Below are 288,358 nucleotides of genomic sequence, written 5' to 3'. Positions count from 1 at the left end.
CATAGACCTATAAAGAGCAGACATGGGCGGCCATCTTGGTGAGGTCACCTGCTCTATCTAATGTATGTCTACAGCAGGACAAATGAAGTATCTCTGCATTTAACCCATCAGAACCTGATTTCAGAAACTTGCCAGTGAATCTCAAAGGTCACATTTTCACAAAGACGTCGCAGCGGTTTCAAAAACTTCCACCTCGGAAGCCGTTTTCCAAAAGTTTGTGTAAACAAAAGCCTCACAGTTTTCTGAATGAACTGAATTGTGGTCTCTTTGACGTCAACCAAGCGATTGTTTCCGGCGCTAATCTCTCCGTCTCTGGCACAACTTGTTGAAACAGATTTTGTTTTTTTTTTTACACAACTGGAACATTGATAATGTCCTTATTCAGGACTCAGACAGACGAAACCACTTCCTGTTTGCTCTAATTCCGTGAGGCAACAGACGTTCGCGTGTTCTACCCTCGTGGATCTCATTTGATTTGTTGTGTGTGTGTGTGTGTGTGTGTGTGTGTGTGTGTGTGTGTGTGTGTCCTGGCGGCGGCCATTGTTGCGCCGGGGATCACATTTCTGGGCTCAGCGAATCGGAGCCGCATGTCTGGCATTCCTCAGACTTAAAGGTTTCCACTTCCTCCTCTTTACAAAGACTCCCTTTGTACCCGATCCGGAGCCCCGGGCCCCGATTTCCCCCCCCACCGTCCCTCCCTCACGGGGATCACCGAAAGCCCTACCTCCAATCTAGTGTGTTGGGGAATCCTGGATCGGTGTCCCCTCACGGTGCGTTCAGGGTCTTCGGTTACACTGTAAAAAGTCAAAATCTCTGCAAGTTTATTTCAGCTTGTTTTGAGTGAAAAAGTCTCAGTTGACTTGATTTGAGATAAATTCACTACACTTTATTACTTTATGATTAGTATTATTGTTATTAGTAGTAGTATCATTAGATTTATTATTATTATGACGATGATGATGATTTTTATCACTTATTACACTTATTATTAAATTAATAAATTCACGATTCAAAGTAAAAGCATCTTAATTTAAGTTTGATTTTTCAAATATGATTTTTTTTTTTGTATTTTATGCTGAAAAACAAAATTTTAAACTGTTAATACAAAAATAATAAATATTTCAAAAATAAAACTTAAATTAAGATGCTTTTACTTTGAAATTAGTAAAAAAAAAAAATCTGCCAGTAGAACAAGTAAAATTATCTTGATTTCAGAGAACTTCTCTTAAAGCGATACTTCAACATTTTGGCAAATTGGCCCATCTAGGGCAATTCGGTAGTCATTTAGAACAGCATACTTACTTTTTTTGTGAGGGCGAGCTGTTGTTTATTCAGCGGTGAGTCTGAGGAGAGCTTCACGGCGGACATAATGGAAGTGGATGGTACAGTTGCTTCCCTCGTCAAACTCATCAAATACACAATCCAACAACCCCAAAACACACTTTGGTGGACACGTTATAATCCGCACATTCACTACGCTGTGAAATATTAATGCAAAATTACGAGATTGAGCGTTTTTTTTGCGAAGATTGCTAAGACGGAACTACTTACTAAACATGGCGTCTGGGCGTAGTGATCTCAAAAGAAAAAGTAGTTCCCAATATTTGCTTCAATGTCGTAATGCTACAATATTATTTGTTGGTGTTTCACAGCGTAGTGAATGTGCGGATTATAACGTGTCCACCAAAGTGTGTTTTGGGGTTGTTGGATTGTGTATTTGATGAGTTTGACGAGGGAAGCAACTGTACCGTCCACTTCCATTATGTCCGCCATGAAGCTCTCCTCAGACGCACCGCTGAATAAACAACAGCTCGCCCTCACAAGAAAAGTAAGTATGCTGTTCTAAATGACTACCGAATTGCCTTAGATGGGCCAATTTGCCAAAATGTTGAAGTATCGCTTTAAATTAAGTCTTTCTATCTTGATGAAATGCAATTTTTAAGCGAATTTATCTTAAACCCAGTAAACTCAGACATTTTCACTCAAGTTTTAAAAAGAAACTTGTTCAGATTTAGATTTTCTTTTCAGAGTGGCGTCACTGAACGCACCTTGAGACGTCGGATTTTTAAGATCCTTGGAGGTTCCTCTTCAGGATTACGTAAGACGGGACGTCGCTCTCAGCCCATGATTTACTAAACTAACAAGCTCACTGTGAAAGAGACGGACGGACAGGAAGTGGTGATGCAATCCCACTTGCCAAACCCAAAATCAAATAACGCCGCCTGGATGTTTCTTCCAGTTTACTGTCTGAAGTGATGCATGCTGGGATCAGAGTATTAATCCTGATCGAGGGGGGCGGAGGGGGGGGGGGGGGGGGGGGCATGCGAAACTGCTTAAAAGGAAGTATAAAGCTAAAATTTCAAAACTGTCAATGAAAAATACTTGAAAATAGAAAGACTGAGCAAGACTGTTAAAAACAAATACAAAAATAGGTAAAATTTGATAAAATGTTCTCTTCTCTGAACCCTAACTTTATAAATGCATCATAAGATATGTTTTTTTTTGTGTGGGCATCAAAACTGTATATGGAACTTAATAAGCTGCATTCGCCTCGGAATGTACTGTAAATTTCGGCTGTTTTCATACTGGAATAGTCCAGGATCCGGTTCTGGGGAGGGGGTCCAAACCATCGCACAACTACAACAAATGCTCATTAGGGGGCGCCACCACCCAAAACGACCGCTAACCAGAGAGGAAGTAAAGCCTGATGAAGAAGAAGTGAGGCTCACTTGATTGGTCCCGACCATAGACTATATATTAAAGATGGGCAGAGCTAACATAACATCATCCATAGACTGTATATAAAGATGGGCGGAGCTGACATGACATCATCCATAGACTGTATATAAAGATGGGTGGAGCTAACGTGACGTCATCCATAGACTGTATATAAAAGATGGGCGGAGCTAACATGACATCATCCATAGACTGTATATAAAGATGGGCGGAGCTAACATGACATCATCCATAGACTGTATATAAAGATGGGCGGAGCTAACGTGACATCATCCATAGACTGTATATAAAAGATGGGCGGAGCTAATGTGACGTCCTCAATACCTTTGTTTTGCTTTCAATTTGTTTTACTACCCATGATGCATTGCAGTCCACGTCACATCCTGACGTGACCTCTGACCCCAAGCAATCTCACTATACCGCTTCTTTAATGGCCCGTAACTTATTAAATCCACATCGCCCGTACCGTAACAAATGGCATTCTCCCATAATGCATCACTACCTTTCGCCACTTGTCAGTTTGACTGATGCAGGGGGTCAAATTACAGCAAGGGGGGGCGGGGTTAAATGTTTCTATACATGTAGGGTAAAAGCTAATAACACTGATCTCTCCAGCTGATTTCACCTCGCTGGATCGGATATGTAACCACGGCAACGGCGCCCGGCATCACCGGAGAGTCAACCGCTCTTTGTCCTCTGCTGTTTGTCTTCGCCGCGGCCGCCGAGACGTTACGTGTCAGGCTTTATTTTCCCACACACAAACACACACACAGGTGTCCCTGAAGCGGTAATTCAGCAAGGCCTTGCCGAATTCTTGCCTTCCTCGGCGAGGCGGCACCGGTCTCTAGGACGATTTATCTGTTTGGGAAACATCTGGGGCCTTGAATCAACGCGTCACCTTCCACGAATAGCGCATGACGTCCCGGATCTTCCCTCCACGGTGACGGTTTGTGGAGGAAATCCGTGTGAAAAGAGAAGAGAGGGCGTGTTCCTCGTTCCTCGCTTTCCAGATTTAGAGATCCTGCGGGGGAAACAATGACAGGAGCTAATTAGACGGCGTTTAGCTCTGGGATTTCCTCTTTATCTATCCGCTTGGCAGGAAGATGACCCCGAGGGGGGGGGAGGGCGCTGTTCTCAAAACAGCAAGGCCATCATTCCTGAAAAGGAATTTGTGGAAACGTGTTATTTTTTCCTGTTTATGTTGAGGCAAATTTGGAGGATTTGCCTCGAAAAGGTACTTTAATCTGGCAGGTATGTCGCCGGCGTCCCCCCCCCCCACCGGCGGACCCCACACGCTGCTTCGCTCCGGCGCCTCGGATTCCTCTCAGAATCGATGCGTTGTGTTGTGAAATGTCAACCGACTGGACGGTTGAGCCTTTCAGTCATGAGGGAGGGAGAAAGAACCCTTTTTCAAACAATGAAGCGTGGTTGTGATTGATTGGGAGACGACCGTGAAAAATGAGGAATAAATTCTTGTCGGGGGGGGGGGGGGGGGGGGGCAGCATTCCTCCCGGCCTTGAATTTCCTGTGTCGATGATTGCTGCTGGGCATCTGGTGTTTTGTTGGGAGTTGTTGTGACTGATTGAATGGATTTCCAGTGGGTAAAGAAGGGATGAATTGCAGCTTTTTTGAAATGGTCAAACCAGGACTACATACAGTTTAACTGGACCCTGAACGCCTCATTTATAGGAATATTTTAATCTAGGTGGATAGGTGGATTTAAACTAGGCGGATCCTGAACGCCTCATATGTTTTGGAAAACCGTGTTGCCTTTAAAGGTGCTGTAGGCAGGATTTTGCTATGCAATGCTAATTTTTCTGTGTTTTCTTTGGATTAAATGTTACAGTATCCATTGATAATCCTTTAGGAGTGTAGCATAATTGCACTACCGCGAGGGCGCAGCATTTCCATCTGTCTCTGTTCTGAGCTGAAAAGGAATCTCGACAGCTCCAGGTATCTTTGACCAATCAGAAGAGCCCCTGAGGCTCTAACCGTGATTGGTCGAGGGGCGTTCGTGGCACTTCTTGTGGGAGGGGCTTAACTTGCGTAAGGGCGTGATGTCAGAGAAAACAGGACCGGATTGGCTGTGCTGGGTTTCAAATCGCCATCTTAGATGGGTCAAATCGCCATCTTGCTTAGGTAACCCTAAGCAAGATGGCGGAGATGCGGAACCCTGCCTACAGCACCTTTAAATCTCCTGTATATAGAAATTAAAGTCGGAAAAATGTCTAGTGAACTCAGTGGCTCCTGAACGCCACATTTATAGGAACGTTTTAATCCAGATAGAGGTTAACTCTAAAAAGTTGAATTGGAATGATATTAAAGTTAACTCAGTGGATCCTGAACGCCGCATTAAGAATTTCCCATTTTCAAATTGGACAACCGATTGGAAAGATATGATATGAAATGTGTCCTGAACGCCACATTTATACAAATATTTTAATCCAGACCTGTTAACTCTAAAAGGTTGAATTGGAAAAGCTTTTGGAAAGATATTAAGTTTACTCAGTGGATCCTGAACGCCACATTTATGTGAATATTTGGTAGAATTGATCCAAAACCCTCCTAACGAAGTTAGACTAGCTGTTGGGCCCTGAATGCCACATATATACATTTACACAAGTTGGAAAGATACCTTGGGAATTCAGTGGTTCCTGAACGCCACATTTAGAATTTTCCATTTTCAAATAAGACAGGTTATTGGAAAGATATTGTTATAATGAAATGTATCCCGAACGTCACATCTACAATATATGAACGTTTTAATCCGGAACATTAATTCTGAAAGGTTGAGTTGGAAAAGCTACTGGAAAGATATTAAGTTAACTCAGTGGCTCCTGAACGCCACATTTATGTGAATATTTGGGAGGAATTAACACTAAACTCTGAATTAACTTGAACTAGCTGTTGGATCCACATGTAGAATTTCCAATTTTCAAATTAGACGAGCTACTGGAAAGATACCTACTTAATGAAATGCATCCTGAACGCCACATTTATATGTCGATTTTGGAAAGTGATTTTCAAGAAAATGGGAAATTTCTGTTGCACAGTAAGATTTTTGAGACTCCTAATGGACACTACAGCATTTTTTTACAGTTGTGTAAATACACTTTTGTTTTAGTTTCTTAAAAAAGAAATACAAAAAGTATTTTTTTTCTGTAAAATTTCATTTTCTCATGTAGAGTAGAATGTCATCAGCATACCGTGATTCCATGCATTGGTAATGCATCCATAGGTGCTTGTCAGGAAACTACCTCAAATAAACTGACCACAGGGGGCAGTATTGGGTCTATTACAGCATTTTTTTCCACGGATGAAGTCAATGAGGCAAATATTTAGTTATTCACATTATTTTTATGATGCTTTCTTGGCATAAAACATAAAGAACAGAAATCTGAAGTATTTTCAGGATGTTTTCAGTTTATTTTCCAACTTTCTTAAAGTTGTGCACTGCAAAAAATCAAAATCTGAGCAAGTTTATTAAACTTGTTTTGGGTAAAAATGACTCATTTTACTTAATTTAAGCTAAATTCACTGAAAAAAATCTATTTGAGCAAGATAGAAAGACTTGATTTAAGAGAAGTTAAATGAAATAAAATCTTTCTATCTTGGTGAAGTATTCTTTTTTAAGTTAATTTATATTTCATCAAGTAAAATGAGACATTTTCAGTCAATGCAAGTTTAAAAAACTCAGATTTTAACTTTTTGCAGCGTAGAAGTGACATTTAAACACTCACACTGCAAAAATTCCAAAGCTAAGCATTTTTTTAAACTTGTTTTGAGTGAAAATGTCTCATTTTACTCTGTGTAAGATAAATTAACTTACAAATTATATTTTATCAAGATAAAAAGACTTTATTTCAGCAAAGTTCTCTGAAATCAAGATGATTTTCACTTGTTCTGTTGGCAGATTTTTTTTTAACTTATTTCAAAGTAACATTATCTTCAATAAAGCAAAAAAATTTTAAGTGAATTTATCTAAAATCCAGTAAAATGAGACATTGTCACTCTAAACGAGTTTAAAAAAAACTTGCTCAGATTTTGACTTTTTGCAGTGCAGAAGTGACATTTAAACACTCAGCTGGTTTCCGTCCAAATCTGTAAATAATTGATGGACTGTTTGTCTATTCTAAACGCAGAATCGGTTCATCCAGCCGGCCAGATTTAAATATTTCATGCTTTCCTCAGGCTGACATGATTATAAAATTCAGTTTTTTTAAGTTTTTATCTTCTTCTGTGGTGATTTACGGTCTGAGGCCCGGACCTGGAAGCAATGTTTCAGAGTGTGTGTGTGTGTGTGTGTGTGTGTGTGTGTGTGTGTGTGTGTGTGTGTGTGTGTGTGTGTGTGTGTGTGACAGGACATTCCTGGCTTTTCTCAGCAGCGCCGCTTTTTAGCAAGACCTCCCAGAGCAGCGACAACATTCTCCAGATTCTTGGCTGCCGCCTCGTATGTGTGTTTATATGAGTGTGTGTGTGTGTTTGTGTGTGTGTGTGTGTGTGTGTGTGTGTGTGTGTGTGTGTGTGTGTGGTCGCCCCTGCCTCACCTTGACATGACGCCACCCTCCCTGCTTGTCGTTTCCTCTCTGAGTTCCCTCCCCTCCCCCATCAAGACATTCATTTATTTTAAAGAAGTCATCTTGCTGAAGTCGGCATAATTTTCCTTCTTCTTCTTTCTTTTTTTCTCTTCCTGATGCGGCAATATTTGCTTTCCTCGCTCCGGATTATAGCTGAGCGGCCGAACGAGTGTCAGAAATGCTGAAAGCAGTAATTTGCTGGCTGAGAGGTTTTTTTTTCCTTCTTTTTTTTCAGAACTTTTTTTTTTTTTGTTGAAGGTTGCTGTAAAATATACATGTGCAATAAGAATGAATGCAAGGGTAAAGCTGGATTTTACAACACAGCACAAAAAAAACAACCACTTGTTAAAAGTAAGTTTATAAATATGTAAATTTATTTCACAAATTGACAATTTTGGAGGATTAAAAAGTGGATTTATGTCTGGAAAAAATAAGACATTTGGAAAAATGTCAAAATAAAGGTTTTTAATGTAGAAATGTAAGAAAATGTTCAATAATTGTTGATTAAATACAAGATAAACATCATAAGCTGTAAAAAAGAATCGCTTAAATACAAGATGTCAAGACTAAATTGAAGAAAATTACTCTTTTAAATCAAGAAAATCAAGTGAAATGAGACTTTATGACTGAAAACAAGATGAATGAACTTGGTAAGATTTAAGTTTTTGCAGTGTACTGCAAGCAAACAGGCCATGACTCAGCAGTTTTGTTAGCTTAGCAGTTAGCATACACTGGCATAAAGCAGGAAACCTGCTTATTTACTGAATTGACACTTTTGGAGGATAAACAGTGGATTTATGGCTGAAAAAAATAAGACATTTGTAAAAAAAATAAGTTTCAAAATAAAGGTTTTGGTGTAGAAATATAAGAAAATGTTCAACAATCGTTGATTAAACACAAGACAAACAACTTATACTGTAAATAAAAAAGTGTGGCCCAAATAAAAAAATATCGGCACCGAATGAAAGAAAATGACTGTTGTACTCTTGAAATTAATCTTGTATTTATATATAACTTATTTTTATATACTGCAAAAACTGAAAAAAAACAATCTTATGTTCATTCATCTTTTCAGTCAAAAAGTCTCATCTCTCTTGATTTCAGATCAATTTAAGACAGAGAGACTTATTTCTTGATTTAAAATTCTTCTATCCAGATCTTTTTTTCAGAAAAATGTTAAAATCAATGATAAAATTAAGTCTTTTTATCTTGCTGAAATATAATATTTAAGTGAATGTATCTTATATCAAGTAAAATTAGACATTTTTACTCAAGACCAGTTAAAAAAAAAGTGCTCAGATTTAGACTTTTTGCAGTGTTGGCCATCATTTTTTACAGTGTTTCAATGGGACATCAAGGCAATTTAAGTTCTCTATATAACTTAAAAATTCAACCCCATATTTTGTTAAACTTGGTCACTCTCAATGTTTTCTCCAATTTAATGAAAACTAAAATATCCATGAGCCATACAGAGTGAGGAGGGTTTTTTTTATTTAATTTGTTTTAATTTTTTAAACTTTTTAACTTAGTTTTTCATTTAACGTTTTCTTTATTTTTTCAATTATTTTTTTTAATTAAGTTTTCTAATTAATTTACATTTTTGTAATTTAATTTGAATGTATTTTAATTTTTTTATTTATTTATTTTTTTTAATTTTAAATTAGTCTAATAATATCCCAACCGGCGATGTCATCTCTTATTTTGTCCCTCCAGGGTCGCCGTACTACGACAACGTGCGGCCGCTCTCCTACCCCGACTCGGACGCCGTGCTCGTCTGCTTCGACATCAGCCGCCCGGAGACCCTGGACAGCGTGCTGAAGAAGGTCAGAGGTCACGGAATGACCCTCACATGTCCACAACTCATCGTCCAGTCATCTGATCTGACCACACCACTCAAAAAAGCCACAAAACCGCTCCTTTATTTTGAAGAGACACTTCCTGTTTTTATGTTAAAAACATCCCAAGTGGGAATTTTTATTTTTACTTATTTTTTTTTTTAAGTTGATAAATTTGCCTTTTTTTTAATTTATCAGGACCATACTTTGCAAAAATACAATTAAAAACAATAAACATGATATTTTTAAAATTAAGTTTATCAATTGTAAGCATAATTATAGTAAACATTGAATGTTTTTATTGTTTTAATTTCAAATATTTAATATTAGCAGGTTTTTAACTTGAATTTTCTGAATTTTTAAAGACTATTTACATGAAATATTTTTTTCCCACACTTATTCCAAGTCTAAACTCCGACCTAATTTATGCTGAAAAACAGAATTTTAAACTATTAGTACCATAAAAATGATAAATATTTGAAAAATCTAACTTTGACTTTGAAACACGTAAAAAAATGAAAAAAAACAGTCAATAGAAAAAGTGAAAATTGTCATGATTTCACAGAACTTCTCTTAAATCAAGTCTTTCTATCTTGATGAAATATATTTTTTTTAGGTGAATTTAGCTTAAATGAAGTAAAATGAGACATTTTCACTCAAAACAAGTTTAAAAAACTTGCTCAGATTTATATTTTTTGCAGTGTAGATGTTGCATTTCAATATTTTAACCAACTTTGAGATTTTATCTACATTCATACAGCTTTCATAAATTCTGTACTGCCAAAAAAATAAAAATAAATAAAAATCTGAGCAAGTTTTTCGAATTTGTTTTGAGTGAAAATGTCTCATTTTACTGGATTTAAGATAAATTCACTTCAAAATTAAATTTCAGCAAAATTCAAAAACTTGATTTAGGAGTTCTCTGAACTCAAGACAGTTTTTGTTGTTGAATCAGTAGAATTTTTACTTAAATTAAGATACTTTTACTTTGAAATAAATAATAACAAATGAGACATTTTCACTCAAAAGTTTAAATAACTTGCTCAGATTTAGATTTTTTTACAGTGTACAAACACTGACCACAGAGCCCTTGTTGTAGTCCAGATTGCTTATACTTGTAGTTCAAAACCTGGCATTGATCCTGGAAGTGACCTTTGACCTTTGAGTCGACACTCTGATGGGTTATTGATGGATTGCCTCTTGCCCCTCCCCCACAGTGGAAAGGAGAGATCCAGGAGTTCTGTCCCAACACCAAGATGCTGCTGGTGGGCTGCAAGTCGGACCTGAGGACCGACCTGAGCACCCTGGTGGAGCTGTCCTCCCACCGCCAGACGCCCGTCTCCTACGACCAGGTACCGTCTCAGCAGGAACCGATCCAAAGAAAAGCAGTTTTTACACCGAATCATTATTTTCTTCTTAAATGGATCATTTTCTTGAAAGTTCACATATGTTTATCTTTATTTACTAAATTAAAACAATGTAATTGATCAAACTAGATAATGTCTTTGGGGTCTGTTTACATGATAACGGTGTTCGGAGTCAATGAAAATGCAACGTTTTGAAAATGGATTCAGACATGGAACTTTTTGAAAACACTTGTTTCCATGGAGACAAGAGGAAACTGAGCTTTTTTTGTAAATGCCTAGTCCACATGGAAATTGGAGGAAAATCAGCTTTTTAAAAATGTGGCATTTCCATGGAAATGGGAGGAGACTCAAATTTTTGAAAACTGTCTTCATGTAAATGAGAGGAAACGCTCTTTTTTAAAAATGCTCCGTCTCTATGGGAACAAGATGGAAAGTCAGCTTTTTGAAAACTGTCTCCATGGAAGTGAGAGGAAACTCAGCTTTTTGAAAATGCTCCGTCTCCATGGAAACAAAATGGGAACTCTTTGAAAATGTCACATCCCCATGGAAACAGGATAGAAACTCAACTTTTAAAAAAAAAAAAATCTGTCTCCATGGAAATTAGGGGAAACTCAACTTTTTGAAAACTTTGTCTTGATGAAAATAAGCAAAAATTCTACTTTTTAAAAAAGCTCCATCTCCATGGAAACTAGACAGAACTCAACTTTTCAAAAACAGTTTCCGTCTCCATGGAAACACTCCAAATCCATGGGTAAACCATGAGGCGCCACCTCTGGCTCATTACATTGACTTCAATGGCTTTGCTGTTACCATGGAAACAGACATCACTTTCAAAACTTTGTCACTGGAGTCTAATTCTACTCCTTTATGTTTATTTATTGATGTTTTGATTTAATTTGTTGTTTGTGTGCTTGAACCTGTAACATTGCTGATCGCTTTGCTGAATGGCTGATGCCCTTCCCCTCCCCCGCAGGGCTCCAGCATGGCCAAGCAGATCTCGGCGCCGTACATTGAGTGCTCGGCGCAGCAGTCGGAGAACAGCGTGCGGGACATCTTCCACGTGGCCACGCTGGCCTGCATCAACAAGGGCGGCAAGGCCGTCAAGCGCGGCAAGGCGGCGGCACGCGCCGGCAAGCAGCGCATCTCGCACATGCCGGGCCGGCCCGACCTGGCCGCCGTGGCGTCGGACCTGCGCAAGGACAAAGCCAAGAGCTGCTCGGTCATGTGACCGGCGGGGAATCTCGCCCCGGGACGCCAAAGAACCTCCGTCGGTTTACTGGAATTACTCCGAGAAAACTGGAAGCCTGGAGGCGGTGGCGGTGATGTCCGCGACAGGAAGTGACACGTCGGTGGCTTCCTGTGGGAAGAGTGATGTCAGTGGGATTCGCTCGTTTAAAAAAAAAAAAAAATCCTCTGGATGGGAGCCAAAAAAACCCAAGCTGGGAGGATGAAAGCAAGTGATTTGCAGACGAAGCTTCATAAACCACTGTTTCTATTGTCTGAAGCCACTAGATGGCACTCTTAGTTCTAAGGACTGGCAATGAAGTGAGCTCTAAAATATTTCTGGGACGGATAGCACCATCTAGAGTCTTCAGAATGTATAGACAGTGTTTCATGAAGTTTCATGAATCTTCATGAACCACTGTCTTTATTTTCTGAAGCCACTAGATAGCGTACTTGATTCTAAGGGCTGGCAATGAAGTGAGCTCTTAAGTATTTCTTGAACGGATAGCACCTTCTAGTGGATTCCGAAAATTAAAACAGTGATTCATGAAGCTTCAGGAAAGTTCATGAACCACTAACTTAACTTTATGAAGCCACTAGATGGCACGCTTGGTTGTAAGGACTGGCTTCGTTTAAGTGTCTGGTTTTTTTTTATGTAATGTTTGTTCAGTGTTTAAGTGAGCTCTCAAAAATTTCTTTAACAGATGGCACCATCTAGTGGCTTCAGAAAATAAAGACAGTGGTTAGTGAAGCTTCATGAACCACTGTCTTCATTTTCTGAAGCCAAGATGGCACTCTTGGTTTGAAAATAGAGGCTGGAGAACTGGCAATGAAGTGTACTCTCTAACATCTTGAACATATAGTGCCATCTAGTGGCTTTTAAAAAATGAAGACAGCGGTTCATGAAGCTTCATGAATCTTCATGAACCACTCTATTTTCTGAAGCCACTAGGTGACACTCTTGCTTCGAAAATGGAGGCTGGAGGACTAACAATAATGAAAGTGGTTGAAAATAAAGACAGTGGTTCATGAAGCTTCATTAAGCTTCATGAACCACTGTCGTTATTTTCTGAAGCCACTAGATGGCACACTTGGTTTTACGGACTAAAAATCAAGTGTGCTCTCCAACATTTCTTGAATAGATAGCACCATCTTGTGGCTTCAGAATATAAAGATAGTGGTTTACGAAGCTTCATCTGCACATCTCTGTTGAAAGCTGCTCACTGTGGTCAGGAGCCGGGTCGTCTCGGCGCCATCGTGTGGTCGGTATAATGTGAAGTCATTGCTGTGTCGGTGCGTCTGTTTGTTTGTTTGTTTTTTCCATTGTCCCGATGAGACTGGATACGGAAACTGAACTATCATGCACTTTTTAAGGTCTCCGCCTTCCGGTTCCACCCAACCCCCACCCCGTGTGCGCCGCCATGTTTTTTCTTGAATGTCACCTTCAAAATGTCTTTGCCACAATATTTATTGAATTCTATATTTTCCCTTTAGAATAAACGGACTTGAAGAGACGAGTGTTTTTCCTGTTGTTGACGGATTAAATCTGTTTTCTATGAAGTGGAAATAATCACTTGGTGGAACATTTTGAATATGATGGAGGAAAGAAAAGTGGGATGTGGTCAAAACTTTTTGAAAACATATTCGAGGTGGAATTTTATTTGGAAAATGCTCCATCCCCATGGAAACGACATGAAAGTCATCTTTTTGAAAACGCTGTCTCCTTGGCAATGTGAGGAGATTCAACTTCTTGAAAATGCTCCATCTCCATGGAAACATGGAAACGCGAGGAAAGTAAACTTTTGAAAATGCTCAGTCTCCACAGAAATGCAGTGGAAACTCAACTTTTCGAAACTACTCCATCTCCATGGAAACGGGGAAGAAACTCAACTTTTTAAAAATTATCTCCCTGGAAATGAGAGGAAACAGCATTTTGTGAAAATGCTTAGTCTCCATGGAGATGGGGTGGAAAGTAAACTTTTTGAAAACACTGCCTCCGTGGAAACGCGAGGAAAGTAAACTTTTGAAAATGGTCAGTGTCCGTGGATATGGGGTGGAAAGTCGACTTTTTGAAAATATTCCATCTCCAAGCAAATGAGCATAAACTCAACATTTTGTGAAAATGCTCCGTCTCCGTGGATATAGGGTGGAAAGTAAACTTTTTGAAAATGCTGTCTCCATGGAAATGAGGAAACTCAACTTTTTGAAAACTCATAATACAGTAAACACTAAAGAAAGTGACTTTTAAAACTAGTGAAATGATGTGTCCATGCAGCAAGTACATTTCATTGAAAAAGAGATCTGGACAGAAGAATTTTAAATCAAGAAATGAGTCTCTCTGTCCTAAATTTACCTTAAATGAAATGAGACTTTTTGACTAAAAACAAGATGAATGAACCTGGTAAGATTTTGTGTTTTTGCAGTGTAGACAGCCAGTAGTCTGACCCACCACAAGACAACAAGTTGACTGAGTCCACAAGCAGAATATGAAGAGTGAATACAGTTGAGTGTGATCATGCAAATGCGACAGTGATCATGCAAATATGACCTCTATGAGGCTTCCTTCTTTGATTGTTGCAGATTTGGAATTTTTCCAGTTTTTGCAGCGTGACTTTGGGACTAGGGTTGGGCGGTATCCAAATTTTGATACCGTCATGGTGTCTCCGCATTTGACCCCAGTATAAGGCATTACTGTGACTAATTAAAAAAATACAACTCAAGGCTCACACAGCATCACCAAACTATTGGCTTGTCCCTACACCGTTCAGAAACTGAATACCAAACACGAATAATGAAACAATAACAACATAATGTGCAAAATATAAACAACTTTTATTAGCAACAGCTTAAAAAGTGCAAATACAACAAACAATTAGCAAAACCATCAAGAACAGTTTTTGCGCAGAATGCGCCACGCACACATCAATTAAATGAAAATCACAACCTGAACAACTTTGAATAACAAAAAAGAGCAGCTTCTAAAAAGGTGTAAATACAACAGTCAAACAATTAAACTAACCTGACCATCCAGAGCAGTTTTTGCGCAGAATGCACCGCACACACATCAATTAAATTCAATCACCTTCGTATTGCGCAATTTACAAATTGCCTCGTCAGTATACTGCTCTCCCTTCTCGTTAGCTCAGAACCCGAAATATTGCCAGTCTGCTGCAGTCCTGTTCTTCTTTGGGACCAGGTCACTCGGTGCGTGACTCGCCATCTTTCTCCCGCTCTCTCTCTCTGTCTCTCGATGTGTCTCTTGCTCTCTCTCTCTCGTGCTCTCACTGTCACGTGATGATGTCATGTTCATAAACTTAATCAAAAGTCTCCAAAATTAAAGTACTGTGGAAGTAAAACTGAAAATTCAACCACATATAAGTGCTGCTGGACAAATAATCATTTTTAGGCATTGAATAAATTATATCTTATATTTAATCCTTATCTTCTATATAAGTGCATTGCAATTTTTTTCAATGACGGTATTGAAACTGATTCCGTCGCTTTTGAAAGACACCGCCGGTATACCTTATTACCTTATTACCGCCCAACCCTATTTGGGACTTGACATCATTTTAGTGCAGCGACCTATTTCCAGACTGACCCAGTTAAACAGATTAAGACGATTCCTGGACATTAAGAGGCAGGTTTTCCACTTCCACATTTTCTGAATGGAACAAAAAGCCCTCTGTGAGTCCGACACCCTCCTGAATCGTTGGTATTTAAAGGCATTGATTTACCCAGTAACGGTTTACACGCATGGGACTGAACAAAAACAAAGAACTCAGTTAGTTTTAATGATGAAAAATACAGTGAAATTTACAAAAAACAACTTTTGCACTGCAAAAATGGCAAACATTCAAAATCTTACCAAGTTCATTCATCTTGTTTTCAGTCAAAAGTTTCACCTCACTTGATTTCAGATCAATTTAATACAGATACTTATTTCTTGATTTAAAATTCTTCTATCCAGGTCTATTTTTCAGTAAAATGTACTTGCTGTGTGGACAAATCATTTCACTAGTTTTAACAGTCACTTTCTTTTCTTTACTGTTGATATCTTGTATTTGGACGAACCACTTTTGCAGTGTATTTGCATGATCACTGTCACATTTGCATGATCACGCTCATCTGTAATCACTCATCATATTCTACAAGTGGACTCAGTCACCTTGTTGTCTTGTGGTGTGTTAGACTAATGGCTATGTGGATTTGGTCTCTCCTGATGCCCCTGTGTAATTTGATACCTGGATCCTCAGTTGGCAGGCCACAGACCAGCTATGTTCTTCAACTAAAGTCACAGGTGTGGTAGCCGGTCATCTGGAGTGTGGATATTAATTGAAGGATCGTGATATCTTTGTGCTCTCTTCCTTCTTTTGTTTGTTTCCTTCTCTTTCTGCCTCTCTTCCTGTCTTTCTGTCTAGCAATGTTCTGTATCAGTATTCAAGTAATTGAAACGAAGCGTTTTCAAAAAAAAAAAAAAAGTTCTCATCTTGTTTTCACGGAGATGGGAGTGTTTTCAAAAAGTGACCTTTCCTCTCATTTCCATGGAGACGGAGCATTTTCATAAAGTTTAATCTCCTCACGTTTCCATGGAGACAGCGTTTTCAAAAAGTTGAGTTTCCTCTCATTTCCATTGAGATGGAGTATTTTCAAAAAGTTGTTTCCATCCTGTTTCCATGGAGACAGTATTTTCAAACGGTCGAGTTTCCTCTCATTTCCATGGAGACAGAGTGTTTTCAAACTGTTGAGTTTCCTCTCGTTTCTATGGAAACGCTCCTCCTCATCTCTGGTAATAAAAAGCAAAGCAATACGCCAATGATGGAGGATCTTACAGCTACAGTTCTCCTCCTGACGGCTCATCTAAACTGTTTTATTTCTTAATCAAGATAAAAAAAAGAGAAAAGAAGAAGAAGAAGCAGACTCCTCGGTCCAGGAGAGATACTGATAAATAGCTCCGCCCCCCTCTAAAGCCTGTTACCGCTGACAGATGAGGAAATCTGTCCCCAGAGCGGCGAGCGCAGCTTTATATTAAAACAATTCATCAAAACTGGAACCCGGAGCGCCGCTTCTAAAAACCTCCGTGGACGATTGAATTGGAAAATCAGATGAAGCCGGTTGAGAATGGCGGCCGGGTATTTCTGCCTTTCGGCTGAACACCGCGGCGCCGGGCGACCTTTTCAGCAGTTCGCTGTCAGCAAAAATGTCAACGCTCGGTTTACGGCGTTTTTGAGAAATGTTGAGCTAAATGTGAGAATTAGCATGTTAGCGGTTCATGATGCTACGCTAACTGGGATCATAAACCGATCCTCAAACATCTGTTGATCCTAAACTTGAAAAAAACTGAATCTGGAGGGTTTGTTTTCTCAGAACATGAGGTTCTGTTCATTCAATAGTTCTCTAAAATGCTTGTAAGCTACAGGGATTTGTAACAACTAATATATGCTAGGCTAGTGGTGTTCAAGCTATGGTTCTTCAGCTCTGCTGTAACAGTTCCACAGTAACAGTACCTATTATTATAATAAATAAATGAATAAATAAATAAATACATAAATAAATAAATAAAGAATAGGTATTATTTATTATCTTTTGAAATTTTGAGAATTCTTATCTTCTGGCTAAAAATAGACTGAAAAAGACCAGAGCAGCCAAACTGGCTAAAATTGATTAAAAATAATTACAAAAAAAAATAATCTCGAAAAAAAAAAAAAGCTAAAATGTCATAGGAAAATATGCAAAAATGTGTTACAGAAAAAAGAAACAAAAAAGAGATAAAATGTAACATTTCTAAAAGAGTCAAAAAGGCCAATGTAAAAATTATTTTGAAAAACTAAAAAAAATTGCAATATCTAAATTCACTAAAGCAGAAGAAAATAAATTACAAAGTACAGCCAGATGGGGAAAAAACATATAACATGACAGAGAAAAACATTTAAACAGCTAAAACAACAAAAGAGAGACTAACAAAAACATTAGAATAACAAAAAATGTCTCATGTTCTAAATTGTCATCATGAAATATCTGACGTTTTTTTTTTTTTTTTAAATTTTATTAAAGGTAAAATTTGCAGCTCTGGATTAAATTCATTTTGGTGAAAGGTTGAAAAAGTGTCTCATAAAAGTCCTGCCCAAATAAACGTCAAGGAAAAAGTAATTAATTGTAAAGATGTGGGAACCATGATGAATTTTGAAGTCTTCAGTTTATCCTCTGGGTTTCATGAACGTCTGGACGATCATGTGATCTGAAGTCATCCAGAAAAAAAAAATAACAGATTAAAGTGATTTTAATCCTTCGTCTAAACAGGAAAACTCCAAGATGGTGACTATGACTATGACTATGGGGGTATAATGTGGAGTAAAGGTGAATATATCCTCTAAAAAACCAGATTATTTATGATGTAAAAAGTTAGACTTTTACCTCTGTAAATCTGCATTTCTACTTTTGTGAGAACTTTCTTCAAACTTTAAGAAAAGAAAATTACCTGCTTCTTGGTGGAACAATTAAAGTAAAAAAAATCTGAGGTTGTTATATAAATAGAGGACCAAAACACACACGCACACACACATGCACACACACACTGAGCTGCCGTAGAAATGACTGGCAGCACATCTGTAATCAGTGCGTTAGCCGGACTCGCCTTCTCTTCCGTGTGCAACACGTGAAATGAGGCATCATGGGACGGCAGCAATTCCTCCTTCATTACAGAATCTGGGTCAGGACAAATATCATTAAGGCCCGTTTACAGAAAGGCCCCAGCTGGAGGAAACGGGGTCAAACACTACGCCCCTAAAGCTGTGGTGAGTCGCAACGCCAGTATTTTCAGGTGAGATTGGGATTAAAATATAAAAATGTGCAGATGAAGCTTCATGAACCACTCTCTTTATTTTCTGAAGCCACTAGATGGCACTGTCGGTTCTAAGATAGAGGCTGGAGGACTGGCAAAGAAGTGAGCTCTCAAACATTTGTTGAACAGATAGCACCATCTAGTGGCTTCAGACAATAAAAGGTAGTGGTTCATGAAGCTTCATGAACCATGAAGCTACCAGACGGCATTCTTTGTTGTAAGATACACTGCAAAAAACCCAAATACTACCAAGTTTTTTTAAAACTTGTTTTAATTGAAAATGTCTCATTTTGCATGATTTAAGATGAATTCGCTTAAAATTATATTTCATCAAGATAGAAAGACTTGATTTATGACAACTTCTCCTTAAGACAATTTTCACTTATATTCACTCATATCAGAAGATTTTTATTTCTTAAATTAAGATACTTTCACTTTAAAAGTCCAAAATAATTAATTAATTCCAGTATTTTTTAGATCTGTGGATTGAAATTAAAGGAGGAGCAGAACTCAGATTTTTTTTCCCATTTGTCTCATTTATAACAAAGAGCTTTTATACTTATGAGATCTCAAAAATACTGGTTGATATTTATATGTTTTCTTCCCCTGAAAGCACAACCTTAAATAAAGATACTTTTTCTTTGAAATAAGTTTTAAAAAAAAATCCACTAATAGAAGAAGTGAAAATTGTCTTGATTTCAGAGAACTTCTCTTAAATCAAGTCTTTCTATCTTGATGAAATATAATTTTTAAGTGAATTTATCTGAAACCAAGTAAAATGAGACATTTTCATTTAAAAACAAGTTTAAAAAAACTTGCTCAGATTTGGATTCTTTGCGGTGTGAGTGCAGTTTTTCTGATTAAAGATGAGCGTGATCATGCAAATGTAGCTGTTATCATGCAAATTTAACCCCTATGAGGCTTTTTTCTTTGATGCACCTTCAAATAAGCAACACACCCTGTTTTGTTGTGTTTTTCTTTTATTTTGTTTTTTTTTTTTTTCCCTGCAGGACCAGCTGGTAGCATGTAGATCAACAGCTCTACACTGGTGGTGCATTGTTTTTGCCCCCCCTCCTTCAACCCCCCCCTGCCTGAGACAATCAGTCATGCACAGCTGTAATATAGAGAAGACCGAGAGCCGAACAATGGAGGCGGCGCTGAAGGTCTTGAGAAAAGAGGATGAGGAGGAGAAGGCGGCGAGTGAAACGCTGGGGCTTAAGTCTGAAACGGCGAGGGGGGGAGGGGCTCCGATCAGATTAGGATTCGGCTAAATTTGCATGGAGGAGTTTGGAAACAAAACGCAGCCGTAATTTGAACCCGCCGCTCATTAGCATATCCTGGAGTGGAGTTGTCTTCGTCGCTTCGGTGGAATGAAATGGTGATTGATTCATTTTATATGGAAATTGATGTGTGAAAAGAAAGAAATGAGAGGTTTTGAAAGGAAATTAGTGGAAGAAATGTGTTAATGAGAGGAGAAAGAGTGGATTGGATTGGCTAATGATGATCTGAGTGAAAAATGAAACACCCAAAACACAGTGAAACACCATCAAAAACACACAGAAACATCTTCAAAATAAACTGAAGCACCATCAAAATACAGTGAGACATCTTCAAAACACACTGAAAAATCATTAATACACAATGAAATACCATCAAAATACAGTGAGACATCATGAAATACATTGAAATACCTTCAAAACACACTGAACCACTTTCAAAATATACTGAGACGCTTTCAAAATACACTGAAACAACATCAATACACACCTAAACACCATCAAAATACACTGAAACTTCTTCAAAATATACAGAAACATCTTCAAAATACACTGAAACCTCATCAATACACACCTAAATGCCATCAAAATACAATGAAACATCTTCCAAATATACTGAGCACCTTCAAAATACATTGAAACATCTTCAAAATTCACTGAAACATCTTCAAAATATACTGAAACACCTTTAAAATATACTGAAACATTGTCAAAATATACTGAAACACTTTCAAAATACACTGAAACATCATCAATACACACCTAAATGCCATCAAAATACAACGAAACATCTTCAAAATATACTGAAGCACCTTCAAAATTCACTGAAACATCATCAAAATATACTGAAACACCTTCAAAATATACTGACCCATCATCAAAATATACCCAAAGACCTTCAAAATATACTGAAGCACCTTCAAAATGCACTGAAACATGTTCAAAATACACTGAAACATCATCAAAATCCACTGAAACATCATCAAAATATACTGATGCATCTTCAAAATATCTTGAAGCATCTTTAAAATATACGGAAACGCTCTCAAAATATACTGAAGCATCTTCAAAATATACTGAAACATCTTCAAAATACACTGAAGCACCTTCAAAATATATTGACACACCTTCAAAATACAATGAAACATGCTCAAAATACACTGAAACGTCTTCAAAATACACTGAAACACCCTCAAAATATACTGAAACACCTTCAAGATATACTGAACACCTTCAAAAAACAATGAAACATCTTCAAAATATACTGAAACATCTTCAAAATACACTGAAACATCTTCCAAATTCACTGAAACATCTTCAAAATACACTGAAACACCCTCAAAATATACTGAAACATCCTCAAAAATTCACTGAAACATCTTCAAAATACACTGAAACACCTTCAAAATATAATGAAACACATTCAAAATACACTCTTTATTGTCGTTTATTACATGAGAAACATGAGATCTTTCAAGAAAACAAACAGATTAATTCTCCCGTTGAGAGCAGAGCGAGTCCGGTACAGTTTCAGAAAGAGCTTGGTGAATTTCTGGAGTTTTTGTGGGTTTTAAATTGCGGATTGTTCTGGATGTTTCCATTTAATCCTCCGATCAAGCTCGTATTTCAGAGCAGAATGAAACGTCATTGGTAGTGATGTGCAGATGAAGCTTCATGAACCACATTTCTTGAACTGATAGCACCATCTAGTGGCTTCAGAAAATAATGACAGTGGTTCAAGAAGCTTCATGAACTTCAGGTGAAAAAATTTAAAAAGTGGAAAACAGATTATTTTCGATGAAAACTGAGGATTCACTGAGTTTTGAGTTCTTTGCGGTGTTTTGTGTGGTTGTTGGAGTAAACATGCTCATTACACCACCGTGTGGCAGAAAAGTGGAATTACAATATTTGATCTCTTTAAAATGAGGTTCTGATTTTTGTTTCTTCAAAAATAATCAGTATTTTGTGATCGCTGTTTCTGCGATTGTTCCCAAATTCTTGGATTTTGCTTTGCCAGAAATATTCCAGAAAATAAAGACAGTGGGTCATGAAGCTTCACGAACCACTGTCTATATTTTCTGAAGCCACTAGATGGTGCTATCTGTTCAAGAAATATTTGAGAGCTCACTTCATTGCCAGTACCCCAGCCTCTATCTGAGAACCAAGAGTACCATCTAGAGGCTTCAGAAAATAAAGACAGTGGTTCATGAAGCTTCATCTGCACATCACTGGTCGTGGGCTCTCTGCTGCCCTCTACAGAGGACTGATTTTGGACCAGGACTGTAGCAACAACTGGAGGAAATGAAAAATAATGACTCTTGTTTTAAGGGTAGATGTTTTTGTGGAGAAACTTTCAGGTTTTCAGGAAGCTAACCCCAGATTTTTCAAATCTATCCGACAAGTTAAATTCCACTGATTTTAAATCAGTTTTTTTTTTCATGCAGCAGATTCTTTCTGCTGTTCCACACCCGTCCACCATATGCCCGGCGCTCACCGCGGGCTCCGTCCAGACCACTGACCTCCCACTATTCCTCCTCCTCTTCCTCCCTGCCATCTGCTCCTCGCCGTGGCCTCACGGTCTGAGTCCACATGTCTGAGCATGTTGTCCGTCCCAGATCTCAATGGATTCACTGTCATCGTCATGTTTGCTCAAAATAACTTGTTTTTATGTTTTTAGATCATCTAACAGATTCTGTATTTTGATTCTGTGGTAACATTAGCGGCGTCGGTCAGCGCTGTGCCTCATTCAGAACTTGAATATGAAAAAAAAAGAAATCAGTAATTTAAGGGACCAAGGCCGTTTTTAACATGTATATGGCAATGTTCTGAAAACGATGTCCGTTTCCATGGAAATGATAGAAATGCTGGAAATTACAAAGTAGGGGTAATGTCACTTGCTCTCTCTCTCTCTCTCTCTCTCTCTCTCTCTCTCTCTCTCTCTCTCTTGCTCTCTCTAGTTTTCCTCTCAGTATCTCTCTCTTTCTCTCTCTCTCTCTCTCTCTCTCTCTCTCTTGCTCTCTCTAGTTTTTCCTCTCAGTATCTCTCTCTTTCTCTCAGTCTCTCTCTCTCTCTGTAGTATTTCCTCTCTCTCTCTCTCTCTCTCTCTAGTGTCTCTCTCTCTACCTCTCTCTCTCTCTACCTCTCACTCTCTCTTTCTCTGTCTGTCTGTCTCTCTCTCTCTCGTATTTCCTGTCTCTTTCTTTCTCTACCTCTTTCTCTCTCTCTCTCCCTCTACCTCTCTCTACCTCTACCTCTCTCTCTCTTTCTCTCTACCTCTACCTCTCTCTTTACCTCTCACTCTCTCTCTAGTGTCTCTCTTTTTTCTACCTCTCTCTCTCTTTCTCTCTCTCTCTCATCTCTCTCTCTCTCTCTCACACCTGATTTCCATCAGGCTCGTCCCCCCTCAGCTCTCTTCTCACATGAAGCCTTCAGTTCAGACTTTTATCCATCTCTCCAGTTTTCATTTCCCCGTCAGTATTTTAAAGATTTTGTTTTTTTCTATTTATTCCTTCACTTTTCTCTGGATGATCCTGATTCCCGTCTCCCATCATCCTCCAGGTTTCCTCTCCAGTGTTGTCCTGCTTTCATATAAGTCTCTTAACGGAAACCCAAACTTTTACCACCCTCTATTTTGTTCTCCGTTGTTGGTCACATTCAGTCCTTCAAAAAAAAAAAAAAAAAAAAAAAAAAAAAAACCTTTAACCTTCAGAATTGAACAGAATATTGAATTTAGACTTGATTGATACACTGCAAAATAATAATAATAATAATAATAATAATAATAATAATAATAAAAATCCAAAATCCAAATCTCACCAAGTTTTTCAAACTTGTTTTGAGTGAAAATGTCTCGTTTTACTTGATTTAAGATATATTTCATCAAGATAGAAAGACTTCTATTGGCAATTTTTTTTTTTTTACTGATTTCAAAGTAAAAGTATTTTAATATAAGGGGGAAAAAAATGTTCCAGTGGAAGAAGTGAAAATTTTCTTGATTTCAGAGAACTTCTCTTAAATCAAGTCTTTCTATCTTGATGAAATGTAATATTAAAGTGAATTTATCTTAAATCAAGTAAAATGAGACATTTTCTTTCAGAACAAGTTTTAAAAAACTTGGTCAGATTTGGATTTTTTGCAGTGTAAAACCAAGAGTGCCATCTAGTGGCTTCAGATCACGACTTTTGACCTCTTCCTGCTCCCTTTTAACATTTGGATGCTCTTTTCTTTTGTGTATTTCATTGATTCTCTCATCCTATTTTTCCTTTTAAATGATTATTCATTGTTTAACTGTGTTCATGTTCAAATAAAGACAGCGGTTCATGAAGCTTCATCGCCTTCTCAATCAAACTTCCATTTGGCGTCGCTCCATTCTTGGGTTATTAAACCACATTCCTACCGTCGCCGCCGGTCTCTAATGGACCTTAATGCACTCAGATGCGTCGGCTCAGCGTGAAAGGAGAAGAAAATCAAGTCTTCAGAGTGTTGCTGGTTGAAAGCAACAAAAGGGAGAAGCCTTCATCCTCCTACTCCTCCTCCTCCTCCTCCTCCTCCTCTTGGAGCGGCGGGGGGGAGGATCGGCATCATTAGCATCACCGCTTCACAAAAAAAACCCATCAACCTCCTGCCAAGGTCAGGAATGGACCAATCAGCTGATCTGCTTTAGATCCACACAATCTTGTCATTCTTCACTTTGTTTAAGAGGAATCCTTGAAATTCTCCATCTAATCACACAAAACTGTGCATTAAAAATCTGGGTGTTTCTTTATTTATTTTATTTTTATTTATTTATTTAAGGATAGCCCCTTGAGATGAACCATCTCTTTTTCTGCAGTTTTTATAAATAAAACTGATAATTTCCTGTTTTTTAGCCTCATATAATTTGTATTATCTTGTGTTATTGTGCACTCAATATGATTAAATTTGCAGGACGATCCAACTAAATTGTTTCATGCAACTACATCTTTTGAATTCTGCAAGACGTCAAGTTTTCAAAACAGAGTGTGTTGGATATTTAAAACAAGAGCCTCTCAACAAAACAGATGTAAGAATTTGAGAAATACTGAAACAGTTAAAAAAAATAGAAGGAAAACTTCTGCAAATGAAAAGAAATTCTGGAAAAAAATAGAAATGGTAAAAATATTCACATAATTCAAAATGTGTAGCTCGGAATTCCTAAATTTGATATATTTTTCATATTTATGCCTCTAAAAGATCCTCATCTTACTCTATGATGCATGATGTGAAAAAAAGCAAGAAAATAACTTTTATTATTTAAATTTATTTATATTTTTTTATTATAACAATTATGACACTCAAAACAGCAGAACTTTTAAGTAGAAAATTCAATTTAGCTGATATTTATTCTTAAATTAAGATACTTTACTTTGAAATTAGTAAAAAAAAAAAATTGCCAATAGAAGAAGTGAAAATTGGTCACCCGTTTTGCAATGTAGTTCCAACTTTTCTGCCACTAGGTGGTGTAATGAGTCTAAATCAACACCATTGGAGGGTCGAAAGTGTAATGGAGCCACCCTGTCTTTTCCATTCTGATTTAAACTCCATTGATGGCATCGCTTTAAGATTAGGTGACACACACACACACACACACACACACACACACAACCAGTGGAGATTAGACTCATCTTATCAGCCCGGAGCAGCTGGTCGACGCTCCACCTATCAGTCATCTGAGGGCGAAGCAGCAGAAACCTGGGGAATGTTTTCACCTGCTACACTGTAAAAAAAATCCAAATCTGAGCAGTTTTTTAATACTTGTTTTGAGTGAAAATGTCTCATTTTAATCCATTGATTGATTTAAGAGATTTCTCTGAAATCAAGTTTTTTTTTTTCTATCTGAGGAGATATAATTTCAAGTGGAATTAATCGTAATCCAGTAAAATGAGACATTTCACTTAAACCAAGTTTTAAAAAATGTGGTCAAATTTTGATTCATTTTTACAGTGTAGCAGGTGAATATGTTTGTGAGTCAGACAGCATGCAAATACTGCAAAAAAATCTAAATCTGAGCGAGTTTTTTTAAACTTCTTTTGAGTGAAAATGTCTCATATTACTGGATTGAAGATAATTCACTTAGAAAATTATATTTCGTCAAGATAGAAAGAATTGATTTAAGAGAAGTTCTCTGGAATCAAGACAGTTTTCACTTCTTCTATTGGAGAATTTTGTTTCTTCAATTACAATACTTTTACTTTGAAATAGTAAAAAAAAAAATACAAATTTCACTTGTTGTATTGGTAGAATTTTTTTAGAACTCCTTTCAAAGTAAAAGTATCTTAATGGAAGAAAAAAAATTGCCAATACAACAAGTGGAAATTGTCTTGATCCTAAAATTTTTCTACATTTATAAAGGTTTTATATATTTTGCACTGCTAAAAATTTAAATCTTATCGATTTTCTTAAACACGTTTTGAGTGAAAAACTACTCATTTTACTTGATTTAAGATGAATTCAGTTATTAAAAATTATATTTCAGCAAGATAGAATTGACTCAAGAGATCTTTGTTACAAGAGATAATTAGATACCTTTATTTTGAAATAAGTTTAAAAAAAATCTAAGAATAGAAGAAGTGAAAGCTGTCTTGATTTCAGAGAACTTCTCTTAAATCAAATCCTTTTATCTTGATAAAATATTATCTTTAACCGAATTCATCTTAAATTCAAGTATAATTAGACATTTTCACCAAAAACAAGTTTGAAAAACTTGCGCAGATTTGGATTTTTTGCAGTGCACATTACTTGAATTCCTGCTGTTTGACTTGCCTGTTCTCCTCTGGCGAACATCCCGGTCTGTTGCGTTGGACCTCCACTTTTTTCCTCCACCAGAATGTTCAAAAGCGCTTCAGGGATTTTTGATTTTTTTTCTGACTTACTTTTCCAGATGGTTGAGGAAATCCCCAGAGCTGGACAGCATAGGAACAGTTTCCCCCCCTAAAAAAAAAACCCCTCTTGCTTTTTATAATTGAGTTTTTTTGGGGGGGGTTCTGAGTCATCCATATCCGTAATTACCTCCAAGCACCTCTGGGGAGAAAAACCTGGCAGCTGTAGCAGGATTCCTGCCCGAGGAGGAGGGACTGAGACGCTCTGGAAAACGCTTCAATTTGCAACAAGTGCACCGCTCGTGTCTCTTTAGCAAATTAGCAAGGTGATGACGCCATTAAACCCATTCAAAACACATTAAAAATCTCAAATCTTCACAGTTTCACTCCTTTGTTTCCCGTTCTGTGATTTCACCCTGATAGACTCTCGCCAGGTACACTACACTGTAAAAACATCCATATCTTATTTGACTTGATTAAATTCATTAAAAAAATTATATTTCAATAAAGTAAAAGACTTGATTTAACAGCAGTTCTCTAAAATCAAGACAATTTTCACTTGTTCTATTGGTAGATATTTTTTTTCCTTAAATTAAGATACTTTTACTCTGAAATAAATAAAAAAAGTACAATTATGATTTGTTCTATTAGTAGGTTTTTTTTTTGGTAATTAAGATACTTTTACTTTGAAATCATTTTAAAAATATACAGTTTTCACTTGTTCTATTGCAGTTTTTTTTCCTCAAATAAGATACTTTTACTTTGAAATTAAAAAAAAACTACAATTTTCACTTCATCTATTGGCAGATTTTTTCACTAAATGAAGATATTTTTACTTTGAAATAAAGAAAAAAAATTTACAATTATAACTTGTTCTATTAGTAGGTTTTCTACTTAAACTGAGATACTTTTACTTTGAAATAATTAAAAAAATCTACAGTTATCATATGTTCTACTGGTAGATTTTTTTCCCCTTAATTAAGATACTTTTACTTTGAAATAATAAAACAAATCTACAATTATGACTTGTTCTAATAGTATGTTTTTGTCTTAAATGAAGATACTATGAAATAATAAAAAAAACTACAGTTTTCATTTGTTCTATTGGCAGATTTGTTTCTTAAATTAAGATACTTTTACTTTGAAATAAATTTAAAAAAAAACTACCGACAGAACAAATAAAAATTGCCTTGATTTCAGAGAACTTCCCTTAAATCAATTCTTTTATTTTGATTGAATATAATTGTATGTGAATTTATCTTAAATCCAGTAAAATGAGACATTTTCACTCAAAACAAGTTTAAAAAACTTGATCAGATTTGGATTTTTTGCAGTGTAACCCTTCAAGGGAATTTTTTTTTAACCATTCGGTTGAAAAATGTGAATTTTTAGAGTACAGTGTTGGATTCTCTGGTGGTACAGGAAGTGATTTTCTCTGGAACCCCCACCCCCTTCCAGGTTAGAAGCAGAAGAAGGCATTAACCCCCCTCCATGGTTCTCTATTTGCATCACAGTGAAGCCGAACCCTCCAGGTTGGGAACCACGGGTTGAGAAACTCGGCTTCACATGCAAAGCGGTCGCCTGCTTGTTGTTAAGTCTTTCTTTTTAACCCCCAATCCGCTGTTTATAATAGATCCGATTCAGGAAATACTGTAGAGTCTGCTTTGCCTGGAGATATACTGCAAAAAAACGCAAATCTGAGCAAGTTTTTTAAAACTTTTTGGAGTGAAAATGTCTAATTTTTACTCGATTTAAGATAAATTCACTCAAAAATTATACTTTTTATTTCTATTATTTTTTTCTGAATTAATATGCTTTTAATTGAAATGAGTACACCTTTAAAAAAGGTAAGAGATTTGATTTTTTGCAGTGTATTTATTGGCTAATGTCACCTCAATCCTTAGTAATTTCAAATTCCTTCAAATTTTTTTAAAATCCTTCAAAACTTTCCAAAAAATCAAGAATAAATCATCATATACACTGTAAAAAAATAGGAATCTGACCAATTTTTTTATAGTTCAGATCCTTTTACTTTGAAATGATTAAAAAAATGGCGAATAGAACAAGTGAAAATGTTGATTTCAGAGAACTTCTCTTAAATTAAGTCTTTTTATTTTGCTGAAATATAATTTTAAGTGTGTTTATCTTTATATAAGTGTATTTTAAGGGTATTATTTATTTATGAAAAGTGGAAAAAATTATGGAATATTTAAAATTGTTTGCAGTGTGTGATTGAACGTGGATCGCCATTGATCCATGTTTGACTATTTCAGACTTATTGATGCCTTTTGAGCATTTATGGCAAAATTAATGGTCTTAATTTACACTATCTTGATTACACTGCATTTTTTTAACTTGTTTTGAGTGAAAATGTCTAATTTTATTTAAAGGTGCATGAAGGAGTTTGCACGTTTTATGTGAAACAACGGCCCCTGCAGGTCTTTGTCGTAACTGCAGCTTAGTGAAACACTCGTGCATGTGGCTTGCGTCTGTGTACACATACGGAAGAGTGGAGCCCCTTCCTCACTCTTTTAGTAGCGCTCGAGTAAAATGTAAGTTTCTTTTGCCTGATGGGGTCTGTGTTGGGGTTGTGGCAGTACTAGAAGCCATTCACCACTCTTAAATTAAGTGATTTATTTGATGAAATATAGTTTAAAACCGATTTATCATAAATCAAGTAAAAATAGGCATTTTCACTCAAGTTTAAAAATAACTTGTTCAGATTTTTATTTTTTGCAGTGTATTTACTGGTAATGCTACCCTAACTACGCACTGCAAAAATTCAAATTTTTTTGAGGTTTTGAAACTTGCATTGAGTGAAAATGTCAAATTTTGCTTGATTTAAGATAAATTCAGTTAAACATTACATTTATCTAAAACAAGAATAAAAAAACTTAATTTTTTTTAATTTTTGCTGTGTATCTAGTCTAAAGCTGCTCTCCTGTTCTTCTAATGCCCGGTTTTGTTGCCATTCCCACATAATCTAACAATCACAGCCAATATTATCTCTCTGACATTTACCTGAACGGCGAATCCCAAACCGCCGTTTGACCTTTTCCCCTCTTCTTCCTCTTCCTTCCTCCTTGATTGTCGTGGCTGTTACCGTGATTTGAGTCCTGTCGTCAACGGCGACCGAACTCATTCCGTCTCCCGGCGAAATCGTCCCGGCGTCGCTTTAATGTCAGACATTGAGAGAAGGTCCCTGAAGAGACGCCTTAATGGTGCCATTATCGCTGCCTCCAGTCCCATGGCGAGCATTTGCTGCTCGCCAATAACGGAACGGGAGAAAATAGCAGTTTTTAAATTGCAATTCCATCTCGAGCCCCAGAGTCACACTGTTAAAACTGCAAAAAAAAAAAAAAAAAAAAAAAAAAAAAAAATCAAGATCTACAACAATCAAAGAAAGAAGCCTCAAAGAACATTTGCATGATCACTGTTCACTGTCACATTTGCATGATCACTCAAATTTTCATGATCACTGCCATCTTTGCATGATCACTGTCAAATTTGCGTAATCACTGTCACATTTGCATGCTCACTGTCGTATTTGCATAAACACTGTCAAATTTGCATGATCACTATATTTCCATAATCACTGTCACATTTCATGATCACACTCATCTTTAATCACTGTTCACACACTGCCTACACTGCAAAAACTCAAAATCTTCCCAAGTTCATTCATCTTGTTTTCAGTCAAGCAGTCTCATGTCACTTGTTTTCAGATCAATTTAAGACAGAGAGACTTATTTCTTGATTTAAAATTCTTCTATCCAGATCACTTTTTCAGTACCTGTTGCATGGACACATCATTTCACTAGTTTTAACTAGGGATGTGCGATACCACTTTTTTCAGACCGATACCGAGTACGAGTACTTCATCTTCAGTACTCACCGATACCGATACTTGCAGACCGATACTTTATATACATAAATTTAAAATAATGCAATGACAGATTACTTTTGAAAATGAATTTTATTTCTAATAAAAAGGCAACCCAGCCACTATGTTTAAGTCCAAAATAATAGTCTGAAAAATAAAACAAACAGCTCTGAGTTCACACTTATTTAAATGAAATTAAGTGCAAGATAAAACAATTTCTCAGAATTTTAGTTTTTTTTTAATGAACTGAATTACAAGACGTAAACAAACAACTCTAAGTTATACTTTTTAAAATGAACTTATTTTAACGGTTTTTAAATGAAATTAAGTGCAAGATAAAACAGTTTTCTCTGAGTTTTACACTTTACATAAACCAAGGTTTTTAAATGTACTAATTTTAATGATTTTTTTTATGAACTAAAGTCAAAGATAGAACAGCCCCTGAGTTTAAAGAGTAGCTGGTGTTCTCTGTGCTGCTCTCGGATCTCTGCTCTTCAGTTTCTCGGTCTTCTGCAGAGTTTGCCGTCCAGTTGCTGCCGGAGTTTTCTTTTTTTTCCAGCACAACAGCGTCAGACTCTCGTCCACAAGCTTCGCCCTGAGGTGTTTAAACAAATTACTAGTGGTATGAACAACATCGCGCACCTCCTTTAGCAATTTTAGCATTGCAGAGTTTGCATTCTGCAAAGCTCGGCTCATTTTCACTTATATAAAAGAATTTCCACACCGGCGAAGTTTTGGTGAGACGAGCAGCCGTTCTGGATTCATTCCTGTTGTCTCTGCTCTGGATGAGACTCATGGAGAATCAACCCGCTGCAGTGTAGCCCTGCGCCTGTCAGTGCTCCAGAGAGGAGCTTCTTCCTCTTTCATGTTTGTCGGCAACTTGCATCCCATTTGGTTGCACTACCGCCAACTGCTGGCGAGGAGGGCTCACTACGCGTGGGGTTTTCTTGCCGTGAGTATCGGCGGCTGGTATCGGTAAGTACCCGATACTTTGAAATAAGGCCAGTATCGGCCCGATACCGATACCTGGTATCGGTACTCGCACATCCCTAGTTTTAACACTAATTTTCTTTCCTGTTTACTGTACTACTTTGAGTTTTCAAAAAGGTGAGTTTCCTCTTGTCTCCATGGAGAAAGAGTATTTTCAAAAAATTGAGTTTCCACCCCGTTTCCATGGAGCATTTTCAAAAGTTGAATCTCCTGACATTTCCATGGAGACGAAGCATTTTCACAAAATGTTGAGTTTCCTCTCATTTCCATGGAGATGGAGTATTTTCAAAATTTGATTTTCTTTACTGCTGATATCTTACATTTGGGCTAAACTTTTTTTGCAGTGCAAGATTGGAAGATTAATCCTAATTAATCCTGGGAGTTGTACAATGAAGCTTCATGAACCTTCCTGAACCACTGTCTTTATTTTCTGAAGCCACTAGATGGCACTCTTAGTTCTCAGGACTGACAATAAAGTGAGCTCTCAAACATCTCTTGAACAGATAGCACTATCTAGTGGCTTCAGAAAATGAAGACAGTGGTTCATGAAGCTTCATCTGTACTTCACTATACAGCAATCAAACCTTTAGTCCTCATAGCCTGCCTCCTTAACCTGCCTCCAGGGGGCGCTACCCTTGGATTTTGGAGTTTCCTCTCATTAGAGGCTTTACTGTTGTTGAGAAACAGTTGTTGGGTCTTTCTTGGGCCAAAACTTTGCAGCTTGATGCCTTCATTAGGAATAATCTCCATCATTAGCTGGGAATGAGTCACTTTACACTGTAAAAATTTCATTTCAATCCTCTCCTGATAATTAAATTGTTTGTTTATAGATAATGTGCAACAGTTTTACACTTAAACATTGTTTTTTCCTACAAATCCTTGGTTTTAATGAATATAATGAGGGGCCTTTTATCTTTCGGGACTCATTTAGGAGAAGATTTCAAAGCGTTTTGGTTGTAACAATGTAAAAATTAAATTTTTTAGTGACAGTTTCGCAGTATAACTCAACAAGTCATTAAGAGATTTTGTTGACATTTTGAAAAAAATTTCCAAAATGGGACTAAGAACAAGTGATTAGATTTTGAGAGCGATCTGGATTAAATCATGGATTCTGGATCCATTTTGATTTGTTTTTTTTTTTACACTACGGTAAATGGGAAGTAAAATTTAATTCCTGAATGTCTCAGTCTGAAATACCAGGAATGATGGGAAAATTGGCCGACCCAAGCGCAATAGCTTTCGCAACTAGTTTTTAATGTCCGATCCAGATTCTTTTAGAATTATGGACGATTCGATCTAGAACAGGGGAAAAAAAAACCGGGGGTCTGTGGAACTTTGGAAAGCAACATTGACAATACTATGAGTGCACTGTGCACGTTCATAATTACACAAGTTATTCAGCCAAAGTGATTCAGATGAAAGTTTTTACAAGCCTGACACTTAAACGCACCATTGAATATCCAATTCCAAAATCCAAGATGGCGGCGGTCGCTCCAGGAAACGGCAGTTCTCCTGGAGAAACGCCAGAATGACAACAAAACCTTGATCGATGTACATATTTTACAAAAATATCTCCATGTTTTGTTATGCAAACATTAACAGGAAGTGGAGAGTTCAGAGGTAAATGTATGAGGTCTCTGATTGGCTGAATCGGATGAAATTGGTTTTACTAAAAAAAATACATGTTTTATTGATGTATTGAAGAATTAAACATAAAATATTTTTTTTAAAAAAATGTAAATAAATCACTTTTTTGAAAAACCAGATTTCTTTCATTCCGATTCTGTCTCCATGGAAACGAGCGGAGACACCACTTTAGGAAAACACAGCCGCAGCCAATGGCTTGGTGTTTTACTTTCATTTTTTTCACCATAAACAATCTGTCATCGGAAATGTCAAGGCATTTGTCAATTTGTCAATTTTGAAAGGAACTCCGAGATTGCAAGACAGCAAACCGAGACCGTTTTTTACTTGTGGCAGATTAAAAAAAAAAACAGTCTGTTGTTTTATTTTAGTTTTGAAAGGAGGAGGAGGATAATGACGGCGGCCATGATGACTTAATGGCTCCTTTTACAACAAGCGACTCTTAAACATTTATCCAGGTTCGCCAAGGACACTTTCCCTGAGTGAGCTGAGATAAAATAAAGAAATATCCTCCGAGGAGTGACTTTCTATCACACACACAAAAATTCCACCAAAATCAAAGCTCTTCAGGATTGTTGATAATGGATCAGACATGTGAAAAAGAAAATCAAATTTCAGCCCGTCTGCTGGATCTTTGAACGCATCACAATAGAAAAAATGAGAACGACCTTGTCTGAAGGTCGAGGATCGGGAATGTGTGTAGAAATGACAGGAGACACTTCATACACTGTAAGAAAATTCAAAATCTGAGCAAGATTTTTAAACTTGTTTTGAGTGAAAATGTCTCATTTTACTAGATTTAAGATAAAGTCACCTAAAAATGATATTTCATCAAGATAGAAAGACTTGATTTAAAAGAAGTTATCTTATTTTAAGAGAAAATTAAGATACTTTTCATTTTAAATAGGTAAAAAATGTACTCTTAAATCAAGACAATTTTCACTTCTTTCTTAAATTAAGACTTTTATTTTAAAATAAGTTTAAAAAAAATCTGCCAATAGAACAAGTGAAAATTGTCTTGATTTCGGAGAACTCTTAAATCAAGTCTTACCTTCTGAAGTATAATTTTTAAGTGAATTTATCTTAAATCAAGTAAAATGAGACATTTTCACTCAAAACAAGTATGAAAACTTTGTAAGGTTCAGATTTTTTGCATTGTAGAAATCACTGAAAATCAAACTTTTCAGAGAAAGTGCAAACTACATTGTTTTCTGCCGTTGCCGTGGAAACGGACATCGTTTTGTAAACCATGCATTTTCATCTGAGATGCTATGTGAGGGAAAAAAATAATAATACACTGGTAATCTTATTAGCATATTGGAACATGAAGATTTTATTTATTTATTGTTTTTTATTTAGTTATCATTATTTTATTTATTAATTATTTTTTAGGAATTATATCTCTCAACATTTTCACATCACTGTTTATTTCTTGGCGCATTTAGTTCCACACAAAGGTCCTTGAACGTAATCACATCTGCAAACATAGTGATATCCTCACATCCTGCTGAACACTGCAGTCCTACTCAGACCCCCCCCCCCCCCCCCCCCCCCCCGCCAGCGAGGAAACACGGAGGATGTATCAAAGCCGCCACTGCGCTTGACAGGAACCTCGTCCTCGCAGCACGGCGGCGGCGGCGGCGGCGGCGGCGGCGGCGGCGGCGGCGGCGGCGGGGGAAGGGGGAGGGGGCGGGGTTGATAACTTACCATGTTATGCAATAGCGCTTTGAAATGTTTCCCTGGAAGTTCTCAATGAGAGGCGTCCAATCCCGTAGCTCAGACATGATGCATGATGGGACATTATGCCCAAATGCCACGTTGTGTTTGAGCAATGGGGGGAGGGGAGAGTTCGCCGCTAAGTGATCCTCCCCGAAAGCAATTAGAAGAAGCTTTTTGGTTCTGCAGGTGAAGACTGATTGTGTTTTGATGGGAGGTGGGGGGGGTAGGTGGGGGGGGGGCACCTGCAGAGCTTTCTAATTAGCCATATTTCGCAGGCAGAATCACCAGAGACAAATCTATAGAGAGACGGAGAAGCTCTGGATGTGCAGATGAGATGTGAATCACAGAATGCAGCAGATATATATATATATATATATATATATATATATATATATATATATATATATATATATATGCTGCATTCTGTATATATATATATATATATATATATATATATATATATATATATATATATGTGTGTGTGTGTGTGTGTGTGTGTGTGTGTGTGTATATACATATATATAAATGTATATATATTTTTGTGTGCCTGCTTCTAGCAGCTTTGTTCCAATTTTATTGAGAAGTTTTTTTTCGATAATTTTTTTTTTTTTTTTTTTTTTTTTTTTTTGTTTTGTTGCAATTTTTTAACAATCCAACTTTCTGGACCAACCAATGTTTACGAATGAAGTACACTGCAAAAAAATCTAAATCTGAGTAAGTTTTTTTAAAAACTTGTTTTGAGTGATAATGTCTAATTTTTCTTGATTTAAGATAAATTCACTTAAAAAATTATATTTCAGGAAAATAAAAAAGACTTGATTTAAGAAAAGATCTGTGAAATCAAAACAGTTTTCACTTGTTCTATTGGAAGATTTTTTTTTGTTGAATTAAAATGCTTTTTCTTTTAAATAAATCAAAAAAATCTGCCAATAGAATAAGCGAAAATCATATTGATTTCAGAGAACGCTTTTTAAATCAAGTCTTTCAATCTTGATTAAATATAATTTTTAAATTCATTTATGTTAAATCAAGGAAATTGAGACATTTTCACTCAAAACAACTTGAAAGAACTTGCTCAGATTTTGACTTTTTGCAGTGTATGACATGTTTTCCTGCCACACTGCCAGCCTGGAGAACATTGGTGTCTGTTATTGGATCGCCTGAGATGCGACCAATTCTTCTTACACAGTAATTATTGTGTAATTACATAGTAATTATGCATTAATTATACAATAATCACACATTAATTACTGTGTAATTCCTAATCCTTCCAGTAAACTGAGCTAGTTGCTGATCTACAGTGTTGGTGTCTCTGGAGCTCCACTTCTCTTCAGGCTTTCCTCTTTTCCTCTTTAAGTTCCTTTATTTATTTATTTATTTTTTAATTCATGACCTTTTTTAAAATTAAAGATACAGTCGTCAGCTGCAAGGAGAAGAACTGGGATCAATACTCTGAGGACTAATCCAATCCTGGCCGATCGCCTCTCTGATCATCACGTGAAGCAGAAATCGCTTCCCGTCATTAAATAAACGCTCCGGATATTGATCGGCTGCCATAACGGGGGATGGGATGAATCCAGGCAGGATGTGGTTAGATGGCGAGGGGGGGGGTGTTTGACCGCCATCCCACCCCTCCCCCTCCTCGTTAGGATCCGGCTCTGAAACAACACTGTATCCTCGATCGATTGGCAATGAAACGCAGTGATGATACGGCCGCTCAGTAGCGACGAGAGATCAGATTAGCCTCTGAGTCGGGTGGCGGCGGAAGGAGGCGGAGCTCCGGTTCAGGTTTTATTGGAGGTTGAAGGAGGAAGACTTCTAGTTTAAAGAGTTACTGCTTTACTCTCATGAGGTCTATGAGTAGAGATGGGAATTGCTAAGAAATTAACCATTCCTCTTCTATTGAGCTTTGGAGCGTGATGTCACAAAAAAGGGGCGGAGACATTTTTAATGTTCATCCGCCATTTTGAAGGGGTACTACAAACGCGCTGCAGTGCAAACCCATTAGAAGTTGGAAAAGTAATGACAAAAATGGTTCGAAACTGCTGTGTTGCTGGTTGTAAGGCTCACTGGCATGACCGGAAGGGCAAAAAAATAGATAATGGGCTCTCTTTTTTGGTTTTCCCGCTTGGAAGCACCGTATTATGTTACTAAAAGGCAGCGGCTTGCCTGGATTGCTGCTGTTAGACGTGTGGACATAAAGTTCGATGTCATCCCAAGATATCTCTTGATATGTTCCACACATTTTCATTCTGATAAGTTCTTGGTATTGGTAATGAATAAGTTACTCTGTCATAAATTACTCTGTCAGTTAAACAAGCTACTAAGACCAGCACATGGCTAATTAATTATTCTAAACAAAGCCCTCCTGCTGCCACTCCCCATCCTGGCAGTCGGACTGACATTTTAGTGAGTTTTTCCACAATCATAGCATCACCTTTCAGGTGGAGGTAAATCAGGAGGAGCTCTTTGGAAGAATTAAAATGGGAATTAAAGGAGAAAAGGGAAACGCTGTCTGGAGGAAGCTTGCAGCAGCGATGAACAGCGTCATCTGGACGAACGGACCCGGCTGAGGTCTGAACAGATTATAGATCCGTTAATTTAACCCTGATGTTACAAATAATGAGGCTGACTCACGTTACACAGCTCAGAGTTTTATTGTTTCGTTTAATTATGTCTCAGAGCCAGACAGCGGCACCGTGGCCAGGTCTGCTCCCCACAGCGGGACGGTCCCACCGAGACACACCCAGCACCGGTAGCGAGCAGGACACGGGACCGAACAGGACCCAGACCGAACAGGACACAGGACCGAGTGGACCCGGGACTCAGGCCACCGAGGGCGGCGCATGCCACCTGCTGTCGGTGCAGCTTAAATTAAAGAATAGAAGTCTTAATAAAATGTTTGACTAAACGTCCTCTGTCTGTATTTTATCTCCCTTTAGCTGATATGTTATTTTCTGGGCTGCTGGCTTCACACCACTGAGTAAATTAATAATTTGCTACACTTTAGAGTTTATTTACATTTCAGCAGCGGTTCTTCAGGTCCTGTCTCCTCGGTCCAGCCAGTCCAGGCTCTGCTGGTTTCCACGTCGGCTCCTCTCGTGGCGCAGGCGCATCAAAAGTAACTCTATCTATCACCCAGTGCAATATTGTTTAAAACTGCCAAATAAAGTCCCATCTTTTCGGGGCTAAACAGCAGTGGGTCTGAAGCTGCTCCGCAGCAGCGGCAGCGTCTTTGCGCACTGTTAAAACAGCTCCTCTCCGTGGCAGGATGGACTCAGCGAAGTTATTGAAAGTTAAAAATCCTTCATTAATACCACAAGAGGGGATATTATTAGATGTTCTGTAAGGGCATTATTTTATTTTTTATTCTTTCACTTTTTAATCTGCACTGATTATGTGCTGCTTCTGCTTTACGGCGTGTTTGAGATGTGCTTTTCACGCTCCGCCAGGTTTTTTTCTGCACTACACCGTAAATCCACACTGAGTCAAACTTGTGTACACGATGTCAGACCTGTCCTGAGATGTCGTAAGAACGAGGTATCCTAATTGTGCATCCGGACGCAATTGGTCGCGGTAGCAACTCTTTTCTTTTGCATTTTCAAGTGTTGTCATAGTTTGTTTTGATTTCTCTACCCCTTCAAAATGGCGCCGTCGTCCCATAATGCATTGCGCGGTGACGTCGGTTCCAAAGCTCAATTATCGATACAATTCATTCATTCAGTCATTCATTCATTTATTGTTTATTTCTTTCTTTAAAATAAATAAAAGTAGCAGAAAGAAGTAAAACGTACGTCTGCCCCTACCAACATAAAATAATTGACAAAACAACTTTTTACGTCGAGGTTTGCTTATAAACATAACCGTTTCACAAGACATTCACAAAATCAAAGGATTATAATTTCTCATTATACAGCAGTATCATATCATTTTAATAATTGTTCTTTTGAACATTTCTTGAAACTATAAATGGACTGAGATATTTTAATTTTACAGGCAAGATTGATCCTGAGACTGATTCCTTGGATTGTGATACATCTTTCTTTTGGTTTGGTTCAAGACTTCAGTTCCTCGTAATGGGCCATTTTCACAGCTCCACTACTTCCTGAAATTAGCTGTGCACATTCATTTCCTGTCTTGCATTATTGGCCAAAATGATTAATCCAGGTGTGTCTTGTTGCAGCAGTCTAAACCAGACACACCTGGATTAATCAGTTTGGCCAATAATGCAAGACAGGAAATGAATGTGCACAGTTATTTTCAGGAAGTAGTGAAACTGTGAAAATACCCCATTCATATTGACTTTCCCTCCTTATCGATTGTCATTGAGTGAGAAATGAAATGAAATAATACAAATGGGTGTTTCATGCAAATGAAAACTTTGCAAGCATTGCAAGTAGCCCAAATCTTCATCTCTGTAGAAAATGCATGTTGAAACCATAAAAAAACTGGATTTACGTAATAAAAAACACACCATAAAAACATCACCATTTAATTCACCCACCAGACGGGTTCAAAAGAAGCCTGATTTGGCAGAAACCCACCCAGTCTGGCAACACAGAGCCACTCCATTCACAGAGCTATTTTTTGTGAAATTTCGGCCTCATCTGACTTTCCTGCAGTGACGAAGTACAAAACCATTCATTCTTGTAATCCATGCAATGATTAGATCGTGTTTATATATATATATGTATATATATATATATATATATATACACACACATATATGTATATGTATGTATATGTGTGTGTATATATATATATATATATATATATATATATATATATATATATATATATATATATATATATATATATATTAAGGCTGTGACTTTAACGCGTTAGTTACGATTAATTAATTACAGAAATTTTAACGCGATAAAAAAATTATCGCAAATTGTCGCGGAACGTTTGTCACTGGACGAGTTTCACCCGGACATATTTCGCTGTGACACAACAACGGAACAGCTCCCGACTTGGTGAGTTTCTCGTTAAATCTGGCGACTTTCCAAAGCCTCCTGGCAACTTTTTTTTTGTCAAAAGCGACTAGCAACAAATTTAGCGACTTTTTCTGGTGCTCTGGAGACGTGACAGGACGTCTCGTTCTGCAGCTGCTGTCCTCAATGAGCTGTGGGTGCTGCATGAGCCCCTCCCCCGTCCCAAAGCACTCACAGGCGGCCAGTCTCACACAGCGCTCCCTGCTGCAGGCAGAGCAGAGAGGAGACCCACACCACTCCTCCACACTTCAAATGAATCGCGTGTGCACAAATACGCCACTGCTCACTTGCTGACAAACCAAGAATAAACAGAAGAAAATTCATTTGCAGTTCTAAACATATTTAGGGTGTTTTTTTTAACTCACATTTTGCTTCTCCCATGACGTTATTCCTCTCTCCTACAGCGTCCATTACAATTACATGCAAATTGCAAATTAGGTAACGACCTCATCTAGCGACTTCTGGCGACTTTTAGGACAGCCAATAGTGACTTTCCTTACTGGGGAGTTGGCAACACTGCTCCTGACGACAGCGCACTACTTGGTCTCATGCACAGAAAATTTAGATTTAAAAAGCCAGCGGATGGATAAAACCAAAGCTGTATGCACATTGTGCAGCAAAGAATTTGCATACCATCGCAGCACATCGAGCCTGCTATATCAACTGAATGCTAAGCATGTCGCAGCAGCGGCCAACACGCAAGCCTCGCATACGGCTAGAGTTGAAGAGGACGTCACTCCGACTACTTCAAGGACCCTCGCCCAGCCCAACAAAAGTTGCACTAATCAATGTGTATTGGTTTATTTGTCTTGGTTAAATTCCTCCTTCCTTGCTGAAAAAATGAACAGTGTTTTGTTGCTTAAGCTCATGTATCACTATATTGATTCACTATACCAAAATCCATTTCAAAAAGAAAGGTTCTCACTGATCTCGGGTCAAATATCGATATGTGATTAATTGAGATTAATTAATTACAAAGGCCCTAATTAATTAGATTAATTTTTTTAATCGAGTCCCACCCCTAATATATATATATATATATATATATATATATATATATATATATATATATACACATGTATGTGTGTGTGTGTGTGTGTGTGTGTGTGTGTGTGTGTGTGTGTGTATGTATGTAAGGGCTGTCGTGGTATACCAGTATTGACGATAATCGTGGTATTAAAAAATTATATTTCAATATCGCAGCAGGAGCAGCGGTAGCGGCACGGCTCCGAGCTAGCGTGGCTCCCAGTTAGCGAGCGTCACGAGTGAACTGAACATGTCGACAATGACAGCGAGACGCTCTATCCTAACCCGAAAAAAGTGAAGTCGGTGGAGTGGGAGTTTTCTGGGTTCCTAAAAGTGGAAGCGGACAAGTTTGACGACACGCCAATTTGCAAGAAATGCCGAGCTTCATAAAAATCTGCCATAAGCAGAGAATGGAAACAGAAAAAGAAAAATATCCCAGGGATTGTTCAGTAGACATATCTCTTGTCATTCTTCAGTTACACACAAATGCTTTGTCTCTGCTATCCACAAATGATTTTGTTAATCTTGTAATCATAGCAGATTTTGCACCCATCCGAGTAGTAGTGGGGCCCCATTAGGTAGGTTCCAGACGTGTCATTTTAATGTATCCGGGGGTTTCAAGTTGTGTCGCTGATATCCGCTGTCTGTCGGGGCCCCCTTCTCGCAACTAACCAGTGAGTAACCGGAAAGGGCCCCATGCGGGGGATTTTCGACACACTGTCATTGGGTTTTCATAACCCACCAACCCTACGTAAATTGCACCTCTGCCGTGGATCATCTGTTAATCAGTTCATCAGATTTTAATTAGTTGAGTGTAACTACACTTTTGGTATGCAGTTGTACAGTTACTGTTCTCATATTGTTTCAACACCTCATTTGACAGGTATTCTGAACAAACAAAAATAAAAGTAAAGATGAATCTGAATGTTTGTACCATTGTTAGTTACATTTTTGCTGATATCGTGATAATAATATCGTTATCGTGACATTTTTTGCCCATGATAATTGTGAAGAGAAAATTTGATATTGTGACAGCCCTAATATATATATATATATATATATATATATATATATATATATATATATATATATATATATATATATATATATATATATACATATATGTGTGTGTGTGTGTGTATATATATTCTTTTCATTCATTCATTATCTACCGCTTCTTCCTTTCGGGGTCCGGGGTCTTGGGTGGCTGGAGCCAATTCAAACTGCTGTGGGCGAAGGCGGGGTATGCCCTGGACAGGTCGTCAGTCTGTCATATACAGTCATACAAACATTCACTCACACATCAATCAATTTCAATCAATTTATTTTTGTATATCCCAGTATCACAACAACAGTTGCCTCAGAGGGCTTCAAGATGTTACATTGGTTGGTAAAAATAAAAACAGTGAATAAGCATAATGTTAATATGTCAAATTCAGAAAACGAGACAAAACGAAGCAACCTCCGCCTTAGACCCTCACATCCGGCAAGAAAAAACTCCAAAAACCCAGTGGGAAAAGAAGAAATCTTGGGGAGAACCACAGTATGGAGGGATCCCTCTCCCAGGGATGGACAGCTTTGGCAACAGCTAGCATGAGACAATAAGAAGTAAAGCTTAGGACTATGTTCAGTACAGTCCGTTGGATGGTCCAGCACAAGAAGCACGGATCCCAGAAGTAGGACCGAAGCCAGTCCGCGAGCACAGCACCGACAGGATTGTCCACCTGGTCCGGACGGAGCTTGTTCGTAGGCCCTCGTAATAGTGGAGTCAGCAACTGAAACTCCAGAAGACTCCCCCTCGAAGGGGGGCACAACAGGTGAAAAGCAATGAACGGACTAAAGGGAATAACATTCAGACATTAGAGGATAGGGCTCAGTGCACCGTACTTCCCACAGCATTCTAGCTCCTAGGGCAGCTTTGTGGATAGTTTAGTATTTAAATTAGTATTTAGTTAGTATAGTTTAGATAGTTTAGTTTAGTTTAGTTTAATTTAGTTTGGTTTAGTTTAGTTTAGTTTAGTTTAGTTTAGTTTAGTTTAGAATCCCTAGCTGACCTGATCATAGGCTGCGGGAGCGCACGTTTCCACACCCGCGCATTCCAAGCGGGCAGGGTTGAAGAAACCAGTTTATTGAAAACTAGAATTTGGCACTCAGAGAGTGCAGACCTCCGCCACAGGTCAAATCAGTCACCAACAACAATAAGAACACCATATATAATAAAACAACATTGTGATCAGGGGTGTGATCGGAGCAGAGCGCTGCGGCGCACGGTGCGGCGGGTGGCATGTGGCGTGGCGCACGCATGCCGCATAGGCCCCCTGTCGGCGGGCCTGCCCAACGATATCAAAGAATGCCCTATCTCTCAATGAAAAAGAATCCTTTAAAAAATTCCTGGATCCAGACAGTGATCACATTACCAAAATATAATGGATTCTAAGTTAGCCCAAGACCCACTTTTCCACAAAGTTTCATTGCAATCCATCCCTAACTTTTTCTGTAATGTTGCTAACAAACCAACCAACCAACACACCAACCAACCAACAAACAAACCAACAAACCGATTACATAACCTCCTTGGCGGAGGTAATAATTGTCTATCTGTTGTGTTTGGAATGCGTCTGGAATGTGCGGGTGTGGAAACGAGCGCACCCGCCAATGCGGAAGTGAACAAACCCCGCCCGCCACTCGTGGTGCAGGCGGACAAAACAAGAGCTACCACCTCCGCCCCTCGCCACCGGCTGCTACTGGTCATACCCCTCCGTTTGGAGTGTGCCTCGGGAGAATCTCCTTTTGGAGGGGTGAACAGCCCTACCCCTTCCCCCTACCCCTCCGTCATAATGACGATCGGGACACCCTAGCCCTCCACGTGAATGCGCAAAATGTAGGGCCAAAATGGGATTCAGCCTCAACCTGACATGCATGTTTTTGGACTGTGGGAGGAAGCCGGAGTACCCGGAGAGAACCCACACACACACACGGGGAGAACATGCTAACTCCACACAGAAAAGCCCCAAGCCCCAGCCAGTATTTGAACCCAGGACCTTCTTGCTGCGACGCAAGAGCGCTAACCATTGCACCACCATGTGACCCTTCACATATTCTACTAGAATTAAAAAAAAAAAAAAAAAAAATGTTCAGGCAAAAACACGACACAGATTTTCTTTTGAAATGACTTATTTTGGAACACGTATCTACTTTACTTCCGGCAATCGACTTCCTTGTGTGTGGATTGACACGGTAGGGCTAAGGCGTCCGTTAAAATAAGATCCTGCTGAAACTTTCCGTGAGCCCGCCGTGTCACGCACACAGCCGAACTGATAAGCGGAATGGCCAAGGAGACAGACAAACAATTGCTCAGAATCGCGTCACTGGGAACCGGTTCTGCAAAGGAATCGGTTCTCGGTAAAGTTTTTATGCAATAAAAAAAATTCTAGTAAATTGAGACATTTTCACTCAAAACAAGTTTAAAATGTTAGTCAGATTTGATTTTTTTTTTTTTTTTGCAGTGTAGATCACTACAAATATTCAAAATCTTACCAAGTTGATTCATCTTGTTTTCAGTTAAAAAGTCTCATCTCACTTGATTTCGGATCAATTTAAGACAGAGAGACTTATTTCTGGATTTAAAATTTTTCTATCAAGATCTCTTTTTTAGTAAAACATACTTGCTTCTTGAACACATTGTTTGACTAGATTTAACACTCCTTTTCTTTAACTTACTGTTCATATCTTGTATTTTTTACAGTGTAGAATCAGAAGTGAAGCTTTTCTCAGTGATGCTCTGTATTTGTGGAAGCAGCTCGGCGGGTTTTAAAACCCAAACCGAGGGACTGAGAGGATTGCCCGTCGCCGGCGGAGACCCAGAACTGTCACATCCGAGCGCCGCTTCATAAAAAAAAAAAAAAAAACCCGACTTACCGTCAAAATTCCAAGCAACTCTGAGCAATGCCTTGCTTTTTTCCCCCTGCCTCTGCTGTAGATTTGCTTGTCAGGTTGTATAAACATGACGTCCTCCCTCCATAGGCGCGTGCACGTGGGCGTGCATGCTCTGCCCTCTGGTGACGGCAGACGGTGTCGCTGGGAGGGACCTGGGATGTCAATGCCTTGCTTTTCTGGAGCATTAAAATCATGTTTTCGAGTCGCCGTTCTGCAGCTTTTCCACCAAAATAAAAGACAAAGAAGTAGAAGTATATCAGAAATCACTGAACACCAGCGTTTCCTGTTTCAAAATGCATGAAAATTATGATGAAACTTAATTGATTAATTATACAAATGACAAACATTCAATTATTAAATACTGATAATATAAATATGTTAATTGTAATTAAAAAAAATATCGAAATATAGAAATAATGTTATTATTTTGGACATTTTAAATGCAATAAAGTCAATAAATACAATCATTTTGACAATTTTGAATGTAATAAATACAATAATGCAATAAATTGACCTTTATGAATGTAATAAAGACAAATGTTTGATATTGTTGGTCATTTTAAGTAAAAAAAATCAATAACATACAATAATGTAAGCCTTTTTCAATTTAAAGAAGTCAATACGGTCCTAATTATTTCCACTTTAACCAATAAAGCCAATAAATATGAGAAATTTGGCCATTTCGAACATTATTACAGTTTATGTTATATATATATATATATATATATATATATATATATATATATATATATATATGTATGTATAATGTAATTAGTTAATTAATTTAGCCATTTTCAATATAATCAGGCTAGTAAATACCAGAATTTTGGCAATTATCAATATGATGAAGCAAATAAACAATAACTTTCGGCATTTTCAATGAAATAAAGCCAATGTAAAAAGTCATTACATCATTGAAGAAGCACTTTTAAAAAGAAATCCTTTCAAAATCTTACTTTTTCCTGAAACAAACCCGAAAAATAAACTAATTTCTTAAAACACAGAGAAAAGGCAGATGTAGAAACACAACATAATCTTGTTCCTACACAATTCTCATCATGGTGGAGAACTCCAGGTGCCAAAACACACACATCCAACCTATAAGGAACTCCCACACACACACACACACACACACACACACACACACGCACACACACACTCTCTCTCTCTCTATTCGTGACTCAGCCCCACACGCTCACAGCCATCCTCTGAAACTTAATCCCCATTCGTCTGTCTTCCAGAAACATACCCATTGGTCTCTGCGTGTGAGAGATATGAAGCTTTTTGTTTCAGACAGCCTGGAATCGTTTTCTCTTTTTTTGGGCCCAAAACGACAAAACAAAAATACAAAACAAAACCACAAAGAGCCTGAAGCCGCTGCATTCTGGGAAAGAAGCCGGAGAACCTCCTCATTTGCTTGTAGTCGTCTCGTTTGCTGTCATTTTTACAGCCAGTGTTCCTGTTAATTTGCTCTTTAGTAAAACGATTGTACAGATTAGCAGGGGAGCTGGGAGGTAAATGTGTTCGATTCTGCCGCACACTCATTTTCCAGGGTACGTTGAATCATTCAGCATTAGCCGTTAGAGTTAGCAACCACTCTCTGGCCTGCCTCTGGTCTTCTCAGGGGTCAGAGGTCATATTTACATGATCACTGTCACATCTGTCACATTCACATGATCGCTGTCACATTTGCTCATCATATTTGGGTGATTGCTGTCACATTTTCATGATCACTGTTATATTCGCATGATTACTGTCACATTTACACGATAACTGTCACATTTGTACTGCAAAAAAGATAACCTAAATACAAGATATCAACACTAAATTAAAGAAAATTACTCTTAAAACTAGTGAAATTATCTGTCCATGCAGCAAATGAATTTTACTTAAAAAGAGATCTTGATATAAGAATATTAAACCAAGAAATAAGTCTCTGTATCTTAAATATATCGTAAATCAAATGAGATGAGACATTTTGACTGAAAACAATACTTTTGAACTTTACGATTTTGAATTTTTGCAGTTTTTGCAGTGTGCATGTTCATTATCAAATTTTTATAACTGCCATATTTTCATGATCATTATCACATTTGCATAACTGTTACATTTGCATGAGCACAGTCATATTTGCATATCACTGTACATTTTCATGATCGCTGTCACATTTTAATGATCACCGTCACATTTGCAAGATGATTATCACATTTGCATAACTGTCACATTTTAATGATCACAATCACATTTGCATCATCATCATCACATTTGCATAACTGTCACATTTGCATGATCACAGTCATATTTGCATATCACTGTCACGTTTGCATGATCACTGTCACATTTAAATGATCACTGTCACATTTGCTTAACTGTCATATTTGCGTGATTGCTGTCACATTTTCATAATCACTGTTATAACTGCATGATCGTTATTGCATTTACACGGTAACTGTCATATTTGCATCATTATCGCATTTGTATAACTGCCACATTTGCATGATCAATGTCACATTTGCATGCTCACTGTCACATTTGCATGATCACTGTCACATTTGTGTGATCGCTCTCACATTTGCATGATCGCTGTCAAATTTGCATGATCGCTGTCACATTTGCACAATTACTGTCATATTTGCATGAACATTGTCGCATTTGTGTGATCGCTGTCATATTTGCATGATCACTGTCACATTTACACGATAACTGCCACATTTGCATGTTCACTGTCACATTTCTTGATCACCATCATATTTGCATGATCACGCTGACCTTTAATCACTCTTCATATTCTGCATGTGGACTCAGTCACTTTTTTAGACTGTTACACTGATGGCTATGTGTATTATGCCTGTCCTGATGCCCCTGTGTAATTTCATACCTGGATCCTCAGTTTGCATACCCCACATCATCACCAGCTATGTTCTCTAAAGTTATAGCTGTGGTAGCCGGTCATCTGGAGTGTAAATATTACAGTAATTAAAGGATCGTCATATCGTTGCACTGTCTTCCTTCTTTTTGTTTGTTTGTTTACTTGTTCTTTACTATGTTTTCTTCTCTCTCTGCCTTTCTTCCTGTCTTTCTGTTCCCCTGTCAGGTCCAGAAATATCATGTATTGATATTCCAAATAAGTAAAATAAAGTAAGAAAGCATGTTTTGAGGAAATCTTCCATGCTTGAATGCAGTACAAAGTTTATAAATGTTGCAGATTTTTCTCTCACTAAAATAGAAAATAAAAATATGTGGAAGATTTTTTTTCCTTATTCATTGTATATTGACTTCTATATTTATCCACAAAAAGCTCCAGGACTTTGTAAAGTTTTCCACGTGTAATTCAAATAATTAAAAAAAGCTGTTTTTTTGCTCATTAAATGTTTTTCTTATAGTGTTTTGCAACTTAAATATGTTCCTTATTTCCTAATTCATTAAATCAATCAAATCAATCGAACTTTATGTGGCAGTTTTCATTTTAACACAAATTCAACTCAAAAAAGTGTTTTTAGTAAATATTTTCACTTTTAAACACCTTGTTTTCCAATCAAATCCCATTATTTTATTTATACAAAATTGGTTTACATCAACAACAGTCATAAACACAGAAAAAGAGGAAATAAATAAATCAAATCGAGTCATTTTGCTGGATTTACACCGCTGTTTTCACCCATTTTTCCAATTAAAATACAAATTTACTTTGTATTCAAACATTTTTGTTGATATTTATGAATTTATTTCTCTTGTTTACATTGTTTACGTTCAATTGTTATTTTGTTGTTTTTTTTTCCTGCTCTAACCTGTCAGAGAAACGAGCGTCCGTCACGTCACGACCCATAAAACCAGAGCCCAGGCAGGTGTTTCCCTCGCCGCCGCCAGCTTGTTGTTTTTATTTATTTGTTTATTTATTTATTTATTTATTTTTTGCTGGAAGGCGAAGCGGCGACAGGCCGCGGCATCGAACCGTGGCTCCTGATGCGAGCGGACAGGGCGTCGTTGTGCGGCGGCCCCCGCTGTCACATCCTGTCACGCTCACATTCTGCTGAGCTTTTATTTTGAAAATCCTGGATATTTTTCCCACTGAATGTGACTCAGATTCCTCCACATGTTCCTTTGTTTTCTGCCTCTTTCAGGAAAACATTGTAGGTTAAATGAACATTTTTTTTTTCCTTTAATTTGGAAACTTTTGTGTAGATTTTGTGTAGATTTGTTATAGGCTTTGTACAGATTTTGTATAGAATTTAGTGAATTTGTTGTGCAAACTGCAAAAACCCGGTGAGATTTTCTTTTTACTGAAAGTTGCACCTTATTGGACTGAAAAACTTCTTTAAATCAGGATGTTTTGAAACAATTTTGTGCAGATTCTTCACAGATTTTGTGTAGAATCCAGTTAATTTGTTGTGATTACTACACTAACCCAGTGAAATTTCCTTAAAACTGAATGTTGCATGAAACTGGATCTCAACTTTTTTTCAGATTTGATAATTTATGGCAGACTTTTTGATGATTTTACATAGATTTTGTGCACATTTTAGTAAATGTGTCCTGTGTGCTGCAATAACCCAGTGAGATTTTAGATTTTGTGGAGATTTCACACATATTCCAGTGAACTTTGGTGTGCATTAATAACTGTTGCATGACAATGGATCAGAAATTTCTTTATATTTAGACCTTTTTTTTGGCAGATTTTCTACAGATTTCATCCCGATTTCATCACCAGTTTCAAGCAGATTTTGCAGATTTCATGTAGATTTTCCACAAATTTCATGCAGATTTTTCACAGATTTCATGCAGATTTTTTCACAAATTTCATGTACATTTTTCAGATTCCACATAGATTTTTTACAGATTTCATTCAGATTTTTCACAGACTTTATGCAGATTTTTCACAGATTTCATGCAGATTTTTCAAAGATTTCATGTAGATTTTTCACAGATTTCATGCAGATTTTTTGCCAATTCCATGCAGATTTTTCACAGATTTCATGCAGAATTTTCACAAATTTGATGCAGAATTTTCACAAATGTGATGCAGATTTTTCACAAATTTGATGCAGATTTTTCACAAATTTCATGCAGATTTTTCACAAATTTCAATCTCATTTTTCAGATTTCATGCAGATTTTGCACAAATTTCATGTAGATTTTTCACAGATTTCATGCAGATTTTTCACAGATTTCATGCAGATTTTCCACAAATGTCCTGCAGATTTTGTACATTTCCTCCATGCACCCCTCTCCATCGTGCACGCTCTTCCCGTGCACGGAGAGTGAGTCAGTGTCACAGCAGCTCAGATCAAAACGCTTCACTCCCAGAGTGACGTGCTCCATACGGGCCGCTCTTCATTAGACGGCAATGAGTCAGGCGTGTGTGTGTGTGTGTGTGTGTGTGTGTGTGTGTGTGTGTGTGTGTGTGTGTGTGTATGTGTGTGTGTCACCCCTCATCATGCCGCCGCCACCCGGGGCTGTGTGGGGTGCAGTAATGTGAGAAGATAATGAAGAGCGAAGAACATCATTAGAGGAAAAACTCTCTCAGCCAGAGATTAGAGACAAAACATCTTCATGGAAATCATCAGCACATATTAAAAACCTGTTCATAACATTTAGATTTCTACTCTTAACTCCATCTTCCCAGCTTTTCAGGTGTTAAGTTTCGGCTATTTGTGAAATAATAAAGAGATTTATAGGAGGAAATTCAAGTTATTGGTAAAAAAGAATATTTTTGAAAATTTGCATTCAACATTTTTTTTTATTTATATTTGCATTTAATTAGCATTGAACCCAATTGTTTCCTCAATGACAGTTTATTCTGATATTGGTAAATTAGTTGAATCACACCCTCAAGCTTTCATATTGGCCATAATTACATGATTTTTTTATTTTTTTTGTAAATTTAGAGTTAATTATTAAAAAAAAGAAATTTACATGTAAATAGTCATCCTGAATTAAGGTTTCCATGAAAAACACGTATATTCCACAATGAAAATAAATGCAGAGCGAGGAGCGGGTTGTTGAACATGAGGTCAGGCGTCAGTCAGACTTTAAGATCGTTGTCTCTCTCTCAAGGTGATCTGCTGGGAGGGGGGCGGAGCCTCCTGTCGCTCAGCGCCGTGAGAGCATCAGAACACTGCCGTTACCAGGAAGTGCTGACGGCGGCGCTTCTTCTGCCGCTCAGTCCATCAGAGTCTCTTCAGGGACGAATCCAGCTGCTGCTCCTGAGAGCTTCCTGTCATTTCTCCTCGTGTCGTTTCCCAGAATGCATCAGCTCTGAGCGCTGCCTGTCCTTGACCCTCATCTGCTGCTGACTGAGGGACTGAATGATCATCCATGTGGAAGAAGAGGGAGGGTTTGATTGCTGTTTAGGTGGGGGAAATGCAAGTTTTTGAAAACACTCTGTCATCATTTAAATGGGGAAACTCAACTTTTTGAAAAACAAACCATCACTGTTCAAATGGGGGAAAAGGCAACCTTTCGAAAATAATCCATCGCCATTTAAATGAAGGAAATGCAACTTTTCGAAAACAGTCATGACCTCAATGGGCAAATAAACTTTTTGAAAATGCTCCATGTAAATCGGGAGGACAGTGCAACTTTTTGAAAATGCTCCATGTAAATCGGGAGGACGGTGCAACTTTTTGAAAATGCTCCGTCTCCATTTAAATGGGGAAAAACACAACTTTTTAAGTTTTTGAGAATACTTTGTCGCCAATTCAATGGGGGAAATGCAACTTTTTGAACTGCTCCACTGAAATTTAAAAGGGAGTAAACATAACTTTTTGAAAATGCTCCATCGCCCTTTAAATAAGAGGGAAATGCAACTTTTGAAAAATTCTCCATAGCCATGTACATGAAAGAAAACACCTTTTTAAAATACTCTGTCATAATTTAAATGGAAAAAAAATTCTCCCTCTAGAACTGCCACTTTATCATGGTGGGGGAGTTTGAGAGCCCGCATGATCCCAGAAGCTATGTTGCCGGGGGGCTTTATGCCCCCTAGCAGGGTCTCCCATGGCAAACAGGTCCTGGGTGACGGGGCAGACTGAGAGCAGTTCAAAACTCCCTATGAGAAGGAAAACAACAAAGGTCGTGACGTCGCCCGGCATGGCGCATCGGGGGCCCCACCCTGGAGCAAGGCCTGGGGTTGGGGCTCGTGTTTTGTTATTGGACTTCTTTGCTAGTCACAGTTTGTCCATAACAAAAACCATGTTCGAGCACAGGGGTGTCCGTAAGTGCACTTGGCACCAGGACACCCTAGGTCGGAGGTTGATGATCGACTTTATTGTCGTATCATCTGACCTCCGGCCGCGTGTTTTGGACACTCGGGTGAAGAGAGGAGCAGAGCTATCGACCGATCACCACCTGTTGGTGAGTTGGATTCGCTGGCGGAGGAGGAAACAGGACAGACTTGGCAGACCTAAACATGTTGTGAGGGTCTGGTGGAACCCTCTGTCAGCATGGTTTTCAACTCCCACATCCGGGAGAGCTTCTCTCATGTCCCGAGGGAGGCTGGGGACATTGAGTCCGAGTGGACCATGTTCTCCACCTCTATTGTGGAAGCAGCTGCCCGGAGCTGTGGTCGTAAGGTCTCCGGTGCCTGTCGTGGCAGCAACCCCCGAACCCGGTGATGGACACCGGAAGTAAGGGCTGCCGTCAAGCTGAAGAAGGAGTCCTACTGAGCCTTGTTGGCTCATGGGAAGCAGCTGACGGGTACCAGCAGGCAAAGTGAACTGCAGCCTGAGTGGTTATGGAGGCAAAAACTCGGCTCTGGGAGGAGTTCGGGGAGGCCATGGAGGAGGACTATCGGTCGGCCTCGAAGAAATTCTGGCAAACCGTCCGACACCTCAGGAGGGGAAAGCAGGTCTCCGCCAACACTGTTTACAGTGGAGGTGGGGAGCTGCTGACCTCAACTGGGGATATTGTTGGACGGTGGAAGGAATACTTCGATGACCTCTTCAATCCCGTCGCCACGTCTTCCGTGGAGGAAGCAGAGGCTGAGGTCTCAGAGGTGGACTCGTCCATCACCCAAGCCGAAGTCACCGAGGTGGTCGGTAAGCTCCTCAAAGGCAAGACACCGGGGATGGACGAGATTTGCCCTGAGCACCTTAAGTCTCTGGATGTGCAGGGACGGTTTTGGTTGACATGTCTCTGCAACATCGCGTGGCAGTCGGGGACAGTGCCTCTGGATTGGCAGACCGGGGTGGTGGTCCCCCTGTTTAAAAAGGGGGACCGGAGGGTGTTCTCCAACTATAGGGGGATCACACTCCTCAGCCTCCCTGGGAAAGTCTATTCCAGGGTACTGGAGAGGAGGATTCAACCGATAGCCGAACCTCGGATTCAGGAGTAACAAGGCGGTTTTCGTCCTGGTCGTGGATCAGTGGACCAGCTCTATACCCTCTATAGGGTGCTCGAGGGTTCATGGGAGTTTGCCCAACCAGTCCACATGTGTAGGAGTCTGGTTCGCATTGCCGGCAGTAAGTTGGACCTGTTCCCGGTGCATGTTGGACTCCGGCAGGGCTGCCCTTTGTCACCGGTTCTGTTTATAATCTTTATGGACAGAATTTCTAGGTGCAGCCAGGGGCCGGAGGGGGTCCGGTTCGGGAACCACAGGATTTCATCTCTGCTCTTTGTAGATGATGTCGTCCCGTTGGCTCCATCGAACCCGGACCCACAGTATGCACTGGGGTGGTTCGCAGCTGAGTGTGAAGCGACAGGGATGAGGATCAGCACCTCCAAATCCGAGGCCATGGTCCTCAACCGGAAGAAGGTGGCCTGGCCCCTCCAGGTTGGTGGAGAGACTCTGGACCAAGTGGAGGAGTTTAAGTATCTTGGGGTCTTGTTCACGAGTGAGGGACGGATGGAGCGTGAGATTGACAGGCGGATTGGTGCAGCGGCTGCAGTGATGCAGTCGTTGTGGTGAAGAGGGAGCTGAGCCGAAAGGCGAAGCTCTCGATTTACCGGTCAATCTACGTTCCCACCCTCACCTATGGTCATGAACTTTGGGTCATGACCGAAAGGACAAGATCCCGGATACAAGCGGCTGAAATGAGCTTCCTCCGTAGAGTGGCTGGGCGCTCCCTTAGAGATAGGGTGAGGAGCTCAGTCACCAGGGAGGAGCTCGAAGTAGAGCCGCTACTCCTCCATATCGAGAGGAGCCAGCTGAGGTGGCTCGGGCATCTGGGGCCTTACCTATAAAGCTTGCGGTGCACAAAACGAGCCCCAAACCTTGCGGTGCCGCCCCTCTGCGCCAAAGCAGGTACCTATACACATTTTGCGAAGGGAAAAAATGCGCGTGACTTTGCGGTCCTCACCGCCAACAAAATAGCTGCCGTACGGGACCGCACAATTCAGAAAAACTACGTGGAGACGACTAAGCAGAAGGAAACGGAATTGAAAAGCCTTTATTTGTCCCGCATGGGGAAACTGCAGGGCTGCAGCGGCAAGAAACGTAGAAAGAAAAGTAGAAAAATACAAAGCCCAACCATACAAGGAAAAGTTAAATATAGTTTGTATGTAAAATTAGATATAATTGCATAACAGGAATATACTGACCGACACAACTAATTATTTAAGTTGAATTAAATATAACGGAAATAAATCGGAAGACACATTTAATTAAATAATAGATAGAAGCCGGCAGATATAAATCAAACATAATTTACACCAAGATCCAAGACAGATATAACGAAATAAATAACAGACATAAGTTCGATATAATTTAAATATACATTTAAGACAGACAGTGAGTGGTGATGAGCACATGAGGGGAGACACTTTGAGGAAGTCATGTTCAGTGCGCTTTGGAATGTTTCCATCCTGTACCATCTCCTTTCTGCATCTTCTAAAATAAACACAAAATAAATAGTTCACAGGGAGCAATCAAACACATCACATATAAACATGTACAATGTCTTTGTCTCTGCACTTACAAATACCGACTGTCCCTTGTATGACAATTTTTCTCATGATACACACTTCAAATTGTTCACAATTAAATGGCAAATTGACACAAAAAATGTTTGCTATTTTGCCATGGCCATATCTGACGTCCGAACCCCGAATCATCCCGGGTTCACAGCCTCTATGCTGCAGCGCATTAAATCCTGCTGACTCCAGAGGCAAAACAATTTAGATAATGCCTGGACACACAATCATATTGTGCAACCATTTCCACTACATTTTTATGTTAAGTTTTTTTTTTCCTTTTTTTTAAAGGTGTTTCCGCAATGTTGAGACTCTATGAATTATGACAACTCACCTTCAAGTCGGACCACTTTTTTCACTTCAGCAGTAGTGCGCCCGATGGCTCTGACCACGTCGTGGTCACCTGCTCCCACTCAATATTTTTCCGTCTGTCCCTCCACTGCTGTGTCCTCCAGAGAGGACAGCAGACCGGCTCTCCACCTCACCAATAACGGCAGCAGCATCACCTTAATCCTCCTCAGCGGCAGATCCACCGCCTGCATGCGGCGCATCTCACCTGCCGGCGACACTTGTGTTCTGCAGCGAGACGCTGATCGCCTTGAAAAGGAAAAGCTGCGGTGTCCTCTGCTGAATGTGCGATTAAATTGTAAATGCCATGATAATGCACACTTTTGCTCATTTGGCTGATCATAAAGTGTTTTTCTATCGTTTTCGTTCGTTTCTTTATGTTTGGAATAAGATTTAAAATGTTGCTTTTTTTTTTATTTGAGTGCTTCAACACAACCCGCCCGAATGTCATTAAAATCTTAATTTTTCGACACTTCATCCGCCTGATCCGCGGTTATCTGCAGGCTCCGCGCGTGCGCCTCACCGTCTAATATACCCAAATTTCATTCATGAGCTCATTTGCATACCCATATATGGTGCCAAGGGGTGGAGTTGGGGCGGGATTGTGGGTGTGATCGACCACCGACACGTTCTCCGCAGGATTTGAAACCGTGACTTGGAAATTGCGAACAGCTGTGCGGCGGACTTTTTTTTGGCTCCTGAATTTTTTTTGCGGACAGAAGTTTGCGTTGCGTTCCCACGCACCATTATTGTCAGATTTTCCCGCAGGGTTTTATAGGTGAGGCCCCTGGTTAGGATGCCTCCTGGACGCCTCCCTGGGGAGGTGTTCCAGGCATGTCCCACTGGGAGGAGACCCCGGGGAAGACCCAGGACACGCTGGAGAGTCTCTCTACTGGCCTGGGAACGCCTTGGGATCCTCCCAGAGGAGGTGGAAGTGTCTGGGGACAGGGAAGTTTGGGCATCTCTGCTGAGACTGCTGCCCCTGCGACCTGGCCCTGTAGAAGCGGTAGAAAATGGATGGATGGATGGATGGAAATAAATTAAACTGTTCGATAATTCTCCTCTCCATTTAAATGGAAAAAATGCAACTTTTTGAAAATTCTCCATCTCCATTTAAATGGAAAAAAATGCAACTTTTTGAAAATTCTCCATTTCCATTTAAATGGAAAAAATGCAACTTTTTGAAAATGCTCTGTCGCAATTTAACTGGGGAAAACTCAGCTACATGAAATGTATTTTTATGCATCATTTTATTCAGATCATTTCAGTCGTTTAAACACTCACTTTCCTTACTTCACTGTTGATATCTTGAATTTGGACCACACTTTTTTACAGTGTAGATGACTCTCTTGGTTCTCAGATAGAGGGCTGGAGGACTGGCAATGAAGTGAGCTGTCACACATTGGTTTGAACAGCTAGCAGATAGTGTGTTTTCCATTGCTAAAAACTAAAAAGCGGTATAAAAATAAAGCGGTCAATACGGTGTTCGAAATTAACTGGTTTCCTTGTTACCTGGTGACCGACTTCCTTTAGCATCTCCTGCTGCTGCTCGTCACAGCATATGTTGAAATCAGGTCCGACGCGCCTTTTTGTCTGGTTTTTTAACATCTACCTGTAACAAGGGACGTGAAAGAAACCCGGTCACCAATTAACATACAAACCAGTTATTCCGAAACACCGGTTTCTGGACACTTCTCCTCTGCTAGTTAGCTGCTGCGTTAAGGGCTTGAAAACCTTCAGCACGTCAAATAATGTTATTGAAACTACTAATAGCATTGTTCTGTAGGTTTTTCTATTTTCAACATGGCGAACACAGTTTCGTTGCACCCGGCTCTAATTAATTAAAGCTCAGAAGAACAAGTTCCAAACGGCAACTTTCAAATCTGCCCTGATATCTACCTGTCTACAGTGTCCGTCCTTGAGTTTTCTCATAACCTCCAAGTGTCTGGCTGATATTATTTGTTTCCATCTGGAAAAAAATCACCAATATCCCCCCAATAAACCAGTTCCTGGTGAGATCCAGGCTAATATCAGCTCCAAGCTAGACTAGCTTCCATGTTGAGCTGTGGAAAGATTAAAAACAGGTATAGGCCTTATTGATCGGTCGCGATCGATCCGGCAAACAGCCGATTTTTGACCTGGAGATGCACTCGGCGAATCGATGGGTTTAATCCAGTGGGGTAGCTGGAGAACCAGACGGCTTGTTGTTGTTGTTTATTTAGCTTTATTTACCTCTCCGGTCAAGGTTTAGGGCTTTTCCTGCTAAATTAATTTATTACAAAACTGAAAAAATATGTCTGGATTCACCTGTTCCTGATTGAGAGAGTCTCTCTCAGCAAGGCTCCCAGTGCTCATTGATTATTTTGACCTTTTTGAAATGCAAGGTCAATCAATAGGCACTAGAGATACTCAGAGTATCATTAATATTCATGAGGATCGGCTCCTGTGTGATGTCTCTGTAGTGCTGGAGTACAGGAACCAGGAAGTAGTGAGGGGATACATGACACAACACGGGATGTACTATGTCACTACTTCCTGATTCCCATACTCCATCACCACTTCCTGGTCCAGAGCCAATCATATGTGAGTTGCCGAGGCTGAGCAAAAAGGAGCTCAACATTTCATATTTTGTGAGCACACAGTTGGCCACGCGCTGAGGGCCGATCGATCAATTGATCATGCGGGGGGGGGGGGGACATTTAGTGATGTAATCTTACTTTCTGCAGCTTTAAAAATAAATCAAATTGACAAAATCATCCTTCTTCAATTTGTAATTCATACAGTGGAGGTTTTTAGAAATCACCGTTCTCTCTGCACTTCAGTCTGGTGCAACTATAGTTCAACAATAGTCCCAAATTTGAGAATTTCTTTAAGAGAAGATAGAAAACCTTGAAGGGTTTTTTTTTTTAACTTCCTTTCAGCATTTTGCAAATTACGTGAAAAAAATGTGGATGGAAAAAGGCTGCAATCATGCAACATCCTGCTCTGAAGCGTAAACATGTAATTAGGAATGATCACAAAGCAAAGATCAGGAGTGTGTGAGGTACTAGAGCAGACTAGTGGTTTTCAAACTTTTTTTTTTTTTTTTTTTAAGAAACTTACCCCCCATGAATAGTTTTTTCATTCAAGAACCCTCAGACCAGGGCGAAGCAATTTTGGTTGAAAAAAACAGATAAATAAAATCCAGCACGATGTCATCAGTTTCTGATTTATAACATTTTATCACAATTCTCATTTGAAGTGGCGTTTCTTGAAATATTTGGGGAAAAAAATGCAAAAGTAAATGAAAACTAAAGCAAATAATTATTTCATTATAAATAGAGATCTAATCTGGATTCATGGAATTATTATCAACATGTGGAAGGTTCCAGGTTGGGTCAAACCATCACGGTCTGGAGGGGGCGAGGACTCTGGATTTATGGTCATCAAATGGAAGAGCTGACATGATGTGAAATTTAGTTCCTATTTTTTTGAAGAAGTATTTAATAAATACGTTTTATACAGGATTTTTGAATTGTTTACTTTAAAAAACAACAACAAAAAAAAATCTGACAGACCCACAGACAAACTATCAAGTTCCTCCATTTGAGAACCACTGGAACAGATGAAGGTGGGGTGGAGCGGTGATGCGTCCGGCGTTGACCTAATTTGGCGCCACTGATCTGGTCACGTTACCGTTGGCAACCACAAAGCTGCCAGGTGTGTTCAGTCAGTGACCTGTCGTCACAGTTTATACTCGACCGACTCACAATTCAATTAATTACATTTTAAATCCATCCAAAAACAAAAACGCAGATATATTTTGGTAGACAGTCTGACCTTTGACATCGGTTTCATTGTCGAAATGTGTTTCGTGTCATTAATAAGATTGGATTTTCTTAGGAAAATTGGTGAGTTGATGCACGTTGCATGGTTGCTGCTCGTTGCCGTATCGAGGTCATGTTAGATTTATGTACAGAGATCAGGAATATGACCGTACACGGTGAGTCCATCACTACTTCCTGGTTCCTGAAAATGATCACGACTGTCTACGATCTACAGAAACCAGGAAGTAGTGATGGGCTACAGGAACCAGAAAGTAGTGATGGCGTGCAGGAACTAGGAAGTAGTGATGGGCTACAGGAACCAGGAAGCAGTGATGGACTACAGGAACCAGGAAGTAGTGATGGACTACAGTAACCAGGAAGTAGCGATAGAGTACAGGAACCAGGAAGCAGTGATGATCTACATGTACCAGGAAGTGGTGACAGAGCACATGAACCAGGACGTAGCGATAGAGTACAGGAACCAGGAAATAATAATATCCAGCCCCGCCCACCAAAGTTGTTCGCTCTTTCATTTTGAAAGAAAAACTCTTAACCAAGTCATTGTTGATGGACACAGATTGTTTAAAGAGAATGTTTCTTTACTGACTGGTGAAATGGGAATGATTTCAATAATTCTTGGTGTAAAATGTGATGAAACTGTGAATAAACTGCAGATTTCACTATTACACAAAGATAGGAAGAATAAAAATATCTTTTTAATCATCCTATAAGATCAAGTAAGATGTGAATCATTGTCAAACAGAAAAATAGTAGCCTATCAGTTTAGGAGCCATTTTTGCATGAAACCATCAGTTTTAATTAAAAGACTGAAGCCAAAGAGGAAGCTACACTTGTTATCTGACCTAAAACCTCCAGGTCCTTGCAGCCCTTTGACCTTTTGTGATTTAAAGGTGCTCCATCCCCCTGGCACGGCGTCACAATTCAACCGTGAAGAGTGAACGCCGCCGCCACCATCGTCCCTCCTCCTGTTTTTTTTTCTAATTGTTTTGATGCGCCTATAAATGTGTGTCACAGATATGTTTCACTCGACTCTGTCGTTGTCTCTTGGATGGGCTGATGCCTTGCCTTTGGGCGCCGGGCGTAAACCCCCCCTCCTCCTCCATCACACCCTGTTAGAGTCACGGTGCCGGCGCCTCCCGGGCCGAGTCGCCACCCGCCGACGTCTGACAGGCACCGTGATCTTCTGACGCGAACTGAAAGCTGCAGGTTAATGGTGTCGTCTGCCCGGAGCGTCCCCGTGGAAACCGGGAAGCAGATCACATGACGCAGTTTAGCAGGTCGGGTTTCTTTATTTTTCTAAAAAATTTTTTATTTTACATATAAAAAATAGCAAGTCTGTTTTCTTATTTTTTTATTTGAGAAATAGCAAGTCGGTTCTCTTTTATTTTTTAATTGTTTTAAATGGTTGTTTTTTTAATTTAAAAAAATTGTAAGACAGTTATATTTTCTTAATTTTATTTATTTTCATCAAAGAGAAAAATATGTTCTTTTTTAATTGAAATTTTTTTTGTTTAAGTTAAAGAAAATAGTGAGTGTTTTAGTATGGCTCTGTGCTAATTTGAATTAACCCCAACCCCATGCAGTCGTCATGGCAACAGTAAACAAATCAAAGCAGCAGCATGACTTGCGAACATTTAGCAACGTCAGCGAATGTACGTCTGGCTTCATGTCAAAATCAAAATGACATCAAGCAGCAAGACGGTATGCTAATTGAATAGTTTTCAGCTTTTTCCATGGAAACAGACCAGCTACTGTGTAAACGGAAACTTTTCAGAATTGAAAACATTAAAACGGCAAAAGTTTGGAGAAGAATTAGATCAGTCTGTAGTATTTAAAAAATGAAGTTGTCGCTCTATGTAGATGATCTTGTAATATTTCTTAGAACTGTTTAATGAATAAAAATGAAATCTTTGTGTAGATTTTCAACATATGAAGGGAAAAAAAATAAATAAATAAATCCTTCATTTTAAAATGAAGTCTAATCTAAAATAAATAAATAAATAAACAAATAAATAAATCCTTCATTTTAAAATTAAATCCAATCTAAAATAATAAAAATAATTGTTATTTTTTTTTGCTTTAATTTAACCTCAAAACATTACTGTATAAATGGAAAATTTTGTGAAATAAAAACGCATTAATTAAAACTTTTTTAATCATCTAAGCTCAGTAGTTTGATCAATCTGAAGTATTTTCAGGATGAAGTTGTCACTCTATGTGGATGATCTTGTAATTTTTCTTAGAACTGTTTTATTAATAAAGATTAAATCTTGGTGTTGATTTTCATCATTTGAAGGAAAAAAAAATTCCTTTTTTAAATTTTGGCCTTTATTTAACCTGCTATAATAAATAAATAAATAAATAAATAAATAAATAAATAAATAAATAAAATCCTCCATTTTGAAATTAAAGAAAATCTAAAATAATAAAACGAATTATTGATTTTTTTGTTTTTGCTTTTATTTAACCTCAAAACAGCACTGTATAAAGAGAAAATTTTGTGAAACGAAAATGCATTAATTAAACTTTTTTAATCATCTAAGCTCAGTAGTTTGATCAATCTGAAGTATTTTCAGGATGAAGTTGTCACTCTATGTGGACGATCTTGTAATATTTCTTAGAACTGTTTTATTAATAGAAATTAAATCTTGGTGTCAATTTTCATCATTTGAAGGGAAAAAAATCCTTTTTTTAATTTTAGCCTTTATTTAACCTGCTATAATAAATAAATAAATAAATAAATAAATAAATAAATAAATAAATAAATAAAATCCTTCATTTTAAAATTAAATAAAATTTTAAAGAAAATTGTTACTGATTTTTTTATTCTTTTTATTTTTATTATTTGAGTCTAATTAAACAATAAAATTAATTGAATCAAAAAATCCTTTTTTTATTTTAGCTTTTGTTTTACCAGGTTAAATAAAGGCTCAAATAATAAATATTAAATTAAAAAAAAAAAGAAAAAAAAATACTTCTGACTGATGAAAAGGAAAAGAAAGCTGATGATTTGAAAACAGTAATTCATGATAATTGATTAAAGTGTTTTTAAATCAATTACATGCTTGGAATATTAAAAAAAGATGCATTTTGTACAAAAGTCTCAGGAAATATAGATTATTATACTAAATTATGAAAACTATCAAGAGGAAAAAAAATATCTGTATTAGAAGATAAATAGTGGAATTACAGTAGCAGTAGCAGTAGATGGTAGCAGTATCCTGTTCAGTAGTTAATCCAGAGCTGCTAAACTCGTCTCCAACCGTCAAACAGTGGATTAAATTCAGTCTTTCAGAGAGCAGGGAATGCATGGAGGGCCAAGCGTCAGCTTTCCCAGACCTGACAGCAGCGGGGTATTTTTACCCGCTGTAATCCAGACAGACAGCGGCGAGGTTTTTACACGCCTTCAGAAATGTCACCCAGCCTTTTGCCTCCAGTCCCCTGGAAATAAAAATAAAAAATACAGTGGGATGTAGTTGTGGCGTCCGCAGGGACGGAGGGTTAAGTTTAATGTCAGTGGGTGATGGCGGAGCGTCGCCCGGCGGCGCTGGTTTGATCTGACGTACTGAACTCCGCCACTGCCGGGGCGTACAGTCGGTTAGTCAGGACGGCCTGGAAACAAGCACTCAAGGATGGATGATGGATGGATGAAGGTGGATGGATGGATGAAGGATGGATGGATGATGGATAAAGGGTCGATGGATGATGAAGGATGGATATATTGGATGGATGTCTGATGGATGAAGGATGAAGGATGAATGGAGGATGGATGGATGAAGATGGAAGGACGGATGAAGGGTGGGTGGATGGACAGATGGAGTATGGATGGTTGGATGGATGGATGGATGGATGGATGGCATATTGATGGATTTTGATGGACAAAGGATGAATGGATGAACAGATGGATGAAGGATGAACAGATGGTTGAAGGATGATAGATGGATGGCTGGGTGGACCGATGAAGTATGGATGAAGGATGGATGGATGGATGGATGGATGGATGGATGGATGGATGGATGGACGGATGGATCACTCACTACAGTCTGAAGATCACAGGGTCACTGATAGATAGATGATGGAACGATGGATGATAGAGGATGGATGATGGATGATAGATGGACGGACGGATTAATGGATGATGGATGAAGGATGAACAAATTAATTGGAGAAGGATAGATGGATCAATCGGTGGATAATGATGGATGGATGGATGATGTTAGAGGACAAATGATGGACGGACGTATAGATGAAGGATGGATGGGTGATGATGGATTTTGGCTTTATGGATGAAAATGGATGGATGTATAATGGATAGATCAAGGATGAACGGATGGATAGATGATAGAGCATGGATGGATGGATGGATGGATGGATGATGGATGGATGGATGAGCAAATTAATGGATGAAGGATGGCTGATGATGGATGGATGATCGATGATTGATGAAGGATGATGGATGATGATGGATGAATGATGGATGGATGATTGATGAAGGATGGATGGATGATGGAAGGATGGACAGATGAAGGATGGATGGATGATGAATGATGGATGGGTGGATGGATGGATGAACGGATGATAGATGAAGGATGGACGGATGAAGGATGATGGATGAAAGATGGACAATGATGGATAAATGATGGATGGATGAAGGATAGAAGGATGAAGGATGGATTAAGGATGAATGGAAGAAGGATGGATGAAGGATTGACGGATGGATCAAGATGAAGGATGGATGACGGATGGATGAGTGAAGGATGGATGGATGAAGGATGGATGGATGAATGATGAACGGATGGATGGATGGATAAATGATGGACGGATGGATGGATGAAGCTAAATTCCCATTAACCTTGTTGCTCCTTTACATCCTGGACCAATTCCCTCTTGATTTCCTTCCATCTTTTCTTCAACTGGAACCCTTTGTGACCCTGAGGTCAAAGGTCATGGTCAGCCTGACCTCACCTCTCCTTTAATCTACACATCCAACATCTTCCACAACAGATGGAAACATCACTAACATTCCCTTGCTTCCCCTTTCCTTTTTTTAAAACATGCAAATGAGCTGTATGGTAATTACCGCTCATGAATATTCATGAGGAGGCTTCCTGCAGCAGTTTCTCCAGGTAGGACGAGCGGAGTGGGAAAAAAAACCAGTCGAGCATCAGTCGGCGCTGCAGCTGCACACCCGAGGCCCCTCTATACATATACATGATCCCACACACACACACACACACACACACACACACACACACTCACACACACACAGGCCTCATTAGCGGATGCAGCCCTGAGGCTCACCACTGGGGAAACAGGCCTAATTGCACAGTTCAGCAGCTCTGACAGATGAGAATCAGGTGTGAGCAGCTACACCAACACCTTTTTTTTTTCCAAAAACTGTCACCTCAGGTTTGTGGAAGCGGCAGGTCGGAGGTGGTGCTGCTGGTTTGTTAACAGTAACCGGGTAGTAAAGGTCAGACTCACCTTTACTGAAGCCTGTGGAGGCTGGCTGTCGTCATGGCAACAATAAAGACCCTTTAACTGCATTTCTCATTAGTTTTGTTCATTTATTCTAATTTTTTTAGGATATATCATAATCAGTTAGAGTTCTTAGTTTAAATTGAATTGATGCTGCCATGGCAACAATGATCAATCGGTGGTTAAATGAAAAGTCACTGTAATGTGTCGTCATGTAAACGGGGCTTCCCTGCCTTCATATGATGAACAGTTGTGTTTAAAAAAAGGATGGATATTGACCAATATTTGTTTTAAAAAAATTACCGATATCAGCCAATACTGATATTTTGAAAAAAGATTGATATTGATATATTTAAAAAAGGCCTCATATCAGCCAATACTAATATGTACTTTAAAAAACAGACTGAAATCGGTTGATGCAAGAAATTTAAAAATAAATTACCCATAAGTAAAAAAAAAAAAAAAAAAAAATTGCAGATATTGGCCAACACTGATAAGTTACAAAAATTACCAATATGTGCATAAAAAAAGGTATCAGTGTTTCAAAAAAAAATTGATACATTGACAAAAAATGGCCGATATCGGCAGATAGCCGTATATTAAAGAAAACTGACCAGTATGTTGAAAAAATTAAAAAAAAAAAAAAAAAACACAACCAATATTAGCCAGTAGCAATATACGTATTGATCAAATTACCAATATCATCTGATGCCATACCTAAAAACAAAACAAACAAAAAAAAACATATTTTATAAAACTAATATGTTAAAAAATATCATCCAATACTGATACATTAAAACATTACAATATCAACTTATACCAATATGTTAATAAAAATACCAGTATCATTTGTACATACAATACATACAAATATGTCAGAAAATATTAACAATATTTAAAAAAAGTCTGATATCAACTTATAAAAATATGATAATAAAAAAGAAAGATTTTGTCCAATACATTAAAAAATACCAATATTGACCAATAAAAAAATTAATATCGTCCAATACTGATTCCTTTAAAAAAAAAACAATATTGGCTGATAAAAAAATATGTAAAAAACAAATAGCCCAGTACTGATACATTAACAAAAACGTACGAATATTGACCAATAACAAAAATATTAAAAAAAAAGAAAAAAATATCACCCAATACTGATACAGTAAAAAAAATACCGACATTGACCGAAAAAAAATGTAAAAAGAAAATAGATATCGCCCAATACCGATACATTAAAAAAATACCGATGTTGACCCATAAAAAGATATGTTAAAAAAAACAAATATCGCCCAATACTGATACATTAAAAAATACCAATATCGACCGATAAAAAAATATGTAAAAAAAAAAATCGCCCAAAACCAATACACTAAAAAAATACCGATATTGACCGATAAAAAAAATATGCAAAAAAAAAGTATCGCCCAATACCGATACATTAAAAAAACGAATATTGACCGATGAAAGAAAATGTAAAAAAAATAAATATCGCCTAATACCAATAAATTAAAAAAATACCATGCTTGCTCCGTAATTCGATAACATCATCCCTCTCCATTTCTGCTGTAGTTCTCATTCTGACCACTAGAGGTCTCAACGTCTCAATTTCATGCTTGAATTTTTTAGTTTATCAATCTTCTCCAAAACGTTCAGCATTATCAGTCATGCCGATCGAGCCCCCCCTTCCTGTCTCAGAGGTAACTAACAAGCCCCGCCCCCTCGCCGTATCCTTCCAATCAGGCGCGGCCATGAGTTTTGGCTGCCGCCATGGCGACGTCACACCGATAGAGGAAACACGAAAACAGGTTAATTAAGTCGGTTAATTGGGGTCATTTTACACACACACACACACACATGCACACGTACACACACTCCAATCGGATCGCCGCGGTGATGACAGGGACGCTGACTCACAGATAATTGTCTTCCTGCTTCAAAAGTAACTAATCAGAAGGAATCTGGGTAATGAGGAGGAGGGGGCGGGGCTTCAGTTGCTGAGGCTCCAGTTACACCATGACCACTTCAAGGGGAAGTGGGAATATTCGGTTTTTGTTTTTGGTTACCGTTTTTAAAAAAAAAACAAAAAAAACAAAAACTGTCCCGAGGTGGAACTTTTTGAACATTTTTCCACTCTGTCTCCATAGAATTTTAAAAAATGTTACTTTTTGAAAATGTTTCTGTTTCTGTAGAAATTGAAAAATTTTACTTTTGAAAACGTTCTAAGTTCATATCCATGGAAGCGAAAGAAAACACAACTTTTAGAAAATGTCATACACTTCGTCTCCATGGAAACGGGAAAAAATATGACTTTTAGGAAAAAACCAGAAAACGTGTCTCCATGCAATTGGAAAAAATGAAATTTTATAAAAATATACTGACTGTTTCCATAGAAAGAGGACAGTACAACTTTTTGAAGTTGTTCTGACTTTTTGGAAGTGCGACAAAACGCAACTTTTTGAAAATATGCAGATTGATTTATTACTTCTCTTTTTCCCATTTTTGTCACTTTTGAAAAAAATTTAACACCTTCAACTGCAAATTCTTCCTTTTTTTAAACCAAAATCAATAACAGCATGTCTCACTGCTTTCAAAACTTGATGATCAATATATATGTTTTTATAATCGATCAGATTTATTGACTTTAAAAGGAATGGAGTCGGTGAAACGGGCTGCAGTTTTTAAATCATCTGGTCGTCATGCAAATTTAATAACTTCCACCTGAGCAGTGGAGCGCCTGAGGTGAAGTGTGTGTGTGTGTGTGTGTGTGTGTGTGTTTGTGTCCCACCGGAGCTTCCATCCAGGCTGGATGCTGTTAACAAATGATCCAGTGGAGACACACACACACACACACACCTCCCCCCTCCACATTCTGGCAGCTCAGAAAGTGTCAGTCTCTTCAGCAGGCCCTTGCTGTCCTTGTCACCAAATTACATTCTACATTGTCCAATTTTTTATTTTCATTCGTTATTCACTTTTATTTGTTTTTATTTGCATTATTTCATTTTTAATGTATTAGGTTTTTTTAATCAAAAATTTTTTATTGATTTATTTTTTATTTTTAGTGTGTTTTTTTTACATTTTTCTTTCTTATTGTAATTATTTTTGAATGCAACTTTTTGAAAACGTTCCGACTCCATCTTCACGGGGAACAGGAGGAAATGCAACTTTTTGAAAGTGCTCCAACTCCAATTATAGACAGATCTCCAAATTTGTGTGAGAAAAGGCTGATTTCAGAAAAAAAAAAGTTTGTAAAGCTTTAATGACTCATTAAATAACTATTTTTATATATTTATAATGTTTTTCTGGTTGTTAACATCAATTTTCTGTAAAGTTTTGTATGTTTTCTGGATGCTCAGCTATGATATAAATACATTAGCTCTTATATAATAGTTATAGTTAGGGTTAAAATAAACAAAAATCTCATTCTAGTCCTAAAAGTCACATATTGTAGCAGAAACACTGACTGATCCTCTGCTGCCACCTCGTGGTCAAATGTAGAAAAAACAATTTGATCATTTCAAGAGAAAATCTCCATATTTGTGTCAGAAAAGGCTGATTAAAATAAATAAAAAAACAGATTTTTCATATTTTTAAGTCAGAAAAAACAAATTTAGCAAGTTTTTAAAGCTTTAATGACACATCAAACAACTATTTTTGTATTTTTTGAGTGTTTTTGTGGTTGTAAATGTCTATTTTCTGTTTCGTTTTGTGTATTTTCATGTTTTTTTGTCTCTTTGTGATTGTTTGATGCTTCATTCTTTTTCTGTTTTTCAAATTTTTTTTGTTTTGTTTTTTATTCCAGTTTTTTTTTTAAGATTTCAGCAGCATTTCTTCACCTGGGAAGTGAAGCTTTATATATTTATTATACATTTGTGTATTTCTATAAATGGAATCTAAGAATTTCAAGAGAAAATCTCCAAATTTGTGCCAGTAAAGACTGATTAGAGTAAAATAATCCTGATTTTTCATACTTTTAAGTCCCAAAAAACAGGTTTAGCAAGTTTTTAAAGCTTTAATGACAAATTAAATAACTTTTTTTAAATATATTTTTAGGTGTTTTGTGGTTTTTATGGTCTGTTTTGTGTATTTCTCCAAATGTGCATCTGAAAATTGTTTCAAGTAAAAAAATGCAGATTTTTCATATTTTTGTTTAATATAAAACAAGTTTAGCCAGTTTCAAATCTTTGATTACTTATTAATTAATTATTTTTAATTCTTTTTGTTCTCTGAGTTTTTCTCTGTTTGGTAATGTCTATAGTCTGTTTTCTTAATGTATTTTCTGAAAATCTGTGTCAGAAAATTACTATTCGAGTAAGAAAATATAGATGTTGCACATTTTTATAGCAAGTTTTAAAGCAAACAGCTTAAACCGAGACCACCAAACTACTGCGCTTCTCTCTGACACGTCATAAATCAGCACTTCTCCGCCACCTACTGTAGAGACAAGGTACTACATGCTCTAATATCCCTCTTTATAACCTCCATAAGAAATCATAGACACTGTATAAACCACTCTTTCTGCTACACTAAAAACATATTTGTATATATTATAGGTCCTGTTATACTTTAAGATTTACATATTGCCTTTTTAGTTTAAATATTTCCAACTAAGAGCTGCTTTTTGTTTAAAATCCTTTCCAGGTTGTTTGGTTAATATAATCACAAGTGAATCAGCACAAGCACGTCAAGTGTTTGATTTGTTATGAAGCCATGTTTAAAGTAGTCCTTAGTGTACTGGTAATCTATTACTGTGTTTATTTGAAATACGGACGTCACAACAAAGACCTGCTACTTTTCACTGCAAAAGTATCTCAGAATGATTTAATATCTCATAATAATGACTTATTGTGAAATAATTATGATTTACTATTTCATAATTACGACTTGCTATCTTAAAATTATAGGTTACTATATATTTTGAATTTTTTTTGTTTTGAAGTGCCAGAAATGGGCAGAAATGGACCAAGACTGAGTTCTATTTCATCCCTACTGACCGCCAGAGGCGGTGCTTAAAGCACTGGAATGTTCCCTTCGCGCATGCGTAGTTCGAGTATGTATACCAACAAAGTCACTCGTGACCCCTGGGTGACCCAGGAACTGCTTAAGTTCAGGGCTACACCCACCACTCGCCTCCTTTTTTCTTCTCGCGTCTGTTCGTGTACACCTGACGGGACGAGCCTGTACGGCGTTGTGATGCACCGTCGCTGGGAGCCTTGTGACCTTCGAGGTCGGAGCTGCTTTGTGCCCTCCAAAGGCTGTGACGTGTTGCGGTCCCGTTCATCTGGTTCGGTGGCGCTGCGCGTCGCCTGTGGTGAGAGATTCATTCATACCTCCGAAGGACGGTAAGGTTGCTGAATCTACTATTCCTCATGGTGAGTGCGTGGGGGAGCGGCTGCTCCCCCCCGGGCTTGTTTACATGACGGCCAGCGGCCGTTGCGGCGTGGTCGGTGGTACTTGGGGCGCAGGGACGCTGCTCGCGTTCCTCGCCCGGCTTCATGAAGCGATTGGCTAGTGTGATGCTGTGCTTCTGACTGTTGTGGAGCCGCATTGAGCCCCCCCGCCGTGCGGGGCTCGCTGAGACCACTGGCTCGGCTTCTGATTGCGCCGATGAGCGTGGCGCTGCAGCGTGCTGGGTGCTCCCGCCCCCGCCGCCGCGGAGCACGGCGCTAGCTCGGCTAGGCGGCTAGTCAGTGAGGTATGTTGTGTGTCGGGGGATCAGCCTCCTCTTCCACCGGCCGCTGCGTTCTTCTGATTGTTACATATCAGCTGCTCAGGCAGGTGATGCCGCTGCTACCAGGCGGGTGGGTCCCGCCGTTCCCGCGGCCGCTGCGGTGGCCTTAGTGATAGCATGCGGCTGCTGGTGCGTGTCTGTGTCACGTGCACCCCCGCTCCGACGGGGGACGCCTCTGCTAGCAGGCTTAGGGAGCCGCCGCGCTCCTTCTCCGCTGGTAGCATTCTCTGGCGTCTATATTGTAGTGTGCAGGCAGGGGTGTGTCTCTATTATTTGAGGCCTGCATGCCCCCGCCCCCGCCGGACCGTGGGCATACATGCTACTAGGATGGGGCTGTGCACGTGACACCCCCTCCCCCCCACACACTAGCCTGCTGTGATTCTACACTAGCCTGCTGTGATTCTACACTAGCCTGCTGTGGTTCTATACTAGCCTGCTGTGATTCTACACTAGCCTGCTGTGTTTCTACACACGTACATGTCTTGGTGCGTTATGCTGGTTGCGGTGTTCTGCTGTTGCGGCGCCTGTGCTGGTTGCGGTGTTTCCGCTGTTGCGGCGCCTGTGCTGGTTGCGGTGTTTCCGCTGTTGCGGCGCTTGCGCTGGTTGCGGTGTTTCCGCTGTTGCGGCGCTTGCGCTGGTTGCGGTGTTTCCGCTGTTGCGGCGCTTGCGCTGGTTGCGGTGTTTCCGCTGTTGCGGCGCTTGCGCTGGTTGCGGTGTTTCCGCTGTTGCGGCGCTTGCGCTGGTTGCGGTGTTTCCGCTGTTGCGGCGCTTGCGCTGGTTGCGGTGTTTCCGCTGTTGCGGCGCTTCCGCTGGTTGCGGTGTTTCCGCTGTTGCGGCGCCTACGCAACGCCGGGTTACGGCGTTTCCACCAGGTTGCGGTGTTTCCACAACGCCAGGTTACGGCGTTTCCACCTGGTTGCGGTGTCTCCGCCAGTTGCAGCGCCTCCGCTGGTGCGGTGTTAGGCTATTGCACTGTCTGCACTCTTTGTGCAGTGGACCGCTCCGTGTTCTGCGCGAGCGGCGGTATAGCCTTCTGTTCTTGGAATGCTAAGTAGCGGACGTTGCTGGGCAGCCGGCGTCCAGCCTGCCGCCCTGTCCTTTTTCCCGCACCTGTTGCTCGGTGTGTGGAGCCGCTCCCGCGGGAGCAGCGGGGCGATTGTTTCCCCCCCCGCACCCACTTGGTTTGCCGTGCAGGCTGCGTATCAGCCCCTTCCCTCGGCTTACCGCACCACCGTCCCGGGCACCTGATACTCTGACTAATGGCACCACTGCGGAGCAGTGAGGAGCAGGTGTCCCTGGTCGACTGTTTTTTTCCATTGTGGTGCTGCCCGGCTGCTAGCTTGACACTCTGCGTTTGCCGTGCAGGCGGCGTATGCCCCCTTCCCTCGGCTTATCGCGCTAGCATCTCCTACTCCGGGCGCCCGGTCCTCCGACGGGCTCAGCTGCAGTTGCTGTGCAGGCGGCGTATGCCCCCTTCCCTCAGCTTCTGCGCTGCTATAATTCTGACCAGCTGCCTGCGCGGCAGTGCGGTCAGGCAGGAGGGGAGAGAGCAGTCGCCTGGTGGCCGCTCTCTCTGCTGGTCATGGATGGTGTCTGGTTTGGTTGTGCGGGCGGCGTGCGCCCGCTTCCCTCCACCTCCATGGACAGGATATGATATGAGGTGGGAGAGCTGCGTGCTTGACGACGGACGGCTCTCACCACGATGTTGCCTGGGGAGCCCTCCCTACAGGCGGATGATGGCCACGACCACTGTTCCAGTTGTCTTGGTCCTGTTCACCTCACGGAGGCGCTGTTGTACGACCTGTGCATGGCCAGTGGCTACATGCCCTGGGCGCAGCGGGCCGGCTGCCTGGCGCTGGTCTCTTCTGCTGCTGGGGGTGCCCCCCGCCCTCCCCCCTTCTGAGGGCCGGGGGGTGTACTCTGGGTAATGTGCCTGGCGCGGCTGCGGCTGGCCTGGAGCATATGCCAGATGTGGGGCCGGCTATAGCGTCCCTCAGCTGATCTTGCTACCATTGTGCTGGCCTATTGCGCGCACCCGCCCTGGCTGTCGGGTGGCGCGGTGGCAGACGGTGGAAGGAGCTGTTGAGCTTCCCTTCCTGGATGGCCTGGTCTTCTGCGTTGCTTCGCTGACGGCATACACCCCCTTCACTATTGGTGGTGGGTGTGCAATACACGCCCCGCTGCTGTTGGGTGGTGCCACTTTGGAGGCTTTGAATGAGGGAGCTGCTGGGCAGCCGCGGGGCAGGCAGACGGTGCAGGCGGCCGCTGAGAACTCCACCTGGGTTAGCTCTCTGAGCTGCTGGCCCGGTGATTTGTGCGGCGCCCCCACTCTGGTGGGTGGCGCTACTGTGGGGGCTGATGGAGGAGGGGGCTGCTGAGCAGCTGGTCCCCCTCCTGGACGGAGCTCTGTTTGTGCGCGCCTCGCTTGGCTTGTCGGCATGATCTTTGCTGATTGCGGTAGGACTACCGTTGGCTGGCTCTCAGTTATGGGTCGCATGTGCTGCTTCCCCTGCTGTAGGACCCCGCGGTGGCAGTCGCCACGCGGTGAGTGTTGGTTGGGCGCTGCCAGTGGAAGCACTGTTGTGTTCTTCCGGCTTAGGGGTGCCTGCTTTGGAGCAGGGCACCTCTGGCGAGGGGGCGGGAGTGAGGGGCCACTGCCGTGCCACTGTTCCCTCCCCTGAGCGTAGGGCGGCTACCCCTTGTTGGCCTTGCCGTCGTGCACTGGCTGTGTAGGCGGCATATGCCCCCTTCTTCAGCGTATTGCACTAACCTTATCTCCTGACCCTCTGACCGACACTGTGGGGGTCGGGTCGGCTGTATCCGCCCCTGCCTCATTCCCAGCAGGTGCTGTCTTGTGAGACAGAGGGGAGTGGGGGCCGCCATGTGGCCGCTCCCTCTCCCGGATGTGGCTCCGCTGCTTGCTGACGCGGTGATGTTGTATCGGCTGTGCGGGTGGCGTGCGCTTCCTTCCTGCAGCTTATCGCCCTGGCCCCGTCTTGTCCTACCGAGCCGCGCTCCTGGTGTCGGCCTGGAGCCTCTAGCAGGTGATGGCCGTGCGTCGCCTTTTCCTAGGCTTGTACGGACCCTGCTTGTGGTGTTACATGGCCAGCTTAGGGCGGTGGCCGCGGTGCCCGCCGGGGGGTCCATTCCCCTACTGGGCCTAGCGTCAGCCAGGCTTCGTTGGCGGGCCCGTCTGGTATGGCAGGCCTCCCAGTGGCGTTGTGGCCGGTTGGCGTCCTGTCTGGCCGGCCTGCAGGTCATGTGCCTGCAGGGGCCTCAACGCGCTGACGGACTCCCTCTCCTGTTGGGATCCTACACCAGGGGGGTGGTGCCTCCATGGGGGATATGTGCACTGGGGGTTGCTTAGGAGGTGGCCACTTTCCTCCTAACCCCACGAGAGCCGCTGGCCTCTGGGCCACGAGGCGCTCGTGCACTCTTGGCCGCAAGCCCTTCGGTGGACGTTCCCGCCGGCCCCTCTTCTTGGTTGACGCCCATCAGGGTGCTTCAGAGGGGCTCATACGCGCACAGTGCTGCTGGTGGCCCCCTGCTGGCCGGCACGGGCTTGGTTTCCTCTGCTCCGCTGGTTGTTCTGCGGCAGCCCATGGCGCCTTCTCAGCAGGAGGGTTCTGCTGTCTCGGCGCGGTGGCCGGGTGGGGCACCCCCGTCCTCGCCGTCTCTGTCTTGCGCCTGGCGACTGAGGGGCCCGACTCGCTGCTCAGCAGCTGTTTGAAGCCTGTTGGGCGAGCCGCCTCGGATGCTAGGGCGCCCTCTACTGGCGGCTGTCTGTTAGTGGTGGAGGTTGGTTGCACGGTGGTGCAACAGCCATGGGGGCAACCCGGTGCCCTGCCCAGTCCCCGCGGTCCTGGACTTCGGCAGTCTTTGGACGTAGCCCAGTCCCCGTTCACCCTGGGGGTGTATGTGGTGGCGGGCCAGCCCGCCATGCATGGTTGCAGGCGGCGCGATTGGGGACCACACTCTGGTGTGGGCTTTACGCAGGGGGGCTCTGAGGCTTACCCCCCCTGGGGGCCACGGGCACCCACCTCGGATCTACGTCTGGTGCTGGAGAGCTTGTCTGCCTCCCTTTGCACCTCTGGCAGCAGCAGGGCTGCAGTATGTGTTGCGTAGGACGACGTTATGCTGGCCGTTACCACGGCGTAGCGTGTGGCTGCGCGCTCTGTCTATTCGCCCGGCATGCCTCCGGTGGCGCCCGGATGGAGCGGGTGGCGCGCCGGCCAGGGCTCTTGTGTCCAGTCGGAGCTCTGAGAGGCTACATGGATGCTGTGGCAGATGTGCGGACATCTGACCAGTTTGTTGCCCACTACGGTGGCCCGAGTCGGGGCTCTGCTCTTTCCAGGCAGTGCCTGTCCCGCTGGGTTGTGGACGCCATTTGCCATTCTATCGGGCCGCTGGGCGGCCTCTGTCCAAGGGTGTGCATTGCCACTCCACCAGGGCGGTGTCCACGCCTGGGGTCGCCCTGATGGGGGTGCTCCTGGGCGGGCTATGGGCTTTCGCCGTTGGGACGATGCCTGACACCTTTTCCAGGTCCTCCAGGTTGGCTATTGTGCCTCCGCATCCACTGCGGTTGGTATTGGGCCCTGCAGAGGCTTTTCAGTCTCTGGGATTCCTCGTGACCAAGTTGGCATACGTCATTCCAGTGCTTTAAGCACCGCCTCTGGCGGTCAGTAGGGATGAAATAGAACGAAAGTTACGTATGTAACTACGGTTCTATGAATCCCGGATGACCGCCAGAGCACTCTGTCACTCGGAATCCTCGTGGTTACGCGAGAAGATTCCGTAGGAGGCGAGTGGTGGGTGTAGCCCTGAACTTAAGCAGTTCCTGGGTCACCCAGGGGTCACGAGTGACTTTGTTGGTATACATACTCGAACTACGCATGCGCGAAGGGAACATTCCAGTGCTTTAAGCACCGCCTCTGGCGGTCATCCGGGATTCATAGAACCGTAGTTACATACGTAACTTTCGTTTGTGTGTGTGTGTGTGTGTGTGTGTGTGTGTGCGTTTTATTTATTTATTTTTTTTAAATTATGTTTTTTTCTTCTTTTCTCCCTCCTGGTGGTTCTGTGACTTTTTGCGTGACATGAAAAACTCCATTTATTGGCCTCAAAATAATTCTACTCTCAATGGCTGAGAAGCGTTCTGATTGGACAGAAACCGGACGTGACGTTTTTCCACCTACCAGAAGTAAACCAGAAGTGGTCTTGGTCTTGGTCTGGATTTGTCTTGGTCTCAGTCTCCCTTTGTCTTGGTGTCGGTCTAGCTTTGTCTTGGACTTGTTCTGGCTTTGTCTTAGACTTGGTCGTGCTTTGTCTTGGACTTGGTCGTACTTTGTCTTGGTCTTGCTTTGTCTTGGTCTTGGTCTTGGTCTTGACTTTGTCTCACTTTGTCTTGTTCTCAGTTTTGACTCAGCCTTGGTCTTTGTTGTCTTGGTCTTGGTCTCAGGATGGCTTTGTCTTGGTCTTGGTCTCGGTCTGGCTTTCTCTTGGTCTCGGTCTGGCTTTGTCTTGGTGTCGGTTTGCTTTGTCTTTATCTAGGTCTGGCTTTGTCTTGGACTTGGCCTTGCTTCGTCTTGGTCTTGGTCTTGACTTTATCTGACTTTGTCTTGGTCTCGGTTTTGACTCGGTCTCGGTCTTTGTCTTGGTCTCGGCCCCACTTTGTCTCAGTATCAGTCTCGACACACTGCCGTCTCGTCCACATCTGGCTCTGGGACTATCTGATCCACATCGATCCCCGCCCCTCCCTGGGTATCCTACCTTCCTCTGACTGGACGGCTCATCCTTGGAGCTGGTCCAACCGCAGTTTTGTTCCATGTGAGTGGGGATGGCCGGAGACGGGGGCCCTTCTGCGTCCATCAGCAGGTCCAGCAGCTTCTCAAACTTGGTTTCCAGATCTAGAACTGGAGGCGGATCCATCCGGTTTCCTGTAACAAGGAGAAACGACCAGATGATTCCAGCGAGACCAACATCTACTGATGAAGCTTCACGAACCACTCTTTACTCTCTGAAGCTACTAGAGGGTGCCAGTGGAGCACCATCTAGTGGCTTCAGAAAATAAAGACAGTGGTTCATGAAGCTTCATCTGCACATCACTCATTACTTGTCTTTTTGCCATTTTTTGTCACTTTGGAACATTTTAACACCGTTAACTGTGAGATTTTCCTTGTTTTATGTACTCACAGTGTGACGGCGGTCTGCGGGTCGACAGGGAGGTTTGGTTGAGGGAACCTGAGAACTGGCTCAGCAACGCACGGCCAATAAACCGAACCGGATGGAACCGGAAGGTTCAGTGCTTGGTACTCCTCCACTGCCAGAGCCTGAAGCATACATTCATACTCGAAGTCCATCAGGTTAGCGAAACAGGTTCTCATCCTGTGGAGACAGGAAGTAGAAAGAAGTTTTAACACGAAGCGATGGGAAGATCAATAAACAGATGAAGGTTTACTCACAGTGGTTCCACCATCTCCAGGTCAGCGCTGCTCAACTCATACTGAAACAAACACAACAGAGAGTGAGACCACATGATCGTCAGCATAGAGGCGTGGCTTCCGTCTGAATGCTTCTCCATTTTCTTACCAGGTCCTCGGCAGGAGGGGGCTATATTTCCCTGATCCAGGGGTAGAGATCAACCTCAGGGTTCGGCCGGTACTCTAGAGACGACGTCGCTTGTATGGGCTTCTCTGGATCTTCCAGAATGTGCAAGCTTGAGGAGAAAGAAGATAGGTTTAGACGTAAGCACAATCTAAAATCACGTGGACAGGAAGTAGACCTACCCTGAGTTGACTTCGGTCTGAGGATCTGAGGCTCTGTTCCTGAAAAAGAAGACAAACGTTTAGAGACCAGAAGGTGGAGCCGGAGGAGCTGAGGAGAAAGAGGGTTCTGCTCACGGCAGGACAACGGGCTGCAGGTCAGAAGGCAGGTCCGGAGGCAACCTCAGAACCGGGTCCATGGTCAACTGGAGACAAAGACAAGGGGAGTTTAGAGGCGCGGCGGTGGCTGTGATGCTGGTGTTGGAGTTCTGGGCTCAAGACCACTTGTTTAAGGTCTTGGTCTCAGTGTTGGTCTGACTTTTTCTTGGTCTCGATCTGACTTTGTCTTGGTCTCGATCTGACTTTGTCTTGGTCTCGATCTGACTTTGTCTTGATCTCGGTTTTGATTCGGTTTCGGTTTGGCTTTGTCTCGGTCTTGATCTTTGTCTCAGTCTGGCTTTGTCTTGGTCTCGGTCTTGGCCTCGATCTGGCTTTGTCTTGGTCTTGGTCTCGGTCTGACTTTGTCTTGTCTCGGTCTCGATCTTTGTCTCGGTCTCGATCTTTGTCTCGGTCTTGACTGTGTCTCACTTTGTCCTGTCTCGGTCTCGACACACTGCCGTCTCGTCCACATCTGGCTCTGGGACTATCTGGTCTCTACTACACTACTTGATCCACATCGATCCCCGCCCCTCCCTGGGTATCTTACCTTCCTCTGACCCGAAGTCTCATCCCTGGAGCTGGTCCACCCGCAGTTTTGTCCCATATGAGGGAGGACGGCTGAAGACGGGGGCCCCTCTGTGTCCATTAGCTGGTCCAACAGCTTCTCAAACTTGGTTCCTGGATCCAGAACTGGAGGCGGATCCATCTGGTTTCCTGTAACCGGGAGAAACGACCAGATGATTCCAGTGAGACCAACACCTACTGATGAAGCTTCATGAACCACTGTCTTTACTCTCTGAAGCCACTAGAGCGTGCCAGTGGAGTGCCATCTAGTGACTTCAGAAAATATAGACGGTGGTTCATTCGTCTTCGCCTTCTCATCACCACCAAGATCTGATCCACATTCTAATCTAATAAAACTCAGCGACCTTCATCTCCGATCGGAGTCATCCTCCTCTTCTTTGCCCCCTCTTGGTCCCGTTCCTCCTCACATTTCCTCTTCCTGGAAGGAAATCAAAGAGTTCGGCAACATGAACGCCTCGTAAACAGTCAGCACACTCCATAAAGATGGAGGAATATGGATGAAAGGATGAAGAGATGAAGAACTCACAGCAACACGACGGGCTGCAGGTTAGCGGGGAGGTCCGGTGGCAGCCGGTAAATCGGCTCGGTGCAACGCTGGAAACGGACACAAACATCGGAAAAGTTCACATGTATGTTTTTTGAAAACAGTCATATTCAACGCAGCTGCAAACTAAATCAGAGGAAGTTTTTTAAAACTTGGTGAGATTTAGATTTTCTGCTGTGAATCAGTCGCTTCATTAAAGGAATATTTCACCCAAACAATGATTTGGCCTCATTTTCTACTCACCCTCATGCTGAGCAACACTCTGGAGCACTTTTTTGATGTCTGAAATGCAGCCGGAGATCCGGGGGGGATTTTTGTTGTCAATAAACTTCCATATAACAGGGACCGATAGAGCCCGAAAGAAAAAGGTCAATAAAGTCCACAAAACGTGCCTATTTTCCTTCATACTACTCGTCCGCTGTAATCCAAGTGTCCTGAGCGGGTAACGTCCATAATCAATTCGAAACAAGGTCATTTAGTACATTTTTGGAGCCTAAACAGTGCTATATTATACTTCCCCAGTGCACGTCAACGTGCGCTCCCTGCACTACGGAAGCCGCGGCAGACAAGCCAGACGCTTGCACGCTCCGGCTGCATTTGAGACATCCAAAAAGTGCTCCAGGGTGTTGTTCAGCATGAGGGTGAGTAGAAAATGAGGCCAAATCGTTGTTTGGGTGAAATATTCCTTTAAACCAAAGAACATCAGGAGCTTCTGGGGTCTTACTTGTTTTGTGAGACGTTTTCTCGTCGGGGCTGCAGACGGCAGGCCTCTGGGTGTCTACGGGGAAACAGCAGAAGAGTTGAAAGCCTTTTCAAGTTTTCTAATCCACACTTTAAACTAGCTTTCTGCTGTTTGTCTTGTGTTTAATATTCAATTATTGAACATTTTCTTACATTTCTACACCAAAAACTTTATTTTGACACTTATTTTCTCATTTTCCCTTTAAAATGTCTAATTTTTGCAGCCATAAATCTCTATTCTCCAAAATTGTATATTTTTTATAAATAAGCTCATCGAAAATCTTAGATTTTTAAATTACTGCCATAAAATATAATAAGATTACTTATTTTCTAATCAAGATTATGTGTTTTGTATCTTCTGTACTATTTAAAACAAGTGTCGCCCAAATACAAGATATTAAATCAATACTTAATTTTGAATCAAGCAATAAGTCTGTCTTAAATTGATGTGATAGCCCATGACTCAGCAGTTTTGTTAGCTTAGCGGTTAGCATACACTGGAATTTCCCTTCATAAAGCAGGAAAAAATGAGACATGAGGAAGAAAATAAGTGTCAAAATAAAGGTTTTGGTGAAGACATGGAAGAAAATGTTCAGTAATTGTTTGACTGCAAAAAAGTGTCACTCAAATACAAGATATCAAGACTGAATCAAAGAAAATGACTCTTTAAATCAAAAAATAAATCTCTATATCTTAAATTGATCTTAAATCAAGTGAGATGAGACTTTATAACTGACAACAAGTTTAAAGAACTTGCTCAGATTTTGAATTTTTGCATTGTAACTTTTTGTGCCGATTACACCGGTCGGTTGCCAGGCTCCGCTCTGCCAGCCGGTGTTTCAAATCAACCGGTTTCCCTGTTAAACTTGTGACCAACAGATGTTGAAAACCCGACTGAAACTGAAAAACATCAGTTTTCAACAGTTAGTTAATTTTTAAGTTTTGTTTGTTTTGGCAGTCTTATTCTAACACCCTGCTGCTACCAGCACGTGTTTAGAGAAACCTGTCAGCACTTCACATGGGAACCAGTTAATCCATAACACCAAGATAGCGCTTTCTGTACATCTTACTAACTTTTGGAAGTATCCTGGATCATTTCTGATCAAAAGAAGGTTTCTGGTTGGATAAAAGTAACTCTGAAGCCTAAAAGTTCCTGGAATATGAATCAATTTGGGCTAAAAAAAAAGTGTCTCTGCACCAACAGGACATCATGGAAGTGACTCAAAACAATGCAGTTCATATTACAGGCCTTTAGGTGGCGCTGTGACTCTGCTAGAAATACACCAGAGAAGAAGACATGGAGCTCTATACAGAGCGTAACACAAGAATCTGTCACCTCATTAAACCAAAGAACATCAGGAGCTTCTGGGGTCTTACTGGTTTTCTCGTCGGGGCTGCAGACGTCTGGAATGGGGTTGTCTGCGGGGAAACGGGAGAAAAGTTTCAAACCTTAGTAAGTTCTTTAATCCACAGTTTTAAACTTGTTATACGCTGCAAATATTCAAAATAGGCGACACTTTTTTACAGCGTAGACCAATGAACTTGGTAAGATTTAAATTTTTGCAGTTTTCACAGTGGTCATATTAAATGTTATATAAGTTCTAAATAAGGGAATTTACACGTTCAAGGATAAAAAGTAGAGTTATGACTTAAAATATGATATGTTTGGAAGAAAATAAGTGTCCAAATGAAGGTTTTGGTGTCAATGTAAGAAAATATTCAGTAATTGTGGATTAAACATAAGAAAAGAATACACTGTAACAAAGGGTCACTTGAATACAAGATATCAAGACTGAAGCAAAGAAAATGACTCTTTCGATCAAGAAATAAGTCTCTGTCTTAAAGTGATGTGAAATCAAGTGAGATGAGACTTTTTGACTGAAAACGAGATGAATGAACTTGCTAAGATCTGAGTTTTTGCAGTGTACTGGAAACAAACAGGCCACGACTCAGCAGTTTTGTTAGCTTAGCGGTTAGCATACACTGGAATTCTGACTGAAACAAGATGAATTAACTTGATAAGGAGTTGTTTTTGCAGTGTATCGTCTGTGTGAACCTGTTTTTCAGTGTTGTGGGTGTTTAACTGGGATCTTACTGACTCTCTGGGTCGTTTTCTCAGCAGCAGGTTTCTGGCTCTCGACCTTGAAATGGGAGAAAAGTTCGAAAACACGTCGTCTGGTTATTCTCTCTAAGCCTCAGTTTTATCTAGTCCTAGCAGAACTAACTAGCAGGTTGTACCTTGAGTTGACTTCAGTTTTAGGATCTGCGACTCTGTTCCTGAAAAAGACGACAGACGTTTAGCGACCAGAAGGTGGCGCCGGAGGATCTGAGGAGAAAGAGGGGTTCTACTCACAGCAGGACCACGGGCTGCAGGTCAGACGGCAGGTCTGGAGGCAGCCTCAGGACCTGGAAATAAAGAAAAAGAGAGTTTAGAGGAGCGGCGGCGGCTGTGATGCTGGTGTACTGGGCTCAAGACCACTTGTTTTGGTCTTGATCTGCAAAAACTCAAATTTTACCAAGTTAATTCACCTTGTTTTCAGTCAAAAAGTATCATCTCACTTGATTTCACATCAATTTAAGACAGAGACTTATTTCTTGATTTAAAATTAAGTATTGATTTATTATCTTGTATATTGACGACACTTTTTTAAATTGTACAAATGATACATGACACATCGTCTTGATATAAGAAATTAAAATCAGAAAATAAGTCTTTGTATCTTAAATTGATGTAAAATCATGTGAGATGAGACATTTTGACTAAAAACAAGATGAATGAGCTTGATGAGATGTTGAATTTTTGCAGTTCTTGCAGTAATCATATTACAATTTACAACAGTAAGTTAAAAATCTGTGAGTTTGGTGAGATTATTTATAAGACGTTACACTTTTGGAGGATCAAAAGTGGATTTATGGCTGCCAAAATGAGTCATTTGGAAGAAATTAAGTGTCAAAATGAAGGTTTTTGGAGTAGCAATGTTCGAGAATGTTGTGCACAAGAAAAGTAACATACTGTAAAAAAGTCACTTAAATATAAGATATCAAGACAAAATCCAAGAAAATGACTCTTCAGATGTATAAATACGTCTCTCTATCTTAAATTGAGCTTAAATCAAGTGAGATGGGACATTTAGACCGAAAACGAGACAAACTGACTCGGTAAGATTTTGAGTTTTTGAGTTTTTAGCAGTGATAATATTAAATCTTATATAAATAAGTTCTAAATATATGAATTTTGCTGGGTTTATTTAATTAATTAATGCTTTTGGGGGATAAAATGGATTTACGACTGCAAAAATGAGATATTTGGAAAGAAAATGTGGAAAATAAGTTTCAAAATGACAATTTTGGTGTAGAAATGTAAGAAAATGTTTAATAATTGTTGGTTGATCTGAGGCGAGCGCCAACTCAGAGCGCCGCTCATAAAATATGAAGATAATGCGGAAGTGCAAAAAAGCTGTAATTCCGAGGAAATTCCAGCAGGGGGCGATGATGTTGGTTTCTCATTGGAACCCATTAAAAAAAAAATGCAGATTTTCAGAGAGTAAATAAACATATAAAGCTCCATGTTCTGGTCTCTGTCACTAGTTTCTACAACCAGACTCTGATTTTCATATAAATCATCTGTTGATTTTATATTACGAGTTAAAGTTTTGCATAAATCGCCCTATCACAGCACCTCCTCTGGTCACATGATCCGGTCACGTGCGGCCTGGACCAATCACATTTACATCTGGTTTCAAATGTTCACTATGGAGACGTCTTGTTGAACTCGCTGGAGCAGAAACCTGGCTGAACAGCAACATGCCAGACTTGGCCTTCCAGATCAACGGCCTTCGCCTCTTCCGTGCGGACCACGATCACCGGTCGGGGAAGACACACGGCGGAGGACTCTGTCTGTCTCTAAATGACGGTTGGTGTCCAAACTGTGCTGGTTAAAATCTTCTGCTCTGAGGCGATGGAGCTAATAACTGTGAAATGTCGGCCGTTCTATCTGCCACGGGAGTTCAATGTGGCGTTTGTCACCATTGTTTACATCTCGCTGGCTAATGCTAATACTAAGGCTAACGGAGCGTGACGCCATCAGTTCCCTCCAGACAAAGCATCCGGAGGCGTTTTATGTGGTCGCTGGGGACTTCAACCACGTGGAACTGACGGACACCCTGCCCAGGTTTCACCAGCACGTCACCATCCCCACATGGGGAAGCAGCACTTCGGACTGTGTGTCCACCAACAGAGCTCTCCCCCGCCCCCATCTGGGCCTCTCCGATCACATCCTGCTGGCGCCATCTGTTACGACAGATCTAGGGCTGTCACGATTAGGAATTTTTGGAGACGATTAATTGTCAGACAAAAAAATCGCGATTGATGAATATATTGCCTTTTTTCTCTTCTTCTTTATATTGTAATATTACAGTGGTTGGTAATTAGCCTTTGCATCAAGCCACGTTTTTGGGCACTTGAATCGCGGGATGGGGTGGTCCAGTTGCGGGCCTGGGCAGTGCGTGCGTTGGAATCCAGTTGCGGACGGTTCGCCGGACCAGATTCACCACTTAGTTTATTCATTTATTTAATCAGGGACAATGCACAGTAAAACATTAATCCACAAAAGGAAAATATGCATGTGCCAGGTTATAGCAAAAAATGCTCATTTCCACCTGTAGTCTCTGGACAGGTTGACGTTACCAAATACAGACTATTAAAATTTACACAAGTCAAACATCAACAATCAATCATTTTTAAAACCAATTTCATTTGTACACGATGGTCACAGTCACACATACAATTACTGTTTGCCTCAGTCACTCAATGTGTACAAGCCTGCTGAGACAATAACCATGTTCTAGTAAGATGTCTAAACAAGCTATAGTCTGTACACGCCATGATCTCGCTAGGAAGAGTGTTCCAGAGGCTCACCGCTTTGTAAGAAAACGACTGCCGACCAAAAGTAGTTCTGCACCTTGGAATGAAGCACTCTCCTCTGACTGTTGACCGTGTGGACCAAGAGACTTGTTCTGCACTCAGGGTAATAAACTTTCTCAGTGGGGGGGCAGCCAAGTTATGAATTATTTTAAATAATGAGGAGATTTGGTTGAATTTGATCAGATTGTCAAAGCTAAGAAAATTGTATTTATTAAGAATGTTACAGTGATGGTATAGGCGAGGCTTTTTGTCATGAATTTTTAGAGCTCTTTTGTACAATGATTCTAGTGGTTTCAGTGATGTTTTGCAGGCTTGAGACCAGCTGGACATGCAATATAAAAGATGTGGGATAATCATCGTGTTGAGATAAGTGTACTGTTGTTAAGGAGTTTCTGATATGTTTGTAGTTCATTAGATTAAATTTCAGTTTATCTCCAATTTTTTTAATATGACTTTTAAAACTGAGGTTTGAATCAATAGTTAGACCTAAGTATTTTGTTTCGTCTACATTTTTGATATTTTGTCCATTAACTTTGATTTCACAGTTTTTTTGTAGTTTTCTTTTATTCGAAAAAAAGCATTGAAACTGTTTTATCTAGATTTAAAGTGAGGCAGGATATCTCTAGCCATGTTGCTACTTTTTGCATCTCTTTACTTAGTTTTTCCACAACTTCAAGCTCGTTTTTTCCAGAAGCAAAGATCACCGTGTCGTCGGCATACATTATTACCTCAACATCAGGGAGGTCATTTATGTAATTGCTGAAAAGCAGGGGTCCTAAAATAGACCCCTGTGGCACTCCCATAGAGACAGATTTAAATTTAGAGTTAATGTTATTCACCCGTACACTCTGATGTCGGTCACTCAGTAAGATTGCAGCCACTTTTGGGTATGATTGGAAAGATGAAAGTTATTTAGTTTATTGTGACGTATTTGATGATTGACCGTATCGAAGGAAGACTGCTGCCACCACTCCTCCCTGATCTATGTGTGACCTGACTGCTTCCAAAAAGTAGCAACAGGCTGAATCAGTGGAATATCTTTGTCTGAAGCCAAATTGCATTGGATTTAGAAGTGATTGTGAGTCAAAGTGATTAGTCAGTTGCTCAGCTACAACTTCATGATCACTGTACTATATTATAATTAGCGTTAGCCTGTTACCGCTTTTGACCAGCACTATTTTAGTTGGGCTTAAAACCGAAATGCACGGCCACAGCAGTGCCCTGGTACATGCCTTCGGAACCAGGACCTCCTCACCCTCCATGTTATTAGCATAGCCTCGCTAACCATCCAGCCGAGACGGGAGGGAAACAGCAGGGTGAGCGAGGCTGCGGCGCTGCATAATGACGTCAGATTCTGAGTTTTATGCAACTTTGTGGATAAAATAAATAACTCATAGTAATGGTAAATATGAAAAATAATAGCAATTGGCGAATATTGTAATAATTGTGACAGCCCTAGACGGATCCCACCGAAAATCGGGACAGTCGCTGCGTAGCCCAGAGACTCAGCCTCGGTGCTCCAGGACTGGCAAGTCTTCAGGGAGGCAGCAACATATGAGGGAGAGGTGGGCTTGGAGGAACATCCCTCCACCGTCCTCGGCTTCATCTCTAAATGTGCCGATGATATCACTGCACCAAGACGATCACCTGCTATTCAAACCAGAAACCCCGACTGAACGCCGAGGCGAGAGCTCTACTGAAGGCTAGGGACACTGCGTTCAGCGCTTAGAGCGGCGAGAAGAGATCTGACTGCAGGCATCGCAAGGGCCAAATCCAGGGCCACTTCACCACCAACGACCCACGGAGTATGTGGAAGGGCATAAAGTGTATCACGGGCTACAAGGCCAGGAATGCACAATGCCATACCCCTTTCCCACTGCAAGTAGCGGGTCGACCCGAGTCTTTGACCCGCTAACAAACGGTTTCCTAGACTCCTTTCCCACTGCCTGCTGACCCGGGTCTCACCGCCTGCTGGCGAGCCGCGTCGCTGCGTTTTCCCACGCTGATGGTGTCCCACGTTGATGACATCATCAGCGCGACGGAGCAAAACGAAAGTAAACAATGGACTAGAGCTCAGTCCCTGTTACCTGTAGACGAATCTCCTCTTCCCCACGGATCAGGGGAAGCTCTCTGGTCTCGCTATCTTATCAATGCTGGGTCATCTTGACGTAGGAAATCTCACCCTGTGTCCAGAAACAACAGCTAGCGTGCTAACGTAGCCACGCTGCGTCGATGCCATCATGTAAATTCCTGGATGTGCCCTCCCACAAAAGCCGATAGCACCCAACCCGTTAAAACTCGGGTTGGTTGCAGGATTGAACAACCCGGGTCTAAATGCCGATTAAACCCTTTCACACTGCCATGAGGAGCCGATTGTTAGCGAGTTTAAAAGGGTTTTTTGGCCAGTGGGAAAGGGACTAATGAGACCCCTCCTTACCAGATGCATTAAACAGGTTCTACGCCCGCTTTGAGGATCCGAACTCCCCTCCCCCCCAGCACCAGACTCACGTCTTACCCTGACGACACGCCCCTCAGTGTGACCGCAGCAGACATGAAGAAGAGTTTTTGGAGAGCAAAAACTCCTACGTCCGCTGGCTCTTCCTGGACTTTCCCTCAGCTTTCAACACCATCATCCCACAGACACCGGTGCAGAAGCTCTCCTTCCTCGGGCTGAGATCCACACTGGGGAACTGGGTCCTGGACTTCCTGACCAACAGATCTCAGACCGTCAGGATCCACAACACAATCTCAGCCTCAGCACCAGCTCGCCCCGAGGGGTGTCCAGCTACAGGTACCTGGGTGTGAGGACGAACACCTCCTGTCTGGTCAGGAAAGCCCACCAGCGCCTCTACTTCCTCAGAGGTAGGCTTCTGACCCGGGACCTGAGTACCCCTTTTTCGTGCCACAAACATGTAAATGTGAACTGGTTTGACAATAAAGTTACTTGAATCCTTGAAAATCAGGTACAAAGAGATAGGTTTAATGTAATAAAATGTTCTGAACTAAAGTTAAATCTCTCCTCCCAAGAAGTGGAAGAGGAAATAGGTTGATTCAGTCTGTCACTTCTCAATCCGAGTGATGCTGTCAGTATCACTGACAATTTGGTGTTTTCTTATCATTATTGTCATGTTTTTAGTTTCTTTTTGTCGTTTTGCTATTATTTTTTTGTAATAGAAAAGCAACATTATATAATAATGTGTCTTAATTTTGACTTATTTTGACATTTTTGTTAAAAAATAAAAAAAATACTTGGCTTATGTTTGAATTCAACCTTAAGTTATTCAATTGGGCAAGTTTTCGTTCAGCTTATTTTTCTATTTTTATTATTTAAAATGAGTTTATCGATAAATTCTCAAAACGTGCAGTACTCCTGGTGTCCATAGGGGCGCTGCTGAACGTTATGAGAAAAACAAACGCGAAGCAACCGGATTTGTCCCTCGTCACTTCCCGTGGGTGTTTGTTACATACAGGTAAGGACAGCGTGTTCTTTCCCTTCTCCTGTCCTCTTTTAAAGCTTAATCCTGCGTGTTTTACTGATAATACGAGGGGATTTTTTCACCTCTTTCTCTGCGTGTTTGTGTTTTAGTTGATGCTAAAGCGGGAGGGGTTTTAAAAACAGCGAGAAAAGGGAAAGTGAGTCTGCAGTCAGATCAGCTGACGGGTGTTTTGGGTTAACTGGTTCCCTTGTTAGGTGGTGTTTTTGTGTTTCTGTAAACACATGCTGATGACCGTAAATATTAAAACAAGGCTCACAAAAACCACTAAACTTATAGATTTACTGGAACTGTTAGATAACCGACGTTCACCAGGAGAAATACACGTTTTAAACATTTGCCGGTCACAAGTTAACATGGGCACCAGTTAATCCGTAACACTGGGCTAACATTAGCAGCTAACATTAGCGGCTAACACGAACTTTAATGCAATTAACATGCGTATAATTCCATTAAATTACAAAAACAACTCCAGTGAAAGATCCCCGCTGATGAAATAAAGCATATATGTGAGTTTTAGCACTTTCCAGTCGGGTTTTGAGCCACGCTGCTGTTGCATCATGTTTAACCCTCGTTGAGCTAAGCTAACGATGCTAACTGTTTACATATAACTCTATTATTACTTTTTCTTCCATTAAATGCTTTGCTTTTGATCGTTTTGACAGATTATAGCTGCGAAAGAGGAAGGAGAAGATGTCCAGCGCTGTAAGTGACATTATCATCTCATTCATAAATGCACACTTATATTAAATTTATATTAATTTGAATATGTAACCTGAGCTATGGAAAAAAAACGATTGTATGTACAAACAAATTAATGTAAATTGAATTTTTATTTAAAAATGGATATTTCTGTATTTATACTACTTTAAATGGCAATTTACCTTGATATTAATGTACTTTTTAATGTTTTTTTTATATGAGAATATATGTATAAGTATTGTCTCTTATCCATTTTGTGCAAGCAACAGCTTATAACCTGACTTTTATTTAATTAATTTAATTAATGATTTTCTTCGCCTTCAGGAACTTTGATATAGAGATGGAACTATGTGATTGAGCACCAAACATTTATTTAAATTCAAACGTGTAACCTGAGTTATAGAAAAATGCATGTAAAAAATAATTGTATGAATAAACAAGATTAATATAAATTGGATTCATATTAAAAAAAAAGCCATTTTAGTCTTTACACTAGTTGAAACGCAAATTAACATTGACATGTATCTGCATTTTGTAAAAGAACATACAGCCTATGTATATATTGTTAGGTTGGATTTGTTTTGTTTTTTTTAGCTTTTTGTGTTCAGAAGAAAAAAAATCTAGGAAATAAGAAAACTGAATTGTAAAATCAGGTTTTTGTCTGATATATTTTCCAGTCAATATATTTTGGAAAAAAATTCTTAATACACAATTATAGTTATAAATACAATAAATGTATTTTGAATTTTTTTTTGAATATTTATTTTGTATATACATATATATTGCAAAAGTATTATGTTTATTATATATAGTAATAATAAATAAAATAATACATTAAGACATTCTTATGAGTACAATAAATACATTAAACAATTTACATTTTTATATTTTTTGAAAATATATTTATTGTTTTTATGTATTCAAAATTTAAGTAATAATAATAAATATAAATAACACATTAATATTTTTAAATACAATAAACATTTTGTGGAAAAAAATACATTTATAAGCCTTGAGATAGAAGATTAAATCTAGGTCAGTGACGATTTTATTTTGAAGTATTTATTTTGATATTTCTCTCTCTGTAGGTTCTGTGCGGTCGAGGCCGGCTGGTCCTCGGCGCCGCCGCCGGACGCCAGGCCCTCGCCCGTCTCCGGGTCGGCAGAACCAGAACCTTCTCCGCCGCCAGTTCAGAGGACGAGCCGTACGCCTCAGTGTCGCACGCAGACTCAGGTCAGAGGTCGCGACCCCGGCGCCATGTTTAAAAAAGAACAAAAAAAAAAAAACCCTTTATTTTCAAAATACAACATACAGACTTGGTGCGATTGACAGTGTAAAGATTATATCAACAAGATGAAACAGGACATAAATACATAAACAACTAATAAAAGTTAATAAAAATGAGAATAATAAAAATGTATAGTTTAGATATTGATTGGAAATAGAACTCCAGTTTTTTTCATAAAAACACAAAAGAAATGGGCATATTTGCACTTGTGAAAATAAAGAGGTTATTACAAAAATATTTTTCATAAGTCTACAAATACCTTGGCATGATCGTCGTGTTGCTCCAGGTTTAGTTTTTTTAATGAACTTTATTTACAATCATAATGTTTTGTTTTTAATGAACTTTATTAATAAACAAGCATATTTCATTTTTTTTATCACCTTTGTTAACAATGTTTTTAATTAACTTTGTTAAGATTTTTTAACTCACCTTAATGAACAATTTGTTTTTAATCAACTATTTTAACTCTGATTTTTAATTAAGTTTATTAACAAACAAAATTAATGTTTGTTTTTTTATATTAAAAATTTTATTACCAAATAAACAAAAGTACAACTTTGTAAAAACACCTTAAGCAAGTCTTCTACACAAAATTGTGATTCTTGCGCTGTGTTTCCACCAGAAGCGGTAAACGCCAATTAATTCGCGCGACAAATGAAATCGCACCGCACTCAACGCATGCGATTGCTTTTTTCATCAATGCATCTTCAATCTTTTTACTCTCCTTGGTACACAAACTTCAGATTATTTTGAGATTATATTGAATACAAAAATCGGAATTTATCGGTTATCGGTATCGGTCATGAGGAGTAGTTAATTATCGGTTATGGTTATCGGTTAAAATTTTCCATATCGTGCGTCCCTACTGGAAACGCTCGCTGTTCGCCGCTCAAGATTGCGCAACAATTGCATAATTGCATTGACTTTGTATGTAATCTCATCGTGCGAAAAATTAGCGTCGCTTCTGGCGGAAACACAGCATTACACAATTCTGACTAACTGATACAATGAAATATAGTTTTTATTTTAGGGTTTTGCTCCTACAATATATGCATAACTTTAGTAACAAGCAAACAAGCAATGGATATAAAAACAATAGTTAATACAAAAAGAAGAAAATACAAGAACAGATATGAACAATAAGTAAATAAACCCTTCTTCGACAAGTCACAATATATAATTCGAAGTGTTTTCAGTGGTACCTTTCATAATAAAAGCCTCTCGGCGTCCATGCAGGCCCGCGCACCGTGTGGCCGGACGAGAGCATGGGGCCGTTCGGGCCTCAGGACCGCCGCTTCCAGCTGCCGGGGAACGTGGGCTTCGACTGCCACCTGGAGGGCCTGGAGGACCGCAGCAGGGCGGCGGCGGCGGCGACGCCCCCCGTCAGCCACAAGGTGGCGCCAGACCTTCTGACGGCGCCCAGCTGCGCCGAGAGGCACCACTTCATCCTGGCACAGTTCGTCAATGAGTTTCAGGTGGGAGGAGGCACTTTGATTTTTTTTTTTATGGCTGCTCCCTGTTTATTTTTTAGGATTTTATTTAATTTTTTTATATTTATAAAATATATAAAATTTATTTGTAACATATAGTGCGATACAGCAAAAACGTATCAATTTTTAAATAAAATCACATTTTTTTTAATGCTTTACGCCCCTTTGCATTCAAATGTTTATTTTATAAATGTAGAAAGCATTCTAAAAAATATAAAGAAATAAAGTTGAGTCAATAGATTAAAGAAAATTAAACGGGAGTAATTTTTTTAAAGGGAGTAAAAACTATTTTTTTATTAAACATATAAAAATTAAAACATACAAAATTATAAACAATAAATAAATAGTTAAATATTTGTTTGAAATGGTTATAAAAAAAACTCGTCAATAAATCGAAATAAAAAAATTAGAATAAACAGCGGGAGTAATTTTTTAAGAGGGTGTAAAATCAAAATTAATTTTTATTTAAATGGATAATTGGGTGGAATAAAAAAATACAAAATAATTATGAATAATAAATACATTCAAATGTGAGTTTAAAATGGTTATTAAAACAAAAAAAATCAATCAAAAAATAAAGTTGAGTCAATAGATGAAAACCAAAAAAATTTAACAGTAGGAGTAATTTTTTGAAAGGCAGTAAAAACAATTTTAATTAAATATTTAAAAAGAAGAAAATTATCATTTATAATTATTTAGAAATAAATAAATAAAAATAAATGAATAATAAATATAAAAAAAATAGTATTTTTTTAAACGGTTAGAAAAACAAAAAAATGTACCAACAAATAAAATTAAGTCAATTTATAAAATTAAAAAAAATAGAATAACCAGGACAATTTTTTTTAAAAGGTTGTTAAAAAATAATAAAAAGACTCAAAAACGGTGTTAAAAACACCTAGAATGCAGCAGCTACAGATTTGTTTTTCTCAACATTTCACTGTATTTGCATGATTCCAGTCGCCTGCTGTTGTATTTTTTTTTTTTTTTTTTGGTTTTTGTGTGAAAAATATAGATTTTCATCACATAAAGAAGAAAGATAAAGATTTTTTACGGGACTGATGTACAGCTCCCACCCGCTCAACATAAAAATGTCACTGATCTTGTTGAATTTTTTTGAATTTTGATTGATTTTGCTACATTAAAGATGTGAAATTGTCCTTCCTTCAGGGGAAACTGGGCCCCGTCTCCAGCCGGGTCCACCGAGCCGAGCAGTACTTCAGCCAGACGGAGGCCGACTGCTCCGTCACTTCCTGTCCGGAGCTGCTCAGGAAAGGTGACTTCCTGCTCCGCCGTCTCTTTTTTTTTTTAAAGCACTGCTTTAAAAAAACAAAAAAAAACAATCCTACATCCTCTTCAGATCTGGAGCAGCTGTTCCCGTCGGCGCCGACCTCCTCCATCACCGTGGTGACGGTGACCCAGAGCCGGCGGGACGACGAGGAGACGGTCCAGCTGCTGCAGAAAGTCCGTTCTCAATTTAAAAATCATATTTTCACATTTTAAAAATTAAATAAACTTAATTCAATTGGTTGTTTTTCCTGCAGTTCGTCAGCGGGGCGAAGGAGATGTGCTTCGCTCTGTGGACGGCGGGATACTGGGCCGACTTCATCCACCCGTCAACCGGAGCGCCGGTGAGTCATCCGGCATGATCTGGTGTCAAACATAAGGCGCGTTGACCCAGACTGGCCCGCCAGAGAGAGGTCACTCTGTAAAACTGAACTGTTATAACAGATTCGTTCACTAGAGGGCAGAATAGGAGCGTTGTTTATTTGTTTTATTTATTTACTTTTGCAATAATGCATCAGCATATGTGTATATATAATTTTCAATTTTTCATTTATTTTTTATTTATATATATAGACCGTCGTGAGACAGGTTAGTTTTACCCTACTGATGATGTGTTGTTGCAATAGTAATCCTATATATATTATATATATATAATTTTATATACATTTTCCTTATATATATATAATTGTTTTGAAGCATGAACCTGATGAAAACATTTTATTTTTGAAATTTTCCAAAACCAATGCCAGAGAGGAAACTCTGGAAAACCTAACTTTTATTATGGATTTGTCCACTAGAGGGTGGAACATCACACCAGAACAGGAGCGCTATTTTAATTATTTAATTAATTTAATTATTCATATCATTTGTTCATTTATTTAGCATGGCATCAGAACATACGTTTTCATTTCTTGAGTTAAGTTAAATAAATTATATTTTTATTATGTATTTTTTACTGCATTTTAGTTTTATAAATTCTATATTTTTTCAGAATTATGATTTTTTTTATTTTATTTATATCTATATATAAATTTTTTTAGCATAAACCTGATGAAAACATCTATTTTTGCCATTTCAAAAAAAGTAATAATACAATTTCAATTTCAGCGTAACTCCAGTGAAAAATGTTTCAACAAGTGCTCTGTAAAATTTGTTATTCCGGATTTTTCCACTAGAGGGCGATACATGACAAGAGGACAGGAGCTTCATGTCGCCATTAATTATTCATTTGCCACTCCTCCAGCCTCTATCTTAGAACCAACAGTGCCATCTAGTGGCTTCAGGAAGTAAAGACAGTGGTTCATGAAGCTTCATCTGGACATCACCAGTTATCAGTTCCTGTTTTTCAGATGTAGTTTTACCGTCTTTGTTTCTCCCTTCCACAGTTCTTCGCGTCCCCGTCAAGGCAGACCTCCCCGAGGACGGACGAGCCCCTGCAGGACCTGGGCTTCCACATCGAGGCGTCGGGCCCCTGCACCGTGATCCGCCACGTCCCCAAGGGGACGCCCCGCTTCGTGGGCACCGTCTTCACCAACGCGCCGCCGCACAGCGCCGCCGTGGCCAGCCTGCAGGGACTGGCCGGCGAGGAGTAAGGCGCGGCGGCGCCACCTACCTCCCAACGTCCCACAGGGACGTGTTTATTTATGAAATGGACCCCTTCACACGGCGTGTGCTCATCGCTGCTGCTCACATCCGTGGGCCAGCACACTTTTAAACATGTACAGTATTGTGTGTGTGTGTGTGTGTGTGTGTGTGTGTGAGAGAGAGAGAGAGAGAGAGAGAGAGACAAAAAAAGTGTGTTTTTATTCTGTAATGTGTCACAGAATGGAGAGAAAAACTAAAAAATGATGTTCTCTTAGATCACTAATAAAAGTGGCTTTTTTTGGTCAGCCTGCAGTGACACGTCATTTCCTGAAGGTGGCGACATGTTGGCACGAATGTTTTGGTGTCAAACGGCCAGAAAATGATTTTTAAAAAATTGAAATAAACATTGATTTTTAAGTAAAACCTGAAAAAGGAGCAAATACAAAACTGGAAACCTGAGTTTTCACTGATGCTATGAGTTAGCATTAGTCTCAAAACTATGACGTCTGGGTGTGAAAATACCCATCACGCAAAAGCTATAAAACATTTTGGCAGTAGGTTTTATGAAAATTCGTTTCATAGTCGTATGTTTTGTTTTTGGGAAAATAAACATTTTTATCATGTAAATTCTTAAAAAAGAAAAAAAAAATTTAAAGTTGAACTTTAATTATAGCTGGAAAAAATTCACACCACTACATTTTTAATTAGATAAATTACTTATGATAGTAGATATCACGTTTACAATTCCATATTATTTACACTTGAAAAAGTAGAAAAATGTTAATTTTGTCATTTTAAATTAAATAAAAGTAGCGATAGCTTTGTTCAGGCAGTGGCGAAGACGCCCGATATGAAGATGATGGAAGGGAGCGCTGCGGCCTGGATCCTGGTCGCCGATCCCACCAGAGGAGCCGTAGAGAAAACTGCCTCGCTGTCGTTTCTGGGCACCAGCAGGTTGCAGATGTTCCCCTCACAGCAGGACGAGCAAACCTTCAAGTAATGAGAAGATGAAGCTTCATAAAGCACTGTCTTTACTCTCTGAAGCCACTAGATGGTGCTATCTGTTCAAGAAATGCTGAGAGCTCACTTCATTCTCGTCCAGCCTCTATCTTAGAACCAAGTGTGCCATCTCAGATTTTTATCATATATATTCTTAAAAACAAACCTTTAAAAATTGAAATAAAAGTCCAATCCACTCTTGAAATTGATAAAAAAAAAATTAACATGGCGATATTTGTAATTAGATAAATGCTTCTATCAACAGATATCATTTACAACTAACTCATGATTCAATATATTTGCCTAAAAAAGTAGAAAAATGCTAATTTATTTGTTTTAATTGAAATAGAAGTAGAGGGAGTTTCCTTCAGGCAGTGGTGAGGCTTCATGAACCACTGTCTTTACTTTCTGATTCCACTAGATGGTGCTATCAGTTCCAGAAATGTTTGAGAGCTCACTTCATTGCCAGTCATCCAGCCTCTATCTTAGAACCAAGAGTAACATCTCGAATTTTTATCATGTATATTCTCAAAAAAAAAAAAAAAAAAAAAAAAAAAAAAAACCTTTAAAGTGTAAATTCACTGGTCCAATCCACTCTTGAAATAGGTTTAAAAAAAACTTACACTGCTACATTTTAAAATTAGATAAATGCTTCCATCAACAGATATAATTTACAACTAACTCACGATTCAATATATATGCTTGAAAAAGTAGAAAAATACTAATTTAATTGTTTCAACTTGAGTAAAAGTAGAGGTAGCTTCCTTCAGGCAGTGGTGAAGCTTCATGAACCACTGTCTTTACTTTCTGAATCCACTAGATGGTGCTGTCTGTTCCAGAACAGAAAACCAAGACAGTGGTTCATGAAGCTTCATGAGTTCCCGATGCTATGGCGGGTATCTACACACGACAGCCAGCCCGGTCAAAGGTCAAATTACCTTATAGTCGCTGTCGGCCATGGCGGCGCAGCCGGTGTACTGGCAGTCTTGCGGAGCGGCGCAGCGCTTGGTCACCGACACGCTGGCCCCGTCGCCGTCCGTCACGTGGAGCGTGGAGCAGAACCGGGCATCTGCGGGATCGACACCCGTGAGGACGGAATACGGAAAGATGGAGGGAAGAGGAAGGAGTGGGGGAGGGGACGGGGTGGTGTACCCTGGGGGCAGTAGACATCGGGGGCCCAGCGGTTGCAGTCGTAGTTGTCCGGGGCGTCCTGGCAGGTGAAGCACTTGAAGGCTCCGGGACGAGGCGGCGCTGTCAGGGGGGGAAAAGACGGAACAATTAAAGATGCGCCAGTTTCTATGAAATGAAGGAAATGTTCACGTTCTTTATTGGTAGTTATTGTTCTTGAATTCAGATAGGCTAATGTTACTTTGAAATAAGTTTAAAAATCTGACAAAATTGACAACTGTCTTTATTTCAGAGAACTTCTCTTCAATCAAGTCTTTTTATTAATTTTTTAAATTATACTGAAATATAATTTTCAAATTAATTAATCTTAAATTGAGTGAAATGAGACATTTTCACTCAAAACAAAAGAAATGGTCAGATTTAGATTATTTTGCAATGCAAACATAAAACTAGCGTGAAGTATTCAAGATTTTTGGAATGAAAAAAAAATTTGAACAAAAAATAAAAATGTAATTTTAATTTTAATTTTTAATTTAATTTCAAATCACTAAACAACAAAAATCTTGACACAGACTTGGTTTCAGCTTTGATGTCAGTTTTCTTTGAAATTTTTAACAGTTTGTTGGTTGGGCGGCCGGATTGGAGCCTCATGCAGGCCACTTCTGGCCCACTCACCTTAAGTTTCACACCCCTGTTTTAGAGAGGGCTTGGTGAAAATAAATGCAAAGAATCTGATCCAAGTCACAAATACAAACAGAAATAATGATTTTTTGGCAATTTTATACTTGAAGGATGCAGCAGGACAATGTCTTCGACCGTGAAGTCCCTCATTTGGACGGACCGGACGGCGGCGGCCAGCAGCAGGATCCACACCTCCATCTCAGCACTGTAATAAAGAAAGTTAAAAATATATGAAATTAGGATTTAGATTTGAGTTTTTGCAGTTTTTGCAGTGTACTGGAAACAAACACCCCATGACTCAGCAGTTTTGTTAGCATAGCGGTTAGCATACACTGGAATAAAGCAGGAAACCTGCTTATTTAATGAATTGACACTTTAGGAGGATAAAAAGTGGATTTATGGCTGCAAAAAAAGAGACATTTGGAAGAAAATAAGAGTTAAAATAAGATTTTTGGTGTACTTTCCACCAAATCAAGTTGTTCTGGTACGGTGGCCGTCAGATGCAAACGGCGAAATCACTGCAAACACCGGAATGATCCAAAACCAAAAAACTCACAAATACATAAAACACATGCAAGAACAACATGCTGCAAGAGAAAAATGCTGCAATCACAGAAACAATGCAGAAGCAAAGACTTGAAAAATCAAAAAACAAACGCAAATGAAAAATTCTGCAAATATATAAAAACACACACACAGTGAATTAATCAAAACATAGATTAAATTGTTTAATTTTAGGAGGTAATAATTTCTATTTCAATGTTAAAATTGACATCTGAATCAATAGTTTCCATTTTTCAGGCAATAAACTGTCAATTTATCTAATTTGTAATGAGAGAAAAGACATTTTATGCCTCATCTATCGAATTCAAATAAAATGACGTTCAGTATTTGCACAGAAATTGCAAAGAATGTGGCAAAAAGCATGTAACTGAAGAAAAATCACATCTGGGGTTCCTCAGGGTTCTGTCCTCAGGCCACTTCTATTCACCATTTACAACGAAATAGCAAAGGATATTTCATAACTGGGTAACAATTTCTTCACCAAAACTTTTACTTGACAGACACTTATTTTCCACATTTTCCCCTCCAAATGTCTCATTTTTTCAGCCATAAATCCACTATTTATCCTCCAAAAGTGTCAATTCATGAAATAAACTCACCTAAATACAGATATTTAGAACTTACCGTTGTAAGATTTATTGCGATCACTGCAAAAACTCAAAATCTTACCAAGTTGATTCATCTTGCTTTCAGTCAAAAAGTCTCATCTCACTTGATTTCAGATCAATTTAAGATATAGAGATTTATTTCTTCATTTAAAATGGTCATTTATGTGTATAATGGAGATATATGTTAACCATTGCACTTGAAATTTAAAGTGTAAAAGAAATGTTTTTTTCCTGATGTAATCCCAACAATTATCATTTACAGTAGGAAACATGTTATGTAAAGATATATAATCACAGGACTTTCTGTTTAATTATCTCCACTATATTAACAGTTTTCATAAAATCTGACAAAACTAACTTGGTTAAATGTGAATATTTAATCTGATTGGCTGTAAATAGGTTTGAATTCAGACTCACCGGATCTGATTCCTCTGTGATCCTGCTGGGATGAAACCAGGAGGGGAAGAAGGAGGGAGAGAGAAGGATTACTGCTGGAGGAGGAGGAGGAGGAGGAGGAGGAGGAGGAGGAGGAAGGGGGAGGTCCTTCATCTCCATCATCTCGCACATGTCAGCAACTATAGATATTAAAATTCCTTTTTATGCTCATCTATTCAGGCTAGTTGGACAATGTTTTTATTTTATATTTCTCTTCTTGTGTGTGTTTTGCAAAAAAAAAAAAAAAAAAAGAAAATAGATAAATACAATAAAATGTAATAATAATATAATAATAAAAAATAAATAATATATTTTACTTTAATTTTCTCCAGATCTGCATTCTCTGACTTTTTAATGTATTATTTACTGGCAAAATTGAAAAAAAATGTAGAAAAAAAATATTTCTTTATTTAAAAATAATATAAAAATATTTAATCTGAAAATAAATCAATTCGCACCTGATAATTATTTTATTTCAAGTAAATAAAGAAAACAATAATGGTTTAGAACTGTTGACCGGAGCCTGCTTCCCGCATAGCGCACACTGCGCCTGCGCAGTGCCCGGACTCTCTGCCTTGACGCTGAACCCACACTGCGCCTGCGCGGTGCCCGGAGCCTGCGTGTTCCTGGGCGGGGCCTGGCTCTCGGTGGGAGGGGCTTGCGTCGGGAAGGTCTTTTTGTTTGGGCCGCTCTCAGACTTTTGGAAGAAAATAAGAGTTAAAATAAGATTTTTGGTGTAGAAGTTTTAGAAAATTTCCAATCATTGTTGATTAAAAATAAGAAAAGCAAGATACACTGCCAGAAAAGATCACTCAAATACAAGATATCATGACTAAATCAAAGAAAATGACTCTTTAAATCAAGAAATAAGTCTCTCTGTCTTAAATTGAGCTTAAATCCAGTGATATGAGACTTTTTGACTGAAAACAAGATGAATGAACTTGGTAAGATTTTTATTTTTTGCAGTGTACTGGAAACAAACAGGCCATGACTCAGTAGTTTTGTTAGCTTAGCGGTTAGCATACACAGGAATTGACACTTTTGGAGGATAAAAAATGGATTAATGGCTGAAAAAAATGAGACATTTAGAAGAAAATAGGTGTCAAAATGAAGGTTTTGGTGTAGAAATGTAAGAAAATGTTTGAAAATTGGACATTTGGAAGGAAAAATGTGGAACATAAGTATTAAAATAAAGGTTTTGTGTAGAAATAGAAGAAAAAGTTCAATAATAATTAAAAAAAATAATTTTGTTGAGTTTATTTAATGAATTGACACTTCTGGAGGAAAAAAATGGATTTATGGCTGCAAAAATAGGAAAATAAGTGTCAAAATAAAGATTTTGGGGTATAAATGTAAGAAAATGTTCAATAATAGTTAAAAACATGAATTTTGTTGAGTTTTTTAATGAAATGACACTTTCTGGGGGAAAAAGTGGATTTTTTTGCTGCAAAAATGAGAAATTAAGTGTCAAAATGAAGTTTTGGTGGTAGAAATTTAAGAAAATATTCAATAATTGCTGATTAAACACAAGACAAACCCCATGAGGAGTCTTCCCACTGTGTTAATGCTTCACTAATTAAATGTCAGGATCCCTGCTGGCAAGTGGAGGATCAGAAAAACACTGATCAGATTGTCTCTGTTACCAGTGTGTGAAGCCGTGTGGCAGATCCAGTATAGTCACTGAAATAGCAAATAATATGGTCCCAAAAAAAAAACAAAAAAAAAAAAAAAACATGTAAATGAAGAAACATCACATCTGGGGTTCCTCAGGGTTCTGTCCTTGGGTCACTTCCATTCATTGTTTACAATGAAATAACAAAAAATATTTTATAATCTGAGTAAAAAAATGATGCAAATGTTGAAAATAAGCGGCCCGAGGACAGAATCTTGAGGAACCCCAGATGTGATGCTTCTTCATGCTTCAAAACAATTTTCACTTCTTCAATTGGCAGATTTTTTTTCCTCCTAAATGAAGATACTTTTACTTTGAAATATGAAAAAAAACTGCCAATAGAACAAGTGAAAATTGTCTTTATTTAATAGAACTTCGATCAATCTTTTTTTTTTTATCTTGCCAAAATGTAATTTTTAAGTGAAGTTATCTTAAATGAAGTAAAATGAGACATTCTTACTAGTAAATTATAATTATTATCCTCCATTAAAGCACTTTTATTTATTTATTTATTTTTTTGCTTATTTTATTTCATTTTTCAATAAATAGAACAGAATAATTCTCCTGGACGTCACTCAGTGAATTAGACACCAGATGACCTGGTTCTGCCCGTGGTTTCATCTCGGAGTTCAGATGCTCCTCAAGCCTCACCGCCCGGGGGTGTGTGTGTGTGTGTGTGTGTGTGTGTGTGTGTGTGTGTGTGTGTGTGTGTGTGTGTGTGTGTGTGTGTGTGTGGCTCTAAATGCTTGTTTTCTTTGCGTTATTCACGCCCCAGTAAAACCCAGATCCATCGAGCTCACAGACGATCTGAAACACTGATTCAGAGAGAATCAGGACGGGTCAGATTCATTCATTTATTCTGGTTTTTACATTCATTATATTAAATCTTCTCTAAGTCATTTATACATGTGTGAATTTAGGTCAGTTTATTTAATGAATTGACACTTTTGGAGGATAAAAAGTGAATTTATGGCTGAAAACATCAGACATTTGGAAGGGAAAATGGGAAATTGAGTGTCAAAATAAAGGTTTTGCTGTAGAAATGTAAGAAAATGTTCAATAGTTGTTGATTAAATACAAGATAAACAGCAAAGTTCAATATAAAGTATCAGAATAATATTTGAAAAATCCCTCTTACACAGAAAAAACTGCAAAAATTCTAAATCTTAATGAGTTAATCAGTTTAGGGAGAATAGAAGGTTTAAATGTTGAATTTACATGTCATTTTGTAAATAAGTTTAATTTGGAATAAATATTTTGTTCAGAATTGGGTGTTTATGTGATCATTATATAGCAGAATTCACTTTTAATTAAGAATTAAGAATTAAAAGTCCGATGGAAACCCCAGCCTGTGTGAGTGTGAGGGTGTGTGTGTGTTAATTGAAGCCTCCTCTCTAGATTAGCATTTCCTTTCAGCGCCGTGAGAAACCGGCACAAAGAAAAAACTGCAACCCCCTGATAAAAAGTGGAGCTGAGGACCCTCTACTGTATGAAACACTTCAGTCCTGAGTCCACCTTTTCAAGGACCTGCTGGGATTATCGTACAACGGCTCCTCGGAAAGCCGGAGGAATCTGAAGGAGGCGGCTGGGTTTTTTTGTTTTTTTTTTCCCCACTTTTTACTTGTATTTCATTCGAATGAGTTCTGATTAAAAACAAACTCCGGACCACCGGAAAGGCCTTTGAAGTGGGTGAAGGCTTAACCCCCGTCCAGTCATGAAGCTTCATGAACCACTGTCTTTGCCTTCTGAAGCCACTAGATGGTGCTAACTGTTCAAGAAATGTTTGAGAGCTCACTTCATTGTCTATCTTAGAACCAAGAGTGCCATCTAGTGGAATCGTAAAATAAAGACAGTGGTTCATGAAGCTTCATGAAGCTTCATGAACCACTGTCTTTACTTTCTGAAGCCACTAGATGGTGCTGTCTGGTCAAGAAATGTTTGAAAGTTCACAACATTGAAAGCCCTCCAGTGTCTATGTAACACTATGTTTCCACCAGAAGCGGTGAACGCGAATTCATTCGTCCGACAAATGAAATTGCTCTGCGATTTTTCGCTCAAGTTTTTTTTCGCTGGGACAAATATGCAAAAAACCCTCGCCGCTTGTCATGGCATCATGTCACTCCAACCCATCACATCCGTGATGACCTCCACGCTGATCGGCTGTCATCAAGCGAATTCACTTGAAAAGTTCAATTATTTCCCCTCGAGCGGCGAGCGAATTTTCACTGGAAACGCTCGCTGCTTCATCGCTTGCCGCTCAAGATTGAGCAACAACCACGTAATTACATTGACGTTGTATGCAATCTCATCGCACCAAAAATTTGCGTTGTGTCCGGTGAAAACACAGCGTTAGAACCAAGAGTGGCATCTTCACGAAGCTTCATGAACCACTGTTTTTACTTTCTGAATCCACTAGATGGTGCTATCTGAATTGTGCTCTCAAACATTTTTTGAAAACAGTGCCATCTATTGCAGGGTTCTGCAACTTTTATGACTAAAACAGCTATTTATTTATTTATTTATTTATTTATTTATTTATTTATTTATTTATTTATTTATTTTTATTTATTATTTTTTTTTTACTTTCCACCAAATCAAGTTGTTCTGGTACGGTGGCCGTCAGATGCAAACGGCGAAATCACTGCAAACACCGGAATGATCCAAAACCAAAAAACTCACAAATACATAAAACACATGCAAGAACAACATGCTGCAAGAGAAAAATGCTGCAATCACAGAAACAATGCAGAAGCAAAGACTTGAAAAATCAAAAAACAAACGCAAATGAAAAATTCTGCAAATATATAAAAACACACACACAGTGAATTAATCAAAACATAGATTAAATTGTTTAATTTTAGGAGGTAATAATTTCTATTTCAATGTTAAAATTGACATCTGAATCAATAGTTTCCATTTTTCAGGCAATAAACTGTCAATTTATCTAATTTGTAATGAGAGAAAAGACATTTTATGCCTCATCTATCGAATTCAAATAAAATGACGTTCAGTATTTGCACAGAAATTGCAAAGAATGTGGCAAAAAGCATGTAACTGAAGAAAAATCACATCTGGGGTTCCTCAGGGTTCTGTCCTCAGGCCACTTCTATTCACCATTTACAACGAAATAGCAAAGGATATTTCATAACTGGGTAACAATTATGTAAATTTTGAAAATAAGTGGCCTGAGGACAGAACCTTGAGGAACCCCAGATGTGACGTTTCTTCATTTAACATTCGCCAATTGAGACAAAGTCTATCTTATTCTGATTTGAGCCTATTTAACAGTGTTTCAGATCAAGAAATGGTGTAAAATAATCCACAACTGTGTTTTGACACGTTTAAAATTAAAGGTTTAGCCGAAATACACAATTACAACCTAACCATTAAGTCCACATTGTTAGTCTTGTATTTAATCAGCAATTATTGAACATTTTCTTACATTTCTTCACCAAAACTTTTACTTGACAGACACTTATTTTCCACATTTTCCCCTCCAAATGTCTCATTTTTTCAGCCATAAATCCACTATTTATCCTCCAAAAGTGTCAATTCATGAAATAAACTCACCTAAATACAGATATTTAGAACTTACCGTTGTAAGATTTATTGCGATCACTGCAAAAACTCAACATCTTACCAAGTTGATTCATCTTGCTTTCAGTCAAAAAGTCTCATCTCACTTGATTTCAGATCAATTTAAGATATAGAGATTTATTTCTTCATTTAAAATGGTCATTTATGTGTATAATGGAGATATATGTTAACCATTGCACTTGAAATTTAAAGTGTAAAAGAAATGTTTTTTTCCTGATGTAATCCCAACAATTATCATTTACAGTAGGAAACATGTTATGTAAAGATATATAATCACAGGACTTTCTGTTTAATTATCTCCACTATATTAACAGTTTTCATAAAATCTGACAAAACCAACTTGGTTAAATGTGAATATTTAATCTGATTGGCTGTAAATAGGTTTGAATTCAGACTCACCGGATCTGATTCCTCTGTGATCCTGCTGGGATGAAACCAGGAGGGGAAGAAGGAGGGAGAGAGAAGGATTACTGCTGGAGGAGGAGGAGGAGGAGGAGGAGGAGGAGGAGGAAGGGGGAGGTCCTTCATCTCCATCATCTCGCACATGTCAGCAACTATAGATATTAAAATTCCTTTTTATGCTCATCTATTCAGGCTAGTTGGACAATGTTTTTATTTTATATTTCTCTTCTTGTGTGTGTTTTGCAAAAAAAAAAAAAAAAAAGAAAATAGATAAATACAATAAAATGTAATAATAATATAATAATAAAAAATAAATAATATATATTACTTTAATTTTCTCCAGATCTGCATTCTCTGACTTTTTAATGTATTATTTACTGGCAAAATTGAAAAAAAATGTAGAAAAAAAATATTTCTTTATTTAAAAATAATATAAAAATATTTAATCTGAAAATAAATCAATTCGCACCTGATAATTATTTTATTTCAAGTAAATAAAGAAAACAATAATGGTTTAGAACTGTTGACCGGAGCCTGCTTCCCGCATAGCGCACACTGCGCCTGCGCAGTGCCCGGACTCTCTGCCTTGACGCTGAACCCACACTGCGCCTGCGCGGTGCCCGGAGCCTGCGTGTTCCTGGGCGGGGCCTGGCTCTCGGTGGGAGGGGCTTGCGTCGGGAAGGTCTTTTTGTTTGGGCCGCTCTCAGACTCGACACTCGCTTCAATTCCTCTCGGTTCACAACCGTTTTTTATCTGCATTATTTTCGGTGAGTATTGCGCTCTTATTCCTCTCATCCTCCCACACGTCCTCCTCCCCGCCGCTCCCGGTTGAGAAGACCGTTTCTGCCGTGAAAACGAAGGTTTTACGTCCCCCGCCTGAGGGCGAAATCTGGTTTCCTCCAGTTCGGCCGGCTCGGTTAGCATTAGCTTCATCACGGCTAGCACTCTTCGGTAGCTCCGGTATTTACCCCCAAGTTTTTGCTGACATTTCCAAATAAATATATCTCCTCCTCGCGTGTTTTCAGCTACACGGTTCACCCTGTGGAGTTATTCCGGTGTACCGAACCGGTTCTGCTGTTAGCGGGCCCGGCTAGCAGCGCATGGTGCGGCCCGGAGCTAGCTGGAGCTAATCCGGTGTTAGCCGGTGTTTCACATCAACTGGTGCCCCTGTTAACTGGTGACCCACGTCCTTTTGCGTCCCTCCGTGCGGCTGTATATTAAAAACAACGTTAAAGAAGCCCAACAAGATTCCGTCAACTGTCCTTTCAAACGCTGTTTGGCCGCATTTATATTAAAATTGTGAAGTATCGTGAATTTCCCGAGTCTCAATCCGCTGTTGGCCGGTGTTTCATATGAACTGGTCCCCCTGTTAACTGGTGACCCACTTCCTTTATCGTCCCTCGGTGCGGCTGTCTTAAAAACGCTGTTAAAAAATCCAACAGAATCCCATTACTGGCCTAGTTAACACCGTTGAGCCGGATTTCTAATGAAATTCTTAAATGCTGTTAGTTTCCAGAGAGGTAATCCACTGTCAGCCGGTGTTTCACATCAACTGGTTCCCTTGTTAACTGGTGACCCACGTCCTTTTAGTTAAATAACCCATTAAAATTCCCTCAACTGAACACTGTTTAGCTGCTTTCATGATAAAATTAGTAAATATAAACTTGCTGAGTCTTATTTTATCTCCTACTGTTAAGCAGCAGATCACCGTGCGAAGAAGAAATCACAAACCTTCACTTCCTGGTTTTATAAATGGCTTTAAATTGTTTTTTGGTTTCTAAAAAAAGAAGAGCAAAATCAAGTAGAATTGTTTGCGAAATACCTGATTTTTCGTTATTTGTTTTATGTGTGCCTACACATATGGCTGTTTGGACTTTATTTGTATTTAATGAATTATTCTGTTTTAATTCTTTTGAGGTTATTTTTTTTACTATTATCTTCTGAAACATGTGGTAAAAATGTTCTTTATCCTCATTGAGACGTTTCAATTTGTTTAATGCTGTAACTAAAAAAAAAAAAGCAGTCATGGAGGCCGGAGGAAATGGGACACCAGTTAGCAGGGGAGCAAGTTGATCCGAAACACCAGCTGTAGTTTAGAGGATGATCTGTTTCAACTAGCAGCTGTAAAAAAATATAGTGGTAATGATTCATGTCATGTGATAGATGATGAATTCAAATCCGATCGCAGATCAGATCCTGCTCGGTTACTCTCTTTTTATCGGGTTTTGTTTGCGTTAGTGCTGTTTAAAGACTCACCTGTAGCCTGTCACTGATTTACACTCTACACTGCAAAAAAATCCAAGCCTGAACAAGTTTTTTTCTTTTTTAATTTGCACTGAGTAAAAATGTCTCATTTTACCTGATTTAAGATAAATTCGTTACATTTCAGCACGATAGAAAGACTTTATTTAAGAGAAATCTGAAATCAATACAGTTTTCAAATGGTTTTAAGAAATAACCTAAGATTTTGACTTTTTTTTTGCAGTGTAAGCATTGCTTCACACAGAATGAATAGAAAGTTGAAGATGGAATTAAATAAAATGCTTCGCCACAGCTGTTGAAATTGTAAAAAAAAAAAAAAATCAGCAATGAGAATTTACAGGGAGGAGTGGTAGAACATGTCATCTCTTACTCAGTTTTGCTTTTTTTCTCCTTTATAATTTTAAGCATTTTCCAATTTAAGAGATTCACATAATTTTTGCATATTTTTAAAAATGTTCAGCTTTATTTGATCTAAGAAATCACTCGTTTGAAGAACGACTTGTAACGACCGTAAATAAAATACAGTGTTTATAGGTGGGCTTTAGCGAAAGCTTCAGGGTTATGGAGTCTGGGGTGAAAGGGTTGCACTATAAAGATTGAAAATTCTCTGGATTATTTTAAAATTTGTGGATTGGATCAGAAACGGGTTCAGATACCAAGGATCTGTTATTATTTTCCAGTCTGCCTCTCTTCAATCCACTCTTCTTTCCTTCCTTCTGTCTCTCAGGGTGTCTTTTATGAATAATCAAAAGCAGCAAAAGCCAACGCTAACCGGCCAGCGTTTCAAAACGAGGAAAAGAGGTGAGCGAGGCTCAGTCTCTTCTTCTTCTACTCCTCCCTTTTACTCCTTCTGCACCTCCTAACCGCCCTTCCTCCCCCCGTCGTCGGCAGATGAAAAGGAGAAATTTGACCCTACTCAGTTCCAAGAAAGCATCGTACAAGGCCTGAACCAGACCGGCTCTGACTTGGAGGCCGTGGCCAAGTTCCTCGACGCCTCCGGCGCCAAGCTCGACTACCGCCGCTATGCCGAGACGCTGTTCGACATCCTGGTGGCCGGCGGCATGCTGGGTGAGCGCCGGCGGCCCGGAAGCCACGCCCGGACCTGGAGGTTGTTTGTTTGTTTATCGTTTTGTTTGTTTTGTGGCGCAGCCCCGGGCGGGACGCTGTCGGACGACATGACGCGCACCGAGTTCTGCCTCTTCACGGCACAAGAAGACCTGGAGACCATGCAGGCATACGCTCAGGTCAGACCGCCACGCTGCCAGTGTTCAGGCTTTTTTTTTGTTTTTAAATAATTTATACCAATATCTATGTTTATTTATTAGAAAAAATAATTACATAATATCCAGTTGTTGTTGTTTTTTTTTTTAATAGCACAAATATTAAGAACTGTAGGAAAATGATATTGCTGATAATGATACAAAAATACAAAAAAATTAATGATAAAAATAATTGCACCAAGATTCTTTATTTTTTTCCTGTTATAAATAATTGCAGCAATATCCAGTTCTTGTTTTTTAAATGGCACAAATTTTCAGAGCTGCAGAAAAAAAATAAAATATAAAAATAACAAAATAATATAATAATGAAAAATAATTGCACCAAGATTCTTTATTTTTTTTCCTATTATGAGTAATTGCACCAATATCCAGTATGTTTTTTTTTTTTCTTCAGTATTCAGGGTTTAAATTTTTTTTTTTTTTTTTATATTTGAAAAATTGGGGTCATCTTTTAATCAATCGTCCTATAGTCGGGTCAGTACTTTAATAAAAAAAAAAAATTGAAAATGAAGTCTTATTTGTATGATCATAAATATACTATATTTCTGTCACTCAGAAAAATACTGCTATACTCTGGAAACTACAAATAAAGCAGGAAGTAGCTGGAAGGCTTTGGGTTATTCAGCATTTTGACACCAATATTTTTTTAAAATCTACTGTGAATGAATATCAGCTGCAAGTATTGGCTCTCGGCCTCCTGGATTACCGATCGTTGGTATTGATCCCTGATCGAGGCGTGCTGACGGGCCTCTCTGCCTCCTGCAGGTGTTCAACAAGCTGATCAGGCGCTACAAGTACCTGGAGAAAGGATTCGAGGAGGAGATCAAGAAGGTGAGCGGCCGGAATTTTCTGAAAAAAACAAACAAAAAAAACAATGTTCAGGTTTTTTTCCGTTGTTGAAAAGTTGCCAGTTTCGTTTTTTTTTTTTTTTTTCCCCCCTAGTGGCCATTCTTTAAATGGGACTTTTTTTTCATAATGGTGTTAATAATCAAGGTTTTTTTTTTTGTTTTGTTTTCTTTTTTTAAAGGTGCCTTTTTTGAGAAAGGTTCCTATATGTATTAACAGTGCCAATACTCCGGGTTTTTTTCGTTTTCTTTTTTTTTTCTTTTTAATTGGTGCCAATATTAAGGTTTTTTTTTTGTTTTGTTTTTAAAGAGGTGCCAATATATATATATATATATATATATATATATATATATATATATATATATATATATATATATATATATATATATATATATGTATATTAAAAAAAAAAAATTCCCAATGTTCAGGGTTGTTTTTTTTTTTTTGAAAAAGTTGCCAACTTCCTTTTTTTTTTATAAACAGTGTGCCAGTATTAATTTTTATTTATTTTTTTAAGTGGCAATACTCTTTTTTTTTTTTTTTTTTTTTTTTTTTTTTTTTTTTTAATTGGGCCATTTCTTTAATGGCGCCGATATTCTGTTTTCTTTTTTTTTTTTTTTTGAAGGTGTCTTTTTTTAAGAAAGGTTCCCTTATATTAAAACAGTACCAATACTCAGGTTTTGGAATTTTTTTTGTTTATTTAAATGCCAATATTCAGGGTTTTTTGTTTTGAAGAAAGAAAAAGTGCCAGAAGTTTGTTGATTTATTATTATAATAAGCAGTGCCAGTGGTCAAGGATTTTTTATTTTTTTATTTATTTATTTTTTTAAATGTGTGTGTGTCCGTGCATGTGCGTGTGTGTGTGTGTCCCTCCAGCTGCTGCTGTTCCTGAAAGGCTTCACCGAGTCGGAGCGGAACAAGCTGGCCATGCTGACCGGCATCCTGCTGGCCAACGGCAACATATCAGCCTCCATCCTCAACAGCCTCTTCAACGAGAACCTCGTCAAGGAGGGTGAGGAAGCGCGCACGGCGGAGAAAGACTACGATATGAACTCATGCTGATCAATAGTGATTAATAGATTTTTTTTGTTCTTTAAATTGTAATTCTGACTGAGGAAACGGTGCGATTAATCATGATTAACGATGCAGTTCACTGTGGAAATGACGCAATTAATCGCTATTTTTAAAAAATTGAAAAGTCTCTTGACAGCCCGAGTTTTATCTGTTTCTATATTGGGGGTGTCAAACATAAGGCACATGCACCCAAAGTGGCCCAAAAGAGGCTCCAATCTGGTCCATCAGTACTTTTCTCTGGGTATTCCACAACAGGAAGTGGCGTTTTAAGTGACTTCCTGTTGTGACGGCGAGCTAGCTCTGACGCCGCCGATCTGCGGCGGTGTTTGATTAAATGGCGTGTTCTGGTCTCAGGAGTGTCGGCCGCCTTCGCCGTCAAGCTGTTCAAGTCCTGGATCAACGAGAAGGACATCAACTCCGTGGCCGCCAGCCTGAGGAAAGTGGGCATGGACAACCGGCTCATGGTGAGGCGGCCGGGTTACCGTGGCAACGGGGGCGGTCTGATCTGTATTCACTTCTACTGCTGCTTCTACTTCTACTGCTTCCTCTCTTCAACTACTTCCTGATTTTCTACTGCTTGTCTTCTGTTTCTACTGCTTCCTGTTCTTGTACTTCTGCTTCTTCTTCTACTGCTTCCTGTTCTTCTTCCTCTACTGTTTCCTGCTCTGCTTGTTCTTCTTCTTCTGCTGTTTCCTGTTCTTTTACTTCTTCTGCTTCTTCTACTGTGTCCTGTTCTGCTTCTGCTTCTACTGTTTCTACTGCTTCCTGTTCTTCTTCTGTTTGTGCTGCTTCTTCTTCTTCTTCATCTTCTACTGCTTCCTGTTCTTCTTTTTCTTCTTCTACCGTTTCCTTTTCTTCTACTTCTTCTTCTACTGCTTCCTGCCTTGTACTTCTTCTGCTTCTTCTACTGTTTCCTGTTCTTCTTCTTCTTCTTCTTCTATTGTTTCCTGTTCTTCTACTGTTTCCTGTTCTTCTTCTTCTTCTGTTTCCTGTTCTTCTTCTTCTTCTTCTACTGTTTCCTGTTCTTCTGATTCGTGTTCTTCTACTGCTTCCTGTTGTTGTTCTTCTTCTTCTTCTTCTACTGTTTCCTGTTCTTCTTCTTCTACTGTTTCCTGTTCTTCTTCCTCTTCTTCTTCTGTTTCCTGTTCTTCTTCTTCTTCTTCTTCTTCTTCTTCTTCTTCTACTGTTTCCTGTTCTTCTGATTCGTGTTCTTCTACTGCTTCCTGTTGTTGTTCTTCTTCTTCGACTTCTATTGTTTCCTGTTCTTCTTCTTCTACTGTTTCCTGTTCTTCTTCCTCTTCTTCTACTGCTTCCTGTTGTTCTTCTTCTTCTTCTACTTCTATTGTTTCCTGTTCTTCTTCTTCTTCTACTTCTTCTACTGTTTCCTGTTCTTCTACTGCTTTCTGTTCTTCTTCTTCTACTTCTATTGTTTCCTGTTCTTCTACTTCTTCCTCTACTGTTTCCTGTTCTTCTACTTCTTCTTCTTCTACTGCTTCCTGTTCTTCTTCTTCTACTGCTTCCTGTTCTTCTTCTTCTTCTACTTCTATTGGTTCCTGTTCTTCTTCTTCTTCTACTTCTATTGTTTCCTGTTCTTCTACTTCTTCTTCTTCTACTGCTTCCTGTTCTTCTTCTTCTACTTCTATTGTTTCCTGTTCTTCTACTTCTACTGTTTCCTGTTCTTCTTCTTCCTCCTCTGTTACTTCTCCTCCTCCATCTAACCCGCCCCCCTGTCTGCCCCCCTCCCTCCTCAGGAGCTGTTTCCTGCCAACAAGCGGAGCTGTGAGCACTTCTCTAAGTACTTCACGGACGCCGGGCTGAAGGAGCTGTCGGACTTCGCCCGGAACCAGCAGTCCATCGGCGCCCGCAAGGAGCTGCAGAAGGAGCTGCAGGAGCAGATGTCGCACGGCGACCCGCAGAAGGAGGTCAGGCCTTTACCCATCAGCCCCCTCTCCCCTCCCCTCGCAGCCAGATGTATGACATCATCGCATCAGGGCTGATTTCACCATGGGTTGTGGCTTGCCAAAATACTTTTGAGTTAATATAATGAATAATAGACTAATATTGACTCTTGAATTAAGATGCCTTTACTTTGAAAAAGTAAAGAAAAATGAAGAATTGGCAGTTTTTTTTTCCTTGAATTAAGACGGTTTTACTTTGTAGTTTTTTTTTCTAATGTGTTCAATTTTCACTTGTAAGATTTATTTATCATAAATAATGATGCTTTTACTTTGAAATAAGTCCGATAATATACAATTTGAACTTGTGTCGGTAAAAAAAAAAAAAAAATCTTAAATTAAAATGCTTTTTCTTTCCAAAAAGTCAATTTCTTAAGATACTTTTACTTTGAAATAAGTAAATAAAAAAATCCGATTTTCACATATGAACCACATTTCCCATAGCTAATCGTCAGTCAGAGATTGGAAATAGTTTTACCCTTCAAAATAAAAGAACATTTGATGTTTGTTCAGTAGCTCATTCGGGATTGTTGTACAATTTTTCCAAACTTTTATTTCACTATCAAGTGTGTTAAAATGTAAACATTCGGGACAGACCCTGGATCTTATTTTGAAAGTCGGGATGTTGGCGATGCAGCGGCGTTTGTGCGTTAACGCCGGCCGCCGTCTCCGTGGTTCCAGATCATCGCCTTCGTGCGCGAGGAGATGAAGAAGTCGAGCATCTCGGAGCAGACCATGATCGGCATCATCTGGAGCAGCGTGATGAGCTCGGTGGAGTGGAACAAGAAGGAGGAGCTGGTCACCGAACAAGCCATCAAACACTTGAAGGTAGCAACGCACCCAGCATCCAACCGGGGCTTTAAGGTCGCCATGGAAACCAGGGCTTTACTTCAACATTGACATTCTTGTTTTTATTTTTTTGAGATTCTATTTTTTTTAATTTCAATTTGTTGATTTAAATCATTGAAGAATCTCAATAGAAATAAGAGTAAAAATAATTAAAAATTAGTCGTTGTGTAATCTAATGAAAAATAAAAAGTAGATTCTACAATGATGAAACAAAAAATAAGAATCATAGAATCTTAATTCTTTTATCTTTCATTTAGATTCTAAAATATTTTTTTTTATTGAGACTCTGCAATGATTAATCAAAAAAATGATCGTAGAATATAAGTAAAAATAAATCAATCGTATTCAACGATTTTTTATTTTGTTTTAAAAAAAATTCATAGAATCTAAATATAAATAAAAATCAAAATTAGATTCAATGAACATTCTTTTTTTTAATTTAGATTCTACAATTATCGATTCATTTATTTTAAATTTTAGATTGCGACGTTAAACTTGTACGTCGGTATCCTCTGTTTCCACGGCAACAAAACCCCTTTGTAATTTAGTTTAGCAACTCTGAAGATATTAGTTTTCATCTCGGATTTGACGGCAACAAAATTTAAATAAAATGTTTTGAAGAGGGATATCTCGTGTTGAATCAGAAACGATCAAAACTTTAATTATTGATTAAATATTTTGTGTTAAACGATGTCCGTTTCCATGGTAACAACACAACCTCTGTTGCTATACTGTGCAGCTTGTCGAGTAAAACTTGCCGCAGGAGTTTAGGGGGGAAAAACAGCGACTCTGTTTAAATTTTAACCCCGCCCCTTCCCCTTTGGCCCCGCCCCCTCCCCTCCCCTCCAGCAATACAGCCCTCTGCTGAAGGCGTTCACCTCGCAGGGCCTGTCGGAGCTCAGCCTGCTGCTGAAGATCCAGGAGTACTGCTACGACAACATCCACTTCATGAAGGCCTTCCAGAAGATCGTGGTGCTGCTCTACAAAGGTGACCTCTGACCCCTGACCCCGACAACGTTTCTGTCACTTGGCCACACTGGAAGTTTTAGCTTTCATCTCAAATTTGACAGATAATTTAATGATTTAAGATAAATAAAAAGGTAAACAAACATACAAGAACAAACATGATAAATAAAATTAATAAATGATGAAAGGATTAAAGTTTTCGTGCTTCTACAACATAGAATTTTAAGTAAAGAGATTCTACAACTTTCCACTCGTACGTGAGCAGCTTCCGATTCCCCGTTTCCATGGCAACAAGCAAACATTTTTGTCATTTAGCAATGCAGAAAATGCTAGTTTTTATCTCAAATTTGACAAAAAAATAAAATTAATTAGAAATAATCAATTAGAATTAATTATTCAGTGACTAAATAAAAATTATTGTGGAAATTAAATGAATTGGATTGTACCATGATTGATTTTTATTTTTATGTAGATTCTTCAATGATTAAATCGAAAATATTTGTGGAAGTTAAACAAATATAATATAATTTCTGATTTTGATCTTCTGCAAAATTAAATTGTTTATGTTGAGATATTAGAGCTTTGAACTGAGACGTCAGCAGCTTCCGGTTCCCCGTTTCCACGGCAACAGGCAGAAACATTGTCACTGAGAACTGCTGAAAATTTGAGTTTTTATCTCAAATTTGACAAAATTTAAATTTCAATCATTTAGTGAAAATAAAAAAATAATGGTAGAATCTAAATATAAATTAAACAAATCTTACAATGATTCTTTTCTTGTATTTAGATGTTAGGATTGAATAAAAATTCAAAATTTTGTAAGTGAGATATCTCATATTGTATCAGGAACTTTCGCAGTAATTCATCCTCAAAATATTGATTAAACGACGTCTGTCTCCACGGCAACAGGCGACGACTTTGACTTCATGATGCAGAAAATTCCAGTTTTCACCTGAAATTGGTCCAAAAAAAATAGTGTTCTGGGTTTAAACGGTAATGGTTGACATATTTCCTGTTCTGTCAGGAATTACTTAAAGTTTGAGCTGACCTTTGACCCCTCAAAAAACAGTTGTGTCACTTATCAACGCTGAAAATATTATTTTTCATCTCAAATTTGCTGCACAAACAATGGAAATGTTAGAAGTGATATACAACGGGTGGGGGAATCCTCGCATCATAATCTGACCTGTGACCCCTGACCCCCTCCTGCAGCGGACGTCCTGAGCGAAGAGGCCATCCTCAAGTGGTACGCCGAGGCCCACCTGGCCAAGGGGAAGAGCGTCTTCCTGGAGCAGATGAAGAAGTTCGTGGAGTGGCTGAAGAACGCCGAGGAAGGTCAGTTTTCAAAAACCGCCACCGCTTTTTTTTTTTTTTTTTTTTTTCCTGTGCAAGTTAAAAAAAAAACAAAAAAACCACTAATCTTTAAACCTCCCACAGAGTCCGAATCGGAGGAAGAGGAGGCGGATTGAGTCCAACCGCCGCGAGATTTCCTCCTTCTTCTTTGGTTTTTTTTTTTAATTTGTTTTTCTTCTTCTGTTTTTTTTTTTTTAAGTAGCACCAGGAGCAGTAGACTCTCTTTCTTCTACCTCCTGTTATTATTATTTTTTTTTTCTTGTTTTTCTTTTTTTTCCCCCTCCAACGCAGGACAAAAGGGCTCGGTCCTTCAGAAGCAGAAACCCCGCCCCCCCAAAACTCCTCCCCCCGTTTTTTTTTTCTTCTTTATTTAAAACTTCTTCTTCGTTGGTATTCTCGTCGTAACGCCTTCTGTAATCTGGATTCAAAGAAACATTCCATGTCGATCTGGACGGGAAAAACCAGGATTTGGAGATTATTTTTGAAAATTTTTTATTTTTTTTTGGCCCAGCTTCCTGTTCAGTCTTAAAAATGGCCGCCTTTTTCTTCTTCTACTACTTTATTTTTTTTTTTTGGTGAAAGCTGTACTGCCCGTCATGGCCGCCGCCCTCCTCCCCCCTCGCCAGCCGAATCAGTGGTTTCTACTTTCTTTAATCTGATATTAAGAAGAAAAAAAATAACAATTTGACTTTTTTATGAAATAAAGATTATTGAAATGATTCCGACCGGCGTCAATTTTATTTATTAATCAAAACACCCAAAACTATTTCCAGGATATAAAGAAAAACATTCAAGGGTTTTTTTTCTTAAGAACCAACAATGATTTTTACAGTTTTTAAAATATTTTGTACAAAATACATTCTCAAATTATTTGATGTGCCCAATTAAAAAAAAAAAAAAAAAAATCTTTCAAGTTTGAGGCAGTTCTGATATTAAACTAACTTTATAAAATGATTATTAAAAAAATATATATTTTTTAAAGTTTGTACATAAGTCAAATTAATGTCTTGCTAATATATATTTTTATTTTTCCAGGATTATTTTTTTCAATGTTAAAAAAAAAACACCCAACACTCATGATTTTTTAAATTTTTTTATTGCACAAGAATACATTCCTAAAGTATTGGATGTGCAAGTTTTTTGAAATGTATTCGTGTTTCAGGTCTGAGGTAGTGTGGCTTTCAGATATTTAAATTTTCTTTGAAAATATTTTGACAAAAACACATAATGAAATTAATGTTATATGAATAAATATTATTCCAAGATTTTTGATTGTATGTTTATAAATAAAAAATAAAACATTCATGATTTTTCAAAATATTTATTGTACAAAAATATATTCTTTAATTGTTTTTGCAGGTTTTCCAGGTATATTCATCTTGCAGGTCAATTCCAGGATTACTCTTTGAAATTCAAAGAAAAAACACCCAACAATATAATTTTATATATATATATATATATATATATATATATATATATATATTTTTTTTTTTTTTAATTTTTTTTTTTTTTTCTTGTACAAAAATATTTTCTGTGCAAGATTTGGATTAAAATTCATCTTTCAGGTCTGAGGTAGCATGGCGTTGAGATATTCTGGGAATTTTTTTATTTTTTTTAAAGAAAACCCAACAATGATTCTTTGAAAAATATTTATTGTACGAAAATACATTAAGTTATTCAATGTGCAGTATTTCAAAAATATTTTTCTTTCAGGTCCAAGATGGTGTGAGGATTATTTTCCAAATATTTATTTTTTCCTTTTAAATAAAACACCCAACAAAAATGATTTTTAAAAATATTTATTGTACAAAAATACATTCTTAAATTAGTCCTTGTGCAAGATTTTGAGGTATGTTCATCTTTCAGGTCTGAGGTAGTGTGGCGTTCAGATATTCCAGGATTACTTTTGGAAAAAAAAAAGTTTTTTTCTTTTTAAAGTGCAACAATGCAAAAGTAAACAATCCACCACACTAAAGTTTTCCCTTTGAAGGCTCCGTCGGTTTTTTTTTTTTTTTTTTTTTTGGAAGTGGTGGTGATGGAGTATGGAGTGGGTGGAGGGGGAGGGGGAGGGGGGTAGTTTATATCCCCGGGTACTGAAATAGCCCCACGTCAGGTGCAACTTTTTAAACGCGTCCTCCTCGGGTTACGGCTCCCAGAAAAAAAAACAAACAAAACAAGGGGAGCGTTGGCCGCAGCGCTTTTAAAACTGTTCCAATAAAAATAAATCTATATATTATATACAAGAGTCCAGCATGTAAACATTGCAGGGGGGGCGGGGTTTCACTGGGTGGGGGCGGGGCCTCACAGGGTCGAGGGTGGGGGCTTCCCGCCATCTCTGAGCTGCAGGGCGGAAAAGAAACATGGGTTTTACCACAGGCAGTGAAGGCACCACGACTGGAAAATTCAGAATTTTCAACATAAATTGGCTAAAATTTAAAAAAAAAAAGAAAATTTTATTGCAACAGACATGATTTAATCTGGTTGACTTACTGGATTTAATCACACTTCACGTGTTTCTTAAAAAAAAAAATCCTGTTGTGCCTTTAAAAATAAAAAAAATAATACATTTAAAAATTTACATATTCTTTTGTCTCCTCACTAAAATTATCATACACTAAATAACTTTTTTTAATTGATATTTTCTGCCAATTTTCATGATCTACAATGTGTAGCACTGTAAAAAAAATTCAACATGAATGAAAAAACTGCCCTTTCAGCCTTCAACTGCACTGCAAAAAGTAAAAATATGAGCAAGTTTTTAAACTTGTTTTGAGTGAAAATGTCTCATTTTACTTAGAGATGAGATGAATTCACTTTAATATAATATTTCAGCAAAATAAAGACTTGATTTAAGAGACGTTCTATGAAATCAAGACAGTTTTCACTTGTGGGCAGATTTTTTTTTCTTAAATCAAGACGCTTTTAATTTGAAATAAGTCAATAATAGTAAATCAATGGCTTCAGTATCTTTCTAAAATGTATTTAAGTGAGTTTATCTTAAATCGAGTGAAATGAGACATTTTCACTCAACAGAAGTTTAAAAAAACTTGGTCAGATTTTCAATTTTTACAGTGTATTTCTGGAGCGCGCCTCATGTTGGGAACAGGTGTGTGAACCACGCGGGTCTATTTCCATCGGCGGGACGACACAGGTGGAACCGTCACACTGAAACCCGATCCGAGCCGCTTCGATCCATAACGCCGTTTATTTGTTTTAATTTTTTTTAAGCCACAACAGGAGATTACACTGCAAAAACTGCAACAATTCAAAATCTGAGCAAGTTTTTTTCAAAGTTGTTCTGAGTAAAAATGTCTCATTTTCCTTGATTTAAGGTAAATTTACTTAAAAATTATATTTCATCAAGATAGAAAGACTTGATTTAAGAGAAGTTCTCTGAAATCACGGCATTCTCGCTTCTTCTATTGGCAGACGTTTTAAAAAAATTTTTAATTTTGAGCTACTTTTACTTTGAAATCAGTAACAAACAATAAAATTTCATTTGTGCTATTGCCAGTTTTTTAATGCATTGACTTTTACTGTGAAATTACAAAAAAAATCTGATTGTCACTTGTTTGACTGACAGATTTTTTTCTCTTAAATTTAGATGCTTTTACTTTGAAATAATTTTAAAAACTATTTTCACTTGTTCTGTGATCAATTTTTAATATACTTTTACTTTGAAATAATAAAAAAAAATTCTACAATTTTCACTTTTTCTATTGGCAGATTTTTTCTCTGAAATTCAGATGCTTTTACTTTGAAATAATTTAAAAAAATTTCAATTTTAACTTGTTTCAGTGTCAGATTTTTTTGTTAAATTGTGATACTTTTACTTGGAATACATATTTAAGAATATAATCTTTTTTTATTAAATCTTTACCTGAAATTTAATTTTCAATTTTTTTTTCTTAAATCAAGTAAAATAAAATGACATTTTCACTCAAAAAAATAAAAAAAAAAACTAAAATTTTTTACAGTGTATTGACAAAACAAAAAAAAGACTGGTCCTTTATTGGTTAAACACTCACCAGCTTCCTCTGGTTGCTGAGGCAGAAGGTGCAGATCGGCCTTAACGGCGCCGTTGCGGCGGCAGTTGCCTGCACGACGCCGCGGTAGCGGAGGCAGGGCTGTCCGCCGTCGCCCAGCAGCAGCACGTTGGCCAGGTGGGCGATGTAGCTGGACGCCAGGCGCAGCGTCTCGATCTTGGACAGGCGGCGGTCGGCCGGCTCGGTGGGGATGAGCGTGCGCAGCGCCGCGAACGCCGTGTTGACGCTGTGCGTGCGGTCGCGCTCGCGCGCGTTGGCCGCCTGCCGCTGCCGGCTGACCCCGGGGAGCCTGGCGACGTCGGCCGTTCTGATCCGCCGCCGTCGTTTTTGAAGGAAGTCTTCCTCCTCTTCTTCTTCCTCCTCGTCTTCCTCTCTGGAGTCGCTGTCTGGGTCGGAGGCGGAGGCGTCCGGTCGCTCACCGCCGGTGGACGACTTCATCCTGCTGGGATTCAGACTGGGGCTGCGGCGGCGGCGGCGGCGGGAGAAAATAGAAAGGAGCGAGCAGCAGCAGCAGCTGCCGCCGATCCGGTGACCGGGGGAGGGGGTCATGCCGAGCCTCCGCCGCCGCATCGGTCCCATGAGTGACGGCGGCGGCTTTCTGGGGCGGCGGAGGAGAAGGGAGGACAGGTGGGGCTAAAGGGGGGGTGGGGGGGGGGGGGGGGGGGGGGGGGTAGGCACCTGCTGTGGGGGGGTTTAAATTAGCATCGGCTGAGCTGAGGATCAGTCACGAGACAACAAAACAGGACTTTTCTCCAAGAACCAGAAATGTGCCAAAATGTGACTTTTCTCTTGTCCAAAATCCTAAAAATGTGAAACTTTTCTATTCTCCAAAACCACAAAAGTTTGACTTTTGTGTTCTCCAGCAACCAAAAATTGTGACAAAGTGTGACTTTTCTCCAGCAACCTAAAAATAATAAAAAAAAAAAAAGTGACTTCTCGTCTGTAACCCCACCAAAAATGTGAAAAATGTGACTTTTCTCTTCTCCAAAAACCCAGAAATGCCTAAAGAAGCTTTCATGAAAAACAGCCAGTGGTTCATGGAGCTTCACGAAGCTTCATGAACCACTGGCTGTATTTTCTGAATCCACTAGATGGTGCTGTCTGTTCAAGAAATATTTGGGAGCTCACTTCATTGTCAGTCCTCCAGCCTCTATCTTAGAACCAAGAGCGCCATCTTGTGGCTTCAGACAGTAAAGTCAGTGGTTCATGAAGCTTTAATGTTTAGTGAAAACCACTAAATATGTTAAAGCTTCATGAATCATGGTCATTTGATCCAAATGTGAATTTGTTTTGTCTATTTGTGTGTCAGTTATTTTTTTTAATGCTTTCTTCTTTTACTTTTTTCATTTTTTTTTTTTTTTTTTTTTAATTTACTTTCTTTTCCTCGTGAATTTAGAGACTTATTTTTTTCATCAACAAAAAATACTTGATTTAAGAAAACTTCTCTGATGTCAAGACAACTTCCACTTTTTCTACCAGTGGAGCTTTTTCTAACTTAAGATACTTTTACTTTGAAATGAGTAAAACAAAACAAGTTTAAACAGATTTTTTTTTTTTTTTTTTGCAGTGCAGCAGAACAGCTTTCAGATGAACTTGATGTGGGTCAGGATCAGAGAACAGCTGGTGTGTGTGTGTGTGTGTGTGTGTGTGTGTGTGTGTGTGTGTGTGTGTGTGTGTGTGTGTGTGTGTGTATGAGTGAACAGTCCAGGTGTGCGCGCCTCGTCCTGTCTTTCTCACTGTGTGATGGACACACACACACACACACACACACCTCTTCCGCGGCCCCATCTTTGGACGTGGATAAAAATATAACACACTCTTCGCCTCGTGTGTGTGTTCCCTCCACCTTCCACCACCAGAGGGCAGCAGATCTTCAGCAGAGCCTTTTCCCCCAGAGGTCAGAGGTCAGAGGAAGTGTTTGGATCAGGCTGGGATCCTAATTGGTTCTAATCCCAGGAGGCCTCATTAATGTGGTAATCCTGGTCTCTGGCCCCCGGGGGCTCCAGGGCCCCTGATGGGGGTCAAATGCCTCCGTCTGCTTCTCCTCAGACCTCAAACAGGCTGATTTCACACTTTAGACCTGAAGCTTTCTGTGTTTCTGGCTTTATGTTTGAGTCAAAGAAACAAAAACACAACTTTTCTAGAGCGTAAAATGTGGCTTGTTTTGTCAGGGGCCAAGAAAAGGCCAAAAAATACTTTTTTCTCTTCCAATGCCCCCCCCAAAGGACTTTTTTCTCCTCCAATGCCCCCCCAAAAAAAGACTTTTTTCTTCTCCAATGCCCCCCCCCAGAAAAGACTTTTTTTTCAAACTCCATGGAGCCAAAAAAACCAAAAAAACCAAAAAACAAACGCATTTTCTCCTGAGGCCAAAAAAGGGGACTTGTCTTCCTCCGATGTCAAAAAAAAAAACAAAAAAACAACCAAACAAACAATCAACCCCCCCTAAAAAAAACTGACTTTTGTCTTCTCCAATGTACAAAAAAAAAAAACCAAAAAACTTTTCACCACAGGCCAAAAAGACAAAGAAGACTTTTTTCTTCTCTAATGTAAAAAGAAAAAAACTTTTCTCCAAGGGCAACAAAAAAGGGGAATTTTCTCCAAAGCCCCCCCCCCCCCCCCCCCACCACCACCACCACCAAAAAAGACTTTTGTCTTCTCTAGTGAAAAAAACAAAAACAAAAAAAGAAAACTTTTTGCCCAAGGCCAAAAAAAAAAACAAACAAAACAAAAAACAACGTTTTGTCTTCTCTAATGTAAAAAGAACAAAAAAAGACTTTTCTCCAAGGGCAACATAAAAGGGGACTTTTCTTCAAAGGCCAAAAGAAATAAAAGACTTCTTTCCAAGGACAACAATAAAAAAAAGACTCCAAGTGCAAGAAAAACAAAACAACAACTTTTCTCTGAGGGCCAAAACACGACTTTGTGAAGTCGAAACTTTGACTTTTCTCGACTCGTTACAAAATGAGCAGAAACATTCAAACCAAGGTGATGAATTCCTCACATCTTTATTTTCTTACAAAACTGCCACGAAGTCCAGTAAATCAGAGAGATTTCTATATACAGCCGAGCCAGATGTGGAAATATAAAACATCCAAATAAATAAATATTCATGGAGAAATTATCCAGTCGGGGTAAAATGTTGCAGATGTGAAGTGCCGCTCTTCCTCCTCCTCCTCCTCCTCCAGATGTTCCCAGATGCTGCCGTCAGCCTCCAGTGACAGGGAGCTTAAGAAAAAACACACAAATGGTTTTTGATGTTTTCCATCATTTTTCTCCTTTTTTTAAAAATTTCTAATTGAATTATTTTGCTAAAAAATGTTTTTTTTATTTGTGTCAATTTTGATCATTTTATCACAAATATATTGATTTCTGTCACTTCAGAATGTTAATTTAAAAATTTTTTCTCTGTATTTTTTGTTTCTTTTACATTTGTTTTTATTTATTGCACTTAGTTTATTTCCCCAGTTTTGCCATTTTGTGTTTTTTTGGAATAATTTTATATAAAGTAAAGCCTCTAAAATCCAAGCAGTAGCGCCCCCTGGAGGCAGGTTAGAGAGGCATGCTATGAGGACTTAAAGCAGGACATGTTGGAGCTCATTGCTGATAATGAAGGGTCAAAAATAAAAGTGGAGACATGAAAAAAGCTGCTCAGTGATTATCGGAAGAGTCATTGTTGTACAGTGAAGAGGAGATGAAGCTTCATGAACCACTGTCTTTACTTTCTGAGACCACTAGATGGTGTTATCTGTTCAAGAAATATTTACTTCAATGTCTGTCCTAGAGCCTCTGTCTTAGAAACAACAGTGCCATCTAGTGGCTTCAGAAAATACAGACAGTGGTTCATGAAGCTTCATGAACCACTGTCTGTATTTTCTGAAGCCACTAGATGGTGCTGTCTGTTCAAGAAATATTTCTGAGCTCACTTCATTGCCAGTTCACAAGGATCTATCTTAGAACCAAGAGTACCATCTAGTGGCTTCAGAAAATAAAGACAGTGGTTCATGAAGCTTCAGGAATTTTCGATCATTTCACAAGTTTTAACACATTTTTATTATTATTATTTTTACTTTAGTGTTGATATCTTGTATTTGGGCCACACTATTTTACAATGTTGTCAGTCCTTAGAATCAAAAGTGCCATCTAGTAGCTTCAGAAAATAGGCAGTGGTTCACGAAGCTTCATGAACTTATTTTCTGAAGCTACTATATATTATTGAGAGGGCTGAGAATAATTCTGGACATGCCAGTTTTTGTTGAAATGTAAATAATGTAAATAAAAGGTGAGAAAAAAAAATATTTACATAGAAAAAAGTATTTATTTATTTATTTATTTATTATTTTAAAAAAACAGCTTCTAGTGTGATAAAAGTAAGTTTGAGCCTAAATTTTCCTGGAATATGAATCTTTTTGGACTAAAACAGAGTGCCTGTATCTAGTGATGTGCAGATGAAGCTTCATGAACCACTCTCTTTATTTTCTGAAACCACTAGATGGCACTCTTAGTTCTAAGGACTGACAATGAAGCGAGCTCTCATACATCTCCTGAACAGATAGCGCCATCTAGTGGCTTCAGAACATAAAGACAGTGGTTCATGAAGCTTCATTTGCATCCACCGCTCAAAATGATGTAGTTCATATTCCAGGCCTTTAGGTGGCACTGTGACTCTGCCAGAAATACACCAGAGAAGAAGAAGTGGAACTCTGTGCTCCACTTCCTGTCTGGAAATAAACACAAAACAAGAATCTGTCGCCTCATTAAACCAATGAACAGCATGAGATTCTGTTTTTCTGGCTTTTTTCCTGGAATTTCCCGGAAAAACTCGTCCATTGTCTGTTTGGCAAGACGTCCACTCTTCAAGGTTTGTATATTTTTTTACTCTTATTTGTGATTTTCAACCTGCTTTCATGTTTCTTTTCTTTTCATTTTGTGTTTTAAAGTAATTGTTTTCTGTTATTTACCCTATTTTTTTAACCAAATCTTACATTATTTTGCTTTTATCTTGTAATTTGTGTTTTTGAAGCATTTTCTATCTTCATTTTCACAGTTTTTATGTTTCTTTCCATCATTTTTCATCACGTGTTTGTTTTATCAGCTGCTGTCCTCAAGCTTTTTATGTTTTGTTCTTTTTTATGTCTTAAATTAATCCGTTTTTATGGATGGTTTTCCTACTTTCTGATTGTTTTTGCCTCTAATGTGGTATTTTTAGCCTGTTTTCATTCATTTCTCCTCTTCATTTTGTGATTCAAGAATTAGTTCCTGTTTTTAACCACATCTTACACATGATTTTGCCTTTTATTAGATCATTTTATGTGTTTTTGAAGCATTTTCTATAATGAATTGATCTGTTTTTATGTCTTTACATCTTTTTTCCCATCATTTTTCTGTGTTTTTGTGAGTTTTTTTTTGTCTCATCTCAATTTTTTAAATGTCTTTTGAGGTATTTTGTGTTTTTATGCCTGGTTTTTGTTAAATTGATCCTTTGTTCTGCATGTTTTTGTCTCTAATTTCTGATTTTCCGCCTGTTTTCATGTTTTTTTCTGTTTATTTTGTGTTTTGAAAGTAATTTTTTGAATATTTTCTTTTCTTTACAGTATTTCACCCTCATCTTCTGTTTTTAACCACATCTTAGAGATGATTTTACCTTTTTTTAATAATTTTTGAAGCTTTTTGTATGTTTAATTGATATGTTTTTATGTTTTTTTAATATGTTTTTTCATCACCTGACTTTTTATGTGTTTTTAACCATTTTTTATGTCTATTTTTAGTTTCTTTGTGACGTCTTTTGAGGTATTTTGTGTTTTATCTGTATTTTCTGTCATCTTTAGTCTGATTCATTTTATACTCTTGAGTTTTCTTGATTTATTCATTCAGTTAATCTCGGTCTTAAAGTAACACTAAGGAACTTTCAGTTTCCGTTGATTTTGGCGGCGCCAGTGGACAAAAGCGGTAGTGTTTTGCCTAAAGGAATACTACAGTTCCCATGAGGACTAGTGCGTGACGTCGTAAAATGCTGCTCCCGGTGGCATGCTGTCAGACTGAACTCGCCTACATTTGTTTCCAGTGGCTGTGTGAAGGATGGATAGCGACGAGGTAATGAATCTAATGGTGGCTAAACAATATTATATCATAATGTGACGCATGCCGTGTGCTGGGTTCCTACCACCCTCCTCAGTTTCTTAGTCCAAGTGAAAGCAATACTGACGCCCTCAGCCCGTGACAGAGGGGTCATTCAACCCATTGTAAGTCGATGTATCATCACAAAAGATATTAAAATGTTTTATTAAGGTTGAAAAGTTCCTTAGTGTCGCTTTAAATAGATCCTTTCTTCTGGATGTTTTTCTTATTCTCAGCATATTTCTTAGACTCTAATTTGTGATTTTTCAGCCTGTTTTCAAGCTTTTTTTTCCTTTTCATTTTGTGTTTTAAAATACATTTTTGAATGTTTTCTGTTCTTTACAGTATTTACATCATTTTTTAAACAAAACTTCGATTATTTTGCTTTTATCTTGTAATTTTTTTGGAGCATTTTCGACATTTAATTGATCTGTTTCTATTTTTCTTTACATCTTTTTTCCATCATGTGTTCTCACAGCTGCTTTTTATGTGCTTTTGTGATTTTTTTTTTTGTAGTTGTCCCATCTCAGTTTTTTTTTTACGCATTTTGAGGGATTTTGTGGTTTTATGCCCATTTCCTGTTATATTAATACTTTTTTTCAGCATTTTTTTGTCTGTAATTTGGTATTTTAAGCCTGTTTTCATGTTTTTGTCTTAATTTTGTGTTTTGAAAATCATTTTTTTTTTAATATTTTCTGTTCTTTACAGTATTTCACCCTCATTTTCTCAGTTTTTAACCACATCTCAGAGATAATTTTGCCTTTATTTGATAATTTCATATGTTTTCAAAGCATGTTCTGGATTTAATTGATCTCAAAATCTTATGAAGTTCATTCATCTTATTTTCAGAAAAAAAAAATCTCATCTTACTTGATTTAAGATAAAATTCCTCTATCGAGATCTCTTTTTCAGTAAAATTTACATTTCTTTGTTGACATTTTGTGTTTGGGCGACATTTTTTACAGTGTAGGGTAAGAAGCTGGGAAATGCATTACGTCAATGCACAAGTGTAGGAGTACAAACACGTGTGTGTGTGTGTGTGTGTGTGTGTGTGATGTTTTATATGCGATCATCATTACAGATGTTTTTTTTTTATGATTCACAGCTTCCCTCCAGACTCTCTGGCTCGGAGCATGAGGAAGCGGTTTGAGGCGGAGTTGAACCGACCACCGCTTTGATCGTCCGTCGTGCGGTTCGGGCGTACCGGTCTGGAGCAGAGCGGCGCCGACGGGCCGCCCCGGCAGGAGCAGACGTTCGGCCGGACGCAGCGGCCGCCGTACGGACACTGCTGGTCACACACAGCTGGAACACCAGAGGTCAAAGGTCAGAGGTCGGAGGACGCTCCATAATGTGGTCGTGCCGACACTCACGGGTCTGGCAGAGCGTGCCTTGCCACCCAGCGCGGCAGTGGCAGGTGTTCGGACCGACGCACTCCCCTCCGTTCAGGCACCTCTGCAGACAGCTCGCTGTGGAGGAAAACGGATGACATCACCACCACTGGAGAGAGGTCAAAGGTCAGGCTTTCCTCATATGAAAGCTCACGCTGGTGGCATCTGGTCCCCCGCCAGCCGGACGGACAGTCGCACACGTCTGGACCCACACAGCGGCCGCCGTTCATACAGGACGACTCACACACACCTGGGGAGGAAGAGGGGCATGATGGGTAAGGGGGAGGGGCATCAGGAAGTGATGTCACAGCTGAGGAGGATGATGGGAGAGTGGGAGGAGAATCAGGAAGTGCTGTCACAGCTGAGGAGGAAGAGGAGGAAGTGATCAGGAAGTGATGTCACAGCTGAGGAGGAAGAGGAGAAGCATCAGGAAGTGATGTCACAGCCGAGGAGGAAGAGGAGGATGATGGGAGAGTGGGAAGAGAATCAGGAAGTGATGTCACAGCTGAGGAGGAAGAGGAGGAGTATCAGGAAGTGATGTCACAGCTGAGGAGGAAGTGATCAGGAAGTGATGTCACAGCGGAGGAGGAAGAGGAGGAAGTGATCAGGAAGTGATGTCACAGCTGAGGAGGAAGAGGAGAAGCATCAGGAAGTGATGTCACAGCCGAGGAGGAAGAGTAGGAGCATCAGGAAGTGATGTCACAGCTGAGGAGGAAGAGTAGGAGCATCAGGAAGTGATGTCACAGCCGAGGAGGAAGAGGAGGAAGTGATCAGAAAAAAAAGGAAGTGATGTCACAGCTGAGGAGGAAGAGGAGAAGCATCAGGAAGTGATGTCACAGCGGAGGAGGAAGTGATCAGGAAGTGATGTCACAGCGGAGGAGGAAGAGGAGGAAGTGATCAGGAAGTGATGTCACAGCTGAGGAGGAAGAGGAGAAGCATCAGGAAGTGATGTCACAGCGGAGGAGGAAGAGGAGGAAGTGATCAGGAAGTGATGTCACAGCTGAGGAGGAAGAGGAGGATGATGGGAGAGTGGGAAGAGAATCAGGAAGTGATGCCACAGCCGAGGAGGAAGAGGAGAAGCATCAGGAAGTGATGTCACAGCTGAGGAGGAAGAGTAGGAGCATCAGGAAGTGATGTCACAGCGGAGGAGGAAGATGAGGAGCATCGGAAGTGATGTCACAGCCGAGGAGGAAGAGGGAGAAGCAACAGGAAGTGATGTCACTGACTGTGCTCACAGCGCCCCCCAGTGTATCCCTTCAGACAGCAGCAGACGTTGTTCCTCCTGCAGACGCCGCCGTTCTTACAGGGAGGAGAGCAGATGGCTGAGGGAGAACATGGAGACCAATGGTCAGATCTACAGCAGCTTTGTGGTGTCAATTAATGTTTTTGTTGTCATTTTCATCCTTTTTGATCTTTTTGTCATCTTTTTTTGTGTTCTTCATCATTTTGTGACTTTTCTTTGTCCTTTAATCTGAGACTGTTTGTTTTTTAGTTGGTTTTCATTTTCATGTTTTCAAGTTTTGTTTTCATTTCATGGCTTTTTCCGTCTTTTTGTGGCTGGTTGCCATCTTTTTTGTGTCTTTTTGTTGTGCTTTTGTGTCTTCTTGTCATTTCGTAGTTTTTTGATCTGTTTTTGTAGCTTTTTGTTGTCCCTCTGGCTTTTTGTTTTCCTTTTGTAGCTTTTAGTTGTCATTTTGTAATGTTTTGTAGCTTTTTGTTATCATTTGTGGCTTTTTGTTCTCATTTTGTGACTTTATTCTCATGGTTTTGTTTACCATTCTGGCAGCGGGCGCCGTAGAAGCCCTGAGGACACTGGCAGGAATCTGGCCGGACGCACACACCTCCGTTGAGACAGACGGGAGTGCAGAGAGCTGGAAGAAGAGTGGACAGTGTCAAATTACACGAAAAAGCCACATAATTACAATCAAAGGCCCCAAATTACAAAAAAATTCCAAAAACTAACAGACAAACTCAAAAAATTGAAAAAAATCCCAAAATTAACAAACATTGCAACAGAAAGTCCCAAAGTTAATAGAAAAACTCACACATTTACAATAAAAAGTCCCAAAAGTAACAGAAAAGGTCCCAAAATTACAAAAGAAAGTCCCAAAATTATATAAAAGTTACAAAAGTACAATAAAAAGTCACAAAATTACAACAAAAAGTCCCATAATTAACAGAAAAACTCACTAAATTACATTAAAAAGTCCCAAAAATGCAAAAAAAATCCCAAAATTAAAATGAAATGTTACAAAATTACATCATAAAGTCTCAAATTTACAACAAGAAGTCACAAAATTACAACAAAAAGTTACAAAATGACAATAAAAAGTCCCGTAAGTAACAGAACAACTCAGTAAATTACATTTAAAAATTCCCAAAATTGCAAAAAAAAAAAAATCCCAAAATTACATCAAAAAGTCACAAAATTACACCAAAAAGTACCAAATTTACAACAAAAAGCCACAAAATTACAGCAAATAGCCACAAAATTACAAGAAAAACTCAGATAATTACAACAAAAAAACCACAGAATTACGACAAAAAGTCACAAAATGACAATAAAAAGTCCCATAACTAACAGAAAAACTCTCTAAATTACAACAAAAAGCCACAAAATTACAACAAATAACCACAAAATTACAACAAAAAGTCACAAAATTACAACAAATACTCATAAAATGCAACAAAACCTCACAAAAATTGCAACAAAAAGTCACACAAATTGCAACAAAAAGTCACAAAATTAAATCAAAAAGTCTCAAATTTACAATGAAAAGCCACAAAATTACAAGAAAAACTCACAGAATCACAACAAGAAGTCAAAATTACAACAAAAAGTCACAAAATGACAATAAAAAGTCCCGTAAGTAACAGAAAAACTCACTAAATTACATTAAAAAATCCCAAAATTACATCAAAAAGTCACAAAATTATACCAAAAAGTACCAAATTTACAACAAATAGCCACAAAATTACAAGAAAAACTCAGATAATTACAACAAAAAAATCACAGAATTACAACAAAAAGTCACAAAATTACAACAAAAAGTCACAAACTGACAATAAAAAGTCCCATAATTAACAGAAAAACTCTAAATTACAACAAAAAGCCAAAAAATTACAACAAATAACCACAAAATTACAACACAAAGTCACATAATTACAACATAAAGTCACAAAATTACAACAAAAAGTCCCCAAATTAACCAGAAAATTCACAAAATTACAACAAATACTCATAAAATGCAACAAAAACTCACAAAAAATTGCAACAAAAAATCACATAATTACAACAAAAAGTCACATAATTACAACAAAAAGTCACAAAAATTGCACCAAAAAGTCACAAAATTGCATCAAAAAGTCACAAAAATTGCAACAAAAAGTCACAAAATTGCATCAAAAAGTCTCAAATTTACAATGAAAAGCCACAAAATTACAAGAGAAACTCACAAAATTACAACAAAAAAATCACAAAATTACAACAAAAAGTCACAAAATTACAACAGAAACCCCCCTCACCTGTCTCGCAGGATGGCCCCGTCCAGCCTGGCGCACACACACACTCGTCCGGAGACGCACACCGTCCTCCATTGTGGCAGTGACGACTGCACACCACTAACAATAAACAGCAACAATCAATCAGAGCGAAACACAAATTGTGTAAAATCATGCGGAGGTGTGGACTGACTGGTTTCACAGCGAGGACCCACAAACCCGTAGGGGCAGGAGCAGGTGTTCGGTCCCACGCAGCCGCCGCCGTTCTGGCACGGCGGGCGGCACAGCGCTGGAAGAGACGGCAGCGTTACGGAGGTCTGAGGGGCGGGGTTTAGAGGAGGAGGAAGAGGAAGAGGAGGGTTACCTTCCTCGCACATCTCTCCGTGGAATCCCGAGGGACACTGACACACTCCGGGGGAGACACACACTCCCCCGTTGAGGCACGGCGGGGCGCACAGCGCTGGGGAAACACAGTGGAATCAGGTTCCCCGCCACAATTTAAGCTGGTAGAGACAGTCTGAGTCTGGGATAACCTGAATTGGATTCTGTCTGTTTTCATCATTTTGTTCTTGTCGTTTGATTTGTTATTTTATCGTCATTTTATTTTGATTGTTTTCATCATTTCTTCATTACTGTCATTTCCTCACAATTTATTTTTTTAATATTTGCAGTCATTTTGTCTTTTTGTCATCATTTTATGCCTTCGTCATTTTGTCTTTATGCAGTCAATTTATAGTCATATTCTGGCGTTTTGTGTCATTATGTCATCATTTGGTGTAATTTTATTGTGATGTTGTGGCTTTTGTGACTTTATGTAGTCAATTTGTGTCTTTTTGTTGTAATTTTGTGCCTGTTTTTGTCGTCCTTTCTGTGTCTTTCTGTCATGTCAGTCCCTGTTCTTCGGTGTGTCCCACCTGTCTGGCAGTTGTCTCCGCTGTATCCCGGCTTGCAGCGGCAGGTGTTCGGCGCGGCACACTGCATGTTCCTGCCACAGGGGAGCCTGCAGACGGCTGGAGACGCAACCCAGATGGTAGGATGACATCATGACATCACATCGCAGCATCAAGACATCAATGACATCACAACATCATGACACAATATAACATCACATCACAACATCATCACATCACATCACATCAAGACTTCATGACATGCCATCACAAGATTGCGACATTATGACGTCGCATCGCAAACATCACATCACGACATATCACATGATGACATCACAAAATCACGACATCACATAAACAAACATCACACCACTGCATCATGATAACAACATGACGTCACAACATCAGTGACATCAAATTATCATGACACGATATCATGACATCCTGACATCACGTCATGACACTATGACGGCATAACACCACAACATCATAACATCACATCAAGACATCACATCATGAGATTGTGACATTAAGACATCACATAACATCACGACATCACACCACGACGTTACGCCATATCACAACATCACAAACATCACATCATGATGTCACATCATATCACATCACAAACATCACATAATGACATCACACATCACATCACGGCATCACAGACATCACATCACAAACATCAGCTCATCACCACATCACAAATATCACATCATGACATCACAAACATCACCACATCACAACATCACAAATATCACATCACGACATCACCACATCACCACATCACTGCGTCTCAAACATCACCACATCACAAACATCACACACATCATTACATCACGACATGACAAAATCACGACATGACATCACATCAAAACATCGTATCATCACTGCATCATGACATCACGACATCACATCACAGTGTCATGACATCACGACATTCTTCCTGTTTACCTCTGCAGGTCTGTCCATCTCCGACGTATCCCATTGGACACCTCCCACAGCGAAACCCCGCCTCCGGCTCCGGTTCGCAAAGGACTCCAGGGAAACATGGCCGCTCGGCGCAGGTCCCCCGCCGCTCGCTACCCGCCATCGTAACGATCTGGATCTGGATCTTGCTCGTGGGCGTGAGCGTCACCGCCGGGACCGTCCACGGCGTTTCATCCTCGTCGCCGTCGGCGGAGAATTCCGACTCGTGCGGGGAGACGGACAGAGCGGCGGGCGGGACGGCGGCGAGCCGGGGAGGGGTCGGGAGGTCACGGGTCGTCAGCCGGGGCCACGGCGCTGTGACCGCCTCCCTCCTGCCCGTCCCGCCCGCCCTCCCCGGGGCGGCGGCTTGCCGCAGTGGGGCGTTCGCCCGCAACGCCCTGACCGTGGCGGGGGAGGGGCGTCTGACGCTGCTATGCATTCTGGGATACTCCGGGAGGTGCAGCAGGGAGATTCTGCTCCCCGGCGGCGTTCGGCTGGACTTGCTGAGCGTCTGCTGCTGAGGGAGCTGATTGGACGCTGAAAGAAGGTCAGAGGTCACATCATGTTTTGACAGTTTTGTGTTGTTTTGTTGTATTAGGTTTGTTTTGTTGTCATTTTGTGTTGTTTTGTTGTCATTTTGTGTTGTTTTGTCTTACTAGGTTTGTTTTGTCATCATTTTGTGTTGTTTTGTTGTCATTTTGTGTTGTTTTGTTGTCGTGTTAGGTTTGTTTTGTCGTCATTTTGTGTTGTTTTGTCGTCATTTTGTGTTGTATTGTTGCCACTTTGTATCTTTCTGACAGTTTTGTGTTATTTTGTTCTTGTATTAGGTGAGTTTTGTCGACATTTTGTGTTATGTTGTTACTTTGGGTCTTTTTGATAGTTTTCTGCTGTTTTGTTGTCGTATTAGGCTAGTCTTGTTGACATTTAATGTTTTTTTTTGTTGTCACTTTAGGTGTTTTTGACAGTTTTGCATCATTTTGTCATCATTTTATGTTGTTTTGTCATCATTTTTCATTGTGTTGTTGTTACTTTCGGGCACTTTGTCATCATTTATGTTGTTTTGTTGCCATGTTTGGCTCGTTTTGTTGACGTTTTGTGTTTTGTTGTCGCTTTAGGTGTTTTTGACAGTTTTTGTAGTGTTTTGTCATCGTTTTGTCATTGCTTTGTCATCGTTTTACGCTGTTTTGTAATCATTTTGCATTGTTTTGTTGTCCCTTTGGGCCTTTTTGGCCATTTTGTGTTGTTTTGTTTTTGTATTAGGCTTGTTTTATAGACATTTTGTGTTTTGTTATCATTTTGTGTTATGTGTCACTTTGGATCTTTTTTCACAGTTTTGTGTTGTTTTGTTGTCGTATTAGGTTCGTTTTGTCAACATTTTGTGTTGTATTGCCGTCGCTTTAGGTGTTTTTGACAGTTTTGCATTATTTTGTCATTGTTTTATGCTGTTTTGTCAACATGTTGCTTGGCCTGTGCGGTATACCGGTTTGTACCAAATACCGGTTTTTATTTTCGTTATGATATGAATTTTTCATATACCGCAATACCAGTGAACAGCCCAAACAACATACGGAACGTGTGCGGCGGTAAAGTGTTTCAGCGGGGACCCATTTCACTGCTGCACACCAACAAGACGGCGTGTTATTGGCTGTCGGCGAGAGCTCTCAAAGTGAAGCACATGCTGACGAAAACACGTCAGGAATGTCATAAACTAAGATCCACACCCTCCACATCCACAGCTCAATCTTCAGTAGCAGTCAGACGTCCATTCAAGATGCGTTCGCTAAAGGGACTGACTATGAGAAAACAAGCAAACGGCGGGTCAAGACAACGATCGCAATCACGCAATCTGGACATAAAAAAAAACATGATACAGTCCTTATGACAGTAAAATGGGCTATTTAAAGCCAACCAACTACAGTAATTATTTTCTTATTAGAAGAAAATGTGTGTAACAACACTCTTGCATGAAAAAAAAAATACAGTCAAATACCGTGAAACCGAAATGATTTTTAAAAAACCGTGATATGAAATTTTTGCCATACCGCCCAGCCCTACATGTTGCATTGTTTTGTTGTCCCTTTGAGTCTTTATGACTATTTTATGTTGTTTTGTTGTTGTATTCGGTTTGTTTTGTAGACATTTTTTGTTGTTTTTGTGGTCGTACGAGGTTTGTTTTGTCATCATTTTATGTTTTTGTCATCATTTTGTGTTTGTCGCCAGCAGTGGGTCGGCCCCAGAAGACACTGGGGTCATCAACACATTGAACTTGGTTCAGAGCAGGTAAGAAACAAACGCACTGAAACTACCCGGGTACTGATGTCAACTCTGAGCACTAATATCCCATAAAGGAAGTCTTGTGTCTTTTCCCCAAACGGAGGAGTAGAACACATCAGAAAGGAATCAGACTGGATCTCAAATCCATTCAGGAGGTTTCACCAAACAAGGACACTTTGAAATTAGTTTTATCAAACTTGGGTTTATTTATTTTGGTGGGTATTATGAAGGAGCTCTCTTCTACAGGACTACAGGTACCAGGAAGTAGTGATGGGCTACAGGAACCAGGAAGTAGTGATGGGCTACAGGAACCATGAAGTAGTGATGGGCTACAGGAACCAGGAAGCAGTGATGGACTACAGGAACCAGGAAGTAGTGATGGACTACAAGAACCAGGAAGTAGTAATGGACTACAGGAACTAGGAAGTAGTGACGGACTACAGGAACCAGGAAGTAGTGATGGGCTACAGGAACCAGGAAGTGGTGACGACTACAGGAACGAGGAAGTAGTGAGAAGCTACAGGAACCAGGAAGTAGTGATGGACTACAGATACCAGGAAGAAGCATGCTTTTGTCATAACTGTCCTTCTTATTTTAACCTGATTTTGTGTTCTATTTTGATACTTTGCATCCATTTGTTGTCATTTTTTTGTCCTTTTGTCACGATTTTGCATCCTTTTGTTGTCATTTTATGTTTTTTTGTCGTCAGCATTCGTGCTTCTGTCATCATTTAGCATCGTTTTGTTGTCATTTTGTGTTTTTCTTTCGTCATGTTGTTGTTGTGATGTTGTCATGTTGTGTGTATTACTGTCTATTGTTGTGTTACCTTGGCGGTGTCTCTTGACACACACCCTCCCGTTGCCCTCCAGTCCCGGCGGACAGCCTCGGCACACGTAGCCGACGTGCGGCGGCCTCCGGTCGATGCACTGGACGCCGGGGAAGCAGGGCCGGCTGGAGCACGACGCCACCGCCGCCATGTTGGAGGACGGGGAACCTGTGATGAGAAAACAATTCAGGGTGGAGAGAAATTCTGTAATTATTTCGAAGACAAGCTTTTACTTATTTCAAAGTAAAAGTATCTCAATTTAAGATATAAAATACAGAGAAAACTTCTCTTGAATCAAGTCTTAGTCTGAAAATTGACAGGTTTGGTTTAGTCCATTAAAGATCAAGATTTATTTTTTGTTTTATCTTATATTGAGATGCTTTTACTTTGAAATATGTAAAAAAAAAAAGAAAAAAAGTCTACCAACACAAGTGAAAATTGTCTTGTTTTAAGAAAAGTTCTCTTGATATAAAGACAATTTTCAGTTGTTCTTTTGGTGCTTTTTTTCCTTAATTTGCTTTGAAATAACAAAAAAAAAAAAAAAAAAAAGTCAGCCAATAGGTCTATTGGTAGATTTTATTTTCCTTAAATTAAGATACTTTTACTTTGAAGTAAGATTTTTTTTTGAAAAATCTACAATTTTCACTTGTTCTGTTGGAAGATTTTATTTTTTTTAATTAGGATACTTTTACTATGAAATTATGTTTAAAAATCTACCACGTAAAAAACAGAAAATTGTCTTGATTTCGGAGAACTTCTCTTAAATCAAGTCTTTTATTTTGATGAAATATAATTTTTAAGTGAATTTATCTTAAATCCAGTAAAATGAAACATTTTCACTCAAAGTAAAAAAAAAAACTTGGTGAGATCTAGATTTTTTAACAGTGTATCAGTTGTCAATGTTATATAAAAAGTATACCATTAGGAGAAATAATAAATAGTTGTCGATTTATGAGAAGTGCTCCTAAATCAAGACGATTTTCAGTTGTTCCATTGGCAGATTTTTTAAAAAGTTTTTTCCAAAGTAGAAGTATCATATTTTAAGAAAAAAAAACAATCTACAAATAGAAAAAGTGAAAATTTGCTTTATTTAAGAGAACTTGTCTTAAATTGCATCATTTTTCACTTTTTCTATTAGTAGATTTTTTGTAACCTATTTCAAAGTAAAAACATTTTAATTTAAGAAAAAAAAAATCCACTAAAAGAAGAAGTGAAAACTGTCTTCATTTCAGAGAACTTCTCCTAAATCAAGTCTTTTATTTTGTTGAAATATAATTTTTAAGTGAATTTATTTTAAATCAAGCAAAATGAGACATTTTCACTCAAAACAAGTTGAAAAAACTTACTCAATATTTTTTTTATTTTTTACAGTGTATCAGTGATCAAAGCTATGTTAACATATTGAGAATAAAAACACCAAATTACCCAGAATTCCCGGTGAAGCTTCTTACCTGGAGTCTCTCTGCTGTTTCCTGAATGTTTGATGTTTCCGGTAGATTCCGATTCGCCTCCAAACGTCTCAGTCTTCGCTGCCGCAGTGCCGTTCACCTGTGGGGTCTCCGGTTCGATTCCCGGCGTCTTGCTCTGTGAAGTCGGTGTCTGAACATCTGGATCCTGGTATAAGGAGCGCCGAGGAGCAGATGTGGTCCAGAAACTGGCAGCACCTGGATGATGAAAGACAGATGTCGAGTTGAATTACCACTTTTATCTAAAGTTTGCTCAAAGGGTCAGGAGAGATTCTACAACTACACTGTAAAAAATTAATCTGAATTGTCTTGATTCTCTGCTTCTCTCCTGGAACCCAAACCTTGCTCATGAACTGTAGAAAGACTTTAAAGGATGGAAAGGAACAGGAAGTAGAAGGACACTGTAAAAAAATCAAAATCTGAGCAAGTTTTTTTCATCTTGTTTTGAGTGAAAATATCTAACTTTACGATAAATTCACTTATAATGTATAGTTACGAAAAAGTTCTCTGAAAACACAGTTTTCATTACTTATTTCAAAATAAAAGTATCGTAATTTAAGAAAAAAAATCTGCCAATAGAATAAGTGGAAATTATTATTTCATTATAAAACTATTACAATAACATTGTGATTTGATTATAAACATTTTTTTGCTTAAAATCAAGATTTCATGACAAAAACATCACTATAAAATCCTGATTTCAAAATGAGACTATCACAATAAAATCATGATTTTATCATTAAAATACTACAAAATTGACTTTAATGTAAAAATATTGTGAAAAAAAATCTAGATTTTTAAAAAAAAAAACATTGTCATAAAAATAATATTTTTTAATTTAAAAATCAATGAAATCCTAATTTTATAATAATCTAGTGATAAAAGTCATAACCATGATATATTGTGAAAACATAATAATAAAATCATGATTTTATTACTGTGAATATCACAATAAAATTATGATTTTATTATGAAAGCATCACGAAAAAACAAATTTTTTTTTTGAGGGGGGAAAACGAACTTCTCAGATTTAAATTTTTTTTTTTTACAGTATAGTGACCAAATTAGTGTATCTAGGTGGCGCTACAGAGCACATTTTGAATTTTTATATTTTATCATAAATTTCACCACTTGATTGACTGTTTTTTTTTTAAATCAAGATCTTTGACTTTGTGGATTTTGAAGAGGAAACTCTAATCAGAGCAAAGGGTTGTAAAATCTGGTTTTTAACCGCAGACCAGCTGCTTGGCTCCAGGGAACATCGGAATGTGTCTCTTAACAGGATCCAGGTTTGGGAGATTCCAATCCCTGGACTTCATCACTGAAACACGATCCTATAAAACCCTTCAAATCCTCAGATTTACTGTATCATGTTTTCAAAATAAAAGCCTTTCATCTTATTCTCTCCTCACCTGTACAGGACGTCCCGTTACCCAGCATGCCTTTGGGGCAGGGGCCACAGCTGTAGGAGCCGTGGCTGTTGGAGCAGACGACTCCCGGGAAGCAAGGCATTGAGTCGCACTCGTCCTCGTCGTCCTCACAGGTCGGACCTGAAGACAGACAAACAGGACATTCCTTTGTTTTGACACCTATTTTATTTTTAGGATTTTATCATGAAAATATCAAGATAACTTTGTGATTGGGATTTTTAATCGTTTTTGGTTTTTCAATTTTTTTTCCGTTTTATAGTTTTATTAAAATTTTTAAAGATTTAAATATTTTGTTTTTGTGTTTCCCATTTTTCCTTCCAAGTGTTTCATTTTTTCAGCCATAAATCCACTTTTTACCCTCCAAAAGTGTCAATTCCTTAAATGAACTCACTTAAATTCATATATTTAGAACGTGCTGTTATACAATATAAAAACTCAAAATCTTACCAAGTTCATTGGTCTTGTTTTCAGTCAAAATGTCTCGTCTCACTTGATTTAAGAAGTGAAAATGAAAATGTTTAGTTGTGTTTTGGGGTTCAGTTTACACAGGATAGCAATGCAACTTGGTATTATCCGTCTTTTCCCATTGTCCATTCATTGGCGGCTACTTGTTACCTCACTGGCGGCCAATTTTTAACCTCACAGGCGGCCATTGTTACCTCACTTGCGGCTACTTCGACCTCATTGGCGACCAATGTTACCTCATTGGCGGCTACTTTGACCTCATTGGCAGTCATTGTTACCTCACTGGTGGCCATTTTTACCTTATTGGTGGCCATTGTTACCTTACTGGCAGCCATTTTTTTTAACTTCACTGGCGGCTATTGTTACCTGATTGGCAGCTACTTGTTACTTGATTGGCGGCCATTGTTACCTCACTGGCGACCATTTTTTACCTCATTGGCAGCCATTGTTACCTCTTTGGTGGCTACTTTGACCTCATTGGTGGCCAATATTACCTGATTGGCGGCTACTTTGACCCCATTGGCAGCCAATGTTACCTCTTTGGCGGCTACTTTGACCTCATTGGCGGCCATTGTTACCTCTTTAGAGGCCATGGCTACTTCACTGTCGGCCATTTTTTACCTCACTGGCGGCCATTGTTACCTTATTGGCGGCTACTTTGACATCATTGGCGGCTACTTGCTGCCTCAATGGCAGCCATTGTTACCTCACTGGCAGCCTTTTTTACCTTTTTGCGGCCATTGTTACCTTACTGGCGACCATTTTTTTAACTTCACTGGCAGCCATTGTTACCTGATTGGCGGCTACTTGTTACTTGATTGGCGGCCATTGTTACCTCACTGGCGGCCATTTTTTACCTCATTGGCGGCCATTGTTACCTCACTGGCAGCCATTTTTACCTCATTGGCGGGCATTGTTTATTCATTCTGTATAGTTTTAAAATTGTATTTCAGTGAAGATCTTTCTTCTCACCTTTCAGGCCTGCCGGACAGTCGCACCTGTATGAGCCGGTGGCCGTGGCGACGCACTCCCCCGCTGCGCACGGCGCCGACAGACACGAGTCCGCCCACTCGCCGTCGCCCTCGCCGCAGAGCTGGCCCCGCCTCCCCTCGGGGCACACACACAGGTACTTCCCGCTGCCGGCGGGGAAGCTGACATCCGTCACGCAGGTTCCTCCGTTCAGGCAGCCGCACGGCGACACGGAGATCTGGTGGAGGTCAAAGGTCAGAGTCCAGAGGAGGGTTCAGTCTAGGTGTTGTAGTTCTATACCGATACTCATCAGAAGTGTTGTTGTTTAGTGAGGAACATAGACACATAAGGAGTAGACATGCTGGAACTATCGCAATAAAATCCAGATTTTATCATAAATATATTGATGATATTGTGATAGGTATTTTATTTTGAAAATTTCAATATAAAATTGTAATTTTTTTTACAAGATATTGAGAAAAATCTGATCAGAATATTAATTAAGATCAACTTGTAATTTTATTACAAAAATATTATAAAATCAAGATCAGAAATTTGTGATGAAAATATCAAGATAAAATGGGGATTTTATTGTAAAAATATTGTGATAAAATCATGATCAGGATTTTATTATGAACATATCAAGATAAAATCGGAATTTTTATTATTAAAATATTGTGATAAAATCGTGATCGGGATTTTATTAGGAAAATATAAAGGTGAAATCATAAATGTTTTTTATTTCATTGCATCTGTTGACATTTGAATTTTTTTTGTCTTATTTTATTGAATTTCATTTTTTATTTTATTTTATTTAATGGGGTGGTCCCATAGATTGTAAATAAATGGATAGACCTTTCGTGACGTCACCCATTGCCTTCCCAACCACCGTTCTACAGACTTCAGCGAAGTCCAGCAGGACGTCTCCATATTGAATATTTGAAACCAGATGTAAATGTGATTGGTCCAGCCCATCACGTGACCGCATCACGTGGACAGAGGAGGCGCTGTGATAGGGTGATTTATGCTGAACTTTAACAAGAGATATAAAATCAACAGATGATTTATGTGAAAATCAGAGTCTGGAGAAGCCAGCACGGTTATAGAAACGAGTGAGAGAGACCAAAATATGTTCTGAAACCGGGCGCTTTATATGTTTATTTTCACTCTGAAAATCAACATTTTTGAATAGGTTACAATGACACTGGGGCTCTTTTTGAAGCCAGCATCATCGCCCCCTGCTGGAATTTCTCTGGAATTACAGTTTTTTTGCACTTCCGCGTTATCTTCATGTTTTATGAGCGCAGGCTGGTGCTTGGGTGGCCCCTGGGCCTTGTATTTTTTTTTTTTAAGTTTCAATTTTTTATTCTGTAAATTGATGATTGCATTTTTTAAAATCTTTTTTAATTAAAGTTTTTTTTCTTTTATTAATTTTGTAATTGTAATTTTTATAAGTTTTTTAATTTAATTTTTTTAATTGATTTTTTTTAAAATTGGAAATGTTTTGTCATTTTTTGTGTATTTTATTGTATAACTTTTTTTATTTTTAATTTTTACATGTCATTATTTTAATTTTTAATGTCTTTTACATTTTAAAATGAATGTTTTTTTTAAATTCATTTTGTTAATTTGTTGTATGTTTTTAATTTGATCTGAATTTTATTTCATTAAATTTATGTCTATTTTCTTCAATATTTCTTGAATTTCATGAGGATGAAAAAATCTTTTAGGCCGTAATGAGAATCAACTGATCTTTTGATCTGATCGTTTGTTGTTTAAAGTTTTCTTCTTTTTTTTTTTTTTTAGAAATTGCTTTATTTTCATTTTTTATTTTTATCTTCATTTTAGAATTTTTTATTTTTTATTTTTTTTATTTTATCAATTTGTTATTTTCTTAATTTTAATTTTCTTAATTTTTTTTTTATTTTATGTTTTTTTTTAATGGTAAACATTTTCTTAAATGACCTTTTATTTTATTGTAGTTTCATTAAATTTTAACACTGCTTCCAGCTCTACCTCCACCGTGAAGCTGCTCTGAGCGTCGCACTCGTCCGACAGCGTGATGCTGAACCGCCGCTGCCGCCCTTCATCCTCCTCCTCCTCCTCCTCCTCCTCAGTGGGGACCCTCCAGATGAGGAGCCCCGCCGGGGACAGGGCGGCCCCCGGGGGCCCCTCCTCCAGCTGGAACAGCAGCGCCGAGCCCTCGGGGTCCGACGCCGCCAGCTGGAAAACGAAATGCTCCCCGGCGAACGTCCGCAGGGCGGCGAGCGGCCGGTGGAACGCCGGCGGCTCGTTGACTGGAAGACATGGCAGAGAAACAGTCTGAAGAATGAATGAATCGTCTCACTTGATTTCACATCAATTTAAAACAGAGAGACTGATTTCTGGATTTAAAATTCCTCCATCTTGTGTTTTTTACAGTGCAGTTACCCGGGTTGAGGGACCAGGAGAAGGGGGCGGAGTCTGGGTCACAGACCAGGCAGGGGCTGCTGGGATTGGAGTCTCCGGCCGAGAAGCACGAGCCGTCGATGCTGCATGTTTGGTCCTGATGGACAGAGAAGAAAACAATAATGTAAACAACAAACAACAATTTCCTCAGGTGAGAAACATTTCTTTCATTAGAAAATTGAGTTTTCTGGAACTTCATCTGTCTCTCTTGAAAAAAAACCCATTTTCCTCTGGTTTGGTTGTTGACGTATCACAAAATAATAAATAAATAAATAAATAAATAGAATGCTGTTAAATAAATAATAAATAAAAAATGATAAATAAATAATAGATAAAATGCTGTTATGAATATAATACTTAATGTATTACATCATGAATAAAAATGAAGACATTGTGTAAACATGAGACTTTTCTGGAACTAAAACACAAACAAAACATTTTGTCATGAAAATAATGTAGAATTAACATGATGGTGATGAAATCAGGATCTAATGAATATCTGCAGTGGTGAAGGAGTAGTGAATGAGTGAGTGAGTGAATGAGTGAATGAGTGAGCAAGTGGATGAATGAGTGAGTGAGTGAATGAATGAGTGAGAGTGAATGATGGATGGATGAGTGAGTGAATAGACGAAAGGTTGAATGGTTGGATGAGTAAATGAATGAATGGGTGGATGGGTGAGTGGATGAGTGAATGAATGAGTGGATGGATGGATGGGTGGATGAGTGAATGAATAAATGAAAGTGATGTTGGGAAAATGAGCCGTGGATTTATTGTATACATCTGTGAACCTGTGTCGACTTCAATGGAAATAAAATGATCTCTCTCTCTCTCTCTCTCTCTCTCTCTCTCTCTCTCTCTCTCTCTCTCTCTCTCTCTCTCTCTCTCTCTCTCTCTCTCTCTTTCCACTGTGGGCGACCAAAAAGTCAGAACACCAAAACCCTGGGCGTAGAGGCTGTCTCTTAGGTGGACTAGAGCCGTGATTGAGGGATCACAGACAGAACATCAATCGCGGCTGATCCACTGAGACAGCCTGGATTCAATGGGTGTAATTCTAATTGGGCATCAATCAAAACAGCTGCTCCACTGATTAATCGAGGTAACCCGGACCCAGTGGGTGTAAGTGTTGATTTAACTCCGGGTTCCTACCATGTGGAACCAGCTCCCAGTTCTGCTCCTTCTCTCGTTTCAATGTAATTTCATTGTACTGCTGTAATTTCATTGTATTGCTACATGTCATTGATGATTGTTCCTCTTGAAGTCTATGTACCCTGTGCAGTGGTGGGCACAGCTAACCAAAAAGTTAGCTTAGATAACCGTTCTTCCGCTAACTGAAAAGTTAGCTTTGATAACGCTAAACCGATAAACTGCTAAAAGATTTAGCTGAAGCTAACAATAACCGCTAACGCCTGGTTCACACAGGACGCGCCGCGCACGGAAGCGGCAGCGAGTTTCAGATCGGCGCCCCTGTTTAACCTATCTGACGGTTCATACAGGAGGCGCAGGGTAGCACCGCGGGGTAGCGGCTCGCGCTCTGCAGGGCGTCCGCTCAGCTCCTCTCTTTTTTCTCCACGAGCCCCGTGCGCCGAGAGCGCATAGGGGATTATTTGTTGACATCACGCCATGACGCAAGCATGTACGCGAGTCATTCAAATATCCCCAGAATCTTGAGCTTTCTAACAGTTTTTGAATCGTTTCAATCGGACAAACGGATCGGGAGTTATATGCATTACAAAAATCCATGTTTTTTCGAAACAATTTTCTGCATTTAACCGCAGAGAAGAGACTTTTCATTATTTTGCACAGTAGCGGAAGCTCGTTCAAGTACCCTCGGAAACCAGAGTAGCTAATGTGTAAATTTAGTGGAAGCTAACTTTGAAAAACATTAGCAGACTACGCTAATGTTTTTCAAAGTTAGCTGAACAGCTAATCCGCTAATGAAAATATTAGCTTCGCTAATTAGCGGTTAGCTGATTAGCGGACTGCGCCCACCACTGACCCTCTGTTTATATATGAATTGTATGTAGATACAAGAAACTGTCTGTCCTATCTCCTTCTCTCTCTGTCCCCTCACCCCAACCGGGATAGCAGAAAGCCTCCACCTCTGAGCCTGGTTCTGCAAAGGTTTCTTCCTGTTAAAAGGGAGTTTTTCCTTTCCACAGTCGCTTATGCTGCTCATGTGGATCTGTTGGGTTTTCTCTGTAAAAGTGTCTAGAAACGACCATGTAATTGGCACTTCATAAATACAGCTGGATTGAATTGAATGAGTGGATGAATGGATGAATGAGTGAGTGTCCAGTCACCTTGAGCCTGCAGGGTCCAGTCGGAGCCTCCTGGCAGTTCTGACACAAACCGTCATGGACGAGCAGAATGCTGGAGGGACCGCCGCCCACCTGCAGGGGGAGACAAACCGCTCAGTCCCTGCTTCACCACAACAAAATCTCTGTCTCAACAAGTTTTTTTCTCAAGTTTTTCAAAGTAAAAGCGTTTTAATTTAAGATAAAAAAAAAAATCCACCAACAGAATAATTCAAAACTGTGTCTTGATTCCAGAGAACTTCTCTTAAATCAAGTCTTTCTCTCTTCATGAATTATAATTTTTAAATCAAGCAAAATGAGACATTTTCAGTCAAAACAAGTTGAAAAAACAAGTGAAGAAAATTTTTGAGAAAATTTTTTACCAAACTTTTCAAAACATGAAACCAGGAAATTCATTCCAGATCAAAATGAAATGGGAAAAGTGAAATTAGCCTGAATATGTTTAAAAAATGAAAAAAAAAAAAAAAAAATTTATACATTTATAGATTTTTTATGTCTGCCTACACATCTATATCCATATATCTATATATCTTTCTATTTCTATATTCATTCATATCAAATCAAATCTATATGTATACATCTATATCTATATATCATATATATTTGAATATCTACACACTGCAAAAAAGGATAACCTAAATTCAAGCTATCAACACTACATTAAAGAAAGATACTCTTAAAACTAGTGAAGTCATCTGTCCATGCAGCAAGTGAATTTTACTTAAAACCAGATCTTTATATAAGAATATTAAACCAAGAAATAAGTCTCTGTATCTTAAATATATCTTAAATCAAGTGAGATGAGACATTTTGACTGAAAACAAGACTTTTGAACTTGGTAAGATTTTCAATTTTTGCAGTTTTTGCAGTGTATCTATAATCTATCTTTCTACACTGCGAAAAAATCCAAATCTGAGCAAGTTTTTTGAACTCGTTTTGAGTGAAAATGTCTCATTTAGCTTGATTTAAGACAAATGTACTTAATAATTATATTTCACTTTATATATATATATATATATATGTATATATATATACACACACACACACACACATATATATGTATATATACATATATATGTATATATATACATACACACATATATATATATATATATATATAAATGTGTATATATATGCATGTCTATATCTATTTATTCATATGTATACATACATATCTATCTCAATAGACTATTTAAATATCTATATCTATATATCTATGGGGTACAGATATATAGATCTACTTGTTTAGTTTAGTTTAGTTTATTAAGATCCCCATTAGCTGCTGAAATCTCAGTAGCTATTCTTCCTGGGGTCTTTTCAAATTCATTACATACATTTTATTATAACATAGGCACACACACACACACACACACACACACACACACACACACACACACGCACACACACACACACACACACATACTATTGGTGATCAATTGAAACTTGTTTAGTGAATGTAAATGGAAGGCAGTCAGAAGATTCGGTTTCGCCAGTAAAAGTGGCTAAAATGAGGAAAACACCCCAAAAACAAGTTTAATGGTAAATAAACAAATAAATAAATACAAAAATTAAAAGCCAGGCCTTGCCTTGATCTCCCAGCGAGCGAGCGGCTGGTCTCCAGCGCTCAGAGGCGGGACGCTGCAGTCCAGAGCCGAGGAGCTCAGGAACCTGGCCCTGGTCCTCTGGGTCTCTGAGGGAACCCACACCTGGTTCAGGAGCTGGAGGGACAGGGGGGAGGAGCACACTGTAAAAAATCTACATCAATTCATCTGAAAACTGTTCTGCTGCGCTGTAAAAAATCTACATCCCAGCAAGTTTCTTAAACTAGTTTTGAAAATGTTTAATTTTACTGGATTTATAATAAATTCAGTTAAATATTATATTTCAGCAAAATGAAAACACTTGATTTAAGAGAAGTTCTTTGATTGTAAACGAAAATTAAGATGCTTTTACTTTGAAATAAGGAAAAAATATATCCATCAATAGAACAAGTGCAAATTGTCTTTGATGAAAAGAGAAGTTCTCTTGAATCAAGACAATTTTCACTTCTTCTATTGGCAGATGATTTCACTTATTTCAAAGTAAAAGGATCTGTTAATTTAAGAAAGAAAATTGGTAATTTTTTAAAACTTGTTTCAAAATAAAAGTATCTTAATTCAGGGAAAAAAGGTAGATTTTTTTTTTCTCATTTCAAAGTAAAAGTATATTGATTAAAGAAAAAAAAGTGTATTGTTGCTTACCTTAAAGTAAAAGTCACTTAATTTAAGACAATTAGTAGATTTTCTTACATATTTCAAAGTTCAAGTATATCTTAATTCAAGAAAAATAGATTTTTTTTTAACTCATTTCAAAGTTGAAGTATCTTAATTTAAGGGAGAAATTTGTTTCTTTTTTCCAGTTATTTCAAAGTAAAAGTATATCAAAGAATAAAACATGGCAGACTTTGTTGTACTTACGTCAAAGTAAAGTATTATCATTTAAAACAAAAATTTTGAATTATTTTTCTTATTTCAAAGTAAAAGTAGCTGAACGTAAGATAAAGTCAAGTGCCAACAGAAGAAGTGACAAATTTCTTGATTTATTTTCACTTACTGGTTGATTTAAAAAAAAAAAAAAAAAAAAAAAATATATATATATATATATATATATTTCAAAGTAAAAGTATCTTAATTCAGGAAAAATACTGGTAGCTTGCTTACCTATTTCAAAGTAAAAGTATGTTAATTTAAGAACGAAACTGGCATGTTTTTTCACTTTTTTCATACTAAAAGTGTCTCAAGGAAACAAAAGAGTCAGACTTTTTTTGTTCTTATATCAAAGTAAAAGTAACTTAATTTAAGATTTAAAAAGAAGTGAAAATTGTCATGATTTATTTTCACTTTATATTTTTCACTCTGTTGGTAGATTTCTTAAAAAATATTTCAAAGTAAAATTATCTTAATTTCAGAAAAAAATGATAGTTTTCTTATTTTTTTTTTAAAGTAAAAGTATGTTATTTGAAGAAAAAATGTTAGATTGTGTTACTTATTTCAAAGTAAAAAAAAAAATCTTAATTTCATCGTAAAATGGTAGATTTTCTTTTCTTATTTCAACGTAAAAATATATTAATTCAAACAAACAGCTGGTTGAATTTTATTGCTTATTTCAAAGTAAAAGTATCTTAATTCAAGCAAACAGCTGGTTCAATTTTATTGCTTATTTCAAAGTAAAATGATCGTCATTTTGGACAAAAATGCCAATTTTATTTTTACTTATTACAAAGTAAAGGTATCTTAATTTCAGAAAAAAATTGGTGGATGTTTTTGCTTATTTCAAAGTAAACGTATCTTCATTTTGGAAAAAAATGCCGGATTTTATTTTTACTTATTACAAAGTAAAAGTATCTTAACTTCGAGAAAACAGCTGGTTGATTTTTATTGCTTATTTCAAATTAAGAGTATCTTAAAGTGTCTTCAAGAAAATTTTCGCTTGAATTAGTATATTTTTAAAAATTCATTTCAAAGTAAAAGTATCTTTAATCAAGTCTTTTATTTTGCTGAAATATATATTTTTAAGTGAATTTATCTTAATTCAAGTAAAATGAGTCATTTTCACTCAGAACAAGTTTAAAAGAACTTCCTGATATTTGGCCGCTCTTATTCTGAAGGTCTACTTCCTGCCCACCCTCAGCCGGGTGACATCACAGCTCAGGTCCGGCGAGTCGGTGAAGCCGACGCCGTAGATCGTCACGGCGCTGCAGTCTGAGGACCGAACGTCACACACTCCACCGTCCTGCACACCGGAGACCAGCAGGCCGCCTGGAGGGACGAGAGAGACAGCAATCCCAGCATGCACTGGGGTTAGTAACTCCCTACACTGTAAAACATCACATTATGAGCAAGTTTTATGAACTCGTTTTGAGTGAAAAGTCACTGAAGAGTTGTATTTCTGTAAGATTAGATTTTTTTTTCTTAAATTTAGATGGTTTTACTTTGAAAAAGTTAAAAAAAATATATATATAGGTTCTATTAGATTTTTTTTTTACTTCAATTAAGATACTTTTACTTTGAAAGAAGTACAAAAAATCCAAAAAGTTACTTGTTCTATTGGTAGATTTTTTTTTATTAGATAAATGAAGATGCTTTTACTTTGAAAAAGTAAAAAAAAAATTCATCTGTTCTATTTTGGGATTTTTTCACTTTAATTAAGCAACTTATACTTTGAAAGAAGTGAAAAAAAATAAAAAAAATTTACTTGTACTATTGGTAGATTTCTTTATATAGATGAAGATACTTTTACTTTGAAAAATATTAAAAAAAAATCGCTTGCTCCATTGGGAGATTTTTTTTCACTTCAATTAAGATACTTTTAATTTAAAAAAAGAACAAAACCGATTAGAAAAAGTGACAATTTTAACTTTTTAAGTGAGTTTATAATTTTCATTCAAAAACAAACCTGCACAGATTTTGATTTTTTTCACTTCTTCGTTAGGTTGATATTTATTTATTTTTTTATTTTTTTATTTTTTTGGGTTAAGGTACTTTAACTGTGACAAAAGTTAAAAAAAATACTCCAATAGAACAAACAAAAATTTTCAGATGTTATGTTGGTGGATTTTTTTCTTAAATGAAGGTACTTTTACTTTGAAACTTTTACTTTGAAATGAGACATTTTCACTCTAGACAAATTTTTAAAAAGTTGCTCAGATTTTGTTGTTTTTACAGTGTAACTTTTTACACTGATGTTTTTTTTTCTTCTCAAATTCAGATATTTTTACTTTGAAAGTTTTCTTTAAATCTGCCAATAGAACAAGTGAACCAAGTGCTCATATTTTCATTTTTTACAGTGTACTCACTGGCGGCCATGCTGCAGTCGTGGAGGCCGTATCCATGGCGACAGCGACATCCCGTCTCGGTACAGTCTCCGTTCCCGTTGCAGAGATCGGGGCATCTTAGCGCCGTCATGGCCGCCGCTGTTAGCCCCGCCCCCTCCTCTGACTCCGCCCCCCCTTCCTCCACCAGCCTGCGCTCGCACTCGTTCTCCAGATAGGTCCTCAACGCCGCCGCTGCCTTGCTCAATTCCTCCTCTGCCCGAAGGTCCCGGACGCACATCTCCACCGCCTCGTCCAGCCGCCGTCCCAAAAACCCTCCGCACGCCGCCGTCCAGTTCCCCAGCGCTGCCCGGCACATCTCCGATGCCTTGCTCGAGGACGGACCGCTCGCCGTCGGCCATCTTGGCGGCGTGACTTCCCGCCTCGACTCCGATAAGTGATCCTCCGGGAAAAAATAAGCAAGACGCTCCGGTTCGCCGCCGAAACTCGCCGTCATAAAGACCTGCTTGAACTCAGGATTACCCAGAATGCCTTGCAGTTCGTCCTCGCCATCTAAATATTCGGCGGTCGTGTCCACCGAGGGGAAGACAGACGTGCGATCCACAGCGTCGTGCGACCAGCAGGGGGCACCACCGAGGGTCGGCGTCTCGCCGCGACCTTTAGGGCACCGGCAGAAAGGTCGCCTGACCTCCGGCGCGACCTCAGGAGGCGTACGGTCGAAGAAACTCTCGCCGGGAGGGATTCTGGAGAAAAGAGGAAGTTTTTAAAACTTTACACTGTAAAAATTACAATCTGAGCAATTTTGTTAAGCCTGATTTGAGTGAAAATGTCTCGTTTTAAATTCACTTCAAAATATATTTCAGCAAAATAAAAGACTTGATTTAACATAAATTCTCTGAAATCAAGAGAAATATCACTTGTTCTATTGGTGGATTTTTTTTTTACTAATTTCAAAGTAAAAGTATCTCAATTTAAGAAAAAAATCTACAATAGAACAAGTGAAAATGGTACTTTTTTATATTTATTTCAAAGTAAAAGTGTCTTAAATGAAGAAAAAAATCTGCCAATGGAACAAGTGAAAATTGCCATTTTTTAAAAATTATTTCAAAGTAAAAGTATCGTAAATTGAGGAAAACAAAATTGCCAATAGAACAAGTCAAAAGTAAATTTTTTTTTTTACTTATTTCAAAGTAAAAGTGTCTTAAATTAAGAAAAAAAATAATCTACCAATAGAACTAACTTCATCTTAACTTCAATAAAATGAGATATTTTCACTCAAAACAACTTTAACAAACCTGGAAATATTTGGACTTTATTACAGTGTAGATTTTTCCCTTAAATTGATGGAATTCTCCCTTAAACTAAGGGAAAAAAGTCTACCAATTTGAGATTGGATTTGAGATAACTTTACTTAAAAAGTAAAATTTCTTTAAGACAATTTCATTAATTAACACAACTTGTTCTATTGGCGGAATTTTTTCCCTTAATTTAAGGAAGTATTACATCAATATCAGTGATAAAATAAATGTTCCAATTAAACAAGTAAAAACTATTTTGATTCAATAAATTGAAATAAAATTCTCTTTATCTTGCCAGAATACATTTTTTTGGCAGATTTCTGTTAAATCAAGTAAAATGAGACGTTTTTACTCAAAAAAGTTCAAATAAATCTGGAAAAATGTAAACTTTTTACAGTGTGGATTTTTCTCTTAAATTGATCTAGTTTCACCTTAAATTGGAGCGAAAAATGTACTAATAGAAAAAGTGAACATTGTAGTTTTTTTCACTTATTTCAAAGTAACATATCTTAATTTAAATGAAAAACAAAACAAAACAAAACTGCCAGTGAAGCATTTTAGATTTTTAAAAAAAATATTTTTCAAAGTAAAGCTATCTTTTTTCTGAAAAGAATCTACAAATAGAAAAAAAAAATCTGCATATTTTTACTATTTTCATAGTGAAAGTATCTTAATTTAAGTAAAAATAAAACAAAACTGCCAGTAGAACAAGTTAAAATTGTAGATTTTTTTCATTATTTAAGTAAAACTATCTTAAGTTCCGAGAAAAGAAAACCTGCATATAGAACATATAAAATTCTGCATATTTTTGCTTATTTCAAAATAAAAGTATCTTAATTTAAGTAAAAAAAAAGCCAATAGAAGTTAAAATTGTAGATTTTTTTAAAAAACTTTTTTCAAAGAAAAACTATCTTAATTTCTAAAAAAAATCTGCAAATATGACAAGAAAAATTACAAATATTTTTACTTATTTCAAAGTAAAAGCATCTTAATTCAAGAATTTTTTTTTTGCCAATTTAACTAAAAATAAGTTTTTATCTTAAATTGACTTAATTTTTTTACAGTGTTGTGACCTATTTTAACTCACCTCCACTCCTCTATGAAGTCATACAGGTCGTCTCCATGGGAACCGATGACGTCGTCGTCTCCATGGGAACCGATGAGGTCGTTGTCTGGGTTCTGGTCGAAGGTTCCACAGAGGCCCCTGGTCTTACCGTAGTCGGCCCCGGGGGCTCGCACCGACAAGCTCATCCCCCAGGGGGCGACGTCGGCCCGGACAAAGGCCCCGGACTCAAACATCAGCTACAGGAAGACGGATGAATTAAAAACAACTTTTTGATTTTTCAAAATAAAATCTGGCAATGTAAAAATATCAAGATAAGTACAGTGACTATCCTCCCTTGGTGGGACTCTAGAATTTTTATTGGACCCCCGCTATCACCATCTACTGGTAGATTTTTTTTTACTCAAATGAAGATACTCTTACTTTGAAAAACTTTTAAAAAAAATCCTTTTTTATGGGCAGATTTTTTTCAAATAAATTAATATACTTTTACTTTGAAAAGTGTAAAAAAAAAACAGCCTATAATTTCCACTTGCTGTATTGGCATATTTGTTTTTAACTCAAATGAAGGTACTTTTACTTTGAAAACAGTTAAAAAGACCTAAAATATTTCTGTGTTCTGTTGGTAGATTATTTTAATTAAATAAGATACTTACACTTTGCAAAAAGTTAAAAAAATATATATATTGTTTTATAGACAGAGTTTTTCTCCATAAATTAAGACACTTTTACTTGAAAAGAGTGAAAAAAAATCTATAATTTAACCTGTTGTGTTGGCAGGCTTTTTCCCTTAAATTTAAATACTTTTAGTAAATGTTTTTTAAAAAATCTACAATTTTCACTTGTTTTATGGGCAGATTTTTTTACTTTGAAAAAAAACTCCACAAAAAATGACATTTATTTTTAGAAATTAAAATGCTTTTATTTTGAAAAAAGTAAAATAAAAAAAAAAAACCTACAATTTTCACTTGTTCTATTGGCAGATTTTATTTCTTAAGTGATGTCACTTTTACTTTGAAATAAGGCTTGAAAATCTACAAATTTCACTCATTTTTTGCAAATTAAGATACTTTTATTTTGAAAGAACTAAAAACCAATCTATTTTCCCTTGTTTTATTGGCAGGGTGAAAACATCCGGATACCTACGGTGACCTTCTTCCCCTGGTGGGATTCTAGAACCCGGATTCCGCTGCCGATCGTCTTGATGGTGAGTCGAGGGCGAGTTTCCTGCGGCCGCCCGTCGCACATGTCGAACACCGCCACGTGGTTCGATTCCCGCGCCGCCACGCCGCAGTTACAGCCGCCGCCACCAGGGCGGCCGCCGCCGCCGCAGTCCCACCGCCGGGCGTGAACCTCGAAGTCCCGGGAGAGGCTCCGGTAGAGGACGAAGGTTCCCGTCTGCCGGTTCTCATAGCGCCTGGTGAGGAGAACAGGTGAGTTGAAGTCTTTTATTTTGAAGGAGCTTAGGTATTTCATTGTAGAAAGTTAGGGCACGTCATCATTAACTGTGTTGAAACCCATAATTATCCACTCAAGTCATTTTTGAATATGAAAGGAGTTTTATTTTGAAGGGGAATGGGGATTTTATTGAGGGAAGTTAGGTATCAACGAGTAGTTGTTCATTTTCATGTGTTAAAGGTCATTTTTGAATAAAAAAGGACTTTTATTTTGAAGGAGTGTTGGGCTTTTATTCTGAAAAGTTAGAGCCTGCTATCTTGAACTGTAATTATGTTGTTTTTGTTTAAAATGCCATTATTAATATAAATTTGACCTTTATTTTGAAGGGGTTTGAGGATCTCATTTTGACAGCCAGCTAGCCCCCACCCTAGCTAACATCTAAATATTCATTTTCATGATTTTAAGGATTTTAAGTCGTTTTTGAAATTAAAATGGATTTTATTTTGAAGGAGTTTTGGGATTTTATTGTGGAAAATTACTTGATGTCATAATTCATTGATTATCACTGATCAACCTATGATGCTCCCTTTTTTTGTTTTAATAGTAATTTTTAACAAAACAATTACTTTTATTTTAAGGGGTTTTAAGCTTTTATTGTGGAAAGTTAAGCTATGTTATTATTAACTTTGATCATCCTATAATTATCAGTTTTTTATGATAATAATAATAAACAATAGAAATACCATGCCCTCTGGTGCTCGCTTCATAATAATAATAATAATAATAATAATAATAATAATAATAATAATAATAATAATAATAATAATAATAATGATGTGATGATGATGATAATGATATAATAATAAACACTAAAAATAAAACTGGAAAGTTACGCTATTTTATCATTAACTTTAATCAACCTATAGTTATCATTTTTTTATGGTTTAAATGTAATTTTTTTTAACATAAATTTGACTTTTATTTTGAAGGAATTTAGGGATTTTATGGTAATAATAATAATGATAATAATAATAATAATAATAACAATAATAATAATAATGAGAAAATAAATATAATGATGACGATAATAATAATAATAATAATAATAATAATAATAATAATAATAATAATAATAATAATAATAATAAACAGTAGAAATTAGGTTAAAAATTAAATATGTTGCGCTCTGCCCTAATAAAAGCCTGAGCTGAAGAGAGGGAATCGAACCTGCCGTCCAGCGTGACGATGTGAGGGCCGGTCAGAGAGTAGCACACCGAGGTGGGGACGTCCCGCACCGTCACCTGAGGGCAAAGGTCACCACAACAGAGGTCAACTGAGCTCCGCCCTCTGACCTCTGACCCCACCGGGGCTTTGATGTTTAAACCAAACACAGACTGGAGGGATGACGTCATGCATTACATCATGTTTATCAGCAATGACCTGCTCTACACTGTAAAAACTCTTGTTTTGAGTGAAAATGTCTCATTTTACTTGATTTAGGATAAATTCACTTAAAATTTATATTTCAGCAAAATAAAAGACTTGATTTAAGAGAAGTTCTCTGGAATCAAGACAGTTTTATTTGGTTCTAGTGCCATTTTTTTTTCCTCTAAAGTTAAGATACTTTTACTTTGAAATACGTTCCATAGTCTACCAATAGAAGAAAGGAAAACTGTATTGATGTAAGAGAAGTTCTGTTAAACCAAGACAGTTCTCAATTGGTAGACTTTATTTTCTGAAATTAAGATACTTTTATGTTGAAATAATAAAAGAAGTCAAAAAAATAAAAAGTGAACATTTACTTGATTTCAGAGAATTTCTCATAAATCAAGTCTTTCTAACTTGATGAAATATAATTTTTTAGTGAACTTATCTTAAATCAATCTCATTTATCAATTAGGCTTTCATGCTTTTCAAAATAAAAGATGAAAAACACCTTCAAAATAAAAGTAATTTCTCATCAAAACAAAAAAAAATTACAGTCAAAACCTTAAAAATAGATTTTTAGCTCTTCACTAGGGTGGGGGAGAGCTGGCTGTCAAAATAAGATTCTCAAACCTCTTCAAAATGAAAGTCAAATTTATGTTAAAAATGAAATTTTTAACATTAAAAAAATTTCAGAATTTTTTTTAGAAGTTCTCTGAAATCAAGAAAATCAATTTTCTCTTGTTCTACTGGCAGACTTTTTTATTTATTTATTTAAAAGTAAGAGTATCTTCATTTAAGAAAAAAAATCTAAAAATAAAGAAGCGCAAAAATTGTTAATTTCTCAAAATTTTCTCGTATTTCTTAGTAAAAGTTTCTTAATTTGCGTAAAAAAAAATCTGCAAAAAGAAAAATTTTAAATTGTCTGCATTTATGAGATTATTTTGTCTTATTTCAAATTAAAAGTATCTTAATTTTCTCGTGAAACAGGAGAACTCTTAAATCAAGTCTTATTTTGCTAAAATATATTTTTTAAGTAAATTTGTCGTAAATCAAGTAGAAAGAGGTTTTCACTTTAAACAGGTTTAAAAAAACTTGCTTAGATTTTGACTTTTTACAGTGTAGAGTGATTTTTATTGGACTGAACCAAACCTTGAGCTTGGCGGGGGTGTAGCTCCTCCAGAGCCGGGGGGCCCCGGGCTCCGGCGCCGCTCCGATCAGACTGACCCGGGTCCCGTCCCGCCTGAAGTCGGTTACCGCGGCGACGAGGAACTTTGCCTCCAGGGCATCGGGCGGCAGCTCCACTCGGCAGGCCGACAGCACCACGTCGGGGGCGCCGCGCTCCCCACCGTCTGCAGGGGGCGACAGAGCGTAGCTCAGATTTAACACCAGTTTATTTACAGTGCACTGTAAATAAATTACTGTAAAAAATGCAAATCTGAATAGGTTTTTAAGGGAGCCTTAGTTTAAGTGAAAAATCTACACTGTAAAAAGTCCAAATCTTCAATCATAACAGGACACAAAAACAGTGTATGAAAATGTATTTAATTTTTTTTTCTCATTTTAGTAAAATTTATATGCATTTTTGTAAAAAAAATTGTAAAAAAAATTGTAAAAATTTGAAAAAAAAAAAAGATTTTGTATATATTTTTGAAAATTTATTTATATTAAATAGAGAGTTTGCTTTTTATTGCTGATATACACTGTAAAAAATTCAATTGTGAACGTGATTTTTAAAGGGAGAATTAGATCAAATTAAGTGAAAAGTCTACACTGTAAAAGGTCCAATTTTCAATTATGAGATAAAAGAAAAACTGTAAAAAAAAAAATGCAAAAAAATATAAACTTTTGTAAAATTGTGTAAAAAAATTAAATAAAAAAATGTACAAATTTAAAAAAATTTAGATTTATGTTAACATTTAAAAAAATCTATTTACATAAAACAGTTTGCTTATTATCAAAGATATACACTGTTAAAAAATTCAAATCTGAGCAAGTTTTTAAGGGACAATTAGATCGAATCAGATCAAATTAAATGAATAATTGACACTGTAAAAAAGTACAAAGCTTCAAATATGACAGGAAAAAAATTACAAAAATTTACAAAATATGTAATATGTATGTGTGCACTGTAAAAGTTCAAGACTCTTAATTTTTACAGTGTAATGTATGCATTTTTTCCTGTTCAGGCAGCTGTGGCTTGATTTTTTTTGTCCATCCATAAACATTGATTAAACATTGCCTGTACAGCAGCGGCATTCTCACCCGGGTCTTGGACGTTGAGCTCCAGCGGGACGCCGCAGCGGCTCCCCGGTTCGATTCCCAGGCAGGGGATGGGCACCGTGCTGCGGACCGTCACCTCCTGCTCCTCGCCGTCCTCGGCGATCTGCAGCCAGTCTGGAGAAAACTGAAACAAAATCCTCCCGTTTCCATGACGACGGTTGTTTACCACCACTTCATTTAACCATCAGATTTTTTTTTTTTTTATAGTGTATTTACTGACCGTCAGCCCGGCATAGAACCTTTCGCTTTCTTTAGGCGCCGACCTGCCTTGGCTCAAGTCGGAGCTGAACGTCGACACGCTGCAGGAATACTGGGAGGGAGTTAACAAAATAAAAGCACCAGTTTTCATTCTGACCTGTTTGTTTCTGATTTTATTCTGTTTAAGAAGCCGGAAGACCTACTCTGGAATCGAACCACAGCACTTCTCACTATGAGACTTAAGTACTCACCACTACACCACCACCACACTGTAAAATATTACTTGATTTAGGATAAATCAGCTTAAAAAAAATGATATTTCACTGAGATAAAAAGACTTCATTTAAGAGAAATTCTTGTTTTAATACAATATTAAGGTACTTTTATTTTGAAATAAGTAAAATAAATGACCAATCGAACAAGGGAAAATTATCTTCATTTAAGAAAACTTCATTTTTTTTCAGTGAATTTCTCTTAAATCAAGTAAAATTAGATGGTTTTTCTCACAATAATTTGTAAAAAAGTTGCTCTTATTTTGATTTTTTTACTGTGTGAAATCTATAAAACCTTAATAAATGTAGATAAAAATCTCAAATATGACGAAAATATTGAAATGCAACATCTACACTGTAAAAAAATCTGAATGTGACCAAGTTTTCTGAAGTTGTTTTGAATGAAAATGTCAATGAAAAGGGTTTGATATTTACTTTTTGCAGTGTTGAGTTGGCTCCTAACAATTTTCCAAAAAAAAAAAAAAAAAATCCTGTTTGAAGTGTCCTGAAGTAATTCATGCACTGTAAAAAAATCTAAAAAACATCTAAATCTTCACTTGTTCTATTGCCAGATCTTATTTTTAGCAGTGTAGATGTTGCATTTCCATATCTTAGCCTACTTCGAGATTTTATCTACATTTATAACGCTTTTACAGATGTTTATGCACTGCAAAACTCAAAAGAAATTATAAAAAAGTTGGTGAGATTTGGATTTTTCTTTACATTTTTAAATCTATAAAACCTTAATAAATGTAGATAAAAACTCAAAGTGCAATATCTACACTCTAAAAAATCCAAATCTGACCATTTTTGGTAACATTTTCACAAACAGCTTTTCACTTGGTGTCTGGAATGTTTTACAGTGTATAAATTCCACTTCCATATTTTAGGTAAATTTGAGATTTTTTTTGAAAACAAGTTATAAAAAACTTGTTGAAATTGAGATATTTTACAGTGCATAAGTACCACTTCCAGATTTTATATAAATTTGAGATTTTAATCTACATTTACGAAGGTTTTTTTTTTACAGTTTGCACTGCAAAACTCCCAAACAATTTGACAAACCTTCCTCAGAGTTTTTTTTTAAATTTTTTGCAGTGTATCTTTGAATTTCAGTAATTTACCTAACTTTTAGAATTTTTCTACATTTATAAAGCTTCTTCAGCTTCTAGCACTTTTTTTGCAGTGTAGATGTTGCACTTCTATATTTTAGCCTACATAAAGATGCTATCTACACTCTTAAAGCTTTTATAGAATCTGCACTGCAAAACCCAAAACAAGTTTGAAAAACTTGCTTAGAGTTTTTTTGTATTTTTGCAGTGTTGATGTTGCACTTCCAAATTGTAACTAAATTTAAGATTTTATCTAAATTTATAAAGGCTTTATAGATTTAGCACTGCAAAAATCAAAAAAAGTTATAAAAAAAACTTGGTGAGATTTTTATTTTTTATAGTGTGAAATATATGAAACCTTAATAAATGTAGATGAAAACTGGAAATGCAACATCTACACTGTAAAAAAAAATCTGATCATTTTCATTGACATGTTCACCAACAGTTTTTGCAGTGCATGTTTTGAAATTTACATAGTTTATTTTTTAAGATTTTATCTACATTTATAAATCTTGTACAGTTTTTTGTACTGTAAAACTCAGAACATGTTTAAAAATTTTGCTCATATTTAGCTTTTCTTTTGGAGTGTAGATGTTGTACTTCCATACTTTGTCACTCTTAAATTTTATTTACAGTTTTAAAGCTTTTATACAATTTGCACTGCAAAAAGTCAAAACAAGTTTGAAAAACTTGCTCGGATTTGGTTTTTTACAGCGTTGATGTTGCACTTCCATGTTTTAGTTGAATTTCACATTTCCAAAACTTAGCCAACTTTGAGATGTTCTCTACATTTATTATGTTTTCACAGACTTTTTTACACTGCAAAAACTCATAACAAGTCATTAAAAATCTTGGTAAGATTTAGATTTTTTTACAGTGTATATGTCCCACTTCAAATTTTTTTAGCTAAATTGGAGATTTTATCTACATTTATGTATGTAAGTTTTGTTATATTTTGCACTGCAAAACTCAAAACAAGTTTACGAAATTCGCTCCATATTTAGCTTTTTTTTTTGCAGTGTAGATGTTGAACTTCCATAGTTTGGCTTACTTAAAGATTTCCTGTACATTTATAAAGTTTCTTTTTAGATTTTGCACTGTAAAACTCCAAACAACTTTTTTAAAAAATTGGAAGATTTACATTTTTTACAGTGAATATATTATATTTCACAAACTTAGCAAAATTTGAGATTTTATCTACATTTGTTAAGATTTTGTTGATTTTTTGCAATCCAAAATTAAAAAAAAAAATTTAAAACTTGCTCAGATTTTAGTTTTTACAGTGTATAGGTTCCACATCCATATTTTAGCTAAATTTGAGATTTTAATCTACATTTATAATTTTTTTTGTATATATTTACACTGCAAAACTCCCAAAAAGTTTAAAAAAACCTTGCTCACATTTTGAATTTTTACAGTGTATAAGTTCCACATCCATATTTTAGCTAAATTTGAGATTTTAATCTACATTTATAAAGTTTTTTTTTGTATATTTTCACACTGCAAAACTCCAAAAGTTTTAAAAACTTTGCTCACATTTTGAAATTTTACAGTGTATAAGTTCCACCTCCATGTTTTAGCTAAATTTTAGATTTTGTCTACATTTATGAAGATTTCTTTTGTGTATTTTGCACTGCAAAACTCTAAAAAATGATTGTAAATAAACTTGTTTAGGTTTGGATTTTTTTTTACAGTGTATATATATTGAACATTTTTTTACAGCTTTTTTACAGTGTAGGTCAAAGGTCAAGTCAGGGTGGTTACCGTCTCGCCCAGCCGGAATCGGACGCCGTCCATCTCGGCCAGGGCGAAGCTCCTCGCCGTCGACTCGCTCCGGATCTCGGCCTTCGTGCCACGGCCGACGTGCCTTGCCCAAACGACGTGGAAGCCCAGCGGCTGGCCGCCGCCCCAGGGGGGCGGGGCGAAGGAGCAGCGCAGGCGGACGCCACCGCCATGGCCCGACGGCTCCGCGGCAACGGTCGGACGAGACGTCAGCGGCGGGACGGACACTGTAAAAAATACAAACTTGACATGATTTTAACTCATTTTTAAATAAAAACACTTTTATTTTGAAGGAGTTTTGGGATTTTATTGTGAAATCCAGGTCACCAGTGGTGTATCTAATCCCTGAATGTCCGTTTTCATAAATGTAACTATTTCTTCTTTTTTTTTTATGATAAAAGGACTTTTATTTTGAAGGAATTGTTGCCTTTTGTTTTGGAACGAGTTTGCATGCTTTCACAAACGCCGAGAAACCCCGTAATTTTCAATTTATTTTATTTAAATGTCATTTCTAATCCATCAACATCAATTTTCATGATTTTAGCCCTTTTTTTTAATATAAAAGGACTTTTATTTTGAAGGCGATTTAGTGTTTTACTTTGGAATTCAGATCTCCCTCACTCCAGCTAACACATGAATATTTGTTTTCATAATTTCACTCACTTTTGATTGTCAACAGGCTTTTACTTTGAAGGAATTGTGGGCTTTTATCTTGGAAAGGTGGGGTATGCTATTAATAACACTGATCAACCCAAAAATTTCCATTTGTGTTAATTTTAAATGTCCTTATTTACCAAAATTTTACTTTTATTTTGAAAGGGTTTGAGGCTCTCATTTTGACACCCTCACTCTAGCTAACACCTACATATCCATTTTCATGATTTTAACTTCTTTTTTGTATGAAAGAACTTTTATTTTGAAGGAATTATGGGCTTTTATTTTGAAAATCATGAACAGCTAACTGCTAAAATGAGATTTTAAAGCTTTTAAGGGTTACTGAATGAACTGTCAGTTTGACTGACAGCTGCTCTCAGCTGGATGACGTCATCACTCTACGCCCAAATATGGTCATGAGAGTCACATGACCTCAGAGTGACTCAGCAGAAAAACAACAAAGTTTGTCTTTGGTTGTTGCCTTTTATTTTGAAAGGCATGAATTGCTAACAGCTAAAACAAACATGGCGATGGGTTCTCGTTACCTTGACAACGGCCGTTGAGTTCCGTCTCCCCCTGCAGGCAGAACCTGGGTCCTACATCTGGAACCTCTGGAACAGGACATTCATACACTGTAAAAAATCACAATCTGAGCAAGTTTTTAAAAGTTTTTCAGAGTGAAAATGACTCATTTTACTTGATTTAAGATAAATTCAGTTAAATATTATTTTTCAACAAAATAAAAGATGCTTTCTGAAATCAAGACAGTTTTCACTTGTTCTATTGGTTGTTTTTTTTTCTTAAATTAAAAAGTGAAAATTGTAAAGTTTTTAAACTTTTTTCAAAGTAAAGCGATGTTAATCTTACAAAAATCTGCCAATAGAACATTTTTTTACTTATTTTAAAGTAAAAGTATTATATTTTAAGAAAATGAATCTGCTGATAGTACAAGTGAAAATTGTAGATTTTTTTTTTTTTACGTATTTCAAAGTAAAGGTATCTTAATTTCAGGAAAAAAAAACTGCCAATGGAACAAAAACTTTTAGATTTTTTACTTATGTCAAATTAAAAGCATTTCAATTTCAGGAAGAAAAAAAATCTGCCAATATAACAAAAGCTTAGATTTTTTAGTTATTTCAAAATGAAAGTATGTTATTAAGAAAAAAAAAAAAACATTTTGCCAATTGAAGATGTGAAAACTAGTTTTTTTTTTTAACTTATTTCAAAGTAAAAGTATCTTAATTTCAGAAATAAAATCAAGTGAAAATTGTCTTGAATCAAGAAAAAAATGTTATCCTCCTCTGGCAATTTTTTTCAAACTTAAATTAAGATACTTTTATTTTGAAATAAGTGAAAAAATAAATAAATAATAAATAAGTGAAATAACGAAGTGGAGTTTGCTTACTTCCTGCAAAGGTAAATATGTCATCCCTGGCCCCTGGCCAATCAGAACAGGTTTATGTAAATCATCATGAATAATTAATGCAAACGTAGTCCCAATTCTAGAACCCTTTAGAACTCCTTGTATCCTTATGGTTCTCATGCAGAACTCCTTGTTTCCTAATGGTTCTCATGTAGAACCCTTTAGAAATTGTTGTTTCCTCAAGGTTCTCATGTAGAACTCATTGCTTCCTTAAGGTTCTCATGGAAAACCCTTTAGAACTCCTTGTTCCTTCAAGGTTCTTATGTAGAACTCCTTGTTTCCTCAAGGTTCTCATGGATCCCTTTAGAATGCATTGTTTCTTCAAGGTTCTCATGGAGAACTCATTGTTTCCTAAAGGTTCTCATGTAGAACCCTTTAGAACTCCTTGTTTCTTTAAGGTTCTCATGTAGAACCCTTTATAACTCATTGTTTCCTAATGGTTCTCATGTAGAACTCCTTGTTTCCTCAAGGTTCTCATGTAGACGGGTTGTTTCCTCATGGCTCTCATGTACCCACCCTGAGCGCAGTACCCCATGCAGCCTTGGGTGGGCAGCAGGTAGTAGACCAGGAAGTCTCCGCAGTGGCTGACGGTGACGGGGATCCTGAAGAGGCAGCAGTCCCCCGCAGTGCCGCTGTGGAACCTCCAGGTGGCGCAGGCGGTGAGGCGGCGGCGCTGGCCGGGCGGCGGCAGGGCGGCGTCCCTCAGGGACAGCCACAGCGGCGCCTGGGTGCCGCAGCGGTTCATCTGCAGGAGGAACAAACAGTCATTATCCAGAGTGGGGGGGGCACTGATTAGCCCCGGAGCCAAACCGCTCATTACACTGGGATTCAGGTGGAGGATGTTTGATAAAAGCCAGGAGGGGTGAGATTCCCACACTGCAAAAAATGTTCTTCCCCCTCAAAAAACTACATTTAAAACTAGTTCTAAAGAAAAGTAAATAAATAAATAACACATTCTCTTCAATTAAGAAACTTTTACTTTGAAATAACAAAAAAAAATTCCAAAAATTTTACTCGTTATATTGGCGGATTTTTTTTCTTAAATTGAAACACTTTTATTTGAAATTATAAAAAAAAAAAAAAAATCTAGAATTTTCACGTTATAGCTGTAGATTACTTTTTTTTTAATGAAGATACTTTAACTTTGGAAAAAATTTAAAAAAGTACAATAAATCACTCTCTTGGTAGAGTTTTTTTTTCTTAAATTACCATAGTTTTAGTTTGAAATAAGTAAAAAGAAATTAAAATAATTTTTACTTATTTTATTATTATTTTTTTCTTGAATTAACATACTTTTACTTTGAAATAACTTAAAAAATCTACAATTTTCACTTTGTTGTATTGTTACATTTTGTCTTAGATTAAGATGCTTTTACTTTGAAAAAAAAGTAAAAGAATCTTCAATTTCACTTGTTGTGTTGCAGATCTTTTTTTCCTTAAATTACAATACTTTTACATTTTTTTGAAACAATGTTCACTTATTGGCAGATTTTTTTTGAGGATCCTTTTACTTTTAAATCAATAAAAAAATCAAACAGTATAGCAAGTGGAGATTTGATACATTATTTTTTTTCTTACTTAAAATTAAATGTTTTATAATTTAAGGGGAAAAAAAATCTGCCAATAGAAAAATAAAAAATTATAGATAGTTTTATTATATAACTTTTAAGTGAATTTACCATAAATCAAGTAAAATGAGAGACTTTTTCACTCAAAACAAGTTTAAAAAAACTTGCGGCGATTTAGATTTTTTGCAGTGCATCTTGGTGTGCGGTTCTACCTCCACACAGGAAGTGGGCATCTGGGCGTTGCGGCCCCGGATCCTGAAGCGGTACCATCCCGGCTCCAGGCTCTGGTCGCAGATCAGGTCCTGGACGGCCGAGTCCTGGATGTGGGTGGAGTCAAAGGTCACGCTGCGGTTGGGGTCCTGGAGGGTCCGGTGGCCCCCGGGGGAACATTCTGGAGCTGGAGGGACACAATGAGAAACTTTTAGGAACCGCTCTGGTGGAGTCGATTTCAATTCAGTGATTCTGAGTTTTTATCCAAGTTTTCAATTCCTAATCGACTGTTGCTTGAGCACAGAGCCATTTTTTAAATAAAATAAAATAAAATAAAATAAATAAAAAAGAATAAGAAGAACACAGAAAATAATAATTGTTGTTTTGCTGTTTTTTTCATAGAAAAGAAATAAGAAAATCATGGAGCAGTTTTTTTGGAAAAATTAAAAAAATAATAATAAAAAATGGCGTTAAAAAAAAATCAGTTTTTAATTAAAAAAAAACTAGAAAAAGCAGAAAGATGAAAAAAATTCTCGAAGTTTTTTTTGATAACGTAAAAATTAAAAAAATTAAAACATACCTGTTTTTTTTATTGGATAAAACATTGAAAAAGAGAAAGAAAGATGGATCTGTTTAAAAAAAAGACAAAAGAAAAAAATCATAAAGCTGTTTTTTCATAAGGTAAATAAATTTGAAAAAGAAAAAAATCATGGCGTTTTTTTACATAAATAAAAAAATAAAAAAATTAAATAAATAAATCTGCTTTTTTTGATTGAATAGAAAATTGAAAAAAGAAACAAGAGAAAAAAATCAATGATGTGTTTTAAATAAAGAAAAAAGCAAAATAACCAATTTAAGGAAAAAAAAAAGAAAAACTTCAAAGAGCTGTTTTTTTAATTAAAAAACAGAAAATAAAATAGTCGGAGCTCTTTACACGACTCGACGTTCTGCGATTTGCCTCTCTGGGTTTCTACTGAAATTATTTTTTTCTTGACCAGCGTCCGGTTGTTCTTCGTCTTTTTTTGTTTCCAGTTTTCACTTGTTCTATCGGCAGCTTGTTTTACTGAAGTGAAGATACTTTTACTTTGAAATAAGTGAAAAAACAAAACCTACTGGCAGATATTCTAACTTATTTCAAAGTAAAAGTATCTTAATTTAAGAAAAAAAACATTGTCAATCGAAAAAGTGAAAACTGTCTTGATTCCAGAGAACTCCTCTTAAATGACGTCTTTTTATCTTCATGAAATATAATTTTTTAGTAGATTTATCTTAGTTTTCTCTCAAAACAAGTTTAAAAAAACTTGCTCAGATTTTTACTTTTTACAGTGTACATGAACATAAAACTCCCGTCCTCTGCTTTCTAGTTTTTTTTCTTCGATCTCTTCTCTTTTTTTTTATTTTCTTGGATCTCTTTAGTGATGCTGACCTTCATTCCACAGAGGAAAGAAAACAGATTTTCACAAAAATGTGCAGCTGAAATCCATCGAGGAAGAAACTGTAAAAAAAAACAAGCCAAACATCAATCTGACTGTTGTTCTTTGAAGATGAATGAAGACCTCACATCTGCCCTGTGTGTGTGTGTGTGTGTGTGTGTGTGTGTGTGTGTGTGTGTGTGTGTGTGTGTGTGTGTGTGTGTGTGTGTGTGTGTGTGTGTGTGTGTGTGTGTGTTTGGGGAAATACCAGCCAAACACCTGCAAACCTTAAAGGTGCAGCAGGCGCACACACACACACACACACACACACACATACACACACTTACTTCTGCCTCCACATATATCCAGTATCGGATATTAAGATACAATACTTCTACTTTGAAATAAGAAAAGAGACATCTTCCAATACAAAAAGTGAAATTTGAGATTTCTTGTGTACTTATTTCAAAGTAAAAGTAACTTAATTGAAGAAAAAAATCAACATATAGAACAAGTGAAAAATTATAGATTTTTTTTACTTATTTAAAAGTAAAATTTTCTTAATTTAAGAAAAATATCTACATATAGAACAAGTGAAAATTGAGATTTATTTTTGTACTTATTTCAAAGTAAAAGTTTCTTAATTAAAAAAAAATCTGCCAGTAGAACAAGTGAAAATTTTTCATTTTTTACGTATTTCAAAGTAAAAGTATTTTAATTTTTCTAAAAAACTGTGCCAGGAGAACAAGTGATTTTTTTATACTTATGTCCAAGTAAAAGTATCTTAATTTAAGAAAAAAAATCTACATATACAACAAGTGAAAATTATAGATTTATTTTTGTAATTATTTCAAAGTAAAAGTTTCTTAATGTAAAAACAAAAATCTGCCAGTAGAACGAGTGTAAAGCTTTCATTTTTTATACATATTTCAAAGTAAAAGTATTTTAATTTTTCTAAAAAAAATCTGCCAGGAGAACAAGTGATTTTTTATACTTATTTCAAAGTAAAAGTATCTTAATTTAAGAAAAAAAATCTGCCAATAGAACAAGTCAAAATTGAGATTTATTTCTGTACTTATTTCAAAGTAAAAGTTTCTTAATTGAAGAAAAAAAATCTACATATACAACAAGTGAAAATTACAGATTAATTTTTGTACTTATTTCAAAGTAAAAGTTTCTTAAATAAAAAAAAATCTGCCAGTAGAACAAGTGAAAAGTTTTCATTTTTTACGTATTTCAAAGTAAAAGTATTTTATTTTTTCTAAAAAAATCTGCGAGTAGAACAAGTGAAAAGTTTTCTTTCTTTTTTTATGTATTTCAAAGTAAAAGTATTTTAATTTTTCAAAAAAAATCTGCCAGGAGAACAGGTGATTTTTTATATTTATTTCAAAGTGAAAGTATCTTAATTTAAGAAGAAAAAAATCTGCCAAAAGAACAAGTGAAAATTGAGATTTGCTTTTGTACTTATTTCAAATTAAAAGTATCTTAATTTACGAAAAAAAATCAACATACAGAACAAATGAAAATTACAGATTTATTTTTGTACTTAATTCAAAGTAAAAATTTCTTAATTAAAAAAAAATCTGCCAGTAGAACAAGTGAAAAGCTTTCATTTTTTTTAACGTATTTTAAAGTAAAAATATTTAACTTTTTCTAAAAAAGTCTCCCAGTAGAACAAGTGAATTTTTTTTAACTTATTTCAAAGTAAAAGTATATTAATTTAAGAAAATAAAATCGACCAATAGAAGAAGTGTAAACTGTCTTGATTTCAGAGAACTTCTTTTAAATCAAGTCTTTTATTTTGGTGAAATATAATTTTTAAGTGAATTTATCTTAAATCAAATGACATTTTTTCACTCAGAACAAGTTTACAAGAGTTGCTCAGATTTAGATTTGAAGTGTGAAATCTACAAAACCTGTATAAATGTAGTTAAAATCTCAAAGTTGGCTAAAATATTGAAGTGTAGCATATTACACTGTAAAAATTCAAAAACTGATTTTCTTACACTGTACACTGTTTTTTTGCGTTTTCACTGAATATGTCTCATTTTGCTTGATTTAAGATAAATTCTCTTAAGTCAAGACAATTTTCGCTTTTATTGGAAGATTCTTTGTCTTTATTAAGATACTTTTACTTTGAAATAAAAAATGAAAATGTATAATTTTCACTTGTTCTATAGTTGATTTTATTTTCTGGAATTATGACAATTTTCTTTGAAACAAGTAAAAAAAAATTTATAAAATTTCACTTGTTCTATTGGCAGATTTTTTTTCTTAAATTCAGATACTTTTACTTTGAAATATGTAGAAAAAATTCTTCAATTTTCACTTGTTCTCTTGGCTGATTTTTCTTTTTTAAACTAAGATACTTTTACTTTGAAATAACTAAAAAATAAAATCTGCCAATACACCAAGTAAAACAAGTTTAAAAAAAATGTAGCTTTTTCAATTGTTCTATTGGCGGATTTTTGTTGTTAAATTAAGATGCTTTTATTTTGAAATGAATCATGAAAATCTTCAATTTTCACTTGTTCTAGCTGCAGATTTTTTTCCTTAAATTGAAATACTTTTAATTTGAAATAAGTTTAAAAATATCTACAGTTTTCACTTTTTGTAGTGGAAGATTTTTTTTATTTCTTAAATATGCTTTAAGTTTGAAATATGTTTACGAAATCTCCAATTTTCACTTATTATGTGGGAAGATATTTTTTTTCTCAAATTCAGATACTTTTACTTTGAAATAAGTAAGAAAATTAAAAAAAAATCACTTTTTGTATTTGTAGATTTTTTAAAATAAAAATTAAGATACTTTAATTTTGAAATAAGTAAAAAAATATACAATTTTGAGTTGTTCAATTGGCAGTTTTATTTTTAGCTTAAATTAAGATATTTTTACTTTGCAATTTAAAAAAATCTACCATTTTCACTTGTTTAGTGAAAAGATTTTTTTTTCTTAAATTAAGACACTTTTACTTTGAAATACATTTTCGTAAATTAAGATACTTTTACTTTGAAATACGTTCCCCAGTGAAACAACTGAAAATTGCCTGGATTTCAGAGAACTTTCTTGAAGTCGGTCTGTAGCTGTACACACGCCCATACACACACACACACACACACACACACACACACACACACACACACACACACACACACACACACACACACACATGCACGCACGCACACACACGCACACACCTGACAGAACAAACACCGTCAGGACAGTTGTTGTTTTTTATCTCCCAGCTCTAAAGGGAGGCCTTTGTTGTTGTTTATCTTCAGTGTTTACAGACCAGATGGTTTTGTTTACACTGCCGCCTCGTCTCCCGACACTCAAGGTCAAAGGTCGTCCAAACAGTCTGTCTTTAAGGAGGGGGGAGGGGGCTGAGGAGACCTGAGAGTCCTCCTGTTTCTGCAGCTTGATGAGTTTACAGAGCCTGGGAAAAGGGGGCGGGGTTTAATGGAAGGGGCGGGGCTTAGACGGGGAGGGGGCGGGGCTTATGAAGAGGCCTCTGGGGGAGGAGAATGTTATTCTTTAGGTACTGAGGAAGAAAGGGTGATTTTAAAGTGGAAGTGTGAATGAACACAGGTCGTGGGTTCGAATCCCAGATAGTTGTTGTCTATGCTGTAAAAAAAGTGTGGCTCAATTCCAAGATATCAACACTAAAATGAAGAAAATGAGTGTTAAAACTAGTGAAAAAGAGATCTGAACAGAAGAATTTTGAATCCAGAAATAAGTCTCTCTGTCTTAAATGTATCTGTCTTAAATGTATCTTAAATCAAGTGAGATGACACTTCGACTGAAAACAAGATGAATTAACTCAGTAAGATTTGAATTTTTGCATTTTTTGCAGTGTACTGGAAACAAACAGGCCACGAATCAGTAGTTTTTTTAGCTTAGCGGTTAGCATACACTGGAATTTCCCTTCATAAAGCAGGACACCTGCTTATTTAATGAACTGAAACTGTTGAAGGATAAAACGTGGATTTATGGCTGAAAAAATAAGACATTTGGAAGAAAATAAGTCTCAAAATAAAGTTTTTGGTGAAGAAATGTGAGAAATTGTTCAATAATTGTTGACTAAACACAAGAAAAACAACATACACTGTAAAAAGAATCACTTAAATACAAAATAAATAGACCTTAAATCAAGTGAGATGAGACATTTTGACTGAAAACAAGATGAATGAAGTTGGTAAGATTTAAAATTTCTGTAGTTTTTACAGTGTAATCCTGGCGAAGCAGCTCAGACGTCATTTTCTGAGTTCACCTACTTTAGGTTAACAATTTCTTAAAATACAATCCTGATTTTTTATTTGTGACAAAAAGTATAAATTCAGTGTAAATATATTGAAAAAAATATGAAAATGTAATAAAATAAATTAAAACTAATTTAAATTAAATTTGAATAAAATACATAGCGAAATTAAATACATTGAAAAGTGCAAAATTAATCAAATTGCCACAAAATAACAATTAAAAAAGAAAAATAAATACATTCAAAATTAGAAATTCAGTATGAATAAATTAAAAATTATAGAAATGTATTCAATTAAAATAAATTAAAATCAAATCAAATAAAATAGAAGTAAGTTAAATGAAGTTAAATTGAACTGAAATAAAATAAATAATAAAATTAAATACATTAAAAATTACAAAAATTAAGTAAAATTCAATAAATAATTAAAAAAGAAAATTAAACAAATTGATAATTATAGATTCAGCAGGAATAAATAAAAAATATAAAAATGTATTAAAATGACATAAACTAAAATATAATTAAATTAAATTAAATTGTAAAATTGAATATGTTAAAAAACAAAAATTAAGAGAAGTTCAATTAGTTAACGATTTTAAAAAAATCAAATAAATTCAAAATTAGAAATTCAATATTAATAAATAAGACATTTTTAAAAAAAATCATTGAAATGAAATAAAATATTTTTACACTGAATTAAATTGAGAAAAATACATAGTAAAATTAAATACATGAAAAAAAGTAAATTTCAATAAATTCCCATAATAAAAAATAAAATTAAATAATAAAATGAAATTAATTAAAAAATTATAAAATCAGTTTAAATTCAGATTTTTTTGCCGCCCACTCCTAGAACTGAATTGTTACTTTTGTTGCCAAATTCAAGAAAATATATAAAGTCTTTTGGGGCGACTGCTGCCTTAAAGGTCAAGTCAGGAAAATTCAAGGTCATGACCTTTCTCTTTCCTGTCATCAGGTTGTCAAAATGATGTCATCTGTGACCTCTGAACCCTGATAGTAACCCTCTAACCTTCACCCTCTCACCCTCCATACGTCAGATGACGTTCTTCTCTCTTCTTGACCTTTGACTCCAACTGGATCGATTAAAAGAATCCAATTTTTCCTCCTAAAATGTGATTATTTTCCTCCACTGTCTCCAATTTTTACCTATTTTTTTGAAATCATCTTTCATTATTTTTAAAACTTGAAATTGTAAAATAAATAAATAAATAAATAAATAAATAAATAAATAAATAAATAAATAAACTGAAAATTATAAAAAAAATATTAAAGTGAAATAAAATAAAATTAAATTAAATTAAATTAAGTCAAATACAATTTAAATTAAAGAAAAAATTGTAAAATTTATTACAGCAAAATTTACAAAAATTAAATAAAATTCAATAAAATCAAACAATTAAAGTAAGAAAATTACATAAATTCAAAATTATAAATTGCCCCTTTAACCCTGATAGTAACCCTCTAACCTTCACCCTCTCACCCTCTGACTCTAAAACTACATTTTCATACATAAGATGATGGAAAAAAAGAAAAACAAAAATAATACATTCACAACAGCTTTTCAAAATAAAAGCGGAAATATGGAATATATTAAGAAGTGTCTGATTTCCTGTAAGGAAAACGTCTGGATGTTTTTTGTTTGTTTTTAAAGTCTGATCTCACAGAATTTTTTTTAAAATTTCTGCAATAAAACTTAAAATTTTCCTTAAATTCTGAATTATGGGAGTCAATATTTTGCAGGAACTGGAGTTTTTTTTTTTCAAATTTTGCAGTTTTTTGAGACAATAATGCAAATTTATATGAGACTCCCGCTTAAATTGGTCAGATGATGTGATAATCAATGAAAAACGACATTGATTTTAGCTTCTACACTGTAAAAAATCCAAATCTGAACAAATTTTGGAAACTTTTGTGGAGTGAAAATGTTTCATTTTACTTGATTTAAGAGAAAATCTCTTTAATCTGGACAATTTTCATCCTGTCCAATTGGCAGTTTAATCTTAAATTAAGATACTTTTACTTTGAAATCAAACAAACTATTTTGCTTAAATATAATTTTTAAGTGAATTTATCTTAAATCAGAGACATTTTCACTCCAAACAAGTTAAAAAAAACTTGCTGAGATTTCTTTTTTTTTTTTTTGCAGTGCGGGAAGTCATTTCAAAATCAGATAGCTGCAAAAATCCACAATGAAACTGCTCCTTATTTTGATCTCTTGGGCATAAAGAAAGATGCTTTTACTTTGAAAATTTTCACTCAAAACAAGTTACAAAAAACTTGCTCAGATGTATTTTTTTACAGTGTAATTGTTCTAAAACAGATAGATGCACAAATCTACAATGAAGCAGTTTAGCCTTAACTTAAAATACTTTTACTTTGAAATTTTCACTCAAAGCAAGTTTAAAAAGAAAAAAAAATGTTCATATGTCTATTTTGTTTTTTACAGTGTACATATAGAGAAGTTTTATTTTGGTACTCACAGAGTTGCGGCAGCACCGGGACCAGCAGGACCAGCAGGACCAGAGCCAGAAGTCCAAACGCTCCGCTGGTCATGACTGCAGCTCCGTCAGACACCCGGAGCCATGAGGAAGACCGGGAGTCTGAGGGATCAGAGAGAGAGAGAGAGAGACAGAGAGACCACAAAGAGAGGAGGAGGAGGAGGAAGGAGGAGGGCGAGAAAGAAGAGGCTGTAAACTCTCTGGAGGAGGAGCCAGGCTCTGTTACTCTGGGGAAAACAAGCTTTTACACACTGCTTTCATTTGTGATTATATATACACTGTAAAAAATTCTCTTGCTTATTTCATTGACAGATTTTAATTTTCACTTATTTCAAAGTAAAAGTATCTTAGTGTAAGAAATGAAAAAATCTGCAAATAGAACACATGAAAATTGAAGATGTTTTTTTTCACTTATTTCAAAGTAAAAGTTATTTTAACTTAAGAAAAATGATCTGTCACTAGAACATGTGGAAAAGGAAGACTTTTTTTTACTTATTTCAAAGTAAAAGTCTCTTCTCTTAAGAAAAACTAATCTGCCAATGGAACACGTTGAAAATGAAGATGATTTTTTTTACTTATTTCAAAGTAAAAGTATCCTAATTTAAGAAAAATAATCTGCAAATAGAACACATGAAAAATGAGCTAATTTTTTTTACTTATTTCAAAATAAAAGTATCAGAAGAATTTTTTTCAATTATTTCAAATTAAAAGTAGCCTATCTTAAGAAAAAATATTCTGCCAAGAGAACATGTGGAAAATTAATACATTTTTTACTTGTTTCAAAGTAAAGGTATCTCTACTCAAGAAAAAAAAATCTGCAAATAGAACATGTGAAAATTGAAGATATTTTTTTTTTCACTTATTTCAAAGTAAAAGTATCTTAAGACAAAATAATCTGCCAATCGAGCACATGAAAAAGGGAGATTTTTTTATACTTACGTCAGAGTAAACGTATCTTAACTTAAGAAAAAAATCTGTAAATGGATAAAGTGAAAAATGAAGATTTTTTTCTTTTACTTATTTCAAAGTGAAAGTATCTTAATTTAAGAAAACAAAAATCCGCCAATGGAACAAATGAAAATTGTCTTGATTTCAGAGAACTTCTCTTAAATCAAGAGATTTTTCACTCAAAAAAAAACTTGAAAAAACTTTGTCGGAGTTTTGATTTTTTACAGTGTACGTGATTTGCTCACATATTTGAACCAACTTTGAGTATTTACTTACATTTATAACAATTTCATAGATTTTTCACAGCAAAATGAGACATTTTTAGTTAAAACAAGTTTTAAAAAACTTGTTCATATTAGAATTTTGTACAGTGCAGGTTCCCACAGGCAGGGGGGGCACCAGGCGACACGGCGACATACCTTTCCGCTACATCAAAGAGCCGCAGGTGTTCTGCTGCTCTACCTTCTCATTGAGGCTCCGGGTGTGTGTGTGTGTGTGTGTGTGTGTGTGTGTGTGTGTGTGTGTGTGTGTGTGTGTGTGTGTGTGTGTGTGTGTGTGTGTGTGTGTGTGTTCTTCCAGGTGGTTTCAGACCAGACCGGAGGGAAGCATTAGAGACTCACTGCTCCATCTAGTGGCGGCTGGTGGGAACACAGAACCACATCATTTAGGAATGCGTGAAGCCACTTGCACGATTCTGTGGCACGCATCGGCACGAATCGAGTCGCAAAACACTCGTGAAGGGGCGTGAAGTGTGTGGAGAGATTGGCACGCCCTGCCACGACAACATCGTGGCAAAAAGTCGTGCGAGTGTTAAACCTGGCTTAACTTTTCAAAAATGTTTTACTCTGTAAAAATTCTAAATCTTCTCAAGTTGTTCAAGTCCTCAAAGTCTTGTCTTGTGTTGGTCCTGTTCTTGGTCTCTGGTCTAAGACTGTAAAGACCTGAGACCAAGACTAAAGACCTGAGACTGAGACTGGAGAGACCTGAGACCAAGACTAAAGACCTGAGACTGAGACTTGCTCTCAGGTCTTTACAGTCTTGGTATCAGATCTTTAGTCTTGGTCTCAGGTCTCAGGTCTCAGGTCTCAGTCTCAGGTCTCAGGTCTTGGTCTCAGGTCTCAGTCTCAGGTCTCAGGTCTTGGTCTCAGTCTCAAGTTTCAGTCTCAGGTCTCAGGTCTCAATCTCAGGTCTTTCCAGTCTCAGGTCATTCTAGTCTTGGTCTCAGGTCTTTCCAGTCTTGGTCTCAGGTCTTTCCAGTCCCAGTCTCAGGTCTTGCTCTCAGGTCTCAGGTCTCAGGTCGCAGGTCTCAGTCTCAGGTCTTGGTCTCAGGTCTCAGTCTCAGGTCTCAGTCTCAGGTCTTGGTCTCAGGTCTTGGTCTCAGGTCTTTAGTCTCAGGTCTCAGTCTCAGGTCTCAGGTCTCAATCTCAGGTCTCAGTTTCAGGTCTCAGTCTCAGGTCTCAGGTCTTGGTCTCAGGTCTCAGTCTCAGGTCTCAGTCTCAGTCTCAGTCTCAGTCTCAGTCTCAGTCTCAGTCTCAGTCTCAGGTCTCAGTCTCAGTCTCAGGTCTCAGGTCTCAGTCTCAGGTCTCAGTCTCAGGTCTCAGGTCTCAGTCTCAGGTCTCAGTCTCAGGTCTTGGTCTCCGGTCTCCGGTCTCAGGTCTCAGGTCTCAGTCTCAGGTCTTGGTCTCAGGTCTGAGGTCTCAGGTCTCAGGTGTTTAGTCTTGGTCTCCTCGTGGTGTTTTCCTGCAGCAGATCAAAGAGTCTCTCCTTCTTCCTCACCTGCTCTAAACCACATCCTCCCCCCTCCCCGCTCCTCCTCCTGCTGCTCTTCCCTCCTCCTCCCCCCTCTGAAATCACCCCCTCCGCCTCCTGTTTGATGTTAGCGCCTTGAGAAAGAGGGGGGAGGGTGTAGAGCTGGAGGAAGAGTCGCAGCAGCAGCAGAAAGAGAAGGGAAGGGGAGGAGGAAGACTAGAAGGAAGAGCCGCAGCAGCAGCAGGAGGAGGAGGAGGAGGGAGGGTGTACAGCAGGAGGAAGAGCAGGAGTCAGTCTGCTCCTCCTGAGCTCTTCCAGATGTTCCTCGTCCTCCGTGAGAAAATTCAAACATCTGGAGGGCAGACTGATCCAGAGGGTTTCAGGAAAGCCTGAACATGGAGCCTGGCTCTCCCAGAGGTCACACAGGTCAGAGGTCAGAGGTCACAGAGGTGGAGGATCAGATCCAACACATTATCCAGAAACTGAGAAAACTGAGAACTCCAACAGTTCACAGCTTTTCTACAGATATGTTGCTGAGAATGGAAACTTCTCATCTATTGATCTTCTTTATGGATACTTTTTATGAAATATTGGAACTTTATTGATACTTTTTAAGTATTGTTTATATTTATTGATACTGTTTATCTATCATTGGAAGTTTATTGATACTTTTTAAGTATTGTTTATACTTTATTGATTCCTTTTTTAATTTACTGGAACTTTATTAATAATTTTTAGCTGGTATCAGTGCTTTATTGATACTTTTTGATATTATTGAACAATTATTGTTGCTATATTGTTGATTTTTAACCTTTTGTGGAACTTTATTGATATTTTAGATCTATTACTCGATTTGTATTGATACCTTTTAACCATTATTTCTTACTTTATGGATACTTTTAAAGTAATTACTGGAACTTTACTGTTTTTCTTTTAAATATATATTCCTGTTCCTTTATTTGGTGAATGTTTCTCATCTTTATGGTGACTTAATGTAATTTTATTATTTTCTTTACTGTGATTCTTGTTTTCTTTCTTTCTGTGATCAATCAGTCTTTTTTTCCCCTCTTCAGTATTTTTATTTATTCAAAGAAGCGCTCTGCTGCCCTCTAGTGTATCAGTCATCAATCACAGCCTCTTGAAAAGTTCCCTCGTCTCCTACAAATTTTGTCCGATTTGAACCATTGATATATGAAAACGTGCAGCTTTTTAAAGGACATTCCTGCTATGTTCTAACTTTTGGATTTCTTCTAAACTTTGTAAAATATTCCAAATTTTGTGCAACTTTTGTGCCCCATGTAAACAGACGAAGAAATTTTCCAAATTTATAACTCTTCAACTCCTTCAAATCTTAGCCGATTGTAACCGTTCAGTTGTTAAAATGTTCAGCTTTTTCAACCTTTCTTCAATTCTCTTCAACTTTTTTCAGTTTTGTTAGTGTTCTTAAGGTTTTGAAAACTTTTTCTACCTTTTCCAACTTTTTTCTGCTTATTTGAATTTTTCCAGGTTTTTTCAACTTTTTAAACCTTGTTTAACTTTTTTAGATAATGTTTTTATTTTTCAAACTTTTTGGAAATTTTTTAAAAGCTTTTTTCAACTTTTCAACTTTTAATTTTTTCAGCTTTTTTGACAACTTTTTCAGTTTTTCAAAACCTTTTCAAAAGTTTTTTTTTCAAGTTTTTCCAACAATTTAAATGTTTCTGAACTTTTTTTACGATTTTCAGATTTTTCTAACTTTTCTACTTTTTTCAACTTTACCAAACTTTTTCAAAGGTTTTTTCGGGGGTTTTTTTTTTTGCAATTTTTAAACCTATTTTTTTAACTTTTTCAGATTTTTTTTTTTACTTTTTTTTTTTTTTAAGTTTTTTTAGTTTCTTCAACTTTTTCAAAAGTTTTTTTCAGGTTTTTCAATTTTTCAACCTTTTCGAAACTCTTTTAGTGTTTTTAAAAAAGTTTTTTTCAGATTTTTCAAAATTTTCAAATTTTTTCAACTTTACCAAAACTTTTTCAAAGGTTTTTTTGTTTTTGTTTTTTTTTTTTTGCAATTTTTAAACCTTTTTTTTTTTTTTTTACTTTTGTCAGATTTTTTTTTAAAAACTTTTTTCAGATTTTTCAAAACCTTTTCAAAAGTTTTTTTCGGGTTTTTCCAACCGTTTCAATGTTTTTGAACTTTTAACTTTTTTTTTTTTTACTATTTTCAGATTTTTTAAACTTTTCTACTTTTTTCAACTTTTCAAAACTTTTTCAAAGGTTTTTTTGGGGTTTTTTTCCAATTTTTTAGCCTTTTTTTTTTTTACTTTTTTCAGATTTTTTAAAAAAAAAAAATTTTTTTTCAGATTTTCAAACTTTTCCAAGTTTTGTTTTAGTTTCTTCAACTTTTTCAAAAGTTTTTGCAGGTTATTTTTCAATTTTTCAACCTTTTTAAAAACTTTTTTTCAGATTTTTCCAATTTTTCCAATTTTTCAAATTTTTTTCAATTTTTTAAAACTTTTTCAAAAGATTTTTCCGGCTTTTCAATTTTTCAACCTTTTTTAAAGGTGCATTAAGGAGTTTGCACCTTTTATGCAAAACAGCGCCCCCTGCAGGCCTTGGGCGTAATGCAGCTTAGTGAAAAACTCGTGCCTGTGGCTCGCGTGCACGGAAGAGGGGAACTCCTTCCTCGCTGTTTTAGTAGCGCTCGAGTAAAATTTAAGTTTCTTTTACCTGGTGGAGTCTGTGCTGGAGTTGTGGCAGTGCTGGAAGCCGGTCTTTTCTAATACTGCTCGGTTGTTGCTGCTTAGCATCTGGTGGAGTAATGGCGGACAAAACGAAACTTAAGGATATCAGGCCGGCGGGAGGCGCATTACGTCACATCATCTCAAATTTTCTACAAAAAAAATGCTGGTGCCGGACCGGCACTGCAACTTTTAAGTGACAATTTAATGCTGTTAGCAGTACTTACAATGAATATGTCAGGGCACATTGTACACATCATTAAATATGTGTAACATATTTATGGTGGAAAATAAGTATTTTTAAAGTGGAAAAACTCCTTAATGCACCTTTAACAAAAAAACCTGCTTTAAAATCCATGTTTTCTGCAAATGAAGTTTAATGATTTACATCCTGATTTAAACAGGAACACCGTGAAGAGCTGTGTGTGCGTCTCTCTTTGTGTGTTTCTGCACGCACGGCTAAAAACACACACAAAGGGATGAGAGTGTGTGTGTGTGTGTGTGTGTGTGTGTGTGTGTGTGTGTGTGTGTGTGTGTGTGTGTGTGTGTGTGTCACATTCACGTGGAAAATGAGGAACAGGAAAAGAAGAACCTGATCGGATCGGTCTTATCAGCACAATGATTAACCAGGGGGGGCGCTCCGCTCGCCGAGGGGGGGTCAAAGGTCACTGGCAGGAGCCGGGAGTCGCCTCAGATCAGAGGAGAAGGAGTGCAGTTCGTCAAGGGTGAGCAACGGCACTCGGTTCCGCCGCCATCGGACGGTTAAAATAGGAAGTTAGAGAAAGAAAAATGAAAGTAAATGAGGACAAAGAGGGAAGTTTGACAGTCAGCCAGGGGTTTTATTTTGAAAGAAAGTTTAAAAAAAATGTTTGGAATCATGAGTTTTCAAGTGATTTTAGTTTACGCAGTGCAAAATGAAGCTGTGGTTTAGATGGTAATAACTTGATTTTTCAAAAAGAATGTTTAAATTTATCCGTAATTTCTTACAAAAAGACCAGATATTTCAAAACAAACTAGTATCCTGCTAAAGTTTAACTCCCGTTCATTTTGAATGGAGATGAGCTTTTGGTACAAACAGTGAGGACGAGTTAGTTTGGGTTAATTGAGTTAGTTCCAGTTGGTTATTTCATGTCTATTTGGACTCATTTTGTGTCTTTTTGTGGCTTTTTTGTGTATTTTTAACGAATTTTTTTTGTCTTTTTTGTATTTTTAAGTGTAATTGCGTGTCTTTTTGGGGTGATTTTGTGTAGTTTTGGTGTACTTTGTCAGTTTATGTTGTTATTTTGTGTTTTTGTGGTGGTTTTTTTTGTATTTTGGTGTAATTTTTTGTCTTCTTTTGGTGATTTTGTGTAAATTTTGCGTAATTTGTCAGTTTATATAGTTATTTTACATTTTTGGTGTAATTTTGTGTTTTGTGGTGTTTTTTTGTATTTTGGTGTAATTTTTTTGTCTTTTTTGTGATGATTATGTGTTTTTGGTCAATTTTGTGTCTTTTTGTTGTGATTGTGTGTAGCTTTGGCGCAATTTGTCGATTTATGTCGTAATTTTGTGTTTTAAGTGTAGTTTTTTAAAATCTCTTTTGTGGTGATTTTGTGTATTTTTGGCATAGTTTTTTGTCTTTTTTGTGGTGTTTTTACTGTAATTGTGTGGTGATTTTGTGTATTTTTTGTGCAATTTTGTGTGTTTCTGGGGTCATTTTGTCATGCTGTGACTTTCGTGTGAATTTGTGCTCAAACAGTAGAACAGTTTTTAAGATCTTAATTGCGAAAAAGTATGAAAATAATGAGATTTTTCAAAAAGAACGTTTAAATTTATCTGCTATTTCTTCAAAAAAAGACCAGTAATTTCAAAATAAACTAGTATCCTGCTGAAGTTGAACTCCCATTCAGTTTGAATGGTGAATGTATTTTGGAACCAACAGTCGGGGGCGAGTTAGTTTGGGTTATTTTAATTTGTTCCATTTCCAGTTAGTTATTAGAAGTGTTTCTGCAATTTTTTTATTTGTGGTTATTTTGTGTATTTCTGGTGTCTTTTTTTTTTTTTTTTTTTTTTGTCTTTTTATGCTTTTGGTGTATCTGCAGTATCATTTTGTGTTTTTCTGTTTTTTTTTTAAATTTGTGGTTATTTTAGTATATTTTTGGTGTAATTTTGCATGTTGCGTTGCTGTTTTGTATCTTTTTTGCAGTTGTTCTTTGTCTTTTTTGTGGTTGTTTTGAGTCGTTTTGAGGTTGTTTTGTGTATTTTTGGTGTAATTCAGTATGTTTTAGTGGTTGTTTTGTGTGTTTTTAGCATAATTTTGCAGTGATTGTGTGTATTTTTAGTATAATTTTATATGTTTTTGTGGTTATTTAGTATATTTTGCTCTCATTTATCTGTATCTTCTTGTGTTTTTATTGTAGAATAGTGGAGTAATTTGTGGTGTTGTAGTTTTTTAAAAATATTTTTAATAATTTTTTGTTTGTTTTTCAATCATTTTGTGTGACTTCAGCGTTGTTTTATGTCTTTGTGGTTCTTTTGTGTCTTTCTGTAATCATTTTGTCTTTATGGTGTAACTTTGTATATTTCTGTGGTTATTTTGTGAATTTATGGTTTAATTTTTTTATGTTTTTGAGGGGTTTTTTTGTGCTCTTTGTTTAGTGTCTTTTTGTAGTTGTTCTACTCTTTTGGAAGTTATTTTGCGTCTTTTTGAGGTTATTTTGTGTATTTCTGGAGTAATTTGGGTTTCATTTGTGATTCATTCATTCATTTTGTCAGTAATTTTGTGTCTTTATGTGGTCATTTCATGTCTTTGTCTTGTTTGGCACCCAAAAACACAGAACCCTGAATTATTATAATTTTCATAATCATACTAATCTCCCTAAACCTGACTCAGAAAACCCTTCTCCGGATCTGACCCCGCCCCTCGGTCCCTCGGCCATGCATCGGTTTGCCGGTTTGAGTCCCGGAGCGGTGGTGGAAGAGGTGGCCGCCTCGCTGGGCTGCGGCGTGACGGCGGCGGCGGTGGCCGAGTTCCTGGACGAGCAGGACGAGCTGCGGTGCCTCAGGGGCCAGTTCCTCCTGCCCAAAGTGGCCGACCTGCCGCCCTGTGAGTCCCTCAACAACACGTTATCCATCACAGAAAAACCTGAACACCGCGTGGAGATCATTCCAGAAAAATGGTCCAAAAGTATCAAGAAATTCAAATAAATATGCAAAGGTGTCAATAAAGTGCCAATAATGCCTAAAAAGTATCAATAAAGAGCCAAAAGTAGTTAAAAAAGTATCAATAAAGTACCAATAATTGTTATAGTATTAATGAAAGTCCAATAATTGAGTTAAAAAAGTACCAATACAGTAGAAATAATGTCTTAAAAGTATCAATAAAATACCAAGAGTTGTTAAAAAGTCTAAAAAAAAAGAGCCAATAACGGTTAATAAAGTATCAATAAATTAAAAATGATGGTTAAAAAGTATCAATAAAGTACAAATAATGTTAAAAAGTATAAATTAAGTTCCAATAACAGTTAAAAAGTCAATAAAGTACCAATATTGGTTAAAGAGTATTATTAAAGGTCCAATAATTGTGTAAAAAAATTTATCAATGATCAATACAGCACAAATAATGACTAAAAATTATCAATACAGTGCAAATAATGGTTAAAAAGTATCAATAAAGAATCAAAAATTGTTAAAAAAAAAAGTGTCAAAGTAAAAATGATGGTTAAACAGTATGAAGAAAGTACCAATAATGGTTAAAAAAAAGTATCAATGCAGTACAGATAATGTCTAAAAAGTATCAATAAAGTACCAATAATGGCACAAACATATCAATACAGTACAAATAATGTCTAAAGATTATCAATAAAGTACCAATAGTGGTTACAAGGTATCGATATACTGCACAAATAATGTGTAAAGAGTATCAATAAAGTACCAATAATAGTTAATAAAAATGTATCAATAAAGTACAAGCAATTAAAAAGTTTTCCTGGAACACATTTTCGTGGACAGTGCTCTGGATTGACTGTCTGTAATGGTGTCTTTCTTCAGCCGCCCCGCCGCCCGATGAGTCTACTCTGTATGATCAATAAGTTTGATTATTGATTGTCCTTAACGGCGTCTCTCTGCAGCTGACCTGTCCCTGGTGGACGGGGAGGAGGACTGCGTCTACATGGTGGGGAACTCTCTGGGCCTCCAGCCCAGAAACACCCAGAGGTACCTGCAGGAGGAGCTGGACAAGTGGGCCAAGACGTACGTTCAGTAAAATCAATAAGTCTGACATCAACATGTTCAGTATGATCATATTGATCAGTATGATCAGTATGGCCGATGTAATATGTTCAACATGTTGGAGTCATTATGTGTTTTTTGTTTTTTTTTCTGTCTTTTTTAACTAACTTTAAGTCTCTGTGAAAATTGTTGTGTCTTTTGTCATTTTGTTTTATTTGATTATTCATGTCTTTTTATTGTTATTTTTTGTTCTATTTGTACTAATTTTATATATTTTTGTCATCATTTTGTGTGTTTTTGGAGTCATTATAGTCTTTTGTTTTTTGTCTTTTCATTGTTATTTTGTGTTTATATTTACAAATTTATTTTTTGTCATAATTTTGTGTCTTTATGTCATATTTTTGTGCATTTTTAGAGTCATTATATGTTTTTTAATTTTTTCTGTCTTTTTTGACTAACTTTAGGTCTCTCTGTCATAATTTTTGCATCTTTTCTCATTTTTTATTGTATTTGTTTACTTGTGTCTTTTTATTGTTATGTTTTTGTTCTTTTTGTATCATTTTGATATATTTTTCATTATGGTTTTGTGTTTTTTTGTGTTGCTTTTATGGCTTTTTTGACTAACTTTACGTCTCTCTGTAGTTGTTCTGTTTGTGCGTCTTTTGTTATTTTGTCTTTTTTTCTGTTTTTGAAGTCCTCAGTTGTTCTCTCTCTCTCTCTCTCTCTCCCTCTCTCTCTCTCTCTCTCTCTCTCTCTCTCTGTCATTCCATCATTTTTTCAATCTTTCACGAATCTGTCCTCTTCTTCATCCATGCCATTCTCAGGGGCGTGCACGGCCACACGGAGGGGTCGCGACCCTGGGCCTGGGCCGAGAACAACATCGAGGAGCTCATGGCCAACATCGTGGGTGAGTTCACCACACCGCCGCCGATCTTTGACCTCTGATGAGTGTGGTCCTCTAAGGGTTTTAGTTTTTATTTAGTAAAAAAAAAAGATATCCTTATTTCCTTGTTACCTGTTTGTTAAGATTTTATGTTTCTTTTTTTAAATTATTTTATTTTAACATATTATGGTTGGTTTATATTTTGTCCCTTTTTTGTTATTTTGTGTTTTTTGTTGTTATTTGTTATTTTATTATTTTGCTGTTGTTTTGTGTATTTATTTGTTATTTTGTGTATTTGCTATAAATTTGTGTCTTTGATATATTGTCTCATTTTGTGGTGATTATGTGTTTTTTGTCATTTTTTTAATTCTATTTTATCATTAATGTATCTTTGTTATTATGTTGTCTCTTTTTGGATTAATTTTGTGTTTTTCTGTCAATTCATTATTATTATTTTTTTTATATATATATTTTTAGTCATCATATTTTTGTGGGTTTTTTGTTTGTTCTTCATTATTTTATTTTATTTTCTTATTGTGTGCCTTTGTTTATATTTTGTCTTCTGTTTTTTTATTTATATTTTTTTTTTTGTCCATCGAGTTTTGGTAATTTGTCTCTTTTGTATGTTTATTTTGTGTATTTTTATTTTTATAATTTCTTGTTTTTTTGGTGTGGTTATTTGATTTTTTCCCCACTTTTTTGGCTAATTTATTTCTGATTTTGTGTCGTCGTTAATATTTTATCTTGGCTCGTATTTTGTGCGTTTTTAGTGATATTTTTTGTTGTTGTTATTGTCTTTGTTATATTTTTCTGTGATAATTCCGTTGTTTGTGTTGTTACTTTGTTTTGTTTTTCCTTATTTTTATGTCCTTTTATGTTTTTGTTTTGCATGTTTTTTATGTTTCTGTGTTGTTCTTTTGTGTTTATTTTGTCTCTTTTTGTTGATATGTTTTTTTTTGTCTCCTTCTGGTTGTCATGTTGTACACGGGTCGATGCACTTTACTTTTTCGGGGGGTCCAAAGTGTACAGACACTGACACACACACACACACACACGCACACATACACACACAACCTATAGAAATTCCAATAGTTACCTTTGACTTCAGTAAACATACATTTTACTAGTCATGTGTTCCTGATACACACACACACACACACACACATACACACATGCACGCTTAGTCTTGTATTTCTATCCTTGTGGGGACCGTCCATTGACTCCCATTCATGTCTAGCCCCTAACCCTGACCCTTACCCTAACCCTAACCCACACCACAACAAAGCCTAACCCTAAAGAAATGTTTTTGCACTTTTACTTTTTTCAGTAACAACAACATGGTCAAGAAAACACTGTTTCTCCTACTTAGGACCGGAAAAAGGTCCCCACAAGGCACGTCGTTCCACGTTTTGCTATCCTTGTGGGGACATTTGGCCCCGACAAGGATAGAAATACAAGAACGCATGAACGCAAACACACACACACATACACACACACACACACACACACACACACACACACACACACACACACACACACACACACACACACACACACACAGTGTGACCTGTTGTTCCTGCAGGAGCTGAGGAGGAGGAAGTGGCTCTGATGAACGGACTGACGGTCAACCTGCACCTGCTCATGGTGACTGTTCACACCTCCGTCCCTCTGTTCCCCCCGTCCATCCTTCCCTTTGTCCTTCCATCTCTCTATCTATCCATCCATCCATCGCTCCATCTCTACGTTTATCCATGTCCCCCTCCATCCCTCCATCTCTCCTTACGTCTCCACCTCTGTCCCTCTGTCTCTCCTTCATCCCTCCGTCCCTCCGTCCATCCCTCCCCTCCGTCTCTCCCTCTGTCCGTCCGTCTGTCCATCCATCCATCCCGCCATCTCTACGTCCCTCCGTCTGCCAGTCTCTCTATCCCTCCGCCCATCCATCCCTCTGTCTCTCCGTCCCCTCGTCTCTCCATTCCTCTCTCTCTCTCTGTCCCTCCATCTGTCCCTCAGCCTCTCCATCCATCCATCCATCCATCCATCCATCCATTTCTCCATCTCTACGTCCCTCCGTGTCTCCATCCATCTCTCTGTCCCTCCATCTGTCCCTCTGTCTATCCATCCGTCCGTCCCTCCATTCGTCCACCCTCCTCTCCACCTTCATCTCCTCCGTCTCTTCCCTCTGTCTGTCCTCAGCTCTCCTTCTACCAGCCGACCACCGAGCGACACAAGATCCTGCTGGAGGACAAGGCCTTCCCCTCCGACCACGTGAGACACACACACAGACACACACACACACACACACACACACACAGTTTGTCTCCGTGTGTGGTCGCCACGGTAACCGTAAAAACGAATTACAGTGATATGAAGAAGCCGGCCGCAATGCATTATGGTCCATCACTAATGTTGAATGTGTGGAAGTTCAGAGGTGAGCACTCCTCTACAGGAATGCAGTGCTGCCCCCATGTGGCGGCTGAGGGGAGGGACAGGATTTAAAAAATAGATTGTTTAAAAACAAAACTAAAACAGAAACAGGGAGGTGAAACAACACACTCTGTGCTGATTGTCTGTCTTTGTTATGTTGTGTTTATATTTATTTTTTCCCTATTTTTTGTCTTTTTTCTTTTTATTTCATTTATTTTTCTCTAATTTATATCTTTGTTGTTATTTAATTTTTTTCATGTTGTGTCTTTTTACTATTTTACTTTTTTCCCTAATATTTCTTTGTCATTGTATTTTTTTTTCTATTTTGTGTCTTTACTATTCTTTTATTTATTTTTTCTTATTTATTATTGTGTCTTTTGTCTTTTTTGTTTTATTTATTTTTTTCTATATTTTCCATCTTTGTTATTATTTAATTTTTTCTCTTATTTTGTGTCTTTGTTGTTATTTTATTTATTTTCCCCTATTTTTTGTCTTTGATATTATTTTATTTATTTTTTCCTATTTTGTGTCTTTGTTATTCTTTTGTTTTCCCCCATTTTGTTACATTGTTATTGTATTTATTTTTTTTGGCTATTTTGTATATTTGTTATAATTTTTGTGTCCTTTTAAATTACTTTATTTTTTTTATTTTTTTTTGCAAATTTGTCATTCCTTTGTGTTTGTTCTTAAATGAACATGTATTCTGTCAGAAGCAGTGTGGTTTAGTTTCAGTGTGTTTGTCATTCTCAGTACGCTGCAGAGTCTCAGGTCGTCCTCAGAGGATTCGACCCTCAGCAGAGCCTCCTGCTGCTCAAACCCCGACAGGTAAACAAACAAACAAACAAACAAACAAGCAAATGATGATCATTTGAAAAAAAAAACTAAAAAATCTGACCTTTCTAAAAGGTCAAAGAAGTAGAAAAAAGCAAAAAAAGGTTCAAAACGTTGAAAAACCTGAAAAATGTCGAAATTGGTTAAAAAAGATGAAAAAAGCTGAAAAAAGTTGAAAAAATTTTTAAAAACTTAAAAAGAGTTTAAAAAAAGTTGAAAAGGGTTGAAGACATTGAAAAAAACCTGATTTTTTTTAAAAGGCTGACAAAGTTCGTAAAAGTTGAAAATCGCTGAAAAATTTTGAAAAAGTTGAAAAAAGTTGAATAAAGTTGAGAAAGCTGAAAACAGTTGAAAATTTTTGGGAACGGCTGGAATAGGTTGAAAAAGGTTGAAAAAGTTGAAAAAAGTTATAAAAAGCTGAAAAAAAATTCAAAAAGCTTAAAAGTTGAAAAAGCCGAAGAGAGCAGTAAACAGCAGTAGAGTCAGTGTCAGAGTAACAGAGGATCAATAGAGCTCCAGTCTGAATGGAAAAATCCAGACTAATCAAGCAGCAGTCAGCACAACAGGTGTGTCTGTTTCCATGGATACCAGCTGCACAGCAGCCATGACAGTGAATCAGCACTTTTTGATGCAGTGCGCATGGTTGAAGAAATGTCTTTTTTCTAAAACCGAGAGGTGAAATTTAAAAAGATTTTCACACAGTCAGATTCAAAAGCCTTTCATGGATTTATGGTGCCGAAATCATGTCTGTAGGATCATCCATTCAGCCACACCGAGTGTGTAAAGATGTATGAAAATCTCTCCAAAATGCATTGGAGCGGAAGGGAGAAAATCCTGCACTCTCCTCAAACACATGCATCTGGAGAGAGAACCGTTTCAGATAGAGACAAAATTAAAGCTCTGAGAGAATCATAAGAAACATATCAACGTTTTGAGGTATAATTTGTGAAGATTGGGCCAGGAATGTGGCCATGCAAATGAGAGAGATAAACAAAATGAGAATTGGATTTCATTAAATGTGTTGTCTCTCCTGAGGGCGAGGACACTCTGAGGACGGAGGACATTCTGTCCGTCCTGGAGGAGGAGGGCGACTCCGTCGCCGTGGTGATGCTCAGCGGTGTCCAGTACTACACCGGACAGCTCTTCGACATCCCCGCCATCACAGCGGCCGGACACCGGAAGGTCAGTGAACGCCTCACAGTGAGAACTGCTGTTTAATATTACTAATGCATTTTAAAAGATATTTTTATACCATTTTTAATTGCATTATTATTATTATTATTATTATTATTATTATTATTATTATTATTATTATTTAAAATTCTAAATGTAATATTTTTTTATTAATTTTTCATTGAATTTCTTATATTATAATTGTATTATTTTTTTTGAAGTCACTGTAAAAAAAGTTAGGCTTTTTCCTTAATTTTTTTATATTATAATTTTTAAATTATTATCATTATTATTATTATTATTATTATTATTATTATCATCATCTGAACTCTGCCAAAGCTAAATTAACAACGCAATTTTATTGTTTTTTTCCCCATTTTCCTTAAAAATGTCTTCTTAGCTACACTTAAAACTATATTTATTCTGTTTCTTTTTTTATTTTGATTCCTTATTATGATTATTTAACATTATTATTGTTATTACTTTAATTATACATTTAAAATTTTAATAATTTTTTTATACTTTTATTTGTTTTCTTTTTTAATTATTATTTTTTTAATATTATATTTATTGTTTATATTATTTTTCATTATTTATACACTGAAAGCAGTGGAAAGTTTATGCTCCTCCTTTCAGGGCTGAAGTTTTATTATTATGTTTATTGTTTATTTCTACATATCATCCTTGCTCCAGGGCTGCCTGGTGGGTTTCGACCTCGCTCACGCTGCTGGGAACGTGGAGCTGCGGCTTCACGACTGGGGCGTTGACTTCGCCTGCTGGTGCTCCTACAAGGTCGGTGCCATTTTTCCAAAATAAAAGTCCTCCTTCTCTACTTCCTCCTACAGTTTTTAAAAACAAATCTCTAAATTTCTCTCTTCTGCAGTACATCAACTCGGGCGCCGGCGGCCTGGCGGCAGCTTTCATCCACCAGAAACACAAACACAGCATAAAGCCAGCGTGAGGAAAAAAAGACAAAACACTTTTTTTCACAATCAGAACCAGAATCAGATTTTATAAGAACAAAAAAAATTGAAAAATAGAATAAGAAGAACTGAAAAAATTCAACAAACAATAGAACACAAAGAAGACAAAATAGAACAAACAAGAAAAAAACAGAACACATGGAAGAAAAAATAAAACAGGAAAAAATAGAACAAACATAAGAAAAAAATAAAACAAACAAGAAAAACCAAACAGAAAAATAAACAGATCAAACAAGAATGAAACAAACACAAGAAAAAAAATAGAAGAAACAGAAGAAAAAGCATAGAACATACAGCAAAAAGACATCAGAGAAGAGAGCGAAATTATATGAAATATGATCAATCGCAATGAATATAAACATTCTGAAAAGTCCAAATATATACAATAGCATGAATATTTATCACGAAATAAAAGGAATGAACAGGATTTGCAATATTTACAATAACATATTTTACACTTTCATGTTTTAAATGAAAAACAAAAAAAAGTCGGAGGATGATGGATGATGTCGTCTTCTCAGGCTAATGGGTTGGTGGGGACACCGGCTGGAAACTCGCTTCTCTATGAGCAACGGTGAGGAATGGTTTAAAATATCAAGGTTTTGTTGGTTTGAGAGTTAATCGGTGTGTTTTGTTTGTCAGAGATGGATCTGCAGCCCGGAGTGAACGGATTCAGACTGTCCAACCAGCCCATCCTGCTGGTCTGCCCCCTGCAGGCCAGTCTCGAGGTACTGCAGCCACATTCTGTTCGCAATTACAGTACAGTTATTTCAAGGCTCATTTTACAAAAACACTAAACACAACCACCTGGACTCAGAGGAGAAATCTGCAGAACCAGGCCCAGAAACCTGCAGAACCAGGCCGAGAAACCTTTTTAACCAAGCTCAGAAACCTGCAGAACTAGGATAAGAAACCTGCAGATCCAGGCTCAGAAACCTTCAGAACCAGTCTGAGAAACCTGCTGAACCAGGCTGAGAAACCTGCAGAACAAGGCCCAAAAACCTGCAGAACCAGGCTGAGAAACCTGCAAAACCAGGCTGAGAAACCTGCAGAAAAAGGTCCGGAAACCTGCAGAACCAGGCCCAGAGATCTGCAGAACCAGGCTCAGAAACTTGTGGAACAAGGCCCGGAAACCTGCAGACCCAGGCCCAGAAACCAGCGGAACCAGACTCAGAAACCTGCAGAACCAGGCTGAGAAACCTGCAAAACCAAGGTCGGAAACCTGCAGAACCAAGCCCAGAAACCTGTTGAACCAGGCTCCGAATTGAAGAAACCTGCAGAGCCATGTGCAGAGTTGAAGAAACCTGCAGAACAAGGCCCAAAAACCTGCAAAACCAGGCTGAGAAACCTGCAGAACAAGGCTCAAAAACCTGCAGAACCAGGCCCAGAGCTGTAGAGACCTGCAGAAACGGTCTCAGAAACCTGCAGAACCAGGCTCAGAAACCTTTAGAATCAGGGTCAGAAATCTAAAGACCTGCAGAACCACGTTCAGAACTGTAGACATCAGTCATCCTCTCTCTCTCTCTCTCTCTCTCTCTCTCTCTCTCTCTCTCAGGTCTTCAACATGACCAACATGCAGGCTCTACGCAGCAAGTCAGTCCTGCTGACGGGGTACCTGGAATACCTGATCCAGCACTACTACAGCCCAGACCGGGACCAGGACCAGGACCAGGACCCGGACCCCGATCGGCCCCCCAGGCCCCACGTCCGCATCCTGACCCCCCGGGACCCGAAGCAGCGGGGCTGCCAGCTGTCGCTCTGCTTCTCCGTTCCCATCAAGAGGGTCTTCCAGGAGCTGGAGAGGAGGGGCGTGGCGGTGAGTCGGCAGGTGTCAGGTTTCAGGAGGGGCGTGGCGCTGAGTCAGCAGGTGTCGGTTTTCAGAAAGGGCGTGTCGGTGAGTCAGCAGGTGTCGGGTTTCAGGCGGGGCGTGGCGGTGAGTCAGCAGGTGTCGGGTTTCAGGTTTCAGGAGGGCATGGCGTTGAGTCAGCAGGTGTCGGGTTTCAGGTTTCAGGAGGGCATGGCGTTGAGTCAGCAGGTGTCGGGTTTCAGGAGGGGCGTGGTGGTGAGTCAGCAGGTGTCGGGTTTCAGGTTTCAGGAGGGGCGTGGTGGTGAGTCAGCAGGTGTCGGGTTTGAGGTTTCAGGAGGGGCGTGGTGGTGAGTCAGCAGGTGTCGGGTTTCAGGTTTCAGGAGGGGCGTGGCACTGAGTCAGCAGGTTTCAGGAGGGGCGTGGCACTGAGTCAGCAGGTTTCAGGAGGGGCATGGCAGTGAGTCATGCATATATAAAATGCATGGTTTTATACATAAAATGAATGGTTCTATATAGAAAAAAATATGGTTCTAAATAAATAGATTTGTGGTTTATTATAAAAAAAAATCATCGTTCTTTATGTAAAATTCATGGTTCTATATAGACATGCATAGTTCTATAATATATACATCATTGGTTCCATGCATTGATCTATATATACATTCATAGTTTTAATATATACATTCATGGTTCTATATATTAAATTCAAGGTTCTATTTATAATATTCATGGTTCTATATATTAAACACATGTTTTAATATATTATATTCCTAGTTCTGCATAAAACATTCATGGTTCTGTATAAAAACATGGTTGTATTCATAAAAATCATGGTTCTAAATATAGAATTATTGCTTATATATATAAAGTTCCATCCATCCATCCATCTTCAGCCGCTTATCCGGGGCCGGGTCGCGGGGGCAGCAGTCTCAGCAGGGATGCCCAGACTTCCCTGTCCCCAGACACTTCCTCCAGCTCTTCCGGGAGGATCCCAAGGCGTTCCCAGGCCAGCCGAGAGACATAGTCTCTCCAGCGTGTCCTGGGTCTTCCCCGGGGTCTCCTCCCGGTGGGACATGCCCGGAAAACCTCCCCAGGGAGGCGTCCAGGAGGCATCCTGAACAGATGCCCGAGCCACCTCAGCTGGCCCCTCTCAATGTGGAGGAGAAGCGGCTCTACTCTGAGCTCCTCCCTGGTGACTGAGCTCCTCACCCTATCTCTAAGGGAGCGCCCAGCCACCCTACGGAGGAAGCTCATTTCGGCCGCTTGTATCCGGGATCTTGTCCTTTCGGTCATGACCCAAAGTTCATGACCATAGGTGAGGGTGGGAACGTAGATTGACCGGTAAATCGAGAGCTTCGCCTTTCGGCTCAGCTCCCTCTTCACCACAACGGACCGATACAACGACCGCATCACTGCAGACGCTGCACCGATCCGCCTGTCAATCTCACGCTCCATCCGTCCCCCACTCGTGAACAAGACCCCAAGATACTTAAACTCCTCCACCTGGGCTAGGGTCTCTCCACCTACCTGGAGAGGGCAAGCCACCTTGTTCCGGTCGAGGACCATGGCCTCGGATTTGGAGGTGCTGATCCTCATTCCTGTCGCTTCACACTCGGCTGCGAACCGCCCCAGTGCATGCTGTAGGTCCTGGTTCGATGAAGCCAACAGGACAACATCATCTGCAAAAAGCAGAGATGAAATCCTGTGGTCCCCGAACCGGACCCCCTCCGACCCCTGGCTGCACCTAGAAATTCTGTCCATAAAAATGATGAACAAAACCGGTGACAAAGGGCAGCCCTGCCGGAGTCCAACATGCACCGGGAACAGGTCCGACTTACTGCCGGCAATGCGGACCAGACTCCTACTCCGGTCATAGAAAGACCGGACGGCCCTTAACAAGGGGCCCCGGACTCCGTATTCCCGGAGCACCCCCCACAAGACACCACGAGGGACGCGGTCGAATGCCTTCTCCAAATCCACAAAACACATGTGGACTGGTTGGGCAAACTCCCACGAACCCTCGAGCACCCTATGGAGGGTATAGAGCTGGTCCACTGTTCCACGACCAGGACGAAAACCGCATTGTTCCTCCTGAATCCGAGGTTCGACTATCGGTCGGATCCTCCTCTCCAGTACCCTGGAATAGACTTTCCCGGGGAGGCTGAGGAGTGTGATTCCCCTATAGTTGGAGCACACCCTCCGGTCCCCCTTTTTAAACAGGGGGACCACCACCCCGGTCTGCCAATCCAGAGGCACCGTCCCCGACCGCCACGCGATGTTGCAGAGACGTGTCAACCAAGACAGTCCCTGCACATCCAGAGACTTGAGGTACTCAGGGCGAATCTCATCCACCCCCGGTGCCTTGCCACCGAGGAGCTTACCAACCACCTCGGTGACTTCAGCTTGGGTGATGGACGAGTCCACCTCTGAGACCTCAGCCTCTGCTTCCTCCACGGAAGACGTGGCGACGGGATTGAGGAGGTCCTCGAAGTATTCCTTCCACCGTCCTGTGATATCCCCAGTTGAGGTCAGCAACTCCCCACCTTCACTGTAAACAGTGTTGGCGGAGACCTGCTTTCCCCTCCTGAGGCGCCGGACGGTTTGCCAGAATTTCTTCGAGGCTGACCGATAGTCCTCCTCCATGGCCTCCCCGAACTCCTCCCAGACCCGAGTTTTTGCCTCCACAACTGCTCGGGCTGCAGTTCGCTTGGCCTGCCGGTACCCGTCAGCTGCTTCGGGAGTCCCATGAGCCAGCAAGGCTCGATAGGACTCCTTCTTCAGCTTGACGGCAGCCCTTACTTCCGGTGTCCACCACCGGGTTCGGGGGTTGCCGCCACGACAGGCACCGGAGACCTTACGACCACAGCTCCGAGCAGCTGCTTCGACAATGGAGGTGGAGAACATGGTCCACTCGGACTCAATGTCTCCAACCTCCTTCGGGATATATAAAGTTGTTGGCTCTATTTGCACATGCACGGTTCTATAAATATACATATAAGGAATTCTATGTAGAACTCTTTAAGGCTGAATGTGTGTGTGTGTGTGTGTGTGTGTGTGTGTGTGTGTGTGTGTGTGTGTGTGTGTGTGTGTGTGTTCTCTCAGTGTGACATGAGGGAGCCCAGCGTTCTCCGCGTGGCTCCGGTTCCGCTCTACAATTCCTTCACCGACGTCCACCGCTTCATCCAGAGGCTGGAGGCGGCGCTCTCTGCCGCCGCCGACCAATGAGAGTCCAGCTGGTGATGAAACCAGGAAGTCCATCTGATCAATCACTTATTCTGACTGGATATTCATCAGTCGTGACTATTGATGATAAAAATACAATAAAAATCTGTTACTGAAACAATAAAGTGTGAAATTTGTATTACTTTTTCTTAGAAATGTAAAAAAAAAAAAAAAAAGATTGGTCATGTTGAGTTCATGATATAAAATATTTACTATTTTAATATTAACATTATATTTTATATTAATTGTACAATTATACTAAGAATATAACTGAATATATGAATATATTTTATAAATAATAGACATTATCTAAATATATAGATTTTTGACTCATTTTTTTAATATGTATCATTTCATTATTAATAGAAAACTTTTGATCAATTTCACTTTATTTTGAAGGTAAGACTAGAGTAAGGCCATCAATAGGTGAAAATTAAAAAAAAACTAGAAAATGTATGCTTTATTTTGAAGGCAAGGCTTTAGTAAGAACATTATTGAGTGAAAATGTAAAAAAAAAATTCTTAATTTTCACTTCATTTTGAAGACCTTCCATGAGTAACAATTGATTTTTTTTTAAAATATAATTTTCACTTTCACGACATTTACACATGGATGGTCTTACTATAGCCTGACCTTCAAAATAAAGCGAAAGTTTAAAAAAAGTTTGTTTTTTTATTTTTACTCTTGGATGGTATTACTATAATCTTGCCTTCAAAATAAAGTGCTAATTATCAAATAAAATTGTTTCAATTTGTACTCATGGATGGTCTTACTTTAGCCTTCCCTTCAAAATACTATGAAATTTATCAAAAAAACATTTTTGCAATATTTACTCATGAATAGTCTGACAATAAAATTACCTTCAAAATAAAGTGAAAATTATCAAACTTTTTTTTCAGTTTTATTCATGGATGGTCTTACTATAGCCTTACCTTCAAAATAAAGTGAAAAAATATCATAAACATTCTTCTTTTTCAATTTTAATCATGGATGGTCTTCAAAATAAAATGAAAATTATCAAATAAAATTGTTTCAATTTTTAACTCGTTGATGGTCTTACTACAGCGTTTCCTTCAAAAAAAAAAATTCTAAAACTTTTTTTTTCAATTTTTACTCATGGATGGTTTTGCCTTACCTTCAAAATAAAGTGAAAATTCATCTTTTGTTTTTCAAGTTTTACTCGTGGATGGTCTTAATGTAGCCATACCTTCAAATTAAAGTTAAAGTATCTTTTTTTTTCAATTTTTACTCATGGATGGTCTTGTTATAGCATTTCCTTCAAAATAAAGTGAAAATTGTATCTTTATTTTTCAAATTTTCAATAACAAGATCAACAATACAACATCAACAATATTGAAATTAATATTGTTATTATTATTATTATTATTATTATTATTATTATTATTATTATTATTATTATTATTATTATTAATAATAATAATAATAATAATAATAATAATAAAATAATAAAAATAATAATAATGATGAGAAGAAGAAGAAGAAGAAGAAGAAGAAGAAGAAGAAGAAGAAGAAGAAGAAGACAAAGAAAAAAATAGAGGACAAATAATTAAAAAATGGCAGAAAAGTAAAATAAAATAGTTTTTTTGTGGGAAAAAATATTCCAATAAAACCCACAATACATTTCAAAAACAAGATCCAGCATTGAAATCTCATATTGAGAATTTCCATCAGTAAATATTCAGGCTCGATTCACTAAATGAAGTTTGCAGACTCCAGAACTCAAGACTTGTTTTTTCAGATCAGTCCGTCTCTGCTAATGTTGATCGGCTCTAAAAATAAATAAATAAATTAATTAATTAAAAAATAAATAAATAAAAGTTCATCTGAAGCCAGTAAGTAAATAATTAAAGCAATTGTAAAATATGAAAAACAAACAACAACAAAAGTAATGCTTTGAAAAGTAAAGCGTTAGAAACGACTCAAACACTGGCTGATTTTCAGCCGTTTCCATGGAAACTCAGTCCAAAAATTTTTCAAAAAGTTACTTCTCCGGAGATGTTTAAAGAATGAATCCCTTTTTCCCAGAAGGTTTAAATCAGGTCAATTATTGCAGAATGTTTTGCTCTTTTGTTGCCATTGCCTCTTTTTTTTTAAGCTCATTTCTTTGAAAATGCTGAGTCGGCTCTAACCGATGGCTCTGGTCCCGAGACGCCATTAAAGGAAACTTATTTTAATAACGTCCTCTTTAACTCTGACGACAGAGATACTTACAGAAATAAATCATGTAATGGCTGCGGATGAAGTTCTGCTCCAATCTACGGCTAATATATTAAGAAATATTCTGCCCACACACACACACACACACACACACACACACACACACACACACACACACACACACACACACACACACACACACACACGCAAACACAAAATTATTCCTGAGGTTGAATAAATGTAAACTTGAATTTTAATCATATTCTGCCAGAGAGAGAAGCAAATATGGACTATTTTATTAGATTTTACCCAGGTGAAGCTAATCTAGATTATATATTTCTTATTCTGTCCTCACACAGTCGTGCTTGACTGTGCTATAGCTAACAATAAGCGGTTGAGATGCTTTCATCTTTTATGTAAAACTGGAAAAAATAAACACAAGGAAAAAAATACATGAGTGTACACATAAAAACAAAGAGTTCAAACAACATGAATCAACTCAAATTACACACATCTCAAGCATCGCAGCATTCCTGTGTTTACAGCCAATGGATAATATATTTGTAATGATGTACCAGTCACACATGCTAGCAGCTAGCAACATACATGCTAACTCTGCACTCATCCAAAACATCTCTTGACCTGCTGACAAACAAAACTTAACATCGCTTAGTAAAACATTATAACAACACCATCACATACGATCACTTAAGGACAAAGATCCTTTCAGGCTAAACCGCCGATGAAATTGTGACTGTGCTTCATGTAGAAAAAAAACCCCAACAAAAACTAAACTTAAATCAAGTCCGATCACCAGGGGGCAGCAACTGAACACAATTCATCTGGGACTGAGGAACAAATATCTCACTGTAACTGTACATCTCTTTTTTTTAGATTCTATATTCCCTATCTATCATTTTCTATATTATACACTTCTATATTTTTAGATTCTATATTGCTTATCTGTAATTTTCTACATCATTTACTTCTAGAAATTTTAGATTCTATATCTATTATCTACATTATATGTTTTTATATTCACAATATATCTCACAATATATTGAAATATATCATGAAAAATGGGCATATGAAGATATAATGTGATACATTGTGATATAAAAATATAGCACAATATATTGAAATACATCATGAGATATTGCCACATAAACATAAATTGTGATATACGGCAACATCGCAATGTATCGCAATATATCAAAATTTATCATGAAATATTGTCATATCAAGATATATTGTGAGCTATTGTGATATCAAAATATATTACAATATTTTGAAATATATCATGAAATATTCCCATATGAAGATATATTGTCATAAATTTGGACATCACAATATATCACAAAATAAAGAAAAAAATCATGAAGTATTGTCATTACAAGATATATTGTGATATATTGTGACAATAAATCACAATATATCACAATATATCATTAAATAATGCCATATCAAGATATGACATCACAATATATCACGTTATATTGAAAAATATCATGAAATATTGCCATTACAAGATATATTGAGATATATTGTGGCATCACAATGTATCACAACATATAAAATATATCATGAAATATTGCCATTACAAGATATATTGTGATACATTGTGACATCACAATATATAACAATATATAGAAATATATCATGAAATATTGCTCTATCAAGATAAACTGTGATGTACTGCGACATCACAATATATTACAATATAAAGATAATTACAATATATTAAAATATATCACAATATATTGTGACATATTTCGATATTTGTGTGGGGTTTTTTTTTTCCTTCATTGTTTTGAGTGAAAATTTCTCAATTTACTTGATTTACGATAAATTTACTTAAAGGTGCCTTAAGGAGTTTGCACGTTTTATGCAAAACAGCGCCCCCTGCAGGCCTTGGGCATAACGCAGCTTAGTGAAAAACTCGTCCCTGTGGCTCCCGTGCACGGAAGAAGGGGACTCCGTCTTCGCTTGTTTAGTAGCGCTCGAGTAAGATTTAAGTTTCTTTTACCTGGTGGAGTCTGTGCTGGAGCTGTGGCAGTGCTAGAAGCCAGTCTTTTCTTACTTTCTGGAAGATCCTGCTCAGTTGTTGCTCACTAAGCATCTGGCAGAGTAATGGCCGACATAATGAAACCTAACCAGCCGGAGCGCGCATTACATCATTCCTTTCAAATTCTCCCAAAAAAAAATGCTGGTGCTGGACCGGCACTGCAACATTCAAGTGACAATTTAGCGCTGTTAGAGGTACTTGTAATGAATATGTCAGGGCACATTGTACACATCATTAAAAATGTGTAACATATTTATGGTGGAAAATAAGTATTTTTAAGGTTGTAAAACTCTTTAATGCACCTTTAAAAATTACTCACTTAATAATAATAATAATAATAATAATAATAATAATAATGATAATAATAATAATAATAATAATAATAATAATAATAATAATAATAACAATAATAATAATAATATGAAATTAAGTCAAAAACTTGCTCGGATTTTTGACTTTTTTGAAGTGTACAAACAAGCTACAGCAAAACAAGCGACTTAATTTAAGATAAAATTATATTTTAGCAAAATTAGGAGTTAATTTAAGGGAAGTTAAGATTTATTAAATTTAGACAATTTTACTTTGAAATGCCTAAAGAAATGTACCCCAAACCATCACACACACTGCAAAAAAATCCAATCCTGACCAAAATTGGTTGAGCTTGTTTTGAGCAAAGATGTTATTCTTTTTTTTAAAAAAAAAAAAAAAAAAAAGCAAAGATGTTATTCTACTGAAAACAAGTTGAAAAAAGTTGCTCAGATTGGGATTTTTTGCAATGTGGTAGTTTTATGCATTTTATGTTTTAGTTCTGTTTTATCAGGAGGCTTTTTCAAAAAGTTGTTTAGAGAGAGAGGGGCCCACACTGTAAAAAACATTAGCAAAACAGACATTATAAAAATAAATAAATAAATAAATAAATAAATAAATAAATAAATACAAAAAAATGTCTTAAATCAAGTTAACTTTCACTTGCTCTATTGGCATTTTCTTTAAAATTATTTTTCCACAATAATATTAAAATTTATATTATAATGTATTATATTTCAAAGTAAAAGCATCTTCATTTTCTACTAAAATAAGAGGACTTCTCTAAAATCAAACCAAATTTTATTAATTATCTGCAAAAAAATGCAAAATCTTCACAAGTTTTTGAAACTTGTTTTTAAACTTGACACGGTTTCCCTTCCCTGGCCGCTGATTGGTTGGTACGTTGAACCCCGGCGGCGGGCGGGAAGCTGAAGCTAAAGGTCGCGCTCGGCGGTTGAATGACCAGAAGATCAAAGAGCGAACAGGAGGCCTCTGATCTCTGCTGCTACTGTTTCTGTTTTTTCAAAAAGTGTCGCCCCCCGCAGGATAAAAGCATGCGGCCGGCGAGCCGCCGTCCTCTGGGACCACCGAAGACGGTCTGAGACATGGCAGGTACGTCGCTCCGCCGGACGGTCACGGGTTTGAATCCCGGCAGAAAAAACACTGGACTGGGAAATCAGAGATCAATGATCAATGTGCTTGATTTTTTTTTTTTTTTTTTTTTTTAATATGGAATTTGTGCAATAAAAGTTAATCAGAAATTAAAATATTTACTGTCCAGTTTAGGTTTTTCAACATATTTCAGTCGGATCTAAAGAACTTTGATTAAAAAAAACAAAAACAAACAAAAAAACAAGATAAGAAAATGTAGCAAAAAATCAATTTGTACACTGCAAAAAATCTAAATCAGAGCAAGTTTTGTTGCACTTGGTTTGAATAAAATTATCTAATTTTACTTGATGTAAGATGAATTCACTTTTTACTTATTTCAAAGTAAAAGTATTTCAATTTAAGGAAAAAAATCTGTCAATAGAACAAAGTGAAAATTGTATATATATTTTTTGTTTTGTTTTTTTGCTATTTTCAAAAGACAATTATCTTGATTACATAAAAAAACCACTCATCGAACACGAGACCTAGATTTTTTGTTTTCTTTTTTCACAGTAAAAGTATCAATTAACTTAAAAAAAAAAAACTGGTAAACATCAAAAGAGAAAATTTTTGATTTTTTATACTGTTTTCAAAATAAAAGCATCTTACTTTAAAAAAAATCTACTAATAGAGTGCAGGAAAAATAAAGATATTTTTTTTTTTTACTTTTTTCAACATAAAGGTATCTTAATTAAAAAAAAAAATGCCAATAGAAGAAGTGAATACTGTTTTGATTTCATAGAACTGCTCTTAAATCAAGTCTTTTATTTTGATGAAATATAATTTTTAAGTGAATTTATCTCAAATCAAGTAAAATGAGACATTTTCACTCAAACCAAGTGTAAAAAACTTTATAGATTGTGATTTTTTGCAATGTAGTCCTGCTTTAAGGGGCAGATTTGTTGCAGTTTGATTACAGGTCATTTGTTCCGCTCTCCTACACTGTAAAAAGTTTCACCCAAATCCAGGGTTACCTCAACAGTAAAGAAAAATAATGTTAAAACTGCAGAAATGAGAATTTTTACAGAAAAAGAAATATTGATAGAAATAAGTCTCTGCCAGTTTTTGACTAAAAACAACATCAGTGAACATGGGAATGTTTTGAATTTTTTCCATTTTTTACAGTGTATGACTGGTGGTTAAAGTTAGTTTATTGTTTTCTTTGTTTTTTTATTTTTATTTTTATTTTTTTTTACTGAAAGGCTTAATTGGCAGAACTTTATCAACTTTATCTACAGTTGGAAAAAAATAAACTGCAAAATACTTTTAAAAAAGCATGAACACAAAACGTTACACTGCAAAATATGCGTAAACAGTTTTATGAACGTTTTTGGAGTGACAATGTCTCATTTTACTTGATTCAAGATAAATTCACTTAAAAATTATATTTCAGCAAAAAAACAACCAAAAAAAACTTGATTTAAGTGAAGTTCTGTGAAATCCAGACTATTTTCTTTTGCTTATAAACTTTCAAAGTAAAGGCATCTTTATTTCTGAAACAAATAATCATTTAGACTTTTTTTTAAAAAAAGAAATGTATCAGACAAAAGTTGGTCATAAATTAAAATTTTTACTTTCATTTCATCAGAGTTCATCAATATGGAATTTTTATATGAATTTTATTTTGTAATTCTAATTTTTTTTAGGGGTCAAACTTTTAATTTGGAACTATAAATAGATTTATTTTCTGATTTAGTTTCCTTTTATATTTACAGTCTGGAATGAAATTAATAACACATTTTAAAACTTATGAAAATTTTGGAATATAAGTAATAATTGATTTCATTAGGGATTGCAATGTTTTAAAAACCTGTGTTTTTCACATTGTTAAGCAGTTTTAAGAAGAATTTCTGACCAGTGTTTGAGCTATGTTTACTGATTTCAAAGTAAAAGTTTAGGAAAAAAGATCTGCCAGTATAATATGCTAAAATTTTATATGTTTTATTCATTTTAAAGTAAAAGTTTTCTTAATTGAAGGTAAAAAAAAAAAATCTGCCATTAGAACAAGTGAAAATTGTATTTTTTTTTACTCATTTCAAAGTAAAAGTATCTTAATTTAAGAAAAACAGTCAAACAATTCAACAAGTAAAAATTGTACTTTTTTTTACTCATTTCAAAGTAAAAGGTATATTAATTAAAATTAAAAAAATCTACAATGCGGAAAAACTGTAGATTTTCTTTATTGCTTTTTTCAAAGTAAAAGAATCTTAATTTAAAAAAAAAATCAGGAAAAAAAGCGAAAATTAAATCAAGTCTTTCTATTTTTGCTGAAATATAATTCTTAAGTGAAATTATCTTTAATCAAGTAAAATGAGACATTTTCACTACAAAAAACATTTAAAAAACTTAGATTTGGATTTTGTTACAGTGTAGTAATTTCCAGCTGGCCAACAGGAAGTTACCAAATATGGTCATGTGCTGAGTCGTTGCTTTTTTTTCTTCAGAGAATCAAAAGAATCAAGTGAATTGAGGCTGCTGCTGTGAGTGGGGCTATTGCTAATGCTAATGCTAATGCTAATGCTAATACTTTGACCTCTGATCTCTGACCTCTGACCTCCAGCTCGGGAAGCCTTCGTGACCCTGGCCACCACCGAGTCCTACTGCAAGGGCGCCACGGTGGTGGGGAAGAGCCTGCGGCGCCACGGCACCACCAGGGAGACCGTCGTCATGGTGACGCCCAACATCTCCGAGGCCACCAGGTGAGAGGCGAAGCCCCGCCCCCTCCAGGCATGGTTACCATGGCAACCATGGTCTCATTTGTTTTTATTGGTATGTTTCACATGGATATAAACCCAAATTTGACCCCTGAAACCTCAACCAAAAGCCACCAAATTTGGCACAAACATCAGGACTAATGAAATATTTGATAAAATGGAAAAAATAACCCCATCACTGCCAAAATCTGCTCTCTAGCGCCACCTAGATATACAAAATGGCCACCAGGAACCGTAGGAATGTCGTAGAGAGATCAAACCAATACTCATGCGTTCAGCTCATCAAGACCAAAAAATCACTCATTGACACCTCTGACCTAATCCAAATAGGAAGTGAGCAATTTGACTTTCAAAATAAGATTTGTGCTCAAATTGTTTTCGGTAGTCATTTGTTTTAATTCTTCCACAGCGTGTATGAACTCGAATTTCAACCCCTAAACGTGCTCCAAAATTCATCAAATTTAACAGCAACTGAAAAATTTTATAAAATGGAAAAATTAACCCCATCACTGCCAAAATAAGCTCTCTAGTGCCACCTAGATATACGAAAATGGCCGCCACGGGCCACAGGAATATCGTAGAGAGATCCAACCAATGCTCATACGTCGGTCTCATCAAGATAAAAAAAATCAGCCATCGACACCTTTGACCTAAATCCAACAAGGAGTCCGCAATTTGCCTTTCAAAATAAGATATACGCTCAAATAAAAAAGTCAAAGTCAAAGTCAATTTGGTCCTCAAACAATTATGGTTGTGGTTTAGCATTCAACAGCATGTTTTAAGTTAAATTTGACCCCCTAAACATGCTCCAAAATTCACCAAATTTGGCACAAACATCACGACTGATGTTTTTTTTTTTTTTAGTTTAATTTAATTAAAACTCAAACCCATAACTGCTAAAATCTGCTTTGTAACACCACCTAGATGCATTAAAACAGCTGTGACGGCTTGCAGGAATAGAGTAGAGAGATAAAACCAATGTCCACTCGTTCGTGTCATCAAGATCTAAAAATCACTCATTGACACTTGTGATCTAAATTCAACAGAAAGTCCGCAATTTGCCTTTCAAAACAAGATTTTTGCTCAAATTTGGTCCTCAAACAGCTGAATATCTTTGGTAGTCGTTTGTTTTCATTTTTCCTCAGCATCTTTTAACTCAAATATCAACCTCTAAACATGCTCCAACATACACCAAATTTAACACACTCATCAGGAGTGGCGAAAAATTTGAGAAAATTGAAAAATTAACTCTATTACAACCAAAATCTGCTCTCTAGCGCCACCTAGATACATTAAAACAGCAGCCATGGCCCGTAGGAATGTTGTACAAAGATCAAACCAACACCAACAGTCACTCGTTAATCTTATCACGGTCTAAAAATCACTCATTGACACCTTTGACCTACATCCAACAGGAAGTGAGCAATTTGACTTTCAAAATAAGATTTCCGTTCAAATTGTAGGCGTTTGTGTTTATTCTTCCACAGCGTCTTTGAACTCAAATTTCAACCCCTAAACATGCTCCAAATTCACCAAATTTGACAGCAACTCCGTGACTGGTAAAAAATTTTATGAAATGGAAAAATTAACCCCATCACTGCCAAAATCTGCTCTCTAGCGCCACCTAGGAACATTAAAACAGCCACCATGGACTGTAGGAATGTCGTAGAGAGATCAAACCAATGCTCACTCGTTTGTCTCATCAAGATCTAAACACCACTCATTGATACCCCTGACCTACATCCAACAGGAAGTCCACAATTTGCCTTTCAATGTAAAATTTAGCTCAAAATCACTCCTCCAAAAAGAAAAATAAAAAAAATTCCTAAATCGTTTGTCGTAGAGACATCAGAGGACCACGGAATGAAAGAGGATAAGTTTCTCTACAAAAGTGTAAAACAACTTTGTAATAAGTCAGACAGTGTGGATTTTATTAGCCGTCAAAGTTCGAGTCCCAAAATCCTGCCTTGCTCCTGCCCTCATCCGCTATAATGGTAAACGGTTAAAAACAAAAGAATCGCCTTTATAAAGAAGCTCAAAAAAGTGGTGAGTGTGGCTAAACTGTGACTCCTATCGACAAACCGAGCACATGGGAAGAATCAGGAGGTCCTTCCGAACAAGATGATGTAACATGTGTGAGGAAAATTTCACGATATTTATCTGTTTTCACAAGAGAGAAAAGGTGTGCGCTCTGCTCTACTCCACCATTTTTGCTTTCAGTTACAAGGGAGCCAAATGGGGGAAAATCTTGCGTTTTTCACAAATTCAGGCTTCTGGTGTCAAAACTAAAAGTCTGACAGCTTCAAAAACCTCACAGACTGAAAGAAAACTAATGTTTCTACCAAAAGTGATGATTTTTGATCATTTTTGTCCAAAATTATTGGATTTAGGAGCAGTTTTTCTCCCAAAGAGAAGCGTTTCTTTTTTCTGCTGAGTCACATATATGGTCATGTGACTCACATGACCATATATGGGCGTAGAGTGATGACATCATTCAGCTGAGAGCAGCTGTCAATCAAACTCTGACAGTCAGTTCCTTCATACAGTGACTCTTAAAGGCTTTTAAAGCTCATTTTAGCAAGACGCAATTCTTGCCTTTCAAAATAAAATAAAAAAACTCCTTCAAAATAAAGCACATTGCTCACAAAGAAACTTGGAGTAAAAAAAAAGTAAAAAAAAAAAAAAAGGACATTTCTCTGTTTGCGAAAGTAGGGGAGATATGTCTGTCAAAATAAGAGCCAAAAACCCCTCCAAAATAAAAGTCAAATTTATGTGAAAAAAATTTTTTTTATATCAAAACGAATGGATAATTATGGGTTGATTACTGATGGCATGGCCTAACTTTCCACCATAAACAGCCTAAAATTCCTAATAAATAAAAGTGATTGTATAATAAAAGATGAGTTAAAATCATGAAAATGGATATGTAGGGATTAACAAAGCTACTGATGAGCTTGATTCCAAATAAAAGCCCCAAATTTCTTCAAAATAAAAGTCCTTTATAATCCAAAAAGAGCTAAAATCATGAAAATGGACATTCAGTGATTAGCAAGGCCACTGGCAACCTGGATTTCAAAGTGAAACACGAAATCTCCTTCAAAATAAAAGTCCTCTTGAAATCAAAGCTGAGTTAAAATCATAAAAATTGATATTTTAGTGTAACCTAGAGGGCGAGTGAGCTGGCTGTCAAAATAAGAGGCACAAAACCTTTCAAAATAAAAGTAAATATTTTGTAAAAAAAAAAAAAAAAAAAAAAGCCCCAGATTCCTTCAAATTTAAAGTCCTGTCATAGTCAAAAATGTTTATAAACATGAAAATATTATGAAAAATGCATATTTGGGGATTAGCAAGGCCACTGGTGACCTGGAATTGAAAATAAAAACCCAAAATTTCTTCAAAATATAAGACCTTTTATAATCAAAAATGAGTTAAATAAATTCATGAAAATGGACATTTAGAGATTAGCAAGGCTACTGGTGACCTGGATTTCAAAATAAAAGCCCAACATTCCTTGAAAATAAAAGTTCTTTTTATAATACAAATTACTTAAAATCATGGGAATTGATATTTACTTAGTGATTAGCAAGGCTACTGGTGACGAGGACAGCATCACTGGCAGCTTTTTTTTTGTAACAGGACGTCGCTGTGGCGGGCATTTGACCGCGTGGTGCTGGTGGACGCCCTGGACAGCGGAGACGGCGTCCGCCTGGCGCTGCTGGGACGCCCCGAGCTCGGCGTCACCTTCACCAAGATCCACTGCTGGACGCTGACCGAGTACAGCAAGGGCGTGTTCCTGGACGCCGACACGCTGGTGAGTCTATGGATATATCTATATATCTATATATCTATATACACACACATACGTATGTGTGTGTGTGTGTGTGTGTGTGTGTGTGTGTGTGTGTGTGTCTATATATATATATATATATATATATATATATATATATATGTATATATATACCATACATAGACAGACACTGCAAAAAAATGAGCATCTTACCATTTTACATAACATAACATTTTACATAGCTGAAGATGAATTCCCTGAAAATTTTAAGGCTACTTAAAGGCTACTTTTATAAGTATTATTACTTTGAGATCATAAGAAATAAGATCTGCTTCACAGTAAATTTTACACATCATTTAAGTAGTTTTAACAGTCGTTTTCTTCACTGTGGATATCTTGGATTTGGGCCACACTTTTTGGCAGGGCATCCATTTGGGCTGTAAAGGGTTAAATCGACTAAGGTAGCAAATGAAACTCCAAAATAAAAGCGTGTTGAGGCTTGTACACTCTCTTCGTACTGTACGGAGATCGATGGCATTGGACTGTGTTGTCTGTATAAACAGGGAACCTCTTTGAAGGCCGAGTCAACAGTACACTGTAAAAAAAATCACAATCTGAGCAACGAATGAGTAAATACATTACACTGTAAAAAAACTGAACATAATCCGATATTTTTACTTTGAAATAAAGATAAATATAAACCCAACCATTTTCACTTGTTTTATTGGCAGAATTTTTTTCCTTAAATTTAAATAGTTTTACTTTGATGTAAAAAGATAAACTCTACAATTTTCACTTGTTTAATTGGCTTTTTTTCTGAAATGAAGATAGTTTTACGATGAAATTTTTTTTTCAGCACACACTGCAGATTTTCTTTCTGAAATTAATATAATTTTAGTTTGAAAAAGTAATCAAAGTATACATATCTAACTTGTTACAATGGCATTTTTTTCTGAAATTAAACTTATTATGAATTTTTTTTTCAGTCTACAAATTTCACTTGTTCTATTGGCAGATTTTCTTTCTTAAATTAGGACACTTTTACTTTGATTTCAGTAAAAAAAATATCCAATTTTCACTTGTTCTTTTGCCAGATTTCGATTTTTTATTAAGATATTTTGAAATAGGCAAAAAAAAGCTACCATTTTCACTTGTTCCAATCGATGTATTATTTTTATCTTAAATTAAGATATTTTTAGTTTGAAAGAAGTAATACATTCCAAAAAGTTGACTTGTTCTATTGGCAGATTTTTTTTTTATCTGAAATTAAGATACTTTTACTTTCAAAGAAAAAAAAATATTTACAGTAGTTCTATTGGCGGCATTTTTTACTTGAGATACTTTCACTTTAAAATAAATTGTAAAAAAAATACAATTTTCACTTGTTCTACTTGAGACATTTCTATGATCTGAAATTAAGGTACTTTTACTTTGAAATAACTAAATAAAATTAAAAAAAAATTCACTCATTCTATTTGTGGATTTTTTTCTTAAATTAAGATACTTTTATTTTTAAATGACTGAATAAAATAAGAAAAAAATCACCCATTCTATTTGTACAGATTTTCTTAAATTAATATACTTTTACTTTGAAATGACTAAATAAAATCTAAAAAAAATTTGCTCATTCTATTTGTAGATTTTTTTCTTAAATTAAGATACTTTTACTTTGAAATAAAGAAACGAATATTTACCAAGAGAAAAATTGAAAACTGTCTTGATTTCAGAGAATTTCTCTTAAATAAAGTCTTCTTATTTTGATGAAATATAATTTTAAAGTGAATTTATCTTTAATTAAATTAAAGGAAAATGTGACATTTTCACTCAAAACTAGTTTAAAAAACTTGTTCAGATTGTGATTTTTTTTCCGGTGTAATGCCCCTCCCCCCCTCCTCAGGTACTGTGTAACGTGGACGAGCTGTTCGACAGGGAGGAGCTGTCGGCAGCGCCCGACCCCGGCTGGCCCGACTGCTTCAACTCGGGCGTCTTCGTGTTCCGGCCGTCGCTGGAGACGCACGGCCGGCTGGTGGAGCACGCCCTGCGGCAAGGCAGCTTCGACGGTAAACCGATCTGATCCCGGCGGCTGGAACCCTCTCATGGTGTCAATTTGGTTTATCATCTTACTAAGTTTGGGAAAAGATTGTTTTTAAAAATGGAAAGAAATTGAACCAGGAAGTAGTGACACGAAACAGGAAGTAGTGATGGTGTACAGAAACCAGGAAGTAGTGATGGGCTCCATAAACCAGGAAGTTGTGATGGGCTACAGGAACCAGGAAGTAGTGAGAGACTACAAGAACCAGGAAGTAGTGATGGCTACAGGAAGTAGAGACGGAATAAAGAACCAGGAAGTAGTGATGGAATACTGGAACCAGGAAGTACTGATAGACTACAGGAACCAGGAAGTAGAGAAGAAATAAAGAACCAGGAAGTACTGATAGACTACAGGAACCAGGAAGTAGAGAAGAAATAAAGAACCAGGAAGTAGTGATGGAATACTGGTACCAGGAAGTACTGATGGACTACAGCAGGGGTCCCCAAACGTTTTCCTGCCACATAACTTTTCCCTTACTTGACGGGGGGGCCGGTGTCAGTTTGCGAAAGTCCAAATTTATTATCAAAGACATTTACACATACTGTATTTTCCACATTATAAGGTGTACCAGATTATAAGGCACACCGTCAATGAATGTTTTTTTTTTTTTTTTTTTACTTTTTTCTTATATAGGACTCACGCATTATAAGGCGCATAGAACAGTCAACCCAGTCTCATGGCAATTCATGCTATGAGTCAGGTAAATTAATCTATTGAGTCATGTCCAGGAGCAGCGCTTTGCCCAGTTTTTCGTGTCCCACGCCTCTTTTTTTTAAACTAATACATTTCAATGAGAGTCGCCTGGCCACGCCCCCCCTCATGATTAAACGATGTATATACTATTGTTTCTTTTATTCAGACACTCAGAAAACAGCCAGTTTTAGTATTATTGCCCTGTCCACGCTGAAGGTATCTTTAAAGAAGTGTGCAGCCACACTGCTGAACAGGAGCATTCTGGAAACATTGCGATAGTATCCATTCAAATATAAAAGTGGAGAAAAAAATTCATCCACCTTCTGTATGAGCGAAATGCATATTGGTGATCTAGGTGGTTCCATTCTCCGTTGAAATGTGTTCAGTAGTCAACAAAGCGACATATCAAACCGAGTTTGACCGAGGACGCTCCTCTGCAATGCAGCGCGGCCACGACCCGCTTGATCACCCGGGTCCGAAGGGGTAGTTTAGCCGCAGCCGGCCAGCCGCTCACCGCATCGCTGTGCTCATGTGATCACGTCGTAAGCATTATGGGAACCGTAATTAAACAACTCGGACTGACAACCGGGTGGTCTTTATTACTGTATTTTCGCGAAGAATGGCACGCTCTTGGTTTTTGAGAAAATTAGAGGCTTTTAGGTGCCTTATAGTGCGGAAAATACGGTATATGAAAAAAATGAGAATGCTCTCTGGGGGCCGGACCAAATGTGGAATCGGGCCGTAGTTTGGGGACCACTGGACTACAGAAACCAGGACCTAGAGAAGAAATCAAGAACCAGGAAGTAGTGATGGAATACTGGAACCAGGAAGTAGTGACATGTTAGCCCCGCCCACTGGAGTGGTTCCTGACGGGAAAGACAGATGGTTTAAAGGAAATGTTTCCTTAATGACAGGTGATGACTTTAAGTTTGTTTTTGCTTTTGGCTTTTTTGAAGGAAATATTTTTGTCACTTTTTGGTTTAATTTAACCTAGTTAGTCATCTGGTGAGAAAACATTTTCTATAAACTGCCTTATCACTACTTCCTGGTTCCTGTAGTCCATCACTACTTCCTGGTTCCTGTAGTTCATCACCACTTCCTGGTTCCTGTAGCCCATCACTACTTCCTGGTTCCTGTAGCCCATCACTGCTTCCTGGTTCCTGTAGCCCATCACCACTTCCTGGTTCCTGTAGTTCATCACCACTTCCTGGTTCCTGTAGCCCATCACCACTTCCTGGTTCCTGTAGCCCATCACCACTTTCTGGTTCCTGTAGTTCATCACTACTTCCTGGTTCCTGTTGCTTGCACAGATAATTTCACTGATTTCCAGAGTACTTCTCTGTACAATGATTTTAATTTTTTGCAGTGTAGTGTTATCTTATAGTAAGGCATTTGTTTTTTTACAGTGTAAAAACTGGAACGTGTGCTGCACAAGTTGCTGCAAGTCTTTACTCGCCCAGTTCAGTCAGATCTGGACTTTGACCTCCACTTCTCATAGTAGCTCAGGGTCATCGCCCTGCTTTAGGTTGACCTTTGACCCCGCCCAAACGGGCTTCCCCTCCACTACAGTTCTTATCTAATCTGACCTTCATTGATCACATGTTGTTTGAGTCGACATTGTGCCTCCCAAATGTATGTGTGTGTGTGCGCGCGCGCGCGTGTGTGTGTGTGTGTGTGTGTGCGTGTGCATGCATGTGCGCACAACTGCTGAGGTTATAGCAGTTTTTGTTTCATTTTATGCTGATTTTTTCTTTTTTTTTTGGGAAAAATTAAAAAAAAAAAAAAAAAAAAAAAAAGATCGCAATCTGGCCAAAGGATATCGATAGCAAATTGATTGCAGTTCTGTCAATTTTTGCTTGACTTTAAGATAAATTCACTGAAAAATTAATTATAGCCTGAATGCATTTAAAGCTAAATTAAACAGAGACTTATTTCAAAGTAAAAGTATGTTAATTTAAGAAAAGAAATGTTCCAACAGATTAAGTGAAATTAAGATAATTTTACTCTGAAATAGGGTTAAAAAAATCAGCAATTTTCACTTCTTCTGTTTGAAGATATTCTATCTTAAATTAAGATACTTTTACTTTGAAATGACAAAAAAATGTTTTGTAATAATTAAGACAATTCTACAATTTTCACATGTTCTAGCTTTAGATTGTTGTTTCCTATTTAAGATACTTTAACTTTGACATAAGTGGAAATGTACAGTTTTCACTTCTTCTATTGACTTTTTTTACTTAAATGAAGATACTTTTACTTTGAAATCAGTAAAAAAAGATGTTACAATTTTCACTTGTTTTATTCGAAGATTTTCTTTCTAATCTGAAGATGCTTTTACTTTGAAATAAGTTAAAAAATTTACAATTTTAACATCTTCTATTGGCATATTTGTTTTCTTCAATTAACATACTTTTACTTTGAAATAAATAAAAAAATCTACAATTTTTACTTGTTCTATCGGTAGATTAAAAAAAACGATGGCCTCCCTTTCAAATAAGCAAAAAATGTACCATTTTTACATGTTCTAGTTTTAGAAATTGCTTTCCTAATTAAGATACTTTTATTTTGAAATCAGTAACAAAAAAGCTCAATAATTTTCACATCTTCTATTGGCAGTTGTTCCTTTAATCAAGATACTTTTACTTTGAAATCAGGAAACAAAAGTCTACAATTTTAACTTGTTCTATTGGTAGAATAAAGAAAGATGGCTTTACTTTGAAATAAGTAAAACAAATGTACAATATTTACATGTTCTAGTTTTCCTAGTTAAGATACTTTTATTTTGAAATAAGTGAAAATTCTACAATTTTCACGTTCGTAGTTGTAGATATTTTTCCTAAATTGAGATACTTTTACTTTTTGTTTTGATATTTCAATGCACTTTGTGTTTTTGATATATAAAGACTTGATTGATTGATTGATTGATTGATTGATTGACCAATCAGGCGGCGATCAGGGTCTGCTGAACTCCTTCTTCAGCCGCTGGTCAGTGGAAAACATCGACAGACACCTCCCGTTCGTCTACAACCTGAGCAGCAGCTCCCTCTACAGCTACCGGCCGGCCTTCACACGGTGAGAGCACAGTGGAAATGTCACATTGTACTTGGTTTTTTTTTTTTTTTACTTCTTTCAAAATAAAAGTATCTTAAAAAGAGAATCTCCCAATCGCAAAAGCTAAAATCTGTAATTTGTTAAACTAATTTCAACAGAAAATTATGATAATGTAAGGGGAAAAAAGTACCAACAAATTTGATTTTTTAAAGAACTTTTTTCAAAATAAAAGTGTCTAAAATAAAGAATAAAAATAATTTACAACAAGTGAAATGTGTAAAAAAAAAAATTCCTATTTTTTAAGTAAAACCATCTCAATTTAAGAAAACAATCTGCCAATAGAACAAGTGAAAATTGTAGATTTGTTAAAACTTACTTCAAAGTAAAAATCTCTTAATTTAAGAGATTGGCAGATTTAAGAAGAAAATCTGCCAATAGGACATGTAAACATTTTTGATGTTTTTTACTTATTTCAACGTAAAAGCATCTTTATTTAAGAAAAAAATATCTGCATATAGGACAAGTAAAATCGTAGAATTTTTTTTTTACATTTTTCAAAGTAAAAGGATCATAATTTAAGATGAAAAATCTTCTAACTGAACAAGTGAAAAATGTAAATTTTTCAAAATTAATTTCAAAGTAAAAGGATCTTGATTTAAGATTTTTTAAAAATCTGCAAATAGAACAAAAAAAAATTCAAAATTGAAGTGTCTTCGTTTTCGGCAGGTTTGGCCACGACGCCAAGATCGTCCACTTCCTGGGTTCGGTGAAGCCGTGGAACCAGAGCCGGGGCGGCAGTGGGTCGGACTTCCTGTCTCTGTGGTGGGACGAGTACCAGAGGGAGGCGGGGCGGAGTCAGGAACCGGCAGCAGCAGCGGCGGTGGAGGCGGCGAGCTGCACGCCGGAAAAACCACAGCAGGTAACAAAACCATCACCATACATTCATAACCAATATAAACGCATTTAGGAGGCTTGAAATCTGCTTTTTTTTTTTTTTTTTTGTTAAGGACTCTTATTTTGAAAGGATTTGCAAAGTTTTACTCTTTTAGGCTCTTATTTTGAAGGAATCTGGGTAGTTTTCTAATTAAAATAATCCCTAGCCAAGCAAACCCCTAAATATCAATTTTCAAGATGTTACCTCATTTCAAATGAAGGCTTTTATTTTGAAAAAAAATTTCCTGTTATTTTGAAATTAACATAACTTTTAGTAAACCTTAAAATACCCTTTTTAAAGGTTTTTAGCTCATTCTTAATCAATAAAGGCTTTTATTTTGAAAGGGTCAGGGTATTTTATTTATGAAGTAATCAATACCTTTTATTTTCAAATTAACAAAACGTCAAGACCAGCAAACCCATAAATATTCATTTTCAAGGCTTTAATTAATTTCTAAACAACAAAGGCTTTTGTTTTAAAGGTTTTTCAGACTTTTATTTTCAAATTAAGATAACTCCAAGTCTAGTCAACACCCAAACATCTACTTCCAATGTTTTAATTCACTTTTGATAAATAAGAACTTCTATTTTGAGGAGTTCAGGGCTTTTATTTTCATAATTAGTGAACCCATAGCCTTGTTAACCTATTAATGTTTTTTTAATAACTTTTTTTGACAGAATCTGTTTTGATTTGACTTTCAAAATAAGATAATCCCTTACCTACAAATCCATATATATCACCTTTTCTAGTCTTTAAGTGTCGTTTTAAATAAGGGCTTTTATTTTGAAGGGGTTTGGGGCTTTTGCTTTCGAGGTAAGATAACGCTGAGCCTGGATGACCGTTAAATATCTACTTTAAAGGTTTTAACTCATTTCTAAATAAACATAGGCTTTTATTTTGAAAGAAAGTTAATCCTAGACCTAGAAAACCCCTAAATAGCTATTGTCAAAGTTTCACTTTTTTTTTAAATAAATAAATAAGGACATGTATTTTGAAGGTCTTTTGAGCTTTTTTTTTTTAAAAAAAAGCCAGCCTACCTCTTGCCTTGACAGCTCTTATTTTGAAAATGTGTAGCTTCTAACCCCCTAGCCTCACCAAACCCTGAATATTTATTTTCTAGGTATTAACTACTTTTTAACACATTTATTTTGAAGGAATCTGAGGCTTTGTTTTTCTAAGTACAGCCTACAGCCAAGCCTTAAATATCTATATTCAAGGTTTTAACATTGTTTTGAATACATATAGACTTTTATTTCAAAGCAGTTTTGGGGTTTATTTTTTCAAAGAGAGCAAACCTCTGGTCATTTATTTTCAAGGTTTTAACTCATTTCCATAAAAATGAGGACTTTTATTTTGAAAGAGTGGCTTTTACTGTCAAAGTAATTGTTTCTGGAACGTTCTCTTGTTCTTGGTTCCCCAGGTTCCACAGACGGCGTTCAGGGAGAACCTGGACAGCTCCCACTCTCTGCTCGCACGCTTCTCCGCCCCCGCTGAAGATCCGGCGCCCGAAGTCAAGGAGGTCGGACCAGGAAGTGATGGGACGTTCCAGGTTTGCACGTGTGTGTGTGCACGTGAACTAACGTCAGTGTGGTTCTGCAGGTTCCCCACGCGGAGGACAACAGGGAGGAGGAGTCACCGAGCATCGATCAGAACCCTGTAGGTCGAAGGGTCACTTTTCCAGTCATTATTACCAAAATAAAAGTCACCTGGAGCCACAAAACTTCACCTCAATTGGAGTTTAACCAGGAACCAGGAAGTAGTGCGGGACTACAAGAACCAGGAAGTAGTGATGGGCTACAGGAACCAGGAAGTAGTGATGGACTACAGGAACCAGGAAGTAGTGATGGGCTACAGGAACCAGGAAGTAGTGATGAACTACAGGAACCAGGAAGTAGTGATGAACTACAGGAACCAGGAAGTAGTGATGGACTACAGGAACCAGGAAGTAATGACGTGTTATAGGAACCAGGAAGTAGTGATGGACTACAGGAACCAGGAAGTACCAATGGACTTCAGGAACCAGGAAGTACTGACTGAATACAAGAACCAGGAAGTAGTAAAGATTTATAGGAACCAGGAAGTAGTGATGAACTACGGTAACCAGGAAGTAGTGGTGGACTACAGGAACCAGGAAACAGTGATGATTTACAGAAACCTGGAAGAAGTGACGGGCTAAAAGAACCAGGGAATAGTGATGGACTATGGGAACCAGGAAGTAGATAATGGCTACGAGATCCAGGAAGTAGTAATTCCCTACAAGAACCAGGAAGTAGGGATGTTTAGCCCAGCCCACCATAGTCCCTCTTCCATCCCTCTCAGGCTGGAAGTTTATATTTCAATCTGCAAAATAATCTCTTTAACTTAACTTTCTGAAAGTTTCCTGCTGAAATACTTTCCGCTGCAGGTCACCGTCGCCACGGAAACCGCCGCCCCCGTCGTCACGGACCCCGACCCGGAGTCTCTGGCCCGCCGCAGCAGGTGGGAGTCAGGCCAGGTGGACTACCTCGGCCGGGACGCCTTCAAGAACATCCAGGCCATGCTGGACCGCTTCCTGGGGGACAGGAAGTGACGTCATCCCCACTTCCTGTTTCATAGAACCAGCCTGCTGCCTGTACGTTCTCCGTTAGCATTAGCAGCTAGCATGGTTAGCTTCCAGGTACTGTAAAGTGTAAATATGAAGCTCACATATCAGAATGAATGACACCTCTTCATCAGTTCTACTTCCAATAAATGGTTCCTTGGAAAAACAAGTCTCCATGATTGGTTCTTGCACTGCATATAAAAAGGGGCAGAGCTAACGTGTTGTCATTCATAAACTGTATATAAAAGATGGGCGGAGCTAACGTGACGTCATCCAAAGACTGTATATAAAAGATGGGTGGAGTTAATGTGACGTCATCCATAGGCTATATAAAAGATGGGCGGAGCTAATGTGACGTCGACTGTATAAAAAACAATTTAAAGATTTATATAAGGACGATTCTACACTGATAAAAACATCAGTCTGACCAAGAATTAAAAAAAAAACTTGAGTGAATATGTCTCATTTTACTTGATTTAAGACAAAATAACTTAAAAAAATATAGAAAAAAAAGTTTATTCAAGAGAAGTTCTATTTTTATTTGTTGTATTAGTTCATGTTTTTTCTAAAATTAAGATACTTTTACTCTGAAATATGTAAATAAATTAATTTTCTCTTGTTTTGTTGGCAGATTTGTTTCTAGTTTAAACTAAGTTACTTATATTTCAAAATAAGTTAAACAATGAACAATTTTCATTTGTTTTATTGGCAGATGTTTTTTAAAAAAATTAAAATACTTTTACTTTAAAATAAGTTAAAAAAATTCAGTTTTTCTTAAATTAAGATACTTTTACTTTGAAATAAGTGAAAAAATAAAATTTTCATTTGTTCTATTGGCAAATGTTTTTCATAAATTCATATACTTTTACTATGAAATTAGTAAAAAAAATATATAGTGTACACTTGTTCTATTGGCAGATTTTTTTCTTAAAGCAACACTAAGGAACTTTCAGTTTTCGTTGATTTTGGCGGCGCCAGTGGACAAAAGCGGAAGTGTTTTGCCTGACCGAATACTACAGTTCCCATGAGGACTAGCGCATGACGTCGTAAATTGCTGCTCCCGGTGGCGTGCTGTCGGACTGAACTCGCCTTCATTTGTTTCCAGTGGCTGTGTGACGGACGGATAGCGACGAGGTAATGAATCTAATGGTGGCTAAACAATGTTATATCGTGATGTGACGCATGCCATAAAGCAGTCCGCACATTTGGAGTTTTTTAGTGTGCAGTGTTCCTACCACCCTCCTCACAGTTGCTTAGTCCAAGTGAAAGCAATACTGACGCCCTCAGCCCGTGACAGAGGGGTCATTCAACTAGTTGTAAGTCGATGTATCATCACAAAAGATATTAAAATGTTTTATTAAGGTTGAAAAGTTCCTTAGTGTCGGTTTAAATTAAGATACTTTTACTTTGAAAAAAGTTAAAAAAAATTACAATATTCACTTGTTCCATTGGCAGACTTTTTTTATTAAATTCATATATTTTTACTTTGAAATAATTTTAAAAAATTACAATTTTTATTTGTTCTATTGGCAGATTTTTTTTCTTGAAGTCCATATACTTTTATTTTTGAAATAAGTAGGACTTTAACTGAAATATAATGTTTCAGTGAATTTATCTTAAATCCAACAAAATGAGACATTTTCACTCAAAGCATTAAAAAAAAAGGCTCAGATTTTGGATTTTTTGCAGTGTAAGTATTAAAGACAAGAGTATAGGGACCAGCAGGGGGCAGTGATGCAGTCACTGGGATGGAAGCTGCTTTTAACCACCACAGAAGAAGAATAAGATGAAAGCGAGTGCAAAACCAGATCACCTCAAGACCAGGATTTTATGGGGGTGAAAACCAAGACCAGGTCAAGACCAAAACCAAGACCAGATTAAGACCAACACCAGGACTTAAAGGGGGGCAAGACCAAGACCAGATAAAGGCCAAGATCAAGACTTTAAGGGGGACAAAACCAAGAGCAGATCATTCCAAAACCAGGACCTTAAGGGGGGCAAATAAAAGACCAGATCAAGGCCAAAACCAGGACTTTAGGGGGACAAAACCAAGACCAGATCAAGACCAAAACCAGGATTTTAGGGAGGCAAAAGCAAAAACAGATCAAGACCAAAACCAAGACCAGATCAAGACCAAAACCAAGACCAGACCAAGACCAAATCCAAAACCAGATCAAGACCAAAACCAAGAACAAAACCAGGACGTTAAGGGGTTAAGACCAAGACTAGATCATCCCAAGACCACAACTTTAAGAGGGTCAGATCAAGACAAGGACTCGAAGGTGGTCAAGACCAGAACCAGATCATCTCAAGACCAAGACCAAGACTTCAAGAGGGTTAGATCAAGACCAGGATTTGAAAGGGGTAAGACCAAAACCAGTTCAGCACAGGACCAAGACCAAGACTTTAAGGGGGGCAAGACCAGGACCAGATCATCCCTGGACCAGGACTTTACTGGTCCCTGACCCAGACCCCTGTAGGGAGCCTCAGCACTCATGCACGTGCTCGTGCACGTGTCTGCTTCAAGCTGATCAATACAAACACACACAGAGTGTATTGATCTCCTCTGTTAATCACCGTAATGCACACACACACACACACACACACACACACACACACACACACACACACACACACACACACACACACACACACACACACACACACACACACATTTCATCTTTATGTTCCTTCTCCATAAGGAGCTTTAAAAGGATTGAAACGATGCATTTACTTTCCAAAAAAAAAAAAAAAATCTAAAATTGAAATTTTGGCAGGAAAAAGTTGATTTGTTGGACGTTTGAAAAGGAAACTGGCAACAAAGAAGCAGAATTTAATCACTGAATAGAGTGGAATCATTTTCCTCCAAGATGAACGTCTGGATGCTTTATTACTTTTGGCCTATTGTCAGTTTAAGTAAGTGGAGCACTATATTTCCTACGTTTTGAGTAGACCTTGAACTCATCATTTGTTGTGAGCAGAATTATTAGGGACCGAGCCCCGGAGGGCATGGTGGCCGCAGGCCACCATGCCCGTAGGGCAAGGTCTCTATTGTATTTCGTTCGTTTCTTCTTATTAGGGACCGAGCCCGAGGGCGAGGTGGCCTCAACTGAGGCCACCTTGCCTGAGGGCAAGGCCTCTATTGTTCTTCGTTCGTTTCTTCTTATTATTATACTCCTGGCGTCTTTAAACGCAGTTTTGCCCCCCTAAACATGTTCAAAAACTCACCAAAATTGGCAGGCACATGCAGACTGGCAAAAAATTTTATCCTATTGAAAAATTAACCCCTTAACTCCATCCGCTCTCTAGCGCCACCTAGAAACGTGAAAAAAGCCCACCGTAACTCGCAGGAATGTCGCAGAGAGATCAAACCAACTCTCATGCGTTCGTCTGCTTGAGATCTACAAAAAAGGATCTGATATTTTTATGCTAAATCCAACAGGAAGTCCGCTATTTCGAGTTATATGTCAAATTTTGATGAAAATCAGCCGAAAATGACTCCTCCTTTAAAAATTATCTGCTCCGAGACCGCTTGTCGCAGAGACATCAGAGTAGTGCCAAATAAAAGAGGACAAGTTTCTCTCTAAAAGTTGTTAAAAACTTTTTCAAAAGTCTCAGGGTGTGGATTTTATTAACCCTTAAAGTTTGAAGTCTGAAAATGCACTTGCAACACTACAATGGACAGTGCGACCCGCACGAATGTCGCAGAGAAATAAAATCAACATGGATGAGTTCGTCTCATCGAGCTCTACAATTTACCAAGAGACATACCTATACCTAAATCCAACAGGAAGTCCGTTATTTCCTGTCAAATCAAATGTGCCTCAAAACACTTTTCACTCAAAAACCACTAATATGGACTGTTTCACCCTTCACAGTGTGGTACAGAGAAAAGAAACATATGCACGCGTTCGTCTCATCGAGATCTACAACTTTCTCACTCGTGCCTATGACCTAAATGCAACAGGAAGTCCGTCATTCACACTTTCTGCTCAAAATTTTGCTCAAATTTTGCTCAAAAATCTCACCTTCTTCATCAATTAAGCCTCCCGTTTCAAAACTATAAGTCTGACTGCTCTGAAAAGCTCTACAGTGAAAGACAACTAAAATGCCTATCAAACTTGAGGGTGTTTTTTTCATTTTGGGCAACGGGAATGCCTATAACCAGCTGTTTTTACCAAAGAGAAACTGTGTGTCTGCCGAGTCACACTCTAACATCATGTGACCTACTTATGCCATATATGGGCATTGAGCCTCAGGGCTGATCTGAGAGCTGCTGTAAAACATTCTGCATGTTGTCCCTGCTTTCCACAGTAGATGGCGCTCCGTGACCATAAATCACACGAGTGATGGATTGCTGCTCAAACAGGCAAATGAATGTATGGAATCACACTCACATGGATATATTGGTGTTTGACATAGTGGAGCAGACATGACTATCAAAATAAGAGCCTCACACCCCATATTTTTGCAAAATATGACATTTTTAACAAAGCACAGGGATAATTTCAAATTCAACAGTGTTAAAGGGCAACTCCGGTTTTTTTGATACCTGGACCTTATTTATAGGTGTGTGCCTGCTCATATACTCACTCAGACAAACATGGTGCAGCTTGGATTCCTTCAGAAGTTATTTAAATCCAACCGATTCAGCGGGGGCCACGGCAATGGAGCTTCCCGCACTGCAATCCATTGCCGTGGCCCCTGCTGATTCAGATGACAGATGCTAACAGCTACATGTTAGTGGATGGGAGATGCTAACAGCTACATGTTAGCGGATGGGAGATGCTAACAGCTACATGTTAGCGGATGGGAGATGCTAACAGCTACATGTTAGCGGATGGGAGATGCTAACAGCTACATGTTAGCGGATGGGAGATGCTAAAAGCTACATGCTAGCGGATGGAAGATGCTAACAGCTACATGTTAGCGGATGGGAGATGCTAACAGCTACATGCTAGCAAATGAGAGATGCTAACAGCTACATGTTAGCGGATGGAAGATGCTAACAGCTACATGCTAGCGGATGGGAGATGCTAACAGCTACATGTTAGCGGATAGAAGACGCTAACAGCTACATGCTAGCGGGTGAGAGATGCTAACAGCTACATGCTAGCGGGTGAGAGATACGAGATGCTAACAGCTTTATGCTAGCGGATGAGAGATGCTAACAGCTATATGCTAGCGGATGGAAGATGCTAACAGCTACATGCTAGCGGGTGAGAGATGCTAACAGCTACATGCTAGCGGGTGAGAGATGCTAACAGCTACATGCTAGCGGATGAGAGATGCTAACAGCTACATGTTAGCGGATGGAAGATGCTAACAGCTACATGCTAGCGGATGTGAGATGCTAACAGCTACATGTTAGCGGATGGAAGATGCTAACAGCTACATGTGAGCGGATGGGAGATGCTAACAGCTACATGCTAGCGGAGGAGAGATGCTAACAGCTATATGCTAGCGGATGGAAGATGCTAACAGCTACATGTGAGCGGATGGGAGATGCTAACAGCTACATGTTAGCGGATGGAACATGCTAACAGCTACATGCTAGCAGATGGGAGATGCTAACAGCTACATGTTAGCGGATGGGAGATGCTAACAGCTACATGTTAGCGGACGGGAGATGCTAACAGCTACATGTTAGCGGATGGGAGATGCTAACAGCTACATGTTAGCGGATGACAGATGCTAACAGCTACATGATAGCGGATGGGAGATGCTAACAGCTACATGTTAGCGGATGGAAGATGCTAACAGCTACATGATAGTGGATGGGAGATGCTAACAGCTACATGTTAGCGGATGGGAGATGCTAACAGCTACATGTTAGCGGATGGGAGATGCTAACAGCTGCATGTTAGCGGAAGGGAGATGCTAACAGCTACATGTGAGTGGATGGGAGATGCTAACAGCTACTTGCTAGCGGATGAGAGATGCTAACAGCTACATGTTAGCGGATGACAGATGCTAAAAGCTCCATGTCAGTGGATGGGGGATGCTAACAACTCCATGTTAGTGGGTGAGAGGGTGCTGGAAGTCTATGGAGGAGCAAGGTTCCCAGTGACTTGGACTTCGGTCATCAAGGTACGAGGACGACCTCAGTCGGGCCACCTTGCCAGAGGGCGAGGTCCCGTCCAATGCCGCTTGCGGCTTTAATTATTATACTAACGTCCAAATAAACGCGAATTTGACCCCCTAAACATGCACGAAAACTCACCAAATTTGGCACGCACATCATGACCGGCGAAAAATTTTATAAAATGGAAAAATTGACCCCATCTGCTCTCTAGCGCCTCCTAGAAACAGTAAAATAGGCGCCACGGCCCGCAGGAATGTCGCAGAGAGATCAAACCTATGTTGACGCGTTCGTCTCATCGAGATCTACATTTCACGCGCTGACACCCCTGACCTAAATCCAACAGGAAGTCCGCTATTTCCCTTTCAATGTAAAATTTGGCTCAAAATCACTCCTCACGAAAAAATTATCTCCTCCGAGACCGTTTGTCGTACAGACATAAGAGTCACGCGACGTGAAAGAGGAGAAATTTCTCTACAAAAGTTGTGAACAACTTTGTCAAAAGTCTAACGGTGTCGATTTTATTAACGTTTGAAGTTGGAAGTCTGAAATCCTGCCTTGCTCTGGCCCTCATCCGTTATAAATTGGAAAAAAGAAAAAAAGTCGCCTTTTTTCAGCACCTCGAACAAGTGGCGGCTGCGACTAAACCGTGACTCCTATCAACAAACCGAGCACACGTAAAGTCTCACCAGATTCTCCTGAACAAGATGATGGAACATAAGTGGGGAAAATGTCATGATTTATGTACGTTTTCACAGGTATAAGTGGGTGTGCGCTCTGCATTTTTTTCCCTCTCAGTTATAATTGAGCTGGATGGGGAAAAATCTCGCGCTTCTCACAAACTGAGGCCTCTGGGGTCCAAACTAAAAGTCTGACTGCTCTGAAAGCCTCACCAACTGAAAGACAACAAATTTTCCTATCAAACGTGATATTTTTGGTTCAGTTTTGCCAAACAGCAAAGGAACAAGGAGCAGTTGTTTACCCAAAAAAGACGTTTATTTTCTCCTCTCTCCACTCTAACTGAAATGACCATATATGGGCATACAGTGCAGTTACACAGCTGACAGCAGCTGTCAATCAAACTCTGACACTCAGTGCCTTCATTCAGTGACTCTCAAAAGCAGATGGGAGAAGCTAACAACTCCATGTTAGTTGATGAGAGATGCAAAGAGCTCCATGTTAGTGGATGGCAGATGCTAACTACTCAATGTTCGTGAATGGGAGATGCTAACTACTCCATGTTAGTGGATGGGAGATGCTAACTACTCCATGTTAGTGGATGGGACATGCTAACAGCTCCATGTTAGTGGATGGGACATGCTGACAGCTCCATGTTATTGGATTGGAGATGCTAACTACTCCATGTTAGTGGATGGGAGATGCTAACAGCTCCATGTTAGTGGATGGGAGATGCTAAGAGCTCCATGTTGGTGGATGGGAGATGCTAACTCCTCCATGTTAGTGGATGGGAGATGCTAACAATTCCATGTTAGTGGATGGGAGATGCAAACTTCTCCATGTTAGTGGATGGGAGATGCTAACTACTCGATGTTATTGGATGGGAGATGCTAACTACTCCATGTTAGTGGATGGGAGATGCTAATAATTCCATGTTAGTGGATGGGAGATGCTAACTTCTCCATGTTAGTGGATGGGAGATGCTAACTACTCGATGTTAGTGGATGGGAGATGCTAACTACTCCATGTTAGTGGATGGGAGATGCTAATAATTCCATGTTAGTGGAAAAGTGATGCTAACAGCTACATGTTAGTGGATGGGAGATGCTAACTACTCCATGTTAGGGGATGGGAGATGCTAACTACTCCATGTTAGTGGAAGACAGATGCTAAGAGCTCCATGTTAGTGGGTGGGAAATGCTAAGAACTCCATGTTAGTGGATGGGAGATGCTAACTACTCCATGTTAGTGTATTGGAGATGCTAACAATTCAATGTTAGTGGATGGGAGATGCTAACTACTCAATGTTCGTGGATGGGAGATGCTAACAACTCCATGTTAGTGGATGGGAGATGCTAACTACTCAATGTTAGTGGATGGGACATGCTAACTACTCAATGTTAGTGGGTGGGAGATGCTAAGTACTCCATGTTAGTGGATGGGAGATGCTAACAGTTACATGTTAGTGGATGACAGATGCTAACAACTCCATGTTAGTGGACGGGAGATGCTAACTACTCCATGTTAGTGGATGACCGTTGCTAACTACTCCATGTCAGTGGATGGGAGATGCTAACAGCTCCATGTTAGTGGATGGGAGATGCTAACTACTCCATGTTAGTGGATGACAGATGCTCACAACTCCATGTTAGTGGATGACAGAAGCTAACAACTGCATGTTAGTGGATGGGACATGCTAACAACTCTGTGTTAATGGAAGACAGATTCTAACAACTTCATGTTAGTGGGTGGACGTCTCAGTCGCTGGCCAGCGGGGAGGCTCGGTCCCGACCAATGCCGCTTGCGGCTTTAATTTTGATTTATTGTTTTTCTGTTTGGGGAGACTGATTTAAAAAACAAACAAACAAACAACATATTTAATTGTAAGAAGAAAAGTGCTGATTTTGAGGTGATAAAAATGGAATTTTGTGAAGAACATAAAAGGCTTCAAAGTCGTCTCCATGGAAACGATGAAAAAACTAGACACTTAAGACACCGCTTCATAACTGCAGCTGGACAATAAAGTTGTTCTGCACATGCTCAGAACAACCTGGACCTGATCCTAGTCCTGGTCTTGGTCAATATTCTCCTGGTCCTCATCCTGTCCAATGTTCTCCTGCTCATGGTCCAGGTCTTGTTAAATACTCTCCTGGTACGGTTCAGTATTCTGTTGCTCTTGGTCCTGGTTCTGATCTATATTCTGCTGGTCCTGGTCCATATTCTCCCAGTCCTGGTTGATATCCTCCTGGTCCTGGCTCCACTCCACATTCTCCTGCTTTCCCAAAGTAGCGATGGACTACAGGAACAAGGAAGTAGCGATGGCTTACAGCAACCAGGAAGTAGTGATGGACTACAGGAACCAGGAAGTAATGATGGACTACAAGAACCAGGAAGTAGCAATGGACTACAGGAACCAGGAATTAGTGATGGACTACAGGAACCAGGAAGTAGTGATGGACTACGGAAACCAGGAAGTAGTGAAGGACTACATGAACCAGGAAACAGTGATGGACTAAAGGAACCAGGAAGTAGTGAAGGACTGTGGGAACCAGGAAGTTGTAACTGTTTACAGAAACCAGGAAGCAGTGACAGTTTCCAGAAACCAGGAAGTAGTGATGGAACCAAGAAGTAGTGATGGAACCAGGAAGTAGTGACTGTTTACAGAAACCAGGAAGTAGTGACAGTTTCCAGAAACCAGGAAGTAGTGATGGAACCAGGAAGTAGTGAGTGTTTACAGAAACCAGGAAGTAGTGATGGAACCAGGAAGTAGCAATCACCCCTTCTCAAACATAAAGACACCAACCAGAACAGAGAATAAAATCATGAGGCGATTTAATTTGACAGATATGAAATATTTTACAGTGTAAGTCAGTGCAAATGCAGGAAAAGCTGAGTAATGAAGTGAGAGAATTAATTAAAGAAAGAAGAGGGAGAAAGAGAGAACACCTCGTCTGGGGAGAGCTGAGAGCGAGACGCCGACATGCTGCCAAGAACTCTCAGTTCCTGATATTCAAAAAAAAAAAAAAAAAAAAATCTTGTTCGGCTGCAGTTCAGACCCTGATGATGCTGATGGAGGAGGAAGCTCGGTGCAGCTGCAGAACACACACACACACACACACACACACACACACACACACACACAATCACACACACACACACAGAAACACGTATCAGGTATGAGCCGTGTGGTTGCTAGGCGACTGTATGTGGTGGCGGTAGCAGCATCTCACTCTTTTTTTTTCAATTATTATTTTTTTTATAAAAACAGGCCTCTCACCCAAATTCTTATAATTATTTTTTAAATATATATTTTTTCTATTTTTCTAAGAAAATAGGTGCTTTTTAAATTATTTTGTAAACTTTTTATTTATTTTAATTTATTTAATAAAATAAGCAGCTCACCCTGATTCTTATTATATTTGTAAATTATACATATTTTTTTTCTATAAAGATAGGTTTCCCATCCTGATTTCTTTCTTTTTTTCTTTCTTTCTTTCTTTCTTTCTTTCTTTCTTTCTTTCTTTCTTGGCAACTCACCCTGTTTTAATTTTTTTTTTACAAAGGCAGGTGTCTCACCTGCTTTTCAATTTTTTATTTTATTTATTTATTTATTTATTTATTTATTTATTTATTTCACAAAAACAGGATTCTCTCCATCTCTCCGTGCTTTTTTAAAATCATTTTTTGAATTCATTTACTATTTTAGTTTTGACAGTGTGCGCCTCACCCTGCTGCTGCGCACGGCGCCGTTGTGGAACACGGGCGAGCTGGCGGCCGAGGCGTTGTAGAAGGAGGACGGGGATCGAACCAGGGTCCGCTTGGCCTTCTCCTTGGCCGCGCTGCCGTTGGAGTCGCTGTCCTTGATGATGTCGTACTGGCGGCAGAAGAGGGCGATGACAGCTAGAAGGGAGGGGGAAGGGGCAGTTAGTGAGTGATCTCACACACACACACACACTTTAACACACACACACACACACACACACACACTGACCGGCCCACAGCAGCAGCACGGTGGTGATGATGAGCAGCTCTCCGGTCTGGAGGTGAGGGGTCATGCCCAGGCCCTCCATGGCCGGTTCATCTGGACACACACACACACACACACACACACACACACACACACACACACACACACACACACACACACATACACACACACACACACACACACACACAGTCTGAAAGTAGTAAAAAAAACACTTCGAAACTCATCTAAAGTGCCTGCAGTGGTGGGTGGAGCTAACATGATATCATCCATAGACTGTATATAAAAGAGGGGTGGAGCTAATGTGACATCATAATAGACTATAAAAGGTAGGCGGAGCCAACGTGACATTGTAATAGACTGTCAATAAAAGATGGGCGGAGCTAATGTGACGTCATCCATAGACTGTATATAAAAGATTATCGGACCTAACGTGACGTCACTCAGAGATGTCAAAATGTGATTGGCTGACGATGCTGTACTGAAACCGCAGCTGCCACAGCAGAGAGCTGTGGTGTGTTCAGGGACATGGGACAAGCACTACTACATATAACCATTTGCTCTCTGGATGGATTAACAGAGAGTCTATATTGACTGTATCTATGATTAACATGACTCTATATTAAGAGGAACCTAGACACTGTTAATATAGACTGATGCTCTATCGATATTAACAGGACTAGGCTCATGCTAATCATAGATATTGTTAATATAGACTAATGCTATTTGTAGATACTGTTAATATAGACAAATCCTAATTATAGATACTGTGCATATAGACTTGCATTGATTATATATACTGTTAGTATAGACTAATGCTAATAATAGATGCTGTCAATATAGACGAATGCTAACTATAGATACAGTCAATATAGACTAATGCTAATGCTAATCATAGATACGATTATTATAGATTAATGCTAATGTCAACATAGACATAAGTAAATCACAAATACTGTTAATAGAGACTAGATATTGTTAACACAGAATAATGCTAATCATAGATATTGTGAATACATATAGACGAATGCGAATTATAGCTACAGTTAATATAGACTCAAATTGATAATAGATACTGTTAATATAGACTAATGCTGATAATAGACATTGGTGATATAGAATAATGCTAATTGTAGATACTGTTAATTTAGACAATTGCTAATCATACTGCTAATGTAGATTAATGCGAATCATAGATACTGTAAATAAAGACAATTCCTAATTACTGATATTACAGATGTGTTTTCTGGATGGAGCAAAACAAAATGTGATTTTTGACCCCGCCCCAGTCTGAGGTCAGTCTTGAAGGAGTTTGAACCCCAGAGCCTCACGGTGGTCCAGCACTCCGGCCGGGTAGTGGTCGGTCCTCTCCAGGGTCCTGAAGTGGACGGCCCTGCTGGGCTGGCTGTCGCCGTGCAGCCCGACGGACTGCACCTGAACGCATCGCCACAGAAGGAGATGAATATAGACATAAATGAACATAAAATAAATGTATTATAATATATAAATGTATATTACACAATAATAATAAAATAAAAAAAATACAGTTGATGCTGGAGTAACATAATAATATTATAAAATAATGAAATACAATTAAATTAAAATAAAAATTCAGCTGGATGCTGTCATGCTATTGTATAATAAAACAATAAAATAAAAAAAAAAATGACAGCTTGATGCTGTTGTAATATTATATTATAAAATAATGAAATCAATTAAAATAACAATAAAAATAAAGTTGAATGCTGTAATAATAGTCTAATATATTATGGAATAATACAATAAAATAAAAATACAAATAAAAATACAGCTGGATGCTGTAATAATATATTATATTTTAAAATAATAAAATAAAATAAAATGACATAAGATAAAATAAAATAAATTAAGCTGAATGGTGTAATGATATAATATTACATTATAAAATAATACAATAAAAAATACTGGACTTTGCAATAATATTATATTTTAAAATAATAAATAAAATAAAATAAAAAATAAAACTAGATGTGGTAATAAAAAATATAGCATTAAAGTATAAAAAAAAGACCAAATAAAATAGGAATAAGAATAAAAATACAGCTGGATGCTGTATTTCTAACCAGGCAGTTTATGAAGCTGTTTGAACATGAGATCAAAGGTCGCGGCTACCTGGACGCTGTAGTGTGTGTCCTCGTCCAGATCCCACAACACACACCAGCGGCTGGACGTGTTCACCTCCCGGATGGAGCGCTGCATCAGGCCGTCCTGCCTCTGGACGCACGCACACACACACACACACACACACACACACACACACACACACACACACACGGCCTGAGGTCTTGCTGGAAGTGCTGTTCTGGATGTTTTACATCGTGACTCAGATCAGTGAGAAGCCGTTTGGCTCCAGACGCTCTTCCTCCTCCTCCTCCTCCTCCTCTTCCTCCCCCCACGGCGAGACGATGGCGGCCAAACGGCGGCCGGGAGCCAGAGGCGGGGGAGGGGGAGGGGGAGGGGGAGGGGGAGGGGGAGGGGTCATAGCGGTGCCTTTTCCCACCGTCACTGTTTCCTTCTTCCAACTCTTTCATTACTTTTTTTTTTTTTTTTTTTCAAATCCATGAGTCACTTGAACGTTAGAGTTTCGACATCCAGATACAGACATAGACTTGGTTCACATAGAGCCGTGATCATCATAGATATTGTTCACATAGTAAAACACAGTAAAACCGACACGACCAATACACCGGGAGCTACAGCTAAAATCACAAACAACGCAGTTGCTAAACAATATGCCACTAAGATGTTTCAAACTGTCAACCATGCAAAGATGCTGTGGGAGCAGAATTTAAATCCTAAAGGAATTTTCGGAGGACATATAAATATAAGAAATCATTGTTCAAAAAACTGAAGAAATCCAGCAGCTTCTATCAAACTCTAACTTGGACTACCTTTGTCTGACCGAAACATGGCTAACACCTACAACTCCTTTTGCTATGATTAATGTGCCAGGTTTTAAAATATGTAGAAAAGACAGACTAAGTGGGAGAGGAGGTGGTGTCATGATATATGTAGTGCTGTCAATTTTAATCGCGATTAATCCATTGAGGTCTGCCAATTGGGTCAAAGAAAAGAACTAGAGGATAATAGTGTTTTTTCTAGTGCTGTCAGTTTTAATCGCATTGATCGCAATTTAATCGCATTGATAGCAGTTAATCGTGATTAATTCATGGAGAACTGTCAACAATTAACTTTTTTAAAGTTGAGATTAATTGCAGTGAAGAATCTAATCCTCATAAATCAGTCCCAATGTCAGGAAAAAACACCAATAATTGGTCTGTAGTTGTTGATGTCTAATTATCTATAATTAGCATTACTCTAAGACTAATGCTAATTATAGATAATGCTAATATAGAGCAATGCTAATCATAGATATTGTTAATATAGAGTAATGCTAATTATAGACAACACTAATACAGTCACGCTAATGATAGATATTAATGTTGAGTAATGCTAATCATAGATATTAATTTAGACTCATACTAGTCACTGCTAACTTTAATGGAGACTAATGCTAATAATTGATACTGTTAACAGAATAACAAATGCATTTAATACAGACTAATGTTAATCATATATATTATTATAGACTCACATAGATACTGTTGGCGTAGACTAATGTTAATTATAGACATGGTTAATATAGACAAATTATAGCTACTGTTAACACAGGCTAATGCTAATTATAGATATTAATACATATTCATGGTAAATATAGATGCTGTTAATATAGACTAATGCTAATTACAGATAATGCTAATGTAGGCTAATACAAATCATGAGCTAAAACTAATCATTAGTACTGTTAAAATAGACTGATGCTAATTCTGGATACTGCTACTCTTGACTAATGTTATTCATCGATACTGCTAATATAAATTATTGCTAATCACTGCTACCGTTATCTAATGCTGATCATAGATCTAGTTAATATAGACTGATGAGAGCTAACGTGTATCCAGGCTAATGTTGTCCGTCCCTCCTGATACTAACGAGATGAAGCCGTCAGACTGTCCCCTGATTGGAGGATTTATGCCACCGAGTGTCTTTACTGGCTCATTTCCTTTCAGAGGGAATCAGTTCTGGTTCTAATGATGCTCACATAGAAAAACAGTTTCTGGTGTTTCTCTTATTGCTGAGATCTACTTCCTTCTTCCTGCTTCCTGCTTCCTGCTTCCAACTTCCTACTTCCTGCTTCATCACTCCAGAAGGGTTTTTATTTATCGCCGCGGCGACGTTTACGACCCTGAGAGAGCAAGACTGGAAGGTTTACTGCTGACTAACTGCATGGACACTGACCACACTGTAAACAACAACTACAATGTCAACAAGAACACTTTAAACAATAAAAACACTGTCAACAAAAAACTGTCGACAATAACAACACTGACAACAATGACTACACTGTTAGCAAAAAGACTGTTAACAACAATGACACTGTCAATAATAACACTGTCAACAATGACTACACTGTTAGCAAAAAGACTGTTAACAACAACGACACTGTCAATAATAACACTGTCAACAATGACTACACTGTTAGCAAAAACACTGTAAACAAAAACTACATTGTCAACAACAACACTTTCAACAATAAAAACACTGTCAACAAAAAACTGTCAACAATAATAACACTGTCAACAATGACTACACTGTTAGCAAAAACTGTCAACAACAACACTGTCAACAATAACAACACTGTCAACAATGACTACACTGTTAGGAAAAACTGTCAACAACAACACTGTCAATAATAACAACACAGCCAACAATGACTACACTGTTAGCAAAAACTGTCAACAACAACTACACTGTCAACAATAACACTGTCAACAATACTGTAAAAAAACAAAAACACTGGCAACAACACTATCAATAAAAAAAACTGTTAACAATACTGCCAACAACTACACCAACACTGTCAACAAAGTCTACACAGTCAACAACACTGTCAACAATAACTAAAACAGTTGTCAACAACGTTATCAATGATAACTACGGCGTTGTTGTCAACAACCCTGTCAATGATGTCTACACTGTCAACGTTATCAACAATAAGTACAATGTTGGCAACAATGTCAACACTGTCAACAAGCTTTACCTATAAGGTTGTTGTCAACAACGCTCAACACAATGCTGTCGATGTTCATTTTGTTAATGTCAACGTTGGTAAGCTACAAAGCGTTTGTTAACAACATGATCAACGATGTCAACATTGTCAACAGCATAAACAATGACTACACCATTGTCAACAAGATTGTCATTGTCAACATTGTCAACAACACTGTCAACAACATTGTCAACAACAATGTCAATACTGTCAACAGTGTTATCAACAGTAAGTACAACGTTGTTGTCCACAACACTGAATATTTCTACACTGTCAACAACATAAAAAAACTACACAGTTGTTGTCAACACCGTCATCACTGTCAACAACAAACCTTAACTAATAAGGCTGTTGTCAAAAACAATGTCAACAATAACTACACTGTCAACGACAACAAGAACACTGTCAACAGCAACAACATTGTCAAAAATAAAACAGTCAACAATAACTATACAGTTGTCGTCAACAACACTGTCAACCACACCTACACTACCAACAACAACACTGTCAACAATAACTACACTGTCAGCAATAACTATACAGTTGTTGTTAACAACACTGTCAACAATAACTACACTGTCAGCAATAACTATACAGTTGTTGTCAACAACACTGTCAACAATAACTACACTGTCAGTAATAACTATACAGTTGTTGTCAACAACACTGTCAACAATAACTACACTGTCAACAACAACACACTAAACAATAACTACACAGTTGTAAACAACACTGTCAAAAATAACTACATTGTCAACAATAACTACAAAGTTGTAAACAGAACTGTCAACAGTAACTACATTGTCAACAACAACACAGTCAACAATAACTACACAGTTGTAAATAACATTGTCAACAACAACTACACAGTTGTTGTCAACAACAATGTCAACCACACCTACACTACCAACAACAACACAGTCAACAATAACTACATGGTTGTAAACAACACTGTCAACAATAACTACATTGTCAGCAATAACTATACAGTTGTCATAAACACTGTCAACAATAACTACATTGTCAACAACAACAACAACACAGTCAACAATAACAACACAGTTGTAAATAACACTGTCAACAACAACTACACAGTTTTTGTCAACAACAATGTCAACAACAACTACATAGTTGTTGTAAACAACACTGTCAACAATAACTACACAGTCAACAATAACTACACTGTCAACAACAACAACACAGTCAACATTACCTACACAGTTGTAAATGACACTTTCAACAACAACTACACAGTTGTTGTCAACAACACTGTCAACAATAACTACACAGTTAACAGTACTGTCAACAACAACACTGTCAACAACAACAACAACAACTACACTGTCAACAATAACTATACATTTGTTTTCAACAACAGCCATCCGGTCTGAATGAGTCAGGCTGTTTTAGTAAGCACAGCCAGCATCAGGAGGGGGCGGGGCCTCAGAGACAAAGATGGCGGAGCATCAGCGTGCAGTACCTGCTGGGAGATGGCATATCCGATGACGGCGTCTCCCTGGGGGACACTCCAGGTCACCATGGCAGAGTGCGCCCTCAGTTGGGTCACCGACACGTTGACCGGGGCCGCCGGCACGGCTGCAGGCACACAGGGGCAAAGGTCACATGACAGGAAAGTTAAGGAACCTGCTGCTGCTGCTGCTGCAGTGATGGATGAGGCTCATCCAGGTGTTTAGAGATCTAATATTAGCTTCTATCAGTGGTGGGCCGTCAGGGCCTGCAAAGCCTTCTCTGCTGGCCTAAAAATTATCTGAATTACAGACTGATGTAAATTATATTTTGTCCATAAATTATTAATAAATGATTCCAAACGGTATGTTCCAGTTCCTTTCATAGTTTTCCCATGGTTGCGCTGCTTCCAGACATGTTTTTTTCATATTAAATCATTTAACCAATCAGAGTTCAGGCATCATCTGTTGCTAGGGTCAAAGAAATCTGCCCAAGGCCTTCACTATCAGTTCCTGATGGCGCAGTGAAGTAAAGTGAAGCGTCAAACAGACAGTTGCTTCAACCAATCAGACAGTTGCTTGACCCAATCAGATTTCGAGTTGGCGACTCAGCGCCTTCTAGCTTCTAACAACAGCAGATCCAGGCCCTCTGATTTACATTCACCAAGAGATGCAGTAGGGGGCGCTATGCACCTAAGTTGTTGGTCACCACCGCAAGTATTCCAAAGTAGAAGAAGAAGAAGCCCTGAAGAGAAATAAAACTTACGCCAGAAATACCACAGGGCAGCTGGACTTTCAGCCCTGGCTTTATGGAACTGAAACGCACGGATAATCTATATGACAGAGCAGTTGAACTCTTTTTGAGGAAGGAAAGGAATATGGATTTTGTTTTTAAATAATCGGGATTTTGGTGAGTAAAATGTTCCTCTTTTCTTAAATAATATTGCTGTTTTATGAAGTTGTTGATGCTTATTGTATGTGCACAGATGTAGTAGGAGACTTGTGCACTTCAGCAAAGGCATTTATTCTGGCTGCACAAGTGTCTATCTGCTGTGCAACAACTCTTTATGTGCATATCTGTTTAATAAGATTTTTTTATAGACATAAAATTGTTATTGAGCGGTGGATTGGTTCAAGTGGATCTGTTCTGAAGGCCTTAGTGTGAAATGCACGGTCCGCCACTGGCTTCTATATATCAGTGGGAGTGAATGCATGGTTTGCTTAACACTGTAAAATGTCAAAATCTGAGCAAATTTTTAAACTTATTCTGATTGAAAATGTCTAATTTTACTTGATTTAAGATAAATTCACTTAAAATTATATTTCAGCAAAATAAAAGACTTGATTTAAGAGAAGTTACCTGAAATCAAAACAGTTTTCAATTCTATAGGCAGAATTTTTTTCTTAATTAACAATACTTTTATTTTGAAATAAGTAAAGAAAATCTACAATTCTCCATTGTTCTATTGTCATGTTTTTTTTAATTAACAATATTTTTATTTTGAAATAATTATGAAAAAAAATCTACAATTTTTACTTGTTCAAGTGGTTGATTTTTTTTTTTATGGAACTAAAATACTTTTCCTTTGAAATAAGTAAAAAGAAAAAAAAAATACCTATAGAACAAAATAAAAATTTCTGATTTTTGTTACTTATTTTCAAAGTAAAATTATCATAAATCAAGAAAAAAAAATCAATAGAACAAGCAAAAATTGTGGATTTTTTTTACTTATTTCAAAGGAAAAGTATCTTAATTAGAGAAAAAACTGCCAATAGAACAAGTGAAATATATCTTGATTTTTTAAATAAAGTCTTTTTATTTTGCAAAATTATAATTTCAAGTGAGTTGATCTTAAATCAAGTGAAATGCGACAGTTTCAATCAAAATAAGTTTTAAAAACTTTCTCAGAATTGGATTTTTTGCAGTGTTGCTGCAAGGACAGATCATTTCACTAATTTTAACAGTCATTTTCTATCATTTAGAGTTGATATATTATATTTGAATTACACTTTTTTTCAGTGCATGTTGTTTTTATTGTGTTTAATCAACAATATTTGAACATTTTCTTACATTTCTGCACCAAAACCTTTATTTTGAAATTTAATTTCCCATTTTTCCTTCCAAATGTTTAATTTTTTCAGCCATAAAGCCAGTTTTTATCCTCCAAAAGTGTCGATTCATTAAATAGACTCAACAAAATCCACATATTTAGAATTTACTGTTATACACTGTAAAAAACTCAAAATTGAGTTAATTCATCTTGTTTTCAGTCAAAAAGTCTCATCTCACTTGATTTCAGATCAATTAGAGACAGAGAGACTTATTTCTTGATTTAAAATTCTTATTGCAAGATCTCTTTATCAATAAAATGTATTATTTCACTAGTTTTAACACTCATTATACTGTTCATATTTTGGGTTTGGATGAAAGTTGTTACAGTGTGAAGGAGCTGAGAGTCATGCTGAGCTGTGATTGGCTGAAAAAAATGTTCAGTCAGGAACAAAACAATGTCAGAGAGAATGAATGTATTTGTGTAGAGAGGAGAACGACCCTGCTGTGTCCTGGGGGTGGATTTAAAAATAGGATAGGACATCAGGACAACAACAACAACAATGTCAACAATGACTGCACAGTCAATGATGTCTACACTAGCCACAATGTAAACAATCACTAACATACTATTGTCAACAATGCTGTCAACAATAACTAACTACATGAACAGTAACTACACAGTTGTTGTCAACAACACTTTAAAATGTCAATAACATAAATAACTACAAAGTAGTTGTCAACACTGTCAGCAATAAATGTTAAGTTGGTGTCAATTACTACAAACTTGTCAACAAATATGACAAAGGTGTCATCAATAACATTGTCAGCAAAATTTATGACTACAAGTTTGTCAACAATGACAACATCATTGTCAACAATTGCTACAATACTGCCAACAATGACATCATCAACAATACTGTCAGCAATGACATCATCAACACTGTCACAGATGACATCATCAACAACACTGTGAGCAATAACATCATTAACACTGTCAGCAATTAAGTAATCAGCAACACTGTCACAAATAACATCATCAACAATACTGTCACAAATGACATCATCAACAACACTCACAAATGACATAATCAACAACACTGTCACAAATGACATCATCAACAACACTGTCAGCAATTACATAATTAACACTGTCAGCAATGACATCATCAACAATACTGCCAGCAATGATATCATCAACAATACTGTCACAAATTACATCATCAGCAACACTGTCAGCAATAACATCATCAGCACTGTCACAAATGACAATCAACACCACCGCCAAACATGACATAAACAACAACACTGTCACAAATGACACGATCAACACTGTCAAAAATGACATTATCAACAATACTGTCAGCAATGACATCATCATCAACACTCTCAGCAAAGACATCATCAGCAACACTGTCACAAATGACATCATCAACAACGCTGTCACAAAAAACATCATCAGCAACACTCTCAGCAATGAAATAATCAGCAACACTGTCACAAATGACATCATTAGCAACACTCTCAGCAAAGACATCATCAGCAACACTTTCACAAATGACATCAGCAACAGCACAGTCAGCAATGACATCATCAACACTGTCACAAATGACATCATCAACAACACTGTCACAAATGACATCAGCAGCAGCACTGTCAGTGGTAGTTTTTATAAATGATTCCTGTGGTGTCAGCAATATCAGCAACAGTGTTGTCAGCACTGTTGTTGATGTTGCTGTACAGCAAGTGTCAACAACAACACTGTCAAAAAGATCATTAACAATTACAATGTCATTAGTAACTCGGTCAGCAACACTATCAACACCATTTTTGTCAAGAACAACACTATTTACATTATGACCAACATTGACATTGTTGTCATAATTCAACAACAAAAGTATTTTAAACAGCATTGTATACAACATTTTTATTAAGGACAACAGTATCATTATAAACTACTGTATCACTCTAACTACTACGTCATCAACAACACTGTCAAAAAAATCTGCAGCACTGAACAAAAACACTATCATATTTAGCAAGAACAATATTAACATTATCGAACATTACAATGTCATCCATCAACAACAAAATTATCAACAATGTAACCAACGACATCAACATAATCAACAACAACAATAGTGTCGCCAACAACACTGTGAAAAAGATTATGAGCAACACTGTAAACAAATATATCACAAACAATTTTAACACTGTCATCAACACTACAATGTAATCTATCAACAACAAAAAATAATGTCAGCAAGATTTTTTTTATGAAGAACAGCAATATTATTATCAACAACATGTCAACATTACCATCAACAGTTTGTTCATGAACAATATCATTAAGACCTACAATATTGACAAATACAATCAAAACGTGATTGACAACATTGTCAACAACAGTATTAAAAACAACTACAACACCATCATAAACAACAATGTCAAAATGAACAACACCACCATCAACATTTTTATGAAGAACAAATTGTTATCAACAACTTCAATGTTATTTGTCAACAAGTGTTCTCAACAACAGTTTTAATAACTACAACATCATCATAAACAATAATGTCACAATAATCAACAACACTGTCAACATTTTTTTCAAGAACAATATAAACGTTATCAACAACAATACAATTTCATCATCTGCCAACAATAAAATCATAATGTCACCAACATGATTGACAACATTTTTATGAAGAACAACAATACTATTATTGTCAACTTAATGTCATCTGTCAACAACAAATTAACATTGTCAACAAGAACACTATTGCCAACAACTTCAGAGTTGTTGACAATAGAGAACAATATCAACGACCACAATGTTGACAAATACAATCAAAAACATGACCGACAACAGTTATTATCAACAATAACTACAACGCCATAATAGACGACATGGTCAAAATGATAGTCAACAACAACACTAACATTGTTGTGAAGACAAACAATAGTAACATTATGATCAACAACTACAATGTCATCGTTTGCCAACAACAACAACAACAACAACAACAACAACACTATATTTTTTTTATCAAGAACAACATTAGTAACATCATCAACAACTGAAATGTTGTCATCTGTCAACAACAAACAAAACACTATCAACATTTTGATCAAGAATATTATCATTAACTACAATGTTGACAAATACAATCAAAAACATTACCAACAACACTGTCAGCAACACTGTCAACAATAACAACGCCGTCATAAACAACACTGACAATATGATCAACAACAACTATGAAGAACAAAAATATTAACAACTTCAGTGTTTTTATTTGTCAACGACAACACTGTCAACAGCAGTATTAACAACAATAACTACAATGCCATTATAAACAACAATGTCAAAGTGATTACAAACAACAACAACAACGACAACAACAACAATATCACCAAAAATTACACTGTCATCATCTGTCAACAACAAACAAAACAAAAATATCAACTTCATATATAACAATTATTATCAGTAACTTTCTTGTGATTTGTCAACAACTGAAGTATTCAACAACAACAACAACAACAACAACAACAACAACAACAACAACAACAACGACAACAACAATGACAACAACAACAACGGCGGCAGCAGCATAAAGCCAGTGTGTTTGTATTCCTGGAGACAGACTGTAAATCAAGAGGCTGAGAGACTTTGACACACTCATCAGGCTAATGGCTCAGTGTGTGTGTGTGTGTGTGTGTGTGTGTGTGTGTGTGTGTGTGTGTGTGTGTGTGTGTGTGTGTGTGTGTGTGTGTGTGTGTGTGTGTGTGTGCCGGACAGTTTTACAGCCTCGGTGTGAGAGAACAGCAAAGTGTAAACACATACACACACACACACACACACACACACACACTCCGGTCAGTGTTGGCTCTGTTGCCGTGGAAACCAGAGCTTCCTGTTTCAGCTTCTCTCTCTTCAGCTCCACTTTTTATTCGTTTGTTTATTTGTTTGTGTCTCATCTTTATGGTTGTTTATTTTTAATTTCCGGACACAGTTTTGTAGTTTATACAACTGAAGACAAGATTCATAGAGTTTTCAAATTGAATTATTGATTGATTTTTTTTTCTTTAATTTAACTGCTGAAAATAAGAAATTAATCACCATTTTTTAAAATCAATCCTGGAAGATAAATAAATAAATACATGTAAGTGCTGGAAAAAATAGTCACCATTACTAATCATCGCCGCAAAAAATCAAAAAAATAAAAAAATAAAAATAAATAAATAAATAAATAAATAAATCACTCCAACCTCATGCATTTTAATCCAAATATCAATATTTTTTTCATATTTAGTTTAGGGATGTCAAAAAATTAATTCCCCTAATTGCAATGAGTTGCAAAATTTCCACAAAATAATTGCAGAATTTCCATCATTAATCATGTTTTGAATTAAATGTTTAAATTAAAACATATCATATAACATCATAACAGACTGTCTGAATTGAGCGGATTTCTGATATTTAAACATGAAATAAATAAATAAATAAACAACTAGATCAATAAATAAACAAATTTCAGCAATTAATTACGATTAAAACCAATCTTTTTACAGGTCAACATGAATTGATTGCAACTGAGATTGATAGCTCCAATATACATATATAAATTTGTATACTTCGAAAACATTAATTTACCTAATTGTGATTAATCACAGACTCGCCAGAGTTAATTGAGATTAATTTAGCTTTCAACTAAATGTTTATAATTCCTTTGTTTTGCATTTTGAGTCATTTTAAGGCCATAATTTGAAGCATTTGTGAGTTCATACAGGAAGCCGTGACTCTGGAATTAATTCAAATTAATTAATCTAAATTAATCTAAAAACAAAACAAAAAAATCAAATTTAAATTATTTGTTGAAACTGTAGGAATTTCCTATTTGTCTGAATTCTTCCCAGAATAATAAAAAAAAGACATTACTTTATTTTTGACTTTTTAGATTTTCTTTCAAAATAAAATGTCATGCAAACAAACAATATCAACTCTATTCTAAACAGTTTTTAAATAATTTTTTTTTTAAAGTTGCATTTTTTAAAACTGCAGCAACTTCATATTTCTGTGATTTATTCCTCCCCCCAAAAAAACAATACAGTAATAATTTCATATTTGACCTTTTTGGATTTTCTTTCAAAATAAAACACCAAGCAGACAAACTTCATAGAAACTCTACTTTAAACAATTTTCTAATTAAAAATAAAAACAACTTCAATCCTGATTCTGCGATTAATCACAATTTTAAACAGTGATCTCCTGATTCTCCAGTAATTAATCGCGATTAACTGCCAGGCGTCTTTTATTTTGAAGGGCAGTGAAAAAGCAGCTTGTTGTGGACTCACTGGCTCCGGCGTCCCGGCAGGGCAGCAGGAACAGCAGCAGCAGCAGCAGAGGGGGGGCGTCCAGGAGCGGGAACAGCCGGACCATGACCTCCTCCTCCTCCTCACGCTCTTCCTCTTCCTCCTCTTCCTCCGCTCGCTCACTGCCTCCGCATCGCCGCCGCCTCACAGGAAGTGGGTCACTGCAGATGTTGAGGAGGGAGAAACATCTGGAGGAGGAGGAAGAGGAGGAGGAGGAAGAGGAGGGGGTAACAGGTTGTTCTTCCAGGAGGAGGAAGAGAGAGAGAGAAAGAGGAAGAGGAGAGGAGATGGAGAGAAGAGAGGAAGAGGAGGGAGGACGGACGGCGGAGGGAAGATGTCTCCTCTGCTGGAGACGAAGAGAGAAGAAGAGGAGAGAGAGGGAGAGAGGGAGGTATGGAGGGAAGAGCGAGAGAAAGAGAGAGAGGAGAGAGAGAGGGAGGGAGGTATAGAGGGAAGCGCGAGAGAAAGAAAGAGAGGAGAAAGAGAGGGAGGGAGGTATGGAGGGAAGAGCGAGAGACAGCAGAGTGACAGATAGGAGAGAGAGGGGGATGAGAGAGCAAGAAAGAGAGAGAGAGAGAGAGAGGAGGGGAGTGTGACTGGAGGAGAGAAAGGGAGAGAGAGAGGTTGACAGTGAGAGGGAGAGAGAGAGAGGGAGAGTGAGAGAGCAGAGCGACAGGATGAGGAGAGAGAGAGAGACGGGGGCGAGAGAGCAAGAGAGAAAGAGACAATGACAGAGAGAGAGAGGAGGGGAGAGTGACAAGAGGAGAGAGAGAGAGAGAGCTCGAGGAGTAGAGTGTGTGAGAGAAAGGATGAGAGGTAGAGGTAGAGCGAGGTATATATATACAGAGGGGGAAAGAAAGAGAGAGTGTGAGAGAGAGAAAAAGATTGGGAGAGAGAGTAATAGCGATGAGAGATAGAGAGAGAGAGGAGAGTGTGAGAGCAGAACGACAGGATGAGGAGAGAGAGAGTGACTAGAGGAGAGAAAGAGAGCGAGAGAGAGAGAGAGAGAGAGAGAGAGAGAGAGAGAAAGAGAGGGAGAGGTAAGTGGCAGGAGGAGAGAGAGAATGAGAGGTAGAGGTAGAGAGAGGTATATATATACAGAGAGAGAGGTAGAGCGAGGTACAGAGGGAACAGCGACAGGATGAGGAGAGAGAGGAGGGGCAAGAGAGGTAGAGGTAGAGAGAGAGAGAAATGCTCCTCTTCACACCAACTGTTGATTATATAACAAAGTGCAGAATCCTGACAGCAGAGCTGTGTGTGTGTGTGTGTGTGTGTGTGTGTGTGTGTGTGTGTGTGTGTGTGTGTGTGTGTGTGTGTGTGTGTGTGTGTGTGTGTGTGTCCCTCCCCTCAGTGATGAAGCTCCTCTGTTCAGAGTTAAAAACAGCAGAAGATAAAATAAATGTAGACCTGCCAGAACCAGAGGAGACTCTCTGCTGCCATCTGGAGGTCAGATAGTGAACTGCTCTGGATTCACTGGGTTAAACCTTTTTCAATTTAAAACTGAAGCAAAGACCTCAGAGGACCCTGAACGCATCATGAATCATCCTGAAAACTGGGGGCCTCTGAGGACCCTGAATGCACCATGAAACATCCTGAAAACGGAGGAAAAAACCTCAGAGGACCCTGAATGCACCATGAAACAAGGAAAGACCTCTGAGGACCCTGAATGCACCATGAAACAAGGAAAGACCTCTGAGGACCCTGAACGCACCATGAAACAAGGAAAGACTTCTGAGGACCCTGAACGCACCATGAAACAAGGAAAGACTTCTGAGGACCCTGAACGCACCATGAAACAAGGAAAGATGGCGGTTTGGGCTGCTTTCTATTGAGTTAAACGGGTTCCATTATGTTTACGGGGGATAGCGACAGATCTGGCAACCTCCTCCAGCGGACTGCAGAGGCACTGCAGGTGGTGTTCTGCGGTCGGTGATTCCGGACCGGAGACGGAGTTCTGTTGTACGTGATTTTTCTGTAGGCCATACAAATCACTGACCTTCAGAGGAAGCACAGGGCAGGCTCTCCGCCATGCTTGATGTGCGCGCTCAGAATAACAGTTTGTGTCGTGCGCTACGGAAGCCTCACACGGACAAAAGTGCGGCAAACGAGGAAAGTTGGCTCGACCCAGGGAGCGACCGTGTTCTCACTGCATGTAGATCAAGCCAGGGTGTTGTTCTATTTTACATGTACATTCACATTGAAGTTCTGCCATTTTTTGGAGCCCTGCCACAATACTCTGGCGCCGCCACTGGTGCGGCAGCACTCGGTCTTTTGTCACGCAGTCACGCCACATATTGTATTTGTCACGATGAAAAAAAATCCCGGTAAACTTGTCTGGTGCGGCGTTGGTACTCCCATTAGATGAGGGCGCCCGTGCCACGCTTGTGTCCCCCCGCGCCGTTGGAAGACGCGCTGAGCCCTTTTTTCTCTCAGCACCCCTTGTTGAGAATACGTTCCCGCGGCCATGCCCTGAGGACCCTGAATGCACCATGAAACATCCGGAAAACTGAAGACCTCTGAGGACCCTGAACACATCACGAAACATGCTGAAAACTCAAGAAAAGACCTCTGAGGACCCTGAACACACCATGAAACATAATGAAAAATCAAGGAAAGACCTCTTAGGACCCTGAACGCACCATGAAACAAGGAAAAACCTCTGAGGATCCTTGAACACACCATGAAACATCCTGAAAACTGAAGGAAAGACCTCTGAGGACCCTGAACGCATCAAGAAACATCCTGTAAACTGAAGACCTCTGAGGACCCTGAACGCATCACGAAACATCCTGAAAACTAAGAAAAAGCCCTCAGAGGACCCTGAACGCATCACGAAACATCCTGAAACCTGAAGAAAAGACCTCTTAGGACCCTGAACACACCATGACACATCCTGAAAACACAAGGAAAGAGCTCTGAGGACCCTGAACGCACCATGAAACATCCTGAATACTGAAGGAAAGGCCTTTGAGGACCTCTCAAAGGAGCCTGAAATTTCCTGAATGACCTTGAAAGCAACTTGAAAAGAGGTTGAATACCTCCCGAAGGACCTTGAAAAGACATTGAAATGAACTTGAACACCTTCCGAAGGACCTTGAAAGGATCTTGAAAACCTCCTTAAGGACCTTGAAAAGACCTTGAAATGAACTTGAACATCTCCCGAAGGACCTTGGAAAAGACCTTGAAAACCTCCTGCAGGACCTTGAAAAGACATTGAAATAAACTTGAATATCTCTTGATGGACCTTGAAAACCTCCTGCAGGACCTTGAAAACATACCGAAGGACCTTGGACAGACGGCAAACAGCCCTGGAACCCCCTGATTTACCCCGAAAACGTCCCCAGAAGTCTGTGAGTCCTCCACTCAACAACTTCCACACCTTTCTGTCTCACAAACTAAAAACTCTCCCTCTGGTTTATTGATGAGCCACTTTTTGTTTCTGCAGTAAACTTTTCATCTGTTTTCCTCTGAGGCTGCAGAGTTTTCCTCTCATCCCGGGCCGTGATGCCTTCAGGGTCTGCTGAGATAAAACGAGAAGCGAGAAGCCTTGGGGTCGGCCTCAGGCCGTGGAAGTTTTAGAACTTTCTGTTATTGTTTATTTCATCTGAGGTTACAAAATCTGCAGCAGAGAAGTCGACGTTGAACACAAAGACAAGACACAGAAGTTAAAATATTCTCTATGGATTTATTTCCTGATGTCTGTGAACGCCTCGTCATGCATACTATCTATTGTTGTTGTTGTTTATTGTTTATTGTTGCCTATTATCTATTATTGTTTATTTCATCTGATGTTCCAAATCTGTCGAGGAGATTTTGACAAACCTTGAACGTCTTGTCATCTTTGCGGTGGCCATATTGGATGGGTCATCATGAAACCAAGAGTTAGCCGCTAGCTAACGGCTAAAGCTGGATTTTTAAGTTTTTGCTACACTGACCAGATAAATTTTTTAAATGCAAAATTTTCAAAAGTTAAAAGAAAATTCCCAGAAATTGAACCAAGAACAAGTTTAGAACAAAACCATGTTTTTACTCATTAGAATTAACATCAAAATCTACGCTGTCGAGCTTGGGACTGTTGACGTTTCACAACTTTCTATTATTGTTTATTTCATCTGATGTTTCAAATCTGCTGCAGCAAAGTTGACGTTCAAAACAAAGACAAGAAACTAAGTTTAAACATTCTTGGATTTTTTTTTTTTTTTTTTTTTGCTGATGTCCTTGAATGTCTCCTCATCGTTGCATCGGCCATATTGGATGGGGAAACATGAACCCACGAATTAGCTGCTAGCTAACCACTAAAACTGGATTTTCCGCCTGACAAAATTCAGTTTTGAAATTACATTTGTTTTTGTTTTTAGAAATGTGGAAGAAGAAGAAAGCAGAACATAACAACACAAAAAATCTAAATCTGAGCAAGTTTTTTAAACTTATTCTGAGTGAAAATGTCTCATTCTCTTGCATTTAAGATAAATTAACTTAAAATGATATTTTCTCAAAATAAAAAAGACTTGATGTAAGACAAGTTTGCAATTTTCACTTCTTCTATTGGCAGATTTGTATCCTGTGAATCAAGATACATTTGCTTTGAAAAAAGTTAAAAAAAAACAAAACAAAAGAATTTGTAGATTTTTTCTTGGCTGGCCAGCAGAGAGCAGTGTTCTGCTTTTAAATTAAAAGAAAGCAAATTAAATATAATAAAACAAGTAAAATATAAAACAAAGAAATTAAACAAATCTAAATTTAAAAAGAAAAGAAAATAGCAAAATAAAATTAATAGTAAATCGAAAAATTATAAAACAAATTAAAATATAAAATTAAATGAAATAAATAATAAACAAAATGAAACAATTATAAAATTAAGGAAAACATAAACTTAAAAATATAAAATAACTTAATAAAATAAATCAAAACAAAATAACACAAAACCAATTGAGGCCAGAGGAGGGCAGTGCTCTGCTATGAAATGAAAATAAATTAAATGAAATAAAACAAAATTGAATTAAAATTCAATATTAAATACAAATAAAATTAAATAAAAAAGATTTTAAAAAATCACAATGACATACAGTTACATGAAAATATAAAATAAAATTAAAAAACATATTCATATAAAACAAAATAAAATAAAAAATTTAATTAAAATGCAATGTTAAATCAAAATCAAACGAAATTAAATTATTATAGCAAAATAAAATTGTCAATGGAATAGAACTATTTCAGAACAGAGTATATATAATTAAATAAAATTAAGAAAATAGAATGAAATAAAACAAATGAAAATAAAAAAACCAAAACCAAATTAAATGAAACCAAATTAAATCAAACTATAGTGTGTCCAGCAGAGGGCGGTGTTCTGCTCTGGTTAGTCATTGATGTGAAGGAATGTGAACTCACCCTTTTGTTTGTGCGTCTCCACAGCGACCGGGTGGAGCAGTGGGGCAGTGGGGCAGTGTAGCAGTGGAGCAGAGCTCCGCGGTGCAGAGCGTTGGTCTGATTCCCTCCGGTCGGATTAAAAACAGAAGGTTCCTCCAGGATGCAGCAGAACGGAGAGCAAGGCTTCAGCTGCTGGACGCCTCTGAGCAACAAGCAGCGCAACGTTCAGGTGAGAGCAGGAGCGTGGGAATTTACAGCTTCTCCTGCTGAAACGACACAGTGTTTGGTAAATAAAAGATTATAAACGACAAAAATACAAGCTTTAGAATTTGGATCCAGGAATTAGTTACAAACAATAACCAGGTTTTTTTTTTTTTTTTTCAATGACACGTGATGAATTCCAGAGGTGGAGGGAAAAAAATCACCCACAAAAAAGAAAAAAACAAAAGAAAACACAAACAAAAAACAAAAACAAAAAAAGAAAACTAAAAGTAATCACTTCAGTGTAACTCAACCCTTTTTTTCATAATTTTTTTTTTTTTTTTTTAACTTTTTTTGGGTTCAACCCCATTTTTTTTAAGGATTCAAACCAAAAATAAAACGCAATAAAAAAAAGTTATATAAAACAACTGAAATAAAATAAAACAACGTAAGTTTTAAAAAAAAATACAGAAAAATAGAAAAAAATTAAAAATAAAACAACATTTATTAAATATACACAAAATGTAATAAATCAATGTGAAATATTTTTTTAAATACAAAATATAATACAAAAAATTAAATACATAATGAAATTTAAAAAAGCCAACAAAAAGAACAATTGCAAAACAAAAAAATAAAATTAAATAAAACTGAAAAAAGTAATAAAATCAAAGTGAAATTAAAACAAAACAGCTTTCAGTTCTATGTTCTATTTGTCTATATTCTCAGTTCTACATTCTGTTTTTGTACGTTCTGTGTTTATATTTCCAGGTCTGCGTTCTGGTGTCTATGTCCTCAGTTCTATGTTCTCAGTGTTCTGTGTTCTCCTGAACCTGCTTCTCCATTGCTTCCAGATCTATGTTATGCGGTTTATATTCATTGGTCTAAATTCTTTGCTGTCTATATTATTGGTTCTACGTTCCGTTGTTCTATGTTCTCAGTGTTCTGTGTTCTCCTGCAGCTGTTTGAGCAGCGCCTGGTTCTGGTTCTCCACTGGTTCCAGATGTGGAACCAGCAGCAGAGGAAACAGCTGCTGGAGCAACTGCTGAGGACCAGCAGCAGCAGGGAGCAGAGGTCAGAGGTCAACATCTGGACCAGGACCAGGACCAGGACCAGGAATAGAACCAAGGACCAGGACTAGAACCAGGGATCAGACTTGGACCAGGACTAGGACTAGAGACCAGGACCAAGGCTAGAGAACAGAGACCAGGATCAAGAGTTAAGACCAGAGACCAAGACTAAGACCAGAGACAAGACTAAAGACTACAGACCAGTACCAGGCCAAAGACCAGCACCAGACCAGACACTAGGACCAAGTCAAGACCAGGACATTGACCCCGTCTCCGTCTGTAGGTTCTGCAGAGACCTCCTGACCCGGGTCCTCCCAGAGACCCGGCTGGACTTCAGCAGGGTTCTGCCCCGGACCCTGAGCCTCCACATCCTGGCCTTCCTGACCCCCCAGGACCTCTGCAGGGCTGCGGGGGTCTGCTGGACCTGGAGGGTCCTAGCTGAGCAGGTGAGACCAGGACCAGGACCAGGACTGGAGACCAAAGCCAGAACTAGCACTACGACTAGCACTAACACTACGACCAAGACCAGGACCAGGATTAAGACCAGGACCAAACGCTTCAGGTCTGTAGTTCTAACCCCTGTGCTTCTGGTCCTGGTCCTGGTCCAGGACTGCCTGTGGACCGGGCCCTGCATCAGGAGGGGCTGGTTCCTGCCTTACAGTCCTGGGCCCAAAGAGTTCGGGTCCTGGAAAAACCACTATGTGTGGTGCGTCGGCTCCCTGGACTGGAATCGAACCAGCAACCCCCGAGAGGAGCAGAGCGGTGAGAGTCAGGGAGGAGACCAGGGCAGGGTTCAGGAGGGTCTGGTCTAAAGGGGTCGCTTTGGTCCTGCAGGGGAGTCCAGGACCAGGAGGGTCCAAGGTGGGGTTCTGGGTCTGCCAGAGTCCAGGACCGGGTTCCAGACCAGGACTCTGGAGAAGCTTCAGACCAGGTGATTCTGACTGGAGGATGCTGACTGAAGGGCTTCCTGAAAATTTTAACAAAACTTTCTTAAATCTAAAAACAAAATCCACGAAATCTCTGAAAATAAAATCCTTCAATCTGTAAAAAAAAAAAAAAATCCTTAAATATCAAAAAATATTAAAAAATGCACACTTTCTTAAATCTCTATAAAAATAATCCTTAAATCTAAAAAAAAAAAATTATTAAACCGCTACAGCAAAAATCTTTAAATCTCCAACAAAAAATTCCCTAAAGCTGTAAAAAAACCTTAAATGTCAAAAAAAATCCTTAAATCTCAAAGAAAAAAAATCCCTAAATCCTTAAAAAGAAATCCTTAAATCTCCCAAAAAAAACCTACATCTTAAAAAAAAAAATTCCTTGATTGTAAAAAAAATCCTTAAATCTCTGAAAAAAATCATCAAATCCAAAAAATCTTTAAATCTAAAAAATATCCTTAACTATTTATAAAAATAATCCTTAAATCTCTGAAAAAATACTTATTCCTAAAAAAAAATCCTTAAATATTTATAGAAATAATACTTAAATATCCAAAAAAAAGAAATCCATAAATCTAAAAAAAAAGCTTTAAATCTCTGAAAAAATACTTATATCAAAAAATTCTTAAATATTTTTATTTTAAAAAATATTTTTATAATATGAAAAAAACCTGAATATTGACAAAATGAAATTCTTAATTCTCAAAAAAAATGCTTGGAATCTCAAAAGAATCCTGAAATCTCCCCCCAAAAACTTTAAATCTCTAGAAAAAAATGCTTAACTCTCCAACAACAATTCCCTAAATCTGTTAAAAAAAAGACAATTCCTTAAATGTCAAAAAATCCTTGAATTTCAAAAAATTCTTTAAATCCCCCCAATAATCCCTTAAATCTCTAAAAAATAAAATCCTTAATTCTCTAAATAAAATCCTTAAATCTTTAAAAACTCCCTTAAAACCTCCAAAAAAATCATTTAATCTCTAAGAATTTCCTTGAACCTTTCAAAAAACAAAAAAGTGTGAAATATCTAAAAACTTGCTTAAATCTCTAAGACTATTCCTTTAATCTCTAAAACTCCCTTAAATCTTTAAAAACTAAATTAAATATCAATAAACTTCTTAAATCTCATCAAACTCCCTTATATGTGGACGTATCTCGTTACAGTGTCGGCCTGATGGATCCCCAGGAAGTCCCGCCCCCTTTCTACTGCAGACCCCGCCCACCACCACCACCGCCCCCTGCTGGGGAACCCTCCACCCTGCTGCTGCTCATCTCCAACTCCATGCCGGCCTACGAGGTGAGAGAGAGAGAGAGAGAGTGAGAGAGAGAGAGAGAGAGAGAGAGAGAGAGAGAGAGGCCATGGACATGAACTGGGTACGCTGTTTTGGATGAACTTGTTTCCATGCTAATTGGTGATCAACGTCGTCATCTCATTCAACTGGACTTGGTGTCTTCTATGGATTGGTTTCCATGTTAATTGATAACCGACTTCCTCATCTCATTTACTGCTACTTAAAGGAGCAACTGAACAGTGTTTTAGATTAATTGGTTTCCATGCTAATTGACGCCTGACTTCCTCATTTCATTGAATGTTAGAACTGGACACTGTGTTTTGGATGAATTGGTTCCAATGCTAATTGGTGACCAACTTCCTCATCTCATTTATTTCAACAACTGGACGTGGTGTTTCGGATGAATTGGTTTTCATTGTAATTGGTCACCGACTACCTCATCTCATGTGGTTACAACTGGACATGGTGTTTTGAGTAAATTAGTTTCCATGCTAATTGCTGACCTACTTCCTCGTCTCATTTAATGCTACTTAAAGGAGCAACTGCACACGGTGTTTCAGATGAATTGGTGTCCATGCTAATTGATGACCGACTTCCTGTTGCATCCCCATACCTTTTTTTTTTAACTTTAATTTAAATCAGTGAAGAATGCTACAGGAAGTGACTCACCTGCTAACAGATGAGCCAGTAAATCTGAAACACCTCATCGACTGTGTGTGTGTGTGTGTGTGTGTGTGTGTGTCCAGGTGCTGCTGAGCGGGCTGCAGCTGGGGGTGCAGGCGGAGCTGCTGGACCACAGGGGGTGCCTCCCCGCCCTGCTAGCCCAGGCTCAGAGGGCCGCCCGGGGCAGGAGGGTCCGCAGGATCGGCCTGCTGGTTCCAGGAGGAACTCAAGAAGTCCAGCTTCTTAAAAGTGAGGACCCATTTCTATGTGGGACCAGGAAGACAGAGGCATTTTCAAAAGTTGGATTTCCCCATTTCACATGGGAATACGAACTTTTAAAAAAAAGTTGCATTTCCCCCTTTTTCCATGGAGATGAAGCATTTTCCAAAAGTTGTTTTTACTCATTTTCATGAAGACAATTTTTTTTCTCCAAAAGTTGCATTTTCCCCTATTTCTATGGCTATAAACCAGCCTTTTCCTTTCAAAATAAAAGCCTATTGAGCCCCTGTGTTCCTCCCTCCAGACTCTGTGGTTCTTTCAAAATAAAAGCCTGTTGAGCCCCTGTGTTCCTCCACTGTAGACTATGCGGTCCTTTCAAAACAAAAGCGCTGTGTTCCTCCCTCATGACTCTGCGGCCCTTTGAAAATAAAAGCCCTGTGTTCCTCCCTCCAGATTCTGTGGTCCTTTCAAAATAAAAGCCCTATGTTTCTCCCTCCAGTCTATGCAGTCCTTTCAAAATAAAAGCCTTGTGTTTCTCCCTCCAGATTGTGTGGTCTCAGCAGAGACTCTACGGAACCTGGAGCTCAAGGAATTCTGGGCAAAACTGAGCGAGCTGCTGGATCCTGGTGTGGAGGAGAGAGGGATCGATCTCTTCTGCCCCCTGGCTGCATCCGGTAACAACTACAGATTAATCACGATCAATTAATCTAGGGCTGGGAAGACTTTTTTTTTTTTTTTTTTTAAATTGCAATTAATTGAAGGATTAAAATTTCGTTTGATCTATAGTAACTGCAAAAATTTTAGGATTAATCACAATTAATCGCAGACATTCTGGGATTAATCAAAAATTACGTAAATGTGATTAATCACATAATTTGTGTATATATATTTATTTGGGAAATTCTATGTTGTGTCACAATTCACATCCAAAATCATGATTTGTTATAGATATTCCATGATTAATGAATACTTATCAGACACATTTTGCAAATAAAAAACAGTTTATTACCGAGATTGTGATTAATCACAGTTTATGGACATTCTGAGATTAATCATGATTCATTAGAGAAGTTAAGTGATTATTTAGAAGCTATGGAAATGAGATTGATCACAGAATTTCTATAGTTAACTTGCGATTAATCACATTTATTATGGAAAATCTGTGCTTGTTCACAATACATTACAGAAATTTTGTGATTAATCACAATGTATTTAGGACATTATGCGATTAATTGTGATTTATTATGGAAAAATTGCAATTAATCTTGATTTATTATGGATGTTCTATGATTAATCATGATTTCTAGGACAAATTTTGTTGAGATTTCTATCAGAACTTATGGAAATAAGATTAATGACAGATGTATTGATTGATCTGTATTAGATAATTTTTATGGAAATTATGCAATTAATCATCATTCATTATATCAATTATGTGATTAATCACAATTTGTTATGGGAATTATGCCATTAACCACAAGTCATTACAGAAATTATATGATTAATCATGATATATTATGGAAATTATGTGATTAATCAGAAGTTACGGAAATGCGATTGACCACAGAACTCCTATCGGTTAACTTGATGATTAATCACAATGAAGCTTCCAGAACAGAGATTCTGTAGTTAACCATGATTCATGACTGGAAATTGTGATTAACTTCAATTTTTATGAAAATTAATTGCAATTTAATACTGAAATTATGTGATTAATCAATTTATTACTGAAATTATGATTGATCTTTATTTATTATGAAATTTAGCATGAAAATCGTGTGATTAATCATGACTGAATAGTTCACATTTTGAGAATAATCACTAATTATTACTGAAATAGTGTGATTAATTAAAATTTTTATCAGAAAATATCATGGAAATTACCTGATTAATCATGATTTACTATTGCAATTATTTAATAATTGAAAAATAATTTTGACAAATTGAGAATAATTATGGAAAATCTATGATATTGTGATTAATTAGCGAAATGCCGTGATTAATTACGCTCCATATGGGAGTTGTTTCCTACCAAATATGAAGATAAAAAAAAAACAATAGAAAATGTGATTAATCACAAAATTTCCTACAGTTAATTGCGATTCATGTGACTAATTATGGTTTGTGAAGAAAATTCTGTGATTATTTATGTTTTACTATGGCAATTACGCAATCAACGATTAATTTTTTAAATATTGTGATTAACTGCAGAAAGATTGTGATTAGGTATGTAAATATTTTGATTAATTATAGAAAAAATGGTGATTAAAGAAGCTGGTAATGGTCGTTTATGAAAAAATGACAATTTTTTACCATTCCAATTATAAATGTGATTAATCACAGTTAATTGCGATTAATGTACCTCCTTCCAGCATCCGGCATCTCCGTCCTGAAGGTTCTCTCGGTTCTCACCCAGGCTGAGGTTCTCTCTCCCATGGGGTTCTCCACCGGAACCTTCCAGAGCAGTGAGTTTGGAAACAGGAAGTGGGTCTAGAACTATAGGAAGTGGGTCAGGAGCAGTGAGTACAGAAACAGGAAGTGTGTCCAGAGCAATGAGTATAGAAGTAGGAAGTGGGTCCTGAGCAGGGAGTATAGGAACAGGGCATAGGTCCGTCGCCCTCTACCTTCCCCTTATAAACACTCTGCTGTTCAGTCCTCAGCCCCTGGTCGGACTTTGGGTTCCGCTCCATTCCCCCGGGGGTTCCTGCTCTGAGGTTCCTGCACCGGAATGTTCTGCAGGCCTGGTGCAGGCAGGCCCAGTGGATGGAGAAGGTTCTAGAGCGGATCAGGATCTCCTTCAGGACGGAACTGCAGAGAGAGGGTTCCAGGATCCGGGGACGACTTCTGGGTGGGTTCTAACAGGAACCTTTAGGTAACAGGAAAATTTAGGGTCTAGTAGTAAGAGGAACCTATGAATTAACAGGATCCTTTGGTTTTAGTCAGAAGAGTTTTTAAATTAGGAGGAACCTTTAGATTAAGAGGAATCTTTATGTTCTAGTGAGAAGAGGAAACTTGATATTAGGGGAACCTTTAGGGTCTAGTAATAAGAGGAACCTTTGGTTGTATTATTTACAGGGACCTATAAATTACCAGGAAACTTTGGTTCTAGTCGTAAAAATAACCTATGGTTCTAGTATTAAGAGGAACTTTTGGTTCTAGTAACCAGGGGAACCTTTAGACTAGCAGGAACATTTGGTTCTAGTAACCAGAGGAACCTTTAGACTAGCAGGAACATTTGTTTCTAGTAACCAGAGGAACCTTTAAAGCAACACTAAGGAACTTTCAGTTTTCGTTGATTCTGGCGGCGCCAGTGGACAAAAGCGGTAGTGTTTTGCCTGAACGAATACTACAGTTCCCATGAGGCCTAGCACGTGGCGTCGTAAAATGCTGCTCCCGGTCGCATGCTGTCGGACTGAACTCGCCTTCATTTGTTTCCAGTGGCTGTGTGAAGGACGGATAGCAACGAGGTAATGAATCTAATGGTGGCTGAACAATGTTATATCATGATGTGGTGCATGCCGTAAAGCAGTCCGCACATTTGGAGCTTTTTAGTGAGCAGGGTTCCTACCACCCTCCTCACAGCTGCTCAGTCCAAGTGAAAGCAATACTGACGCCCTCAGGCCGTGACAGAGGGGTCATTCAACTAGTTGTAAGTCGATGTATCATCACAAAGGATATTAAAATGTTTTATTAAGGTTGAAAAGTTCCTTAGTATCGCTTTAAATTAAGAGGACAATTTGGTTCTAGTAACCACAGGAACCTTTTGGTTCTAGTAACAATAGGAACCTTTAGATTGAGAGGAACCTTTGGTTCTAGTAAGAAGAGGAACCCTTTGGTGCTACTAAGTAAAGGAACCTTTAGATTAAGAGAAACATGTAGTTCTAGTAACCAGAGGAGCCTTCAGATTAAGAGGAACATTTGGTTCTAGTAACCAGATTAACCTTTAGTAAACCTGTTGTGGTTCTAGGTCATTTCCTGTGGGATCAGCTCCAGCTGGACATTCTCCATGTTCCTTCAGAACTCAGTGAGTCCCTGACTGAAGAATTGAGGGTTCTGTCAGGACCGGATCAGGATCAGGTCAGAGAACAACAAACAACATCTATTAAATATGAATTAGAACAGCAAACATGGCTGCCATGCTGTTCCGTCTCCTCCTCCAGGTCCACTTCCTGTCTGAGTTCATCACACAGTGGAGAGAGGAGAAGAAGAAGAAGAAGAAGAAGAAGTCCTCCAGCACCACAGAAGAAGAAGAACACATGACTTCAAGATTAGGACTGCCTCTGGTGCTTTGAGGAGAAAACAAAAGCTAGAAAAACAATTATTTTTTAAATTGTGATTAATCACTGAATTGAAATAATTAATTATGATTCAGGTAATTTCCATATCAAGTCATGATTAATCACAGAATTACTCTAATACATTCAGATTAATCACTGAAATGAAATAATAATTGGCATAATTTCCATACTGAATCATGATTAATCACTGAATTACTTTTAATAAATTGTGATTAATCACTGAATTTAAAGAATTGACATAATTTCCTTATTAAATCATGATTAATCACAGAATTCCTCTATTAAATTTTAATTAATCACTGAATTTAAATAATACGTTTTTATTAATCACATAATTTCTGCAATACATTGTCAGTCAATTCCAAAATCAATATGACAAGGCAAGATTAATTAATTTTGACAGAGTGAGATTAATCATGATAATATGTATTTTGACAACCCCAGATTAATTAATCGAACAAGAAATAATCTTGTAACGGCCCTGGATTAATTAATCAAAGCTTTAATATTTAATATTTAATATTCTCGTGAGCAATTGAGTAGATTAATCTTTTTTAATAACTGTTGATTAATTCAATTAATCAATGCAATTGGATTAATTAATGTCTGATTTTTTGACAGTCATTTAGTAATCAATTATTTTTTAATTATGTTGTTGCAGCTCCACATTTTTAATCAGGATTACAAAAAGCCCTTTACAGACCAAGATAAATTAATCATGATTAGAGATTAACCATGAAAAATTGACTTCCTGGGATTAATTAATCACATTCTTAAGAAAAATAAACTATAAATTATCAAAATAATTAAATAAGTCTTTTGGCAGGGCTAGATTAATTAGTTGCTATACCAAAATTAATCTTCTGACAGCTCCAGATTAATTAATTGTGATTAATCGTGATTAACTGCTGACCTCAGACAGCTCTGGACTGGAGAGGAGCGGTGGTCACAGATCTCCACAACAGCGAACGGCTCTATCTGGAAAGACTGTGTGGCATCCAGAAGGTATATAGATCTACTGTCTTTATCTATCCGTTTATCAGTGGAGGTGGTCCGTCATGGTTTTGTGTCCCTCTTTGTTTCTGAATGTTTTCTGTTCCTCTTTGACCCCACAGGTTTACCAGCAGCCTCTGGCTGAGAGTCTGAGCTGCAGCAGAGAGATTCTGAGCTTCACTGAGATCCAGATCATCCTCAGGCCAGTAGAGCAGATCCTGGAGGTCAACAGGTAGTACGCATGTTAGATGCTACATGCTAAATGCTAATGCTATATGGTATATGCTACATGTTAGGCTACATGTTATATGCTATATGCTACATTCTATATGATAAATACCACATGATATGTTAGGCTACATGCTACATGCTAATGCTATGTGATACATGCTAATCTTGTATGCTATATGCTACATGATAGGCTACATGCTATATGCTACATGATACATGCTAGGAAACATGTTCGGCTACATGCTACATGCTAATGCTACGTGATACATGCTACATGTTATATGCTACATGCAATATGCTAAATACTACATGCTACAAGTCAAGGCTACATACTATATGATATATGCTATATGCTACATGCTATATGCTGTATAGTAATGATACATGCTATAAGTTAAGGCCACATGCTAAAGCTACAAGCTAATGCTATATGCTACGAATCAAGGTTACATGCTGTATGCTATATGCTAATGCTACAAGTCAAGGCTACATGTTATATGCTATATGCTACAAGTCAAGGCTACATGCCATATGCTGTATGGCTACATGATGCAAGTTTAGGCCACATGCTAAAACTACATGCTAAATACTATGTGCTACATGCTACAAGTTAAGGCCATATGCTAAAGCTGCATGCTAAATGCTATGTGCTACATGCTACAAGTTAAGGCTTTACACATAAATGATGCTACATGCGAATTGCTACATTTTACATGCTAAAGACTTTTAGACCTTACACTTAAGAGTTGCTACATGCTAAATGCTACATTCGAAATGCTAAAGAGTGACAGGGATTACACATGAATAATGCTACATGCTAATGCTAAATGCTACATGCTATGCTCATCACAGGTTGTTCGAGGCAAATCTCGGTGTTCGTCTGTCCCGCTGGGGACCGGATCGCTGCATCGGAGACGTTTTCAAAAAGCTGTGTTCCAACCTGAGAGTCTACAGCAACTATTTCAACAACCTCCACATGGCGGTTTCCACCGTGGACCGGGTACGAGGCATTCGCATGTTAGCATGTTAACATCCTTATCATGATGTGTTTCCCTCAGTGCAGAGAAACCAAACCGGCGTTCCGCTGCTTCCTGAAGAGAGTGGACAGAACCGTCAACACTCACATGATGAGGTGGGACAACTTTTGAAAAACCCAGGCCGGGTTTGATGGAACTCTGAGTCGGCCATGTTTTTAATTGTAGTAATTTGTGTCGGCCATATTTGTAGGGTATAGTACTCTCTTTCAGCCATATTTGTAGGATATTGTACTCTGTCGGCCATATATGTAAGGTGTAGTACTATGTAGTCACTTTCAAAAATGCCTCAAATTCCTCTTAAAATCCCTTAAATCTCCTAATAATCTCTCAAAAATCCCTTAAATTTCTGCTAAATCTCAAAAGATTCATATATCTTAATACATTTAATCCCTTGAAAATCCCTTAAATTTCTTGGAAAAAAATCAAAATTCGAATTAAATCTCTCAAAAATCCCTTAAAATTCTCTTAAATCTCTCAAAAATCATCTAAATCGCTTGAAATCTCTCAAAAGTCCCTAAAAATCTTTCTCTTATGTCTGTCTATAATCACTTAAACCTCTGAAAAATCCTTTAATTTCAACGCAATCTCTGAAAGTATCTTAAATTTATTTTAAATCTGTCAGAAATCCAATAAATTTCTCTTTAATATCTGAAAAAGCCTTAAATTTCTCTCATATCTCTCAAAAAAACATTAAATTTCAACTAAAGCTCTCAAAAGCCCCTTAAATTTAACTAAAATCTCTCAACAATCCATTACATTTCTCCTAAATTCCTTAAAAATCCCATAATTTGTCTTAAACCACTTCAAACTCCCTTACGCTTCTCTTAAATCTGTCAAAAATCTATTAAATGTCAACATAATCCCTCAAAAATCCCTTAACTCTCTTCAAAGTTACATAATTTTAACTTAAATCTCTTCAAAATTCTTTAATGGTCCCTTAAATCTCCTCAATGTTCGCCATATTTGTAGGGTACAGTGCTCTCTGTCGGCCATATTTGTAGGGTATAATACTCTGTGTCAGACATATTTGTAAGGTATAGTACTAACTGTCGGCCTTGTTTCCAGCCTGCTGGAGCTCCTGCTGACCCCGGTGATTCGAATCGAGGAATACGTGACTCTGCTTCAGGCTCTAAAGCTTCACACCGAGCAGAATCACCCCGATTGGCCTGACGTCTGCTCCAGTCTGGAGACCATGATGACATTCAGGGAGTTCGTCCAGAAGGTAGGGAGACAGTTTTTGAAATAAAGCAACATCATTGACCTCAGGATGAAATTAATGTTTCTAATGTTTCAGTTGAAGTTTAACTCAGAAGCTGATGAAGTGATGGACGAGACACAGAAGATAATCCAGAACTGTCCAGTAAGAGCTACACACTACAAATATGGCTGATACAGTACTATACCCTACAAATATGGCCGACACAGAGTAGTATACCCTACAAATATGGCCAACACAGAGTACTGTACCCTACAAATATGGCCGACACAGAGTACTATACCCTACAAATATGGCCGACAGAGGATTATACCCTACAAATATGGCCGACACAGAATACTGTACCCTACAAATATAGCCGACACAGAGTACTATACCCTTCAAATATGGTCGATACAGAGTTCTATACCCTACAAATATGGCCAACACTGAGTACTGTACCCTACAAATATGGCCGACACAGAGTGCTGTACCCATCAAATATGGCCGACAGAGTACTGTACCCTACATATATGGCCGACACAGAGTACTATAACCTACAAATATGGCCGACAGAGTACAATACCCTACAAATATGGCCGACACAGAGTACTATACCCATCAAATATGGCAGACACAGAATACTATACCCTACAAATATGGCCGACACAGAATACTGTACCCTACAAATATGGCCGACACAGAGTACTATACCCTACAAATATGGCCGACAGAGTACAATACCCTACAATTATGGCCAACACAGAGTACTGTACCCATCAAATATGTCCGACATTGTTTTTTTTATTACCTGTTCAGACGCTCCGTGAAGGAAACCGTCAACTCCTGCTCCGTCAGGACGCTGCCTTGCTCATTAGCTCCAGGGAAACCCTCCCAGACTCCCTCAGGTGAGTTGACCTTTGACCCCACGGCCTCATTTCCACCCCTAACCTGTGACCATCCCTCCAGAATCTTTCAGGAGTTCTCGGACGTCACCCTCTTCCTGTTCAGCGACGCCCTGGTCCTGACCCGCCGGGCCACTAGCCACGCCCCCTTCACCCTGATCCCCCGCGTGGAGCACGTATTCAATTCCTCCGTTGCTCTGGACAGCCTGTCGGTCCGGGAGATCAAACACAGTCCCTGTGAGTTCAACCAGGACCAAAATCTCTCCAAAATCTCTTTTAAATCTGACTAGATTCCCTTAAATTTCTCATAAATCTCTGAAAAAATCCTTTAAATTTCTCCTAAATCTCTCCAAATCACTTAATCTGTCATAAATCTCTTCAAAATCCCTTAAATCTCTTTTAAATCTTACCAGAATCCCTTAAAGTTCTCTTCAATATCTCCAGACTCCCTTTAATTTCACTTACATCTCAAAAATCCCTTAAATTTCTCTCAAATCTCTCCAGAATCCCTTAAATTTCTCAAAAATCCCCTAAATATTTCTTGAATGTCTCAAAAATCCTTTGTTTCTCTTGAATCTGACCAGAATCCCTTAAGTTTCTTCTTAAATCTCTCAGAAATTCCCCTAAATTTTAAATCCCTCCAGAATCCCTTAAATCTCTCCTTAATCCCTTAAATCTCTCCTTAATCCCTTAAATCTCTCCAGAATCCATTACATATGTCTTCATTTTCTGTAAAAGCCCTTAAATTTATTCTTAAAAAAATTCTGAAATATTCCTTAAATATGTAGTAAATCTATCCAAAATCCCTTAAATTCATTCTTAAATCTCTCAAAAATCCCTTAAATTTTTTCTTAAATCTGTCCAACATCCCTTAAATCTATCTTGAATATCTCCAAAATCCCTTAAATTTCCCTCAAATCTCTCCAAAATCCCTTAAAATTGTTCTTAAATTTCTCCAAAATCTCTTAAATTTCTCTGAAATGTGTCCAGATTCCCTGAAATTTCTTTCAGACTTCTCTTAAGTCACCCCAAAATCCTTTATATTGATTAAATCTCTTCAGAATCCCTTATATCTCTCTAAAATCAATTAAATCTGTCTGAATTTCTTTCCAATATCCACGACATTTCTCTTGAATCTCTCCAAAATTCCTTAAATCGCTCCAACTCCAAAATCCCTTAAAATTCTTTAAAATCTCTCAGAAGCACCTTAAATTTCCAAAAATCCCTTGAGTTTCTCTTAAACCTCTCAAAAATCCCTTAAATCAGTTTTAAATCTCTCCAAAATCCCTTGCATTTCTCTTAAGTGTTTCTAAAATCCCTTAAATATTTCTTAAATGTGTCCAAAATTCCTTAAATCTGTCTTGAATCTGTCCAAAATCCCTTAAATTTCCCTCAAATCTCCCAAAAACCCCTTAAAGTTGTTCTGAAATCTCTCCAAAACCCCTTAATCTGTCCCTTAAATTTCTCTTGAATCTCCCTTAAATGTGTTTAATTTCTCAAAAATCCATTAAATTTCCCTCAAGTCCCCCAAACCCCCTTAACTTGTCTTCACTCTCTCCAAAATCCCTTAAAATTCTCTTAAATTTCTTCAAAAATCCTTAAATTGCACTTTAATCTATTCAAAATCCCTTAACTCTTTAGTCGTAAATTTCTCTTTAGTCTCTCCAAAGTCCCTTAAATTTGTTCTTAAATTTCTCCAGACTCCCTTAAATGTGTGTTCACTCTCTGGTGTGTGGTTCCAGATGTGGGCCGGGCCCTGGTCCTGGATGGACCCTCCACCTCCTGGGTCTGTTTCCTGGAGGACGAAGAGGAGAGGGAGCACTTCCTCATCGTCCTGCGATCGGCTTTGCTGGGGCGATGAAGCGAGACACATGTTGGAAACATCTGGAGGAACAGCGAGTCCATACATGGACAATATGTCAAAGTAAAAGTCTCAATAAAAGCTTTTAAAACCTCCTAAAGTCTCCTCAAAACTTTTCAAACAGCCAAAAACCTCCGCAAACTTCCAAAAACTGTCCTGAAGCCTCAAGAAATACTTTTTAAAACATCTAACTGTAACCAGGTTAACCCATGGTTAAAAGTGTTTAAAGTTTTTTTCTTTTTTAAAAAGGAGCTCATTACTGGAAAATGTTTGAAAAATTAAAAAGAAGAAAAGAGAATGTAGTTCATGTCTTGTGAATATGAGAATTTCGTTATTTGATTTGATTGTTTAAAGTGTTCTAAGTATTATGAGTGCCTTATTGCCATTTAAAACTGTTTTTGAATGTGTATTTTATTTTGAAGGGTCACTGGGTGAATCGGAAGTACTGTGTGTGTTTGAGACAAATGGGGAAAGCTGATTGGTTGTTGAGGGGCGGAGGAACGAGTTGGGCTAAGGAGCAGCAATGAACAGGGATGGAAAAAACGGGTGGAAAGAAAACGGACGAAATAGATGCATGTGTGGGATTATCTGTGGATTTTCTACTCGAAAGTCGGCTGAAGAGATTCCGAATACATGTACTTTTGGGTGTAAACGGACTGAGGACTTCCAGCACGGAGTTTTTGTATCGTTTATCCTGCCGTGGACTCAGAGGCGCCGTGTTTTCACTGGAGAAGTGGATCAATTAAGGCCGCCACTGACACGCGGTGTTTGCTGCTGACCAAGGAGCGGACTTTCAGCCAAGTTAGTTACTGGAACAGTGAGTACCACGGGCTGCAGAGTGGAGTTTTTCCCGAGGAGGTGGAGGAGTTTCCATGGCTGCTCCTGACCGTCGCTGGGCTGCTGCTGCTGGCTGGTGACTGGGAGGTGAGGGAGCCTGGGCCTGCGCACGTGCTGAGGCCTGCAGTCTGCAGAGGCCTGCATCCGGCTAAGACCTGCATCCTGCACTCGGGACCAAGGACTGGTGTTCATCAGGGAGTTCTCTGCCCAAACGGTACCAACTTTTCTTTTCAGTGCTCTTCAGAGTGAAGCGGCCATTCAGTTTTAGGCCACACCGCACACGAGCCTCGCTTCAGGCCTGCAACGGAACTTTTAATTTGAGGTCTGTGTGTGTGTGCAGTGTGAGAGTGGGCCCACTGAGTTTTTTTTTTGTTTTCATTTGCATTTGATGGACTTAATTGATTGGTTGACTGTGGGAGAGGGGAGATTCTATTCATTGTTTACTGTGCATTGTTATTTGTGGCAAAAGGTTTAACCTGTTAAACCCTAGGGTTTTTGGTGGCAAGGTTCGCCTAAAAATGCCTATCCATTTTAAATCAACAATATCTCCACCATTATTTGGACAATATGCATAATCTTGGTCTCAATTGATAGCTAAGACCTTAGAGAATATAGTTCCAGTGTCAGAAACACTGTGAATTTTAACATGCCTGAGAAAATTTTGATAAAGTAGAGGAAAAAAATGAAATTTTTACCTTCACCGAATTTTTTTTCAGATTCCACATTGAAAAACTCCATGATGACAATGAAGCCAGCTATAATGATGCCACTGCTTGTGTTCAGTAACTCCTTGACTACAACTGTACCAAGTTTCATGAGAATAGCACAAAGCACATAGATTTTATAGGGTTCAGTTTGGATAGTACCAGGCGAACCCTCCATTTGGCCACTTGGAGACCACCCTGTGCCAAACTACACTAAGTGTTTTTTTTTCTTTCTTTGAAAGGAATCTGACTTTAAAATACCTTTAATTTCCACTACAAGGGTCTGTATATATACAAAGGACCCTTTGGTTCTGACATTTAGCCACTATATTATCAGAATCTGCATAGTTTTTGTGGAGAAACTTATAATTGTGCACAGTATTGTGCACAGTATGAAATACATTTTTATACATGGCTGAACCATAACATTTAGCTTCCAACTGAAATATATTTATAACAATATAATCAATACAAAAATAGCCAATTATATCACTGAGAAAACAAAAAATTATACCCTTTGAAATATGTAAACAATAATATCTGCAAAATGCGCATCAAGAAAAAAACAAAAACAACGTACAATTAGCTGTAAAAAAGCTCAATGAAGATAAATGTGCATGTTTCAGAATTAAAAAATTGCCAAATATATCAGAAACAATCACTAATTGCGTCTCACTCTGCAGTGCGCACCGGCGCACCTGCGATCCAAGATGGCGGCGGCGCTCGTGGGGTTATGTTTGAAGCTGTCTCCCAGCTGGATGAGCCCCCAGTCACGTGTAACATATCGTTGGAAAGCTCGCGAGACGTAGAACATCAACAAACGTGATTTGAGCTCCCAGGGTGAACGACGAGCCCACAAGATGGCGACATGAGGCAGCATATAAACATTGTGGCGCACGACGCTCTTTCACTTCGCTAGAGGATTATGAAGTCAATTTTGGTCAGAGGAGAGCCTGGATAGGTGGAAAATGACCACAAAACGGTAAGGAAATAAAATATGTTGTTTGTGTGAATAGCTTTGAGATTTGGCAATGAAGTGTGTGAGAATCATGCAATCTGAGGTGCTGGCTGTGAAATGTGAAGATCAGTTTTTGGTTTGTTTTGCCGCTGACGGGAGCTGGTCGGCTCAGAGAATATTCTGCCTGGTGTCATCTTAAAGAGCAGCTTTTCTAGTTTTACAAGATACCAAATATGTTGGGATGGAGCAGACGGACCGTGCGTTCTGTAGCGTTTTGTGTCGGCAGGTGCGGGTGAGGGGGGCGTGTCGAAATGTTGCATACGAATTTTAAAGTTGTTATAAATCAAACACTCGGTCATCAAAGTGCAGTTTGAGCGTTCAGTTAGTGAGATTAAGGCTTATTGTTTGAGACACAATTGAAAGAAAACATCCTCACAGCATTTTAGTCACTTTTTACACATGTTGAAGTGGAGCGTAAAAATGTTGGACCCGGTACCGGGTCCGTCGGGCCAAACGGGTTAATACAGTTTGGTTGTTTGAAACTTGAGAGAGTGACGGCTGGTCATTAAATTTCATTGGTCTTTCTATTTGTTTCAGCTCAGTAAAAAAAAATTACAACTCAAGCACTTTTAAAACAAAATAAATTAGTATAAAAGAACTCAGGGCCCTCCCCATAAGTATATGCGGAATAGAGGGGCTACATAACAATTCCTTAAATTGTGCCTTTTTATATCTAGTCTTTGTTAAATTTTCTTATTTTTTTTTTTAAGAAAAAACCCCAAAGGGGTTTCACATATGATGGATGCCTGATAGAATGCATGTTTGGTAGAAAAAAGGAGTGCGATTTGAAGACGTGGTGGGAAGGATGCATGTGGAGTTAAACAAATGGGAGGCACATCACAGGGTTTGGCGGGAGCAAAACAACTCAATTCACTTTAATGATTCTCAAAACAGATGCACACACACCGAACACACAAAACACCCAAGAACACATGAACCCAAAACATCACAAATTCAAAGCAACACCAAAAATGAGCCCCAAAAGAAAGAACTCTCCAATTACTGAATAAAAAACAGTGTCTTCATCAGGGCAACTGCCCTGGGCTGGGGTGGGGGGGGGTAGGGGAATCATGAGGGGGGGTCCCGTGCTCTGGGGAGGTGATTGGGCTGTAGGGCGGGTGGAAGGAGGGGGGGGGGGGGGGGGGTCCTGGGGGTAGAAGGGCAGAATCCTGACAGGTGGGGGGCAGTCCCGGGGGGTACTCTCGTGCTCAGACCACACCGCACGCACGGATGAGAAGTCTGGGCTCTCCTGGTCAGGCTGCAACCTGCTCTGCGCCCGGCGTTTGGCAGGTGGAGGCCCAACGGGTGTTGATGCCCGGCGGGGGTTTGGTCTTGTTCCCACATCATAACCCTCATCCTCATCACTTGAGGATGAGGCCGGGGTGGTGTGGCCGAACTCGGGAGTGGCAGAGCAGCTGGAGGAGGAGCTCGGGGACGGGGTTGGCCGATGCTGGGGAGCTACCGTGCTCTTGCCGCTGCCTAGCCTACTCCTGCAGGCCCGCAGGACAAGGTGGTGCACCTGCCGGGACTCTTGCAGGGTGTGCTCCGAGACATAGAACCTGTCGGCCCTCCCAACATCGTGGCACATCGGCCTGGCCACCTCCCTCCTCTCCTCGACCGAGAGGTGCTGGCTGGCCGGTGTGACGAGGGAGACAAAGATGAGAAAGTTAGGTTTTGGTTTACACCTGTAGCCCGTGAACCTCCTCCAAGCTGGGGCGGGCGGGAGGAGGGAAGAGTAAGACTCTTACCAGGGTGGACACGCTGCTCATGAACAGGGTGAACGAAAACTCCCCCACAAGGCCGGCAGGTCCGTCCAGGTCTGGAGGGACCTGCTGGCCTTGGGGACAGGTCACCTGTGAGTGGGCCTTTGGAACGTCACAAGCCACTTTGCGCTGCGCGTCTTGTTTGTGGTCGTACCGAGCAAGTGGGGCACTTTCAGCCTGGCCTCCTCGAGGAACCGGGACTGGTCCTTTGGCGGAATAGACTTTTCTGAGACCAATGGACACAAGTGAGCCGTGGGCAAGCGGGTCATCGGGATGATGCATAACACAAACCCAGAGCACACCCATGTGTGCCGCTGTTCTTGGCGGTCTTCCTTCGGAGGACGTACCCCTTTCTGAGGAGGTACGGCGGCCATCTGAAAACAGAGAAACGGAAATTCCCAGTCAGTAAAATTGTGGAGAGTGTGTCACGGGGGAGGTGGTTCTCCGTGCGGCTGTTTGGGAAGACAGACACCAGCAACTTACCCCCTAAGTGGCGATACACTGCCCAGGATGGTAAGGTTGTCATGTTTTGCGAGAAGGGTCGGCCTCCATCATGAACTCAACCCATCGCTGGGCGTGAGACCGAGCCCCCCCCATGGCGTTACACACCTGCCTCCCGGATACAGCGTTCCCGTTTGTGTCGCTGAAAGTGTTCCAGCACACGCCCTGTGAGGAAACCAAAAAAAAAAATTGACTGCTGGCTGCATGGACAAGTTGGAAGTCTGTCTGTGTGTCTGTGTGCCAGTGAGTGAGTGAGTGAGGCAGTGACACTTAGAGTGGGTACTTACCATGCATGGTGTCAGTGTGTCTCCGCAGTACTTTCTCGCCCTTTTGGGCGAAGGTGGGATTCGGGTAGGGTGGACGCCCATGCCAGGGGGGTTCCGTGCTGGCGGCAGTGATCGTCTAGTGAAGTCACGCGGGTCATCAAGTCGGTTATTTTGGCATTGACGGCCCTCTACTCTTGTAGCACGAAGGCCAGCTGATCTCTGAGGCCCCGCACAGAGTTCACTACCCATCGCTAGGTGTTCAGCGGGCTGCCGGTCCCAGATGTGGTGGCCCCGATGGCTGGTGCCCGTGTCGTGGGAGGTGGCGTCGCCGGGGGGGGGGGGGTTTGAGCTTCAAGCTTGAGTGGCCCCTGGCAGTGCGGGCACCACAGACCACTCACCCGAGGACTGGGTGTGTGGACAAACAGTGAAATGTGTGACGACTTCTAGAGCCACCAACACACTTGATCCTTGGATGTCGGCTCCTCCTCTCATTGTGAAGCAGAATTCACCGGTGGAGGAGACTGGGATGAGGGGCAGGGGAATCATGAGGGGGGCTCCCGTGCTCTGGGGAGGTGACTGGGCTGTAAGGCGGGTGGAGGAGGGCAGAATCCTGACAGGTGGGAGGAAGTCCCGGGGGGGTACTTGTGTGCTCGGGCGAGGCCGGGAGGGACCGCACCGCACGCATGGCTGTCCGGGCTCTCCTGGTCAGACAGCAACCTGCTCTGCGCCCGGGGTTTGGCAGGTGGAGGCCCAACGGGGTCGATGGGTGTTGATGCCCGGCGGGGGTTTGGTCTTGGTCCCACATCATAACCCTCATGCTCATCATTGGAGGATGAGGCCGGGGTGGTGTGGCCGAGCTCGGGAGTGGCGGAGCGGCTGGAGGAGGACCTCGGGGACGGGAACGGCCGACGCCAGCGAAGTACAGTGCGCTTGCCTTTGTGGTCACTCTGCCTGGCCCCCTGCTGGAAGGCCTGCAGCACAAGATGGCGCACCTGCCAGGACTCTTGCAGGGTGTGCCCCGAGACATAGAACCTGCCGGCCGCCCCCACGTCGTGGCACATTGGCCTGGCCACCTCCCTCCTCTCCTCGACCGAGAGGTGCTGGCTGGCCTGTGTGACGAGGGAGACAAATATGAGAAAGTTAGGTTTTGGTTTACACCTGAACTGCCTCCAAGCTGGGGCGGGCAGGCGGGCGAGGGAAGAGTAAGACTCTTACCAGGGTGGACACGCTGCTCCTGAAAAGGGTGAACGAGACCTCCCCCACAAGGTCGGCGTACTTCCAGGTGGAGGGACCTGCTGGCCTTGGGGAGAGGTCGCCCGTCCAGGTGCCCCAACAGGTAGTGGGGCTGGGGGGCAGAACGTGTCCCCCTGGTGGCTGCCTTCAGCCTCTACAGCCAGCCATACTCCTCTCGGTCGAGACGGATGTTGGCCAGGCCGAAGGCCTTGGTGGTCTTGTGCTCCTCAACCTTTGTGATAAGGATTGGAAAAGTAACGTGAGCCTCAACCGCGACAAGAGCGAGCCTGGACGTCCGCCACGCGGGTGTCCGGGCGGGCAGAGGGGGTTGGATAGGCTCAGCCGGTACTACTCTCCTCGGCAACTTGTCGAGACCACCGCTCGATGGCCGGTGGTGATGGCCTGATAGGCCAAGAGGCCACCATCCCCGGCCATGAGCGTCCTCCAGGCTGCCGCCGCCCTCCAGGAGGCCTGAAAGAGAGCAACATGGAGATTGTGAGTGGGCCTTTGGGACGTCATGAGCCACTTTGTGCTGCGCTTGTCTTGTTTGTGGTCGTACCGAGCAAGTGGGGCACTTTCTGCCTGGCCTCCTCGAGGAACCGGTACTGGTCCTTCAGCGGAATAGACTTTTCTGAGACCAATGGACACAAGTGAGCCGTGGGCAAGCGGGTCATCGGGATGATGCATAACACAAACCCAGAGCACACCCATGTGTGCTGCTGTTCTTGGCGGTCTTCCTTCGGAGGACGTACCCCTTTCTGAGGAGGTAAGGCGGCCATCTGAAAACAGAGAAACGGAAATTCCCAGTCAGTAAAATTGTGGAGAGTGTGTCACGGGGGAGGTGGTTCTCCGTGCGGCTGTTTGGGAAGACAGACACCAGCAACTTACCCCCTAAGTGGCGGTACACTGCCCAGGAAGGTAAGGTTGTCATGTTTGCGAGAGGGGTCGGCAACATGAACTCAACCCATCGCTGGGCGTGCGACCGAGCCCCTCCTGGCGTTACACACCTGCCTCCCGGGTACAGCGTTCCCGTTTGTGTCGCTGAAAGTCTTCCAGCAGGGAACGTCCATGCTTGCGTCCTCCGGGGCCTCCTCCTCCTGCAGCTCCACTACCTCCTCCAGGTTCTCAGGCATTCCCAGAGGGGGATCACCCTGTGTATGGTGACCTGCAACAAGCGCACGGGCAAAATCTGTAAAATGACGTGTTGTTGTTTACATCAATGCAACGGCTCAGCCTGACAGACTGACTGCCAGTCATTCAGTCAAAAGAGGAATCCAGATGAGCATGGGAGATCAATAAGTGCCACTCAATAACAATCTAACAAATAAATCAATGTTTGAATACCACAGTATCACTGTAGAGCTGCAGCTCCTAGACCCACACCATTGGGGGCTGTGGATTGCTGGTCCGGAGCTAGGTCTGCTGCTCCACGGAGTGCGCCCTCTTCACTTGAGGCCACTTCAGATGGATGTCCCGCAGGATATAAAGCAGTGAGGTTCAGAAAACATAACCCCTTCACTCAGGAACAAGCAACTCCCGCAGTTGCATGTTAAAAATGTAATAACGCAGAGTATAGCTCTGAGGATCAAAAAACTCCACTACTGCCTTATCCCGGATGTTGTGGGCGTCACGGACGAGCTTGTCTATGTGGACCACCTTCTTCCTGTGGCACATAAGGCAGTCCACGGGATCGGAACACCTGCAAGACAAGGGACGACATGAAATGCAGCGAGAGAACAGGTTCAATGTTTGTGTGTGTGATGTGATCGTCCACCCCGTACATATAACACCGACTGCAGAGACACAGCAGAGACTGTTGTAACGACATGTAAATTAAACATCTCCGGACGAAACACCTGCAGCGAGGAATCTCACCTCCCGTGTGACCACTTCAGAAGGAGGTCCTCCTCTGTTTTGTTGGCTACGTGGTGCCGGGACCGCAGGTGGGTTGTCATGTCAACGGTGCGTTTGTGGTTGTGGATGAGGAAGCACTGGACGTAGTGTGTGACGACAATCTCAAGTGTGTGTTGCTGTGCTGTGTAGGCAGGCCCACCATGTTGGACGAAATCCTTCCTGCAAAATCAAACACAAAGAACAGCTTGAATGGGGCTCATTTCACGAGGCCGTGGCGAAGGTTTTGGCATAAAGTGGTAATGCACAGATACAGACGTGACATGCTGGCAACGGACATGCCAGTCTTCACATGGTCAAGATTCAAGATTCAAAAATATTTATTGTACCCTCAGGTAAATTCAGCTTGCAGTGAGTGAATCTTCCCATTTTATAACACACACCTAAAAACAACACAAGACAAGACAAAGCGACGACAGTGCTACAGTAAAACCGAGGAGATAGCCCCAATAAAATCATAAACAATAAAAAACAATAAAAATGGCTGAAAATGTGTCAGACCCCGCTAGATAAGGAAGTGCCATCCATGAGATTAAAATGAGAGCAGGCATTCAAAAGGTAACTGTATTAGTTATATTTCAGTTCCTCTCATTTTTTTAAAGCACAAATTGCTGCTGTTTTTATAACGTTTAGTTTTACAGGCGGGTACCCTGAACCTCCGACCTGAAGGGAGCAGCTGAAATTCACCGTTCAGAGGGTGGGAGTCGTCTCTTACAACAGAGTTAGCTACCCTCTGGAACTGTTTGGTGTACAGGAATTATGGGTGAAGCTGAGACTCTCCAATCAGCTTGCTGGACCATTTAACGATTTGGTGCAAACAGTTTTTTTTTTTTTTTTTTTTTTTTTTTAACCCGTTTGGCCCGACGGACACGGTACCGGGTCCAACATTTTTACGCTCCACTTCAACATGTGTAAAAAGTGACTAAAATGCTGTGAGGATGTTTTCTTTCAATTGTGTCTCAAACAATAAGCCTTAATCTCACTAACTGAACGCTCAAACTGCACTTTGATGACCGAGTGTTTGATTTGTAACAACTTTAAAATTCGTATGCAACATTTCGACACGCCCCCCTCACCCGCACCTGCCGACACAAAACGCTACAGAACGCACGGTCCGCCTGCTCCATCCCAACATATTTGGTATCTTGTAAAACTAGAAAAGCTGCTCTTTAAGATGACACCAGGCTGAATATTCTCTGAGCCGACCAGCTCCCGTCAGCGGCAAAACAAACCAAAAACTGATCTTCACATTTCACAGCCAGCACCTCAGATTGCATGATTCTCACACACTTCATTGCCAAATCTCAAAGCTATTCACACAAAACACAACATATTTTATTTCCTTACCGTTTTGTGGTCATTTTCCACCTATCCAGGCTCTCCTCTGACCAAAATTGACTTCATAATCCTCTAGCGAAGTGAAAGAGCGTCGTGCGCCACAATGTTTATATGCTGCCTCATGTCGCCATCTTGTGGGCTCGTCGTTCACCCTGGGAGCTCAAATCACGTTTGTTGATGTTCTACGTCTCGCGAGCTTTCCAACGATATGTTACACGTGACTGGGGGCTCATCCAGCTGGGAGACAGCTTCAAACATAACCCCACGAGCGCCGCCGCCATCTTGGATCGCAGGTGCGCCGGTGCGCACTGCAGAGTGAGACGCACGCGGATGGCAATTAGTGATTGTTTCTGATATATTTGGCAATTTTTTAATTCTGAAACATGCACATTTATCTTCATTGAGCTTTTTTACAGCTAATTGTACGTTGTTTTTGTTTTTTTCTTGATGCGCATTTTGCAGATATTATTGTTTACATATTTCAAAGGGTATAATTTTTTGTTTTCTCAGTGATATAATTGGCTATTTTTGTATTGATTATATTGTTACAAATATATTTCAGTTGGAAGCTAAATGTTATGGTTCAGCCATGTATAAAAATGTATTTCATACTGTGCACAATACTGTGCACAATTATAAGTTTCTCCACAAAAACTATGCAGATTCTGATAATATAGTGGCTAAATGTCAGAACCAAAGGGTCCTTTGTATATATACAGACCCTTGTAGTGGAAATTAAAGGTATTTTAAAGTCAGATTCCTTTCAAAGAAAGAAAAAAAACACTTAGTGTAGTTTGGCACAGGGTGGTCTCCAAGTGGCCAAATGGAGGGTTCGCCTGGTACTATCCAAACTGAACCCTATAAAATCTATGTGCTTTGTGCTATTCTCATGAAACTTGGTACAGTTGTAGTCAAGGAGCTACTGAATACAGCCAGTGGCATCATTATAGCTGTCTTCATTGTCATCATGGAGTTTTTCAATGTGGAATCTGAAAAAAAATTCGGTGAAGGTAAAAATTTCATCTTTTTCCTCTACTTTATCAAAATTTTCTCAGGCATGTTAAAATTCACAGTGTTTCTGACACTGGAACTATATTCTCTAAGGTCTTAGCTATCAATTGAGACCAAGATTATGCATATTGTCCAAATAATGGTGGAGATATTGTTGATTTAAAATGGATAGGCATTTTTAGGCGAACCTTGCCACCAAAAACCCTAGGGTTTAACAGGTTAAGGACACATTTCCAAACCATGAAACAAGACAAAAGGATGAAAAGGATTTGATAAAAGGACGATAAAACAGGATCAACATAGTCCTGTCAATGTTAAAAATGGACAGTTTTACAGTTTTCTCAGACAAAACAGGCGCTCGCGTCTTTTTTTTTTTTTTTTTTTTTTTAAACACACAGCTTCACAGTTTGCTTCAAAATTCAGTTCGTTGTCGATGTGTCAACACACTCCACTGTCTGACCCTTTAAAACTGTGGCCTCTTTATCGGGACCCCTGTTTTTTTATGAAAGTTGACGATCATGTCTTCTGTGTTGGAGATATTCATCTCAAGGAAAGATTTACTGCACCAATCCAGAAAATCATCAACAACTGGACCATGGCTCGTCTCGTTGTTTTTCAACCGGCTGACAATAACTGTGTCATCTGCATACTTTAAAATAGTTCTGTCCTGTTTGTACACAGAATGAACAGGAGAGGAGACAACACACATCCTTGTGGGGATTCGGTGGAGGATGTAACCTGATCCCAGACAGTTCCATTCACTCTCACTTTCTGTGTCCTGCCCGTTAAAAAGTTAAGAATCCAGCCCACAAGACTGTGGCTTATGTTAAAATGGTCTAAAAGCCTTGAGGCTAAAACATGGGGTTGGATCAAATCAATAAATTAGAGTCCTGCATGTGTTCCTATCCCCCCCAGATGCTTAAAAAGCAAATGTAATCGAGTAACTGTAGCATCTTCTATCCCTCTGTTAGATCTATAAACAAATTGCATGGGATCAAGGTCATGCTCAGTATCCTTCAGGATTTCAGATTTAACAATTTTCCCAAAACATTTCATTACAATCGATGTCAGTGCGATTGGTGGGAAATCATTCAGGGTTTTAGGAAAACTAATTTTTGGGGCAGGGATGACAACACAGCGTCCTTCCAGACTCTTGGCACATGCTGCCTCTTTAGAGACCGATTAAAAATGTGCTGAAAAATAGAGCTCAGTGCCTGTGCACAAGATTTCAACAAGCGGCCGCAGATGTTATCAGGACCAGAGCTTTTTTTTTGAGGGAACAGAAGAATTTTTCAACATCCTTCAAGGAAATAAAAAAGTCTGTATACCAGCCTTAACCGACTTGGTGATCCACGGCTTCTTATTTGGAAACACTTTTGCACGCCTGCAGGGAACGATCGTGTATCTTTAAAAGGCGGCATATGAGCAGATGACGTCGGCAAGTTCATCAAGATCCTCAGCACAGGCTTCTTTAAACACATCCCAGTCAGTGCAATCACAGCATCCTTGTAGGCAATGTGCAGCCTTCATCTCTCTTGTGTGGATCTTTTCCCAGTGTAATACAGTTCTGTATATAGGCAGATGCACACAATTTACACACTGGTCATGGATTTGTGCACTGTAAATTTTCCTGTGTTCAATTAACTGTAAAAGTGTCAAATAAACTCTTTTGTAGTGTTGAATGTCAGTGTTAAAATACACACTTTAAAGTGTTAATTCCAAGAATTCAAACTGCATAGAGTAAAGTATGAACACTGGTGAACACACAGGAGAGTTAATAGAACTCAGCATTAAAACATTCACACTGGCCAGGGTCGATTTTTACCACGAACAAAGGTGTATATTTGAATTCACTCTTTTGCTTTTTCAGAGTTAATTCAAGGCTGGAAAATTGGCATAGTGTGTTTTCCTGTGGTTGTCTATTTAAAAAGCTGTTATTTACCCACACACACCCCACTGGGCCTGGCCAAAAATCCGCACATCCACATGTTTCTGTTTTTCAAGTGTTATTGTTACATTTTCTAGAGTGTTGTTAAGTTAAAAGTGATATTTACACACACACACACACACACACACACACACACACACACCTATCTCATACCGACAATGTTGAGTATATACTTTAAATTATTTTTAATTATTACTTCATCAAGACAGTATAGTGGTAATTTAAAGCGCTTACCCAGCAAGAAGCCATGTCAACTGGATAAAAGTTCAGGAGGAAACAGTCCACGTGTTAAAATCCCATGTAATTAATCAATTAAACCGTTGCACGTGCCCCGAACATTCAAACAGCACAACAGTCCACGGAGGCTTTTCTTTTTTTAAATTAAAATAACACCTGTGAGTGAACAGGAGCAGAAGATGGAAGAGAAAGTTGGATTTCTGTCGCTCACCTCGTGATGCTGCTGGTCGCTGTGGGTCTAAAGAGCGTCCAGAAGCGCCTTTCATATGGGCGGTCGACGTGACCAAAAAATACGGCGTTTAAAGCGGCGCAACACCGTCACGTGACCAGGTGACCTGGTCAAACCAGACGCCTGCATTATAATGTCATTCTTTTTTTTCATTTTTCATTTATTTTGTTCATTTCAGGCAATTGCTGTACAATAATGCACAGGGTAAAGGAAAGGAAACAAATTAACAAAAACAATAAACAATGTAACAAATAACTGAATAACAGAAGATTTCATTATGCCTGAAAGGGAGTGGGAAGAAGAAAACTTATTTAATCCCACCCCCAATTATCCTTAACATAATATAGTCAGAAAAAAAAATAAATTCTCACTTCCGTAGTTGTATATACACATGGAAACTAATAACTCATTGATTTGGATCTACATAACGAAAATTTTGAAGCAAGGTGGCGTTACCATTGGTAACCGGTAACATATACAGACTTGTATACAAGTATACCAACAGTGGAAATGAACAGTATACCCGGATTATTAAAGAAACAACAAAACACACTCAGTAATGTTAATGTGAATTCAAGACCTATATTCTATATACTGCAACCAAACTGTACGTTTATATTGGAGTTTGAATCTATGAACATTTTGGCATTGCTTGTGTTGAGTGTCCAGGTTGTTCCACAACTTAACCCCACATACCGACACACAAAAACGTTTACGGGTAGATTTTGTTTTTGGTATTTTGAAATTTCCATACCCTCTTAAATTATGAACCGTCTCTTTTAATTTGAAAAACTTCTGTATATTTTTTGGCAATGTTTTACTAAATGCTTTATGCAGAATAATCAGTGTGTTATATTTCACAAGATCATTGAATTTTAATAACTTAGACAGAATAAAAAGATTGTGAGTATGTTCTAAAAAACTAACCTTGTGTATGATCCGCACAGCACAGTTTCTGCATTATGACTAGGGGATTTATTGTGCACTGGTAAGTGTTCCCCCACACCTCCACACAATATGTGAGGTATGGGAGTACCAGCGTGCAATACAGAGTACGGAGGGCATGTGCATCAAGGCACTGTTTTACTTTATTTATAATATAGAGGCTTTTGGATATTTTTGCTTTTATATGTTTAATATGTGCTTTCCAAGATAATTAATTATCAATTACAATACCTAAAAATTTATTCTCCACCCCTGAAGTTCGGTCAGCCAGTAAAATTATTGTATTTTTTTACCCAATCGGTGGAAACCCGGGGAGACTGAAGCAGCTGCAGGACGAGCTGGACCACAGCATCGTAACACCTGTGCTGCGTTATGCTTATGCTGCTTTGTTCATTTCTGATCAAAATTTTTCGTTTATCAGTCATTATTCTTTAACAATCAATTTAATTTGCCGAAAAAAAAAAAAACATTGCACAATCACAATTGCAGGCCAAATTTGATCTCCCATCTAATCATCTGTTTCAATACTTCCAAATCAGAGATTTTGTTCAACAATCAACAACTTTTGTTAAACACATTTTGTGTTCTTTTGACTCGAACTCTGACTTCAAAACATATAATCTCTCATTTTGTTGATCTCTTTCGCCCTGGAGCCCCATCCTCACATATTACAGAGGCTTGGATTGATGATATCGGTGAGGAGGACATTCCAGATGATCTGTGGACTGGTGCTTTAGGCAGGGTGAAACTTATCCAGTTTAAAGTTATTAATCGCCTCCACTTCTCTCAGACTAAGCTAAACAGCATATTTCCCACCGTATCTCCGACCTGTGAACAGGTGTAAGTCTGCCAATGGGACGCTTGGTCATCTCTTCTGGGCCTGCCCTGCGCTTAGGATTTTTTTGGGATAGTATTTTGAATTTCTACAGTAATGTTTTCGAGAGCGCTCCAAAAGGCCCTGGCATTCGGTCTGGTTATTGCAGAACGCGTCATATTGCGAGAGTGGAAGTCGCCCTCACCCCCCCCCCCTTCTTTCAAAACGTGGTTCAATGATCTGGTTTCCTGCATCTACCTTGAGGAGGTACGCTACTGCTTGGCTGGAGCCCAACCTGTGTTTTATAAAATCTGGGGTCCTTTTCATCGCACACATCAGAAATGGATCATCTTGTTTTGATTCTGAGGCTTCGATCCCCCCCCCCCCCCAACGCCGTTCCTGCTCCCATAGTCACAGGGGTCTCCCGGCCTCCCGGTGGAGACTTCTGTTCTCTCTGAACATGGCTTGAACTGACTGGCTTTGGTATTTCTTTTTAATTTTCCACATGTGTGTGTATATGTACATTTCTTCATGTGCATATGTACGAATTAGTGCTGTCAATTTTAATCGCTATTAATCCATTGAGGTCTGCCAATTGGGTCAAAGAAAAGAACTAGAGGACAATAGTGTTTTTTCCTGACATTGGGACTGATTTATGAGGATTAGATTCGTCATTGCAATTAATCTCAACTTTAAAAAAGGTAATTGTTGACAGTTCTCCATGAATTAATCACGATTAATTGCGATCAATGCGATTAAATTGCGATCAATGCGATTAAAACTGACAGCACTAGTACGAATGTACATGTAAGTAATATGTATATGTATATGTATGCGTGTGTATGTGTATGTATATATAAATTATTATTTTATTTATTTACTTGCTATTATTATTTTTATTATTATTATTGTTTGGTTTTTTTTCTGTTCAACTGGCATCTGATGTGTGTTATGTGTGTGTGTGTTGTTTTGTGTGTATCTAAAACTGAAAAAGCTATAAATAAAATAGGGAAAAAAGAAAACATTTGTATTACTTTTCCAAATTAAAGTTCCCAAAATGTAATCACAAAGTCGATCTTCCAATCTCAGTTGCTATGACTGCTGACGCCCACTAGATGGCGGCAAACCACATTGAACCACAGAGACGTCTGCTCGTCACTGTGGTTCAACGTTTCTTTGCTTGATCTTATTTATTTCCTGGGATTTGATGTAATTCTGCAGTACTTTGGAGAACCCATTTTTGGTGCTCATGTAAATGTAACGAGTGCTTCATCATGATGCGTTTGGAGTTATTTATTGCAACTCATGTGTTGGGTTCGAGTCCATCAGACCCAACACAGATTTTTAAACTCAGCACATGGGCTGTTTTGAGCGCTGTCGGGTTGTCGACGGGTCCAAAGAAATTCAAAATAAATAGTTTAAACATTGTTTACAAGTGTGTCATTGCATATTGTATTAATTGCAAGACCAAGTATAGATTGAATTCTAAAAAAGTTTGAAAATTAGCTGTTTACCAGATATGTATATTATATAAATTTCTCTATGACACAACATCTATTTAAAGATCCAAGTTTAATTTGATTCGAGGCAAAAATGAGAATTTGAGACTTCAGAAAAATTGTTTATACTAAAAAGAGCAAGTTTTGACCAATCATTGTTTGTTTTTAAAGTCAAGGGCCTTTTTAAAGGCAAACTCGTGCACATCAACATGTTACTGTTGCACTTTACTCCAACTAACACGATTACACTTTGTTCATGAAATCTGTATTTATCTTTTAACACTGTCAAACACTGTCATTTAATGGCTTCTTAATGTTAAATTTGATGATTTTTGACAATAATAGACACAAAACAACAACACATTTCAATTTTCCTCTTAAAAAAAACAAACTTCCCAGAACATCAGAGCTTAAGAAGTGACTCTGTCATCAGTGGAGAAGTGAAGACTGTCATGAAGCCTCAGAGTCCCAGAGCATCTTTCTGCACGCTGCAACCCAGAAGAGCATTTCCAGCATCCACACATTCTGTCACGTTTGGCGCTGAAAGAAACGCACAGGAGAAAAGCGACAGTGGATTCAGACAATCAGCTTTTTCAAGCAGTACTCGCTGTTCAAAACCCAGACTCGTCAGTGTGGTCGTACCGTTCTGAGCTTGAAGCCACAGCACAGCCTTTCCAGCCAGAATCTGCCACTCGTCCTTCGCATCGGTTTGAAACCCCTGAAGCCAGATTAGAGCCAGAACGGTGGCCCACACTTCACTGCTCACCTAGTTCACCAAAACAATGAAAAATACGACAGAGTTCAGTTGTTCTCATGAATGTATCTTCTGCGTATCCGGATGACATCCATCCTCCTACCGTCCATCTTCACTGCTGTATTGATCAGCGACTTGCAGACTGAAGCCTGTTCCTGTTACTGTCTCTGACAGTGACTCACCGCTTCAGGTTTGGACTTTTCCACCTCTTCGCTCATCTTTCCCAGTGCAGCAGCCAGAGCTGAATCCAGCATCCAGAAACCTGAAGCATTCTGGAGGGAGACCAGCTGCAGCAGAGGGTCGCAGGGCGGCGGCTTCACTTCAGCTTGAGTCCAGTCTGCAGCACCAGCTGAGTCCGAAGGAAACAACTAGTGAAACCAGTGGTAAAATGGAAAATAAAACATTTCTGGATTCATTTTGTCATCTTGACTGTTTCAAGTAACTTTATTCAATTAAGGTAAAAAATAAATAAATTAAAGTAATAATATAACCAGATTGCAGAAGAAAACGAAACTGAGTATAATTTTAATGGCATCGAATAAAAACAAAACTCTTCCTGAGTCACATTTGAGAAAGTCCATAAAGGCTGAACACACACATTTATAAAAGCCACAATTAAAGTCCTTGTCAGTCGCTTGACAGTGAATTTTGAAATGCTTCCTGTCATCAGCTGGAAAACAGCAGGAACAACAATAACTGAAGTGTAACGGGCGAAGCACAGCGACTTGGTATGGAAAAGACCAACAGTCCACATGTAACAGGGTCAATTATGCAGCTGTACATGTGTATGTATTTAGAATATGTATATTTGTTTTTATTAATAATTACACAAAATCTGGATCTGGTTCTTGTTTGTTTGTTTGGTTGTTTTTGTTTTAGTTAATGCCTGACTGTTTATACCACTTAGTCAGCAAGTGGAACTTTTGTTTGGGTGCCATAATACGTGAAACACACCCCTTTATAAGAAGCGTTCTGGCGCCAATTCTCTCCCTTCCGTCTCTGATTTCTGTGGGAGAGGTAGGCATCTTTTGTGTCCGGAGAAATTTCTGTTATCAATTGATCTGTTTAGGGGCACGTATTGTGGCGACTGCTGACTGGTGGATTTTTTTTGTTTCTACTGTGTGTCAGTGTGTCAGAAATAAATGGAGACTGCCTCCAAAAAGATAAACGCCTGATTCGTCACTACAACAACAACGCAGAGACAGATCTACACCGGTCACACACATCTCAGGACAGATTCCAAATGTAACGTGATGATTCAGACCCACGTTGTTCATATTGAGACCAGACCGTCTGGTTGTAAAGCAGCTTAAATCTCTGGATGTTTTGGCATTGCTTGTGTGTGACATCCAGGCTGATGCAGAGTTTAACTCCGCCTACAGACACACAACAACTTTCGCCACTGGTTCAAAATTTAGGTATCATGAAATTTGCCAATGAAACCTCCATTTATAAGTCGTTACCTGTTTTGTGAATTTCTGAATATTATTTGGGAGTAATTTTTTAATGCTTTGAAAAGAATTATTGATGTATAATATTTGGCCAGCTCATGGAGTTCTAATAGTTTGGATTGAATAAACAGATGATGTTCACACTCCAACTGTATCAAAGGGAGGTATGTAATTCCATTTGGAAAACAATGTGGAGTGTGATTCAGTGTCCTGAGAGGAGGAACATCAATGTTTGCTCGATTGAAAATAAGCTTTTAGCTTACCCGAACTTGCAGAACCACCAGAGCCCCATGGGTCAACCTGGGCCGGGGCGGACTGTAGCCCTGGGAGAGAGAGAATGAGAGAGATATTCAATTCTAAAATGAAACAAATTTTACCAAAATGAAATTCCAACACAATAACATTGCAACACTCCAGCTTTACCAAAGTGAGGTACGTATTTAAAGGTGCTGTAAGCAGGATTTTGCTAGTCAATGCTAATTTTTCTGTGTTTTCTTTGGATTAAATGTTAGAGTATCCATTGATAATCCTTTAGGAGTGTAGTATAATTGCACTACCGCGAGGGCGCAGCATTTCCGTCTGTCTCTGTTCTGAGCTGAAAAGGAATCTCGACAGCTCCAGGTATCTTTGACCAATCAGACGAGCCCATGAGGCTCTAACCGTGATTGGTCGAGGGGCGTTCGTCGCACGTTCTTGTGGGAGGGGCTTAACTTGCGTAAGGGCGTGATGTCAGAGAAAACAGGACCAGATTGGCTGTGCTGGGCTTCAAATCGCCATCTTAGATGAGTCAAATCGCCATCTTGCTTAGGTAGGCCTTAGGTAGACCTAAGCAAGATGGCGGAGATGCGGAATCCTGCCTACAGCACCTTTAAAGTAGGAAAACACCGTGTGGTGTGATTCAGTGAGTGAGAGTGCGTTCAAGGAATCCAACCTTGTGAATAATCCACACTGCTGGTTTCTGTAATGTGACTGGAGGATTGATTGATCATTGATGACTGTTCCTCTAAACTTCAACACAATATGTGAGGTATGGAAGTTCCAGGGAGCAGTATAGAATACGGACAGCATTTTCATCCAGATATAGTCTTCCTTAAGGATTGATCAGCATTTGGAAATGTTTATTTTTATGTGTCTGACATGGGCTTTCCATGATAATGTACTGTCGATTATGATTCCTAAACATTTTTTCTCATTTACATTTTCAATTTCTACACCTGTCCAAACGTCATTGCCTTTTTCTTATTTAGATTTTATTAGAATTTATGAATATTCATGCACTTTTTTTGGTTGAATTCTCCACTGACCGTCTTGATGAGTTCATGATGATTGCCACTGCGACAGAATATATTAGGGTCGTCTGCAAAAATCGCTTGAGACACAATAAAAACGTCATTTATAGAGATGTTGGACCGTTTTGGTCCCAAAACGGACCCCAGGGGGACACCACAAGAGATGCAAATTAAACAACAACATTTAGCTTACTCCTATTTGCTGTAAGACAGCAACCGACCATTGGCGCAGACTCGTCGGAGCTGGCGTCGATCGCTGCGAGAGAGAGATAATCAACCGTAAAATTAAAAATAACAATGAAATTAAATTTCCACACAGTAAAATTGTAACATTCCAACTGTTCTGAAATGGATGTACATTATTCAAGTAGGAAAACAACGTGCTGTGAGATTCAGTGTTCTGAGATGAGATGTGTAACATCAATCTCTGTTCATTTGAAAACAAAGTAACATACATGAGCGTCTGGACCTTTTCACCATCGTTTCTATTGAGACCAGACCATCAGCTTGTAAAGCAGCTTAAATCTCTGGATGTTTTGGCATTGCTTGTGTGTGACATCCAGGCTGATGCAGAGTTTAACTCCGCCTACAGACACACAACAACTTTCGCCACTGGTTCAAAATTTAGGTATCATGAAATTTGCCAATAAAACCTCAATTTATAAGTTGTTACCTGTTTTGTGAATTTCTGAATATTATTTGGCAGTAATTTTTTTTTAATAAAGGGAGGTATGTAGTTCAATTTGGAAAACAATGTGGAGTGTGATTCAGTGTCCTGAGAGGAGGAGCATCAATGTCTGCTCAAATAAAAATTAACATTGAGCTTACTCCCACGTGCTGCAGAAACGCGACGGCTCATTAGCGGACCCTGGGGTCTGCAACAAGAACGTGCCACACTCCTCACTGGGAGAGAGATAAAGAGAGAGATATTCAGCTCTAAAATGAAAAACAACAATGAAAATTAAATTCCAACACAGCAATATTGTCACACTCCAACTGTTCTGAAAGGGATGATGCCCGTAATTTCAGCAGGAAAACAAAACAACGTGTGGTGAGATTCAGTGTCCTGAGATGTGTGACATTAAAGGACAAGTTCGGTTTAAACAGTTTTCACGTTGTTTATGGAATGAAGCGCACCAATATGCTCACCCAGAAGGTTTTTCTGATCCGAACAGTGCTTCGGTAGAAAGTTAGATCCAAAATCGGTCCAAAAAAAACATCCCTATACTGTTAGCAGGTGGGGCGTGTATAGCGCCGCCAGCAAAACGGCTTTAGTCGTCCAAAAACTCATTAGTTTCACCAATATTTCATCACGGTCCGCTCAGCCTCAGGGATCAGAAACATGCGTTAGGAAACACACACACACACACACACACACACACACACATACACACACACACACACACACACACACACAACACCGTGGCTTCCGTAGCTCTCGTCACACCACCGCCTAGACATGGAGACACAGATATCTAGATGTAGGTGTCTAGATACGCGTGGACGCCAAGCAGTACATTCAAATCAAACATATATCTGCATATATGACATATCTGGCGACACCGGGCTGTCATGGAGGAGAGGCTGAGCGGACCGTGATGAAATATTGGTGAAAGGAATGAGCTTTTGGACGACTAAAGCCGTTTTGCTGGCGGCGCTATACATGCCCCACCTGCTAACAGTATAGGGATGTGCGCCGCTCGATTTTGGATCTAACGTTCTCCCAATGCTCTGTTCGTACCAGAAAAGCCTTCTGGGTGAGTGTATCGGTGTACTTCTTTCCATGAACAACGTGAAAACTGTTCAAACCGAACTTATCCTTAAATGTCTGTTCATTTGAAAATAAAAGCAAAAAACAAATCACCCAAACTCAGAGGAAAAGTGCTGTTGGAAATCCACTCACCTGGTGCGGGAACATTTCGACGCACCAAAGGTCCTTGGATGGCCTCGCCTTCACCTTTGTTGACAGCAATGAAGGCAGTGAAACAACTGCTCACTCCTGATTGGATGCTGAGAGCCACCACCTTCTCCTCCACTGCTGTGCGCTGCTCCCCTCCGCTCTCTCTTCCCTCCATCTCCAGAGAGCCAATCAGAGTCCGAGCTCCCAGCCTGTGGACTGTTAACCTGCAGACACATTTCACATCGTGTCTCTAAGAAACTTCTCTCTTGTCAGTCACACTGTTTCACTGTTTAGAACAAAAGTGGTTCCCTCAGTTAGAAGTCTACATGACAGCTATCTGTCAAAAGCACTGTTGACCTGAAGGAATATTTCATCCATGAAAATCAGTCTGAAAATGTGGGGATGTCAACGTTAGATCTGGAGCCTGGTGTGATGCAGAGTTCAGCATCACCACACAGGATTCCAGGTCTGACAATAATATTAAAGAACCTGTATCATGCTTTTTTAGCTCGTCAGTAGCTACTGCCATGTTATTGGCAGTAACATGATAATAGTTTATTTTTGGCGCTAAGGAAAAGTCATTTTGTGTGAAATTAAGGATTTTTGGAGGTTAATTCTGAAACCCGGAAGAGAAAACGCTCCGTTCTATTTCATCCTGTCAGACCGCCAGAGGCGGTGCATAAAGCACTGAATGATCATCTTAGCACCCTCGTAGGTCGAGAATGTATACAAACAAAGTCACCTGTGACCTCCCGGTGACCTACGGGCACCTGTATAAGTCACGTGGCCCCGGAAGCCAGTCCCTTTTTCTTTTCTCGCATCGCAGTGGTTCGAGATCAGGACTGGTGAGCGTATGCTCGTATACCAGCGTTTTTCTGCCACTTGTTGCTGGGAGCCTCGTGACTTTGGTCGGAGTTGCAACATTGTTGCCCTTCAGAGGCTGCACAGGCGGCTCGGCCGGCCGGCGTGTTTCCGCGCGGGTGCGGGCACCTACGACTGGTTTCATTTTCATCTGCCTTCTTCTTCCGGAGCGGACGGAGTGGTGAGTATTGTGTTTTCCAGCAGCTGCGTTCGGCTTGCGTGGGTTAATTGGTGGCCCCAGTACAGCGTGTGTTCGCGTGCGTCTCTGCTCGGCAGCCTGCGGGGGGTGGGGGGGGGGGGGGGGGGGAGGGGGGTGGGGGCGCGTGTACGGCAGTGCCCCATGGATCCCGAGTCAGGAGTGGCGTCTTCTGCCCGACCTGATTCGGCATGCTTCCTGTCTGCTCTGGTCGTGGGGGGCGTTCTCTGCCCAACCTGAAGGGATTGCGGCTTCAGGTGTGACGCCAGGATGGACACCCTGGCCTGTAGGGCCTGTCTGGCGCCTCTCCGACAGGACGATGGTCATGACCTTTGCCGTCCTGTCTGGGCGTTTAGCATCTGTGCCAGGGGCTTACGGAGCAGGTTTGCCCTAACTGCTTATTGGACCCCGAGCGGTGTGCGTTTCCCGCCGTGCCGCTCTGGAGCCACCGACTGCTGCGCGGTGGGCGTTTCCCGCCTTGCCGCTCTGGAGCCGCCAACTGCTGTGCGGTGTGCGTTCCTGCCTTGCCGCTCTGGAGCCGCCGACTGCTGCGCTGTCTGATTTCATGCCAGCCACTCAGCCGATGCGCCCGGCTACGGGGACCCCGGCGGGGGCTGCCCGGAAGTGACCTAAAAAGAGTGAGTCCGACCCGACGCTGGTCCTTGGAGTCTGGGTCTCACACCTCCGTTGGTCTCCCGGAGTGTGACGGGGCCCTTGGCCCCTCGGTGGTGTTAGGGATATACTTTAATTAGCACTACTACTATGGAATAACTGTATTAACTGCACATCAGGCCTTTCCTGAGAGAAGTACACCAAGGTTATAAGATGTTCTGCTAAAGTGTAAACATACCCACACGTTCCGGAGAAACCAACACACACTCACTAGTGTTCCAAAACATACTTGATAAGGATGTCAGCTCTTGGTTGGCAGCTGACATCAATATCAAATTGTCCAATTGCGAACAAAGTCCAACCTCTCTGTCGGGGCAGGCCCAGCCCAGAAGAACACATGGAATAAAAACTCTGTTTCAGCAACAATCAGGATCCTTTCGGGGCGAAATACTTTGTATCTTTCCCTGTAAGGTCCAGCGCTGAGCATTACATCTGGCTATACTTAAATAAATGGTAATAATCTGAAGTCAGTCATTTTGGCATTCTTTATACCAAGCATAGAATAAAAGAACCGGGTGGAGTCGGCCGGACAGAAGTCTTGGGCTCCAGCAGTGGTCTGCGCTGCTCTCACCCACCTGCATCTGGATGTTCCACTGGTCCCGGAAGCGTCGGATAGCGTTTTTCTTCAGGCAACAGAGGGTGCGGCCAGCTTGTGTTGTCCCTCCGTCCTCGAAGTAGGTCAAGCAGCTGCGTGCCTGTTGGACAGATACCGAGGCACTGTCGTGGTTGGCATCTGACAGCAGGGCTCGGGCGTCCATGCAGGATGCACCTCAATATGGTCTGGGCCGCATGCCCCCTGTGGAGCCGGCCATTGATTCTTTAATTATGTCTCCTGAGGAGGCCCTTTGGTCTGACCCTCACAGCCCTGACTCACGGTGTCGGCTGACTGACGAGCGCCTATGTAGGGCTTCTGACGCAGGTGCGCGTAGGGGGCGGATGGGTGAATCCCTGTCCCATTTCCTGTGGATCTCTCGGCCGCGCTGAAGTCCTTGGCGGTCAGGGACAAGATGCTGGGTCTGCTGGATGCATCGCTGCAGATGTTCGCATTGATGTTGCGTGAGCTGGGTCGCCTCCTTTCCACGCTTACGCTTACACACCAACAGGTTTGACTGACGCAGTTCCTGCGGTCGGAGGCGGGTCAGAGGACCGTTAGGTCGTTCCGGTTGTTCCTGGCGAACTTTTTGGTCCGGCTGACACGATGGAGCTTGAACGCACTGCCCAAGCCACTCGGACAAGGCACCGGCTTGTGGGGCTACATATAGGTGCCCTGCGCCGGCCCGTGGCACCTCGACGGCACGTCGGGAATCTACTAGGCGGCCGGGGGTGTCACCTGCTGTGGGGGCCCCCGACAGTGTGCGGCGGTTGCCCAGGAGCCGCGACGGTCAGAGAGAGTGCAGTCCTCTCGGTCTCCTGGGCCTGCGTCATCCGCCAGCGTCCTCCCGGACCCTCCCAGGGTTGGGGTGGGGCCATTCGGCCGGTTTTGGGTTTGTTTACCCAGTGGCAGCTGGACTACTGGACCCGCAGCACTCCGGGCGCCTGGGTGCTGGCCACACTGTCCCGGGGTTACCGCCTCTAATTCCACCGTCGGCCACCCGTACCCAGTCGGGTCACGTGGACGGTCATCCACGGCCCCCCGACAGCACGGGCACTGGGTGCCGAGATCACAACGTGCTGGACAAGGGCGCTATTGTGCCGGTCAACCCCGGCGGGATCCGGGAGGTTCTGGTGCCGATAAGACCGGCGGTTTGTGCCCGGCTTTGGATTTGAGGGGTCTCAATGTTTTTTGAGACGGCTTCCGTTTCACATGCTGCACACACAGGAGATGCTGCAGGCGATTTCCCAGGGCGATTGGTTCACATCCATCGACCTGACGGACGCATACTTTCAGGAGCCAATTGCAGCACAGCATCAGCGGTTCCTGCGGTTTGCATTCAGGGGTTGCGACTACCAGTTTCGCGCCCTTCCATTTGGCCTCTCCCTGTCACCCAGGGTGTTTTCACGTTGTGTCGCTGCTGCGCTGACTCCGCTGCAGGCAACCGGGCTGAAGATCCTCCCGTACATCGACGATGAGCTGGTGTGTGCCCCCTCTCGGGCTCAGGCTGTACAAGACACCAGGCTGTCTTGGATCATGCCGCACGGCTGGGCCTGCGGGTGAATCTGACCAAGAGCAGGCTCATGCCCATGCAACGCACGGTGTTGCTGGGAGTGGAGTTGGATTCGGTAACGATGCTCGCTCGGCCCTCTGCCGCGAGAGTAGACAGTATCATGGTCATGCTGGGCGTCTTCCGCGCTGGCAGACTCCTGCCTTTCATCCTGTACCTGCGTCTTCTGGGGAAGCTCACTGCTGCCTCCACGGTCATTCCGTTGGGTCTGCTTTCCCTGCGGCCGATGCGAATGTGGGTGAACGGGTTTTGCCTGGATCCCTCCAGGTTTGTGCACAGGTACAGACAGCTCCGCGTGTCGACCCCCTGCCTCGAATCCCTGTCCCACTGGAGGAACAGGACGTGGATTGTGGCGGGTGTTCCACTGGGCTCCCTTCCGTCTCGGAGGGAGGTGGTCCACACCAACGCATCTCTCACAGGGTGGGGCGCGACGTGGCAGGGGTGTTTGGCTCAGGAGACGTGGGCCCCGGCGTTGCGCCTGGACCACGTCAACGTGCTGGAGCTGTTGGCAGTGCAGTTGGCGTTTGAACACTTCTTACAAGTGTTGCGGCATGGACATGTGTGGTGCGTTCCGACAGCACCACTGTGGGTCACCGCATCAACCGCATGGGCGGACGCGTTCTCGGACGTTGGTGTCACTGACGCGGCAGCTTCTGTCCTGGGCTGCCCCGCGGGTTCTCAGCTTGGGGGCTGCACACATTCCGGGCACGCGGGACTTGGTGGTAGATCTAATGTCTCGCCTGTGGCCCCGGGCCGGGGAGTACCGGCTCCACCCGCAGGTGGTCGACTGCAATTGGGCATTGTTCAGCGGGGCTGCGGTGGAGTGTTTGCGTCCAGGGAGTACGCCTGTGGTTCCCTGGGATTTTCCCTCGGGGACGGTGGTGGTCCACTGGGGCAGGATGCGCTGGCGCGTGACTGGCCCCGGTCTCCCCTGTATGCCTTCCCTTCCATTCCCCTGATCTTCCAACACTGATGAGGGTCCTTCACGGGGGTCACCGTCTCCTCCTGGTGGCTCCGTTTTGGCCGGGGAGGGTTTGGTTCCCGGTGCTGCACAGGCTCTGTTGCAGCTCTCCCATTCCTCTGCCCTCCAGGTGGGATCTCCTGGCACAACTGGGGGGGGCGGTTGGTGCATCCCAGGCCGGGGCGCCTGCAGCTGTGGGTGTAGCCACTGCAGGGCTCAGAGTCTCCTTCTTTGAGTTTGGGGGGGGCTGTTGGACGCACTGTTCCAGTGCTCGTGCCCCCTCCACATAGCGCTTATACGCAAATCTGTGGACACTGTTTGAGGCCCGGTGCCGGGGACGGGAACTTGAGGCCGTTCGTTGCCTGGTTGCCTCTATCTTGGTCTTCCTACAGGGCCGGTTGGATAAGGGTCGCTCACCATCCACCCTGACGGTGTATGTGGCAGAGATTTCCTGCTGGCATCAAGGGTTCCACCGTTGCTCAGTGGGCTCTGGCGGGAATGTGTCTCTGTGTTGAAGAGTGCCAGGCGGCTCCATCCCCTGGCACGTCCCATAGCGCCATCGGGAGACCTGTCGGTGGTGTTGGAGGCCCCTGCGGGTTGCTCCGTTTGACCCATTGGGATGGGCGGATCTGGAATGACTTTCTATTTCTTTCTATTAGGACGTGTTGGGGAACTGCACGCATTGTCTATTCATGAGTTAAGTGGAATGCTGAGGGCTCTGGTGTTACACTGTGGCCTGATGCTACTTCCCTTCCCAAGGTGGCTACAGCCGGGGGCGAGATCCACCCCCTCGAGCTGACACGGTTGTTGTGCCGGTTCGTGCCTGGGATGTGTATATCCGGGCCTCAGGTTCGATGCGCCGGTCGACTTGCCTGTTTCTATGTTATAGCGGTCCTCGGAAGGGCCTGGTGCTGTCCACGCAGCGACTCACTCACTGGGTGGTGGGCGCTGTTCAACAGGCTTATGTTTCGCAGGGCCATCCCCCGCTGGATGGTGTGCGGTGTCAGTCGACCAGGGGGCTCTCCACTTCATGGGCTGCGATGGCGGGGGTTCCCCTCCACGTCATCTGTGGAGCTACCTCATGGACGCCGCCGTCTATGTTCCCGGCTCTACCGAGTGGATGTGGCAGTGCGTCATCCGCTTCAGGGGGTCCTGGGGCGACAGCCGTCATCTTGTGGTGAGCACCTGTTCTGCGGGGATTGCTTTCGATTCCTCGGGACTTTGTTGGTATGTGTCATCCAGTGCTTTATGCACCGCCTCTGGCGGTCTGACAGGATGAAATAGAACGAAAGTTACGCATGTAACTACGGTTCTATGAATCCTAGATGACCGCTAGAGCGTCGGGTCCCTCAGAATCCTCGTGTGCTCGCGAGAAATCTAAGGGACTGGCTTCCGGGGTCACGTGACTTATATAGGTGCCCGTAGGTCACCGGGAGGTCACAGGTGACTTTGTTTGTATACATTCTCGACCTGCGAGGGCGCAAAGATGATCATTCAGTGCTTTATGCACCGCCTCTGGCGGTCATCCAGGATTCAAAGAACCGTAGTTACATGCGTAACTTTCGTTTCACTGAAGATCCCACCTCTCCCCCTGTGGACTTTGACTGACAGCGTACTTCAACCAATCGGAGCTGCGTTAGCATCTCTAAGGGTTAGCTTTAGCTCTTTAGCTCTAGCTTCTCTACACGCAGAGACACGCAAAAACATCTTTTCCTGTTAGAAACTCACCAAGCGCAGACCCTTCAGACTCTTGCTCTTGCTTGATTGTTGCTTTCAGATGATGGTTAAAGTTTATCTCCGTAATCGGAGTTACAAAAAGTGGCGGGGGGGGGGGGGGGATCAGCTGCTGCTGCTCAGAGGTGGGTGCGCATGTTGTCTGCATGGGGTGGGGTGGGAGAAGAGTGGTGGGGAGGAGTGCAAATTTGTGACGTACTTAGGTTTGAAGAGTTTCAAACGAGCTGTTTTCTACCTGAAGGGAGGGGCTGCTGTAAAGAGCAGCAGACTGAAAGAGATTACTCAGACATGCGTGGATGAAGGCAAATAACATTTTGGGGGTGGTTTTTAAGGGAATTCAACTTTGGGGCATGCTAAAAACCCTAAAAAAGTGGATTTTGCATGATATAGGTCCTTTAATTCTTCTCTAATAATCTTATTTCCAGATCTCTTCATAGCTGCTGTGATGACTGAATCCTGCTTTACCCAGTGTCTTCTTCAGGTTTCAGGCTGAAGTGCAGCTGGTTCTGAGTGGGATGACCTGCCAGGCTGTACTTCACCGTCACACAGCCCTCTGCAGCCTCGGAGCTCTGACACAGTAAGACAGAGGAGGAACACACCATCATTCACTGTGTAATGTACATCTAATGAAATCAAATCATTTCCATGACAAGATGGAGCTCATACCTGTCCACTGAGTTGGCCGTAAACCAGCGACCGCTGACCCTGGAAAAGAGCTGTGATTGGTGGAGAGAGGACAGTGACAGACACGTCCTTTGGTAAATCCCATGTGATGGAAACGTCCACCACAGCCGGCTGCAGAGCGAACCGCAGCGACTGCATAACCTGAAATATTCAGATGAAAACTGTTTGGAGGAGATGATTCACTTTTGTCGTGACCACAACCTCAAACACATGTAGTGTTTCATGATGTGACGTGACGGCTCGTCTGTGTGTGTCGTTCTACCTTCGGCTGCATCCTGTCACTTCCTGTGATGAACTGAGCGTGACCCCCTCCCTCTCTGGCCAGCCCATTGATGAGAGCAGAGCTGGCTCCTTCCCCGATCCCGAAGGAGAAACACCTGCAACACGGCAGTTTCCTTCCACAATTAAAAGATGTTTTATTTCAAGAGCTGCAGTCCTGGATCGTTTCAGTGGGTTTACCTGTGAGAGCCTGAATTCTTCTTCACCAGATCAATGACTTCTTTGGTGTTTCTCACCGCGCCGTCAGTGAAGACAAACAGCTGAGAGGGAAAGTTTGGAAAAACACAAGTCAGCGTCAACTAGTGCTTCATCAATACATATAAAGCAAAGAGGAACTAGTTACCGAGCAATATTCAAAAAATGTTCTGCAACAGAGAAAATGGTTATGAGTTAAGATGT

At 38.8% G+C, this 288,358-nt stretch overlaps 11 protein-coding genes across 11 annotated transcripts in view; 6 read left to right on the top strand and 5 right to left on the bottom strand.

Annotated features, from left to right (window-relative positions):
• The window catches only part of rnd3a (Rho family GTPase 3a), a 15,452-nt gene extending 2,199 nt beyond the window's left edge, over nucleotides 1-13,253 (top strand). The window contains exons 3-5 of the mRNA XM_030086442.1: nucleotides 9,027-9,136; nucleotides 10,366-10,500; nucleotides 11,489-13,253. Coding sequence (XP_029942302.1) covers nucleotides 9,027-9,136; nucleotides 10,366-10,500; nucleotides 11,489-11,743 — 500 coding nt within the window. The 3' untranslated portion in view covers nucleotides 11,744-13,253. The remainder of the gene's footprint in view (nucleotides 1-9,026; nucleotides 9,137-10,365; nucleotides 10,501-11,488) is intronic.
• Nucleotides 13,254-87,335: 74,082 nt separating this feature from the next.
• On the top strand, nucleotides 87,336-94,087 carry mmadhca (metabolism of cobalamin associated Da). Its single transcript, XM_030086228.1, has 8 exons — nucleotides 87,336-87,364; nucleotides 88,054-88,093; nucleotides 89,179-89,323; nucleotides 90,615-90,853; nucleotides 92,039-92,144; nucleotides 92,229-92,332; nucleotides 92,413-92,499; nucleotides 93,541-94,087. The coding sequence occupies exons 2-8, from the start codon at nucleotides 88,082-88,084 to the stop codon at nucleotides 93,745-93,747; spliced, it is 900 nt and encodes a 299-aa protein (XP_029942088.1). The 5' UTR covers nucleotides 87,336-87,364; nucleotides 88,054-88,081; the 3' UTR covers nucleotides 93,748-94,087.
• Nucleotides 94,088-94,489: 402 nt separating this feature from the next.
• On the bottom strand, nucleotides 94,490-98,156 carry LOC115384100 (ly6/PLAUR domain-containing protein 6-like). Its single transcript, XM_030086399.1, has 5 exons — nucleotides 98,137-98,156; nucleotides 96,652-96,752; nucleotides 95,891-95,989; nucleotides 95,677-95,807; nucleotides 94,490-94,729 (listed from the first exon to the last, which is right to left on the bottom strand). Exons 2-5 carry the CDS (start codon nucleotides 96,743-96,745, stop codon nucleotides 94,565-94,567), a joined length of 489 nt encoding a protein of 162 aa, XP_029942259.1. The 5' UTR covers nucleotides 96,746-96,752; nucleotides 98,137-98,156; the 3' UTR covers nucleotides 94,490-94,564.
• Nucleotides 98,157-104,484: 6,328 nt separating this feature from the next.
• On the top strand, nucleotides 104,485-115,129 carry bzw1a (basic leucine zipper and W2 domains 1a). Its single transcript, XM_030086505.1, has 12 exons — nucleotides 104,485-104,592; nucleotides 106,815-106,888; nucleotides 106,979-107,155; nucleotides 107,237-107,331; nucleotides 108,133-108,198; nucleotides 109,090-109,225; nucleotides 109,642-109,751; nucleotides 111,039-111,209; nucleotides 111,924-112,070; nucleotides 112,941-113,079; nucleotides 114,270-114,392; nucleotides 114,495-115,129. Exons 2-12 carry the CDS (start codon nucleotides 106,825-106,827, stop codon nucleotides 114,524-114,526), a joined length of 1,260 nt encoding a protein of 419 aa, XP_029942365.1. The 5' UTR covers nucleotides 104,485-104,592; nucleotides 106,815-106,824; the 3' UTR covers nucleotides 114,527-115,129.
• A 1,582-nt stretch (nucleotides 115,130-116,711) lies between these two features.
• On the bottom strand, nucleotides 116,712-119,026 carry LOC115383590 (transcription factor 15-like). The gene is made up of 2 exons (XM_030085723.1): nucleotides 118,439-119,026; nucleotides 116,712-116,750 (listed from the first exon to the last, which is right to left on the bottom strand). Exons 1-2 carry the CDS (start codon nucleotides 119,024-119,026, stop codon nucleotides 116,712-116,714), a joined length of 627 nt encoding a protein of 208 aa, XP_029941583.1.
• Nucleotides 119,027-121,585: 2,559 nt separating this feature from the next.
• Nucleotides 121,586-171,280, bottom strand: LOC115383589 (von Willebrand factor D and EGF domain-containing protein). Its single transcript, XM_030085722.1, has 32 exons — nucleotides 171,184-171,280; nucleotides 163,014-163,198; nucleotides 161,750-161,978; nucleotides 160,356-160,421; nucleotides 159,139-159,383; nucleotides 156,013-156,102; nucleotides 155,775-155,916; nucleotides 154,662-154,861; nucleotides 153,312-153,385; nucleotides 151,833-152,103; nucleotides 150,711-150,925; nucleotides 148,350-149,068; nucleotides 147,179-147,312; nucleotides 145,102-145,233; nucleotides 143,501-143,590; nucleotides 141,182-141,296; nucleotides 140,768-141,048; nucleotides 138,755-138,989; nucleotides 137,300-137,437; nucleotides 135,873-136,085; nucleotides 134,422-134,589; nucleotides 131,307-131,858; nucleotides 130,374-130,469; nucleotides 129,824-129,919; nucleotides 129,653-129,748; nucleotides 129,484-129,579; nucleotides 127,734-127,829; nucleotides 127,185-127,280; nucleotides 126,113-126,208; nucleotides 125,941-126,036; nucleotides 125,775-125,872; nucleotides 121,586-121,681 (listed from the first exon to the last, which is right to left on the bottom strand). Exons 1-32 carry the CDS (start codon nucleotides 171,254-171,256, stop codon nucleotides 121,661-121,663), a joined length of 5,454 nt encoding a protein of 1,817 aa, XP_029941582.1. The 5' UTR covers nucleotides 171,257-171,280; the 3' UTR covers nucleotides 121,586-121,660.
• Nucleotides 171,281-177,261: 5,981 nt separating this feature from the next.
• kynu (kynureninase) lies at nucleotides 177,262-192,179 on the top strand. Its single transcript, XM_030086284.1, has 14 exons — nucleotides 177,262-177,337; nucleotides 179,485-179,697; nucleotides 180,722-180,842; nucleotides 181,646-181,728; nucleotides 183,287-183,348; nucleotides 183,898-183,969; nucleotides 184,879-184,953; nucleotides 185,995-186,141; nucleotides 186,826-186,924; nucleotides 187,016-187,089; nucleotides 187,637-187,689; nucleotides 187,758-187,843; nucleotides 188,671-188,931; nucleotides 192,025-192,179. The coding sequence occupies exons 2-14, from the start codon at nucleotides 179,529-179,531 to the stop codon at nucleotides 192,145-192,147; spliced, it is 1,425 nt and encodes a 474-aa protein (XP_029942144.1). The 5' UTR covers nucleotides 177,262-177,337; nucleotides 179,485-179,528; the 3' UTR covers nucleotides 192,148-192,179.
• A 5,620-nt stretch (nucleotides 192,180-197,799) lies between these two features.
• Nucleotides 197,800-213,685, top strand: LOC115383588 (glycogenin-1-like). The gene is made up of 9 exons (XM_030085721.1): nucleotides 197,800-197,806; nucleotides 200,406-200,544; nucleotides 204,196-204,370; nucleotides 206,244-206,406; nucleotides 210,077-210,203; nucleotides 210,909-211,101; nucleotides 212,537-212,665; nucleotides 212,716-212,772; nucleotides 213,521-213,685. Exons 1-9 carry the CDS (start codon nucleotides 197,800-197,802, stop codon nucleotides 213,683-213,685), a joined length of 1,155 nt encoding a protein of 384 aa, XP_029941581.1.
• A 9,766-nt stretch (nucleotides 213,686-223,451) lies between these two features.
• On the bottom strand, nucleotides 223,452-238,563 carry LOC115384011 (fibronectin type III domain-containing protein 4-like). The gene is made up of 7 exons (XM_030086266.1): nucleotides 238,469-238,563; nucleotides 231,072-231,187; nucleotides 226,594-226,695; nucleotides 225,774-225,876; nucleotides 224,449-224,538; nucleotides 224,185-224,357; nucleotides 223,452-223,549 (listed from the first exon to the last, which is right to left on the bottom strand). Exons 1-7 carry the CDS (start codon nucleotides 238,551-238,553, stop codon nucleotides 223,508-223,510), a joined length of 711 nt encoding a protein of 236 aa, XP_029942126.1. The 5' UTR covers nucleotides 238,554-238,563; the 3' UTR covers nucleotides 223,452-223,507.
• A 5,456-nt stretch (nucleotides 238,564-244,019) lies between these two features.
• On the top strand, nucleotides 244,020-258,762 carry ect2l (epithelial cell transforming 2 like). The gene is made up of 20 exons (XM_030085720.1): nucleotides 244,020-244,088; nucleotides 245,022-245,134; nucleotides 245,414-245,576; nucleotides 245,739-245,892; nucleotides 245,965-246,061; nucleotides 247,320-247,365; nucleotides 248,107-248,272; nucleotides 248,788-248,916; nucleotides 250,615-250,707; nucleotides 250,896-251,090; nucleotides 252,210-252,319; nucleotides 253,459-253,545; nucleotides 253,656-253,765; nucleotides 254,617-254,764; nucleotides 254,823-254,896; nucleotides 255,867-256,023; nucleotides 256,096-256,161; nucleotides 256,816-256,904; nucleotides 256,966-257,138; nucleotides 258,644-258,762. The coding sequence occupies exons 1-20, from the start codon at nucleotides 244,020-244,022 to the stop codon at nucleotides 258,760-258,762; spliced, it is 2,358 nt and encodes a 785-aa protein (XP_029941580.1).
• Nucleotides 258,763-275,450: 16,688 nt separating this feature from the next.
• The window catches only part of LOC115384127 (von Willebrand factor A domain-containing protein 5A-like), a 20,568-nt gene continuing 7,660 nt past the window's right edge, over nucleotides 275,451-288,358 (bottom strand). Inside the window, exons 10-20 of the mRNA XM_030086457.1 lie at nucleotides 288,140-288,219; nucleotides 287,943-288,057; nucleotides 287,663-287,821; nucleotides 287,462-287,565; nucleotides 280,414-280,634; nucleotides 279,339-279,413; nucleotides 278,704-278,766; nucleotides 277,485-277,544; nucleotides 275,953-276,119; nucleotides 275,659-275,782; nucleotides 275,451-275,556 (exon numbers count right to left, since the gene is read on the bottom strand). Coding sequence (XP_029942317.1) covers nucleotides 275,477-275,556; nucleotides 275,659-275,782; nucleotides 275,953-276,119; nucleotides 277,485-277,544; nucleotides 278,704-278,766; nucleotides 279,339-279,413; nucleotides 280,414-280,634; nucleotides 287,462-287,565; nucleotides 287,663-287,821; nucleotides 287,943-288,057; nucleotides 288,140-288,219 — 1,248 coding nt within the window. The 3' untranslated portion in view covers nucleotides 275,451-275,476. The remainder of the gene's footprint in view (nucleotides 275,557-275,658; nucleotides 275,783-275,952; nucleotides 276,120-277,484; nucleotides 277,545-278,703; nucleotides 278,767-279,338; nucleotides 279,414-280,413; nucleotides 280,635-287,461; nucleotides 287,566-287,662; nucleotides 287,822-287,942; nucleotides 288,058-288,139; nucleotides 288,220-288,358) is intronic.

This window comes from Salarias fasciatus (assembly GCF_902148845.1).
Source record: "Salarias fasciatus chromosome 23 unlocalized genomic scaffold, fSalaFa1.1 super_scaffold_20, whole genome shotgun sequence".
Taxonomy (NCBI): Eukaryota; Metazoa; Chordata; class Actinopteri; order Blenniiformes; family Blenniidae; genus Salarias; species Salarias fasciatus.
This window is presented reverse-complemented; position numbering and strand designations above follow the sequence as displayed.

Coding starts and splice junctions, on each gene's coding strand:
- LOC115384100 (XM_030086399.1), bottom strand. CDS start 96,745: ATGGAGGTGTGGATCCTGCTGCTGGCCGCCGCCGTCCGGTCCGTCCAA. Junction 95,990..96,651: donor TGTCCTGCTGCATCCTTCAA/GTATAAAATTGC, acceptor CCCCCCTGACAG/CGCCGCCTCGTCCCGGAGCC. Junction 95,808..95,890: donor CGATGTCTACTGCCCCCAGG/GTACACCACCCC, acceptor TCGATCCCGCAG/ATGCCCGGTTCTGCTCCACG.
- LOC115383588 (XM_030085721.1), top strand. Junction 200,545..204,195: donor AACATCTCCGAGGCCACCAG/GTGAGAGGCGAA, acceptor TTTTTGTAACAG/GACGTCGCTGTGGCGGGCAT. Junction 210,204..210,908: donor TACCGGCCGGCCTTCACACG/GTGAGAGCACAG, acceptor CGTTTTCGGCAG/GTTTGGCCACGACGCCAAGA.
- bzw1a (XM_030086505.1), top strand. CDS start 106,825: ATGAATAATCAAAAGCAGCAAAAGCCAACGCTAACCGGCCAGCGTTTC. Junction 107,332..108,132: donor CCATGCAGGCATACGCTCAG/GTCAGACCGCCA, acceptor TGCCTCCTGCAG/GTGTTCAACAAGCTGATCAG. Junction 112,071..112,940: donor AAGCCATCAAACACTTGAAG/GTAGCAACGCAC, acceptor CCTCCCCTCCAG/CAATACAGCCCTCTGCTGAA.
- LOC115383589 (XM_030085722.1), bottom strand. CDS start 171,256: ATGACCAGCGGAGCGTTTGGACTTCTGGCTCTGGTCCTGCTGGTCCTG. Junction 155,917..156,012: donor GGTTCTATGCCGGGCTGACG/GTCAGTAAATAC, acceptor ATTTTGTTTCAG/TTTTCTCCAGACTGGCTGCA. Junction 130,470..131,306: donor AGATGGACAGACCTGCAGAG/GTAAACAGGAAG, acceptor TTGCGTCTCCAG/CCGTCTGCAGGCTCCCCTGT.
- ect2l (XM_030085720.1), top strand. CDS start 244,020: ATGCAGCAGAACGGAGAGCAAGGCTTCAGCTGCTGGACGCCTCTGAGC. Junction 245,577..245,738: donor GGAGGGTCCTAGCTGAGCAG/GTGAGACCAGGA, acceptor GTCCTGGTCCAG/GACTGCCTGTGGACCGGGCC. Junction 247,366..248,106: donor ACTCCATGCCGGCCTACGAG/GTGAGAGAGAGA, acceptor GTGTGTGTCCAG/GTGCTGCTGAGCGGGCTGCA.
- LOC115383590 (XM_030085723.1), bottom strand. CDS start 119,026: ATGCGGCGGCGGAGGCTCGGCATGACCCCCTCCCCCGGTCACCGGATC. Junction 116,751..118,438: donor TCAGCAACCAGAGGAAGCTG/GTGAGTGTTTAA, acceptor TCCGCCCTGCAG/CTCAGAGATGGCGGGAAGCC.
- kynu (XM_030086284.1), top strand. CDS start 179,529: ATGCATCGGTTTGCCGGTTTGAGTCCCGGAGCGGTGGTGGAAGAGGTG. Junction 183,970..184,878: donor AGGCCTTCCCCTCCGACCAC/GTGAGACACACA, acceptor TGTCATTCTCAG/TACGCTGCAGAGTCTCAGGT. Junction 186,142..186,825: donor CAGCGGCCGGACACCGGAAG/GTCAGTGAACGC, acceptor TCCTTGCTCCAG/GGCTGCCTGGTGGGTTTCGA.
- mmadhca (XM_030086228.1), top strand. Junction 90,854..92,038: donor AGTTCGTCAATGAGTTTCAG/GTGGGAGGAGGC, acceptor TCCTTCCTTCAG/GGGAAACTGGGCCCCGTCTC. Junction 92,500..93,540: donor ACCCGTCAACCGGAGCGCCG/GTGAGTCATCCG, acceptor TCCCTTCCACAG/TTCTTCGCGTCCCCGTCAAG.
- LOC115384011 (XM_030086266.1), bottom strand. CDS start 238,553: ATGGTCCGGCTGTTCCCGCTCCTGGACGCCCCCCCTCTGCTGCTGCTG. Junction 224,539..225,773: donor GGCCGGAGTGCTGGACCACC/GTGAGGCTCTGG, acceptor GTGTGTGTCCAG/ATGAACCGGCCATGGAGGGC. Junction 224,358..224,448: donor CGTGCTGCTGCTGTGGGCCG/GTCAGTGTGTGT, acceptor CCTCCCTTCTAG/CTGTCATCGCCCTCTTCTGC.